Source organism: Salvelinus alpinus, chromosome 21 (genome assembly GCF_045679555.1).
Source record: "Salvelinus alpinus chromosome 21, SLU_Salpinus.1, whole genome shotgun sequence".
Lineage (NCBI taxonomy): Eukaryota > Metazoa > Chordata > Actinopteri > Salmoniformes > Salmonidae > Salvelinus > Salvelinus alpinus.
Window position 1 is genome coordinate 34035613 of NC_092106.1, and position 228522 is coordinate 34264134.

At 43.0% G+C, this 228522-nt stretch overlaps 2 protein-coding genes, 1 long non-coding RNA gene and 1 other non-coding gene across 11 annotated transcripts; 3 read left to right on the top strand and 1 right to left on the bottom strand.

The window, feature by feature from the left end:
* Positions 1–4283: 4283 nt before the first annotated feature.
* Positions 4284–175443, top strand: LOC139548272 (glutamate receptor 4-like). 8 transcript variants are annotated; one of them, XM_071357841.1, is made up of 18 exons: positions 4290–5038; positions 8188–8346; positions 51123–51362; positions 54993–55045; positions 55232–55363; positions 56640–56693; positions 57182–57340; positions 67555–67722; positions 67794–67898; positions 67993–68103; positions 78578–78784; positions 83752–83967; positions 84070–84230; positions 104390–104588; positions 158646–158893; positions 166641–166755; positions 169090–169360; positions 173131–173245. In XM_071357841.1, the coding sequence occupies exons 1-17, from the start codon at positions 4951–4953 to the stop codon at positions 169333–169335; spliced, it is 2661 nt and encodes an 886-aa protein (XP_071213942.1). In that variant the 5' UTR covers positions 4290–4950; the 3' UTR covers positions 169336–169360; positions 173131–173245. The 8 variants fall into 8 exon arrangements, 7 of the variants coding, with proteins under 7 accessions (XP_071213945.1, XP_071213942.1, XP_071213938.1 ...); XR_011669685.1 differs by lacking the exon at positions 173131–173245 and adding an exon at positions 167988–168102 and having other exon boundaries at positions 4291–5038; positions 169090–169220; XM_071357837.1 differs by having other exon boundaries at positions 4291–5038; positions 169090–169227; positions 173131–175443.
* Positions 98390–98466, top strand: trnat-ugu (transfer RNA threonine (anticodon UGU)). The gene has a single exon. It is a non-coding gene; the product is annotated as a tRNA-Thr (tRNA).
* A 2698-nt stretch (positions 175444–178141) lies between the features above and the next one.
* On the bottom strand, positions 178142–186389 carry LOC139548273 (myb/SANT-like DNA-binding domain-containing protein 4). The gene is made up of 4 exons (XM_071357845.1): positions 185183–186389; positions 184008–184581; positions 183406–183675; positions 178142–181830 (listed from the first exon to the last, which is right to left on the bottom strand). Exons 2-4 carry the CDS (start codon positions 184329–184331, stop codon positions 181096–181098), a joined length of 1329 nt encoding a protein of 442 aa, XP_071213946.1. The 5' UTR covers positions 184332–184581; positions 185183–186389; the 3' UTR covers positions 178142–181095.
* On the top strand, positions 185840–188642 carry LOC139548274 (uncharacterized). The gene is made up of 2 exons (XR_011669686.1): positions 185840–185928; positions 186736–188642. It is a non-coding gene; the product is annotated as an uncharacterized lncRNA (long non-coding RNA).
* The last annotated feature ends 39880 nt before the right edge of the window (positions 188643–228522 follow it).

Sequence of the window (228522 nt, forward strand, 5' to 3'; positions counted from 1 at the left end):
ACAACCTTTCCCTCACTGTGATCAAGACAAAGGAGATGTTCGTGGACAATAGAAAAAACAGGCCCCCATTAACATTGACGGGGCTGAAGTGGAGCGGGTTGAGAGTTTCAAGTTCCTTGGGGTCCACATCACCAATAAACTGTCATGGTCCAATCACACCATGACAGTTGTGATGCAGGCCTGACAAAACCTATTCCCCCTCAAGAGACTGAAAAGATTTGGCATGTGTCTCCAGATCCTCAAAAGGTTCTACAGCTGCATTGACTGGTTGCATCACCGCCTGGTATGGCAACTGTATGGTATCTGACCGTAAGGCACTACAGAGGGTAGTGCGTACGGCACAGTACATCACTGGGGCCAAGCTTCCTGACTTCCAGGACCTACAGTATATACTAGGCGGTGTCAGATGAAGGCCCAAAAAATTGTCAAAGACTCCAGCCACCCTAGTCATAGACTGCTCTCTGCTACCGCATGGCAAGTGGTACCCGAGCGCCAAGTCTAGGACCAAAAGGCTCCTTAACAGCTTCTACCCCCAAGCCATAAGACTGCTGAACAAATAAGAAAATGGCCACCTGTACTATTTACATTGACATCCCCCCTTTGTTTTTACGATCCTGCTGCTCGCTATTTATTATCTATGCATAGTCACTTTTCAAATTACCTCGACTAACCTGTACCCTCACACATTGACTAGGTATCGGTACGCCCTGTGTATAGCCTCGTTATTGTTATGTATTTTTCTTGTGTTCCTTTCTGATTTGATTAGATTTTTTTACTTTAGTTTATTTAGTAAATATATTAACTCTATTTCTTGAACTGCATTGTTGGTTAAGGGCATGTAAGTAAGCATTTCACGGTAAGTTCTACAGCTGTTGTATTTGGCGCGTGTCAATTTTTTTGATTTGATCAACTAGAATAATGTACAACTAGAATAAGGTACAACTATTGTACAATCCAGTTGTGCAAAATTCTTAGACTTTCCCAAAAAGACTCATAGCTGTAATCGCTGCTGATTCTAACATTTATTGACTCAGGAGGTTGAATACTCATGTAAATGTCACACCCTGATCTGTTTCACCTGTCTTGTGCTTGTCTCCATGCAGACTGAGCTCTAAAAGCTGTCTGTATTGTGGAACTTAAGGATATTACATATCCCCTGTCCAACAAAAAGTCCAGACTCCAAAGGAGGTATTTGGACATAAATTATGGACTTTATCGAACAAATCAAACATTTATTGTGGAACTGGGATTCCTGGGAGTGCATTCTGATGAAGATCATCAAAGGTAAGTGAATATTTATAATGCTATTTCTGGCTTCTGTTGACTCCACAACATGGTGGATATCTGTATGGCTTGGTTTTGTGTCTGAGCGCTGTACTCAGATTATTGCATGGTGTGCTTTTTCCGTAAAGTTTTTTTGAAATCTGACACAGCGGTTGCATTAAGGAGAAGTGGATCTAACATTCCATGCATGACAGTTGTATCTTTTAGCAATGTTTATTATGAGTATTTCTGTAAATTGATGTGGCTCTCTGCAAAATCACCGGATGTTTTGGAACTACTGAACATAACGTGCCAATGTAAACTGAGATTTTTGGATATAAATAGGAACTTTACCAAACAAAACATACATGTATTGTGTAACATGAAGTCCTATGAGTGTCATCTGATGAAGATCATCAAAGGTTAGTGATTAATTTTATCTCTATTTCTGCTTTTTGTGACTCCTCTCTTTGGCTGGAAAAATGGCTGTGTTTTTCTGTGACTAGGTACTGACCTAACATAATCGTTTGGTGTGCTTTCGTCATAAAGCCTTTTTGAAATCGGACACTGTGGCTGGATTTACAACAAGTGTATCTTTAAAATGGTGTTAAATACTTGTATGTTTAAAGAATTTTAATTGTGTGATTTCTGTTGTTTTGAATTTGGCGCCCTGCAGTTTCACTGGCTGTTGACGAGGTGGTACGCTAGCGTCCCACATACCCTAGTGAGGGTAACATCCTTGGCCCCTCTGCTTTTCGACTTCTGTTGCCCCACACCCTCCGTATCCATCCACGTTTCATGTGTCCAAGATAAAACCTGTCTCACTGTCTCATCCTGAGTCTCAATAGTACATTTGACATTTCTGTATTTCATTTTCAATAAATTTGCTAAAATGTCTAAACATGTTTTCACTTTGTCATTATGGGGTATTGTGTATAGACGGGTGAAAAAAACATCATCCATTGTGAATTCAGGCTGCAACACAACAAAATGTGGAATAAGTCAAGGTCTTATGGTGATGTAGAATGATGAAGCATAGGATGAGGTGTCTGAGCGTGATGTAGGATGAGGTCTGTGATCCTGATCCACAGCGGGCTGCTCAAGGAGACAAATGATGTCACAGGCCATTTAATTGTCAGTTAGCACCAAATCAAATCAAATCAAATGTATTTATATAGCCCTTTGTACATCAGCTGATATCTCAAAGTGCTGTACAGAAACCCAGCCTAAAACCCCAAACAGCAAGCAATGCAGGTGTAGAAACACGGTGGCTAGGAAAAACTCCCTAGAAAGGCTAAAACTTAGGAAGAAACCTAGAGAGGAACCAGGCTATGAGGGGTGGAGATTATAACAGAACATGGCCAAGATGTTCAAATGCTCATAAATGACCAGCATGGTCAAATAATAATAATCACAGTAGTTGTCGAGGGTGCAGCAAGTCAGCACCTCAGGAGTAAATGTCAGTTGGCTTTTCATAGCCGATCATTAAGAGTATCTCTACCGCTCCTGCGGTCTCTAGAGAGTTGAAAACAGCAGGTCTGGGACAGGTAGCACATCCGGTGAACAGTTCAGGGTTCCATAGCCGCAGGCAGAACAGCTGGGGTGAGTTATATCCTGCAGAGGTGTGTGTGTTTAATAATGTTGGTGCTTATATTTGTCCTGTTCCACACTTGTACGAGTGTGTATTAATAAGCATGTGTGAGACACCCTCAGAGAGTGGGGTCACAGCCAGGGCCTTCCATTATCAACGGCGACCCTGCTACAATTAGGGTTAAGTCCCTTGCTCTAGGGAACATTGACAGATTTTGATCTTGTCGGCTCAGGGATTCAAACCAGCTACCTATCGGTTACATTAAGCGCTAGGCTACCTGCCCCCCTAGGGGTGTGTGTGTGGATGTGTGTGTGGATGTGTGTGTGGGTGTGTGTGCGTGACTCAGCCGTCCAGGGTGACAGTGGAGGTGAGTCCTCTCTCTCATGCTGAGGGTTGCTGAGGTAGAACAATTGTTCATTGATTTCAACCAATCACTGAGTCTATACTGAGCAGAAAGCCTTTTCTATGCATTCATACCCACCATATATGGTAGGCTATAGCTATACAAAGTTACCGATTGCACACCAGGCATAGATTAATATTCTATGCATTGCAAATGTAAGCCTTAGCATATACATTAGCCTATCAGCGTCACAGGCTTAATGACAAGTGTTCTGGTGTAGCCAAATACGTTCTGATGTGCTTGATTGGAATAGAAAGCCACTGCTCTTTTTACCCACTGTGGCCAACACTCTTGGCTCACACATGTGTGTAGACCTCTGGTACAAACATTAACTGTATGAGCTGAATGCCGTGCTAAAGTTGTATACTTCAAAACGTTTAAAACAAAAAGAGTAAGTATCCAGTAGCCTAGATAGTCTACAGTCTTCCCTGGTTCTCAGTGTGGTTTCAGCACCATGGACAGCAGCAAGCTAATGCTGTGTGTGAAGTTGAACAATTATTAGACTATTCACTCTGGAACTCTTTAGCTACGCTCTGGGTTGAATGAAGGCCAGCGCCCACACCGATAGGAGGCTATGGTCATTGAGGGACCGGAGACAGATTGTTTCCGTTTTACTCCGTGACAAATAGCCGTTTCTCTCCGTGATCCCAACCCGTATGTCAGTCTGTCGGTTTACCGGCGGCGCTGACGATTATGAATGAGGAGCGAGAGAGAGTTGATGCCAGAAAAGAAAACACGCGTTTTATTCGATTAACTCTCTCTCTCAACTCCCGCTCATTCAGAGACTCCGGACTCCGCTCATTCAGAGACTCCGGACTCCCGCTCCTTCATCTACTTTCGCGGCTCTGCGAGACAGGGGGCTTGTTTAGCCGTGCACTCTAATGGGTGTGAGGAGATGGATGGGTCTGTGTCGGGAAAAAAAACTGCGCAGGGCGGGGGTTAGGGTTAGAGCCCATTGGTGCGTGTAAATAACACGCATTTACAGTGGGAGAGAGAGAGAGAAGGAGAGACAGCGTGCGCTTTGAGGTGGAATCAAATTCCGTACACAACTCACGTAGGGGCTAGCCTATGCGGTTAGGCGTACTTATTAAACTATAGAAACCCAAAAATAGTGTTTAAAAATAATTGCCTCTGTCACCGGTGAAGGGACACGAGCCTATAAAAGCACCTGAATCGCCTTCACAATTGCCACAGCCCCGCAGCAGCGCCGTTAATGAAAACTCCGCGACGGATGATCCCTTTTCCGCTCTCTAAACCAGACTAATCCTTATCAAAGGACCTGTTTGATTTACCGCAATGGCTAGTTAAAGAAGACAGGGTTGGAAAGATAGATTGGAGGGGTGGGCGGCGAGAGTGTGTGTGTGTGTGTGTGTGAGAGAGAGAGAGAGAGAGTGAGAGTGAGAGTGAGGGCGCGCATGTCCAATCCTTCCATGCAGGCTGTAGACGCTCCTCACCACTGGCGAGTTGTTCTCTCTGTCTTTTCCTTCTCGCGCTCTCTTCCACCCATCTTGCATGTGCTCGGTTTAGTGTTTACCGAACCGGACAGAGCTCTCTCCAGCAGCAGCGGACACTGTGGGGGAACAAGACCACTATGGATTGCTAAAACTCGGGCTTATTTTTCTCTTTTCCCACCTTGTCTCTCGCCTTGTTTCCTACTCCTACATGTCTCTCCACTGTTTTTAAGGGACGGAAAATGAGGATTATTTACCCGCACTTTCTCGGGGTGTTTTCCGCCCTTTGGGGGCTAGCGACTGGGGCTTTCCCCAGCAGTGTTCAAATAGGTGAGTAGGCTAAAGACCTTTAAAAATAGACACTTCTTATAGCCGGGGTTTAAAGGAGTCTTAAATTGTTTTCATCCCCAATCATGTTTATTTATTAAAGAGGATTTACATTGCCATTATTTCTGATAACCTAAGTAGCTTACAGAGGGAAAACGCTGTCTGTTTGGCTGATGTGACTCAGGTGATTATTCATAATTGTGGTAATTGTTTTCCTCCTGCCGGAGATGGAGGTTAAATGGTTCTCTCTCTCTCTCTCTCTCTCTCTCTCTCTCTCTCTCTCTCTCTCTCTCTCTCTCTCTCTCTCTCTCTCTCTCTCTCTCTCTCTCTCTCTCTCTCTCTCTCTCTCTCTCTCTCTCTTCTCTCTTTCGCGTTATTTGTCATTTTTAAACGGGCATCCTGCGCTCATGAATGTTTTAGGGCGCTTTGTTCCTTACGGTGCTGTTCTGAGTTAGATCGCTACTGCATCATCTTCCCGTGCCGTACATAGCAGGATAACCCTGGCTATCCGAGCCCGATCCGTTCAGCTGGGACTAGACCCGGATCAAAGTTTCTATTAAACATGATCCACTGCCCTGAGTTGTATACCCCATCCTATAACAGTCCTACACACATGCACACACACACACACACAGACACGCACACACACAGTGCTCTGTTCTGGAGGTGTGTGTTAATGTATGCTCTGCATCACTCCTTGTGATTCTGGTTTCTGACTCTTTCTCGTTCCTTTCACTGAGCTGCGGATAAAGTTACTACGCGAATATGGTCTGCTGGATACACACAAACACACACACACAAACACACACACACAAACACACCCCTCAAACCCTATCCGCCTGTTCACTTGAGCATGTATTTGCATATCGCTTCAATACACAGAAGTTAAGGCAGAGGAAAACCAATTCCCTAGAGAATATAAAAATATGTTACAATGCCTTAGAAATAGACTTCGTACTGTAGTTAATGTACCTCAATTGGGCCGACCAACCAGTGCTCCCGCACAGTGGCTAACCGGGCTATCTGCATTGTGTCCCGCCACCCACCACCCGCCAACCCCTCTTTTACGCTACTGCTACTCTCTGTTCATCATATATGCATAGTCACTTTAACCATATCTACATGAACATACTACCTCAATCAGCCTGACTAACCGGTGTCTGTATGTAGCCTCGCTACTTTTATAGCCTCGCTACTGTATATAGCCTGTCTTTTTACTGTTGTTTTATTTCTTTACTTACCTATTGTTCACATAATACCTTTTTTGCACTATTGGTTAGTAAGCATTTCACTGTAAGGTCTACACCTGTTGTATTCGGCGCACGATTTGATTTGATTTGAGTTACTGTAGTTACTGTAGTTACTTCAGTTAATGCTTCTATTGCACAACTTTGTGAATGACATGCCATTTGAGGTGATGTTTGGGATGTTTGTGAATCACATGACATTTGAGGTGATGTTTGTGAATGACATTTGGAGGTGGTTGCTCTGCTGCTTTGCGCTGCCTTCTCCATTCCCCCCTCCTCCCCTGTCATCATTTCCACTCTCTCACCCTCCCCGACATCTGTCACTTTACCCTTCCTCTCCCTCTCTCTCTCACACTCCCCAACACTTTCCCTCTCTTCATCTGTCACTTTACCCTTCCTCTCCCTGTCTCCATCTCTCATCTTAGCCTTCCTCTCCCTCTCTCCACACCTCTCTTCATCTGTTACTTAACCCTTCCTCTCCCTCTCTCTCACCCTCCTCGCCACTTTCCCTCTCTTCATCTGTCACTTTACCCTTCCTCTCCCTGTCTCCATCTCTCATCTTAGCCTTCCTCTCCCTCTCTCCACACCTCTCTTCATCTGTTACTTAACCCTTCCTCTCCCTCTCTCTCACCATCCTCGCCACTTTCCCTCTCTTCATCTGTCATTTTACCCTTCCTCTCCCTCTTTTTATATTATTATAAAAATGTTTTACCCCTTTTTCTCCCCAATTTCGTGATATCCAAATAGCAGCTACAGTCTTGTCCCATCGCTGCAACTCCCGTACGGACTCGGGAGAGAAGAAGGTCGAGAGCCATGCGTCCTCTGAAACACGACCCCGAAAAGCCACATTGCTTCTTGACACACTGCTCACTTAACCCGGAAGCCAGCCGCACCAATGTGTAGGAGGAAATACCGTACACCTGGCAACCGAAGTCAGTATGCATGCGCCCGGCCGCCACAGGGAGTCGCTAGAACGCGATGGGACAAGGACATCCCAGCCGGCAAAACCCTCCCTTAACCCGGACAACGCTGGAACAATTGTGTACTGTCTCATGAGTCTCCCGGGCAAGGCCGGCTGCAACACAGCCCGTGATTGAACCCGGATCTGTAGTGACACCTCTGCAAATGCGATGCAGTGCCTTAGACCACTGCGCCATTCAAGAGGCTTTTCATCTGTCATCTTACCCTTCCTCTATCACTTACCCTCCCAGCCACTCTTCCTCTCTCCATCTGTCATTTCACTTTACCCTTCCTCTCCCTCTAACGCTCACCATCCCCGCCACTCTTCCTCTCTCCATCTGTCACTCCACCCTTCCTCTACCTCTATCTCTCACCCTCATGCCACTCTTCCTCTCTTCATTTGTCACTTTACCCTTCCTCTCCCTCTGTCTCACCCTCCCGCCACTCTTCCTCTCTCCATCTGTCACTCTACCCTTCCTCTCCCTCTATCTCTCACCCCCACGCCACTCTTCCTCTCTGCATCTGTCACCTTATCCTTCCTCTCCTTACCCTCAGTCAAACTCTGGTCTTTTTGATGTCTCTCTGTCATCTCTCTCTGTCTCTCTCTCTCTCTGTCTTAATCTCTCACTTTCTCGCTCCCCCTCTCTCTCCTCTGTCCTACTCTCTCCCTATGTCTCTCTCTCTCCCCCTCTATCCTCTACAGATTTCAGAATCTCCCCCCGTCTCAGCCATTTCTCCCTATCCCCCTATTTTTCACAATCCCCCACGGGTGCACGTTTTGGTTTTTGCCCTAGCACTAGAAAGCTTGATGATGAGTTGGCTATTTGAATCAGCTGTGTAGTGCACCCAGCGGGTGCACCCAGCGGGGGCCCCAGGACCGAGTTTGGGAAACCCTGTGACAATGAAGCACAGTTCAAAACCAACTGTCTTTCTCCTCATCTATAGGTGGTCTATTTATCAGGAACACAGATCAGGAGTACACAGCATTTCGACTGGCTATCTTCCTGCACAACACCAGCCCCAATGCCACGGAGGCTCCATTCAACCTGGTACCCCATGTCGACAACATCGAGACATCTAACAGCTTCGCCGTCACAAATGCCTGTGAGTACAACCAGATAAGAGTTTGTGTATGTGTGTGTGTGTGTTTGCGTGTGCACTCAAACCTTGTACCACACTCATAGAGCGTCAGCTATCAATCAAGAGTTAGAGGTCTATATGAGGCTGTCATTCACTATAGGAGGATAGGCAAGGGGTTGCCAAGGGGTTGCTGTGTCTGCTTAGCTTGAGAACATGACTAATCTGTGTCTACAATGAGATGAGGGAGGTCTATGTGATGTCATGCAACGTCCAGATCCCTCAGGAAGTACATCCTCACTGGGAACATAATGGAGTCTCCATGGATCTCCTCTTGGTAAATGGAACTGAATGGAACTATTCAGTTCTATTGTTCCATGTGGATGTCCTTGTCTTTCTTGTGAGATAATCTCTATCTAAACCTTCTTTAAATCATCCCCAGAGTTGTGTGTCATATTGAGGCCCAATAAAACGTTTTCTACGGTTGAGCCAGGCTAATTTCCATCATGTTGAATTTGGCCCAAGGACTAAAGCTCTGTGGTTATTTTGGCAAATTGAAGCAAGAGTAACAGCGGGAAATGAAAGACAATAGCATTTACTGGCTTGGAATAGATTTTGAAAAAAGCAATGGGAGAAGGAAATGAAGTGTGGTTGTGTGTTTGTGTGTGTTTTGAATAAGGATGCAGCTGTTGACTTATCGAGACCAAATTTGTCAAAGTCATCCTCAACTACCCTCTCTTGCTAGCTGCTACTGCTACTGCTGAGGGCAGCTTTGTTATTTCTATATGAAGGACTGTTGGTGACTTCCCTCTGACTGTAGAAGGCTGTGACTGGGCCAGCCTGATCACTAGAAATAGACTTCAATTTTAGACGTTTGAAAAGGTCCTGAGAACGTGGATATATGCCTTCCTCTGCGCTCACAAAACAAAAACCTAAATATTGTTCAGCACTGGGCACAACCTGGTGATGCTCAGAGATGGAGCACGCTACTTAGACCACCGCGCCGCCACAGTTCACTATGGTCTGTCTGTCTGTCTCGCTCTCTCAGACTGTGTGAAAGTTGGATAGTTACAGACTAGTGTTGCACAGTAAACCGAAACGTCGGTACTTTTTCAATACTAGGTCATGAAAAACGTTTCGGTACTAGAATTTTTGTTATCTTCGGTAATTCTTTCAAATGTGTCTTGCGTCATCTACTGATTGAGACAGGATGAAGCCTGTCCATCAGTGCAGCCGATGTCCCCTTATAGCGCGAGTACACCGTGTCTGCAATGTTGCAACTGTTAATTACTGTACGCAGAACAATGTCCATTACAGGCTACAACACTTTACAATGCAAGAAGGTACCGGTAGCTTCCACCTTAGTTGGCTAACTTTCCTTGCTAGCTTACATCTGAAGCTAACACCAATTTACTACCCTAGTCCTTTTTTGTTCCAAACAAATTGCTCACCAAACCGTATCGCAAAATATGCTAATTTCAAAGCTGACTGTCACCAAAAACCATACAGACATTACCAAAAACCTTATTCATTCATTTCCCTCCCTCGCCTCAGTCAGGTTTATCATTTTTATTTTTATTGCACAAAACACCAGTATACATACAGGAAGTATACAAACAAACAAACAAACAAAAACAACATGTAAGGCTATAAAGTAACAAAATATGGAAAAAGTAAAGGGGTCTGACTACTTTCCGAATACACTATATATGCTAAAAGGGATAAAACAAATGACAGATTATAAAACAGACCTTAAAAGACACATGTATGGGCTGTTTTTATAGCTTTCTTATTTGAAGAATGTAGAATGATCTTAATCTACTGCTCAAACTGCTTATAGAAAACAAGGAAGAGTGGTTATGTATTAGTGAATTTACATGTATTTATATTACATTTACCATTAGTACAATTACATTTCAGAGGTTACATTGTTTTTCTTTATTCTTATTGCAGTTTACAGAAACTCAGCAGCACATTCTCCCATAATAAACTAAAATCATCAAGAATATGATCAATTATACATTAAAAAAAATCTTGCCATAATCTCTTTACATGTAGACAATGTCAAAATAAATGCTAAACTGTTTCTGGATGCTCAACACAAAAAAAGTACAATTAATATGAATGTATTTTTTGAGTTTCTTCAGGTAATGATTCACAGGTTAATACTTCTGGAAAACTCTGAAAGAGACCTTTGACCTTGTTAACAAGCAGATATTTGTGTGGTAATAACCAAACCTTTTTCCAACCAATATTATTGACACGTGTATCCCAGTAAGTTGTGACATAAGGAATAGATACAACATCCTTTAAAAACAAAGCAGGTACAGACCTATTGTTGTTCTGAAGGAGCAAGAAGAAACACATTTTTACTCCTGAAGAGTCAACTGGACTAAACAAGGGTATCTCAAGAAGGTGTGGTCTGGTTACACCTCTAAACAGCATGAGAGTTCCAGATGGAAAAACATCAAATACTATGGCCAACTCTCTTGGTGTAACGGGGATATTGTAAAGATGTCACGACCGTTGGAAAAAGAGGACCAAGGTGCAGCGTTGTGAGCGTACATTTTCTCTTTATTGATAAAAATGACGCCGAACAAAACAACAAACACTACAAAAACAAACCGTGAAGCTACAGGCTATGTGCCCTAAACAAAAGTCAACTTCCCACAAAGACAGGTAGAAAAAAGGGCTACCTAAGTATGGTTCTCAGAGACAACAAGAAATAGAACACATAGAAATAAAGAAACTAGAATGCCCACCCTCGTCACACCCTGGCCTAACCAAAATAGAGAATAATAACCTCTCTATGGCAAGGGCGTGACAAAAGAGATCAAAATTCCTTGAGTAACGACACTTATGCATTAAACAGTTTACTCACCAGTAGGATGTGATTATCAAACCCGTTCTTAAAAAAACAAATTGTTGTTCCTATGCAAAATATTCTATTTGTTCCAAATGAAATACCTATATATATTAATGACCATGCTACAAACACTTGTCTATGAAAAGCCAGTAATTTGGTAAGAATCTTATCAATGTTATAGTTACAAAGCAAAATCAAATCAAAACGACCAAAACAGAAGAAGATATAATGCAGGATAAAATTATTTTTTGCGCAATTTATCATAAAAAATATTATTCAAAGTAGGGAAATCCCCAAAATGTACTCCCCAAAAAAGGAAACTTTACTCTCCAAATATCTGTAATATCAAACCTTTCTATAAACTGCCTCAAACCTGTATTCAAAGAAGTTCTCTGTCCCAGAGGCCATCTATCAATACAATTATTCAGAGCAATATTAAAATCCCCGACAAGTAAAGCATTCGGGAACTTGGTTAGCCAATGGAAAACATGCGTTTCCAAAGATTCAAGTAAGTGATCATTTTCAAGTTTGGAATTGAACCCATAAATGTTGGTAGTAATAATGAGGATGTTGTTGTAGTTGATAACAGGACAAGGAAGTGACCAGAAGGGTCACAATCTGAGTGCAAAATACTTCCACTGAACTGATTCTATAGAGTGATGACTCCAACGGAACGATCAGAACCATGAAGGAGCCATGAGTCATTTCCACACTGTGATCTCAACGGAACGATCAGAACCATGAAGGAGCCATGAGTCATTTCCGCACTGTGATCTCCAGAAGTTGACATCAGTAGAAATAGAATGAGATTCTTAAAAAAACTAAAACATAAATCGGGTTAAAAGCTGTTGGCAAATATAATAAGGCTTGGTGCTCCACATTCTATCTAGCATTGAGTCAGTCACGTCTCTCCTGTCTCTCTCCCGGTGTGTGTGAATGACGTCATTAGGTCTTAAAGAGGTCTTATAAAAGATGAGATTGCTTCTTCTATGCAAATTTCCCAAATGGAAAGGAAACAGATTTGTCAGCTGTAGTCCCATGAAATCAGCCCAAAACTACAACTCAATGCATTCACACACTCCTATTGAATATGCATTCACCTGTACTGTGAATGGACTTAGGCTGCATCTTGATTTACCCAGTTTATCAACAGAGATTTATCATTCAAATACATGATTACCATTATGTTGTTTTGTAGTTAGATTGGTAAAAACTGGTAAAAAAATTGGTTAAAAAGAAGAAATGTGGCTGTCTGAAATATTGACATCAAACATGTCAAATGCAATGAAACTGAAGTCAAAAGATCAGTATAGTTTGATATCGTTTTTCTATCGTGATGGTTTCGAATAGCGTGATACTAAACCTGGTATCGGTATTGAAGTGAAAATTATGGTATAGTGACAACAATATTACAGACCGGCTGTCATACTGTGTGTTGTCCTGGGCTGGGCATTGGCTTGGCTGTGGTGTGTGTGTGTGTGTGTTGGAGGTTAAAACAGTTGTCCTGCTGCAGATGAAGTGTGTCAGTAGTAACCTGGGCTCTGGGCCTGTTCTTAGTCTTAATGTTCCACTCTGATGAACATGTGTGTGTGTGTGTATCAAGTGAGTGAGCGTGTGTGTAGCGCAGAAGCGGTGGATTAGTGTCTTATTGTCTGTGATTGTTAGAGCTGGAGAAAGGACTCTGCTGGAGATCCACTGTCTTCTTCCATTACCATTCTCTCTCTCTCTCTCTCTCTCTCTCTCTCTCTCTCTCTCTCTCTCTCTCTCTCTCTCTCTCTCTCTCTCTCTCTCTCTCTCTCTCTCTCTCTCTCTCTCTCTCTCTCTCTCTCTCTCTCTCTCTCTCTCTCTCTCTCTCTCTCTCTCTCTCTCTCTCTCTCTCTCTCTCTCTCTCTCTCTCTCTCTCTCTCTCTCTCTCTCTCTCTCTCTCTCTCTCTCTCTCTCTCTCTGGGGGAGATGTTAGGCGGAAGATGTCTAGAGTTTAAGTTAATAAGATTTACTGCCAGTCCACTTTAGATAGGGAGGAGACATTGGTCGATGGCAGAAAAGATGACAGGGTCTCTCTCCAGTCACAGTAACAGGGTCTCTCTCCAGTCACAGTAACAGGGTCTCTCTCCAGTCACAGTAACAGGGTCTCTCTCCAGTCACAGTAACAGGGTCTCTCTCCAGCCACAGTAACAGGGTCTCTCTCCAGTCACAGTAACAGGGTCTCTCTCCAGTCACAGTAACAGGGTCTCTCTCCAGTCGTTCCCTCTGTGCGCCTCATGTCTCATGTTGATGGATGGTATACGCACGCATACACACACAGACACATATATGCACGCTTACACACATACACACACAAGCCTACCAGACGAGCTAAATCACTTCTATGCTCGCTTCGAGGCAAGCAACACTGAGGCATGCATGAGAGCATCAGCTGTTCCGGACGACTATGTGATCACGCTCTCCGTAGCCGACGTGAGTAAGACCTTTAAACAGGTCAACATACACAAGGCTGCGGGGCCAGGCGGATTACCAGGACGTGTGCTCCGGGCATGTGCTGACCAACTGGCAGGTGTCTTCACTGACATTTTCAACATGTCCCTGATTGAGTCTGTAATACCAACATGTTTCAAGCAGACCACCATAGTCCCTGTAACCAAGAACACAAAGGCAACCTGTCTAAATGACTACCGACCCGTAGCACTCCCGTCCGTAGCCATGAAGTGCTTTGAAAGGCTGGTAATGGCTCACATCAACGCCATTATCGCAGGAAACCCTAGACACACTCCAATTTGCATACCGCCCAAACAGATCCACAGATGATGCAATCTCCATTGCACTTCCACACTGCCCTTTCCCACCTAGACAAAAGGAACACCTATGTGAGAATGCTGTTCATTGACTACAGCTCAGCGTTCAACACCGTAGTACAGTCAAAGCTCATCACCAAGCTAAGGAACCTGGGACTAAACACCTCCCTCTGCAACTGGATCCTGGACTTCCTGACAGGCCGCCCCCAGGTGGTAAGGGTAGGTAGCAACACATCTGCCACGCTGATCCTCAACACTGGAGCTCCCCAGGGGTGCATACTCAGTCCCCTCCTGTACTCCCTGTTTACCCACGACTGCATGGCCAGGCACGACTCCAACACCATCATTAAGTTTGCTGACGACACAGCAGCGGTAGGCCTGATCACCGACAACGACGAGACAGCCTATAGGGAGGAGGTCAAAAACCTGGCCGGGTGGTGCCAGAATAACAACCTATCCCTCAACGTAACCAAGACTAAGGAGATGATTGTGGACTACAGGAAAAGGAGCACCGAGCACGTCCCCATTCTCATCGACGGGGCTGTAGTGGAGCAGGTTGAGAGCTTCAAATTTCTTGGTCTCCACATCAACAACAACTAGATTGGTCCAAACACACCAAGACAGTCATGAAGAGGGAACGACAAAGCCTATTACCCCTCAGGAAACTAAAAAGATTTGGCATGGGTCCTGAGATCCTCAAAAGGTTCTACAGCTGCAACATCGAGAGCATCCTGACCGGTTGCATCACTGCCTGGTACGGCAATTGCTCGGCCTCCGACCGCAAGGCACTTCAGAGGGTAGTGCGTACGGCCCAGTACATCACTGGGGCAAAGCTGCCTGCCATCCGGGACCTCTACAACAGGCGGTGTCAGAGGAAGGCCCTAAACATTGTCAAAGACCCCAGCCACCCCAGTCATAGACTGTTCTCTCTACTAAAAGGCTAAAAGGCTTCTCAACAGTTTTTACCCTCTAGCCATGTGCCCCCCAACCCCTCGTTTACGCTGCTGCTACTCTCTGTTTACCTTATATGCATAGTCACTTTAACTATACATTCATGTACATACAACCTAAATTGTCCCGACCAACCAGTGCTCCCGCACATTGGCTAACCGGGCTATCTGCATTGTGTCCCACCACCCACTAACCCCTCTTTTTACGCTTCTGCTAATCTCTGTTCATCATATATGCATAGTCACTTTAACGATACCTACATGTACATAATACCTGAATAAGCCTGACTAACAGGTGTCTGTATATAGCCTCTTTACTTACCTACACACACACCTTTCTTTCTTCTTTTTTTCGCACTGTTGGTTAGAGCCTGTAAGTCAGCATTTCACTGTAAGGTCTACACCTGTTGTATTCGGCGCACGTGACAAATAAACTTTGATTTGATTTGACATGCACACATACACACACATACACACAGACACACACATACACACATGCACACATGCACACACACACATATACACACACAGGTTTGTTTTACTATCCTTGTGGGGACAAATCCTAAACCTAACCTTAACTCCTAACCCTAAGCCTAACCCCTAACTTCTGAGGACTTCTGGTCCCCACAAGGATAGTAAAATCAAACACACACACACACGTTCAGTGCTCATCAGGGGAGGAATGTTTGGCAAATGAGGTGCTGCTCTGTGAATGTATCCGTCTGCTCCGACAGTTTTCCCTCTTTTTCCTGAGGCGGGCAATAACAAGCGGAACAATTTCATCTCTCTTTCTCTCTCTCGCTCTTTCTCTCTCTCTCTCTTTATCTCTCTCTCTTTCTTTACCTCTCTCTCTTTATAATCTCTCGCTCTTCATCTCTCTCTCTCTCTTTCCGTCTTTCTCTCTCTCTCTCACTTTCCCTCTCTCTCCGCGTATTTTACCTTCTTTCTCCTCTAAACAGGTGTGGTAAATCAATTTCTAAATGAATCTCCTGCTCTTGTGAGATGTTCCGAATGAAAATGATAATCGTCTGGCCTTGAGTAGTCTGAAAAGACCATTAACTAGATCTCTCAGTGACCTGAAAAGACCATTAACTAGATCTCTCAGTGACCTGAAAAGACCATTAACTAGATCTCTCAGAGACCTGAAAAGACCATTAACTAGATCACTCAGAGACCTGAAAAGACCATTAACTAGATCTCTCAGTGAACTGAAAAGACCATTAACTAGATCACCCAGAGACCTGAAAAGACCATTAACTAGATCTCTCAGTGACCTGAAAAGACCATTAACTAGATCTCTCAGTGACCTGAAAAGACCATTAACTAGATCTCTCAGAGACCTGAAAAGACCATTAACTAGATCTCTCAGAGACCTGAAAAGACCATTGACTAGATCTCTCAGTGACCTGAAAAGACCATTAACTAGATCTCTCAGAGACCTGAAAAGACCATTAATGCAACCGCTGTGTTAGATTTTTTTAAATAACTTTACCATAACATACAGCTTGTGTTATTGTGAGACAGCACTCACCAACACGGCGGAGAATAGGAGTCAATATTTTACACAGAAATACGAAATAACATCATACATTTTTTCTTACTGTTGCTGAGCTTCCATCAATTGCAATTTAAATGTTTACATTTGATACTATCTGTGAAAATATGAAATGTAATTTTAGCCTCCTTAATAAGATAATTGTTTCATGGTAAAACGTAGACCCACTCAGTGGCCACGCCCAAGTGAACAGACATTGGTTGAGAACTATGAAACACACCCTTCTCTCTTCCAGTACAAAAGTCCGTTGACGGAAGTCAAACTTAGTTCCCGATAACGTGAGGACTGGTGTCCGTACGTTTAAAAGGGCTAATTTAAACTACAACCTAACAAAATTAACATTTAGTTCCAGAAATGTTAGGACTGCTGTCCTAACATTTAAAAGGGTGAATTTCAACGTGGAGGTGACGATCACCACGCTGGAATGTTGAATTTCGACTAGACCAGCCAGAATACAGCGCGAGCTGATTATGGCAACTTGGTATGAACTTTGAACAATTATTCACTAAAGAAGTGAATCATCCTAGTCGTGGAGTTATCAGATGCAGCTGTAAACGTACTTGGCCTAGGAAAGGACAGACAATCTCCGAAAAACTACAGGGTACTTTAACGTATCCGCTCTACAACACAACGACCAGAAATATTAGTCAAAGGACAATGGCAATCTCTGCTGGGTAAACCAGTCTTCCATCTTCGACCCATCTATCAAAGCACAGCTCAGAGTAAATATTTATATCTTGCATTTTTCTTTTCCGAATGGGCGGTTTTTAGAATGCATAAGATTCTGTATTTACGGTAACATAGCTTCTCAAGGTCCGATAGACCCAATCCCTTTGTCCCTCAGTCTTCCCGCTCTTTCATTCAAACCCCCTTCCTTTGTGTAACCAGCCGTCATATCGGGTTAGCCCACTAGGGAATTTTCATGACATGATTAGTAATCGTTGTGTGATCTATCTTGTGTATATATATGTAATTACGTGTGATTATTTAGGTATTTAGTAAATAAATAATTAAGCCAATTTGTGTATTGCTGATTCAACTTATTAGCTTGGATTCGTGCAGATAACCAAGTACTTACGACAATCAGAATGAGACTGATCAAGGTGACGATTAATAATTGACTGCTATTGACATAAAAGATCTTCAGATCTTTAACTTCTACCGAGTCAGAAACCCGGATCCGGGAGCACCCCCCACCAGTAAAAAAGCTGAATAGTATAGCTAGCATAGCGTCACAAGTAAATAGTAGCATCTAAATATCATTCAATCACAAGTCCAAGATACCAGATGAAAGATCCACTTCTTGTGAATCCAGCAATCATTTCTGATTTTTAAAATGTTTTACAGGGAAGACACAATATGTAAATCTATTAGCTAACCACGTTAGCAAAAGACACAATTTTTCTTTGTCCACCATTTTTTCTCTCCACCAGTAGCTATCACCAATTCGGCCAAATAAAGATATTGATAGCCACTAACCAAGAAAAAACCTCATCAGATGACAGTCTGATAACATATTTATTGTATAGGATAGTTTTTGTTAGAAAAATGTGCATATTTCAGGTAGAAATCATAGTTTACAATTGCGCCCACCATCACAACTCGACTAGAATAAATACAGAGAGCAACGTGTATTACCAATTTACTCATCATAAAACATTTCATAAAAATAGACAAAGCATAGCAATGGAAAGACACAGATCTTGTGAATTCAGACAATATTTCAGATTTTCTAAGCGTTTTACAGCAAAAACACAATAAATCGTTATATTAGCATACCACATGTGCAAACGTTACCCCAGCATGAATCCAAGGCAAGGGGAGCGATAACGTTATGATCACCAAAATATATTAATTTTTTCACTAACCTTCTCAGAATTCTTCCGATGACACTCCTGTAACATCATATTGCAACATACATATAGAGTTTGTTCGAAAATGTGCATATTTAGCCACAAAAAAACGTGGTTATATAATGAGAATAGTAGCAAAACTGGCCTGAAAATGTCGGGCGCTATATTTGAGAGTGATCTAGTCTAATCGATAGCTAATCATAAACTTGACTAAAAAATACAGGGTTGACAGGAATCGAAAGACAAATTAGTTCTTAATGCAATCGCTGACTTACATTTCTAAAATTATCCTTACTGTGCAATACCGGGTCCGCCAAGCGAAGCTACACATAACAAAATGGCGATATATGCGTTTAAAATTTTTCAACAGAACAGCGATTTATCATCATAAATAGTTCTTACTGTGAGCTGTTCTTCCATCAGTATCTTGGGCAATGTATCCTTTCTTGGGTCTAATCTTCTTTTGGTCGAAAGATGTCCTCTTGTCCGTCGAAATGCCCACTAACGTTCGACCGGGACCCCGAAACGTGCCCGGCGCTTCAAATAGCATCACAAAGCAATGCCTCAAAATCGCACTAAACGGATATAAATTGCTATAAAACGGTTTAAATTAACTACCTTATGATGTTTTTAACACCTATAACGAGTAAAAACATGACCGGCGATATATAAGTGGCTAAACCAACGCTTGGAAAGAGAGAGAGTCCGACGTCCATCTCGCGTCAGGCGCAGCAGGAAAAGAACGGTACATCCGGTCTTTCGCGTTTTATACTGGCCCTGATTGCGCAATCGACTCCATTCAAATTGTCACCTCTTACTGACATCTAGAGGAAGGCATGGGCAGTGTTTGTATCCTCATAGGATTTACAGGGACTTTAAAACTGACCTGGGACCAGAGGCCAACATTTCTGAAATCTCACTCCATATCAGGAAAAGTGCTGTAGAATGAGTTCTGTTTCACTCAGAGACATAATTCAAACGGCTATAGAAACTAGAGAGTGTTTTCTATCCAATAATAACTATAATATGCATATTGTACGAGCAAGAATTGAGTATGAGGCAGTTTAATTTGGAGACGATAAATGCTAACGTTGAAACAGCACCCCCTATATTGAGAAAATTAAGAGAGTGGATTCGGGAGATAACTGCTCTATATAAAATATTTCTTCCGTGATGCCCCAGGTTATTAACGGTTTAATTGTTGTATGGTTTAATTCAATCAAGTAATCAATAAAATGTTAGGTAATCAAATTGATAGGATAGCATGTCATGTAACTTAATCAGTCAGAGACAGGACACTAGTCTGATGTAGACTGGAGTTATTAGAGGTCAATACCACACACTAGTCTGATGTAGACTGGAGTTATTAGAGGTCAAACACACACTAGTCTGATGTAGACTGGGGTTATTAGAGGTCAAAACACACTAGTCTGATGTAGACTGGGGTTATTAGAGGTCAAAACACACACTAGTCTGATGTAGACTGGGGTTATTATAGATCAAAACACACACTAGTCTGATGTATACTGGGGTTATTAGAGGTCAAACACACACTAGTCTGATGTAGACTGGGGTTATTAGAGGTCAAAACACACTAGTCTGATGTAGACTGGGGTTATTAGAGGTCAAAACACACACTAGTCTGATGTAGACTGGGGTTATTAGAGGTCAAAACACACACTAGTCTGATGTAGACTGGGGTTATTAGAGGTCAAAACACACACTAGTCTGATGTAGACTGCGGTTACTAGAGGTCAAAACACACACTAGTCTGATGTAGACTGCGGTTATTAGAGATCAAAACACTCTAGTCTGATGTAGACTGGGGTTATTAGAGGTCAAAACACACACTAGTCTGATGTAGACTGGGTTATTAGAGGTCAAAACACACACTAGTCTGATGTAGACTGCGGTTATTAGAGGTCAAAACACACTAGTCTGATGTAGACTGGGGTTATTAGAGGTCAAAACACACTAGTCTGATGTAGACTGGGGTTATTAGAGGTCAAAACACACTAGTCTGATGTAGACTGGGGTTATTAGAGGTCAAAACACACTAGTCTGATGTAGACTGGGGTTATTAGAGGTCAAAACACACTAGTCTGATGTAGACTGCGGTTATTAGAGGTCAAAACACACTAGTCTGATGTAGACTGGGTTATTAGAGGTCAAAACACACTAGTCTGATGTAGACTGGGGTTATTAGAGGTCAAAACACACACTAGTCTGATGTAGACTGGGGTTATTAGAGGTCAAAACACACACTAGTCTGATGTAGACTGGGGTTATTAGAGGTCAAAACACACACTAGTCTGATGTAGACTGGGGTTATTATAGATCAAAACACACACTAGTCTGATGTATACTGGGGTTATTAGAGGTCAAAACACACACTAGTCTGATGTAGACTGGGGTTATTAGAGGTCAAAACACACACTAGTCTGATGTAGACTGGGGTTATTAGAGGTCAAAACACACACTAGTCTGATGTAGACTGGGGTTATTAGAGGTCAAAACACACACTAGTCTGGGAGTCTAATGGATGATGATGTGTTGGAGTTAGAGAGGGTCTAGGAGGCATCAGTAGAGAGGGAGTGGTTACTGCTTCTATGTAGCTGCTGTTTCACACACACACACAGACACACACACACACACACACACACACACACACACACAAACACACACACGATTCCCTGACACCCTGTACTTCATCTCCCAAAATCCCCTCTGTCATGTTCTTCCAGTTTTATGTTTTGGCAAACACACACTTACACACACACACACATTTGGCAGATTACTCTCACAAACATCCACTTCTAAAAACCAGAATATGACAGAGACAGACCGCCGCCACACTGGCTGATTCCAACTGACACATATAGCCCTTCACTGAACTCAACTGCTCCTTTCTGTGTTTCTCTCATTCAATCTTTTCATTACAGCGCCAATAGAAAGGGAGAGGATGACAGGGAGAAATGGAGAGGATAGAAAGAGATGAGAGGATAGAGACCCAGTCTTGTTTGTGTCCCTGCCCTGACCTCCTGACAGTCCACAATCCCCAGATAGGAGAGCACTGATATGACACACAGACTCCCTAACTATGCTTGTTGCCTCTTTATTATTCTGCATTTGGTTTGGTAAGAGTGTGTGTGTGTGTGTGTGTGTGTGTGTGTGTGTGTGTGTGTGTGTGTGTGTGTGTGTGTGTGTGTGTGTGTGTGTGTGTGTGTGTGTGTGTGTGTGTGTGTGTGTGTGTGTGTGTGTGTGTGTGTGTGTGTGTGCGTGTGTCAGTTCCTTCTGTTCTGTATTGCCTGAGAGCGATAACTATGCTGTAAACAGAAATTCTCAATCTCATTTTGTGTTTTTGTTCTTTTATCACTCTGTCGTTCAAATACAACAACATGAAAGAAAGAGAGACATTTGACTCGCTCTGTTTTACCGTTGTGACTAAAAACGGTTGCTTATTCATTGAAAGCCTTGAAACCTTCCTGTCATTCCTGCGCTCACCTTGAAGTGCTGCACAATTGCTGTATTTAGGTTTCTTCATCTCCTCTCTCTCTATATATCTCTCACTCAATTAAATTCAATTTCAATTCAATGTAAGGGCTTTAATGGCATGGAAACATATGTTAACATTGCCAAAGCAAGTGAAGTAGATAATACACAAAAGTGAAATATACAATAAACATTTACGGAAAACATTATACTCATAAAAGTTGCAAAATAATAATTATTTGTGGATTTGTGTAATCTGAAAAATATGTGTCTCTAATATGGTCATACATTGGGCAGGAGGTTAGGAAGTGCAGCTCAGTTTCCACATAATTTTGTGGGCAGTGTGCACATAGCCTGTATTCTCTTGAGAGCCAGGTCTGCCTAAGGCGGCCTTTCTCAATAGTCTGTACATAGTCGAAGTTTCCTTAATTTTGGGTCAGTCACAGTGGTCAGGTATTCTGCCACTGTGTACTCTTAGTGCCAAATATCATTCTAGTTTGCTCAGTTTTTTTGTTAATTCTTTCCAATGTATTTATCTTTTTGTTTTCTAATGATTTGGTTGGGTCTAATTGTGTTGCTGTCCTGGGGCTCTGTGGGGTCTGTTTGTGTTTGTGAACAGAGCCCCAGAACAAGCTTGCTTCGGGGACTCTTCTCCAGGTTCATCTCTCTGTAGGTGATAGCTTTGTTATAGAAGGTTTCGGTTTCGCTTCTTTTTAGGTGGTTGTAGATTTTAACTTTTTTTATAATTTGCGTGTATCGGCCTAATTCTGCTCTGCATGCATTATTTGGTGTTTTACGTTGCACACAGAGGACATTTTTGTAGAATTCTGCATGCAGAGTCTCAATTTGGTGGTTTTCGCATTTTGTGAATTCTTGGTTGGTGAGCGAACCCCAAACCTCACAACCATAAAGTGCATTGGGTTCTATAACTGATTCAAGTATTTTTAGCCAGATCCTAGTTGGTATGTCGAATTATATGTTCCTTTTGATGGCATAGAAGGCCCTTCTTGCCTTTTATCTCAGCTTGTTCACAGCTTTGTGGAAGTTATCTGTTTGCGCTGATGTTTAGGCCGAGGTATGTATCATTTTTTGTGTGCTTTAGGGAAACCGTGTCTAGATGGAATTTGTATTTCTAACGTCTGCTTCCAGCTCACACTCTCAAACACCTAGATCCCCTGAACGCAGATCACTCTCCAGATCCCAATCACCTGAATTCTAATCACCTGTTCACACACCTGTATGTCGTTATCACACACTATGTTGTTCAGTTCTTTGCAGCCCGTCACTGTGAGGTATTGTTTGTTTTGTGACACACTTCTATTCAGAGCTCTGTTTTCCCATAATGTAATCCTCCCGTGTCTGATAGTTTTGGCCTGCCTCACTAACAACTCATTTTGCCTATTCCCTGCCTGTACTTTAGCCTATCGGATTTCCTGTATCAACCTATTGCCTGATCTCCTAGACAACGTTACTAGCCTTTTCCCTGCCTGTACTGCTGCCTTTTGGACCCCCTGTGTATGACCTTCTGCCTGCCCCTGGACCCAGCTACCTGCCTCCTCCTGTGGTCCTTTACCAATAAACACCTGCTGCGCCCTGCGCTTAAAACCAGCTCTCTGTCTCCCATCGTGTTCATTACAGTATTTGTGGTCCTGGCAACTGGATCTTTTTTAGAACACCGTTATTTTTGTCTTACTGAGATTTACTGTCAGGGCCCAGATCTGAATCTGTGAATAAGATCTAGGTGCTGCTGTAGGCCGTCAGAAGCACCAGATCATCTGCAAACAGTAGACATTTGACTTCAGATTCTAGTAGGGTGAGGCCTACTAGAGGCCAGACTAGAGGCCAGACTTGAGACCAGACTTGAGGCCAGACTTGAGACCAGACTTGAGGCCAGACTAGAGGCCAGACTGTTCTGGTGCCCTCGCCAATTTGTTGAAGAGGGTGGGGCTTAAGCTGCAACCCTGTCTCACCCCACGGCCCTGTGGCCCTGTGGCCTTGTGGCCCTGTGGCCGTGGGGTGAGACAGGGTGTGTTTTTTGCCAATTTTAACCACACGCATGTTGTTTGTGTACATGGAAATGTACAAGTCTGCTGTTAATGATAATGCAGAGGATTTTCCCAAGGTTGCTGTTGACGCGTATCCCACAGTATTTATTGGGGTCAAATTTGTGTCCACTTTTGTGGATCGGGGTGATCAGTCCTTGGTTCCAAATATTTGGGAAGATGCTAGAGCTGAGGATGATGTTAAAGAGTTAAGTATAGCCAGTTAGAATTTGTGGAATATATATTTTATATCCACAGGCCTTTTTGGGTTGAAGGGCTTGTATTTTTTCATGTAGTTCATTCAATGTAATTGGAGAATCGAATGGGTTCTGGTAGTCTTTAATAGTTTACACTAAGATTTGTAATTGATGATGTATACGTTTTTATCTTTCTCTCTTTCTCTGACTCTTCATTTCTATAATTCTCTGAGTGTCTGTCTCCTTCCTGTGCACAATACTAACATATGTCCTTATCCTCTCTGCTCTCATGACATACAGATGTGTCTGTGTATAACAGCTCAGTGTGATCTCTCTCTCTGGGACCGCAGGGCACAGACCATCTGATGTATGTCTCACCTTTTTATTGCAGTGTGGCAGTTCTGCGCTGTGTGTGTGTGTGTGTGTGTGTGTGTGTGTGTGTGTGTGTGTGTGTGTGTGTGTGTGTGTGTGTGTGTGTGTGTGTGTGTGTGTGTGTGTGTGTGTGTGTGTGTGTGTGTGTGTGTGTGTGTGTGTGTGTGTGTGTCTGTGTGTGTGTGCGTGTGTGCGTGGTGAGCAATGTCTCATGCACAGACTACCTGCTACCTTCGTGATCTTAGTTATCACACACTTGAAAATACCTCAATGTTCATATTCAGCATGCAATAGCACACTCCAAAGTGCACTCTAGGAACACCACATACACACCAGACTGAAACACACACATAGGCGATTGTGTCATGAGCAGCCAGTGTGTGTGTGTGTGTGTGTGTGTGATTAATAGTGTTAGATACTGTGTGCCAATGAAAGGTAGGTAGAGGGGTGGTTAATATTGATGACTGCTGCCACTCAGAGCACCCTATGTCTCACTGAGAGATGAGAGGAGTGACCTTTACACACACACACACACACACACACACACACACACACACACACACACACACACACACACACACACACACACACACACACACACACACACACACACAGCCAGTCTTCCTCCCTCCACCTCGACCAGTAATGAGACGCTATTAATAGAGCTGATCTTTAGAACTAATTAGCCGTGGGCTAGTGTCTCGCCTGTGTGTCACTGTGTGTCACTGTGTGTCTATGTTTGTGTTTGTCTATGTAAGTGTGTGTGTGTGTGTGTGTGTGTGTGTGTGTGTGTGTGTGTGTGTGTGTGTGTGTGTGTGTGTGTGTGTGTGTGTGTGTGTGTGTGTGTGTGTGTGTGTGTGTGTGTGTGTGTGTGTGTGTGTGTGTGTGTGTGTGTGTGTGTGTGTGTGTGTGCATGTAAGACAGCACTTACTGCGTATGTTAGTGTATTGCACATGTATTGACCTTAATAACAATGGCTACAGTGCTTTTGAAGTGCTAAATTCTAATGGCTCTTTCCAATTCTAGTTGTGTGATAGATTGCTAGGTAACCAAAAGGTAATTCATTCATCAGTGCCACAAATAGGATGAGATAGAATTGAAATGGAAAATGTATTATGGAACCCTAGAGAACAATTTAATTCAAATGGAAAAATGTCTAATTATACAATTTCAGCTGATCGTTCTGGAGAGTCCAACCACACACACCCAAACACACGCACACACACACACACATACACAGACGCACAATGGGAGATAGCCTAACCTTTCGAATCAAAGGTACCTGTGTGTGTTTGTGTGTGTCTGTCTCTCTGTCTGTGTTTTAGCAGTCGTGTCACGGTTTGCCCACTCACTCTCCTGGTTGTTATTGCTGAGGTAGTGGAATGCGTCACACACACTATTGATCTGCTCCTTCAGACTGGCACAGTGATGGATGGACCTCTCCTGCTTCTATTTATATCAGCCTCACGGTGTGTGTGTGTGTGTGTGTGCTTGAGTTTGTGTGCGTTCATTCGTGCGTGCGTATGTTGTATATTGCTCATGATGAGGGAGGGAGGGAGGGAGGGAGGGAGGGAGGGAGGGAGGGAGGGCATAATGGACTGGGAGGAACAATACTGCTCTGTCTATGACGTTTCAGCTCCCTTTCTCAAATCACTTAATTTGTCACATGCGCCCGAATACAACAGTTGTAGACTTTACAGTGAAATGCTTTTAACCAACAATGCAGTTTTAAGAAAATACCCCCCCCCAAAAAAAAAAGTAAGAGATAAGAATAACAATTCATTAAAGAGCAGCAGTAAATAACAATACTGTGGCGTGGCTATATACTGTCGCTCTCTTCTCCTGGTTCTCTTTTTCTCTCTCCATTTCTCAATCGCTCGGCTGAGCATACTGCCCCTAATCCAGGGGTCATGGACGGTCAGAGTACAACGATTCAGTCGAGAAGTTGTGACTGTGGATGAGTTATACTGTTGTCATTCTGAAGGAGTTGTGATTGAGGTATACTGTTGTCATTCTAAATGAGTTGTGGTTGAGGTATGCTGTCGTCATTCTAAATGAGTTGTGGTTGAGGTATGCTGTTGTCATTCTGAATGAGTTGTGGTTGATGTATGCTGTCGTCATTCTAAATGAGTTGTGGTTGAGGTATGCTGTCGTCATTCTAAATGAGTTGTGGTTGAGGTATGCTGTCGTCATTTTGAATGATTTGTGGTTGAGGTATGCTGTTGTCATTCTAAATGAGTTGTGGTTGAGGTATGCTGTTATCATTCTAAATGAGTTGTGGTTGAGGTATGCTGTCGTAATTCTAAATGAGTTGTGGTTGATGTATGCTGTTGTCATTCTGAATGAGTTGTGGTTGAGGTATGCTGTCGTCATTCTAAATGAGTTGTGGTTGAGGTATGCTGTCGTCATTCTAAATGAGTTGTGGTTGAGGTATGCTGTTGTCATTCTGAATGAGTTGTGGTTGATGTATGCTGTCGTCATTCTAAATGAGTTGTGGTTGAGGTATGCTGTCGTCATGCTAAATGAGTTGTGGTTGATGTATGCTGTTGTCATTCTGAATGAGTTGTGGTTGAGGTATACTGTTGTCATTCTGAAGGATTTGTGATTTCATTAAGCTGTTGTCATTCTGAAGGAGTTGTGGTTGTTGAGTTAATCTGTATGTTTAATTTTACCAGGTAAATTGACTGAGAACTCATTCTCATTTACAGCACCAACCTGGGGAATAGTTACAGGGAAGAGGAGATGAATGAGCCAATTGGAAGCTGGGGATGATTTGGTGGCCATAGGGGGAATTTATCCATGACACTGGAGTTGACACCTGTACAATAAGTGCCATGGGATCTTTAGTGAACACAGAGATTCAGGACACCCATTTAACATTGCATCTGAACGACAACAACAATATGCATAGGGCAATGTCCCCAATCCCTGCCCTGGGGTATTGGTATTTATTTTATTTTACCAGAGGAAAAAGTGCCTCCTACTGGCCCTCCAACACCACTTCCAGCAGCATCTGGTCTCCCGTCCAGGGACTGACCGGGACCAACCCTGCTTAGCTTCAGAGGAAAGCCAGCAGTGGGATGCAGGGTGGTATGCTGCTGGCTCATATGCTTCTGGCTCATATGCTGCTGACTCATATGCTTCTGGCTCATATGCTGCTGGCTCATATGCTGCTGGCTCATATGCTTCTGGCTCATATGCTTCTGGCTCATATGCTGCTGGCTCATATGCTTCTGGCTCATATGCTGCTGGCTCATAAGCTTCTGGCTCATATGCTGCTGGCTCATATGCTGCTGACTCATATGCTTCTGGCTCATATGCTGCTGACTCATATGCTTCTGGCTCATATGCTGCTGACTCATATGCTGCTGACTCATATGCTTCTGGCTCATATGCTGCTGACTCATATGCTGCTGGCTCATATGCTGCTGACTCATATGCTGCTGACTCATATGCTTCTGGCTCATATGCTGCTGACTCATATGCTGCTGGCTCATATGCTGCTGACTCATATGCTGCTGGCTCATATGCTGCTGGCTCATATGCTGCTGGCTCATATGCTGCTGGCTCAACACTGAAGCCCTGTTGAACATAAGTTAGCCTCAAGCTACATCCATGGATAGTGTAAGGTGTTTCATTATTCGTCCCTTCAATGGAGACTTTCAATTAGTTACTTTCTGTACAGATATAGGCAGAAGTAACAGAGCAGCTCTCTGGAGGGATAGAACTGCTCGGACTATGTGTGTTGAAAACGGCAGTGAGATGTTTGTTGATTGAAGTTACTGGAGTTTTTGGAGATGTGCGCTTATTGGTAAACTGTTAGTAGAACTGTTCAATACGGCTGCAGATCAATGACTGATAGAGTGCTTTCATATTAGCACACACACACACACACACACACACACACACACACACACACACACACACACACACACACACACACACACACACTCTCTTTCTCTGTCGCTCATTCACTTCCTTAGCCTTCACAAAATTAATAATGCATGATGTGAGTGAGTGAGTGAGTGAGTGAGTGAGTGAGTGAGTGAGTGAGTGAGTTAGTGAGTGAGTGAGTGAGTGTGTGCGCACTGGAACACGCACACGTGTGGAATAAAGTACTTACAGTAGCATGCTATGCTGTGTGTATGAGTGTGTGTTTATTTTTTTATTTTTTTTTATTTCACCTTTATTTAACCAGGTAGGCTAGTTGAGAACAAGTTCTCATTTGCAACTGCGACCTGGCCAAGATAAAGCATAGCAGTGTGAACAGACAACACAGTGAGTGAGAGAGGGAGAGTCAGCTATAATGATTGTAAGGTGGTGAGTGAGAGAGAGGGGGGATAGATTAGGTACAGGAATATGTTTGGGGTCAAGTTTGGGAGAAGAGATGGAGAAAGAAGAAAGGATATGGGAGGGAGGGTGTAGAGAGTGAGGGAGTAAAGATGGAGGGGGTAGAGAAGGAGGGAGTATAGAGGGAGGGATTAGAGAGGGAGGGAGTGGAGAGGGAGTAGAGAGGGAGGGAGTAGAGAGGGAGGGAGTAGAGAAGGAGGGAGTAGAGAAGGAGGGAGTAGAGAAGGAGGGAGTAGAGAAGGAGGGAGTAGAGAGGGAGTAGAGAGGGAGGGGGTAGAGAAGGAGGGACTAGAGAAGGAGGGAATAGAGAGGAAAGGAGGGAGTAGAGAGGGAGGGGGTAGAGAAGGAGGGAGTAGAGAGGGAGGGAGTGAGTAGAGAGGGAAGGAGGGAGTAGAGAGGGAGGGGGTAGAGAAGGAGGGAGTAGAGAGGGAGGGAGTGAGTAGAGAGATAGGGACACATAAACAACACTCAACCATAACAGAAACTATTGTTTTAGAAGGGTAGAGAGAAGACAAGAGAAGCAGGCCTTCTATAATATTCATGTTTGTTTGAGTATATTTGTAATATTAGATTTTTTTTAACGTTTGTATTTGTGCTGGTGTATAGGTTTACTGTGTTTAATAAAACCCAGAGATTATTGGCCAGACATTGACAGAGCACCGAAGCCCCTCATCCAGACAGAGACAGAGTTGACTATAATAATGTGGTCTAGGTGATATTACGACTGCATTTACTACTGTAATATTATCCATTTACACTGGTAACATCATTTTAAGGCCAGCGAGAGAATAATTTCACACCTCGAGGAAATCACATTCAGCAGTTCAGCAAGACAGAGGAGGAAACATCTATAAACAGAGGAATTGATTATCTAACCCAATCAGAATGCTTAGTTTGGTTTGATATTTGAAGTGTTTTCCATTTCATGGCTATTGAAGTGACCCCAAGCTACATTCTGATAGACAGGGTGGCTAAATCAGACCAAAATCATTTTTGGAGGTTATACAAATCCTTCCACATTGTTGTCATGTATTCATTTAATCTGGTCTGTAGAATATCTCTGCAGTGCGCTGGGAGGTGAAGGTTGGTCCCTGAACACACCAGGCCAAACTGTCAGGGTTAGCTACCCCATATACAAACACAGCTGTCTATACCCAGTCCTGCTCTAAAACTAGGAGCTCTAGCACAGCTGTCTATTCCCTCCTCCCCCCCTTTCTCCCTCCTATTCCCTCCTCCCCCCTTTCTCCCTCCTATTCCCCCCCTCTCTCCCATGTCTCCCTCCTATTCCCCCCTATCTCCCTCCTATTCCCCCCTCTCTCCCTCCTATCCCCCCCCTCTCTCCCATGTCTCCCTCCTATTCCCCCCTATCTCCCTCCTATTCCCCCCTCTCTCCCTCCTATTCCCCCCTCTCTCTCCCATGTCTTTCTCCTCCGCCCTTTCTCCCTCCTATTCCCTCCTCCCTCCTATTCCCTCCTCCCCCCTATCTCCCTCCTCCCCCCTATCTCCCTCCTATTCCCTCCTATCTCCCCCTCTCTCTCCTATTCCCTCCCATGTCTCCCTCCTATTCCCCATCTCTCTCCCATGTCACCATCTTCCCCCCTCTTTCTCCCATGTCTCCCTCCTCTCCCCTCTCTCTCCTATTCCCTCCCATGTCTCCCTCCTATTCCCCCTCTCTCTCCCATGTCACCATCTTCCCCCCTCTTTCTCCCATGTCTCCCTCCTCTCCACTCTCTCTCCCATGTCTCCCTCCTCTCTCCCATGTCTCGCTCCTCTACCCCCCTCTCTCTCTCCCCCTTGCCTCCCTCCTCTTCCCCATTTCTCTCTCCTCCCTCTCTAAGGCAATTACTCCTCCAATCTCTCTCTCCCATTTCTCTCTCCTCTCCTCCCTCTCTCTGACCTGTATCACTCCTCCCCCTCTCTCTCACTTGTCTCCCTCCTCCCCTCTCTCTCTCCCATGTCTCCCTCCTCTCCCCCATCTCCATCCTCTCCCACATCTCCCCGTCTCTATCCCATGTCTCCCTCCTCTCCCCCTCTCTCTCCCATAGCTCTTTCCTCTCCCCCTCTCTCGCTCATGTCTCCCTCCTCTCCTACATCTCTCTCCCATGTCTCCCTCCACTCCGCCTCTCTCTCCCATGTCTCCCTCCTCCCCCCCCCCTCTCTCACCTGTCACCCTCCTCTCCCCCTCTCGCTCATGTCTTCGTCCTTTCCCCCTCTCTAGCTCATGTCTCCCTCCTCTCTCCCCTGTCTCTTTCATCTACCCCTTCTCTCTACCCTCTCTCCCTCCTCTCCCCCCATCTCTCACCTGTCTCCCTCCTCTCCCCCCTCTCTCTCCCATGTCTCCCTCCCCTCCCCCTCTCTCTCCCATGTCTCCCTCCTCTCCCCCTCTCTCTCCCATATCTCCCCCCTCTCTCTCCCATGTCTCCCTCCTCTCCCCCATATCTCCCCCTTCTCTCTACCCTCTCTCTCCCATGTCTCCCTCCCCTCCCCCCCTCTCTCCCATATCTCCCTCCTCTCCCCCTCTCTCTCACATGTCTCCCTTCTCTCCCCCTTTCTCTCACATGTCTCCCCCTTTCTCTCCCATGTCACCCTCTTCTCCCCCCTCTCTCCCATTTCTCCCTCCTCTCCCCATCTCTCTCCCTTTTCTCCCTCCTCTCCCCCCTCTCTCTCACCTGTCTCCCTCCTCCCCCCCTCATGTCTCCGACCTCTCCTCCCTTTCTCTCTCATGTCTCTTTCATCTTCCCTTTCTCTCTACCCTCTCCCCCCTCTCTCTCCCCATCTCCATCCTCTCCCCGTCTCTCTCCCATGTCACCCTCCTCTCCCCCTCTCTCTCCCATGTCTCCCTCCCCATTCTCCCTCCCCTATCTCCTCTCTCTCCCCTGTCTCTTTCATCTACCCCTTCTCTCTACCCTCTCTCCCTCCTCTCCCCCCTCTCTCTCACCTGTCTCCCTCCTCTCCCCCTCTCGCTCATGTCTTTGTTCTCGCCCGTCTCTCGCTCATGTCTCCCTCCTCTCCCCCCTCTCTCTCCCCTGTGACCTTCATCTACCCCTTCTCTCTACCCTCTCCCCCTATCTCTCCCCATCTCGATCCTCTCCCCTTTTTCTCCCATGTCTCCCTCCTCTCCCCCCTCTCTCTCCCATGTGTCCCTCCCCTCCCCCCTCTCTCACATGTCTCCCCCCTTTCTCTCCCATGTCACCCCCCTCTCCCCCTCTCTCTCCCGTGTCTCCCTCCTCTCCCCCTCTCTCTCACACGTCTCCCCCTTTCTCTCCCATGTCACCCTCCTCTCCCCCTCTCTCCCCCATGTCTCCCCCTCTCTCTCACATGTCTCCCCCCTTTCTCTCCCATGTCACCCTCCTCTCCCCCCTCTCTCTCCCATTTCTCCCTCCTCTCCCCATCTCTCTCCCTTTTCTCCCCCCTTTCCCCCCTCTCTCTCTCCATCTCCATCCTCTCCCCTCTCTCTCCCATGTCTCCCTCCTCTCCCAGTCTCTCTCCCATGTCTCCCCTCTTTCTCTCCCATGTCTCTTTCATCTTCCCTTTCTCTCTACCCTCTCCCCCCTTTCTCTCCCCATCTACATCCTCTCCCCTCTCTATCCCATGTCTCCCTCCTCTCCCTCTCTCTCCCCATTCTCCCTCCTATATCCCCTCTCTTTTCCCTGTCTGCCTCCTCTTCGCCCCTCTCTGTCCCATTCCTCCCCCCACCTCCCTCCCTCTCCCTGGACTCTGCCAGCTGACTGACTGCAGCGCTGTCATAAGAGCCAGCAGCAGCATAGAGACAAATAGTCCCCCTTCTCTTGTTTACTCTGTCTCTAAGGCCTCTCCTGCTTTCACTCTTCGCCTGTCTCTCGCTCTTTTTCTTCTTCCCTCCCTCCTCATTCTGTTCATGAACTCTGTTCCATTTCTTTCCCTGGTTCTAGTCTTTCTCCATCATTCTCTTTGCTACTTTCTCTCCCTCATATTAACCTCAGCCCTCACTCCCTCCCCAAGAAAGAGAGATGGACAGGGAGATACATATAGAGTGTCCATTCTGAGCTTGAGCCACGGGTCAGGGTTCAGATGATTTATCACCCACAGAGAGAGAGAGAGAATAGAGAGAATAGAGAGAGAGAGAGAGAGAGAGATTCCCTCCCTCTTGGTGTGATGAATGTCTAGCGTTGACTGTGTGTGTGATGAATGACTCTAGTGTGGGTTGTGTGGAGAGGCGGGCCAATAGGGGCTTGGCTGCAGTTAGCAGTGTTTAAAGATGACTGGAGGACAGAGGGTAGCTGTCATATATACAGTTGAAGTTGGAAGTTCACATACACTTAGGATGGAGTTATTAAAACTAATTTTTCAACTACTCCACAAATTTCTTGTTAACAAACTATAGTTTTGGCAAGTCGGATAGGACATCTACTTTGTGCATGACACAAGTAATTTTTCCAACAATTGTTTACAGACAGATTATATCACTTATAATTCATTGTATCACAATTCCACTGGGTCAGAAGATTACATACACTAATTTGACTGGGCCTTTAAACAGCTTTAAAGCTTTATGTCACGGCTTTAGAAGCTTCTGATAGGCTATTTAACATAATTTGAGTCAATTGGAGGTGTACCTGTGGATGTATTTCAAGACCTACCTTCAAACTCAGTGCTACTTTGCTTGACATCATGGGAAAATCATAGTTTGTTAACAAGAAATTTGTGGAGTGGTTGAAAAACGAGTTTTAATGACTCCATCATTAGTGTATGGAAACTTCCGACACCAACTGTATGTATATACAGTGGGGAGAACAAGTATTTGATACACTGCCGATTTTGCAGGTTTTCCTACTTACAAAGCATGTAGAGGTCTGTAATTTTGATCATAGGTACACTTCAACTGTGAGAGACGGAATCTAAAACAAAAATCCAGAAAATCACATTGTATAATTTTTAAGTAATTAATTTGCATTTTATTGCATGACATAAGTATTTGATACATCAGAAAAGCAGAACTTAATATTTGGTACAGAAACCTTTGTTTGCAATTACAGAGATCATACGTTTCCTGTAGTTCTTGACCAGGTTTGCACACACTGCAGCAGGGATTTTGGCCCACTCCTCCATACAGACCTTCTCCAGATCCTTCAGGTTTCGGGGCTGTCGCTGGGCAATACGGACTTTCAGCTCCCTCCAAAGATTTTCTATTGGGTTCAGATCTGGAGACTGGCTAGGCCACTCCAGGACCTTGAGATGCTTCTTACGGAGCCACTCCTTAGTTGCCCTGGCTGTGTGTTTCGGGTCGTTGTCATGCTGGAAGACCCAGCTACGACCCATCTTCAATGCTCTTACTGAGGGAAGGAGGTTGTTGGCCAAGATCTCGCGATACATGGCCCCATCCATCCTCCCCTCAATACGGTGCAGTCGTCCTGTCCCCTTTGCAGAAAAGCATCCCCAAAGAATGATGTTTCCACCTCCATGCTTCACGGTTGGGATGGTGTTCTTGGGGTTGTACTCATCCTTCTTCTTCTTCCAAACACGGCGAGTGGAGTTTAGACCAAAAAGCTCTATTTTTGTCTCATCAGACCACATGACCTTCTCCCATTCCTCCTCTGGATCATCCAGATGGTCATTGGCAAACTTCAGACGGGCCTGGACATGCGCTGGCTTGAGCAGGGGGACCTTGTGTACACTGCAGGATTTTAATCCATGACGGCGTAGTGTGTTACTAGTGGTTTTCTTTGAGACTGTGGTCCCAGCTCTCTTCAGGTCATTGACCAGGTCCTGCCGGGTAGTTCTGGGCTGATCCCTCACCTTCCTCATGATCATTGATGCCCCACGAGGTGAGATCTTGCATGGAGCCCCAGACCGAGGGTGATTGACCGTCATCTTCAACTTCTTCCATTTTCTAATAATTGCGCCAACAGTTGTTGCCTTCTCCCCAAGCTGCTTGCCTATTGTCCTGTAGCCCATCCCAGCCTTGTGCAGGTCTACAATTTTATCCCTGATGTCCTTACACAGCTCTCTGGTCTTGGCCATTGTGGAGAGGTTGGAGTCTGTTTGATTGAGTGTGTGGACAGGTGTCTTTTATACAGGTAACGAGTTCAAACAGGTGCAGTTAATACAGGTAATGAGTGGAGAACAGGAGGGCTTCTTAAAGAAAAACTAACAGGTCTGTGAGAGACGGAATTCTTACTGGTTGGTAGGTGATCAAATACTTATGTCATGCAATAAAATGCAAATTAATTAGTTAAAAATCATACAATGTGATTTTCTGGATTTTTGTTTTAGATTCCGTCTCTCACAGTTGAAGTGTACCTATGATAAAAATTACAGACCTCTACATGCTTTGTAAGTAGGAAAACCTGCAAAATCAGCAGTGTATCAAATACTTGTTCTCCCCACTGTATATACACATGTGCAGACCTGTCACATATACAGTATGGTGCTTCGTCTCATAAGACAGTACATACAGCAGTACCTGATTAACCACTCCTAGACACATAGAGACAGGGTGTTTCTCATTACGAATACTACCGTACTCCACACTCTCATGCTCTGAGTGCATTCTCTGAGGACATTCTCTTGAGTACGTTGTTGTGAGGAGGAGCGTGTGCAGGAATGCATAACATTTCATTTGAAGCACTGACCTCCCCCTACTGTATTACCTCACGCTGCTCCTCCCCCTACTGTATTACCTCACGCTGCTCCACCCCCTACTGTATTACCTCACGCTGCTCCACCCCCTACTGTATTACCTCACGCTGCTCCTCCCCCTACTGTATTACCTCACGCTGCTCCACCCCCTACTGTATTACCTCACGCTGCTCCTCCCCCTACTGTATTACCTCACGCTGCTCCTCCCCCTACTGTATTACCTCACGCTGCTCCTCCCCCTACTGTACTACCTCACGCTGCTCCTCCCCCTACTGTGTTACCTCACGCTGCTCCTCCCCCTACCTCTCCTCCCCCTACTGTATTACCTCACGCTGCTCCTCCCCCTACTGTATTACCTCACGCTGCTCCTCCCCATTCACTGAACCTTCTTCCAGCCAGGACAATGGCAACAATAGAGACAAAATAAAATGTACACAAAGAAAATGTTTTACTTCATAGTTATCAACCAATGTTATCCAAGGTAGATATCAATTATTCCTGGGTAGCTAGCTAACAGTTGGTTGTGGCTATCTGGCAAGCTAACAGTAGTAGCTAGCCAGTTACTGTAGCTCTATTGACTTACTATGGGCTTGCGATCTATGCACACTACAGTGGGTATTGTAGGCAGGTAACCATGCCAAATTTAACACAGCATGTATTTATTAATATATCAAGATAAAATATTGTAGTCAGGCAACATTTCATTCTGAAGTCGGAGTGTACTTTCTGTCACTTCAGCTCAGATAACGGCTGCCATTGATTTCAGGGAAATGTGCTTTTTATGTGGTTGCTTCAAATGTCTGTGCATACTTTCTGTTTGCATTGATGTATGCTTCACAATATGTACCAATGTCTGTGCATACTTTCTGTTTGCATTGATGTATGCTTCACAATATGTACAAATGGAGTACGCATTCGAGAAGTGCCCTCCGAGCTCCGTTTAGTTTGATTTGGAGTCGTGCTCCAATGTGCGTGCTTGATGCATGGTAGTATGCATTTTGAGAAACACCCATAGACACAGACATGATCATACACCTAGACACACGCAAAGACATGCTGTATATACATTCACTTCAGGAGCCATTATGAGTGATTATCACTGATAATTTCTTCTGACTGAAAAGCAAGGGGGCAACTTTGTTTTTGGAAGTGATAATTATTATTTTCATTTCATAAACTCTCCAAACAGCCTACCCGACCGCACGGAGGGCGTCCGCATGGCACACCGTTGCCTGTTTTTGTATCACATTCCAATGATAAAATGGGGGGGGGGCAGAAATGCGTGTGTGTCATCCTCTTCTCTGGTACAAGTGTCTGAAGAGCTTCTCTACAAAAGGACCTCAAACCACAGAGAGGGAGAGGAGGGACAGCAAGAGAGAGATTATCTTTGTCACTCTTTCTTCACTGCCTCTGTTCTCTCCTCCCTCTGTTCTCTCCTCCCTCTGTTCTCTCCTCCCTCTGTTCTCTCCTCCCTCTGTTCTCTCCTCCCTCTGTTCTCTCCTCCCTCTGTTCTCTCCTCCCTCTGTTCTCTCCTCCCTCTGTTCTCTCCTCCCTCTGTTCTCTCCTCCCTCTGTTCTCTCCTCCCTCTGTTCTCTCCTCCCTCTATTATTTCTCTACCTCTCTATCCCGTGGGACATGAACATTACCTGACAGTAACTGTTACCCGACAACAGTTTCCGTCACTAACAATAACTGCTGTCATTTTCCTGTGTGAGGTGAACTCTAGTGTGCCAGTCATCATCATCACACACACACACACACACACACACACACACACACACACACACACACACACACACACACACACACACACACACACACACACACACACACACACACACACACACACACACACACGTACTGACTGCTCTTGACCAGCACAAAAACATCCTGTGATGTACTGCATTAGCATCGAATAGCCCCCGCGATATGCAACTTTTCAGGGAAGTTAGAAACCAATATACACAGGCAGTTAGGAAAGCAAAGGCTAGCTTTTTCAAACAGAAATTTGCATCCTGTAGCACAAACTCAAAAAAGTTCTGGGACACTGTAAAGTCCATGGAGAATAAAAACACCTCCTCCCAGCTGCCCACTGCACTGAGGATAGGAAACACTGTCACCACCGATTAATCCATGATAATTGATCATTTCAACAAGCATTTTTCTACGGCTGGCCATGCTTTCCACCTGGATACCCCTACCCTGATCAACAGCCCTGCACCCCCCACAGCAACTTGCCCAAACCCCCATTTCTCCTTCACCTAAATCCAGATTGCTGATGTTCTGAAAGAGTTGCAAAATCTGGACCCCTACAAATCAGCCGGGCTAGACAATCTGGACCCTCTCTTTCTAAAATTATCCGCCATAATTGTTGCAACCCCTATTACCAGTCTGTTCAACCTCTCTTTCGTATCGTCTGAGATCCCAAAGATTGGAAAGCTGCCGCAATCATCCCCCTCTTCAAAGGGGAGACACTCTAGACCCAAACTGTTACAGACCTATATCTATCCTACCCTGCCTTTTTAAGGTCTTCAAAAGCCAAGTTAACAAACAGATCACCGACCATTTCGAATCCCACCGTACCTTCTCCACTATGCAATCTGGTTACGAGCTGGACATGGGTGCACCTCAGCCACGCTCAAGGTCCTAAACGATATCATAACCTCCATCGATAAATGACAATACTGTGAAGCTGTATTCATCGACATGGCCAAGGCTTTCGACTCTGTCAATCACCACATTCTTATAGGCAGACTCAACAGATTTGGTATCTCAAATGACTGCCTCGCCTGGTTCACCAAATACTTCTCAGATAGAGTTCAGTGTGTCAAATTGGAGGGCCTGTTGTCTGGACCTCTGGCAGTCTCTATGTGCCACAAGGTTCAATTCTCGGGTCGACTCTTTTCTCTGAATACATCAATGATGTCGCTCTTGCTGCTGGTGAATCTCTGATTCACCTCTATGCAGACGACACCATTCTGTATACTTCTAGCCCTTCTTTGGACACTGTGTTAACTAACCTCCAGACGAGCTTCAATGCCATACAACTCTCCTTCTGTGGCCTCCAACTGCTCTTAAATGCAAGTAAAACTAAATACATGCTCTTCAACCGATCACTGCCCGCACCTGCCTGCCCGTCCAGCATCACTACTCTGGACGGTTCTGACTTTGTGGACAATTACAAATACCTAGGTGTCTGGTTAGACTGTAAATTCTACTTCCAGACTCACATTAAGCATCTCCAATCCAAAATTAAATCTAGAATCGGCTTCCTATTTCGCAACAAAGCATCCTTCACTCATGCTGCCAAACATACCCTCGTAAAACTGACCATCCTACCGATCCTTGACTTCGGCGATGTCATTTATAAAATAGCCTCCAACACTCTACTCAGCAAATTGGATGCAGTCTATCACAGTGCCATCCGTTTTGTCACCAAAGCCCCATATACTACCCACCACTGCGATCTGTATACTCTTGTTGGCTGGCCCTCGCTTCATATTCGTCGCCAAACCCACTGGCTCCAGGTCATCTATAATTCTTTGCTTCGTAAAGCCCTGCCTTATCTCAGCTCACTGGTCACCATAGCAGCACCCACCTGTAACACGCGCTCCAGCAGGTATATTTCACTGGTCACCCCAAATCATATTCCTCATACAAGTGTCCTACATCATTTAAAAGCGTAACGTCTTGTTAATCCAGACGCTTTGTCAGATTTCAAAAAGGCTTCATGGTGAAAGCATACCATGCGATTATCTAAGGACAGCGCCCCGCGTACAAAGGCACTACAAATATTTTCCAAACAAGCAGAGGCGTCACGAAAGTCAGAAATAGCGATAAAATAAATAACTTACCTTTGAAGATCTTCCTCTGTTTGTAATCCCAAGGGTCCCAGCTACATCACAAATGGTCGATTTGTTCGATAAAGTCCTTCTTTATATCCCAAAAAAAGTCAGTTTAGTTGGCGCGCTTGATTCAGTAATCAACCTGTTTCCCTCGTTTAAAGTGCATACAAATGAATCCACAAAGTTCCCAATAAACTTTGTCCAAACAAGTCAAACAACATTTCTAATCAATCATCAGGTACCCTAATATGTAAATAAATTATAACATTTAAGGCGGAGAATAGTATGCTCATTCCCGGAGATAAATAACAAAGTGAGCGCCCTCACCGAAGCGCCACAATACTACTGTCAAAATGGGAGCCACCTGGAAAAACTACAAATTCTAGCTAATTTTTCAAATAACAAGCCTGAAACTCTTTCTAAAGACTGTTAACATCTACTGGAAGCCCTAGGAACTGCAATCTGGGAGGTATTCCTTTGATTTTCCCATAGACAGCCATTATAATGAGTGGTGAGCTCAACAAAAACAACTCCTCGGGTTTTCGCCTGACATATCAGTTCTGTTATACTCACAGACATTATTTTAACAGTTTTAGAAACTTTAGAGAGTTTTCTATCCAATACTACCAATTATATGCATATCCTAGCTTTTGAGCCTGAGTAAAAGGCAGTTTACTTTGGGCACCTCAGTCATCCAAACTTCCAAATTCTGCCCCCTAGCCTTAGAAGTTGCATCAGCTGTCAGAGCAGCTCACAGATCACTGCATCTGTACATAGCCCATCTGTAAATAGCCCATCTGTAAATAGCCCATCCAACTACCTCATCCCCATTTTGTTTATTATTATTTATTTATTTGCTCCTTTGTACCCCAGTATCTCTACTTGCACATTCATCTTCTGCACACACTCACTCCAGTGTTTAATTGCTAAATTGTAATTACTTCGCCACTACGGCCTATGTATTGCCTTACCTCCCTTATCCTACCTCATTTGCACAAAATGTATATATATATTTTTTCCTATTATGTTATTATTTACCTTTGTTTATTCCATGTGTAACTCTGTGTTGTTGTTTGTGTCGCACTGCTTTGTTTTATCTTGGCCAGGTCGCAGGTGTAAATGAGAACTTGTTCTCAACTGGCCTATCTGGTTAAATAAAGGTGAAATAAAAATAAATAAATAAATAAAATAAACACACACACACGGCCAGCAGCATACCACCCTGCATCCCACTGCTGGCTTGCTTCTTAAGCTGAGCAGGGTTGATCCTGGATGGGATACCAGATGCTGCTAGAAGTGGTGTTGGAGGGCCAGTAGGAGGCACCCATTCCTCTGCTCTAAAAAAATATCCCAATGCCCCAGGGCAGTGCTTGGGGAAATTGCCCTGTGTAAGGTGTCGTCTTTCGGATGGGTAGTTAAAAGGTTGTCCTGACTCTCTGTGGTCACTAAAGATCCCATGGCACTTATCATAAGAGTAGTGGTGTTAACCCTGGTGTCCTGGCTAAATTCCCAATCTGTCCCTCATACCATCATGGCCACCTAATCATCCCCAGCTTCTAATTGGCTCATTCATCCCACCTCCTCTCCCCTGTAACTATTCCCCAGGTTGTTGCTGTAAATGAGAATGAGTTCTCAGTCAACTTACCTGGTAAAATAAAGGGTTACATTGTTTTAAATAAAACACACACACACACACTTCAGTAGTAGACATCAGTCTGTTCTGCAGTACATTAAACCAAACCCCAGTCTGTTCTACAGTACATTAAACCAAACCCCAGTCTGTTCTACAGTACATTAAACCAAACCCCAGTCTGTTCTGCAGTACATTAAACCAAACCCCAGTCTGTTCTGCATTACATTAAACCAAACCCCAGTCTGTTCTGCAGTACATTAAACCAAACCCCAGTCTGTTCTGCAGTACATTAAACCAAACCCCAGTCTGTTCTGCAGTACATTAAACCAAACCCCAGTCTGTTCTGCAGTACATTAAACCAAACCCCAGTCTGTTCTGCAGTACATTAAACCAAACCCCAGTCTGTTCTGCAGTACATTAAACCAAACCCCAGTCTGTTCTACAGTACATTAAACCAAACCCCTTTCTGTTCTACAGTACATTAAACCAAACCCCAGTCTGTTCTGCAGTACATTAAACCAAACCCCAGTCTGTTCTGCATTACATTAAACCAAACCCCAGTCTGTTCTGTTGTACATTAAACCAAACCCCAGTCTGTTCTGCAGTACATTAAACCAAACCCCAGTCTGTTCTGCAGTACATTAAACCAAACCCCAGTCTGTTCTGCAGTACATTAAACCAAACCCCAGTCTGTTCTGCAGTACATTAAACCAAACCCCAGTCTGTTCTACAGTACATTAAACCAAACCCCAGTCTGTTCTGCAGTACATTAAACCAAACCCCAGTCTATTCTGCAGTACATTAAACCAAACCCCAGTCTGTTCTGCAGTACTAAACCAAACCCCAGTCTGTTCTGCAGTACATTAAACCAAACCCCAGTCTGTTCTGCAGTACATTAAACCAAACCCCAGTCTGTTCTGCAGTACATTAAACCAAACCCCAGTCTGTTCTACAGTACATTAAACCAAACCCCAGTCTGTTCTACAGTACATTAAACCAAACCCCAGTCTGTTCTGTAGTACATTAAACCAAACCCCAGTCTGTTCTGCAGTACATTAAACCAAACCCCAGTCTGTTCTACAGTACATTAAACCAAACCCCAGTCTGTTCTGCAGTACATTAAACCAAACCCCAGTCTGTTCTGCTGTACATTAAACCAAACCCCAGTCTGTTCTGTAGTACATTAAACCAAACCCCAGTCTGTTCTGCAGTACATTAAACCAAACCCCAGTCTGTTCTGCAGTACATTAAACCAAACCCCAGTCTGTTCTGCAGTACATTAAACCAAACCCCAGTCTGTTCTACAGTACATTAAACCAAACCCCAGTCTGTTCTGCAGTACATTAAACCAAACCCCAGTCTATTCTGCAGTACATTAAACCAAACCCCAGTCTGTTCTGCAGTACTAAACCAAACCCCAGTCTGTTCTGCAGTACATTAAACCAAACCCCAGTCTGTTCTGCAGTACATTAAACCAAACCCCAGTCTGTTCTGCAGTACATTAAACCAAACCCCAGTCTGTTCTACAGTACATTAAACCAAACCCCAGTCTGTTCTACAGTACATTAAACCAAACCCCAGTCTGTTCTGTAGTACATTAAACCAAACCCCAGTCTGTTCTGCAGTACATTAAACCAAACCCCAGTCTGTTCTACAGTACATTAAACCAAACCCCAGTCTGTTCTGCAGTACATTAAACCAAACCCCAGTCTGTTCTGCTGTACATTAAACCAAACCCCAGTCTGTTCTGTAGTACATTAAACCAAACCCCAGTCTGTTCTGCAGTACATTAAACCAAACCCCAGTCTGTTCTGCAGTACATTAAACCAAACCCCAGTCTGTTCTGCAATACATTAAACCAAACCCCAGTCTGTGCTGCAGTACATTTAACCAAACCCCAGTCTGTTCTGCAGTACATTAAACCAAACCCCAGTCTGTTCTGCAGTACATTAAACCAAACCCCAGTCTGTTCTGCAGTACATTTAACCAAACCCCAGTCTGTTCTACAGTACATTTAACCAAACCCCAGTCTGTTCTGCAGTACATTAAACCAAACCCCAGTCTGTTCTGCAGTACATTAAACCAAACCCCAGTCTGTTCTACAGTACATTTAACCAAACCCCAGTCTGTTCTGCAGTACATTATACCAAACCCCAGTCTGTTCTGCAGTACATTAAACCAAACCCCAGTCTGTTCTACAGTACATTTAACCAAACCCCAGTCTGTTCTACAGTACATTAAACCAAACCCCAGTCTGTGCTGCAGTACATTAAACCAAACCCCAGTCTGTGCTGCAGTACATTAAACCAAACCCCAGTCTGTTCTGCAGTACATTAAACCAAACCCCAGTCTGTTCTGCAGTACATTAAACCAAACCCCAGTCTGTTCTGCAGTACATTTAACCAAACCCCAGTCTGTTCTGCAGTACATTAAACAAAACCCCAGTCTGTTCTACAGTACATTAAACCAAACCCCAGTCTGTTCTGCAGTACATTAAACCAAACCCCAGTCTGTTCTGCAGTACATTAAACCAAACCCCAGTCTGTTCTGCAGTACATTAAACCAAACCCCAGTCTGTTCTGCAGTACATTAAACCAAACCCCAGTCTGTTCTGCAGTACATTAAACCAAACCCCAGTCTGTTCTGCAATACATTAAACCAAACCCCAGTCTGTGCTGCAGTACATTTAACCAAACCCCAGTCTGTTCTGCAGTATATTAAACCAAACCCCAGTCTGTTCTGCAGTACATTAAACCAAACCCCAGTCTGTTCTGCAGTACATTTAACCAAACCCCAGTCTGTTCTACAGTACATTTAACCAAACCCCAGTCTGTTCTGCAGTACATTAAACCAAACCCCAGTCTGTTCTGCAGTACATTAAACCAAACCCCAGTCTGTTCTACAGTACATTTAACCAAACCCCAGTCTGTTCTGCAGTACATTATACCAAACCCCAGTCTGTTCTGCAGTACATTAAACCAAACCCCAGTCTGTTCTACAGTACATTTAACCAAACCCCAGTCTGTTCTACAGTACATTAAACCAAACCCCAGTCTGTGCTGCAGTACATTAAACCAAACCCCAGTCTGTTCTGCAGTACATTAAACCAAACCCCAGTCTGTTCTGCAGTACATTAAACCAAACCCCAGTCTGTTCTACAGTACATTAAACCAAACCCCAGTCTGTTCTGCAGTACATTTAACCAAACCCCAGTCTGTTCTGCAGTACATTAAACCAAACCCCAGTCTGTTCTACAGTACATTAAACCAAACCCCAGTCTGTTCTGCAGTACATTAAACCAGACCCCAGTCTGTTCTGTAGTACATTAAACCAAACCCCAGTCTGTTCTGCAGTACATTAAACCAAACCCCAGTCTGTTCTGCAGTACATTAAACCAAATCCCAGTCTGTTCTGCAGTACATTAAACCAAACCCCAGTCTGTTCTGCAGTACATTAAACCAAACCCCAGTCTGTTCTGCAGTACATTTAACCAAACCCCAGTCTGTTCTGCAGTACATTAAACCAAACCCCAGTCTGTTCTGCAGTACATTAAACCAAACCCCAGTCTGTTCTGCAGTACATTAAACCAAACCCCAGTCTGTTCTGCAGTACATTAAACCAAACACCAGTCTGTTCTGCAGTACATTTAACCAACCCCCAGTCAGTTCTGCAGTACATTTAACCAACCCCCAGTCTGTTCTGCAGTACATTAAACCAAACCCCAGTCTGTTCTGCAGTACATTAAACCAAACCCCAGTCTGTTCTGCAGTACATTAAACCAAACCCCAGTCTGTTCTGCAGTACATTAAACCAAACCCCAGTCTGTTCTGCAGTACATTAAACCAAACCCCAGTCTGTTCTGCAGTACATTAAACCAAACCCCAGTCTGTTCTGCAGTACATTAAACCAACCCCCAGTCTGTTCTGCAGTACATTAAACCAAACCCCAGTTGCACTTCCAGGTGTTTCCATAGTGTCTCTGTGGGTTGTTGTTGTGTGGGGGTTATCTGATGATTAGAGAACCTACAGGAGCATGTCTGTAGACTGGTGGAGTCTACAGTTTCAGGGCAGATCTTAACAGGCTGTGGATATGGAGCACTGTTTATGTGGCTGTGAGATGGATATAGTTGTATTATGTACCAACCTGCTCTGGGATGCTCAACAACAAAATAAGTCATATAAACGCTAGTTTATATGCTGGTAAGGTAGGCTGGAATACACATGCTGGTTATATGAGCACAGTCTATAACACATATCACCCCAGTGGATTGGGTGTCTCAGGGGTATATGAGTTCATGTGTGTGTGGCAGGGAGAGAGAGGGAGGGAAAGGGGGAGATATAATGATGGCGAGATGAGGGGGAGGAAGGGCAGGTGCAGAGGGGAGCAGAGAGCTGTAATCAAAGAGAAGAAAGGATTGAGGGAGGAGTGTGGCGTTTTTTCCAAGAGCCTTTTCTTCTGCTGGCGGTGGCCTGCCTCTGAACGGATGCACTTTGACCTCGGCACCGTGCAGTGCAGCATGGGTAAGAATGCCTAGACGGCAGGAGTTGGCGGATCATAAAGGCAGCTCTGTGTGTGTGTGTGTGTGTGTGTGTGTGTGTGTGTGTGTGTGTGTGTGTGTGTGTGTGTGTGTGTGTGTGTGTGTGTGTGTGTGTGTGTGTGTGTGTGTGTGTGTGTGTGTGTGTGTGTGTGTGTGTGTGTGTGTGTGTGTGTGTGTGTGTGTGAGAGAGAGAGAGAGACAGAAAGAGATAGGGAGAGAGAACTTTACCAAACACACAGCTGCAGTGCAGCATGGGTAAGAATGCCTAGACGGCAGGAGTTGGCGGGTCATAAAGGCAGCTGTGTGTGTGTGTGTGAGAGAGACAGAAAGAGATAGGGAGAGAAAACTTTACCAAACACACAGCTGTGGGTGCATTTAAAAACCTTTTTACTCTCCTGCCTCTCCTCCCAGGAACAGGTGTGAGTGCTGGCGGGAGACGGAGAAAGAGTGAGGGGGAAGAGACACGCTTTCTTTTCTATCCCCCTCTAATCAGGTCCTCCCCTCCCTGTCAGAGCTCCTCTGGGTTTTGGACTCTTCCCTTCCTCTCTTCTCTCTCTCTTTATCTCTCTCTCCTCCTCAGTTTAAGCTATAGCAGGGAGGAATATAGGGAGGGAGGGAGGGAGAGAGAGAGGGAGGGAGGGAGGGAGGGAGAGGGAAGGGGAGAGGGAGAAAGAGACTGTCTATTCACTAACACAGAGCTTGTCATCACCTATCATTTATCCCTTCAACTCGTACACAAAGCTTTAATCCATACCATTATCACATTACTGATCATCATAATCACAATCAGCCTTTTATTTATAAACCATATCTTCCAAAGCCATGGCCCCAATTATCCTACAGTCTATCTGCTTATTAAATGACAAAATAGAAAATCTATGCTGTGACCTCTTCCTGTGCCCGGGTGCATCGATCCCTTAGCCATGACTAATGAGAGCTGATATCTTGTTGTCAAACATGACCGCCTGGGCTTGCTTACTGTGTCAGACACAACAGCCCCACTGCACGGGAAGGATGTAGAGATGGATGGATGGATGGATGGATGGATGGATGGATGGATGGATGGATGGACGACGGACGGGTGGATGGATGGATGACGGACGGGTGGATGGATGGACGACGGACGGGTGGATGGATGGACGACGGATGGGTGGATGGATGGATGGATGGATGACAGACGGGTGGATGGATGAATGAATAAATGGATAGATTCATATCATGTTTATGTACACAAGAAACATTTCCTTCTCATATTTCCCTTATCTTATTTCTCTTTCTAGGATATTTTCATTCTGTATGGCAGCCATGTTAGCAGCAGCAGTAGTATGGTATCAGTCAGTGTGGTTTGTTGTGGGTTATTATCATGCAGTACAGAGGAATAAAGAGCAGGACTGTCAGAGGGCATCTGTTGTTCCTGTTGTGTCACACAAACAGAACGGTCCCTCTGGACCCAGCTCCCCCTGCTCTTCTGTGGAGAGAAATATTGAAAGTGAGGAAGACAGGGGGAGAGAGAAAGGAAGAGAGAGAGAATGGGAGAAGTAGAGGGAGAGGAGAGAGAGGCAGAGGCAGAGGGAGGAGATGGAGAAAGAGAGAGACAGAGAAGTGGCCATGGAGGCGAGAAAGAGAAAAAAGAGAGGGAGGAAGAGAGAGAGAGACAGACAGAGAGAGGGTGACAGAGAGAGGGTGACAGAGAGAGAGAGAGAGAGAGAGAGAGAGAGAGAGAGAGAGAGAGAGAGAGAGAGAGAGAGAGAGAGAGAGAGAGAGAGAGAGAGAGAGAGAGAGAGAGAGAGAGACTATCCGTCTCTGTGGTTCTCCTGCGGTGGTTTTACTGTGGTGATGATGCTGTTCCTCCGCTCCCCTCATTAATATTTGAAGAAAGAAGCTTCATAGACATTTTATTATGATGCGTCTCTCTGGCATCTGTAGGGATGGGCTTTTAAACTACACATATCTGCTGCTGAGGCACTCTGTAGGGATTTTAAACTACACATATCTGCTGCTGAGGCACTCTGTAGGGATTTTAAACTACACATATCTGCTGCTGAGGCACTCTGTAGGGATTTTAAACTACACATGACTGCTGCTGAGGCACTCTGTAGGGCTTTTAAACTACACATATCTGCTGCTGAGGCACTCTGTAGGGCTTTTAAACTACACATATCTGCTGCTGAGGCACTCTGTAGGGATTTTAAACTACACATGACTGCTGCTGAGGCACTGTAGGGATGGGCTTTTAAACTACACATAACTGCTATAAGTTGTTGATCTTTATTGTATCAACAAAGTTGGTGGTATCATATTGGTCAGGTTTCCTAAAAGACATGGTGTAAAAATAGCAGCAGGAGGCTAGACAGAGAGGTAAACAAGATTAAGAAGACAGGGACATGGTGTAAAAGTAGCAGCAGGAGGCTAGACAGAGAGGTAAACCAGAGAAAGAAGACAGGGACATGGTGTAAAAATAGCAGCAGGAGGCTAGACAGAGAGGTAAACCAGAGAAAGAAGACAGGGACATGGTGTAAAAATAGCAGCAGGAGGCTAGACAGAGAGGTAAACCAGAGAAAGAAGACAGGGACATGGTGAAGGAGAAAGCAATGTAGTTACACATTTCAAACGTCTTGTAGTGTGCATTGGGAGCCAAGGGGAACTCTGTTAAGGTGTCTGTATACTAGGTTTGGTTTGCTCCAAGCAGAACTCGGCTAGGCCAAGTGACAGTCTGTGCACACTAACTCAAAAGACATTCTCTTGAAAAAAGAAAAACCCGACCATCTTGAGACGCAATAGCCAGTATACACTTCCTCAAAATAGTCCGAATAAATCTAAGATAACTCAAGAAATCTGTCATTCATTTTGACGTTTTTGCAGAGGAGATCATAGTCGTGCAATTTTACATATACCTAAGATGTTTGGTGCAGTACTTCTCAAGTGAAAAAAATGTGCAGGAACGAATGGGCATAAACCCTTGCCGAAGACCTAAAGGAACAAAAACGTCACAAAATGTCATCATAATATTTGAACAAACTGTTCTGAACTGTTTCGGTTGGGAAGCATGCGGGCACCTTTACTCTGTTAGTGGAAGTGATTGAAATGAAACCACTTTGAACACAGTGTCTCCCATGTGGACTGTGGTGTCTTTTATGATGTAATGACTGTCTAATCCCTCTTCATCTCAGCGCAGGTTCAGGGCCCTGCCCAGTGTCTAATCCCTCTTCATCTCAGCCCAGGTTCAGGGCCCTGCCCAGTGTCTAATCCCTCTTCATCTCAGCCCAGGTTCAGGGCCCTGCCTAGTGTCTAATCTCTCTTCATCTCAGCCCAGGTTTAGGGCCCTGCCCAGTGTCTAATCTCTCTTCATCTCAGCCCAGGTTCAGGGCCCTGCCCAGTGTCTAATCCCTCTTCATCTCAGCCCAGGTTCAGGGCCCTGCCTAGTGTCTAATCTCTCTTCATCTCAGCCCAGGTTCAGGGCCCTGCCCAGTGTCTAATCCCTCTTCATCTCAGCCCAGGTTCAGGGCCCTGCCTAGTGTCTAATCTCTCTTCATCTCAGCCCAGGTTCAGGGCCCTGCCCAGTGTCTAATCCCTCTTCATCTCAGCCCAGGTTCAGGGCCCTGCCTAGTGTCTAATCTCTCTTCATCTCAGCCCAGGTTCAGGGCCCTGCCCAGTGTCTAATCCCTCTTCATCTCAGCCCAGGTTCAGGGCCCTGCCTAGTGTCTAATCTCTCTTCATCTCAGCCCAGGTTCAGGGCCCTGCCCAGTGTCTAATCCCTCTTCATCTCAGCCCAGGTTCAGGGCCCTGCACCAGTCTCTAATCCCTCTTCATCTCAGCCCAGGTTCAGGGCCCTGCACCAGTCTCTAATCCCTCTTCATCTCAGCCCAGGTTCAGGGCCCTGCACCAGTCTCTAATCCCTCTTCATCTCAGCCCAGGTTCAGGGCCCTGCCCGTGCCCGCCTTACTGCCTCAAACAGGCTCAAAGCAGCCTCTCTCACTCAGTTTCCCAGACTGGGGTTTATCACAGAAGATAATGGAATCACTTTTGCTCCCCATAGAGAAGGGGAGAAAGGGGGGGTGGGGGTGTAATCAGAGAGAGATAAATGGATGGAGTAATAAGCAAGTTAGAGAGAGTAAGGAAAAGAAAGAGAGAAATAAAATACAACAATTGAGAGAAGGATGGAGGAAGAAATAAAAAGCAGGAATGTGAGAGACCAATAAAAAGGGATGGAGGCAGAGGTTTAGAGCAGAGCCTGTTGGGTTTCCTTTCTGTGTTTACCGCAACACTAAAGTGGTTAGGAGCAGGTATATGACGCAGGCTGAGGTTCTACTTCAACAAACACATCTGAAAGAAGAATGAATGGAGAAAGTGGGGGGGAAAGGGGGAGAGAGAGTGGAGTGTATATTTGATTTTGAGTCGTGTGTAAATCTCCATGATACAGAGATTGTGAATAGAATATGTTGTTCCTGGAATAGGAGACACATCTTCTGAACCTACAATAACTACAAAAACACACTTCCCAGGGCCTTAGAAGCACACAGTGTAAGGCAGGACTAGGGTGCGTGTGTGTGTGTGTGTGTGTGTGTGTGTGTGTGTGTGTGTGTGTGTGTGTAGCAGGACATGAAAGCTACACTACGGATGCCTAATCGAAACAAATCGCACCACCCTCCTTTAACGAAGCAGTGGATGAGTTACATACTGTGGAGGAGAGGGAAAGTTTGCAGAGATCTCTCTCTCTCTCTCTCTCTCTCTCTCTCTCTCTCTCTCTCTCTCTCTCTCTCTCTCTCTCTCTCTCTCTCTCTCTCTCTCTCTCTCTCTCTCTCTCTCTCTCTCTCTCTCTCTCTCTCTCTCTCTCTCTCTCTCTCTCTCTCTCTCTCTCTCTCTCTCTCTCTCTCTCTCTCTCTCTCTCTCTCTCTCTGAAGAGCTGCAGGGTTTTAAGGAGATTAATTGCGTACATAACATCAGCATGGAATTGTAACAGTGAGACATGAGTCAGAATTATTTATTTGATTTGTTGTTGTTGTGTTGTCTGTGTGAGAGATGACCTCCCAGAGGAGTCCGCGGAAACTGATTGTTTATGTGTAGTAATTATGTTAGTAGTGTTTGGCTCTCTACTGTCGAATTGGTATTGTTGAGAGGGCCAAAATAATTACTGGGAAACATTTTTGTGATATGAAAATCAAGTTGCAAATATAATTTTATGTGTTTTGTCAGCTCTTTTGACAAGCACACACACACACACACACACACACACACACACACACACACACACACACACACACACACACACACACACACACACACACACACACACACACACACACACACACACTCTCTCTCTCTATCATGCACCCAGCAGCTGCAATTTGTTGTTGCAATTATGGACGACACAAACTGAAGCATCCACTCGTTAAAATGTTTGACGTATTTCACGAGATTCCGCTATGTGAATATACATTAATGAGCATCTCTTTCTCTGCCTCTCTGCCTGCATTCTGTTCTCAGTATTCCTGGCGTGTTCTTCTGGCTCTATGTCAAATGTCTATTGCATGTGTATATAGTACAATTAGGCTTCAAGCATTCTCAGTACAATTAGGCTTTAAGCATTCTCAGTACAATTAGCCTTCAAGCATTCTCACTACAATTAGCCTTCAAGCATTCTCAGTACAATTAGGCTTTAAGCATCCCCTTCTCTCCTTCCTCCCTCTCTCTCTCCCTGCAGTCTGTTCGCAGTACTCGCGGGGTGTGTTTGCTATCTTCGGCCTGTACGACAAGCGTTCGGTGCACACCCTGACGTCGTTCTGCAGCGCTCTGCACATCTCCCTGGTCACGCCCAGTTTCCCCACGGAGGGGGAGGGCCAGTTCACCCTGCAGCTCCGCCCCTCTATCAGAGGAGCTCTGCTGTCCCTGCTGGACCACTACGACTGGAGCCGCTTCGTATTCCTGTACGACACAGACAGAGGTACCAGCTGTCAATCAAAAAATACCCAATCAATTAATCAATCAATCAATCAGTCAGTCAGTCAGTAGGTCAACCAGTCAGTTAATCTGTCAGTCAGTCAATCAATCAATCTAATCTAATCAATCCAAGGGAAGCAGAAGAGAGGAAAGAGGTAGAGAGGAAAGAGGTAGAAAGGAAAGAGGAAGAGAGGAAAGAGGAAGAGAGGAAAATGGAATGGAGTGAGCAGGAACTCTACACAGCTCAACCCAGTCATTCATACAGCTCAACCCAGTCATTCATACAGCTCAACCCAGTCAGTCATACAGCTCAACCCAGTCATTCATACAGCTCAACCCAGTCATTCATACAGCTCAACCCATACATTCATACAGCTCAACCCAGTCATTCATACAGCTCAACCCAGTCAGTCATACAGCTCAACCCAGTCATTCATACAGCTCAACCCAGTCATTCATACAGCTCAACCCAGTCAGTCATACAGCTCAACCCAGTCATTCATACAGCTCAACCCAGTCATTCATACAGCTCAACCCAGTCATTCATACAGCTCAACCCAGTCATTCATACAGCTCAACCCAGTCATTCATACAGCTCAACCCAGTCATTCATACAGCTCAACCCAGTCAGTCATACAGCTCAACCCAGTCATTCATACAGCTCAACCCAGTCATTCATACAGCTCAACCCAGTCATTCATACAGCTCAACCCAGTCATTCATACAGCTCAACCCAGTCAGTCATACAGCTCAACCCAGTCATTCATACAGCTCAACCCAGTCATTCATACAGCTCAACCCAGTCATTCATACAGCTCAACCCAGTCAGTCATACAGCTCAACCCAGTCATTCATACAGCTCAACCCAGTCATTCATACAGCTCAACCCAGTCATTCATACAGCTCAACCCAGTCATTCATACAGCTCAACCCAGTCATTCATACAGCTCAACCCAGTCATTCATACAGCTCAACCCAGTCATTCACACAGCTCAACCCAGTCATTCACACAGCTCAACCCAGTCATTCATACAGCTCAACCCAGTCATTCACACAGCTCAACCCAGTCATTCATACAGCTCAACCCAGTCAGTCATTCAGCTCAACCCAGTCATTCACACAGCTCAACCCAGTCATTCACACAGCTCAACCCAGTCATTCATACAGCTCAACCCAGTCATTCACACAGCTCAACCCAGTCATTCATACAGCTCAACCCAGTCATTCACACAACTCAACCCAGTCAGTTATACAGCTCAACTCAGTCATTCATACAGCTCAACCCAGTCATTCATACAGCTCAACCCAGTCATTCACACAGCTCAACCCAGTCATTCACACAGCTCAACCCAGTCATTCATACAGCTCAACCCAGTCATCCATACAGCTCAACCCAGTCATTCATACAGCTCAACCCAGTCATTCATACAGCTCAACCCAGTCATTCATACAGCTCAACCCAGTCATTCATACAGCTCAACCCAGTCATTCATACAGCTCAACCCAGTCATTCATACAGCACAACCCAGTCATTCATACAGCTCAACCCAGTCATTCATACAGCTCAACCCAGTCATTCGTACAGTTCAACCCAGTCATTCATACAGCTCAACCCAGTCATTCATACAGCTCAACCCAGTCATTCATATAGCTCAACCCAGTCATTCATACAGTTCAACCCAGTCATTCATACAGCTCAACCCAGTCATTCATACAGCTCAACCCAGTCATTCACACAGCTCAACCCAGTCATTCATACAGCTCAACCCAGTCATTAACACAGCTCTACCCAGTCATTAACACAGCTCAACCCAGTCATTCATACAGCTCAACCCAGTAATTCACACAGCTCAAACCAGTCACTCACACAGCTCAAACCAGTCACTCACCCAGCTCAAACCAGTCACTCACACTCTTCAACCCAGTCATTCACACAGCTCAAACCAGTCACTCACACTGTTCAACCCAGTCATTCACACAGTTAAACCCAGTCATTCACACAACTCAACCCAGTCATTAATTTAGCTTGTTACTGAACTAACTGTGACAGTGATTATCTGTGGAGAGGCTGACAGAGATTAAAGTGAGCTTGTTCCCCTTGATGCTGTGTGTGCTGACAGATTGGACACAGCTGATGCCCTCCGCTCCGGACTATCGTCATGGGAATACTCAGCACGGAACCCTAAACCAGACATTCCCACATCCACCAGGGTCTCGATGCCCTCTGAGTGGCTAGCAGTGCCAGTCCCACCACACAATGCATTTTCTCAGTGTGTGTGTGTGTGTGCCTCACTTCTGCCAGTCTCTCTGTGGCCCGGCTTGGCTGGGTCGACACCAAGGGGATTGTAGGTGCGGTTTCCGCTTCACTCACCCGTGACTCGCCGAGGCAGAGCCGTTCATTAGCATTTCCCATCAGCCCCGTGCTGTCGGTAATGTCGTGTAAAATGGGCAGTAAGAGGGATCTGTTTCATGCTCCGTGCTCTGCAGATAACATTGCACACACACGCACACACACATTTACACACACACCCACACACACACACACACACACACACTCAGATTTAGGTTCCGCAGCTACTGAGCGTTCATCTGTTGTAAAGCATTTGAAACTGGGAGAAAGGCAGGTGGAAACACACTGAGGATTTTGTAGGGCTACATGTGCTTGAGACTGGGAAGCTGTGTACCCATTGGTTGACAAAGATCCGTTCCCAAGCCTTCTTTTATGTGTTCATGTGTCACCTGACATTTTGGGTCTATAAAGCATTTTTTTTTTTCATTGTTACATTTCTCCTGTTGTCTGTTGTATAGTCAGGGATAGGCTCCAGCCAGGAGACAGACACACAGTCTGGACACATTGTTACACAGTATGGACACAAACAGACAGACACAGAGCCACACTGTTACACAGTATGGACAGACAGACAGACAGACAGACAGACAGACAGACAGACAGACAGACAGACAGACAGACAGACAGACAGACAGACAGACAGACAGACAGACAGACAGACAGACAGACAGACAGACAGACAGACAGACAGACAGACAGACAGACAGACAGACAGACAGACAGACAGACAGACAGACAGACAGACAGACAGTTAGCCTCCAGCTGAGGAGTGTTTACACAGGGACAGCTGTTGTTGAAGGCTGCTGGGAGTGTTTGGGGGAACTGTGGGCATACTGATGGAAGCATCAGGGTGAGAGAGACAAACAGTGACAGAAAGACAGAGGGGAGACAGAGGGTGAGAGAGAAAGGAACAGACAGCAGAGGTGTCAGAGACAGGGGATCAGGACAGTACCTGGGGGCACAGTGACGGGTACTTTAGTATATGTGCTGCCGAAGCAAGCACAGTGACTGGTACTTTAGTGAAGGGTTGCACTAAACAGACAAGAAGAAAGAGGGATGGAGTGAGGACGCCAGCGAAGGAAGGGGCATCTGGCATTTAGAGTGTTTTGCAGTGTTTCTGTTTAGTTTAATTGTTCCAAGACACTGTGTTTGTTTACTTAAATATTTGATCTATTTGTTTTATCTTCAGCTTCAATTTTCTGAAATTAAGTTTTTGTGGCCTTGCTGGCATCTCTCCAAATTGATGATGTCTGGTTGTCTTTGTGTCTCTGATCTGTTGTCTAGGTTACGCCATCCTACAGGCAATCATGGAGCGAGCAGGTCAAAATGGTTGGCAGGTAATCACCACATGGGCACACACATGCAACACAGACACACACACAGACACACACACACACACACACACACACACACACACACACACACACACACACACACACACACACACACACACACACACACACACACACACACACACACACACACACACACACACACAGGTTAATTGCTCTGTCTCTGTACAGGTGAGTGCCATCTGTGTGGAGAGTTTCAACGAGGCAGCTTACCGTCGTCTGCTAGAAGACCTGGACCGCCGGCAGGAGAGGAAGTATGTCATCGACCTGGAGCCTGAGAGACTGCAGAGCATTCTAGAACAGGTGAGTCTGAGAGACTGCAGAGCATTCTAGAACAGGTGAGACTGAGAGACTGCATAGCATTCTAGAACAGGTGAGTCTGATGAGAGACTGCAGAACATTCTAGAAAAGGTGAGTCTGATGAGAGACTGCAGTGCATTCTAGAACAGGTGACTACAGAACTCAACATCACACACCCTTACACACACACAATCTCTCTCTCAGCCTTGTGGGAGTTCATGCGCATTAGTATCCCTCTCCTCCTCTTTTCACTGAACGCATCTACTGACGGCCAGACTGTGACTCTAACAGTTGAGACAGGTGTGTCTGTCTGCCTCTTCTCTGCTGCTGTCATCTTTGACCCCAGCTCCAGGGTAATGTCCCATTGGTCAGCCATCTGTCACTACTTCTCTGTGCATGCATAATTTCCTCTTCTGGCCAGGTCTCCCTTCCTGTCTACTGGTCTGACAAATATGGGCAGACACACACCAGCAACTACAAGCACGGACACACGCACAAACACACACACAAACACACACCTGTGCGGTGGTCTGCCCAGGAACAGCAGGCTCAGTAGTATTGGCATGGATAGCATCATCAGTCCGACAGAGATTGCTCTCTCTCTCTTTCAATTTTAAAGAGATTTATTGGCATGAGAAACATATGTTCACATTGCCAAAGCAAGTGAAATAGATAATGAACAAAAGTGAAATAAACATTTTTTTTTATTGTTTATCACAAAAGTTGTATTTACAATGGTATTTGTTCTTCACTGGTTGCCCTTTTCTTGTGGCAACAGGTCACAAATCTTGCTGCTGTGATGACACTATTGGTATTTCATCCAATAGACATGGGAGTTTATCAAAATTGGATATGTTTTCAAATTCTTTGTGGGTCTGTGTAATCTGAGGGAAATATGTGTCTCTAATATGGTCATACATTTGGCAGGAGGTTCGGAAGTGCAGCTCAGTTTTCACCTCATGTTGTGTTGTGGGCAGTGTGCACATAGCCTGTCTTCTCTTGAGAGCCAGGTCTGCCTACGGCGGTCTTTCTTAATAGCAAGGCTATGCTCACTGAGTCTGTACATAGTCAAAGCTTTCCTTAATTTTGGGTCAGTCACAGTGGTCAGGTAATCTGCCTAGAGCCAAATAGCATTCTAGTTTGGTCAGATATTTTGTTAATTCTTTCCAATGTGTCAAGTAAGTCTCTCTCTCTCTCTCTCTCTCTGTCTCTCTGTCTCTGTCTCTTTCTCCCCTCTTCTCCTCCTCTATTTTCCTCTTCTCTTCCTGTCTTTCTCCAGGCCGTTAGTGTGGGGAAACATGTCAAAGGCTACCATTACATCTTGGCCAACCTGGTAAGTATGTGTGTGGGTTCTTAGTGCATCCCAATAGTCTAAAGTGGTTTCATTTCCTTGTCTGCTCCCCTCCTGCTCTCCTGCTCTCCTTCATCTCTGCTAACATGAACCAACTGAACAAGTGAAAACAAATACCCCTGTCCCCATCCACATGATGTGCTTTTTTTAGATTAGTGCAGATGAAAGAGAGGAGACGAGGAGAAGAGAGGAAGGGGGAAGGTTGTGGTATGTACAGAGGGGTTCAGGCAGGTGGCTGTGGTTTACCTTGTCTCTGAGGAAAATGTGAGTCAACTCTGAGCCAGACAGTTCGCCTTTGTGAGGCGAACGGTTTGAAGGCACTTCAGACAGTGCATTCCCTTTCTCTCTCTCTCCTTCTCTAGCTTGGGAAAATAAGGTGCATCCCTGTCTCAGAGCTTCCGTGTTCAGGTAAAGCCAGGTTAATCTTCAAATGCAGTTGTACCTAACATCTCTCTCTCTCTCTCTTCAAGGGTTTTAAAGACATATCTCTAGAGAGATTTATGCATGGTGGGGCTAACATCACAGGGTTCCAGTTGGTTGACTTCAGTAAGCCCATGGTCCTCAAACTGATGCAGCGCTGGAACAAACTGGACCAGAGAGAGTACCCAGGCTCTGATATCCCACCCAAGGTACACACACACTCACACTGCTGCAGAGGGTTCTAGAATCATGTTGGAGAGAGAACTATTTTCTCCTGTCACAGCTCTTTAGCCAATCACACTTTGACTCCGAGAAGCAGCAGGAAACACTCAGCTGTTAGAGATAGTGTCCCACACCTCTCTCTCTCTCTTTCTCCAATTCAAAGGGCTTTATTGGCATGGGAAACATATGCTACATTGACAAGCAAGTGAAATAGACATTAAACAAAAGTGAAATAAACAATAATAAATTAAGTGTAAGTGTTACACTATGCACAGCTATTTTCACGTCTCTCCAGAGATGTTCGATCGGGTTCAAGTCCGGGCTCTGGCTGGGCCACTCAAGGACATTCAGAGACTTGTCCCAAAGCCACTCCTGCATTGTCTTGAGTGTGTGCTTTGGGTCGTTGTCCTGTTGGAAGGTGAACCTTCACCCCAGTTGAGGTCCTGAGCGCTCTGAAGCAGGTTTTCATCAAGGATCTCTCTGTGCTTTGCTCCGTTCATCTTTTCCTCGCTCCTGACTAGTCTCCAAGTCCCTGCCGCTAAAATGATGCCAGGTTTCCTCCAGACGTGACACTTGGCATTCAGGACAAAGAGTTCAATATTTGTTTCATCAGACCAAAGAATCTTGTTTCTCATGGTCTCAAGTCAAATCAAATTGTATTTGTCACATATGTCAAATACAACAGGTGTAGGCCTTACAGTGAAATGCTTACTTACAAGCCCTTAAACAACAATTCAGTTTTAAGAAAATCCCCCCAAAAAGTAAGAGATGAGAATAACAAATAATTAAAAAGCAGCAGAGTGCCTCTAAACGGGCTGTCATGTGCCTTTTACTGAGGAGTAGCTTCCGTCTGACCACTCTACAATAAAGGCCTAAACGGCGAAGTGCTGCAGAGATGGTTGTCCTTCTGGAAAATTCACCCATCTCCACAGAGGAACTCTAGAGCTCTGTCAGAGTTACCATCGGGTTCTTGGTCACCTCCCTGACCAAGGCCCTTCTCCCCCGATTGTTCAGTTTGGCCGAGTGGCCAGCTCTGGAAGAGTCTTGGTGGTTCCAAACTTCTTCCATTTAAGAATGATGGAGGCCACTGTGTTCTTGGGGACCTTCAATGCTGCAGAAATGTTTGTGCCTTGACACAATCCTGTCTCTAAGGACAATTCCTTCCACCTCATGGCTTGGTTTCTGCTCTGACATGCACTGTCATCTGTGGGACCTTATATAGACAGGTGTGTGCTTTTCCAAATCATGTCCAATCAATTGAATTTACCACAGGTGGACTCCAATCAAGTTGTAGAAACATCTCAAGGATGATCAATGGAAACAGGATGCATCTGATATCAATTTCGAGTCTCATAGTAAAAGGTCTGAAAACGTATATAAAATAAGATATTTCTGTTAATTATTTGTAGTACATTTGCAAACATTTCTAAATACCTGTTTTCCGCTTTGTCGTTGTGGGGTATTGTGTGTAGATTGATGAGGGAAAAAAGGTATTTAATAAATTTTTGAATAAGTCTGTAACGTAACAAAATGTGGAAAAGGGGAACGGGTCTGAATACTTTCTGAATGCACTGTATATGTTGAAGAGGGTGGGCTCAAACTGCATCCCTGTCTCACCCCACGGCCTGTGGAAATAAATGTGTGTATTTCTTAGCCAATTTTAACTGCACACTTGTTGTTTGTGTATCTGGATTTTATATTGTTGTTTGTTTTTCTCCCAACACCGCTTTCATCAATTTGAAAAGCAGACCGTCATGCCAAATTGAGTCAAACGCTTTTTGGAAATCATCAAACCATGAGAAGACTTTGCCTTTTTTTGTTTGTTTGTTTGTCAATTAGGGTGTGCCGGGTGAATATGTGCTTTGTCATATGGTAATTTGGTAAAAAGCCAATTTGACATTTGCTCAGTACATTGTTTTTACTGAGGAATTATATGAGTCTGCTGTTAATGATAATGTAGACGATTTCCCCAAGGTTGCTGTTGATGCATGCTGTATCCCACAGGAGTTATTGGGGTGAAGTTTTGGGGAAGATGCCAGAGCTGAGGATGATGTTAAAGAGTCTAAGTATAGCCAATTGGAATGTGTGATCTGGATACCATCAACACCACAGGCTTTTTTGGGTTGGAGGGTTTGTATTTTGTCCTGTAGTTCATTCAATGTAATTGGAGAATCCAGTGGGTTCTGGTAGTCTTTAATAGTTGTCTAATATTTGTATTTGATCATGTATATGTTTTAGCTGTTTGTTCTTCATCTCCGTTTTGAATAGCTGATTTCTGACGTGCTTTCCATAGTGTATTTCTGTATTGTTTTAGTCAGTCTGTCACGTATACTCCCTCTCTGGCCTCTAGGTCACCAGACTGCTAATTATTACACCAGTCACCATCATCACGCACACCAGCGCTTATTGACACTCACCTGGACTCCATCACCTCCTTGATTACCTGCCCTATTTATGTCACTCCCTTTGGTTCCTTCCCCAGGCGTCATTGTTTCTTTTTCATGTCTGTGTGCTGTTTGTGTTTCTTGTTTTGTATTATGTTCTTTTTATTTATTAAATATTCACTCCCTTAACTTGCTTCCCGACTCTCAGCGCACATTGTTACAGATTCACCATAGTGAAGGCGGAGGCTCAGGTTTTCTGAGTCTCTATGTTTTTGGTTGGGTAGGTTTCTCAATTTCTTTCTTAGGTTTTTGTGTTCTTCATCAAACCATTTGTCATTGTTGTTAATTTTCTTACATTGTCTGCTTGACATTTTCTGTTTTGATAGGGAAGCTATATCGTAAAATATGCTATTTAGATTTTCACTTTCAAGTTTACATTAAGTTTACACCTTCAATCTCTCTCTCTCTCTCCATATCTCCATGGTTGTCCATCTCAGCATTAAGTATTCATCCAGCACGCTTTGCCCTAGGATGACTAGCCCTGCCCTAGGATGACTAGCCCTGCCCTAGGATGACTAGCCCTGCCCTAGGATGACTAGCCCTGCCCAAAGATGACTAGCCCTGCCCTAGGATGACTAGCCCTGCCATAGGATGACTAGCCCTGCCATAGGATGACTAGCCCTGCCATAGGATGACTAGCCCTGCCATAGGATGACTAGCCCTGCCATAGGATGACTAGCTCCGCCCTAGGATGACTAGCCCTGCCATAGGATGACTAGCCCTGCCATAGGATGACTAGCCCTGCCATAGGATGACTAGGTCAGTGCCGTTTAAAATTAGGGAGGAGCCATGGCCATATTTCTGTTACAGCATATTGGATGACTATTATTCATATTCCCTTCACCCAGTTCAATGTAACAGCGATAGGTTAAGGCTACTACATGATACTCAAATTTCCCCTATACCCATCAAGAGGTTGCTGCAACCTAGCTTATGAATGAAAGTTTACAACGTACAGTAAGTAGGTGCACACAGGTCGAGAGACACATTTGAGATGACAGACAGTGACACATGGACAGACAGTGATATACCGCCTTGCACACGCTTGCCTGCATCTAGCTAATATAGGGTGTAATCATTAGTCCAATGTAATACCATTAGTAAAACCAAAAGCTTACCTTGACATGGAAGAGTTCCAGTGTTGTGTTGGAAAGTCATAGCCAGCTAGCGAACATAGCATCGCTCTGAGCAGGGTGTTTCAGGAGGCTAAACTAGCTAGCTGCATTTGCTAGCTAAGTAAGTGAAACTGAAAGTGAGAAAAAATAACAATATCGCTCTCTCTCTCTCTCTCTATTTCTCTCTCGCTTCGTCATTTTGGAAGAAATTAATTTGTTCAAAACTGTTCAACTGTTGTCTTTCTCTCTCTTTGAGTCAACTACTCACCACATTTTAAACACTGCAGTGCTAGCTAGCGGTAGCTTCTGCTTTCAGTACTAGATTAATTCTCTGGTCCTTTGATTGGGTGGACAACATGTCAGTTCATGCTACAAGAGCTCTGATAGGCTGGAGCAGGGGCGTAGACAGATTTTTTGGGGGGGATAGGCCTAGAAAAATGTAGATATTCATTTAATATATTTTGCGACGTGTACCATATAGTATTTCGTAATACAATAATGTTATACTAGTGCATAGTACTTGGAGCAACCTCGTTACATATACTAATAATTACCTATCCCAGCATATTAAAATAAGACAGTAACTTTAGACCAGTTGCCAAATTGCCAACAACAAAAAACTCATGTTCAGACGCACTTTAATCTCAATGGCCAAACAATCCTATATTTGATGTTATAATTTATACCACGGCAGGTGGTAGTACTATGAAATGGTACCTTACCTTTATTAGACGTATCATAAGGCGTGACCTACATCACAAGGCGCAGACGGCAAGGCTTTGAGTTGAATATGGTGATGATTTCATCATAATCCAATGGATCTGTCAGTTCACGCTCTAAACAGCAAACTGAAGTGGTTCAGCCAGGCGCTTGTCATTGATGTGCGAAGACGTTTTTTTATCCTAGTTGTTGTTGAGAAAAGTCTCTCCACACTGCATGATGTCATTGGAAGTGTGACAATGATCCTTAACAGAAAGTTTATATTAGGGAAAATATCACCATTGCAGCTGTCAAGTACACTCATTATGGAGGATACGTCACTCTTTCCCATGTTACTTTTGCAACTCAACTGCTGAATAAAAACAGTGAATTCAGCATCCTCAATTGACATTGCATAATGATCGCATGTGGTCTTCAGCTGCTCTTTAAGGCCGCGGGTTTGGGATTCTTTGGAAAAGGAGGCTGCCGCTTGCATGATCCCGTATGTGTCTTCTTGAAATTGTGAGTTCAACTCAGTAATCTGTCTGTCTAGAATATTGTTCCAAAGTTGCCTCAGGTCACTGTCTGTAACGGTTTCTCTCCTCTTCGTCTGAAGAGGAGGAGTAGGGATTGGACCAAAACGCAGCGTTGTATGCAGACATAATGAATATTTATTAAAGCAAAGACGAACACGAAACAACACTTGGAAAATTACAAAACAACAAAACGACGTAGACAGACCTGAACATGTGAACTTACATAAACACGAAGAACGCACGAACAGGAACAGACTAACCAAACGAATGAAAACGAAACAGTCCCGTGTGGTGCGACAGACACAGACACAGGAACAATCACCCACCAACAAACATTGAGAACAGCCTACCTTAATATGGTTCTCAATCAGAGGAAACGTCAAACACCTGCCCCTAATTGAGAACCATATCAGGCAACACATTTAACCCAACATAGAAACACATAACATAGAATGCCCACCCCAACTCACGCCCTGACCAACTAAACACATACAAAAACAAGGAAAACAGGTCAGGAACGTGACACTGTCACTCATGATGCTGGATGTTTTCCAGTGAAGTTTTTTACAGGCAGTTTTCGCTGCCGTGATGCCCTCACATCCCAATTACTAATATCATGATTAATCATCATCTCTTCAGCTAGCTTGAGAACTTTATCAGTCTCTCCCTGAGTTATCTTTTCTACCTACGTAGAAAAGCTGCTTTTGACGATTTCAATTAAACCAATACCGTCCATCACAGATAATGTAGTGCTTTGTAATCCCTTCGTAGCAAAATCACTAGTGTCAAACAATTTACTAAATGTGACTAACAGGAATAAAAACGTATTGTTCTGGATTTGTTGTAAGAGGGCATCGGCTTCTAATTTGGTTTGTCCACAAGCCTCTGAAAACTCTGCAAGAACCTCTAAAATGACATCTAGCAGTAACAGCACTTTACTCACAGACCCTGATTTCGAACTCCACCGTACATCCGTGGATCTTTCTAGCTCGATACATGGTCTATTGGGATGCAACTCTTTCTGTACTTCATGAATCGAGCATGTCTGTGGGGATCCACTCATAAATGTGTGCAGCTGGTTTACTGTGTCAAAGAAAGTACTGACATGTCCCGAAATGTTTGCTTTAGTAGGACATGTATCCCTCCTCTGTTCCCTGACATGACTGAAGCGCCATCTAAACAAAAACCCACACGAAGAGTGGGATCCAACTCCAGGGGTTGCAACACAAATTCCTTGTGCAGACTAATCAGCGGTTTCCATAAACCCAACAGCTCTTTCTTTAATCATTTCAGCATGAATGTATCGGATGCACACAGCAAGAAGTTCTAGTTTAGGTTGATCTTTATAATCATCTGCCAGTGTGGCAAAATACTTGGAAGCGCAGAATGAACTTCATCTTTTATCCTCCACAGTAACAATGATGCTGCAATTCGTTCTGAATTTCGGGGCTCATAAGCGTGGCATTGTGAGGTAGCTCATTAAGCCTGTTTTCTATTTCTGAGTCATACTTTGACATGAAATTGAAGATTTCGAAAAAGTTACCTTTGCTGACTGCCTCTTGGGTTTCTCTATGCCCTCTGAGTGAAATATCCTGCTTTGCACACATTAGAACAATATCTATGACTACTTCAACATGTGCACGGTTTCTTTCTATAAAATCCATGTTTGCATCACCATGTATTTGGTTCAACACAGTCCCACGACGTCTAGGCCCATGGGTCGCCTTGTAGGATTCACATTTTGCAAGGACATTAGAATGTAATTTGCTATTCTCGTGTTTGTAGCAAGCATTTGTTGCGAGTTTCCAGTTTTTAAATCCATCTCGTATAAATCTGAATTTGACATTTACCCCAGGAAAGTGCCTACAAAATGTACAATAATTGCATATTTTGCTTTACTATACTCAATCCACACGAACTGGTCATACCACCTTGAGAAGAAGCAGCGTGATTTGCCATTTATTATACTTGAAGGGAACTTTGCTAGCTTTGGTTGACAGGCTGGTTCATCAACGGCAGACACATCTGTCGGTGGACCTACTGAAGGTTCACCCCCGCCCGCAGCATCAAGAACGAGAGGAGACGGTGGGGTTGGCAAGCGTGCCTGGCTCAATGTGGCATTGGCTGTTGTGATGGCGATTGCGATTGTTTCTATCCTGGCCCCACCTGTTAATGTCTCATTCTGGAAGCTATCGGTAGATTGATCCAAATTATTTTCTGGAACCCACTCCTTTGCCTCAGACGTCTTTTTTTGAAAAACCTAGCGATCAACATTTGGTTTGCCATTGCTAGAACTACTAAATTACCTTGGCTGGTGAGTCAGTTACAGTAAACTAGTGTGGTAGAGTTTGCTAGCCTATGCACTACAAAGTTTAGCCACGTGACATTGCCAGGTTGTTGAGGTAAACCACTGTATGATTTTTTTTTAAATGTAACAAATAGTCGGAAGCCAACTTGATTGTCGCGGACAATTTCTTTGTTAAATTTTAATAAAAGCACCCATAGAAAATACTTCTCACATGCGGTTCTTTTAAAAAATGTATAAAATATAACACAATTCATATATCATTTCTGGGGCATTTTTGGGGTAGGCCTGAGATCAAACTAGGTAGGCCAAGGCTCATTACTGGGCTGGAGGACGTCTTCCAGAAGTTGTCATAATTACTGTGTAAGTCTATGAAAGGGGGTGAGGCCCATGAGCCTCCAAGGTTTTGTATTGAAGTCAATATATGCAAAGGAGGATGGTGCTACCCTACAGACTGCTGTTGAGGCTACTGTAGACCTTCTTTGCAAAATAGTGTGTTTTAATCAGTTATTTGGTGACATGTGATTATATTTATTATAGTTTTATCTAAACATTATAACATTTTAAATGTCTTGCAATTAAACATTTTATGAAATTCACTGGTTCCTCTGGGGAGCCTCCACGGGTGTAAGAGTAGTGAGATTTTGAGTTTGTCATTCTCAGCATTCTGTTTCTGGAATATGCTATGAAACCAAATGTCATATGCTGACATCAACCCATTGTTGGAGACACCTTTCAAGGCCAAAAAAACAAACATGTCACTGTTCGGTCAGCGGGATACAGATGCGTACTGCATTAGTGAATGGCAAGGCCCTTTCTGTACAATTAAATGGGCAGCTTTATGTATCATCATCAATCACAATCAATTAGAATGTTAGAACTAAGGACAGGTTGTGTTTTATTAATACCTGTCAAAGAGCATTAAAACCTGTTTGGGATAGGGGGCAGCATTTTACTCAGGCCCAGACGCGAATATATGCATATAATTAGTAGATTTGGATAGAAAACACTCTGAAGTTTCTAAAACTGTTTGAATGATGTTTCTGAGTATAACAGAACTCATATGGCAGGCAAAAACCTGAGAAAAATCCAACCAGGAAGTGGGAAATCTGAGGTTGTAGTTTTTCAACTCATTGCCTTTCTAATATACAGTGTCTATTGGGTCATATTGCACTTCCTAAGGCTTCCACTAGATGTCAACAGTCTTTAGAATCTTGTTTGAGGCTTCTACTGTGAAGGAAGGGGGAATGAGAGCTGTTTCAATAGGTGTCTGGCAGAAGGCCATGAGCTGGTCATGCGCATGGCCGTAAGAGCAACATGCGTTCCATTGCATTTCTAAAGACAAAGGAATTATCCGGTTGCAACATTATTGAAGATGTATGTTAAAAAACATCCTAAAGATTGATTCTACACATCGTTTGACATGTTTCTACGAACTGTTATATAACTTTTTGGACTTTTCGTCTGAACTTTCTCCTGGACTTGCCCGCGCCTCGTGAATTTGGATTGTGAACTGAACACGCAAACAAAAAGGAGGTATTTGGACATAAATGATGGACTTTATCGAACATATCAAACATTTTTTGTGGAACTGGGATTCCTGGGATCTTCTGATGAAGATCATCAAAGTTAAGTGAATATTTATAATGCTATTTCTGACTTCTGTTGACTCCACAACATGGCGGGTACCTGTATGGCTTGTTTTTGTGTCTGAGCGACGTTCTCAGATTATAACAAGGTGTGCTTTTTCCGTAAAGCTTTTTTGAAATCTGACACAGCGGTTGCATTAAGGAGAAGTATATATTTAATTCTGTGCATAACACTTGTATCTTTTATCAAAGTTTATGATGAGTATTTCTGTAAATTGATGTGGCTCTCTGAAAATTCGCCAGATGTTTTCGAGGCACAACATTACTGACCATAACGCGCCAATGTAAACTGAGATTTTGGGATATAAATATGAACTTTATCGAAACAAAACATAAATGTATTGTGTAACATGAAGTCCTATGAGTGCCATCTGATGAAAATCATCAAAGGTTAGTGATTAATTATATCTCTATTTCTGCTTTTTGTGACTCCTTTCTTTGGCTGGAAAATGGCTGTATATGTTTTTGTGACTAGGCTCTGACCTAACATAATCATATTGTGTGCTTTCGCTGTAAAGCCTTTTTCAAATCGGACACGATGGGTAGATTAAGCTTTAATTTGGTGTATTGCACTTGTGAATGTATGAAGTTACATATTTAAAAAATATATTTTTGAATTTCGCGCTCTGCCTTTACAGCGGAATGTTGTCGAGGGGTTCCGCTAGCCATAAGAAGTTTTAAAACTTCCAGGGTCACAGAAGAACAAGCATGTGGTTCTCAAAGAAAGCCTTGAGAAAATATCAAGGGAAGATCATCAAAACGGCATGGTATATAACCACCCCAACACACAGAGTGCGAAAGAAAAGGAAGACATGTCAGAGTGACACTGACCTGATGTGAAGTGCGTCCCCTGAGTTTATCATCCCCTCATCCTTCCTCTCCTCCTCTTCTCTTCTCCTCCTCAGTTTGGTCTCTATCATGATGTGAATGTTTCCTGCTGTGGCTGTGACGGCCTCTGTAGCAATGTGTGTGTGTGTGTGTGTGTGTGTGTGTGTGTGTGTGTGTGTGTGTGTGTGTGTGTGTGTGTGTGTGTGTGTGTGTGTGTGTGTGTGTGTGTGTGTGTGTGTGTGTGTGTGTGTGTGTGTGTGTGTGTGTGTGTGTTGTGAGGTCTCCCTGCTGTGTGTGTGAATACCTTCATAGTGCTATGTGTCTTACCTGTTACAGAGCTGTCAGTCAGATAAGCCTCCTCTGAAGACCTCCTCATCTCTCAAATCATAATCTTACTGCCGCAGATGGGTCTCATGGGGATCCATTCATTCACATAGATGGGACTTATTTTGTACATTACTAATCCAGTGTTTTGTCAAGAGAGGAACCCACAGCATGAAACTGGCATTTCCTGATTCCCAAAACAGGCATCATCATGTCTGTTATAGGCTCTACGCTGTTGATGTAAAATCATCTAATATGCTCTTTCTCCCTCCTCCTCCTCTTCCCTCTCCTCTCCCCCCAGTACACCTCGTCTCTGACGTATGATGGGGTGTTGGTGATGGCCGAGGCCTTCAGGAACCTGCGTCGTCAGAAGATAGACATCTCCCGTAGAGGAAATGCTGGAGACTGTCTGGCCAACCCAGCAGCTCCCTGGAACCAGGGCATAGACATGGAACGCACACTCAAACAGGTATTCTTTGGTCCTTTGTGTTCCTTATTGTTCTCTATCCTGACCTGTGTTCTCTGTTGTTATGTCTCCAGGTGCGTATCCAGGGTCTGACAGGTAACATCCAGTTTGACCACTATGGCCGCAGAGTCAACTACACCATGGACGTGTTTGAACTGAAGAGCAATGGACCACAACGGGTAGGAAAAGACAAACAGGCATGTCGGAGAAATTATTTGGGTTTTATGAAAATGCAGTTTTGTCTGGTTTTCACCTCTCCCTTTCCTCTCTCAGATTGGCTACTGGAACGACATTGACAAACTGGTTCTGGTCCAGAATGAGGTGCTGTTGTCCAATGACAGCACAAACATTGAGAACAGGACAGTCGTTGTGACAACTATCATGGTAATGTACTCCTCTGCCTCTTCTCCTTTCCTCAATCACACAGAAGATGCATCCCAACAGTCTAAAACGGCTTACTAATTTAAAAAATGTAGGCAAGTCCTCAACTCCTGTCCTCAACTCCTGTCCTCAACTCCTGTCCATCTGTACTGATATTAAACAACTTGAAAGGTGGAAAGTCAATGTTCTGTAGGAATCGACTACGCTGTTTTCTCAAATCAGTACAGATGACGGAGAGGAGGATCTGTTGTGCTGTTGAGATGCACCCACATTGATTTAGAGAGCAGAGGGCCCACAGGGCCTCTCGTGGTCAGAGCCGGTAGTGACACCACTATGACAGTGTCCCTAAGGGTATTGTAGCAGTACCAGGTCATAGTGAGGGAGGAGAGAGTAGGGGACTGTAAGAGAGGAATCAGACTTGTCACTGGCAGGTTGTCTTTATATTGATTTGGTTTTCGTTGACGTCATCTGTCAAGTGTGAAAGAGAGAGGAGTTTTAGTCCTTTTACCTTTTACCGTGTGTCCCCCCCTTCTCTCTATGGACGTCACTCTCTTCCTCTTTCTCTCTCCCCCTCCCTCCCCTTCTACCTCTTTCTCTCTCTTCCTCCCTCTCCCTCATTCTTTCCCTCCCTCCCTCCCTCCCTCCCTCCCTCCCTCCCTCCCTCATTCTTTCCCTCCCTCCCTCCCTCCCTCCCTCCCTCCCTCCCCCCTCTTTCTCTCTCTCCCTACCTCTCCCTCCCTCCCCCTCGATCTTTCCCTCCCTCTTCCTTTTTCTCTCTCCCTCCCTCCCTCCCCCTCCCCTCTCCCTCTTTCTCTCTCTTCCTTCCTCCCTCTCTCTCCCACCCTCTCCCTCTCTCTCCTTCCCTCCCCCTCTCTCCCTCCTTCTCTCTCTGGATGATCTATGCCTCTGTCAGATGGCCATGGCTAATGTTACCTCAGCCACCTCCTCCTCTTTACAGCCACTGATGAGGAAGCCTCTGCTGCGACACTGAAGACTTACAGTACAGACAGACACACAGACAGACGGGAGATGGACTCACAGAAGGACTCACACTGACAGACAGAGCCACTGAGACTCTAGCTCTCTATCGCTCTGTAATTATATTGCAGCGCCATTGAGAGAAGAGGAATCACACAGATGAAGATACCTATCTATCTATCTATCTATCCATCTGTCTGTAATTCTGCTTTGTCATGACTTTACTTTTTCTTCTCTGTGAACTGGGGGAACTGTAGGCTAAAAAAAAAGTTTGAATATTTTTGTGATTATCTTTTTGGATGTTCAGGGAATTAGAATAGAATTGTGTCCCATAATGATGAGAAAAAGACACACACAGATCAGACGGGCCAGTCGTACAGAAACACGCACAGGTCAGACAGGGGCCAGTCGTACAGAAACACACACAGATCAGACAGGGGCCAGTCGTACAGAAACACACACAGGTCAGACAGGGGCCAGTTGTACAGAAACACGCACAGGTCAGACAGGGGCCAGTCGTACAGAAACACACACAGATCAGACAGGGGCCAGTCGTACAGAAACACACACAGATCAGACAGGGGCCAGTCGTACAGAAACACACACAGATCAGACAGGGGCCAGTCGTACAGAAACACACACAGATCAGACAGGGGCCAGTCGTACAGAAACACACACAGATCAGACAGGGGCCAGTCGTACAGAAACACACACAGATCAGACAGGGGCCAGTTGTACAGAAACACGCACAGGTCAGACAGGGGCCAGTCGTACAGAAACACACACAGGTCAGACAGGGGCCAGTCGTACAGAAACACACCCACACAGAGTGCATATATACTGTCACACACACACATTCACACACTGCGTACTGTCTCACAGATGCATACACAAACACACCCCCAACACACTGACATAATCACAGTCTCAACCAAACACACCCTGACAGTCACAAAACACAATCTCAAAGTGTACACATGCATAGACACACCCTCAATTGTAAAGAACAACACAATCACACACACACTCATGCACACACTTGTGTGCAAATGCTGCTGTGAGTGAGTGTGTGTGTGTGAGTGTGTTTGTGTGTGTGCGTGCTAGATGCATCGTGTTGTCAGTGATGGCTGTATTTCATATTCCATCACCATGACGACATGCCTGTTACCACCCCACTGCTGAGAGTCATCACATCATCACGCCCCCTGCAGATAGCAGCTCTAGTCATTCTGTTTCTATGGTGTTCTCTGAAGACTGCATCAGGGACCGTGCATTGACATAGAGAGAGGCTGCTGTTACTTCATGGTCACCCATCATCTACATTGTTCTATTCTACAGTGGCTTGCGAAAGTATTCACTCCCTTGGCATTTTTCCTATTTTGTTGCCTGACAACCTGGGGGAAAAAAATAAAAAATGTACGGGTTTGTATCATTTGATTTACACAACATTACTACCACTTTGAAGATACAAAATATTTTTGATTGTGATTGTGAAAATTTGAGCCTGCATAACTATTCACCCCCCCAAAGTCAATACTTTGTAGAGCCACCTTTTGCAGCAATTACAGCTGCAAGTCTCTTGGAGTATGTTTCTATAAGCTTAGCACATCTAGCCACTGGAATTTTTGCCCATTCTTCAAGGCAAAACAGCTCCAGCTCCTTCAAGTTGGACGGGTTCCGCTGGTGTACAACAATCTTTAAGTCATACCACAGATTCTCAATTGGATTGAGGTCTGGGCTTTGAAAAGGCGATTCCAAGACATTTATATGTTTCCCCTTAAACCACTTGAGTGTTGCTTTAGCAAAATGCTTAGGGTCATTGTCCTGCTGGAAGGTGAACCTCCGTCCCAGTCTCAAATCTCTGGAAGACTGAAACAGGTTTCCCTCAAGAATTTCCCCGTATTTAGTGCCATCCATCACTCCTTCAATTCTGACCAGTTTCCCAGTCCCTGCCGATAAAAAACATCCCCACAGCATGATGCTGCCACCACCATGCTTCACAGTGGGGATGGTGTTATCGGGGTGATGAGAGGTGTTGGGTTTGCGCCTTCATGGTCTTCATGGTGCCGCTTGCTTGATGGTGCCCCTTGCTTAGCGGTGTTGCAGACTCTGGGGCCTTTCAGAACAGGTGTATATATACGGAGATCATATGACAGATCATGTGACACTTAGATTGCACACAGGTGAACTTTATTTAACTAATTATGTGACTTCTGGAGGTAATTGGTTGCACCAGATCTTTTTTAGGGGCTTCATATTTAAGGGGGTGAATACATATGCACGCACCACTTTTCCATTTCTTATTTTTGTAGAATCTTTTGAAACAAGTAATTTTTTCAATTTCACCAAGTATTTTGTGTATGTCCATTACATGAAATTCAAATAAAATTCCATTTAAATTACAGGTTGTAATGCAACAAAATAGGAAAAATGCCAAGGGGGATGAATACTTTGCAAGGAACTGTAGATGCATCTGCAGCTAGTCTGTTGTCCCTGATGTTGAAGTTTCAGGAACTCTGGTAAACATATTATGTTGTACTGGATATTGTATTGGCTGGCTGCATAATTAAGATCAGGGTTGCGGTCAGTTCCATTTTTTATTCTGGTCATTTCATAAAGTAAATCAAATTCCAATTCTACATTTTTCGAATTGAAAATGATTGAATTTTCTGAATTGACTTGAATGTAAATGGAATTGGCCCGAACCCTGATTAGGAGCTCTCTCTCTTTCTGATGTCTCTGCTGACGTTCCACTGTTTATGTCTTATCTACCTGAACCCTTCACCACTAAAGCTTCTCTTCTCTTTTCTCTCTCTTTTCTCTCTCTCTCTGTCGTTCCTTTCTATCTTCTCCCCATTAAACCACCCTCTCTTTTGCCATCTCTACACTCTCTCAGCCCTGTCGTTCCTCTCTCTCTTCTCCCCATTAAACCACCCTCTCTCTTGCCATCTCTACACTCTCTCAGCCCTGTCGTTCCTCTCTCTCTTCTCCCCATTAAACCACCCTCTCTTTTGCCATCTCTACACTCTCTCAGCCCTGTCGTTCCTCTCTCTCTTCTCCCCATTAAACCACCCTCTCTTTTGCCATCTCTACACTCTCTCAGCCCTGTCGTTCCTCTCTCTCTTCTCCCCATAAAACCACCCTCTCTTTTGCCATCTCTACACTCTCTCAGCCCTGTCGTTCCTCTCTCTCTTCTCCCCATTAAACCACCCTCTCTTTTGCCATCTCTACACTCTCTCAGCCCTGTCGTTCCTCTCTCTCTTCTCCCCATTAAACCACCCTCTCTCTTGCCATCTCTACACTCTCTTAGCCCTGTCATTCCTCCCTCCTTTCCTCTCTCCCTCTTGCCACATCCTCATGTAAGACATCTGACGTGGTGTTCAGCATCAGAGAATAACTTCACTTTTTCAAACACACGCCCAATATCCCTCCATGCACCTGCACCGAGACTAAACACACCGCAATAACACACACACAAACACACTGTGACAAAATAGTCTGCGACAAACTGATAACAAAACTATAGGGGTTTAAACATGAAATAATCCACTGTCGGCAAAACCCCTAGCGATTTGTGTGTTTTTGTGTGTGTATACTATCACTGCTAAACACTCTACAAAGTCACCTATTCTGATGTCAAACTGTTGTCCTTTTAATATGCTAATATTTTCAGAAAAGTGAGGCAGGGTTAAGAAGAGACTTATCCAAAGTCATAAGTAGACCAAAATCAAGCTGAGCCCATGTTCTATCTACACCATCTGTTCTCTAGATCCTCATATACAGTACAGTACATCAGAATTCAATTTTAAGATCGGCAATTTTGTACCATCTAATAAAATGGAATAACATGTTCACAACAGATGGCATGGAATATGAACTCATCTCGGGTTTAGATTGTTGATGAGATATGATTTTGGTGTTGTCTATGCCGTTAAGACCTACAGTTGAAGTCGGAAGTTTACGTACACCTCAGCCAAATATATTTAAACTCAGTTTTTCACAATTCCTGACATTTAATCAAAGGAAAAATTCCCTGTCTTAGGTCAGTTAGGATCACCACTTTATTTTAAGAATGTGAAATGTCAAAATAATAGAGAGAATGATTTATTTCAGTTTTTTATTTTTCATCACATTCCCAGTGGGTCAGAAGTTTACACACACTCAATTAGTATTTGGTAGCATTGCCTTTAAACTGTTTCACTTGGGTCAAACATTTCAGGTAGCTTTCCACAAGCTTCCCACAATAAATTGGGTGAATTTTGGCCCATTCCTCCTGACAGAGCTGGTGTAACTGAGTCAGGTTTGTTGGCCTCTTTGCTCGCACACACTTTTTCAGTTCTGCTCACAAATTCTCTATAGGATTGAGGTCAGGGCTTTGTGATAGCCACTCCAATACCTTGACTTTGTTGTCCTTAAGCCATGTTTGTCACAACTTTGGAAGTATGCTTGGAGTCATTGTCCATTTGGAAGACCCATTTGCGACCAAGCTTTAACTTCTTGACTGATGTCTTGAGATGGTGCTTCAATATATCCACAAAATGTTCCTTCTCATGATGCCATCTATTTTGTGAAGTGCACCAGTCCCTCCTGCAGCAAGCACCTCCAGAACATGAAGCTGCCACCCTCGTGCTTCACGGTTGGGATGGTGTTCTTCGGCTTGCAAGCCTCCCCCTTTTTCCTCCAAACATAACGATGGTCATTATGGCCAAACAGTTCTATTTTTGTTTCATCAGACCAGAGGACATTTCTCCAAAAAGTATGATCTTTGTCCCCATGTGCAGTTGCAAACCGTAGTCTGTTTTTTTATGGCAGTTTTGGCTCAGTGGCTTCTTCCTTGCTGAGCGGCCTTTCAGGTTATGTCGATATAGGACTCATTTTACTGTGGATATAGATACTTTTGAACCTGTTTCCTCCAGCATCTTCACAAGGTCCTTTGCTGTTGTTCTGGGATTGATTTGCACTTTTCGCACCAAAGTACGTTCATCTCTAGGAGACAGAATGCGTCTCCTTCCTGAGCGGTATGACGGCTGTGTGTTCCCATGGTGTTTATACTTGTGTACCATTGTTTGTACAGATGAACGTGGTACCTTCAAGCATTTGGAAATTGCTCCCAAGGATGAACCAGACTTGTGGAGGTCAAATTTTTTTTTTCTAAGGTCTTGGCTGATTTCTTTTGATTTTCCCATGATTTAAAGCAAAGAGGCACTGGGAAGGTAGGCCTTGAAATACATCCACGGGTACACCTACAATTGACTCAAATGATGTCAAATAGCCTATCAGAAGCTTTTAAAGCCATGACATAATTTTCAGGAATTTTCCAAGGTGTTTAAAGGCACAGTCAACTTAGATTCTGCTTTAAGATAATGGAAATTCCATTGATGTTTAGATACTTGATTAATGCAAGTATATTCCTATAAGGCTTGAGATCCATGTGAGTAAATCTGATATTCACACAACTCTCCAATTTACATTGAGTTACAGTATACACACCTCAAGTTAGGACATAGTCCAATATGCCTTAAGAGTTGGTACTTTTGTGATATCATTCTAGACCAATGGTATGTGACAGATACTACTACTGTAATATTACTCTAGATATGGCATGTACATTAACTGATACAATGTCAACGTCTAACTGATACAACGTCAACGTGTGACTGACACAACGTCAACGTGTAACTGATACAATGTCAACGTCTAACTGATACAATGTCAGCGTCTAACTGATACAATGTCAGCGTCTAACTGATACAATGTCAACGTGTAACTGACACAACGTCAACGTGTAACTGACACAACGTCAACGTGTGACTGACACAACGTCAACGTGTAACTGATACAACGTCAATGTGTAACTGATACAACGTCAACGTCTAACTGATACAACGTCAACGTGTGACTGACACAACGTCAACGTGTGACTGACACAACGTCAACGTGTGACTGACACAACGTCAACGTGTGACTGACACAACGTCAACGTGTGACTGATACAACGTCAACGTGTGACTGACACAACGTCAACGTGTGACTGACACAACGTCAACGTGTGACTGACACAACGTCAACGTCTAACTGATACAACGTCAACGTGTAACTGACACAACGTCAACGTGTGACTGACACAACGTCAACGTCTAACTGATACAATGTCAACGTGTAACTGATACAACGTCAACGTCTAACTGATACAATGTCAACGTGTGACTGACACAACGTCAACGTGTGACTGACATAACGTCAACGTGTGACTGACACAACGTCAACGTGTAACTGATACAACGTCAACGTGTGACTGACACAACGTCAACGTGTGACTGACACAACGTCAACGTCTAACTGATACAACGTCAACGTGTAACTGATACAATGTCAACGTGTAACTGATACAATGTCAACGTGTGACTGACACAACGTCAACGTGTGACTGACACAACGTCAACGTGTGACTGACACAACGTCAACGTGTAACTGATACAATGTCAACGTGTAACTGATACAATGTCAACGTGTGACTGACACAACGTCAACGTGTGACTGACACAACGTCAACGTGTGACTGACACAACGTCAACGTGTAACTGATACAATGTCAACGTGTAACTGATACAATGTCAACGTGTGACTGACACAACGTCAACGTGTGACTGACATAACGTCAACGTGTGACTGACACAACGTCAATGTGTAACTGATACAACGTCAACGTGTGACTGACACAACGTCAACGTGTGACTGACACAACGTCAACGTCTAACTGATACAACGTCAACGTGTAACTGATACAACGTCAACGTGTAACTGATACAACGTCAACGTGTAACTGATACAATGTCAACGAACCTCTAAAAATATTATGCATTTGTATTTCCCCCTTCTTTTTAATTTAGGAAAAGATGTTATGTTTCATTTGATATGACCTATTTACCTGTACGCTTTATTCTGACAAGTTCCTTGGTGAGCCAGGGATGGAGTCTCTTGAAATGTATCCATTTCATTTGTAAATTAACATCATAAAGGAACACATGTACATGGATTTGATTTTAAATGTATTTCATATAGTGTTTATACAGCTATTTCAATTCATTTGATATATGTATAAACCATTTGAAAGCCTATGTGTGAATACTATATTAGCTTCCTTTCACATTCCATACCTTCATTCATTTGAATCTGGAAGTCTAATCTGCTACATCAAAGGATTGTCCTGTAGACTAGAGGAAGGGTCCTCAGGTGTTTTACCACCTGGGTGTCTCTCTGGAACCACAAGCTCCTGATGAGTGTGTGTGTGTGTGTGTGTGTGTGTGTGTGTGTGTGTGTGTGTGTGTGTGTGTGTGTGTGTGTGTGTGTGTGTGTGTGTGTGTGTGTGTGTGTGTGTGTGTGTGTGTGTGTGTGTGTGTGTGTGTGTGTGTGTGTGTGTGTGTGTGTGTGTGCGCGCCTGTGTTTGTGTGTGTGCTTGCTTGTGTGTTTGTGTGAGTGTGCGCCTGTGTTTGTTTGTGTGTGTGCTTGCTTGCTTGTGTGTTTGTGTTTTCTTACTGCTAATTTCTCCTGTTTGAGGTATAAAGGTTCTCTCCAGACAGAGAATACACCTTCCCTGTGTGTCTACCTCCAGACCTGCTCCCTCTCTGCTCTATAACTGGTTACCTCTCTCTTCTACTTTTCTGTTGTTCATTTGTTTTTTTTAAGATACATCATCTGTGTGGAGTCAGCTTTTTCTCCCATAGGAGATGCTTAGTCTTAGAGGGAAGCCAGGGAACATAAACTTGGCACCAATCACAGACCTTGAGGATATACAGTACCTTGCGAAAGTATTCACCCCCCTTGGCATTTTCCCATTTTGTTGCATTACAACCTGTAATTTAAATAGATTTTTATTTGGATTTCATGTAATGGACATACACAAAATATTCAAAATTAGTGAAGTGAAATGAAAAAAAAAATAACGGAAAAACGGTGCGTGTATATGTATTCACCTCCTTTGCTATGAAGCCCCTAAATAAGATCTGGTGCAACCAATTATCTTCAGAAGTCACATAATTAGTTATAAAGTTCACCTGTGTGCAATCTAAGTGTCACATGATCTGTCACATGATCTCCGTATATATACACCTGTTCTGAAAGGCCCCAGAGTCTGCAACACCACTAAGCAAGGGGCACCACCAAGCAAGCGGCAACATGAAGACCAAGGAGCTCTCCAAACAGGTCAGGGACAAAGTTGTAGAGAAGTACAGATCAGGGTTGGGTTATAAAAAAATATCAGATACTTTGAACAACCCAACGGAGCACAATTAAATCTATTATTAAAAAATGGAAAGAATATGGCACCACAACAAACCTGCCAAGAGAAGGCAGCCCACCAAATCTCACAGACCAGGCAAGGAGGGTATTGATCAGAGAGGCAACAAAGAGACCAAAGATAACCCTGAAAGAGCTGCAAAGCTCCACAGCAGAGATTGGAGTATTTGTCCATAGGACTACTTTAAGCTGTACACTCCACATAGCTGGGCTTTACGGAAGAGTGGCCAGAAAAAATGACATTGCTTAAAGAAAAAAATAAGCAAACACGTCTTGTGTTTGCCAAAAGGCATGTGGGAGACTCCCCAAACATATGGAAGAAGGTACTCTGGTAGGATGATACTAAAATTGAGCTTTTTGGCCATCAAAGAAAACACTATGTCTGGCACAAACCCAACACCTCTCATCACCCCGAGAGTGGGACGGAGGTTCACCTTCCTGCAGGGCAATGACCCTAAGCATACTGCTAAAGCAACACTCAAGTGGTTTAAGGGGAAACATATAAATGTCTTGGAATGGCATAGTCAAAGCCCAGACCTCAATCCAATGGAGAATCTGTGGTATGACTTTAAGATTGCTGTACCCCAGCAGAACCCATCCAACTTGAAAGAGCTGGAGCAGTTTTGCCATGATGAATGGGCAAAAATCCTAGTGGCTAGATGTGCCAAGCTTATAGAGACATACTCCAAGAGACTTGCTGCTGTAATTGCTACAAAAGGTGCCTCTAGAAAGTATTGACTTTGAGGGGGTGAATAGTTATGCACGCTCAAGTTTTCTGTTTTTTTGTCTTATTTCTTGTTTGTATCACAATAAAAAATATTTTGCATCATCAAAGTGGTAGGCATGTTGTGTTAATCAAATGAGGCAAACCCCCTAAAAATCCATTTTAATTACAGGTTGTCAGGCAACAAAATAGAAAAATGCCAAAGGGGTGAATAATTTTGCAAGCCACTGTAACACACGGCTCGTCACACAGTGGCCTTTTAAAATGTTCTTAGGTTGCCATAAAATGTATCTTTTGTCTCCATCACTGCAATCCTGTCATCCAGTGGAGGCTTTGGCACTGGCTGCATGCCATTCCAAAAAGCTCATTCCACTCCAGAAGTCCCTGATTTGTTGGTCAGTGGTCAATGTGAGTTGATTGGTCAGTTTGACCTCCCCGTGCCCCCCTCTCTGTCTCTGATTGGTGTGTTTGTGGGTGTAGGAGGGTCCTTATGTGATGCTGAAGAAGAACTGGGAGATGTTTGAGGGGAATGACCAGTTCGAGGGCTACTGCGTGGACTTGGCCTCAGAGATCGCCAAACACATCGGCATCAAGTACAAGATCGCCATCGTCCCTGACGGCAAGTACGGAGCCAGAGACCCCGAGACCAAGATCTGGAATGGCATGGTGGGAGAACTGGTCTATGGGGTAAGGATGGAGAGAGGACGGGAAGGAGTGATGTTTGGAAATTGTTACTTTTATTTCCTTGCATCTTATCTTGGAGTTTGATGTAGTTATACTGAGGATAGTTAGATCCTATTAACTTTTACTGCCTCAGAAACCCGGATCCGGGAGCACCCCCCACCCCCCCCACACTGATTAGCATAGCTAGCATAGCTTCACAAGTAAATAGTAGCATCTAAATATCATTAAATCACAAGTCCAAGACACCAGATGAAAGATACAGATCTTGTGAATAAACCCATCATTTCTGTTTTTTAAAATGTTTTACAGGGAAGACACAATATGTAAATATATTAGCTAACCACGTTAGCAAAATACACCACTTTTCTTTGTCCACCATTTTTTCTCAACACCACTAGCTATCACCAATTCGGCCAAATAAAGATATTGATAGCCACTAACCAAGACAAAACCTCATCAGATGACAGTCTGATAACATATTTATGGTATAGGATAGGTTTTGTTAGAAAAATGTGCATATTTCAGGTAGAAATCACAGTTTACAATTGCACCCACCATCACAACTCGACTAGAATTACTACAGAGAGCAACGTGTATGACCAATTTACTCATCATAAAACATTTCATAAAAATAGACAAAGCATAGCAATGGAAAGACACAGTTCTTGTGAATTCAGACAATATTTCAGATTTTCTAAGCGTTTTACAGCGAAAACACAATAAATCGTTATATTAGCATACCACATGTGCAAACGTTACCCGAGCATTGATACAAGCCAAAGAGAGGGATAACGTAATCATCGCCAAAATGTATTAATTTTTTCACTAACCTTCTCAGAATTCTTCCGATGACACTCCTGTAACATCATTTTACAACATACATATACAGTTTGTTCGAAAATGTGCATATTTAGCCACAAAAAACCGTGGTTATAACATGACAATACTAGCAAAACTAGCCTGAAAATGTCGGGGGCCATTTTGGACAGTGATCTGGCGTAATGAATAACTAATCGTAAACTTGACTAAAAAATATAGGGTGGACAGCAATCGAAAGACAAATTAGTTCTTAATGCAATCGCTGAATAACATTTCTAAAATTATCCTTACTGTGCAATACAGGGTTCGCCAAGCGAAGCTATACCAAACAAAATGGCGGAATATGCGTATTAAATTTTTCGACAGAACAACGATTTATCATCATAAATAGTTCTTACTGTGAGCTGTTCTTCCATCAGTATCTTGGGCAATGTATCCTTTCTTGGGTCTAATCTTCTTTTGGTCGAAAGCTGTCCTCTTGTCCGTCGAAATGACCACTAACGTTCGACCGGGACCCCGAAACGTGCCCGGTGCTTCAATATGCATCACAAAGCAATGCCTCAAAATCGCACTAAACGGATATAAATTGCTATAAAACGGTTTAAATTAACTACCTTATGATGTTTTTAACACCTATAACGAGTAAAAACATGACCGGCGATATATAAGTGGCTAAACCAACGCTTGGAAAGAGAGCAAATCCGACGTCCATCGCGCGCAAGACGCAGCAGGAAAAGACAGCTCCTTCCGGTCTTTTCTGTTTTATACTGGCCCTGATTGCGCAATCGACTCCATTCAAATTGTCACCTCTTACTGACATCTAGAGGAAGGCATGGGCAGTGTTTGTATCCTCATAGGAATTACAGGGACTTTAAAACTGACCTGGGACCAGAGGCCAACATTTCTGAAATCTGACTCCATATCAGGAAAAGTGCTGTAGAATGAGTTCTGTTTCACTCAGAGACATAATTCAAACGTCTATAGAAACTAGAGAGTGTTTTCTATCCAATAATAACAATAATATGCATATTGTACGAGCAAGAATTGAGTACTAGGCAGTTTAATTTGGCAATGTCAAAAAAAAATAAGTGCTAACAGCTCCCCCTATTGACAAAGTTTATCTATATTGTTAGATACTGTCAAGGTACTTTTTAATTAGACAGACAAGACATTTCAGCCCATTTTTTTAATTTTATTATAATTTTTTTATTCATCAGGGGCTGCAGCACCCTCAGCACCCCTATTATCCAGGAGATGTGCGTAAAGCAGTGTTTCTTAATCCTAGTCCTGGGGACCCAAAGGGATACATTTAGTTTTTACCCAATCACTACAGATCTGATTCCACTAATCAACTCATCATCAAACCTTTCATTAGTGGAATCAGGTGTGTAATGCTAGGACAAAATCTAAAATGTGCACCCTGGGTCCCCAGGACCAGGATAAAGAAACACTGTCCTAAATAACACAAACTGGGATCATGACCTCTCAGACGAGTTATTCATTAACATAGTTATCTAAACCAAGGGTGGTAAACGATCTATCCAATATCCCGGTGCATTGAAAATATGGTACTGGAACTGACCCTGTGTATATACAGTATAAGGAACAAAAATATAAATGTAACATGTAAAGTTTTGGTCCCATGTTTCATGAGCTGAAATAAAAGATCCCAGAAATGTTTCACACACACAAAAAGCTTATTTCTCTCAAATGTTGTGCACAAATTTGTTTACATCCCTGTTAGTGAGCATTTCTACTTTGCGAAGATAATCAATCCACTTGACAGATGTGGCATATCAAGAGCTGATTACACAGCATGATCATTACACACCTTGTGCTGATGACAATAAAAGCCACTGTAAAATGTGCAGAAATTAATGTTAATGTATCTATCATAAGCTTCCTCCAACGTTGTTTTAGAGAATTTGGCAGTATGTCCAAACCGTGGTCACAACCGCAGACCACGTGTAACCACGCCAGCCCAGGTCATCCAAATCCGGCTTCTTCACCTGCAGGATTGTCTGAGACCAGCCACCAGCTCATGAAACTGTGGATTTGCACAACTGAAGAATGTCTTCACAAAATGTCAGAAAGCATCTCAGGGAAGCTCATCTGCGTATTCGTCTTCCCCAGGGCGTTGACCTGACTGCAGTTCGGCCTCATAACCGACTTCAGTGGGAAATGATCACCTTCAATGGCCAGTGGCACGCTGGAGAAGTGTGCTTTCATGGATGAATCCCGGTTTCAACTGTACCGGGCAGATGGAAGACGTATGGCATCATGTGGCCGAGCGGTTTACTGATGTCAACGTTGTGAACAGAGTGCCCCATGGTTGCGGTGGGGTTATGGTATGGACAGACATAAGCTACGGACAACGAACACAATTGCATTTTATCAATGGTAATTTGAATGCACACAGATACCGTGAAGAGATCCTGAGGCATATTGTCGTGCCATTCATCCTCCGCCATCACCTTATGGTTCAGTATGATAACGCACGGCCCAATGTCGCAAGGATCTGAACACAATTCCTGGAAGCTGGAAATATCAAAGTTCTTCCATGGCCTGCATAATCACCAGACATGTCACCCATTGAACATGTTTGGCATGCTCCGGAAAGAATGTGTACGACAGCCTGTTCCAGTTCCCGATAATATCCAGCAACTTCACACAGCCATTGAAGAGCAGCGGGACATTTATTCCACAGGTCACAATCAACCGCCTGATCCACTCTATGCAAAGGAGAGATGTCGTGCTGCATGAGGCAAATGGTTGTCACACCAGACACTGACTGGTTTTCTGATCCACTTCTTTATTTCGAAGGTTCTTTTTAAGGATCCACTTCTTTCTTTTTTTATCTGTGACCAACAGATGCATATCTTTCTTCCCAGTCATGTGAAATCCATAGATTAGGGCCTGCATTTATTCAGTTGACTGATTTCCTTGAATGAACTGTAACTCTTTACCGTGTTCTTCTTATTTCCTATTTTTATATCTTGTGTTTTTTTGTTCTACCGTGTTAATTTTTGAATCACATTGTTATTGATTACTGCATTGTGGGGTTTAGAGCGGCAGGAAAGGCATTTCACTGTAGTTGTGCATGTGACATTAAAACTTGCAACTTGAAAGTATTGTGCCTACTGTACCCTTGCTGGCATTCACTTTGGAAACAACTAACCCCTCGCCCCCGTCCCGGCTTTGTCTCTGACCCCTATCTAAATAATAGCTCTAGTCTGCTGCTTGATTTTCTCTCTCGTCCACTGTGCTTCATTTCTCCCAGGATTCAGTCATATTTCCTCCAGCTGCCTGCCAGCAGACACATGTGTGAGTAGTGACTGTGATCAGTCGATGACTGATCTGCATGTGTGCATGTGTAAGTCAGTGCTGTGTGTGTGACTGTGTCGTGTGTGTGTGTGTGTGTGTGTGTGTGTGTGTGTGTGTGTGTGTGTGTGTGTGTGTGTGTGTGTGTGTGTGTGTGTGTGTGTTCTACTCCAGCGACTGTACATGAATGTGTGTTCTCGCTCCGTAAGCATTCTGTAAAATGAGTCATTACCAATCCCAGAATTCATTCGCTTTGAATAATTCTAAACATTCCCAGTCGTGTCCAATCATTGATCTGTTCTAGCTGAGGGGAGATAATGTATTTATCTGTCCCTCATCCTCTCTCCCTCTCTTACTTTCTCCCTCTCTAACTTTCTCTCTCTCTCTATTTCTCTCCGTCTCTCTCGCTCTGTCTGTCTCACACACTCTGTTTCTCTCTGTCTGTCTCACACACTCTGTTTCTCTCTGTCTGTCTCACACACTCTGTTTCTCTCTGTCTGTCTCACACACTCTGTTTCTCTCTCTTCAGCTCTCTATTGTTCCCTTTGTCTATCTCTTAATTCTCTCATACTCTTTCTTCTCTTGTAGGGAAAATGCATGTAGTAGGTACTGTATTGTTGATTATATGAATCCAAGATGAATTGTTGCAGCACTAAAATAAGGATGTTTTCTCCCTGGTGTATGTGGTGGATTGGAAGAAAAACCTTGATGGTTGATTTGTATTCTGGTTTCCTGTGTCTGGCCTTTATGAATGATTTCCCCTCCCCCCCGCTCTCTCTCCCCCATCCTCCACCATCCCTTCCCTTCCCCCCCCTCACCCCGTCCTGTAGAAAGCAGAGATAGCGGTCGCCCCTCTGACTATAACCCTGGTCCGTGAGGAGGTGATAGACTTCTCTAAGCCCTTCATGTCCTTGGGGATCTCCATCATGATCAAGAAGCCCCAGAAGTCTAAACCTGGAGTGTTCTCCTTCCTGGACCCTCTGGCCTACGAGATCTGGATGTGTATCGTCTTCGCTTACATAGGAGTCAGTGTGGTGCTGTTTCTGGTGAGTGTGTGTGTGACCACAATCAGCTGAATCAGCTGTGTAGAGCTGGACTGGAATAAAAGCCTGGACACCTTGTAACTAGCCCCTTTCCTCTGTCCCCAGGTGAGTCGTTTCAGTCCATATGAGTGGCATGCAGAGGAGCCAGAGGAAGGCTCTACTGAGCCAGGCCCCACTGACCAGCCACCCAATGAGTTCGGCATCTTCAATTCACTCTGGTTCTCACTGGGGGCCTTCATGCAGCAGGGCTGCGACATCTCACCACGGTGAGTGTGTGTATGTGTGCGTGTTTGTGTATGGGTGCATGTGTGTGTGTGCATGTGCGTGTCTGTGTGTGTCTGCCAACCCATCTGTCTCTAATGTCAGAGTGCTTTTGTCCTGTCTCAGAAGCTGTTGGGTCATACTGAGTGTTGTGATTCAAACCAGTTGACTCAGTGTCAGACAGCCTCTCTCTATTGTACTATTGTGACATACACTGGCGTCTAGTGTGAGAGGGGAGCTAAAGATGTGTCAAAGAAACACACACACACACAACCGCACACTAAGTACGACCTCTTGGTCAGCCTTCATATAGCTACATTTTGTGTGGGAGACTGGCGGTTTGCTGCATATTAAACTTTAATGCTTCAACGGGGGAAAAAGTCAGGCTTTATTTTTAGAATATTTATAAGAATATAGCATTTTATTATTGATAACCTCAGAATGCAGTTTATTGAAATATTAATGTCCACCATCCACATACCTTTAGGGATGTGGATTTAAGGAAAGACAGTTTCGAGAGAGAGAGAGAGAGAGAGAGAGAGAGAGAGAGAGAGAGAGAGAGAGAGAGAGAGAGAGAGAGAGAGAGAGAGAGAGAGAGAGAGAGAGAGAGAGAGAGAGAGAGAGAGAGAGAGAGAGAGAGAGAGAGAGACAGAGAGACAGACCCTTTTGACTAAACCTGTACTTTGGCCCAAATATATACAGTTGGGAGGAGAAAACCTCTCCCAACGCTGAGAACCAATTAGTGATCAGGTCAATCAGGTCAATCATCCCGACTAACCTGGGACACTGTACAAACAAATGTGCCAGAGTTTCAGACTCAGCACAGAATGGACACCGCTCCCCAACAGTAGGATCCAGGTGTACCAGATACATATTGGTGGCTATAGCTCCATGTATTATCCTCCATTGGAGGTCAGCTGTCCTCTTATCAATAGGCAGTTTGTATAATGATCGCCAACAGCCTTTTGGGGAAGCACCTGGACCAAGCACACCCACCCACCTCGTCGATTTTACACCTTCCAGGGAAGAGGCATGGGACACCTTTACACATATTCTGTACATGGCCTACTTTCCCACCTCCTTGAACTCCCCCAGCTCCGGGGTATCAAAGGAAAGCAGCATCCCCACGTCCTCCTCGAATGTCCCCGCCGCAGCACTAACAATCAGTGCAGGGAACACATAATCCAGACCCTCCGTCCACCGATCAGAATTGGAAGTGTCAGTCACATACTGCAGATGAAGTACTGGCAAGGAGTCACAGACCTCAGCGACGACCTTCCTCAGTAGGCGAGATGATCGGATCCCTGCTCTTTCTCCCAGCTCCTCTAACGATCTATTTCTGTTCCGCATCAGATGACCCAGCTTAGTACACCCCACACCTAACAGGCATGAACGTAGGCTGGCTGAACCCAGAGCACGGGACTGGATGGCAGTGTTGTGAAAAAGAGGCTCTTCAAAAAGCCACATCCTTGGTGGCGTGCAGGCCTTACGGGACTTGACAAGAACCCTCCAAGCCTGCATAACAGACTCATAAAATGTAGTCAGGACAGGCAAATCACCCCCCTCCAGCTTTAAGAGGACAATGTGCTTGTCTAAGCCCAAACAGCCCGCTCTCCTCATCAATGTATAGGCTGTGTCGACCCAGCTAGAACCGTCACTGTACAACAGTCTCTGGGCTGCTTGAAGCCGGAAAGCCATGATCCTAGAGGAAATGTCCACCAGGCCTTGCCCACCCTCGTGTAGTGGCAGGTACAGGGCTGCAGCTTTAATCCAGTGTTGTCCGGACCAGAAGAAATTAACAAGGGTCCTCTGAAGCTCTTGTATCAGACCTTTTGGTGGCTGCAAAATCATTAGTCTGTGCCACAGGGTAGAGGCAGCAAGATTATTAGCTACCAGTACCCTACCCCTATAAGACAGCTGGGGCAGCACCCATTTCCACCTTGACAGTCTGGCACACACTTTCTCCACTACACCCTCCCAGTTCTTTTTCTGAAAGACATCGAAGCCTAGAAATACCCCCAAAGTCTTCATCCCGTCTCTGCCCCACTGAAGCACCCCTGGTAACCGTGGAGCGGACCCCATCTGAAGCTGATCTGCCCACAGCGCTTCACTCTTTCCCCAATTGACTCTAACTGAGGAGGCCCCTTCATACACCTTTAAAGCGTTTGAGAGAACCTTAACATCCTCACCACCTGTAATAAAAACTGTCACGTCATCTGCATACGCAGACAGTACTATCGTGGGACCCTTCATTACACCAGGCACAGAGAAACCAGTAAGCTTCGCTCTTAAAAAACAAAGCATTGGTTCAATCGCCAGACTAAATAACTGCCCTGAAATTGGGCATCCCTGCCTGATGCCCCTTTGGACAGGGATGGGGCAACCCAAACCACCCCCCACCTTCACCATACACGAGGCCCCAGCATACAGTAAATTCATCCAAGACAAAAAAACATCCCCAAAGGCTTTCATTGTTTTGAACAAGTACTGGTGGTCCACACGGTCAAAGGCCTTCTCCTGATCCAAAGAAAGTAAACCCACATTTACATCAGACAATTTATAAATGTCTAAAACATCTCTTATTAAAAACAAGTTGTCAACAATAGAGCAGTCAGGTACACAGTAAGACTGGTCCTTGTGGACCAACAATCCCAGATACTCTTTCAACCTGTTTTGAGAGACATTTAGAAACAATTTTATATTCTGCGCACAGCAAAGCAACAGGTCTCCAATTTTTTATGAGAGCCAAATCTCCCTTTTTTGGCAACAGTGAAAGCACCACCCGTTGACAGGATACAGGAAGAGAACCCTCATGAAAAGATTCACACACCACTTCATAAAAATCCTCCCCAATAGACCCCCAAAAGTGGTCTATTGACCACTCAGATGGTAAACCATCAACTCAGATGGTAAACCATCAATGCCAGGGGCTCGGCCTGTTGAGAGCTGCATAACTGCTGTGGACAGCTCTTGCAGTGTAATGTCAGAGTCCAATGCGACTCTCTGCTCAGGTCCCAATTGAGGAAGACCGTGTAACAACTGTTCAGTACACAGAAAGTCACAATCCTCTGCCTTATAGAGGGCAGAGTAGAAATCCATGGCATGTTGACGCATTTCACTGTCATCCGTGGTCACCTTCCCATCAGGGAGACGAAGACAGACCATCTGTTTACGTTGCAATGTCGACTGTCCTAGGTTTTTTTTTTAAGCGCTAGGAGCATCCATATCCTTGAGGGAAGCGAAACGAGACCTAATCAAGGCACCCTTCACTTTCATGCAGAAACGACCTCAGTTCATGTCTCTTGTCCTTTAAGTTCATGACTAGTCCAGGGTCGTTCTGAGTGAGCAGCTTCAATTCAATAGATTTGATGTCCTGTTCAAGGGCCTTGATAGTCTCTTTAACTTCAATACGAGACAGGGCAGTATACTGTTGACAAAATAATCGTATTTGGGCCTTCCCAACCTCCCACCATTGTCTCAAGGACTCAAAATGTCCTTTCCTAACCCTCCATTTTTCCCAAAACAACAAAAACCTTTAACAAAACATGACATAATGTAACAATTTAACATTAAAATACCAATAAGATGATGACCTTCGTGGACAGGACAAGTGAATATCAACAGTAACAATATGATGATCAGAGAAACCCACAGGAGTAATGTCACACCTTCCAACCCTACTACAGTATTGCTCAGATACATACAACCTGTCTAACCTTCCAACCCTACTGCAGTAGTGATCAGATACATACAACCTGTCTAACCTTCCAACCCTACTGCAGTAGTGATCAGATACATACAACATGTCTAACCTTGCTGCACGGACACCACCTTCATTAACTTTCAACCATGTGTACTGCCTAACTTTTGCATTCCTTACTCTCCACACATCAGAAAGCTCAAACTCAGTTAATAGGCCAGACAGGCAAGTGGCTGACCGCAGGTGAGGTTCTTCAACGGTGCAATCAACAGTAAAATCCACTGTACAGTTCCAGTCCCCCCCTAAAACCATACACCCCTCTTGGTCACACTGTCTTAAGGTTTCCTTTATTTTATCAAAACCAACAATTCACCCTGTACCCTCACTAGGAGCATAAACATACAAATAAAATAAAAATAAAAACATAACATCCACCTTGACCAATAAAACCCGACCCTTGACAATCTCTGTTGTAGATACCACAGTCACCCCTAAGCCTGAGGAAAACAAGATTGCCACCCCAGCACTGAAATTAGCACCATGACTGAGTATATGCTGCCCCTCCCACCACATACCCCAGTCAACCTCATTAGCCACATCACTATGTGTCTCCTGTAGAAAAACTACATTAAGCCTTTTCTATTTTATTACTTCTAATGCCCAAGCCCTCTTATTCCTGTCCCTTCCCCCATTAATATTGAGAGAACCTACCCTTAGTACCTCCATATAGAAAAGAGAAAGGAAAAGCAGAAGAAACCACCGAGAAACCAGACAAAGAGAAAAAAACACCCTATGAGACATGATCATCATCATTGTTTTAATTTTCTCTTAACCTGACCACGTTTCCCACTACCTTTTGCTGCTGTGGCAGCAGTAACAAATTTCCTCAAGCGAAAACACTTCTTCTCACTCAACTGGTCTAACCCCACCGTCTTCTGTAACATCACAGCTGACCTCACAAACTTATTAACATCAAAAAAATCTTGACTCTTGACTCAATGACTCTTCAGATACATCCTTACCTTCTATAAAAATATTTTTCTGCTGCATAACATTTCCCTCTGGTACAAGTTGCAACTCCGTGCCCTCAACACGGATAACTTGTTCCTCAGCAACAGGAGCTTGTGGCTGCTCAACCACTGTCGGTCCACCTCTCCCTATATCAGTTGGCCCAGGTGTTACGAGGACCACCTGCGCCCCTCCCTCCGTCTTCTCCCTTTTCGGGCAAGCATGTCGCTTATGGCCAACATCACCACACTCAAAACACCGTTGATTACCCGTACTAGCATAAGCCATATACAGTCTGTTGTCATACTTGACTTTAAACGATAATCCCAAAGTCTGCTCCGGTGAGTCCAAAAATTTTACTTGCAAACTTCCCAAACAGCAATAACTTGCGCTAAAACACTCCCAGCATGCAGAGAGAGAGAGAGAGAGAGAGAGAGAGAGAGAGAGAGAGAGAGAGAGAGAGAGAGAGAGAGAGAGAGAGAGAGAGAGAGAGAGAGAGAGAGAGAGAGAGAGAGAGAGAGAGAGAGAGAGAGAGAGAGAGAGAGAGAGAGAGAGAGAGAGAGAGAGAGAGAGAGAGAGAGAGCACAGTATCTACTACTTAACCAGAGTATTTTAGTACGTGGAAGGTACTTTTTCGACAGACTAATGGGCCAATTCACTTAATCACATTCTCTTTCTCTCTCTGACACAGGTCAACACCGTTTTACTCTCTCACACTCAGGAATCCAGTACCTGGGCATATTCGGGTTTTCTGAGGCTAATGGGCATATTAAGTGTTCTGTACATTAGGACACACACACACACTGCATTACCTCTATACTGTAACATTTGAATAATCTCCAAGCTCTCAAGGAGTGGCACTTGCTTTTTTTGAGAAAGTAACTTTGTGTGTGTGTGCGTACGTGCACATGCGTGCTTGTACGTGTGTTTGTGGTACAAGTCGATGTTCCATTACCTGAGGGAAGAGAACATTGAATGAGGACCGGGTGATTTGTCTTCTGAATTTTACCTGTCTCCCAGCCCTCTATCTGACTCTCCTCCCACTCCTCCCCTCTCTCTCTGTTTCTCTCCACCTCTCTCTCTCCACCTCTCTCCCTCCCTCTCCTCCCATTCACTCTATTTTTCTCCACCTCTCTCTCTCCCTCCCTCTCACTTGAAATCACCTGTCGACTCCCACTAATCTCCATGAGTTTGAGTGACAGTCCAATTCCAGCCTCAGCCCTGGTAATGGCAGACACACACACACATACACACACATAATCATACAGACACCTGCTTGTCACCATGTGTGAATGGGAGTAATAACCGTCCCACAATTATATGCTAATCTCATACTTATTCTATAGCCAACGTTATTCTATAGCCAATGTTATTCCATAGCCAATGTTATTCTATAGCCAATGTTATTCTATAGCCAACGTTATTCTATAGCCAATGTTATTCTATAGCCAATGTTATTCTATAGCCAATGTTATTCTATAGCCAACGTTATTCTATAGCCAATGTTATTCTATAGCCAATGTTATTCTATAGCCAACGTTATTCTATAGCCAACGTTATTCTATAGCCAACGTTATTCTATAGCCAACGTTATTCTAACGTTAGCAATTTATAGCCAACGTTAGCAATTTAAATCACCTCATAATGTCACTACCAGTCCACCTCTATATGAAGCCTATTCTCTAAAATACAGATAGGCGGTGCCATTTCTGGATCAATACAGTCTGTAGCTAGGCGGTGCCATGTCTGGATCAATACAGTCTGTAGCTAGGCAGTGCCATTTCTGGATCAATACAGTCTGTAGCTAGGCAGTGCCATTTCTGGATCAATACAGTCTGTAGCTAGGCAGTGCCATTTCTGGATCAATACAGTCTGTAGCTAGGCGGTGCCATTTCTGGATCAATACAGTCTGTAGCTAGGCGGTGCCATTTCTGGATCAACACAGTCTGTAGCTAGGTGGTGCCATTTCTGGATCAATACAGTCTGTAGCTAGGCGGTGCCATTTCTGGATCAATACAGTCTGTAGCTAGGCGGTGCCATTTCTGGATCAATACAGTCTGTAGCTAGGCGGTGCCATTTCTGGATCAACACAGTCTGTAGCTAGGTGGTGCCATTTCTGGATCAATACAGTCTGTAGCTAGGCGGTGCCATTTCTGGATCAATACAGTCTGTAGCTAGGCAGTGCCATTTCTGGATCAATACAGTCTGTAGCTAGGCGGTGCCATTTCTGGATCAATACAGCCTGTAGCTAGGTGATTCAACATCTGGATCAATACAGTCTGTAGCTAGGTGATTCAACATCTGGACCAATACAGTCTGTAGCTAGGCGGTGCCATTTCTGGATTGAGTATGAGTGCTTGTGATTGTGTGTGTGTTGTGATTTGGGGTTTCTAAGTATATTGGTGTACTGTGTTGTGAGTGTATTGAATGTCTATAGGATCATTTGTATTCAGTGTCAGTCTCTGTTTCCCTGCTGCAGTGATCACTGCAGTCTGAGAAGGAGCATCTCTCTCTCACCCACAGTCCTATACTTAGACCTTTACAGTTTCTCTCTCTCTCTCCCTTCCTCCCTCCCTCTCTCTCTCTTTTCCTCCCTGTCTCTCTCTCACCCCCTCTCTTTATTTCTTTCTCTCTCCTGCCCTCTCTCTCTCTATCTTGCAGTTCATTCCTCACAGGGTTCATTGTTGTTTCCTCTAGCAGACACATTGCATCACAATTACTACATGGCTAATCTACTTAATACATTTCTAAAGTTGACATCTTGTTTTTCTTCTTTATAATATGTGGTGTGTGCGTGCGTGTGTGTGTACGTGTGCATACTGCTTTCTTAATCCCTCACCCACACACACACACCTTTACACACATTCTTCCTCTCACTCGCTCTCTCTCTCACACAGACACAAACACACAAACTATGGTTTCCGTTAGCCAGTAATAGCCAGCTTTCGGCCACAAAAAAAAAAATAAATAAAATTGTCTGGGATAAAATAAAAATCCCATTGCGAAATAATGCATTTTAGCCTATTCATTGATATACTGTAAATACCAGCAGATGTAGCACGAGAGCTGCTGACACAACTTTTTGTTGCTGTTGGAGTGAAACATGCTTTAACTAACACAATCATTGTGCAAAGATTCTAAAGGCAATCGCACAACCGTAGCCATAAAAAAAAACGTGGTCATGATTAAAAATGGCTACTATTTTTATTTCTCAACTGGTAATTGAAGAGGACTTCCCATTCAAGTGCATAGGTAACTAGGCACGCTTCAGAGCATCACACACCACTTTGCAATGAGCTGGAGGCAGTATGCGTTTTGAAAATATACACTGCATTCATAAAGTATTCAGTCCCCTTGACTTTTTCCACATGTTGTTACGTTACAGCCTTATTCTAAAATTGATTAAAAAATAATAATAATTCCCTCATCAATTTACATGTACTACCCGTAATGACAAAGCAAAAACACATTTGTTCAAATGTATTAAAAATATAAAACAAAAATATTACATTTACAAGTATTCAGACCCTTTACTCAGTAGGGTCTGCAATTACAGCCTCGAGTCTTCTTGGGTATGGCACTACAAGCTTGGCACACCTGTATTTGGGGAGTTTCTCCCATTCTTCTCTGCAGATCCTCTCAAGCTCTGTCAGGTTGGATGGGGAGTGTCGCTGCACAGCTATTTTCAGGTCTCTCCAGAGATGTTCGATCGTGTTCAAGTTCCACTCCTGCATTGTCTTGACAGTGTGCTTAGGGTCGTTGTCCTTTTGGAAGACCAGAGCATCTTGTTTCTCATGGTCTGAGAGTCCATTAAGTGCCTTCTGGAAAACACGAAGTGGCTGTCATACGCCTTTTACTGAGGAGTGGCTTCCGTCTGGCCACTCTACAATAAAGGCCTGATTGGTGGAGTGCAGCAGAGATGGTTGTCCTTCTGATAGGTTTTCCCATCTCCACAGATGAACTCTGGAGCTCTGTCAGTGACCATGGGGTTCTTGGTCACCTGCCTGACCAAGGTCCTTCTCCCCTGATTGTTCAGTTTGGCAGAGTGGCCAGCTCTGGAAGAGTCTTGGTCGTTCCAAACTTCTTCCATTTAAGAATGATGGAGGCCATTATGTTCTTGGGGACCTTAAATGCTGCATAAATGTGTTGGTATACCCTTCCCCAGATCTGTGCCTCGACACAATCCTGTCTTGAAGCTCTAAGGACAATTCCTTCGACCTCATGGCTTGGCTTTTATGCTGACATACACTGTCATCTGTGGGACCATATACAGACAGGTGTGTGCCTTTCCAAATCATGTCCAATCAATTCAATTTACCATAGGTGGACTACAATCAAGTTGTAGAAACATATCAATGATGATGAATGGAAACAGGATGCACCTGAGCTCAATTTCGAGTCTCATACCAAAGGATCTGAATACTTGTGTAAATAGGGTATTTCTGTTTTTTATATTTAATACATTTGAAAAAATGTCTAAAAACCTGTTTTCACTTTGTCATTATGGGGTATTGTGTGTAGATTGTTGAGGAAAAACATTTATTTAATCCATTTTGGAATAAGGCTGTAACGTAACAAAATGTGACCGACTACCTTGATTCGGTCTTATGTAGCAAAGTTTGATATTGTTTTTTTTACATTGGATAAAAGCGGAGACACAGAGCTACAAAATGGTATATCATATACTGTATTTGAGGAATAATGGGAAAGTAATTCTGCTTTGAAAGTTATTAAACTTGTAACCTCACTTTTGATAAAATGGTCTTTGAATGTTTTGGTACCTACTGGAAAGCTCTTCTTTGTCTGCACCCATTCAGCATCGTTCACACTCTCTTAAGCTTTAGCACCACACATCTCTTTAAGTGTTGATTTGATCGTTCTTTCCTAACAACAACAGTCAAGCACCCAAGCTAACGTTGGCTAGCTTGCAAGCTACTTCTAGACAAAAATGAGAGAACAGCTCACTGACCATTTTACTCACCCTAGCAGAGCTGGTTAGGCTTTTTTGCCAACGTTTACTGACACTGGCCACATTCAACGGGTGTTGAGCGTTTGTAAATTCGACAAGAGTGCTCTGAAATCGGAGCAGCTACGTCTATGAACAGTTGTCCCGGTGACATTCTATTGAAATGGTTACTTGCGTAATGGAGTCTTTTGTTAAGACATGTAGCTAGCTAGCTAGGTAAACAATGAACCATAATCCCAACTCATGACGTTACTACCCTGCATGAATCTGCAGGTAGCTAACCAACCAGGTTCAATGTTAGCTAGCCAACATTAGGCTATAACAAGCAAAGCAAATGGCTCTGAGATATGAGTAATAAGATCATACACGTAACATTAGCTAGCGAGCCAGCCAACTAATGTTAGCTAGCTAGCTAACAGTACACTTTAACTTGAAATGAAAACAACTTTCTGTCAAAATTAGAAACGTGTACTATCTGAAAATGTAAATAGCTAGACTATCTTGTCCGTATACATCATGGATGGATGCTTCTCCCTGCCATGGTTGCCCTTAGTTTCAAGATGTAATCCAGAGACAGGTGTTTTCTCCATCTCCTTAACTATCAAGTGTAGCAAAATGCTTAATCTTAATCTAATCTAACAATTCCACCACAACTACCTAATACACACAACTCTAAGTAAAGAATGGAATAAGAATATATACATATAAATATATGGATGAGCAATGACAGAGCGGCATAGGCAATATGCAATAGATGGTATAAAATACAGTGTATACATATGAGATGAGTAATGCAAGATATGTAAACATTATTAAAGTGCCATTATTAAAGTGACTAGTGATCCATGTATTAAAGTAGTCAATGACTTCAAGTCTGTATATGTAGGCAGCAACCTCTCTGTGTTAGTGATGGCTGTTTAACAGTCTAATGGCCTTGAGATAGAAGCTGTTTTGCAGCCTCTCGGTCCCAATTTGATGCACCTGTACTGACCTCACCTTTTGGATGGTAGCGGGGTGAACAGGCAGTGGATCGGGTGGTTGTTGTCCTTGATTATCTTTTTGGCCTTCCTGTGACATCGGTTGCTGTAGGTGTCCTGGAGGTCAGTTAGTTTGTCCCCGGTGATGCGCTGTGTAGATCGCACCACCCTCTGGAGAGCCTTGCGGTTGTGGGCGGTGCAGTTGCCGTACCATGTGGTGATACAGCCCGACAGGATATTCTCAATTGTGCATCTGTAAAAGTTTGTGAGGGTTTTAGGTGACAAGCCTAATTTCTTCAGCCTCCTGAGGTTGAAGAGGCGCTGTGGTGCCTTCTTCACCACACTGTCTGTGTGGGTGGACCATTTCAGTTTATCCGTGATGTGTACACCAAGGAACTTAAAAAAATCCAAAAATGGATGTAGTAACTACAGATTTCCTCCTGTAAAGTGTAAGAGTTTGAGAATGTGTCCATTGGGCCTATGGATGTATTTTTTTTAACAGCATGAATTAGATTGAGTAATAAAAGCTCTACTTTACTTCCATAGGCTGGGATCCGCACTATGCAGCTGTTGCAAGAGCGCATTTTTCACTGGCTATCCACTGGTTTCAAAAACAATGATTGATAGGCTCCAGAGTGGTGCAGTGGTCTAAGGCACTGCATCTCAGTGCAAGAGGTGTCACTACAGTCTCTGGTTCAAAACCAGGCTGTATTACACCCGGACGTGATTGGGAGTTCCATAGGACAGTGCACAATTGGCCCAGCGCCATCCGGGTTTGGTCGTCATTGTAAATAAGAATTTGTTCTTAACTGACTTTCCTAGTTAAATAAAAATAATAGGCAGCTTTAACTTCTTGAATTCAACCATTATTGGGTTCAAATTTAAATTTACATTTGTGAACAGCCATCCACAACAAATCCGTAAGGCGCAGATAGCTAAATGAGAGAGCAGCAGTGTGATTCACATGTATGCGCTATGTAGATAACAGTAATAAGTGATATCCGTATCGCCATAGACTACACCACTGCTGTCATCCTTACCTCCAAGCGTTCATTCAAGTTGGATAATCTTTGAATGCCGACAGCAGTCGCACCATTGGAAGACATAGCTTGGACTGTAGCCTACAAAAGCCCTTTCCTGCTCTTTTCCCGGAATCCATCAAACACATTTGTTGTGTCATCATAGTGGTCTCTGACTTGTGGTCAGACTCGCTCAGTTGGAACAAACTTGAGCCTTTTTTCAATGCTGATTTGAATGTCATTGAGAAAACAGAAGTGTCTAAGATGTTTTTCACAAAAACATCCTTTCTGATTTTAAAATTAATCCTCGAAGTAATCATCCAGTTTTTCAAAAGTATCTGTAATCTGATTACAATATTTTTGCTTGTAATGGATTAGTTACTATCTTTTGTAATCCTTACATGTAACTGATTACATGTGTTACGTACACCTCTTGGAGGAGGGAACGCAACACCCGGTTACATCTCAACTCCCCGTGGAGTGAAAATGTATGTGATCGTAGGTGCGGGGAAGGAGAGCGTCTGCTAAATGACTTAAATGTAAATGTAAATGACAGAGGCAGAGAAAAATAGAGTTTACAGGGAATTTATTTTTCCTAAACACGGTAAAGTGGGGAAAAGTGGCTGGATGGAACCAAAGCGAAGAAAGTAAAAATTAAAGAGTCCCCCCTCTACCTTACCTGCCTTCCAACTTCTTATCTAACCTTTTGGTTAGCGCACCACCTGGCGCGCTAACCAAAATACAGGGGGTGGGGGGGTGGTCCACATGCACACTAGGTAGCTAGCGACCCAGCCAGCTAACGTTAGCTCCCAGTGAGGGTGACCTTGAGATGGTGACGCGACACCCTGTCATGTCTCTGATAGAGCAGAATCACCAGCTCCTCCCCCCAAAAGCTGTTTAAATCATTCTCAAATGGTCGGGTCATGCTCGGGTGGGCTGGAAAACAGTCACTCACTCTCACTCTCTCGCCCTCTCCCTCGTTGTCTCTCTCGCCTGCTCTCACTGTTACTCTATCGCCCGCTCTCTCTCTCTCTCTCTCTTTCTCTCGTCCCCCTTTCTCTCTCACTAGCCACTTTCTCTCTCTCTTACTCCCTCTCTTTCTCTCGCACTCTCTCGTTCCCCTCTCTCTCTCACTCTCTCTCTCTCTCTTCCTCTGAGCTTTGGAACGAGGGAGAGAGGGAGAGAGACAGAAAGAGAGAGTGGGAGACCGAGAGAGAGAAGGAGAGAGGTTAAGAATGAAAATGAGAATCTTTAAGAGTGAGAGAGAAACATATCTTCAGGTTATTTCTTGCAGTTAATTCTTGATCACCTTTCCTCTTTATTTCTCTGAGGGAAAGACCTTTACCTGTCAATAAACTACTGAAACTACAGCTGTGTCGTGTGTGTGTGGGTGTCTGGGTTAGGGTGTGTGTGTGGGTGGCCAAGTGGATTTGGGTGTATATTAAATAATAATAGAGTAATGAAAGGTAATGTCATGAATAACTCTCCCCTCTGTCTACTGAATAACTCTCCCCTCTGTCTACGGAATAACTCTCCCCTCTGTCTACGGAATAACTCTCCCCTCTGTCTACTGAATAACTCTCCCCTCTGTCTACTGAATAACTCTCCCCTCTGTCTACTGAATAACTCTCCCCTCTGTCTACTGAATAACTCTCCCCTCTGTCTACTGAATAACTCTCCCCTCTGTCTACTGAATAACTCTCCCCTCTGTCTACTGAATAACTCTCCCCTCTGTCTACTGAATAACTCTCCCCTCTGTCTACTGAATAACTCTCCCCTCTGTCTACTGAATAACTCTCCCCTCTGTCTACTGAATAACTCTCCCCTCTGTCTACTGAGGCCGACAGACCTGCTCACTTATTCATTAGCTCTCAAGGTCAGGAATAAAACCACAATACCACAGTACATCGCACTGCACCTTCTCTCTTTCCATCATTCTCTGCATCACATCTCCATGTCTCTCTATCTCCATCTCTCTCTATCTCCGTCTCTCTATCTCCATGTCTCTCTATCTGTCACGCCCTGATCTGTTTCACCTGTCCTTGTGCTTGTCTCCACCCCCTTCCAAGTGTCTCCCATCTTCCCCACTTATCCCATCTTCCCCACGTATTTATACCTGTGTTTTCTGTCAGTCTGTGCCAGTTCGTCTTGTTTGTTCAAGTCAACCAGAATTTTGTCTCAGCTCCTGCTTTTCCCCAGTCTCTCTTTATCTCGTCCTCCTGGTTTTGACCCTTGCCTGTCCTGACTCTGAGCCTGCCTAATGTCCTGCGCCTTTGCCCCTACTCTGGATTCCCGACCTCTGCCTGACCTGACCCTGAGCCTGCCTGCCGTCCTGTACCTTGGCCCCACTACTCTGGATTATCGACACCTGCCTGCCTTGACCTGTCGTTTGCCTGCCCCTGTTGTTGCAAAAAACATTGTTACTTCAACACAGTCTGCACTTGGGTCTTACCTGAAACCTGATACTATCTCCATGTCTCTTTATGGACCATGTGGTCCCGTGTGGCTCAGTTGGTAGAGCATGGCGCTTGTAACGCCAGGGTTGTGGGTTCATTCCCCACGGGGGGACCAGGATGAATATGTATGAACTTTCCAATTTGTAAGTCGCTCTGGATAAGAGCGTCTGCTAAATGACTTAAATGTAAATGTAAATGTTTATCTCCATGTATCTTTATCTCCATCTCTTTCTATCTTCATGTCATACTACTCACCAATGTTTACTAGTGAATAAAGTTGACGAACTCAGAGTGAGGATCTCCTTCCAGAGGGACATCAGATTCTGAAACCTACTCTGTTTTTCTGAGACTTAATGGATTATATGCAACCAGCAGGATTTCCAGTTCATCGAGTGGATAAGAAGCGGGCTCTCTCTGGCAAGAACAAAGGCTGTGGCGTCTGCTTTTTAACCAATAACAAGTGGTGCGACGGGGAAAACGTACAGGAACTTGCGAGCTTCTGCTCTCCCGACTTGTCGACTCATCAAATGTCAGCCATTTGACCTTCCGAGAGAGTTCTCAGTGATTAATGCCACGGCTGTGTACATCCCGCCCCAGGCCGATACCAAGAATGCTCTCGACCTTCATTGGACATTGAACAAATTGGAGACGCGTACCCAGAGGCAGTGTTAACAAAAGTAATTTGAGTTCCGTGCTCCCCAATTATTATCAACACATTAACTGTCTAACTCGCCAAAAATCTTCACGTCTTTTCGACAAGGGTCCTTTTGGCAAGTCACCATCACTACTCTGTACAGCTCTGACTTAGAATATGTGGACAACTACAAATACCTGGGTGTCTGGTTAGACTGTAAACTCTCCTTCCAGACTCACATTAAGCATCTCCAATCCAAAATTAAATCTAGAATCGGCTTCCTATTTCGCAACAAAGCATCCTTTGCTCATTCTGCCAAACATACCCTCGTAAAACTGACCATTCTACCGATCCTCGACTTTGGCGATGTCATTTACAAAATAGTCTCCAACACTCTACTCAACAAATTCGATGCAGTCTATCACAGTGCCATCCATTTTGTCACCAAAGCCCCATTTCCTACCCATCACCGCGACCTGTATGATCTCGTTGGCTGGCCCTCGCTTCATACTCGTCGCCAAACCCACTGGCTCCAGGTCATCTATAAGTCTTTGCTAGGTAAAGCCCCACCTTATCTCAGCTCACTGGTCACCGTAGCAGCACCAACCCGTAGCACGCGCTCCAGGAGGTATATCTTACTGGTCACCCCCAAAGCCAATTCTTCCTTTGGCCGCCTTTCCTTCCAGTTCTCTGCTGCCAATGACTGGAACAAACTGCAAAAATCACTGAAGCTGGAGAATCATATCTCCCTCACTAGCTTTAAGCACCAGCTGTCAGAGCAGCTCACAGATCACTGCACCTGTACATAGCCCATCTGTAAATAGCCCATCTAACTACCTCATCCCTATACTGTATTTATTTATTTATCTTGCTCCTTTGCACCCAAGTATCTCTACTTGCACATTCATCTTATCATAGCCTATCGTAAGCTATCATAGCCTGTAATAACGTGTGATAGCCTGTTGTAAACTATCATAGCCTGTAATATCGTGTCATAGACTATTGTAAGCTATCATAGCCTATAATAACGTGGCATAGCCTGTCATAAGCTATCAAAGCTAAGACAGAGCCACAAAAACGTTAAGGGCTATAAGACAGCAGGGGAGTGTTATGGGAACATTAGTCATGGACAACAATCCAGTGCACTCTATTGATTGCTTCGTGAAATTGTGTGTGTGTGTGTGTGTGTGTGTGTGTGTGTGTGTGTGTGTGTGTGTGTGTGTGTGTGTGTGTGTGTGTGTGTGTGTGTGTGTGTGTGTGTTCAAATGATAGTATTACCCTTGAAAATGGAGCTTTCAAGTCATTCTAGGTAATTGTGGTGTTGATTTGTATCTGATGATAACCACAACAGTGAGTTATGTATCTGGTTGGTTTTAACGATCTCTGCTGAATGATACACTATTAAGAAAGGAGTAACAAGAGCATCAAGCACAAAGGCAGGATAGATTATTAGAATATATTATGTCTAATCAGAACACAGTCCACACACACACACACACACACACACACACACACACACACACACACACACACACACACACACACACACACACACACACACACACACACACACACACACACACACACACACACACACACACACACACACACACACACACAGAGTACTTAGCTATAAGGACAACCCCCTCACATCCAAAAGATCAAAATACTTTTCTCCCTGGGCAGAGGAGACAGTAATTCTAGACCACCTACCGTGTGTGTGTGTGCGTGTGTGCGTGTGTGTGCGTGTGTGCATGATTGTGAGGTTGAACAGAAGTGGAATGCAGAAACACTATAGCGTGACAATTTATACCAATTCACTCTGCATCTCCACCCAAATCAACTTGTCTACAGGGACTGTTTCTCTCTCTCTCTCTCAGTGCATGCTGGGAGTTGTCTGGAGTTAGATCGTCTGTGTTTTCTTTTTTGTTTCCTTTACTTGGTGGTTTTCCTTTTTTGAGGCATGATTAAGGTTATCATTACTTAAATGTTTTGTGGTAAAACTAGGTATATTGCATTTCTTGTTGGAATTGCCCTGGCTTTGGTGGGGATGGCGACCCACATGGGGACGCCGTCCCTGTCACTTCGGCACGGCTTTAGGTGTGTTACTGAAGCTACTGTCACTGTGGAGGAGTTTCTGGTTGCCATAGGAGAGAAGGTAGGCCATGAAAATGTTGCTTATGCATCGCGGATAAATAAAGCGTAAAAGAGTCCTTTTAAGCTCTCGCCTTGGAGGGCAATTCCATCACGTTGCCACAATGTCTGTGCTCACGTGGGCGTGGTTACTGACTTGGCAGAGGTTTGTATGAAATGCCATTATCTCATTTAGAAGGCTAAAATCACATTGCTATCTTCACAAGTGTTCCTATATTTATCTTATCATTTTTACAACATTTAGATGTAATTCTGACATATACATTGTGAAAGCTCTTAAAGTTACAATATGTACCAATATCAACAAACAGGTTAGTTAAAGTGTCTTGTTGGTAGTTACCAGTATAAACAAACAGGTTAGTTAAAGTGTCTTGTTGGTAGTTACCAATATAAACCGGTTAGTTAAAGTGTTTTGTTGGTAGTTACCAGTATAAACAGGTTAGTTAAAGGGTCTTGTTGGTAGTTACCAGTATAAACAGGTTAGTTAAAGGGTCTTGTTGGTAGTTACCAGTATAAACAGGTTAGTTAAAGGGTCTTGTTGGTAGTTACCAATATAAACAGGTTAGTTAAAGTGTTTTGTTGGTAGTTACCAATATAAACAAACAGGTTAGTAAAGTGTCTTGTCTGTAGTTACCAATATACACAGGTTAGTTAAAGTGTCTTGTTGGTAGTTACCAATATACACAGGTTAGTTAAAGTGTCTTGTTGGTAGTTACCAGTATAAACAGGTTAGTTAAAGTGTTTTGTTGGTAGTTACCAGTATAAACATGTTAGTTAAAGTGTTTTGTTGATAGTTACCAGTATAAACAGGTTAGTTAAAGGGTCTTGTTGGTAGTTACCAGTATAAACAGGTTAGTTAAAGGGTCTTGTTGGTAGTTGCCGATATAAACAGGTTAGTTAAAGTGTTTTGTTGGTAGTTACCAATATAAACAAACAAGTGAGTTAAAGTGTCTTGTTGGTAGTTACCAGTATAAACAGGTTAGTTAAAGTGTCTTGTCTGTAGTTACCAATATAAACAAACAGGTTAGTTAAAGTGTCTTGTCTGTAGTTACCAATATAAACAAACAGGTTAGTTAAAGTGTCTTGTCTGTAGTTACCAATATAAACAAACAGGTTAGTTAAAGTGTCTTGTTGGTAGCTACCAGTATAAACAGGTTAGTTAAAGTGTCTTGTTGGTAGTTACCAATATAAACAGGTTAGTTAAAGTGTCTTGTTGGTAGTTACCAGTATAAACAGGTTAGTTAAAGTGTTTTGTTGGTAGTTACCAATATAAACAAACGAGTGAGTTAAAGTGTCTTGTTGGTAGCTACCAGTATAAACAGGTTAGTTAAAGTGTTTTGTTGGTAGTTACCAATATAAACAAACAGGTTAGTTAAAGTGTCTTGTTGGTAGCTACCAGTATAAACAGGTTAGTTAAAGTGTTTTGTTGGTAGTTACCAATATAAACAAACAAGTGAGTTAAAGTGTCTTGTTGGTAGCTACCAGTATAAACAGGTTAGTTAAAGTGTCTTGTTGGTAGTTACCAATATAAACAAACAGGTTAGTTAAAGTGTCTTGTTGGTAGTTACCAGTATAAACAGGTTAGTTAAAGTGTCTTGTCTGTAGTTACCAGTATAAACAGGTTAGTTAAAGTGTTTTGTTGGTAGTTACCAATATAAACAAACAGGTTAGTTAAAGTGTCTTGTTGGTAGCTACCAGTATAAACAGGTTAGTTAAAGTGTTTTGTTGGTAGTTACCAATATAAACAAACAAGTGAGTTAAAGTGTCTTGTTGGTAGCTACCAGTATAAACAGGTTAGTTAAAGTGTCTTGTTGGTAGTTACCAATATAAACAAACAGGTTAGTTAAAGTGTCTTGTTGGTAGTTACCAGTATAAACAGGTTAGTTAAAGTGTCTTGTCTGTAGCTACCAGTATAAACAGGTTAGTTAAAGTGTTTTGTTGGTAGTTACCAATATAAACAAACAAGTGAGTTAAAGTGTCTTGTTGGTAGTTACCAGTATAAACAGGTTAGTTAAAGTGTCTTGTCTGTAGTTACCAATATAAACAAACAGGTTAGTTAAAGTGTCTTGTTGGTAGTTACCAGTATAAACAGGTTAGTTAAAGTGTATTGTTGGTAGTTACCAATATAAACAGGTTAGTTAAAGTGTCTTGTGTATATTTACCAGTATAAACAGGTTAGTTAAAATGTCTTGTTGGTAGTTACCAATATAAACAAACAGAGAAATGCAGATAATACAGTGTGTGCGATCAAAGGTACAAGGCCTTTGTAGACAACTGCACAGCCAGGCCAATAATGGCCATAACACACACTCTCACATGTCGTGTTGCTCTAATGCAGTACACTTTCAATTGGAATGTAATAAATATAGCCACAGGTTTCCAGAAGGGTATTACATTGAAGCTGAGAGGGATTTGTTGGATTTGAAATTAACACTTAATGTTGTTTCCTGCTCTCTGTTTGAAGAGAAAGGCCCGCCCCTCTCCCTCCCTCTGGGGAGCCTGGGTAATCTCCTTCACATTTAAAGAAGAATCAAAGCTTCCCTCTTCTTTTACTCTCTCTCTCTCCCATTCTCTCTCTCTTGCTTTCTCTCTCTCTTGCTTTCTCTCTCTTGCTTTCTCTCTCTTGCTTTCTCTCTCTCTCTCTCTCTCTCTCTGTCTCTCTCTCTCTCAAATAAAACAAACAAAATAAACCAGCAACACTGCCTCTTTCATACACTTTGATATTCTCTCTTAGAGAGAGAGGGAGATAAACAGAGAGAGAGAGAAAACAGAGAGATCGTGAGGGGGAGATGAAAGAGTGCACTCATGTTATGTTACCTTTTGTTCTGTTGGTGGTTGAATTGATGTTGAATTGATGTTGAATGTTAATTGCTTAGACTGTGTTGTTGCTCTCACTGTGGTGCCAATGAAGCAAAGCATGTGTTGAACTCTCTGGAGTTCAATTTAGAGAGCCTCAATATACCGTGTCTCTGTTTACTGCACTCTTAGAGAAAACAGTGCTATCTAGACCCTAAAAGGGGTCTTTGGCTGTCCCCGTAGGAGAAACCTTTGAAGAACTATTTTTGGTTCCAGGTCTAACCCTTTTCGGATCCATGTAAAACATTTTTTTCTAAGAGTGTGTACTTTATTATCTGTGAGTAGCCACATTTATTTTTTTTACCTTGTATTTGATTTTCCCTCTCTTTTCTCTCATCTCCTCTTTCTTTCCCTCCTTCTCCTCTCACCCCCCCCCCCCCCCCCCCCGTCTCAGGTCTCTGTCGGGGCGTATAGTGGGTGGCGTGTGGTGGTTCTTCACTCTCATCATCATCTCGTCCTACACGGCCAACCTGGCTGCTTTCCTCACAGTGGAAAGGATGGTGTCGCCCATAGAGAGTGCTGAGGATCTGGCCAAGCAGACGGAGATCGCCTATGGAACACTGGACTCAGGCTCCACCAAGGAGTTTTTCAGGGTGAGTACACACACACACAAGCTTGTACACACACAAACACACACGTGTGTGTGTGTGTATGTGAATAGTTAGGGCCAGGCAGTAGCAGACAGAGTGTGCATCTGTGAGCAGCGTTCGCATCATCAACATAACGAGCAGGCGAAAATCTGTGGAGGGTGAAGAATCTATTTACTCTGTGAGGGATTCACCACCATTAATTGTGTGTGTGTGTGTGTGTATGCGTGTTGGTGTGCGTGTGTGTGTGTGTGCGTGCGTGTGCGCGCGAGTATGGATTTTCCCCCACTGATTTCTTAAAGCCACTACATTGAAAATGTTGGCCAGAGAGAGAGAGTAGGGGGAGGCTCGCTGGTTCAGACAGAAGTCACTGACATTATCATGGGATATATGTCTGTCATACCCAAGCAAATCCCAGCGAGGCACACACACACCGACCTCTCTACTCCAGGCTGTGGCTCATTGGCTAAAGATAAGGCTTATGGTGTCCCTAAAGGAGAGAGGGAATAACACTTCATAACAGAGAGAGAGAAAAAGACAGGATAAAAACTAGGGAGGATCGACGGTTGTGGAGAATGACAATTTGTTCCCCAGCTTGTTATTTTCATTCTTCACTACACCCAGCACACACACACACACACACACACACACACACACACACACACACACACACACACACACACACACACACACACACACACACACACACACACACACACACACACACACACACACACACACACACACACACACACACACCAACACACACCAACACACACACACACACACACACACTGCAGAACACTAAGATCAAGCATGGAGTTGAGTGTACAACAGGGTCTGTTTAGAGACAGACAGAATCCCTCCCTGTCTTCACAGAGACAGCAGCCCCACTCCAAAACCCTACAGCTCTAGCTTGAAACAAAACACTGACACACTCACGTCCTACACTATTACACTGTCCACTAGCAGTTGGTTCTACACTATTATACTGTCCACTAGTAGTTGGTTCTACACTATTACACTGTCCACTAGCAGTTGGTTCTACAATATTATACTGTCCACTAGCAGTTGGTCCTACACTATTATACTGTCCACTAGCAGTTGGTCCTACACTATTATACTGTCCACTAGCAGTTGGTTCTACACTATTATACTGTCCACTAGCAGTTGGTTCTACACTATTATACTGTCCACTAGTAGTTGGTTCTACACTATTATACTGTCCACTAGCAGTTGGTTCTACACTATTATACTGTCCACTAGCAGTTGGTTCTACACTATTATACTGTCCACTAGCAGTTGCTTCTACACTATTATACCGTCCACTAGCAGTTGGTTCTACACTATTATACCGTCCACTAGCAGTTGGTTCTACACTATTATACTGTCCACTAGCAGTTGGTTCTACACTATTATACTGTCCACTAGCAGTTGGTTCTACACTATTATACTGTCCACTAGCAGTTGGTTCTACACTATTATACTGTCCACTAGTAGTTGGTTCTACACTATTATACTGTCCACTAGTAGTTGGTTCTACACTATTATACTCTCCACTAGCAGTTGGTTCTACACTATTATACTGTCCACTAGCAGGTGGTTCTACACTATTATACTGTCCAATAGTAGTTGGTTCTACACTATTATACTGTCCACTAGTAGTTGGTTCTACACTATTATACTGTCCACTAGCAGTTGGTTCTACACTATTATACTGTCCACTAGCAGTTGGTTCTACACTATTATACTGTCCACTAGTAGTTGGTTCTACACTATTATACTGTCCACTAGCAGTTGGTTCTACACTATTATACTGTCCACTAGTAGTTGGTTCTACACTATTATACTGTCCACTAGTAGTTGGTTCTACACTATTATACTGTCCACTAGCAGTTGGTTCTACACTATTATACTGTCCACTAGCAGTTGGTTCTACACTATTATACTGTCCACTAGCAGTTGGTTCTACACTATTATACTGTCCACTAGCAGTTGGTTCTACACTATTATACTGTCCACTAGCAGTTGGTTCTACACTAGTATACTGTCCACTAGCAGTTGGTTCTACACTATTATACTGTCCACTAGTAGTTGGTTCTACATTATTATAATGTCCACTAGTAGTTGGTTCTACACTATTATACTGTCCACTAGCAGTTGGTTCTACACTATTACACTGTCCACTAGCAGTTGGTTCTACAATATTATACCGTCCACTAGCAGTTGGTTCTACACTATTATACCGTCCACTAGCAGTTGTTTCTACACTATTATACTGTCCACTAGCAGTTGGTTCTACACTATTATACTGTCCACTAGCAGTTGGTTCTACACTATTATACTGTCCACTAGCAGTTGGTTCTACACTATTATACTGTCCACTAGTAGTTGGTTCTACACTATTATACTGTCCATTAGCAGTTGGTTCTACACTATTATACTGTCCACTAGCAGTTGGTTCTACAATATTATACCGTCCACTAGCAGTTGGTTCTACACTATTATACTGTCCACTAGCAGTTGGTTCTACACTATTATACTGTCCACTAGCAGTTGGTTCTACACTATTATACTGTCCACTAGTAGTTGGTTCTACACTATTATACTGTCCACTAGTAGTTGGTTCTACACTATTATACTGTCCACTAGCAGTTGGTTCTACACTATTATAATGTCCACTAGCAGTTGGTTCTACACTATTATACTGTCCACTAGCAGTTGGTTCTACACTATTATACTGTCCACTAGCAGTTGGTTCTACACTATTATACTGTCCACTAGCAGTTGGTTCTACACTAGTATACTGTCCACTAGCAGTTGGTTCTACACTATTATACTGTCCACTAGTAGTTGGTTCTACATTATTATAATGTCCACTAGTAGTTGGTTCTACACTATTATACTGTCCACTAGCAGTTGGTTCTACACTATTACACTGTCCACTAGCAGTTGGTTCTACAATATTATACCGTCCACTAGCAGTTGGTTCTACACTATTATACCGTCCACTAGCAGTTGGTTCTACACTATTACACTGTCCACTAGCAGTTGGTTCTACAATATTATACCGTCCACTAGCAGTTGGTTCTACACTATTATACCGTCCACTAGCAGTTGGTTCTACACTATTATACTGTCCACTAGCAGTTGGTTCTACACTATTATACTGTCCACTAGCAGTTGGTTCTACACTATTATACTGTCCACTAGCAGTTGGTTCTACACTATTATACTGTCCACTAGTAGTTGGTTCTACACTATTATACTGTCCATTAGCAGTTGGTTCTACACTATTATACTGTCCACTAGCAGTTGGTTCTACAATATTATACCGTCCACTAGCAGTTGGTTCTACACTATTATACTGTCCACTAGCAGTTGGTTCTACACTATTATACTGTCCACTAGCAGTTGGTTCTACACTATTTAACTGTCCACTAGCAGTTGGTTCTACAATATTATACCGTCCACTAGCAGTTGGTTCTACACTATTATACTGTCCACTAGCAGTTGGTTCTACACTATTATACCGTCCACTAGTAGTTGGTTCTACACTATTATACTGTCCACTAGTAGTTGGTTCTATACTATTATACTGTCCACTAGCAGTTGGTTCTACACTATTACACTGTCCACTAGCAGTTGGTTCTACAATATTATACCGTCCACTAGCAGTTGGTTCTACACTATTATACTGTCCACTAGCAGTTGGTTCTACACTATTATACTGTCCACTAGCAGTTGGTTCTACACTATTATACTGTCCACTAGCAGTTGGTTCTACAATATTATACTGTCCACTAGCAGTTGGTTCTACAATATTATACCGTCCACTAGCAGTTGGTTCTACAATATTATACCGTCCACTAGCAGTTGGTTCTACAATATTATACCGTCCACTAGCAGTTGGTTCTACAATATTATACTGTCCACTAGCAGTTGGTTCTACACTATTATACTGTCCACTAGCAGTTGGTTCTACAATATTATACCGTCCACTAGCAGTTGGTTCTACACTATTATACCGTCCACTAGCAGTTGGTTCTACACTATTATACTGTCCACTAGCAGTTGGTTCTACACTATTATACTGTCCACTAGCAGTTGGTTCTACACTATTATACTGTCCACTAGCAGTTGGTTCTACACTATTATACTGTCCACTAGCAGTTGGTTCTACACTATTACACTGTCCACTAGCAGTTGGTTCTACAATATTATACCGTCCACTAGCAGTTGGTTCTACACTATTATACCGTCCACTAGCAGTTGGTTCTACACTATTATACTGTCCACTAGCAGTTGGTTCTACACTATTATACCGTCCACTAGCAGTTGGTTCTACACTATTATACCGTCCACTAGCAGTTGGTTCTACACTATTATACTGTCCACTAGCAGTTGGTTCTACACTATTATACTGTCCACTAGCAGTTGGTTCTACACTATTATACTGTCCACTAGCAGTTGGTTCTACACTATTATACTGTCCACTAGCAGTTGGTTCTACACTATTATACTGTCCACTAGCAGTTGGTTCTACACTATTATACTGTCCACTAGTAGTTGGTTCTACACTATTATACTGTCCACTAGCAGTTGGTTCTACACTATTATACTGTCCACTAGCAGTTGGTTCTACACTATTATACTGTCCACTAGCAGTTGCTTCTACACTATTATACCGTCCACTAGCAGTTGGTTCTACACTATTATACCGTCCACTAGCAGTTGGTTCTACACTATTATACTGTCCACTAGCAGTTGGTTCTACACTATTATACTGTCCACTAGCAGTTGGTTCTACACTATTATACTGTCCACTAGCAGTTGGTTCTACACTATTATACTGTCCACTAGTAGTTGGTTCTACACTATTATACTGTCCACTAGCAGTTGGTTCTACACTAGTATACTGTCCACTAGCAGTTGGTTCTACACTATTATACTGTCCACTAGTAGTTGGTTCTACATTATTATAATGTCCACTAGTAGTTGGTTCTACACTATTATACTGTCCACTAGCAGTTGGTTCTACACTATTACACTGTCCACTAGCAGTTGGTTCTACAATATTATACCGTCCACTAGCAGTTGGTTCTACACTATTATACCGTCCACTAGCAGTTGGTTCTACACTATTATACTGTCCACTAGCAGTTGGTTCTACACTATTATACTGTCCACTAGCAGTTGGTTCTACACTATTATACTGTCCACTAGCAGTTGGTTCTACACTATTATACTGTCCACTAGTAGTTGGTTCTACACTATTATACTGTCCATTAGCAGTTGGTTCTACACTATTATACTGTCCACTAGCAGTTGGTTCTACAATATTATACCGTCCACTAGCAGTTGGTTCTACACTATTATACTGTCCACTAGCAGTTGGTTCTACACTATTATACTGTCCACTAGCAGTTGGTTCTACACTATTTAACTGTCCACTAGCAGTTGGTTCTACAATATTATACCGTCCACTAGCAGTTGGTTCTACACTATTATACTGTCCACTAGCAGTTGGTTCTACACTATTATACCGTCCACTAGTAGTTGGTTCTACACTATTATACTGTCCACTAGTAGTTGGTTCTATACTATTATACTGTCCACTAGCAGTTGGTTCTACACTATTACACTGTCCACTAGCAGTTGGTTCTACAATATTATACCGTCCACTAGCAGTTGGTTCTACACTATTATACTGTCCACTAGCAGTTGGTTCTACACTATTATACTGTCCACTAGCAGTTGGTTCTACACTATTATACTGTCCACTAGCAGTTGGTTCTACAATATTATACTGTCCACTAGCAGTTGGTTCTACAATATTATACCGTCCACTAGCAGTTGGTTCTACAATATTATACCGTCCACTAGCAGTTGGTTCTACAATATTATACCGTCCACTAGCAGTTGGTTCTACAATATTATACTGTCCACTAGCAGTTGGTTCTACACTATTATACTGTCCACTAGCAGTTGGTTCTACAATATTATACCGTCCACTAGCAGTTGGTTCTACACTATTATACCGTCCACTAGCAGTTGGTTCTACACTATTATACTGTCCACTAGCAGTTGGTTCTACACTATTATACTGTCCACTAGCAGTTGGTTCTACACTATTATACTGTCCACTAGCAGTTGGTTCTACACTATTATACTGTCCACTAGCAGTTGGTTCTACACTATTACACTGTCCACTAGCAGTTGGTTCTACAATATTATACCGTCCACTAGCAGTTGGTTCTACACTATTATACCGTCCACTAGCAGTTGGTTCTACACTATTATACTGTCCACTAGCAGTTGGTTCTACACTATTATACCGTCCACTAGCAGTTGGTTCTACACTATTATACCGTCCACTAGCAGTTGGTTCTACACTATTATACTGTCCACTAGCAGTTGGTTCTACACTATTATACTGTCCACTAGCAGTTGGTTCTACACTATTATACTGTCCACTAGCAGTTGGTTCTACACTATTATACTGTCCACTAGCAGTTGGTTCTACACTATTATACTGTCCACTAGCAGTTGGTTCTACACTATTATACTGTCCACTAGTAGTTGGTTCTACACTATTATACTGTCCACTAGCAGTTGGTTCTACACTATTATACTGTCCACTAGCAGTTGGTTCTACACTATTATACTGTCCACTAGCAGTTGCTTCTACACTATTATACCGTCCACTAGCAGTTGGTTCTACACTATTATACCGTCCACTAGCAGTTGGTTCTACACTATTATACTGTCCACTAGCAGTTGGTTCTACACTATTATACTGTCCACTAGCAGTTGGTTCTACACTATTATACTGTCCACTAGCAGTTGGTTCTACACTATTATACTGTCCACTAGTAGTTGGTTCTACACTATTATACTGTCCACTAGTAGTTGGTTCTACACTATTATACTCTCCACTAGCAGTTGGTTCTACACTATTATACTGTCCACTAGCAGGTGGTTCTACACTATTATACTGTCCAATAGTAGTTGGTTCTACACTATTATACTGTCCACTAGTAGTTGGTTCTACACTATTATACTGTCCACTAGCAGTTGGTTCTACACTATTATACTGTCCACTAGCAGTTGGTTCTACACTATTATACTGTCCACTAGTAGTTGGTTCTACACTATTATACTGTCCACTAGCAGTTGGTTCTACACTATTATACTGTCCACTAGTAGTTGGTTCTACACTATTATACTGTCCACTAGTAGTTGGTTCTACACTATTATACTGTCCACTAGCAGTTGGTTCTACACTATTATACTGTCCACTAGCAGTTGGTTCTACACTATTATACTGTCCACTAGCAGTTGGTTCTACACTATTATACTGTCCACTAGCAGTTGGTTCTACACTATTATACTGTCCACTAGCAGTTGGTTCTACACTATTATACTGTCCACTAGCAGTTGGTTCTACACTATTATACTGTCCACTAGCAGTTGGTTCTACACTATTATACTGTCCACTAGTAGTTGGTTCTACATTATTATAATGTCCACTAGTAGTTGGTTCTACACTATTATACTGTCCACTAGCAGTTGGTTCTACACTATTACACTGTCCACTAGCAGTTGGTTCTACAATATTATACCGTCCACTAGCAGTTGGTTCTACACTATTATACCGTCCACTAGCAGTTGGTTCTACACTATTATACTGTCCACTAGCAGTTGGTTCTACACTATTATACTGTCCACTAGCAGTTGGTTCTACACTATTATACTGTCCACTAGCAGTTGGTTCTACACTATTATACTGTCCACTAGTAGTTGGTTCTACACTATTATACTGTCCATTAGCAGTTGGTTCTACACTATTATACTGTCCACTAGCAGTTGGTTCTACACTATTATACCGTCCACTAGCAGTTGGTTATACACTATTATACTGTCCACTAGCAGTTGGTTCTACACTATTATACTGTCCACTAGCAGTTGGTTCTACACTATTTAACTGTCCACTAGCAGTTGGTTCTACAATATTATACCGTCCACTAGCAGTTGGTTCTACACTATTATACTGTCCACTAGCAGTTGGTTCTACACTATTATACCGTCCACTAGTAGTTGGTTCTACACTATTATACTGTCCACTAGTAGTTGGTTCTATACTATTATACTGTCCACTAGCAGTTGGTTCTACACTATTACACTGTCCACTAGCAGTTGGTTCTACACTATTATACTGTCCACTAGTAGTTGGTTCTACACTATTATACTGTCCACTAGCAGTTGGTTCTACACTATTATACTGTCCACTAGCAGTTGGTTCTACACTATTATACCGTCCACTAGCAGTTGGTTCTACACTATTATACTGTCCACTAGCAGTTGGTTCTACACTATTATACTGTCCACTAGCAGTTGGTTCTACACTATTATACTGTCCACTAGCAGTTGCTTCTACACTATTATACTGTCCCCTAGCAGTTGTTTCTACACTATTATACTGTCCACTAGCAGTTGGTTCTACACTATTATACTGCCCACTAGCAGTTACTTCTACACTATTATACCGTCCACTAGTAGTTGGTTCTACACTATTATACCGTCCACTAGCAGTTGGTTCTACACTATTATATAGTCCACTAGCAGTTGGTTCTACACTATTATACTGTCCACTAGTAGTTGGTTCTACACTATTACACCGTCCACTTAGCAGTTGGTTCTACACTATTATACTGTCCACTAGTAGTTGGTTCTACACTATTATACCGTCCACTAGCAGTTGGTTCTACACTATTATACCGTCCACTAGCAGTTGGTTCTACACTATTATACTGTCCACTAGTAGCTGGTTCTACACTATTACACCGTCCACTAGCAGTTGGTTCTACACTATTATACCGTCCACTAGCAGTTGGTTCTACACTATTATACCGTCCACTAGCAGTTGGTTCTACACTATTATACTGTCCACTAGCAGTTGGTTCTACACTATTATACTGTCCACTAGCAGTTGGTTCTACACTATTATACTGTCCACTAGCAGTTGGTTCTACACTATTATACTGTCCACTAGTAGTTGGTTCTACACTATTATACTGTCCACTAGTAGTTGGTTCTACACTATTATACTCTCCACTAGCAGTTGGTTCTACACTATTATACTGTCCACTAGCAGGTGGTTCTACACTATTATACTGTCCAATAGTAGTTGGTTCTACACTATTATACTGTCCACTAGTAGTTGGTTCTACACTATTATACTGTCCACTAGCAGTTGGTTCTACACTATTATACTGTCCACTAGCAGTTGGTTCTACACTATTATACTGTCCACTAGTAGTTGGTTCTACACTATTATACTGTCCACTAGCAGTTGGTTCTACACTATTATACTGTCCACTAGTAGTTGGTTCTACACTATTATACTGTCCACTAGTAGTTGGTTCTACACTATTATACTGTCCACTAGCAGTTGGTTCTACACTATTATACTGTCCACTAGCAGTTGGTTCTACACTATTATACTGTCCACTAGCAGTTGGTTCTACACTATTATACTGTCCACTAGCAGTTGGTTCTACACTTTTATACTGTCCACTAGCAGTTGGTTCTACACTATTATACTGTCCACTAGCAGTTGGTTCTACACTATTATACTGTCCACTAGCAGTTGGTTCTACACTATTATACTGTCCACTAGTAGTTGGTTCTACATTATTATAATGTCCACTAGTAGTTGGTTCTACACTATTATACTGTCCACTAGCAGTTGGTTCTACACTATTACACTGTCCACTAGCAGTTGGTTCTACAATATTATACCGTCCAATAGCAGTTGGTTCTACACTATTATACCGTCCACTAGCAGTTGGTTCTACACTATTATACTGTCCACTAGCAGTTGGTTCTACACTATTATACTGTCCACTAGCAGTTAGTTCTACACTATTATACTGTCCACTAGCAGTTGGTTCTACACTATTATACTGTCCACTAGTAGTTGGTTCTACACTATTATACTGTCCATTAGCAGTTGGTTCTACACTATTATACTGTCCACTAGCAGTTGGTTCTACAATATTATACCGTCCACTAGCAGTTGGTTCTACACTATTATACTGTCCACTAGCAGTTGGTTCTACACTATTATACTGTCCACTAGCAGTTGGTTCTACACTATTTAACTGTCCACTAGCAGTTGGTTCTACAATATTATACCGTCCACTAGCAGTTGGTTCTACACTATTATACTGTCCACTAGCAGTTGGTTCTACACTATTATACCGTCCACTAGTAGTTGGTTCTACACTATTATACCGTCCACTAGCAGTTGGTTCTACACTATTATACTGTCCACTAGCAGTTGGTTCTACACTATTATACTGTCCACTAGCAGTTGGTTCTACACTATTACACTGTCCACTAGCAGTTGGTTCTACAATATTATACCGTCCACTAGCAGTTGGTTCTACACTATTATACCGTCCACTAGCAGTTGGTTCTACACTATTATACTGTCCACTAGCAGTTGGTTCTACACTATTATACCGTCCACTAGCAGTTGGTTCTACACTATTATACCGTCCACTAGCAGTTGGTTCTACACTATTATACTGTCCACTAGCAGTTGGTTCTACACTATTATACTGTCCACTAGAAGTTGCTTCTACACTATTATACTGTCCCCTAGCAGTTGTTTCTACACTATTATACTGTCCACTAGCAGTTGGTTCTACACTATTATACTGCCCACTAGCAGTTACTTCTACACTATTATACCGTCCACTAGTAGTTGGTTCTACACTATTATACCGTCCACTAGCAGTTGGTTCTACACTATTATACCGTCCACTAGCAGTTGGTTCTACACTATTATACCGTCCACTAGCAGTTGGTTCTACACTATTATACTGTCCACTAGCAGTTGGTTCTACACTATTATACTGTCCACTAGTAGTTGGTTCTACACTATTATACTGTCCACTAGCAGTTGGTTCTACACTATTATACCGTCCACTAGCAGTTGGTTCTACACTATTATACCGTCCACTAGCAGTTGGTTCTACACTATTATACTGTCCACTAGCAGTTGGTTCTACACTATTATACTGTCCACTAGCAGTTGGTTCTACACTATTATACTGTCCACTAGCAGTTGCTTCTACACTATTATACTGTCCCCTAGCAGTTGTTTCTACACTATTATACTGTCCACTAGCAGTTGGTTCTACACTATTATACTGCCCACTAGCAGTTACTTCTACACTATTATACCGTCCACTAGTAGTTGGTTCTACACTATTATACCGTCCACTAGCAGTTGGTTCTACACTATTATACTGTCCACTAGCAGTTGGTTCTACACTATTATACTGTCCACTAGTAGTTGGTTCTACACTATTACACCGTCCACTAGCAGTTGGTTCTACACTATTATACTGTCCACTAGTAGTTGGTTCTACACTATTATACCGTCCACTAGCAGTTGGTTCTACACTATTATACCGTCCACTAGCAGTTGGTTCTACACTATTATACTGTCCACTAGTAGCTGGTTCTACACTATTACACCGTCCACTAGCAGTTGGTTCTACACTATTATACCGTCCACTAGCAGTTGGTTCTACACTATTATACCGTCCACTAGCAGTTGGTTCTACACTATTATACTGTCCACTAGCAATTGGTTCTACACTATTATACTGTCCACTAGCAGTTAGTTCTAAACTATTATACTGTCCACTAGCAGTTGGTTCTACACTATTATACTGTCCACTAGCAGGTGGTTCTACACTATTATACTGTCCACTAGCAGTTGCTTCTACACTATTATACTGTCCCCTAGCAGTTGTTTCTACACTATTATACTGTCCACTAGCAGTTGGTTCTACACTATTATACTGCCCACTAGCAGTTACTTCTACACTATTATACCCTCCACTAGTAGTTGGTTCTACACTATTATACCGTCCACTAGCAGTTGGTTCTACACTATTATACCGTCCACTAGCAGTTGGTTCTACACTATTATACCGTCCACTAGCAGTTGGTTCTACACTATTATACTGTCCACTAGCAGTTGGTTCTACACTATTATACTGTCCACTAGTAGTTGGTTCTACACTATTATACTGTCCACTAGCAGTTGGTTCTACACTATTATACTGTCCACTAGCAGTTGGTTCTACACTATTATACCGTCCACTAGCAGTTGGTTCTACACTATTATACTGTCCACTAGCAGTTGGTTCTACACTATTATACTGTCCACTAGCAGTTGGTTCTACACTATTATACTGTCCACTAGCAGTTGCTTCTACACTATTATACTGTCCCCTAGCAGTTGTTTCTACACTATTATACTGTCCACTAGCAGTTGGTTCTACACTATTATACTGCCCACTAGCAGTTACTTCTACACTATTATACCGTCCACTAGTAGTTGGTTCTACACTATTATACCGTCCACTAGCAGTTGGTTCTACACTATTATACTGTCCACTAGCAGTTGGTTCTACACTATTATACTGTCCACTAGTAGTTGGTTCTACACTATTACACCGTCCACTAGCAGTTGGTTCTACACTATTATACTGTCCACTAGTAGTTGGTTCTACACTATTATACCGTCCACTAGCAGTTGGTTCTACACTATTATACCGTCCACTAGCAGTTGGTTCTACACTATTATACTGTCCACTAGTAGCTGGTTCTACACTATTACACCGTCCACTAGCAGTTGGTTCTACACTATTATACCGTCCACTAGCAGTTGGTTCTACACTATTATACCGTCCACTAGCAGTTGGTTCTACACTATTATACTGTCCACTAGCAATTGGTTCTACACTATTATACTGTCCACTAGCAGTTAGTTCTACACTATTATACTGTCCACTAGCAGTTGGTTCTACACTATTATACTGTCCACTAGCAGGTGGTTCTACACTATTATACTGTCCACTAGTAGTTGGTTCTACACTATTATACTGTCCACTAGCAGTTGGTTCTACACTATTATACTGTCCACTAGTAGTTGGTTCTACACTATTATACTGTCCACTAGCAGTTGGTTCTACACTATTATACTGTCCACTAGTAGTTGGTTCTACACTATTATACCGTCCACTAGCAGTTGGTTCTACACTATTATACTGTCCACTAGCAGATGGTTCTAGACTATTATACTGTCCACTAGTAGTTGGTTCTACACTATTATACTGTCCACTAGCAGTTGGTTCTAGACTATTATACTGTCCACTAGTAGTTGGTTCTACACTATTATACTGTCCACTAGTAGTTGGTTCTACACTATTATATTGTCCACTAGCAGTTGGTTCTACACTATTATACTGTCCACTAGCAGTTGGTTCTACACTATTATACTGTCCACTAGTAGTTGGTTCTACACTATTATACCGTCCACTAGCAGTTGGTTCTACACTATTATACTGTCCACTAGCAGTTGGTTCTACACTATTATACTGTCCACTAGCAGTTGGTTCTACACTATTACACTGTCCATTAGCAGTTGGTTCTACACTATTATACTGTCCACTAGTAGTTGGTTCTACACTATTATACCGTCCACTAGCAGTTGGTTCTACACTATTATACTGTCCACTAGCAGTTGGTTCTACAATATTATACTGTCCACTAGCAGTTGGTTCTACACTATTATACTGTCCAATAGTAGTTGGTTCTACACTATTATACTGTCCACTAGCAGTTAGTTCTAAACTATTATACTGTCCACTAGCAGTTGGTTCTACACTATTATACTGTCCACTAGCAGGTGGTTCTACACTATTATACTGTCCACTAGCAGTTGCTTCTACACTATTATACTGTCCCCTAGCAGTTGTTTCTACACTATTATACTGTCCACTAGCAGTTGGTTCTACACTATTATACTGCCCACTAGCAGTTACTTCTACACTATTATACCGTCCACTAGTAGTTGGTTCTACACTATTATACCGTCCACTAGCAGTTGGTTCTACACTATTATACCGTCCACTAGCAGTTGGTTCTACACTATTATACCGTCCACTAGCAGTTGGTTCTACACTATTATACTGTCCACTAGCAGTTGGTTCTACACTATTATACTGTCCACTAGTAGTTGGTTCTACACTATTATACTGTCCACTAGCAGTTGGTTCTACACTATTATACTGTCCACTAGCAGTTGGTTCTACACTATTATACCGTCCACTAGCAGTTGGTTCTACACTATTATACTGTCCACTAGCAGTTGGTTCTACACTATTATACTGTCCACTAGCAGTTGGTTCTACACTATTATACTGTCCACTAGCAGTTGCTTCTACACTATTATACTGTCCCCTAGCAGTTGTTTCTACACTATTATACTGTCCACTAGCAGTTGGTTCTACACTATTATACTGCCCACTAGCAGTTACTTCTACACTATTATACCGTCCACTAGTAGTTGGTTCTACACTATTATACCGTCCACTAGCAGTTGGTTCTACACTATTATACTGTCCACTAGCAGTTGGTTCTACACTATTATACTGTCCACTAGTAGTTGGTTCTACACTATTACACCGTCCACTAGCAGTTGGTTCTACACTATTATACTGTCCACTAGTAGTTGGTTCTACACTATTATACCGTCCACTAGCAGTTGGTTCTACACTATTATACCGTCCACTAGCAGTTGGTTCTACACTATTATACTGTCCACTAGTAGCTGGTTCTACACTATTACACCGTCCACTAGCAGTTGGTTCTACACTATTATACCGTCCACTAGCAGTTGGTTCTACACTATTATACCGTCCACTAGCAGTTGGTTCTACACTATTATACTGTCCACTAGCAATTGGTTCTACACTATTATACTGTCCACTAGCAGTTAGTTCTACACTATTATACTGTCCACTAGCAGTTGGTTCTACACTATTATACTGTCCACTAGCAGGTGGTTCTACACTATTATACTGTCCACTAGTAGTTGGTTCTACACTATTATACTGTCCACTAGCAGTTGGTTCTACACTATTATACTGTCCACTAGTAGTTGGTTCTACACTATTATACTGTCCACTAGCAGTTGGTTCTACACTATTATACTGTCCACTAGTAGTTGGTTCTACACTATTATACCGTCCACTAGCAGTTGGTTCTACACTATTATACTGTCCACTAGCAGATGGTTCTAGACTATTATACTGTCCACTAGTAGTTGGTTCTACACTATTATACTGTCCACTAGCAGTTGGTTCTAGACTATTATACTGTCCACTAGTAGTTGGTTCTACACTATTATACTGTCCACTAGTAGTTGGTTCTACACTATTATATTGTCCACTAGCAGTTGGTTCTACACTATTATACTGTCCACTAGCAGTTGGTTCTACACTATTATACTGTCCACTAGTAGTTGGTTCTACACTATTATACCGTCCACTAGCAGTTGGTTCTACACTATTATACTGTCCACTAGCAGTTGGTTCTACACTATTATACTGTCCACTAGCAGTTGGTTCTACACTATTACACTGTCCATTAGCAGTTGGTTCTACACTATTATACTGTCCACTAGTAGTTGGTTCTACACTATTATACCGTCCACTAGCAGTTGGTTCTACACTATTATACTGTCCACTAGCAGTTGGTTCTACACTATTATACTGTCCACTAGCAGTTGGTTCTACACTATTATACTGTCCAATAGTAGTTGGTTCTACACTATTATACTGTCCACTAGCAGTTGGTTCTACACTATTATACTGTCCAGTAGCAGTTGGTTCTACACTATTATACTGTCCACTAGTAGTTGGTTCTACACTATTATACTGTCCATTAGCAGTTGGTTCTACACTATTATACTGTCCACTAGCAGTTGGTTCTACAATATTATACCGTCCACTAGCAGTTGGTTCTACACTATTATACTGTCCACTAGCAGTTGGTTCTACACTATTATACTGTCCACTAGCAGTTGGTTCTACACTATTTAACTGTCCACTAGCAGTTGGTTCTACAATATTATACCGTCCACTAGCAGTTGGTTCTACACTATTATACTGTCCACTAGCAGTTGGTTCTACACTATTATACCGTCCACTAGTAGTTGGTTCTACACTATTATACTGTCCACTAGTAGTTGGTTCTATACTATTATACTGTCCACTAGCAGTTGGTTCTACACTATTACACTGTCCACTAGCAGTTGGTTCTACAATATTATACCGTCCACTAGCAGTTGGTTCTATACTATTATTCCTTCCACTAGCAGTTGGTTCTACACTATTATACTGTCCACTAGCAGTTGGTTCTACACTATTTAACTGTCCACTAGCAGTTGGTTCTACAATATTATACCGTCCACTAGCAGTTGGTTCTACACTATTATACTGTCCACTAGCAGTTGGTTCTACACTATTATACCGTCCACTAGTAGTTGGTTCTACACTATTATACTGTCCACTAGTAGTTGGTTCTATACTATTATACTGTCCACTAGCAGTTGGTTCTACACTATTACACTGTCCACTAGCAGTTGGTTCTACAATATTATACCGTCCACTAGCAGTTGGTTCTACACTATTATACTGTCCACTAGCAGTTGGTTCTACACTATTATACTGTCCACTAGCAGTTGGTTCTACACTATTATACTGTCCACTAGCAGTTGGTTCTACAATATTATACTGTCCACTAGCAGTTGGTTCTACAATATTATACCGTCCACTAGCAGTTGGTTCTACAATATTATACCGTCCATTAGCAGTTGGTTCTACAATATTATACCGTCCACTAGCAGTTGGTTCTACAATATTATACTGTCCACTAGCAGTTGGTTCTACACTATTATACTGTCCACTAGCAGTTGGTTCTACAATATTATACCGTCCACTAGCAGTTGGTTCTACACTATTATACTGTCCACTAGCAGTTGCTTCTACACTATTATACCGTCCACTAGCAGTTGGTTCTACACTATTATACTGTCCACTAGTAGTTGGTTCTACACTATTATACTGTCCACTAGCAGTTGGTTCTACACTATTATACTGTCCACTAGCAGTTGGTTCTACACTATTATACCGTCCACTAGCAGTTGGTTCTACACTATTATACTGTCCACTAGCAGTTGGTTCTACACTATTATACTGTCCACTAGCAGTTGGTTCTACACTATTATACTGTCCACTAGCAGTTGCTTCTACACTATTATACTGTCCCCTAGCAGTTGTTTCTACACTATTATACTGTCCACTAGCAGTTGGTTCTACACTATTATACCGTCCACTAGTAGTTGGTTCTACACTATTATACCGTCCACTAGCAGTTGGTTCTACACTATTATACTGTCCACTAGCAGTTGGTTCTACACTATTATACTGTCCACTAGTAGTTGGTTCTACACTATTACACCGTCCACTAGCAGTTGGTTCTACACTATTATACTGTCCACTAGTAGTTGGTTCTACACTATTATACCGTCCACTAGCAGTTGGTTCTACACTATTATACCGTCCACTAGCAGTTGGTTCTACACTATTATACTGTCCACTAGTAGCTGGTTCTACACTATTACACCGTCCACTAGCAGTTGGTTCTACACTATTATACCGTCCACTAGCAGTTGGTTCTACACTATTATACCGTCCACTAGCAGTTGGTTCTACACTATTATACTGTCCACTAGCAATTGGTTCTACACTATTATACTGTCCACTAGCAGTTAGTTCTACACTATTATACTGTCCACTAGTAGTTGGTTATACACTATTATACTGTCCACTAGCAGTTGGTTCTACACTATTATACTGTCCACTAGCAGTTGGTTCTACACTATTATACTGTCCACTAGCAGGTGGTTCTACACTATTATACTGTCCACTAGTAGTTGGTTCTACACTATTATACTGTCCACTAGCAGTTGGTTCTACACTATTATACTGTCCACTAGCAGTTGGTTCTACACTATTATACTGTCCACTAGTAGTTGGTTCTACACTATTATACCGTCCACTAGCAGATGGTTCTAGACTATTATACTGTCCACTAGTAGTTGGTTCTAGACTATTATACTGTCCACTAGTAGTTGGTTCTACACTATTATACTGTCCACTAGCAGTTGGTTCTAGACTATTATACTGTCCACTAGTAGTTGGTTCTACACTATTATACTGTCCACTAGTAGTTGGTTCTACACTATTATATTGTCCACTAGCAGTTGGTTCTACACTATTATACTGTCCACTAGCAGTTGGTTCTACACTATTATACTGTCCACTAGTAGTTGGTTCTACACTATTATACCGTCCACTAGCAGTTGATTCTACACTATTATACTGTCCACTAGCAGTTGGTTCTACACTATTATACTGTCCACTAGCAGTTGGTTCTACACTATTACACTGTCCATTAGCAGTTGGTTCTACACTATTATACTGTCCACTAGTAGTTGGTTATACAGTATTATACCGTCCACTAGCAGTTGGTTATACACTATTATACTGTCCACTAGCAGTTGGTTCTACAATATTATACTGTCCACTAGCAGTTGGTTCTACACTATTATACTGTCCAATAGTAGTTGGTTCTACACTATTATACTGTCCACTAGCAGTTGGTTCTACACTATTATACTGTCCAGTAGCAGTTGGTTCTACACTATTATACTGTCCACTAGTAGTTGGTTCTACACTATTATACTGTCCATTAGCAGTTGGTTCTACACTATTATACTGTCCACTAGCAGTTGGTTCTACACTATTATACTGTCCACTAGCAGTTGGTTCTACACTATTATACTGTCCACTAGCAGTTGGTTCTACACTATTTAACTGTCCACTAGCAGTTGGTTCTACACTATTTAACTGTCCACTAGCAGTTGGTTCTACAATATTATACCGTCCACTAGATGTTGGTTCTACACTATTATACTGTCCACTAGCAGTTGGTTCTACACTATTATACCGTCCACTAGTAGTTGGTTCTACACTATTATACTGTCCACTAGTAGTTGGTTCTATACTAGTATACTGTCCACTAGCAGTTGGTTCTACACTATTACATTGTCCACTAGCAGTTGGTTCTACAATATTATACCGTCCACTAGCAGTTGGTTCTACACTATTATACTGTCCACTAGCAGTTGGTTCTACACTATTATACTGTCCACTAGCAGTTGGTTCTACACTATTATACTGTCCACTAGCAGTTGGTTCTACAATATTATACCGTCCACTAGCAGTTGGTTCTACAATATTATACCGTCCATTAGCAGTTGGTTCTACAATATTATACCGTCCACTAGCAGTTGGTTCTACAATATTATACTGTCCACTAGCAGTTGGTTCTACACTATTATACTGTCCACTAGCAGTTGGTTCTACAATATTATACCGTCCACTAGCAGTTGGTTCTACACTATTATACCGTCCACTAGCAGTTGGTTCTACACTATTATACTGTCCACTAGCAGTTGGTTCTACACTATTATACTGTCCACTAGCAGTTGGTTCTACACTATTATACTGTCCACTAGCAGTTGGTTCTACACTATTATACTGTCCACTAGCAGTTGGTTCTACACTATTACACTGTCCACTAGCAGTTGGTTCTACAATATTATACCGTCCACTAGCAGTTGGTTCTACACTATTATACCGTCCACTAGCAGTTGGTTCTACACTATTATACTGTCCACTAGCAGTTGGTTCTACACTATTATACCGTCCACTAGCAGTTGGTTCTACACTATTATACCGTCCACTAGCAGTTGGTTCTACACTATTATACTGTCCACTAGCAGTTGGTTCTACACTATTATACTGTCCACTAGCAGTTGGTTCTACACTATTATACTGTCCACTAGCAGTTGGTTCTACACTATTATACTGTCCCCTAGCAGTTGTTTCTACACTATTATACTGTCCCCTAGCAGTTGTTTCTACACTATTATACTGTCCACTAGCAGTTGGTTCTACACTATTATACTGCCCACTAGCAGTTACTTCTACACTATTATACCGTCCACTAGTAGTTGGTTCTACACTATTATACCGTCCACTAGCAGTTGGTTCTACACTATTATATAGTCCACTAGCAGTTGGTTCTACTCTATTATACTGTCCACTAGTAGTTGGTTCTACACTATTACACCGTCCACTAGCAGTTGGTTCTACACTATTATACTGTCCACTAGTAGTTGGTTCTACACTATTATACCGTCCACTAGCAGTTGGTTCTACACTATTATACCGTCCACTAGCAGTTGGTTCTACACTATTATACTGTCCACTAGTAGCTGGTTCTACACTATTACACCGTCCACTAGCAGTTGGTTCTACACTATTATACCGTCCACTAGCAGTTGGTTCTACACTATTATACTGTCCACTAGCAGTTGGTTCTACACTATTATACTGTCCACTAGCAGTTGGTTCTACACTATTATACTGTCCACTAGTAGTTGGTTCTACACTATTATACTGTCCACTAGTAGTTGGTTCTACACTATTATACTCTCCACTAGCAGTTGGTTCTACACTATTATACTGTCCACTAGCAGGTGGTTCTACACTATTATACTGTCCAATAGTAGTTGGTTCTACACTATTATACTGTCCACTAGTAGTTGGTTCTACACTATTATACTGTCCACTAGAAGTTGGTTCTACACTATTATACTGTCCACTAGCAGTTGGTTCTACACTATTATACTGTCCACTAGTAGTTGGTTCTACACTATTATACTGTCCACTAGCAGTTGGTTCTACACTATTATACTGTCCACTAGTAGTTGGTTCTACACTATTATACTGTCCACTAGCAGTTGGTTCTACACTATTATACTGTCCACTAGCAGTTGGTTCTACACTATTATACTGTCCACTAGCAGTTGGTTCTACACTATTATACTGTCCACTAGCAGTTGGTTCTACACTATTATACTGTCCACTAGCAGTTGGTTCTACACTATTATACTGTCCACTAGCAGTTGGTTCTACACTATTATACTGTCCACTAGCAGTTGGTTCTACACTATTATACTGTCCACTAGTAGTTGGTTCTACATTATTATAATGTCCACTAGTAGTTGGTTCTACACTATTATACTGTCCACTAGCAGTTGGTTCTACACTATTACACTGTCCACTAGCAGGTTGTTCTACAATATTATACCGTCCAATAGCAGTTGGTTCTACACTATTATACCGTCCACTAGCAGTTGGTTCTACACTATTATACTGTCCACTAGCAGTTGGTTCTACACTATTATACTGTCCACTAGCAGTTGGTTCTACACTATTATACTGTCCACTAGCAGTTGGTTCTACACTATTATACTGTCCACTAGTAGTTGGTTCTACACTATTATACTGTCCATTAGCAGTTGGTTCTACACTATTATACTGTCCACTAGCAGTTGGTTCTACAATATTATACCGTCCACTAGCAGTTGGTTCTACACTATTATACTGTCCACTAGCAGTTGGTTCTACACTATTATACTGTCCACTAGCAGTTGGTTCTACACTATTTAACTGTCCACTAGCAGTTGGTTCTACAATATTATACCGTCCACTAGCAGTTGGTTCTACACTATTATACTGTCCACTAGCAGTTGGTTCTACACTATTATACCGTCCACTAGTAGTTGGTTCTACACTATTATACCGTCCACTAGCAGTTGGTTCTACACTATTATACTGTCCACTAGCAGTTGGTTCTACACTATTATACTGTCCACTAGCAGTTGGTTCTACACTATTACACTGTCCACTAGCAGTTGGTTCTACAATATTATACCGTCCACTAGCAGTTGGTTCTACACTATTATACCGTCCACTAGCAGTTGGTTCTACACTATTATACTGTCCACTAGCAGTTGGTTCTACACTATTATACCGTCCACTAGCAGTTGGTTCTACACTATTATACCGTCCACTAGCAGTTGGTTCTACACTATTATACTGTCCACTAGCAGTTGGTTCTACACTATTATACTGTCCACTAGTAGTTGGTTCTACACTATTATACTGTCCACTAGTAGTTGGTTCTACACTATTATACCGTCCACTAGCAGTTGGTTCTACACTATTATACCGTCCACTAGCAGTTGGTTCTACACTATTATACTGTCCACTAGTAGCTGGTTCTACACTATTACACCGTCCACTAGCAGTTGGTTCTACACTATTATACCGTCCACTAGCAGTTGGTTCTACACTATTATACCGTCCACTAGCAGTTGGTTCTACACTATTATACTGTCCACTAGCAATTGGTTCTACACTATTATACTGTCCACTAGCAGTTAGTTCTACACTATTATACTGTCCACTAGTAGTTGGTTATACACTATTATACTGTCCACTAGCAGTTGGTTCTACACTATTATACTGTCCACTAGCAGTTGGTTCTACACTATTATACTGTCCACTAGCAGGTGGTTCTACACTATTATACTGTCCACTAGTAGTTGGTTCTACACTATTATACTGTCCACTAGCAGTTGGTTCTACACTATTATACTGTCCACTAGTAGTTGGTTCTACACTATTATACTGTCCACTAGCAGTTGGTTCTACACTATTATACTGTCCACTAGTAGTTGGTTCTACACTATTATACCGTCCACTAGCAGTTGGTTCTACACTATTATACTGTCCACTAGCAGATGGTTCTAGACTATTATACTGTCCACTAGTAGTTGGTTCTACACTATTATACTGTCCACTAGCAGGTGGTTCTAGACTATTATACTGTCCACTAGTAGTTGGTTCTACACTATTATACTGTCCACTAGTAGTTGGTTCTAGACTATTATATTGTCCACTAGCAGTTGGTTCTACACTATTATACTGTCCACTAGCAGTTGGTTCTACACTATTATACTGTCCACTAGTAGTTGGTTCTACACTATTATACCGTCCACTAGCAGTTGGTTCTACACTATTATACTGTCCACTAGCAGTTGGTTCTACACTATTATACTGTCCACTAGCAGTTGGTTCTACACTATTACACTGTCCATTAGCAGTTGGTTCTACACTATTATACTGTCCACTAGCAGTTGGTTCTACACTATTATACTGTCCACTAGCAGTTGGTTCTACACTATTATACTGTCCACTAGCAGTTGGTTCTACACTATTATACTGTCCACTAGCAGTTGGTTCTACACTATTATACTGTCCACTAGCAGTTGGTTCTACACTATTATACTGTCCACTAGCAGTTGGTTCTACACTATTATACTGTCCACTAGCAGTTGGTTCTACACTATTATACTGTCCACTAGCAGTTGGTTCTACAATATTATACTGTCCACTAGCAGTTGGTTCTACACTATTATACTGTCCAATAGTAGTTGGTTCTACACTATTATACTGTCCACTAGCAGTTGGTTCTACACTATTATACTGTCCAGTAGCAGTTGGTTCTACACTATTATACTGTCCACTAACAGTTGGTTCTACACTATTATACTGTCCACTAGCAGTTGGTTCTACACTATTATACTGTCCACTAGCAGTTGGTTCTACACTATTATACTGTCCACTAGCAGTTGGTTCTACACTATTATACTGTCCACTAGCAGTTGGTTCTACACTATTATACTGTCCACTAGCAGTTGGTTCTACACTATTATACTGTCCACTAGCAGTTGGTTCTAAACTATTATACTGTCCACTAGCAGTTGGTTCTACACTATTATACTGTCCACTAGTAGTTGGTTCTACACTATTATACTGTCCACTAGCAGTTGGTTCTACACTATTATACTGTCCAGTAGCAGTTGGTTCTACACTATTATACTGTCCACTAGCAGTTGGTTCTACACTATTATACTGTCCACTAGCAGTTGGTTCTACACTATTATACTGTCCACTAGCAGTTGGTTCTACACTATTATACTGTCCACTAGCAGTTGGTTCTACACTATTATACTGTCCACTAACAGTTGGTTCTACACTATTATACTGTCCACTAGCAGTTGGTTCTAGACTATTATACTGTCCACTAGTAGTTGGTTCTACACTATTATACTGTCCACTAGCAGTTGGTTCTACACTATTATACTGTCCATTAGTAGTTGGTTCTACACTATTATACTGTCCACTAGCAGTTGGTTCTACACTATTATACTGTCCAGTAGCAGTTGGTTCTACACTATTATACTGTCCTCTAGCAGTTGGTTCTACACTATTATACTGTCCACTAGCAGTTGGTTCTACACTATTATACTGTCCACTAGCAGTTGGTTCTACACTATTATACTGTCCACTAGCAGTTGGTTCTACACTATTATACTGTCCACTAGCAGTTGGTTCTACACTATAATACTGTCCACTAGCAGTTGGTTCTACACTATTATACTGTCCACTAGCAGTTGGTTCTACACTATTATACTGTCCACCAGCAGTTGGTTCTAGACTATTATACTGTCCACTAGCAGTTGGTTCTAGACTATTATACTGTCCCCTAGCAGTTGGTTCTACACTATTATACTGTCCACTAGTAGTTGGTTCTACACTATTACAATGTCCACTAGCAGTTGGTTCTACACTATTATACTGTCCACTAGCAGTTGCTTCTAGACTATTATACTGTCCACTAGCAGTTAGTTCTACACTATTAAACTGTCCACTAGCAGTTGGTTCTACACTATTATACTGTCCACTAGTAGTTGGTTCTAAACTATTATACTGTCCACTAGTAGTTGGTTCTACACTATTATACTGTCCACTAGCAGTTGGTTCTACACTATTATACTGTCCACTAGCAGTTGGTTCTACACTATTATACTGTCCACTAGTAGTTGGTTCTACACTATTATACCGTCCACTAGCAGTTGGTTCTACACTATTATACAGTCCACTAGCAGTTGGTTCTACAATATTATACTGTCCACTAGCAGTTGGTTCTACACTATTATACTGTCCAATAGTAGTTGGTTCTACACTATTATACTGTCCACTAGCAGTTGGTTCTACACTATTATACTGTCCAGTAGCAGTTGGTTCTACACTATTATACTGTCCACTAACAGTTGGTTCTACACTATTATACTGTCCACTAGCAGTTGGTTCTACACTATTATACTGTCCACTAGCAGTTGGTTCTACACTATTATACTGTCCACTAGCAGTTGGTTCTACACTATTATACTGTCCACTAGCAGTTGGTTCTACACTATTATACTGTCCACTAGCAGTTGGTTCTACACTATTATACTGTCCACTAGCAGTTGGTTCTACACTATTATACTGTCCACTAGCAGTTGGTTCTACACTATTATACTGTCCACTAGCAGTTGGTTCTAAACTATTATACTGTCCACTAGCAGTTGGTTCTACACTATTATACTGTCCACTAGTAGTTGGTTCTACACTATTATACTGTCCACTAGCAGTTGGTTCTACACTATTATACTGTCCAGTAGCAGTTGGTTCTACACTATTATACTGTCCACTAGCAGTTGGTTCTACACTATTATACTGTCCACTAGCAGTTGGTTCTACACTATTATACTGTCCACTAGCAGTTGGTTCTACACTATTATACTGTCCACTAGCAGTTGGTTCTACACTATTATACTGTCCACTAACAGTTGGTTCTACACTATTATACTGTCCACTAGCAGTTGGTTCTACACTATTATACTGTCCACTAGCAGTTGGTTCTACACTTATACTGTCAACTAGCAGTTGGTTCTAGACTATTATACTGTCCACAAGCAGTTGGTTCTAGACTATTATACTGTCCACTAGCAGTTGGTTCTACACTATTATACTGTCCACTAGTAGTTGGTTCTACACTATTATACCGTCCACTAGCAGTTGGTTCTACACTATTATACTGTCCACTAGCAGTTGGTTCTACACTATTATACTGTCCGCTAGTAGTTGGTTCTACACTATTATACTGTCCACTAGCAGTTGGTTCTAGACTATTATACTGTCCACTAGTAGTTGGTTCTACACTATTATACTGTCCACTAGCAGTTGGTTCTACACTATTATACTGTCCACTAGTAGTTGGTTCTACACTATTATACTGTCCACTAGCAGTTGGTTCTACACTATTATACTGTCCAGTAGCAGTTGGTTCTACACTATTATACTGTCCTCTAGCAGTTGGTTCTACACTATTATACTGTCCACTAGCAGTTGGTTCTACACTATTATACTGTCCACTAGCAGTTGGTTCTACACTATTGTACTGTCCACTAGCAGTTGGTTCTACACTATTATACTGTCCACTAGCAGTTGGTTCTACACTATAATACTGTCCACTAGCAGTTGGTTCTACACTATTATACTGTCCACTAGCAGTTGGTTCTACACTATTATACTGTCCACCAGCAGTTGGTTCTAGACTATTATACTGTCCACTAGCAGTTGGTTCTAGACTATTATACTGTCCCCTAGCAGTTGGTTCTACACTATTATACTGTCCACTAGTAGTTGGTTCTACACTATTACAATGTCCACTAGCAGTTGGTTCTACACTATTATACTGTCCACTAGCAGTTGCTTCTAGACTATTATACTGTCCACTAGCAGTTAGTTCTACACTATTAAACTGTCCACTAGCAGTTGGTTCTACACTATTATACTGTCCACTAGTAGTTGGTTCTAAACTATTATACTGTCCACTAGTAGTTGGTTCTACACTATTATACTGTCCACTAGCAGTTGGTTCTACACTATTATACTGTCCACTAGCAGTTGGTTCTACACTATTATACTGTCCACTAGTAGTTGGTTCTACACTATTATACTGTCCACTAGCAGTTGGTTCTAGACTATTATACTGTCCACTAGTAGTTGGTTCTACACTATTATACTGTCCACTAGCAGTTGGTTCTACACTATTATACTGTCCACTAGTAGTTGGTTCTACACTATTATACTGTCCACTAGCAGTTGGTTCTACACTATTATACTGTCCACTAGCAGTTGGTTCTACACTATTATACTGTCCTCTAGCAGTTGGTTCTACACTATTATACTGTCCACTAGCAGTTGGTTCTACACTATTATACTGTCCACTAGCAGTTGGTTCTACACTATTATACTGTCCACTAGCAGTTGGTTCTACACTATTATACTGTCCACTAGCAGTTGGTTCTACACTATTATACTGTCCACTAGCAGTTGGTTCTACACTATAATACTGTCCACTAGCAGTTGGTTCTAGACTATTATACTGTCCACTAGCAGTTGGTTCTACACTATTATACTGTCCACTAGTAGTTGGTTCTACACTATTACAATGTCCACTAGCAGTTGGTTCTAGACTATTATACTGTCCACTAGCAGTTAGTTCTAAACTATTAAACTGTCCACTAGCAGTTGGTTCTACACTATTATACTGTCCACTAGTAGTTGGTTCTAAACTATTATACTGTCCACTAGCAGTTGGTTCTACACTATTATACTGTCCACTAGTAGTTGGTTCTACACTATTATACTGTCCACTAGCAGTTGGTTCTACACTATTATACTGTCCACTAGTAGTTGGTTCTACACTATTATACCGTCCACTAGCAGTTGGTTCTACACTATTATACTGTCCACTAGCAGTTGGTTCTACACTATTATACTGTCCACTAGTAGTTGGTTCTACACTATTATACCGTCCACTAGCAGTTGGTTCTACACTATTATACTGTCCACTAGCAGTTGGTTCTAAACTATTATACTGTCCACTAGCAGTTGGTTCTACACTATTATACTGTCCACTAGTAGTTGGTTCTACACTATTATACTGTCCACTAGCAGTTGGTTCTACACTATTATACTGTCCACTAGTAGTTGGTTCTACACTATTATACTCTCCACTAGCAGTTGGTTCTACACTATTATACTGTGCAGTAGCAGTTGGTTCTACACTATTATACTGTCCACTAGCAGTTGGTTCTACACTATTATACTGTCCACTAGCAGTTGGTTCTACACTATTATACTGTCCACTAGCAGTTGGTTCTACACTATTATACTGTCCACTAGCAGTTGGTTCTACACTATTATACTGTCCACTAACAGTTGGTTCTACACTATTATACTGTCCACTAGCAGTTGGTTCTACACTATTATACTGTCCACTAGCAGTTGGTTCTACACTATTATACTGTCCACTAGCAGTTGGTTCTAGACTATTATACTGTCCACTAGCAGTTGGTTCTAGACTATTATACTGTCCACTAGCAGTTGGTTCTACACTATTATACTGTCCACTAGTAGTTGGTTCTACACTATTATACCGTCCACTAGCAGTTGGTTCTACACTATTATACTGTCCACTAGCAGTTGGTTCTACACTATTATACTGTCCACTAGTAGTTGGTTCTACACTATTATACTGTCCACTAGCAGTTGGTTCTAGACTATTATACTGTCCACTAGTAGTTGGTTCTACACTATTATACTGTCCACTAGCAGTTGGTTCTACACTATTATACTGTCCACTAGCAGTTGGTTCTACACTATTATACTGTCCAGTAGCAGTTGGTTCTACACTATTATACTGTCCTCTAGCAGTTGGTTCTACACTATTATACTGTCCACTAGCAGTTGGTTCTACACTATTATACTGTCCACTAGCAGTTGGTTCTACACTATTATACTGTCCACTAGCAGTTGGTTCTACACTATTATACTGTCCACTAGCAGTTGGTTCTACACTATAATACTGTCCACTAGCAGTTGGTTCTACACTATTATACTGTCCACTAGCAGTTGGTTCTACACTATTATACTGTCCACCAGCAGTTGGTTCTAGACTATTATACTGTCCACTAGCAGTTGGTTCTAGACTATTATACTGTCCACTAGCAGTTGGTTCTACACTATTATACTGTCCACTAGTAGTTGGTTCTACACTATTACAATGTCCACTAGCAGTTGGTTCTACACTATTATACTGTCCACAAGCAGTTGCTTCTAGACTATTATACTGTCCACTAGCAGTTAGTTCTACACTATTAAACTGTCCACTAGCAGTTGGTTCTACACTATTATACTGTCCACTAGTAGTTGGTTCTAAACTATTATACTGTCCACTAGCAGTTGGTTCTACACTATTATACTGTCCACTAGTAGTTGGTTCTACACTATTATACTGTCCACTAGCAGTTGGTTCTACACTATTATACTGTCCACTAGTAGTTGGTTCTACACTATTATACCGTCCACTAGCAGTTGGTTCTACACTATTATACTGTCCACTAGCAGTTGGTTCTACACTATTATACTGTCCACTAGTAGTTGGTTCTACACTATTATACTGTCCACTAGCAGTTGGTTCTAGACTATTATACTGTCCACTAGTAGTTGGTTCTACACTATTATACTGTCCACTAGTAGTTGGTTCTACACTATTATATTGTCCACTAGCAGTTGGTTCTACACTATTATACTGTCCACTAGCAGTTGGTTCTACACTATTATACTGTCCTCTAGCAGTTGGTTCTACACTATTATACTGTCCACTAGCAGTTGGTTCTAGACTATTATACTGTCCACTAGCAGTTGGTTCTACACTATTATACTGTCCACTAGTAGTTGGTTCTACACTATTACAATGTCCACTAGCAGTTGGTTCTACACTATTATACTGTCCACTAGCAGTTGCTTCTAGACTATTATACTGTCCACTAGCAGTTAGTTCTAAACTATTAAACTGTCCACTAGCAGTTGGTTCTACACTATTATACTGTCCACTAGTAGTTGGTTCTAAACTATTATACTGTCCACTAGCAGTTGGTTCTACACTATTATACTGTCCACTAGTAGTTGGTTCTACACTATTATACTGTCCACTAGCAGTTGGTTCTACACTATTATACTGTCCACTAGTAGTTGGTTCTACACTATTATACCGTCCACTAGCAGTTGGTTCTACACTATTATACTGTCCACTAGCAGTTGGTTCTACACTATTATACTGTCCACTAGTAGTTGGTTCTACACTATTATACCGTCCACTAGCAGTTGGTTCTACACTATTATACTGTCCACTAGCAGTTGGTTCTAAACTATTATACTGTCCACTAGCAGTTGGTTCTACACTATTATACTGTCCACTAGTAGTTGGTTCTACACTATTATACTGTCCACTAGCAGTTGGTTCTACACTATTATACTGTCCACTAGTAGTTGGTTCTACACTATTATACTCTCCACTAGCAGTTGGTTCTACACTATTATACTGTGCAGTAGCAGTTGGTTCTACACTATTATACTGTCCACTAGCAGTTGGTTCTACACTATTATACTGTCCACTAGCAGTTGGTTCTACACTATTATACTGTCCACTAGCAGTTGGTTCTACACTATTATACTGTCCACTAGCAGTTGGTTCTACACTATTATACTGTCCACTAACAGTTGGTTCTACACTATTATACTGTCCACTAGCAGTTGGTTCTACACTATTATACTGTCCACTAGCAGTTGGTTCTACACTATTATACTGTCCACTAGCAGTTGGTTCTAGACGATTATACTGTCCACTAGCAGTTGGTTCTAGACTATTATACTGTCCACTAGCAGTTGGTTCTACACTATTATACTGTCCACTAGTAGTTGGTTCTACACTATTATACTGTCCACTAGCAGTTGGTTCTACACTATTATACTGTCCAGTAGCAGTTGGTTCTACACTATTATACTGTCCTCTAGCAGTTGGTTCTACACTATTATACTGTCCACTAGCAGTTGGTTCTACACTATTATACTGTCCACTAGCAGTTGGTTCTACACTATTATACTGTCCACTAGCAGTTGGTTCTACACTATTATACTGTCCACTAGCAGTTGGTTCTACACTATTATACTGTCCACTAGCAGTTGGTTCTACACTATTATACTGTCCACCAGCAGTTGGTTCTAGACTATTATACTGTCCACTAGCAGTTGGTTCTAGACTATTATACTGTCCACTAGCAGTTGGTTCTACACTATTATACTGTCCACTAGTAGTTGGTTCTACACTATTACAATGTCCACTAGCAGTTGGTTCTACACTATTATACTGTCCACAAGCAGTTGCTTCTAGACTATTATACTGTCCACTAGCAGTTAGTTCTACACTATTAAACTGTCCACTAGCAGTTGGTTCTAAACTATTATACTGTCCACTAGTAGTTGGTTCCAAACTATTATACTGTCCACTAGCAGTTGGTTCTACACTATTATACTGTCCACTAGTAGTTGGTTCTACACTATTATACTGTCCACTAGCAGTTGGTTCTACACTATTATACTGTCCACTAGTAGTTGGTTCTACACTATTATACCGTCCACTAGCAGTTGGTTCTACACTATTATACTGTCCACTAGCAGTTGGTTCTACACTATTATACTGTCCACTAGTAGTTGGTTCTACACTATTATACTGTCCACTAGCAGTTGGTTCTAGACTATTATACTGTCCACTAGTAGTTGGTTCTACACTATTATACTGTCCACTAGTAGTTGGTTCTACACTATTATATTGTCCACTAGCAGTTGGTTCTACACTATTATACTGTCCACTAGCAGTTGGTTCTACACTATTATACTGTCCACTAGTAGTTGGTTCTACACTATTATACCGTCCACTAGCAGTTGGTTCTACACTATTATACTGTCCACTAGCAGTTGGTTCTACACTATTACACTGTCCATTAGCAGTTGGTTCTACACTATTGCACTGTCCACTAGTAGTTGGTTCTACACTATTATACCGTCCACTAGCAGTTGGTTCTACACTATTATACTGTCCACTAGCAGTTGGTTCTACACTATTATACTGTCCACTAGCAGTTGGTTCTACACTATTATACTGTCCACTAGTAGTTGGTTCTACACTATTATACTGTCCACTAGCAGTTTGTTCTACACTATTATACTGTCCAGTAGCAGTTGGTTCTACACTATTATACTGTCCACTAGCAGTTGATTCTACACTATTATACTGTCCACTAGCAGTTGGTTCTACACTATTATACTGTCCACTAGCAGTTGGTTCTACACTATTATACTGTCCACTAGCAGTTGGTTCTAAACTATTATACTGTCCACTAGCAGTTGGTTCTACACTATTATACTGTCCACTAGCAGTTGGTTCTACACTATTATACTGTCCACTAGCAGTTGGTTCTACACTATTATACTGTCCACTAGCAGTTGGTTCTAGACTATTATACTGTCCACTAGCAGTTGGTTCTACACTATTATACTGTCCACTAGTAGTTGGTTCTACACTATTACAATGTCCACTAGCAGTTGGTTCTACACTATTATACTGTCCACTAGCATTTGGTTCTAGACTATTATACTGTCCACTAGTAGTTGGTTCTACACTATTACAATGTCCACTAGCAGTTGGTTCTACACTATTATACTGTCCACTAGCAGTTGGTTCTACACTATTATACTGTCCACTAGCAGTTGGTTCTACACTATTACACTGTCCATTAGCAGTTGGTTCTACACTATTGCACTGTCCACTAGTAGTTGGTTCTACACTATTATACCGTCCACTAGCAGTTGGTTCTACACTATTATACTGTCCACTAGCAGTTGGTTCTACACTATTATACTGTCCACTAGCAGTTGGTTCTACACTATTATACTGTCCACTAGCAGTTGGTTCTACACTATTATACTGTCCACTAGTAGTTGGTTCTACACTATTATACTGTCCACTAGCAGTTTGTTCTAGACTATTATACTGTCCAGTAGCAGTTGGTTCTACACTATTATACTGTCCACTAGCAGTTGATTCTACACTATTATACTGTCCACTAGCAGTTGGTTCTACACTATTATACTGTCCACTAGCAGTTGGTTCTAGACTATTATACTGTCCACTAGCAGTTAGTTCTACACTATTATACTGTCCACTAGCAGTTGGTTCTAGACTATTATACTGTCCACTAGCAGTTAGTTCTACACTATTATACTGTCCACTAGTAGTTGGTTCTACACTATTACAATGTCCACTAGCAGTTGGTTCTACACTATTATACTGTCCACTAGCAGTTGGTTCTAGACTATTATACTGTCCACTAGCAGTTAGTTCTACACTATTATACTGTCCACTAGCAGTTGGTTCTACACTATTATACTGTCCACTAGCAGTTGGTTCTACACTATTATACTGTCCACTAGCAGTTGGTCCTACACTATTATACTGTCCAATAGCAGTTAGTCCTACACTATTATACTGTCCACTAGCAGTTGGTTCTACACTATTACAATGTCCACTAGCAGTTGGTTCTACACTATTATACTGTCCACTAGCAGTTGGTTCTAGACTATTATACTGTCCACTAGCAGTTGGTTCTACACTATTATACTGTCCACTAGCAGTTGGTTCTACACTATTATACCGTCCACTAGCAGTTGGTTCTACACTATTAAACCGTCCACTAGCAGTTGGTTCTACACTATTATACTGTCCACTAGTAGTTGGTTCTACACTATTATACTGTCCACTAGCAGTTGGTTCTACACTATTATACTATCCACTAGTAGTTGGTTCTATACTATTATACTGTCCACTAGTAGTTGGTTCTACACTATTATACTGTCCACTAGCAGTTGGTTCTACACTATTATACTGTCCACTAGTAGTTGGTTCTACACTATTACAATGTCCACTAGCAGTTGGTTCTACACTATTATACTGTCCACTAGCAGTTGGTTCTACACTATTATACTGTCCACTAGCAGTTAGTTCTACACTATTATACTGTCCACTAGCAGTTGGTTCTAGACTATTATACTGTCCACTAGTAGTTGGTTCTACACTATTATACTGTCCACTAGCAGTTGGTTCTACACTATTACACTGTCCATTAGCAGTTGGTTCTACACTATTGCACTGTCCACTAGTAGTTGGTTCTACACTATTATACTGTCCACTAGCAGTTGGTTCTACACTATTATACTGTCCACTAGCAGTTGGTTCTACACTATTATACTGTCCACTAGCAGTTGGTTCTACACTATTATACTGTCCACTAGCAGTTGGTTCTACACTATTATACTGTCCACTAGCAGTTGGTTCTACACTATTATACTGTCCACTAGTAGTTGGTTCTACACTATTATACTGTCCACTAGCAGTTGGTTCTACACTATTATACTGTCCACTAACAGTTGGTTCTACACTATTATACTGTCCACTAGCAGTTGGTTCTACACTATCATACTGTCCACTAGCAGTTGGTTCTACACTTATACTGTCCACTAGCAGTTGGTTCTAGACTATTATACTGTCCACAAGCAGTTGGTTCTAGACTATTATACTGTCCACTAGCAGTTGGTTCTACACTATTATACTGTCCACTAGTAGCTGGTTCTACACTATTATACCGTCCACTAGCAGTTGGTTCTACACTATTATACTGTCCACTAGCAGTTGGTTCTACACTATTATACTGTCCACTAGTAGTTGGTTCTACACTATTATACTGTCCACTAGCAGTTGGTTCTAGACTATTATACTGTCCACTAGTAGTTGGTTCTACACTATTATACTGTCCACTAGCAGTTGGTTCTACACTATTATACTGTCCACTAGTAGTTGGTTCTACACTATTATACTGTCCACTAGCAGTTGGTTCTACACTATTATACTGTCCAGTAGCAGTTGGTTCTACACTATTATACTGTCCTCTAGCAGTTGGTTCTACACTATTATACTGTCCACTAGCAGTTGGTTCTACACTATTATACTGTCCACTAGCAGTTGGTTCTACACTATTATACTGTCCACTAGCAGTTGGTTCTACACTATTATACTGTCCACTAGCAGTTGGTTCTACACGATAATACTGTCCACTAGCAGTTGGTTCTACACTATTATACTGTCCACTAGCAGTTGGTTCTACACTATTATACTGTCCACCAGCAGTTGGTTCTAGACTATTATACTGTCCACTAGCAGTTGGTTCTAGACTATTATACTGTCCCCTAGCAGTTGGTTCTACACTATTATACTGTCCACTAGTAGTTGGTTCTACACTATTACAATGTCCACTAGCAGTTGGTTCTACACTATTATACTGTCCACTAGCAGTTGCTTCTAGACTATTATACTGTCCACTAGCAGTTAGTTCTACACTATTAAACTGTCCACTAGCAGTTGGTTCTACACTATTATACTGTCCACTAGTAGTTGGTTCTAAACTATTATACTGTCCACTAGTAGTTGGTTCTACACTATTATACTGTCCACTAGCAGTTGGTTCTACACTATTATACTGTCCACTAGCAGTTGGTTCTACACTATTATACTGTCCACTAGTAGTTGGTTCTACACTATTATACCGTCCACTAGCAGTTGGTTCTAGACTATTATACTGTCCACTAACAGTTGGTTCTACACTATTATACTGTCCACTAGCAGTTGGTTCTACACTATTATACTGTCCACTAGCAGTTGGTTCTACACTATTATACTGTCCACTAGCAGTTGGTTCTACACTATTATACTGTCCACTAGCAGTTGGTTCTACACTATTATACTGTCCACTAGCAGTTGGTTCTACACTATTATACTGTCCACTAGCAGTTGGTTCTAAACTATTATACTGTCCACTAGTAGTTGGTTCTACACTATTATACCGTCCACTAGCAGTTGGTTCTACACTATTATACTGTCCACTAGCAGTTGGTTCTAAACTATTATACTGTCCACTAGCAGTTGGTTCTACACTATTATACTGTCCACTAGTAGTTGGTTCTACACTATTATACTGTCCACTAGCAGTTGGTTCTACACTATTATACTGTCCAGTAGCAGTTGGTTCTACACTATTATACTGTCCACTAGCAGTTGGTTCTACACTATTATACTGTCCACTAGCAGTTGGTTCTACACTATTATACTGTCCACTAGCAGTTGGTTCTACACTATTATACTGTCCACTAGCAGTTGGTTCTACACTATTATACTGTCCACTAACAGTTGGTTCTACACTATTATACTGTCCACTAGCAGTTGGTTCTACACTATTATACTGTCCACTAGCAGTTGGTTCTACACTTATACTGTCCACTAGCAGTTGGTTCTAGACTATTATACTGTCCACAAGCAGTTGGTTCTAGACTATTATACTGTCCACTAGCAGTTGGTTCTACACTATTATACTGTCCACTAGTAGTTGGTTCTACACTATTATACCGTCCACTAGCAGTTGGTTCTACACTATTATACTGTCCACTAGCAGTTGGTTCTACACTATTATACTGTCCACTAGTAGTTGGTTCTACACTATTATACTGTCCACTAGCAGTTGGTTCTAGACTATTATACTGTCCACTAGTAGTTGGTTCTACACTATTATACTGTCCACTAGCAGTTGGTTCTACACTATTATACTGTCCACTAGTAGTTGGTTCTACACTATTATACTGTCCACTAGCAGTTGGTTCTACACTATTATACTGTCCAGTAGCAGTTGGTTCTACACTATTATACTGTCCTCTAGCAGTTGGTTCTACACTATTATACTGTCCACTAGCAGTTGGTTCTACACTATTATACTGTCCACTAGCAGTTGGTTCTACACTATTATACTGTCCACTAGCAGTTGGTTCTACACTATAATACTGTCCACTAGCAGTTGGTTCTACACTATTATACTGTCCACTAGCAGTTGGTTCTACACTATTATACTGTCCACCAGCAGTTGGTTCTAGACTATTATACTGTCCACTAGCAGTTGGTTCTAGACTATTATACTGTCCCCTAGCAGTTGGTTCTACACTATTATACTGTCCACTAGTAGTTGGTTCTACACTATTACAATGTCCACTAGCAGTTGGTTCTACACTATTATACTGTCCACTAGCAGTTGCTTCTAGACTATTATACCGTCCACTAGCAGTTAGTTCTACACTATTAAACTGTCCACTAGCAGTTGGTTCTACACTATTATACTGTCCACTAGTAGTTGGTTCTAAACTATTATACTGTCCACTAGTAGTTGGTTCTACACTATTATACTGTCCACTAGCAGTTGGTTCTACACTATTATACTGTCCACTAGCAGTTGGTTCTACACTATTATACTGTCCACTAGTAGTTGGTTCTACACTATTATACTGTCCACTAGCAGTTGGTTCTAGACTATTATACTGTCCACTAGTAGTTGGTTCTACACTATTATACTGTCCACTAGCAGTTGGTTCTACACTATTATACTGTCCACTAGTAGTTGGTTCTACACTATTATACTGTCCACTAGCAGTTGGTTCTACACTATTATACTGTCCAGTAGCAGTTGGTTCTACACTATTATACTGTCCTCTAGCAGTTGGTTCTACACTATTATACTGTCCACTAGCAGTTGGTTCTACACTATTATACTGTCCACTAGCAGTTGGTTCTACACTATTATACTGTCCACTAGCAGTTGGTTCTACACTATTATACTGTCCACTAGCAGTTGGTTCTACACTATAATACTGTCCACTAGCAGTTGGTTCTACACTATTATACTGTCCACTAGCAGTTGGTTCTACACTATTATACTGTCCACCAGCAGTTGGTTCTAGACTATTATACTGTCCACTAGCAGTTGGTTCTAGACTATTATACTGTCCACTAGCAGTTGGTTCTACACTATTATACTGTCCACTAGTAGTTGGTTCTACACTATTACAATGTCCACTAGCAGTTGGTTCTACACTATTATACTGTCCACTAGCAGTTGCTTCTAGACTATTATACTGTCCACTAGCAGTTAGTTCTAAACTATTAAACTGTCCACTAGCAGTTGGTTCTACACTATTATACTGTCCACTAGTAGTTGGTTCTAAACTATTATACTGTCCACTAGCAGTTGGTTCTACACTATTATACTGTCCACTAGTAGTTGGTTCTACACTATTATACTGTCCACTAGCAGTTGGTTCTACACTATTATACTGTCCACTAGTAGTTGGTTCTACACTATTATACCGTCCACTAGCAGTTGGTTCTACACTATTATACTGTCCACTAGCAGTTGGTTCTACACTATTATACTGTCCACTAGTAGTTGGTTCTACACTATTATACCGTCCACTAGCAGTTGGTTCTACACTATTATACTGTCCACTAGCAGTTGGTTCTAAACTATTATACTGTCCACTAGCAGTTGGTTCTACACTATTATACTGTCCACTAGTAGTTGGTTCTACACTATTATACTGTCCACTAGCAGTTGGTTCTACACTATTATACTGTCCACTAGTAGTTGGTTCTACACTATTATACTCTCCACTAGTAGTTGGTTCTACACTATTATACTGTGCAGTAGCAGTTGGTTCTACACTATTATACTGTCCACTAGCAGTTGGTTCTACACTATTATACTGTCCACTAGCAGTTGGTTCTACACTATTATACTGTCCACTAGCAGTTGGTTCTACACTATTATACTGTCCACTAGCAGTTGGTTCTACACTATTATACTGTCCACTAACAGTTGGTTCTACACTATTATACTGTCCACTAGCAGTTGGTTCTACACTATTATACTGTCCACTAGCAGTTGGTTCTACACTATTACACTGTCCACTAGCAGTTGGTTCTAGACTATTATACTGTCCACTAGCAGTTGGTTCTAGACTATTATACTGTCCACTAGCAGTTGGTTCTACACTGTTATACTGTCCACTAGTAGTTGGTTCTACACTATTATACCGTCCACTAGTAGTTGGTTCTACACTATTATACTGTCCACTAGCAGTTGGTTCTACACTATTATACTGTCCACTAGTAGTTGGTTCTACACTATTATACTGTCCACTAGCAGTTGGTTCTAGACTATTATACTGTCCACTAGTAGTTGGTTCTACACTATTATACTGTCCACTAGCAGTTGGTTCTACACTATTATACTGTCCACTAGTAGTTGGTTCTACACTATTATACTGTCCACTAGCAGTTGGTTCTACACTATTATACTGTCCAGTAGCAGTTGGTTCTACACTATTATACTGTCCTCTAGCAGTTGGTTCTACACTATTATACTGTCCACTAGCAGTTGGTTCTACACTATTATACTGTCCACTAGCAGTTGGTTCTACACTATTATACTGTCCACTAGCAGTTGGTTCTACACTATTATACTGTCCACTAGCAGTTGGTTCTACACTATAATACTGTCCACTAGCAGTTGGTTCTACACTATTATACTGTCCACTAGCAGTTGGTTCTACACTATTATACTGTCCACCAGCAGTTGGTTCTAGACTATTATACTGTCCACTAGCAGTTGGTTCTAGACTATTATACTGTCCACTAGCAGTTGGTTCTACACTATTATACTGTCCACTAGTAGTTGGTTCTACACTATTACAATGTCCACTAGCAGTTGGTTCTACACTATTATACTGTCCACTAGCAGTTGCTTCTAGACTATTATACTGTCCACTAGCAGTTAGTTCTACACTATTAAACTGTCCACTAGCAGTTGGTTCTACACTATAATACTGTCCACTAGCAGTTGGTTCTACACTATTATACTGTCCACTAGCAGTTGGTTCTACACTATTATACTGTCCACCAGCAGTTGGTTCTAGACTATTATACTGTCCACTAGCAGTTGGTTCTAGACTATTATACTGTCCACTAGCAGTTGGTTCTACACTATTATACTGTCCACTAGTAGTTGGTTCTACACTATTACAATGTCCACTAGCAGTTGGTTCTACACTATTATACTGTCCACTAGCAGTTGCTTCTAGACTATTATACTGTCCACTAGCAGTTAGTTCTACACTATTAAACTGTCCACTAGCAGTTGGTTCTACACTATTATACTGTCCACTAGTAGTTGGTTCTAAACTATTATACTGTCCACTAGCAGTTGGTTCTACACTATTATACTGTCCACTAGTAGTTGGTTCTACACTATTATACTGTCCACTAGCAGTTGGTTCTACACTATTATACTGTCCACTAGTAGTTGGTTCTACACTATTATACCGTCCACTAGCAGTTGGTTCTACACTATTATACTGTCCACTAGCAGTTGGTTCTACACTATTATACTGTCCACTAGTAGTTGGTTCTACACTATTATACTGTCCACTAGCAGTTGGTTCTAGACTATTATACTGTCCACTAGTAGTTGGTTCTACACTATTATACTGTCCACTAGTAGTTGGTTCTACACTATTATATTGTCCACTAGCAGTTGGTTCTACACTATTATACTGTCCACTAGCAGTTGGTTCTACACTATTATACTGTCCACTAGTAGTTGGTTCTACACTATTATACCGTCCACTAGCAGTTGGTTCTACACTATTATACTGTCCACTAGCAGTTGGTTCTACACTATTACACTGTCCATTAGCAGTTGGTTCTACACTATTGCACTGTCCACTAGTAGTTGGTTCTACACTATTATACCGTCCACTAGCAGTTGGTTCTACACTATTATACTGTCCACTAGCAGTTGGTTCTACACTATTATACTGTCCACTAGCAGTTGGTTCTACACTATTATACTGTCCACTAGCAGTTGGTTCTACACTATTATACTGTCCACTAGCAGTTGGTTCTAGACTATTATACTGTCCACTAGCAGTTGGTTCTACACTATTATACTGTCCACTAGTAGTTGGTTCTACACTATTACAATGTCCACTAGCAGTTGGTTCTACACTATTATACTGTCCACTAGCATTTGGTTCTAGACTATTATACTGTCCACTAGCAGTTAGTTCTACACTATTATACTGTCCACTAGCAGTTGGTTCTAGACTATTATACTGTCCACTAGCAGTTAGTTCTACACTATTATACTGTCCACTAGTAGTTGGTTCTACACTATTACAATGTCCACTAGCAGTTGGTTCTACACTATTATACTGTCCACTAGCAGTTGGTTCTACACTATTATACTGTCCACTAGCAGTTGGTTCTACACTATTACACTGTCCATTAGCAGTTGGTTCTACACTATTGCACTGTCCACTAGTAGTTGGTTCTACACTATTATACCGTCCACTAGCAGTTGGTTCTACACTATTATACTGTCCACTAGCAGTTGGTTCTACACTATTATACTGTCCACTAGCAGTTGGTTCTACACTATTATACTGTCCACTAGCAGTTGGTTCTACACTATTATACTGTCCACTAGTAGTTGGTTCTACACTATTATACTGTCCACTAGCAGTTTGTTCTAGACTATTATACTGTCCAGTAGCAGTTGGTTCTACACTATTATACTGTCCACTAGCAGTTGATTCTACACTATTATACTGTCCACTAGCAGTTGGTTCTACACTATTATACTGTCCACTAGCAGTTGGTTCTAGACTATTATACTGTCCACTAGCAGTTACTTCTACACTATTATACTGTCCACTAGCAGTTGGTTCTAGACTATTATACTGTCCACTAGCAGTTAGTTCTACACTATTATACTGTCCACTAGTAGTTGGTTCTACACTATTACAATGTCCACTAGCAGTTGGTTCTACACTATTACAATGTCCACTAGCAGTTGGTTCTACACTATTATACTGTCCACTAGCAGTTGGTTCTAGACTATTATACTGTCCACTAGCAGTTAGTTCTACACTATTATACTGTCCACTAGCAGTTGGTTCTACACTATTATACTGTCCACTAGCAGTTGGTTCTACACTATTATACTGTCCACTAGCAGTTGGTCCTACACTATTATACTGTCCAATAGCAGTTAGTCCTACACTATTATACTGTCCACTAGCAGTTGGTTCTACACTATTACAATGTCCACTAGCAGTTGGTTCTACACTATTATACTGTCCACTAGCAGTTGGTTCTAGACTATTATACTGTCCACTAGCAGTTGGTTCTACACTATTATACTGTCCACTAGCAGTTGGTTCTACACTATTATACCGTCCACTAGCAGTTGGTTCTACACTATTAAACCGTCCACTAGCAGTTGGTTCTACACTATTATACTGTCCACTAGTAGTTGGTTCTACACTATTATACTGTCCACTAGCAGTTGGTTCTACACTATTATACTGTCCACTAGTAGTTGGTTCTATACTATTATACTGTCCACTAGTAGTTGGTTCTACACTATTATACTGTCCACTAGCAGTTGGTTCTACACTATTATACTGTCCACTAGTAGTTGGTTCTACACTATTACAATGTCCACTAGCAGTTGGTTCTACACTATTATACTGTCCACTAGCAGTTGGTTCTAGACTATTATACTGTCCACTAGCAGTTAGTTCTACACTATTATACTGTCCACTAGCAGTTGGTTCTAGACTATTATACTGTCCACTAGTAGTTGGTTCTACACTATTACAATGTCCACTAGCAGTTGGTTCTACACTATTATACTGTCCACTAGCAGTTGGTTCTAGACTATTATACTGTCCACTAGCAGTTAGCTCTACACTATTATACTGTCCACTAGCAGTTGGTTCTACACTATTATACTGTCCACTAGCAGTTGGTTCTACACTATTATACTGTCCACTAGCAGTTGGTCCTACACTATTATACTGTCCACTAGCAGTTAGTTCTACACTATTATACTGTCCACTAGCAGTTGGTTCTACACTATTTCAATGTCCACTAGCAGTTGGTTCTACACTATTATACTGTCCACTAGCAGTTGATTCTACACTATTATACTGTCCACTAGCAGTTGGTTCTACACTATTATACTGTCCACTAGCAGTTGGTTCTAGACTATTATACTGTCCACTAGCAGTTAGTTCTAGACTATTATACTGTCCACTAGCAGTTGGTTCTAGACTATTATACTGTCCACTAGCAGTTAGTTCTACACTATTATACTGTCCACTAGTAGTTGGTTCTACACTATTACAATGTCCACTAGCAGTTGGTTCTACACTATTATACTGTCCACTAGCAGTTGGTTCTAGACTATTATACTGTCCTCTAGCAGTTAGTTCTACACTATTATACTGTCCACTAGCAGTTGGTTCTACACTATTATACTGTCCACTAGCAGTTGGTTCTACACTATTATACTGTCAACTAGCAGTTGGTCCTACACTATTATACTGTCCAATAGCAGTTAGTCCTACACTATTATACTGTCCACTAGCAGTTGGTTCTACACTATTACAATGTCCACTAGCAGTTGGTTCTACACTATTATACTGTCCACTAGCAGTTGGTTCTAGACTATTATACTGTCCACTAGCAGTTGGTTCTACACTATTATACTGTCCACTAGCAGTTGGTTCTACACTATTATAACGTCCACTAGCAGTTGGTTCTACACTATTATACTGTCCACTAGCAGTTGGTTCTAGACTATTATACTGTCCACTAGCAGTTAGTTCTAGACTATTATACTGTCCACTAGCAGTTGGTTCTAGACTATTATACTGTCCACTAGCAGTTAGTTCTACACTATTATACTGTCCACTAGTAGTTGGTTCTACACTATTACAATGTCCACTAGCAGTTGGTTCTACACTATTACACTGTCCACTAGCAGTTGGTTCTAGACTATTATACTGTCCTCTAGCAGTTAGTTCTACACTATTATACTGTCCACTAGCAGTTGGTTCTACACTATTATACTGTCCACTAGCAGTTGGTTCTACACTATTATACTGTCCACTAGCAGTTGGTCCTACACTATTATACTGTCCAATAGCAGTTAGTCCTACACTATTATACTGTCCACTAGCAGTTGGTTCTACACTATTACAATGTCCACTAGCAGTTGGTTCTACACTATTATACTGTCCACTAGCAGTTGGTTCTAGACTATTATACTGTCCACTAGCAGTTGGTTCTACACTATTATACTGTCCACTAGCAGTTGGTTCTACACTATTATACCGTCCACTAGCAGTTGGTTCTACACTATTATACCGTCCACTAGCAGTTGGTTCTACACTATTATACTGTCCACTAGTAGTTGGTTCTACACTATTATACTGTCCACTAGCAGTTGGTTCTACACTATTATACCGTCCACTAGCAATTGGTTCTACACTATTATACTGTCCACTAGTAGTTGGTTCTACACTATTACAATGTCCACTAGCAGTTGGTTCTACATTATTATACTGTCCACTAGCAGTTGGTTCTAGACTATTATACTGTCCACTAGCAGTTAGTTCTACACTATTATACTGTCCACTAGCAGTTGGTTCTAGACTATTATACTGTCCACTAGTAGTTGGTTCTACACTATTACAATGTCCACTAGCAGTTGGTTCTACACTATTATACTGTCCACTAGCAGTTGGTTCTAGACTATTATACTGTCCACTAGCAGTTGGTTCTACACTATTATACTGTCCACTAGTAGTTGGTTCTACACTATTATACTGTCCACTAGCAGTTGGTTCTACACTATTATACTGTCCACTAGTAGTTGGTTCTATACTATTATACTGTCCACTAGCAGTTGGTTCTACACTATTATACTGTCCACTAGCAGTTGGTTCTACACTATTATACTGTCCACTAGCAGTTGGTTCTTCACTATTATACTGTCCACTAGCAGTTGGTTCTACACTATTATACTGTCCACTAGCAGTTGGTTCTACACTATTATACTGTCCACTAGTAGTTGGTTCTACACTATTATACTGTCCACTAGCAGTTGGTTCTACACTATTATACTGTCCACTAGTAGTTGGTTCTATACTATTATACTGTCCACTAGTAGTTGGTTCTACACTATTATACCGTCCACTAGCAGTTGGTTCTAAACTATTATACTGTCCACTAGCAGTTGGTTCTACACTATTATACTGTCCACTAGCAGTTGGTTCTACACTATTATACTGTCCACTAGTAGTTGGTTCTACACTATTATACTGTCCACTAGTAGTTGGTTCTACAATATTATACTGTCCACTAGCAGTTGGTTCTACACTATTATACGGTCCACTAGTAGTTGGTTCTACACTATTACACTGCCCACTAGCAGTTGGTTCTACACTATTATACTGTCCAATAGCAGTTGGTTCTACACTATTACACTGTCCACTAGCAGTTGGTTCTACACTATTATACTGTCCACTAGTAGTTGGTTCTACACTATTATACTGTCCACTAGTAGTTGGTTCTACACTATTACACTGTCCACTAGTAGTTGGTTCTACACTATTATACCGTCCACTAGCAGTTGGTTCTACACTATTATACCGTCCACTAGCAGTTGGTTCTACACTATTATACTGTCCACTAGCAGTTGGTTCTACACTATTATACTGTCCACTAGCAGTTGGTTCTACACTATTATACTGTCCACTAGTAGTTGGTTCTACACTATTATACTGTCCACTAGCAGTTGGTTCTACACTATTATACTGTCCACTAGTAGTTGGTTCTATACTATTATACTGTCCACTAGTAGTTGGTTCTACACTATTATACCGTCCACTAGCAGTTGGTTCTACACTATTATACTGTCCACTAGCAGTTGGTTCTACACTATTATACTGTCCACTAGCAGTTGGTTCTACACTATTATACTGTCCACTAGTAGTTGGTTCTACACTATTATACTGTCCACTAGTAGTTGGTTTTACAATATTATACTGTCCACTAGCAGTTGGTTCTACACTATTATACTGTCCACTAGTAGTTGGTTCTACACTATTAAACTGTCCACTAGCAGTTGGTTCTACACTATTATACTGTCCACTAGCAGTTGGTTCTACACTATTACACTGTCCACTAGCAGTTGGTTCTACACTATTATACTGTCCACTAGTAGTTGGTTCTACACTATTACACTGTCCACTAGTAGTTGGTTCTACACTATTATACTGTCCACTAGTGGTTGGTTCTACACTATTATACCGTCCACTAGCAGTTGGTTCTACACTATTATACTGTCCACTAGTAGTTGGTTCTACACTATTATACTGTACACTAGTAGTTGGTTCTACACTATTATACTGTCCAGTAGCAGTTGGTTCTACACTATTATACTGTCCACTAGTAGTTGGTTCTACACTATTATACCGTCCACTAGTAGTTGGTTCTACACTATTATACTGTTCACTAGCAGTTGGTTCTACACTATTATACTGTCCACTTGTAGTTGGTTCTACACTATTATACCGTCCACTAGCAGTTGGTTCTACACTATTATACTGTCCACTAGTAGTTGGTTCTACACTATTATACTGTCCACTAGCAGTTGGTTCTACACTATTATACTGTCCACTAGCAGTTGGTTCTAGACTATTATACTGTCCACTAGCAGTTGGTTCTACACTATTATACTGTCCACAAGCAGTTGGTTCTAGACTATTATACTGTCCACTAGCAGTTGGTTCTAGACTATTATACTGTCCACTAGCAGTTGGTTCTACACTATTATACTGTCCACTAGCAGTTGGTTCTAAACTATAACACTGTCCACTAGTAGTTGGTTCTAGACTATTATACTGTCCACTAGCAGTTGGTTCTACACTATTATACTGTCCACTAGCAGTTGGTTCTACACTATAACACTGTCCACTAGTAGTTGGTTCTAAACTATTATACTGTCCACTAGCAGTTGGTTCTACACTATTATACTGTCCACTAGTAGTTGGTTCTACACTATTATACCGTCCACTAGCAGTTGGTTCTACACTATTATACTGTCCACTAGCAGTTGGTTCTACACTATTATACTGTCCAGTAGCAGTTGGTTCTAGACTATTATACTGTCCACTAGCAGTTGGTTCTACACTATTATACTGTCCACTAGTAGTTGGTTCTACACTATTATACTGTCCACTAGCAGTTGGTTCTACACTATTATACTGTCCACTAGTAGTTGGTTCTATACTATTATACTGTCCACTAGTAGTTGGTTCTACACTATTATACCGTCCACTAGCAGTTGGTTCTAAACTATTATACTGTCCACTAGCAGTTGGTTCTACACTATTATACTGTCCACTAGCAGTTGGTTCTACACTATTATACTGTCCACTAGCAGTTGGTTCTACACTATTATACTGTCCACTAGCAGTTGGTTCTACACTATTATACTGTCCACTAGCAGTTGGTTCTACACTATTATACTGTCCACTAGCAGTTGGTTCTACACTATTATACTGTCCACTAGTAGTTGGTTCTACACTATTATACTGTCCACTAGCAGTTGGTTCTACACTATTATACTGTCCACTAGTAGTTGGTTCTATACTATTATACTGTCCACTAGTAGTTGGTTCTACACTATTATACCGTCCACTAGCAGTTGGTTCTAAACTATTATACTGTCCACTAGCAGTTGGTTCTACACTATTATACTGTCCACTAGCAGTTGGTTCTACAATATTATACTGTCCACTAGCAGTTGGTTCTACACTATTATACGGTCCACTAGTAGTTGGTTCTACACTATTACACTGCCCACTAGCAGTTGGTTCTACACTATTATACTGTCCAATAGCAGTTGGTTCTACACTATTACACTGTCCACTAGCAGTTGGTTCTACACTATTATACTGTCCACTAGTAGTTGGTTCTACACTATTATACTGTCCACTAGTAGTTGGTTCTACACTATTACACTGTCCACTAGTAGTTGGTTCTACACTATTATACCGTCCACTAGCAGTTGGTTCTACACTATTATACCGTCCACTAGCAGTTGGTTCTACACTATTATACTGTCCACTAGCAGTTGGTTCTACACTATTATACTGTCCACTAGCAGTTGGTTCTACACTATTATACTGTCCACTAGTAGTTGGTTCTACACTATTATACTGTCCACTAGCAGTTGGTTCTACACTATTATACTGTCCACTAGTAGTTGGTTCTATACTATTATACTGTCCACTAGTAGTTGGTTCTACACTATTATACCGTCCACTAGCAGTTGGTTCTACACTATTATACTGTCCACTAGCAGTTGGTTCTACACTATTATACTGTCCACTAGCAGTTGGTTCTACACTATTATACTGTCCACTAGTAGTTGGTTCTACACTATTATACTGTCCACTAGTAGTTGGTTTTACAATATTATACTGTCCACTAGCAGTTGGTTCTACACTATTATACTGTCCACTAGTAGTTGGTTCTACACTATTAAACTGTCCACTAGCAGTTGGTTCTACACTATTATACTGTCCACTAGCAGTTGGTTCTACACTATTACACTGTCCACTAGCAGTTGGTTCTACACTATTATACTGTCCACTAGTAGTTGGTTCTACACTATTACACTGTCCACTAGTAGTTGGTTCTACACTATTATACTGTCCACTAGTGGTTGGTTCTACACTATTATACCGTCCACTAGCAGTTGGTTCTACACTATTATACTGTCCACTAGTAGTTGGTTCTACACTATTATACTGTACACTAGTAGTTGGTTCTACACTATTATACTGTCCAGTAGCAGTTGGTTCTACACTATTATACTGTCCACTAGTAGTTGGTTCTACACTATTATACCGTCCACTAGTAGTTGGTTCTACACTATTATACTGTTCACTAGCAGTTGGTTCTACACTATTATACTGTCCACTTGTAGTTGGTTCTACACTATTATACCGTCCACTAGCAGTTGGTTCTACACTATTATACTGTCCACTAGTAGTTGGTTCTACACTATTATACTGTCCACTAGCAGTTGGTTCTACACTATTATACTGTCCACTAGCAGTTGGTTCTAGACTATTATACTGTCCACTAGCAGTTGGTTCTACACTATTATACTGTCCACAAGCAGTTGGTTCTAGACTATTATACTGTCCACTAGCAGTTGGTTCTAGACTATTATACTGTCCACTAGCAGTTGGTTCTACACTATTATACTGTCCACTAGCAGTTGGTTCTAAACTATAACACTGTCCACTAGTAGTTGGTTCTAAACTATTATACTGTCCACTAGCAGTTGGTTCTACACTATTATACTGTCCACTAGTAGTTGGTTCTACACTATTATACTGTCCACTAGCAGTTGGTTCTACACTATTATACAGTCCACTAGCAGTTGGTTCTACACTATTATACTGTCCACTAGCAGTTGGTTCTACACTATTATACTGTCCACTAGCAGTTGGTTCGACACTATTATACTGTCCACTAGTAGTTGGTTCTACACTATTATACTGTCCACTAGTAGTTGGTTCTACACTATTATACTGTCGACTAGTAGTTGGTTCTACACTATTATACTGTCAACTAGTAGTTGGTTCTACACTATTATACTGTCCACTAGCAGTTGGTTCTACACTATTATACTGTCCACTAGCAGTTGGTTCTACACTATTATACTGTCCACTAGCAGTTGGTTCTACACTATTATACTGTCCACTAGCAGTTGGTTCTACACTATTATACTGTCCACTAGTAGTTGGTTCTACACTATTATACTGTCCACTAGCAGTTGGTTCTACACTATTATACTGTCCACTAGCAGTTGGTTCTATACTATTATACTGTCCACTAGTAGTTGGTTCTACACTATTATACCGTCCACTAGTAGTTGGTTCTACACTATTATACCGTTCACTAGCAGTTGGTTCTACACTATTATACCGTCCACTAGCAGTTGGTTCTACACTATTATACTGTCCACTAGCAGTTGGTTCTAGACTATTATACTGTCCACTAGCAGTTGGTTCTACACTATTATACTGTCCACAAGCAGTTGGTTCTAGACTATTATACTGTCCACTAGCAGTTGGTTCTAGACTATTATACTGTCCACTAGCAGTTGGTTCTACACTATTATACTGTCCACTAGCAGTTGGTTCTACACTATAACACTGTCCACTAGTAGTTGGTTCTAAACTATTATACTGTCCACTAGCAGTTGGTTCTACACTATTATACTGTCCACTAGTAGTTGGTTCTACACTATTATACCGTCCACTAGCAGTTGGTTCTACACTATTATACTGTCCACTAGCAGTTGGTTCTACACTATTATACTGTCCACTAGCAGTTGGTTCTACACTATTATACTGTCCACTAGCAGTTGGTTCGACACTATTATACTGTCCACTAGTAGTTGGTTCTACACTATTATACTGTCCACTAGTAGTTGGTTCTACACTATTATACTGTCCAGTAGCAGTTGGTTCTACACTATTATACTGTCCACTAGCAGTTGGTTCGACACTATTACACTGTCCACTACCAGTTGGTTCTACACTATTATACCGTCCACTAGCAGTTGGTTCTACACTATTATACTGTCCACTAGCAGTTGGTTCGACACTATTACACTGTCCACTAGCAGTTGGTTCTACACTATTATACCGTCCACTAGCAGTTGGTTCTACACTATTATACTGTCCACTAGCAGTTGGTTCTACACTATTATACTGTCCACTAGTAGTTGGTTCTACACTATTATACTGTCCACTAGCAGTTGGTTCTACACTATTATACCGTCCACTAACAGTTGGTTCTACACTATTATACTGTCCACTAGTAGTTGGTTCTACACTATTATACTGTCCACTAGCAGTTGGTTCTACACTATTATACTGTCCACTAGTAGTTGGTTCTACACTATTATACTGTCCACTAGCAGTTGGTTCTACACTATTATACTGTCCACTAGCAGTTGGTTCTACACTATTATACTGTCCACTAGCAGTTGGTTCTACACTATTATACTGTCCACGAGCAGTTGGTTCTAGACTATTATACTGTCCACTAGCAGTTGGTTCTACACTATTATACTGTCCACTAGCAGTTGGTTCTACACTATTATACCGTCCACTAGCAGTTGGTTCTACACTATTATACCGTCCACTAGCAGTTGGTTCTACACTATTATACCGTCCACTAGTAGTTGGTTCTACACTATTATACTGTCCACTAGCAGTTGGTTCTACACTATTATACTGTCCACTAGCAGTTGGTTCTACACTATTATACTGTCCACTAGTAGTTGGTTCTACACTATTATACTGTCCACTAGTAGTTGGTTCTACAATATTATACTGTCCACTAGCAGTTGGTTCTACACTATTATACTGTCCACTAGTAGTTGGTTCTAGACTATTACACTGTCCACTAGCAGTTGGTTCTACACTATTATACTGTCCACTAGCAGTTGGTTCTACACTATTACACTGTCCACTAGCAGTTGGTTCTACACTATTATACTGTCCACTAGTAGTTGGTTCTACACTATTACACTGTCCACTAGTAGTTGGTTCTACACTATTATACCGTCCACTAGCAGTTGGTTCTACACTATTATACTGTCCACTAGTAGTTGGTTCTACACTATTATACTGTCCACTAGCAGTTGGTTTTACACTATTATACTGTCCACTAGCAGTTGGTTCTAGACTATTATACTGTCCACTAGCAGTTGGTTCTACACTATTATACTGTCCACAAGCAGTTGGTTCTAGACTATTATACTGTCCACTAGCAGTTGGTTCTAGACTATTATACTGTCCACTAGCAGTTGGTTCTACACTATTATACTGTCCACTAGCAGTTGGTTCTACACTATAACACTGTCCACTAGTAGTTGGTTCTAAACTATTATACTGTCCACTAGCAGTTGTTTCTACACTATTATACTGTCCACTAGTAGTTGGTTCTACACTATTATACTGTCCACTAGCAGTTGGTTCTACACTATTATACCGTCCACTAGCAGTTGGTTCTACACTATTATACTGTCCACTAGCAGTTGGTTCTACACTATTATACTGTCCACTAGCAGTTGGTTCGACACTATTATACTGTCCACTAGTAGTTGGTTCTACACTATTATACTGTCCACTAGTAGTTGGTTCTACACTATTATACTGTCCAGTAGCAGTTGGTTCTACACTATTATACTGTCCAATGGTGGAACAAACTCCCTCACGACGCCAGGACAGCGGAGTCAATCACCACCTTCCGGAGACACCTGAAACCCCACCTCTTTAAGGAATACCTAGGATAGGATAAAGTAATCCTTCTCACCCCCCCCCCCCCCCCCCCCTTAAAAGATTTAGATGCACTATTGTAAAGTGGCTGTTCCACTGGATGTCATAAGGTGAATGCACCAATTTGTAAGTCGCTCTGGATAAGAGCGTCTGCTAAATGACTTAAATGTAAATGTAAATGTCCACTAGCAGTTGGTTCGACACTATTACACTGTCCACTACCAGTTGGTTCTACACTATTATACCGTCCACTAGCAGTTGGTTCTACACTATTATACTGTCCACTAGCAGTTGGTTCGACACTATTACACTGTCCACTAGCAGTTGGTTCTACACTATTATACCGTCCACTAGCAGTTGGTTCTAAACTATTATACTGTCCACTAGCAGTTGGTTCTACACTATTATACTGTCCACTAGTAGTTGGTTCTACACTATTATACTGTCCACTAGCAGTTGGTTCTACACTATTATACCGTCCACTAGCAGTTGGTTCTACACTATTATACTGTCCACTAGTAGTTGGTTCTACACTATTATACTGTCCACTAGCAGTTGGTTCTACACTATTATACTGTCCACTAGTAGTTGGTTCTACACTATTATACTGTCCACTAGCAGTTGGTTCTACATTATTATACTGTCCACTAGCAGTTGGTTCTACACTATTATACTGTCCACTAGCAGTTGGTTCTAGACTATTATACTGTCCACTAGCAGTTGTTTCTACACTATTATACCTTCCACTAGCAGTTGGTTCTACACTATTATACTGTCCACTAGTAGTTGGTTCTACACTATTATACTGTCCACTAGCAGTTGGTTCTACACTATTATACTGTCCACTAGCAGTTGGTTCTACACTATTATACTGTCCACTAGCAGTTGGTTCTACACTATTATACTGTCCACTAGTAGTTGGTTCTACACTATTATACTGTCCACTAGCAGTTTGTTCTGAATGCCCTGTGAACAGCAGCTGCAGATGATCATCAATATTTCAGGACCAGTGATCATTGCAGCTGATGGATGGATGGATGGACAGATAGAGGGGTGATGGATGGATGGATGGATGGACAGATAGAGGGGTGAATGGATGGATGGATGGATGGACAGATAGAGGGGTGAATGGATGGATGGATGGATGGATGGATGGATGGATGGATGGATGGATGGATGGATGGACAGATAGATAGAGGGGTGAATGGATGGATGGATGGATGGATGGATGGATGGATGGATGGATGGATGGATGGATGGATGGATGGATGGATGGATGGATGGATGGATGGACAGATAGATAGAGGGGTGAATGGATGGATGGATGGATGGATGGATGGATGGATGGATGGATGGATGGATGGATGGATGGATGGATGGATAGAGGGGTGAATGGATGGATGGATGGACAGATAGAGGGGTGAATGGATGGATGGACAGATAGAGGGGTGAATGGATGGATGGATGGATGGATGGATGGATGGATGGATGGATGGATGGATGGATGGATGGATGGATGGATGGATGGACAGATAGATAGAGGGGTGAATGGATGGATGGAGGGGTGATTGGACAGATAGATAGAGGGGTGAATGGATGGATGGAGGGGTGATTGGACAGATAGATAGAGGGATGAATGGATGGATGGAGGGGTGATTGGACAGATAGATAGAGGGGTGAATGGATGGATGGAGGGGTGAATGAATGGATGGATGGATGGATGGATGGATGGATGGATGGATGGATGGATGGATGGATGGATGGATGGATGGATGGATGGATGGATGGATGGATGGATGGATGGACAGATAGATAGAGGGGTGAATGGATGGATGGATGGATGAATGGACAGATAGATAGAGGGGTGAATGGATGGATGGATGGATGGACAGATAGAGGGGTGAATGGATGGATGGATGGATGGACAGATAGATAGAGGGGTGAATGGATGGATGGATGGACAGATAGAGGGGTGAATGGATGGATGGATGGGTGGACAGATAGATAGAGGGGTGAATGGATGGATGGACAGATAGATAGAGGGATGAATGGATGGAGGGGTGATTGGACAGATAGATAGAGGGGTGAATGGATGGATGGACAGATAGAGGGGTGAATGGATGGATGGAGGGGTGATTGGATGGATCACTAACCCTAAAGCTCACCTCTAACACCTTCTCTCTGCCCTTCCTTCTCTCAGAGGTCAAAGATCGCTGTATACGAGAAGATGTGGTCCTATATGAAGTCTGCTGAGCCCTCTGTCTTCGCTAAGACCACAGCGGAGGGCGTGGCTCGCGTCCGCAAGTCCAAAGGGAAGTACGCTTTCCTCCTGGAGTCCACCATGAATGAGTACACGGAACAACGCAAGCCCTGCGACACCATGAAGGTTGGAGGCAACCTGGACTCCAAGGGATATGGCATTGCCACACCTAAAGGCTCACAGCTAAGGTGGGTGGAGTAGTATAACGATGGTAGTCCCCAACTCAACTGTTGTTATAGTATTCCACCTACCCTGGTGTGCCTTTTATATGGACTTAGTCACTCACTTAGTCTGGTCTATGTCCTGTCTCTCTCTCTCTGTCTCTCTCTCCCTCCATTTATCTCCCTGTCTGTCTCTCTCTTTGTTACTTTATTTCTCTCGATCTCTCTCTCTTTCTCCCTCTCTGTCTCTTTCTCCCTCTCTGTCTCTTTCTCCCTCTCTGTCTCTTTCTCCCTCTCTGTCTCTTTCTCCCTCTCTGTCTCTTTCTCCCTCTCCGTCTCCTTCTCCCTCTCCGTCTCCTTCTCTCTCTCCCTCTGTCCCTCTCTGCCTCTCTCCCTCTCCGTCTCCCTCTCCATCTCCTTCTCCCTCTCTGTCTCCTTCTCTCTCTGCCTCTCTCCCTCTCTGTCTCCTTCTCCCTCTCCGTCTCCTTCTCCGTCTCCTTCTCTCTCTGTCTATGTTGTATTAAGGTATTTAGTGCCTGTTAGCTCCATTGCTCTGTTGTATTGCTGTCTGTCCGTCTCTCCACCCGTCCCTCTCTCTCCATTTCTCTTCTTTCACTCAGTCTTTCTCTTCACAGGGCCACCGATCAGGTAATGTGTCCACTCGTTTGGCGTCTTGACTGTCTCATTCCTTCATTCTCAGAGTGTTATGTAGATACTAGCTGTTTTTGAACTGATACCGATTGAAGTTAGTAACGGTGATGCCGTGGAGAGGGGCGGAGCACCTTGGCGTTGCCATGACTCCCAGAGCCACCCGGGGGAATTTATAGACACACAGGAAACAGGATGTTGAAGGGCCTGGCCAACGGGGGGAACAAAAAGCAGAAAACTATCAAATTATTTCATAACACTCCAAAATGCAGATCAAATCTATCAAATCGATCAAAAGAAACAAATTCCCACAATCCAATTAATTGATGATGCCCTGAAACACTCAAATCCATACATTTGTAGTGTGTGTGTGTGTGTCTATAGCAGCAGGACTACTGACACTCTTTCTATAATGTTCCTATAACTTCCCCCTGTGCACCTTGCAAAGAAGTCCTCCCACACCCCTGCACCTTTACCAAGGTTCCTTTTCCACTCAGATAAATGAAGGTTTTCTGTTTCCGAGGGAAAAGTGACAGCCAGTGGATGATGGTCCCCACCTGGCCCCCTTACTATTCTGGGACTATCGACTGCTGTCTATGGCTTCTCCTGATCATGGGGAAACCTACAGGAGAGAGCATGTCAGGCAAGAGCCCCTGCTCACGGCAAGCCATTCAAAGCACTGATTTGACATGATGATTTTGATAAAGATTATTATTAATAGTAAGATATGTAGTTAATTCATATGATAATATGTATGTGAGATGTCTATGTAGCATCATTCCTTTTCCCATACCCTTCTTATGATGGTGATATTTTCCATGGCTCGTAGCGCACCCAGGAGAACTCTCTCTCTCTCTCTCTCTAGCTGTCTATCTGTCTGATTCTCTGTCTGTCGGACTGTCTGTGCATACACAACCAGATAGGTCAGAACACTGTTGCATTCTCCACAGATCTTTTTCATTGGAGAGACAAGCTGTCAACTAACCCAGAGGACCAATACAATGTCTTACTCCAAAACAAACGCTCACAAACATAGTCTAGTGGTTAGAGCGTTGGCCCAGAAACTGAAAGGTTGAACAATCTGTTGATGTGCCCTTGAGCAAGGCACTTAACCCTAGTTTACTCCAGGGGAGCTGTACTACTATGGCTGACCATGTACATCAACACATTTCACTGCAGCTATCTGGTGTATGTGACAATAAAACATATTTTGTATATATATAGTCATGCACGCAAACACACGCTCCTTGGTACACATACTCCCTGGCACACAGACACAAATGGAAGAGTGAAGCAATGAGGCGAAGCAAACTGATGACAGCATCTGAGAGAGAAGAGGAGAGGAGAGAGAGAAGACAAAAGAGAGGAGATAGGAGAGAGAATAGAGGGAAGAGAGGAGAGTGAGGAGAGGGAAGAGAGAAGAGAGAGAGAAGACAAAAGAGAGGAGACAGGAGAGAGAGAAGAGAGAAGACAAAAGAGAGGAGACAGGAGAGAGAGAGGAGAGAGAAGAGAGCAGAGAGAGCAGAGAGAAAGTGAGGAGAGCGAAGAGAGAAGAGAGGAGAGAGAAGAGAGGAGGGAGAGAATAGAGGAGAGAGAAGAGGGAGATGAGAGAGAGGAGAGAGAAGAGCAGGAAGAGAGGGAAGAGCGGGAAGAGAGGAGAATAGAGAGAGAGGAGAGAGGAGAGGGAAGACAGACAAAAGATAGGAGAGAGGAGAGAGAGAGAAGAGAGTAGAGAGGAGAGACAGCAGAGGTGAAAGGGAAGAGAGGAGAGAGAGAAGAGAGAAAAGCGAGAGAGAGAGAGGAGAGACAAGAGAAAAGAGAAGAGAGGAAAGGAGAGAGATAGGAATGGAGAGAGAGAAGAAAGACAAAAGAGAGAGGAGAGAGAAGAAAGACAAAAGAGAGGAGAGAGAAGAGAGAGAAGAGCAGGAAGAGAGGAGAGAGAAGAGAGAAGAGAGGAGAATAGAAAGAGAAGAGAGGAGAAAGGGAGAAGAGAGATAGAAGAGATAGAGGAGAGGAGACAAAAGAGAGGAGAGAAGGAGAGAGGGAAGAGAGGAGAGAAAGAAGACAAAAGAGAGGAGATAGAAGAGAGACAGGAGAGAGAAGAGAGAGAATTGAGGGAATTGAGGGAAGAGAGCAGAGAGCAGAGATAGAGCAGAGAGAAAGCGAGGAGAGAGAAAGCGAGGAGAGAGAAGAGATGAGGGAGAAGAGAGGAGGGAGACAGAAGAGGGAAGAGAGCAGAGAGAGCAGAGAGAGAGCGAGGAGAGAGAAGAGCAGGAAGAGAGAGAGGAGAAAGAAAAGAGGAGAATATAAAGAGAAGAGAGAGAAGAAAGGGAAGATAGGAGAATAGAAAAGAGAGAGAGGAGAGAGAAGAGAGGGAAGAGAGAGAATAGAGGAGAGATGAGGAAAGAGGAAAGAGAAGAGAGAAGAGATGGGAGAGAAGAGAGGAGAAAGAGAGAAGAGAGAGAGAGGAGAGAAAAAGATGGAGAGGAGAGAGGAGAGAGAGAGGAGAGAGAAGAGAGAAGAAAGAGGAGAGGAAATGAGAGAGTGAGGATAGAGAGAGAAGATAGGGAAGAGAGGTGAGAGAAGAGGAGAGACAGCAGAGAAGAGAGAGATGAGACAGAGGAGAGAGGAGAGAGAAGACAAAAGAGAGGAGTTGAGAGGAGAGAGAGAATAGAGGAGAGGAGAGAGACAAGAGGAGAAAGAGAGGAGAGAGGAGAGAGAAGAGGAGAGAGAGAAGACAAACGAGAGGAGAGACAAGAGAGGAGAGAGGAGAAAGAGAGGAGAGAGAAGAGGAGAGAGAGTTGAGAGAGAAGAGGGAAGGAGAAGAGAGAATAGAGAGGAGAAAGAGAGAAGAGGAGAGATAGAAGAGGGAGGAGAGAGAGAAGAGGAGAGAGAGTTGAGAGAGCAAAGAGTATTGTATTGAGAAGGGCAGGAAGAGAAATGGAGACAGAGAACAACAGCACAGGATTACAGATTACTGCAGCTGACACACACACACCCACATACACACACACACAACCCCACATACACATACACACCCAAATACACACTCACACACACCCACATACACACTCACACACACCCACACACACACACCCACACACACCCACACACCCACATACACACCCACCCACATACACACCCACACGCACACACACACACATGAACACACACATACACACACACACACGCACGAACACACACAAATACACACACACATACACACGCACGTACGCACACACATACATACGCACGTACGCACGCACACACACACATACAGTGCCAGTGTGAGTATGTGTTATTTTAGCCCTCTGTATCCGTGGACCGTTTTTGGAGGTCTTTTCCCCTCAGGGGTGCGAGGTAGAGAGCTGCAGGAGATTAGGACAGGAGCGGCAGGGTGTTAGCTCCGCGTCTTCAGGGACCAGAACACCAGCAGCAGGGTGTTAGCTCCGTGTCATCAGGGACCAGAACACCAGCAGCAGGGTGTTAGCTCCGTGTCATCAGGGACCAGAACACCAGCAGCAGGGTGTTAGCTCCGTGTCATCAGGGACCAGAACACCAGCAGCAGGGTGTTAGCTCTGTGTCTTCAGGGACCAGAACACCAGCAGCAGGGTGTTAGCTCTGTGTCATCAGGGACCAGAACACCAGCTCCGCGTCATCAGGGACTAGAACACCAGCAGCAGGGTGTTAGCTCCGTGTCATCAGGGACCAGAACACCAGCAGCAGGGTGTTAGCTCCGTGTCATCAGGGACCAGAACACCAGCTCCGTGTCATCAGGGACTAGAACACCAGCAGCAGGGTGTTAGCTCCGTGTCATCAGGGACCAGAACACCAGCAGCAGGGTGTTAGCTCCGTGTCATCAGGGACCAGAACACCAGCAGCAGGGTGTTAGCTCCGTGTCATCAGGGACCAGAACACCAGCAGCAGGGTGTTAGCTCTGTGTCATCAGGGACCAGAACACCAGCTCCGCGTCTTCAGGGACCAGAACACCAGCAGCAGGGTGTTAGCTCCGTGTCATCAGGGACCAGAACACCAGCAGCAGGGTGTTAGCTCTGTGTCTTCAGGGACCAGAACACCAGCAGCAGGGTGTTAGCTCCGTGTCATCAGGGACCAGAACACCAGCAGCAGGGTGTTAGCTCCGTGTCATCAGGGACCAGAACACCAGCAGCAGGGTGTTAGCTCCGTGTCATCAGGGACCAGAACATCAGCAGCAGGGTGTTAGCTCCGTGTCATCAGGGACCAGAACACCAGCAGCAGGGTGTTAGCTCCGTGTCATCAGGGACCAGAACACCAGCAGCAGGGTGTTAGCTCCGTGTCATCAGGGACCAGAACACCAGCAGCAGGGTGTTAGCTCCGTGTCATCAGGGACCAGAACACCAGCAGTAGGGTGTTAGCTCCGTGTCATCAGGGACCAGAACACCAGCAGCAGGGTGTTAGCTCCGTGTCATCAGGGACCAGAACACCAGCAGCAGGGTGTTAGCTCCGTGTCATCAGGGACCAGAACACCAGCAGCAGGGTGTTAGCTCTGTGTCATCAGGGACCAGAACACCAGCAGCAGGGTGTTAGCTCCGTGTCATCAGGGACTAGAACACCAGCAGCAGGGTGTTAGCTCCGTGTCATCAGGGACTAGAACACCAGCAGCAGGGTGTTAGCTCCGTGTCATCAGGGACCAGAACACCAGCAGCAGGGTGTTAGCTCCGTGTCATCAGGGACCAGAACACCAGCAGCAGGGTGTTAGCTCCGTGTCATCAGGGACCAGAACACCAGCAGCAGGGTGTTAGCTCCGTGTCATCAGGGACCAGAACACCAGCAGCAGGGTGTTAGCTCTGTGTCTTCAGGGACCAGAACACCAGCAGCAGGGTGTTAGCTCTGTGTCATCAGGGACCAGAACACCAGCTCCGCGTCATCAGGGACTAGAACACCACCAGCAGGGTGTTAGCTCCGTGTCATCAGGGACCAGAACACCAGCAGCAGGGTGTTAGCTCCGTGTCATCAGGGACCAGAACACCAGCAGCAGGGTGTTAGCTCCGTGTCATCAGGGACTAGAACACCAGCAGCAGGGTGTTAGCTCCGTGTCATCAGGGACCAGAACACCAGCAGCAGGGTGTTAGCTCCGTGTCATCAGGGACCAGAACACCAGCAGCAGGGTGTTAGCTCCGTGTCATCAGGGACCAGAACACCAGCAGCAGTGTGTTAGCTCCGTGTCATCAGGGACCAGAACACCAGCAGCAGGGTGTTAGCTCCGTGTCATCAGGGACCAGAACACCAGCAGCAGGGTGTTAGCTCCGCGTCATCAGGGACCAGAACACCAGCAGCAGGGTGTTAGCTCCGCGTCATCAGGGACCAGAACACCAGCAGCAGGGTGTTAGCTCCGTGTCATCAGGGACCAGAACACCAGCAGCAGGGTGTTAGCTCCGTGTCATCAGGGACCAGAACACCAGCAGCAGGGTGTTAGCTCCGTGTCATCAGGGACCAGAACACCAGCAGCAGGGTGTTAGCTCCGTGTCATCAGGGACCAGAACACCAGCAGCAGGGTGTTAGCTCCGTGTCATCAGGGACCAGAACACCAGCAGCAGGGTGTTAGCTCCGCGTCATCAGGGACCAGAACACCAGCAGCAGTGTGTTAGCTCCGTGTCATCAGGGACCAGAACACCAGCAGCAGGGTGTTAGCTCCGTGTCATCAGGGACCAGAACACCAGCAGCAGGGTGTTAGCTCCGTGTCATCAGGGACCAGAACACCAGCAGCAGGGTGTTAGCTCCGTGTCATCAGGGACTAGAACACCAGCAGCAGAGTGTTAGCTCCGTGTCATCAGGGACCAGAACACCAGCAGCAGGGTGTTAGCTCCTTGTCATCAGGGACCAGAACACCAGCAGCAGGGTGTTAGCTCCGTGTCATCAGGGACCAGAACACCAGCAGCAGGGTGTTAGCTCCGTGTCATCAGGTACCAGAACACCAGCAGCAGGGTGTTAGCTCCGTGTCATCAGGGACCAGAACACCAGCAGCAGGGTGTTAGCTCCGTGTCATCAGGGACCAGAACACCAGCAGCAGGGTGTTAGCTCCGTGTCATCAGGGACCAGAACACCAGCAGCAGGGTGTTAGCTCCGTGTCATCAGGGACCAGAACACCAGCAGCAGGGTGTTAGCTCCGTGTCATCAGGGACCAGAACACCAGCAGCAGGGTGTTAGCTCCGTGTCATCAGGGACCAGAACACCAGCAGCAGGGTGTTAGCTCCGTGTCATCAGGGACCAGAACACCAGCAGCAGGGTGTTAACTCCGTGTCATCAGGGACCAGAACACCAGCGGCAGGGTGTTAGCTCTGTGTCTTCAGGGACCAGAACACCAGCGGCAGGGTGTTAGCTCTGTGTCTTCAGGGACCAGAACACCAGCAGCAGGGTGTTAGCTCCGTGTCATCAGGGACCAGAACACCAGCAGCAGGGTGTTAGCTCCGTGTCATCAGGGACCAGAACACCAGCAGCAGGGTGTTAGCTCTGTGTCTTCAGGGACCAGAACACCAGCAGCAGGGTGTTAGCTCCGTGTCATCAGGGACCAGAACACCAGCAGCAGGGTGTTAGCTCCGTGTCATCAGGGACCAGAACACCAGCAGCAGGGTGTTAGCTCCGTGTCATCAGGGACCAGAACACCAGCAGCAGGGTGTTAGCTCCGTGTCATCAGGGACTAGAACACCAGCTCCGTGTCATCAGGGGACTGAGATAGGCTTTAACACAAAATTTAACCAGGGCTCCACTACTCCCCTTTACCCGCCCTGCTGCACATCATTCAGACAATAGCCGTTATCTATGCCTGGTAAAGGTGGACTGAATGAAAGTGGTTTGGGCTATTTGGCACTCTCTATAGTCTCTATATGTTGTTTTAGCTTCAGCAAACTGGCAAAACCAATGTAACCAATGGGCTTTCGATATTCAAATATGTCTTTATAATAAGGTGGGATGTAAAAGCTGGAAGAGAGATGAAAGAGAAAGAGAGGGTTGTCTGGAGGGTTGTGTGTGTCCTCTAATCTGATGCCTTCCAACCAATCACTGGCGTTCCATTTTCCTCATCCCATTGGCTCATCATTGGCTGATACTCCATCCCTCCTCTGACCAACTATGTTTTATCCCTCTGAAGAAACGCGGTCAACCTGGCCGTGTTAAAACTCAACGAGCAGGGCCTGTTGGACAAATTGAAAAATAAATGGTGGTACGACAAGGGAGAGTGTGGCAGCGGGGGAGGGGACTCCAAGGTTAGCCTCTCTGTCTCCGACCGCGGTACAACCGTGTTCGGGAAGTAATGCGTGCATCTGCCCCGGCCACACAGATCAGTGATGAACATCACCACATCGCCCTCTCCTACTTCGACTCCCCTCGGTCTGAAACGAGGGAGGAAAGAAGGAGAGGAGGGGAGGAATGGAGAGGAGGGGAGGAAAGGAGAGAGAGATAGGAGAGCAATTACTGTAAAAGCAGGAATATTGGCCCTGTAGTGTCTGCTCTGGAGAGAGGAGTGTGGACTAGAACCCTGTAGTGTCTGCTCTGGAGAGAGGAGTGTGGACTAGAACCCTGTAGTGTCTGCTCTGGAGAGAGGAGTGTGGACTAGAACCCTGTAGTGTCTGCTCTGGAGAGAGGAGTGTGGACTAGAACCCTGTAGTGTCTGCTCTGGAGAGAGGAGTGTGGACTAGAACCCTGTAGTGTCTGCTCTGGAGAGAGGAGTGTGGACTAGAACCCTGTAGTGTCTGCTCTGGAGAGAGGAGTGTGGACTAGAACCCTGTAGTGTCTGCTCTGGAGAGAGGAGTGTGGACTAGAACCCTGTAGTGTCTGCTCTGGAGAGAGGACTGTGGACTAGAACCCTGTAGTGTCTGCTCTGGAGAGAGGAGTGTGGACTAGAACCCTGTAGTGTCTGCTCTGGAGAGAGGAGTGTGGACTAGAACCCTGTAGTGTCTGCTCTGGAGAGAGGAGTATGGACTAGAACCCTGTAGTGTCTGCTCTGGAGAGAGGAGTGTGGACTAGAAGACTGTCAGAAAATAGAGGGAGAGATAAAGAGGAGGATGGATGTGATGAAATCGAGAGATAATGTACTTTATTGTTTGGTGCCTTTTAGATTCCTTTTCAGATCTCTTACTCAGGGCTTGTTAATGACGTGCCGTAAATGGTTCTATGCAGTCCCCTCTCCCAGTGTGAGCAGGCCCTGACAATAGTTCTGTGTTCACAGTAATTGCCTCGGCGTGTGTAGCGTCGGCTGGGGCAGTATGGACGTGTTACCTGAAGTGATGCAGGGGGGTCCCACTCATATGTCTGTAGCTCGCTTAGCCCTCGCCCCCCTCAGCCCCCCAATGAGCATACACACATGTACTCAGTGGGACCCAGACTGGGTCACTTTTACCAAGCAGTACCATTTATGTGACAGTTCTGACTGTATGTGACCTAATAACATAAAATAACATGACCTATGATGTTATTTATGTTATTTTTACACGCCAAGAACCCCGGTAAACCTTGCGGTTTTGAAACTGAGTGAAGCAGGCGTCTTAGACAAACTGAAAAACAAATGGTGGTACGATAAGGGCGAGTGTGGACCCAAGGACTCGGGAAGTAAGGTCAGTGTCACGGGCAGAGTGGGGGACCAAACACCCTCACTGTGTGACAGTCAGGCACGCCTCCAGATTAGCCTGGAGACTAGGATTAGCCTTAGAATTAGCATCAATTAATTCTAAATAATCAAATGATAATAGTTGATTGATTTACTGTTGAATACCTTTCTAGTTCTATCACTGCTAGTCTTCTGCCTATGCCACATCTGCCTTTATAATATGATTTTAAAGCAAAAAATAATTATACTACATCAATTCTGGAAAATGTGTTATGGCGTTCATAATAATGGGCTTAATCTCAGAATAGCATTCAGTTCACTATTCTCTGGGTTACTCTGGGTAGAAGACAAGTCAAAGTGTGGAGAGGTTCTTTGAAACATCATGAGTTTGATAAAACTACAGATAATCTTGGAATATTTAAGATGTCCTTAAACACTACAGATGTCTTTAGAAGAACACTTGAGGCATTCTTAGAACATCAGAGAACTCTTAAGAATGCCAGTGAAGTTCTTAAAATCCTAGGGACCTTCACCAAGACTGTCTGAATAGAATAGTTTATCATCACTCATCCAAAAGCCTGACCAATACGATGACTGAACATAGTTTAATTGGTACGGTGTACTAGTCATCCTCGACTTAATACTTAATACTTGTAAGAATACATTAAAATGTTTATTTACTTTAATTGTAGTCATGCATTAGTAGTAGCTATGTAGTAGATTAAGTACTACTGTCATAGTAGTAGTAATAGATGTATTATATGCACTTGTAGATAATAAGCTTTTATGATGGCAGTAGTAGAAATGCTTACCCTAGCAGACTAGTCATAGTAGTGGTAGTGGCTGTTGTTGTTAGCAAGTAGTAGATGTTATTGTGCTAAAAAATAAATAACTAAGACTTAGTCATATGATGTTGATAAGCTGCCTGTTGTGTCTCACTAGCGCCACTGTCTCTCTCTCTCTCTAAACCTGTGCTCTCCGTCCCCCCTCCCAGGACAAGTCCTCCCAGGCCCTGAGCCTGAGCAACGTGGCTGGGGTCTTCTACATCCTGGTGGGGGGTCTGGGCCTAGCCATGCTGGTGGCCCTGGTTGAGTTCTGCTACAAGTCGCGCGCCGAGGCCAAGCGCATGAAGGTGGACCTTAGCCCCCCTCACTGCCCCAGCCCCTCTCCCAGCACCCAGAATTTAGCCACTTATAGAGAGGGGTACAACGTATACGGCTCCGAGGGGGTCAAGATATAGGGGTAGGACTTAGGGCCTCCTATAGGTGGGCTGGTGTGAAGTTTCTTGTGCGTGTAGCCTCTAGCAACAGCCGACCAGTGTTGTGGCCGTGGTGAAGCATTGTGGAACTTTATTTCCTTTTTGTTCTGTTGTGACAGCTTCTTATGTTTCAGTTTCAGTTTATTTTTCTGATCGTTGTTGTAAAGCGCTTCCCCCCAGAGCCGTCTGGGGGCAGGTGGCAGATTGGTTCCATCGTCTTTGGCTGCAGATGATGACGATGATGCTCTACACCTGCATTCTGTCCATACTCTGTACACTACACATACAGCACATAAGACATAGAACATTGGTGCACATCTCCTGTCCTCAAGGCCTGCAGTGTCTGCTGGTTTTAACACTGTTCTAACAAGTGACTGATTAAGACCTTGGTTAGCAGGTCATTGATTGATTGACCAGTTAGATACCAGATCAGGGAGAACAGAAAACCAGCAGGACTGCTTCACTGGAGGACTGGCGTTTTACGGACAAGTTAAGCCCCCTATCAGAGTTCTAGAACTCGAGAGGCCCAAAACATCCCCAATGAGGTAGAGTTAGAGAAGAATACGTTCAAATCAACAAACCACTTTATAGAGGATGTCTGCTTATTGATGTTAACCCTAAAAGTGACAACAGATTTTTGGCTTAAAAGTGCCAACAGGGATAAAAAAAATTACCCCGAATTGGTAATGATTGCAAAGAGAGTAAAAAAATATATATATTAACCTTTTGTAACACAAGTAAATGGTTTAAATTCCCCAAAATAAGCATATATTGGTTAAAGCACACATTTATAGTAATATTTGATGTTTCAAAATGATACGGTTTTGTATGTAAAAAAAAAATAGATATTTAGATCAATTTTATCCATAGCCACTTGTTTTGAAAGAAATTATGTTATTCATTCAAAGTGTCATGTTTCTGTGATACTCAGTGGCTAAGAAATTTCCCGAATGAGCTAATCTGACATACCGGTACGACCTAAGATGGCCACCAACATGGGCGATATAGGTGATAAGGGTGCCGGTGCCATCCGACTTTTAGTTCCAATTGTATCTGACAGATGAGACTCTCGACCTGGAATAGAGACATTGACTGTAAGCTAAATATGCATTTACATTTTTTGGTAATTTTCTTTGTTGTAGTAGCGCCCACGCCCACCAGGGGCCAAATCTGGGTTGTCTCCATATCTATATATCTTCAGGGTACATACTGTACACTACCATTCAAAAGTTTGGGGTCACTTTGAAATGTCCTTGTTTTTGAAAGAAAAGCAAAAAAAAGTCCATTAAAATAACATAAAATTATCAGAAATACATTGTTAATGTTGTAAATGACTATTGTAGCTGGAAACAGATTTTTTTTTAATGGAAACTGGCTCTAACCAGAATCGAAAGAGGATTGGGAGGCCCCGGTGCACAACTGAGCAAGAGGACAAGTACATTAGAGTGTCTAGTTTGAGAAACAGACGCCTCACAAGTCCTTAACTGGCAGTTTCTGGCATTTCTAAGTGACCCCAAACTTTTGAAAGATAGTGTGCCAAATTTGGTGCTTTTATCACAAAGTGTACTATTGGGTCTACATTTTCAGTTTAGCCACACAACTAGTATGTATACAAAAGAGAGATTATTTTTCATTTCTCCATATTAACACAGAAATCATGGTAAATCTAGCTTTTTTTTGTTGGTTACCAGTTGCTTGACAAAGTCCCAACATTTCTGAAGGATAAAAAGAAGGGATTAGAAAATATGACATGTTTTACCCCTGTTGGTTCAACATAGATAAACATAGCATTTCCAAAGGAAACATTAGGCACATTGTATATCAATAAGTAGTGTGTTCCTATAAAGTGTTGCCCATGACAAAACAGGAGTCAGTCTCTCTCTATAATTCTAAATCTGTGAAACAACCCTCACTTCCCCTTTTCCTCCAAAACTTTACTGTACAAAACCTCACCTTACTGTACAAAACCTCACCTTACTGTACAACACCTCACCTTACTGTACAAAACCTCACCTTACTGTACAAAACCTCACCTTACTGTACAAAACCTCACTTTACTGTACAAAACCTAACTTTACTGTACAAAACCTCACCTTACTGTACAAAACCTCACCTTACTGTACAAAACCTCACCTTACTGTACAAAACCTCACCTTACTGTACAACACCTCACCTTACTGTACAAAACCTCACTTTACTGTACAAAACCTCACCTTACTGTACAAAACATCACTTTACTGTACAAAACCTAACTTTACTGTACAAATCCTCACTTTACTGTACAAAACCTCACCTTACTGTACAAAACATCACTTTACTGTACAAAACCTAACTTTACTGTACAAATCCTCACTTTACTATACAAAACCTGACCATCCATGTTTTTCAAACCAAGACCCAAGAAATGCATGGTCACCTTGAAATGCAGATGTCTAACCCAAACGTATCTGAAACGTATCCTGAGCATCTGTGTGTTTGTTGTTGCCTGCCTTTTTTATACAATGTTAGTTTAGATAAAGGTAACTGCCTAAAATAAAGGAAACACCAACATAAAGTGTCTTAATAGGGCGTTGGGTCACAGCGAGCGGCCAAAACAGCTTCAATGCGCCTTGGCGTAGAATCTGCATGTGTCTGGAATTTGACACCATTCTTCCATGAGAAATTCCATCATTTGCTGTTTTGTTGATGGTGTTGGAAATCTCTGTCTCAGGTGCCACTCAAGAATCTCCCATAAGTGTTCAATTTGGTTGAAATCTGGTCTCTCTCTCTCTCTCTCACACACCCACACCCACACACACACCCTCCCCCCTCAATGCTTCTTTGAGACCTCGCTTTCAAAGTCATTGAGATCTCTTCTTCTAGCCATGGTAGCCAAAATAATAGGCAACTGGGCATTTGTATACATCACCCAAAGCATGATGGGATGTTAACTGCTTAATTAATTAACTCAGGAACCACACCATTGTGGAAGCACCTGCTTTAAATATATACTGAACAACAATATAAATGCAACATGTAAAGTGTTGGTCCCATGTTTAATGAGCTGAAATAAAAGGACCCAGAAAGCAGAAAAAGCTAATTTCTCTCAAATGTTGTGAACAAATTTGTTTCTATCCTTGTTAGTGAGCATTTCTACTTTGCCAAGATAATACATCCACCTGGCAGGTGTAGCATATCAAGAAGCTGATTAAACAGCATGATCATTACATAGGTGCACCTTGTGCTGGGGGCAATAAAAGGCCACTCTAAAATGTGCAGTTTTGTCACACAACACAATGCCACAGATTTCTCAAGTTTTGTGGGCGAGTGCAAATGGCATGCTGACTGCAGGAATGTTCAACAGAGCTGTTGCCAGCGAATTGAATGTTGATTTCTTAACAATAAGCCGTTTTAGAGAATTTGGCAGTACGTCCAACTGGCCTTACAACCGCAGACCATGTGTAACCACGTCAGTCCAAGACCTCCATTTCCTTCTATGAACTGTAACTCAGTAAAATCTTTGAAATTGAAGCATGTTGCATTCATAATTTTGTTCGGTATACTTTGTATCCCACTTTTACCCAACTTTTTCCTTTATTTTGGCAGTTACCTGTATGTTTCAATGCTAATGCTTGTGGAATGTGTGTGCGTGAGATGTGTGTGTGTGTGTATTTGTGTGTTCCTATGTTTGCACGGTGATTGATGTATTTGATTCATTAGGGTCCTATTATATAAACTCAAGTGTTTCTTTTCCTTCTCTCCTCCCATTGCCCCTCCCTCTCTCATCACCCCATCCAGCTGCCCTTCACAGAAGCCATGCGGAACAAGGCTCGGCTGTCAATCACGGGCAGTGTGGGTGAGAATGGGCGTGTCTTAACCCCAGACTGCCCTAAGGCCGTCCATGCTGGCCACTCCCTCAGACACCCAGGGCTTTCCCTACCCTCGGGCCTACCCTGAAAACCAAAAACACACACTGTGCCTTAACCACACACATAACCATACACACACACACACACACACGGCTACATCATTACCACCCCGACGCCACACACACACACACACACACACACACACACACAGACCAGAGACCGCCAGCAAGCTAACAACAACTACAGGGAGAGAGGGGGGAGAAACATGACGATCATCATCACACAAAATCCTTATATGAGTGTAAACATTGGGAGATCCATGAAACAAGGACAACAAGGTGCCAAACTGACAGTGTCAGCACACTAACGACACAGGAACCGAAATAAACAAAAAGATGGTGATGTTGATGACGAAGACTTTGGGCAGCGTCATGAACAGGCAGACATGTGACTTTATCTGCTCCGACGTGATAGAATGGGTCCTCTAACAAGCCACACCCCTGACGCCATACCAGGAAACTATGCTTTAGGACAAACACCACCATCATCATAATCTTCATCATCTTCACTTGCCTGCGAGGAATAAGCGGCAGGAGAATCTCTTATAAGACCAGAAAACTGTAAACCTGAAAACATTGGACTGTACAAACCTGCTCTTTCGCCGTGAACTGGTCAGACGAACATGCTTTCTTACAACACTTTGGTTAGCGTCTCGCAAAAACAACGCAGAGATCACTGAAGTTACCGTAATAGACGACAGCTCGATGGATATCTCCAAACTCACACGGCTAACACAGCCGTAGGATTCACAGGGGTTTGTAGAAATAACCTACAAAACGAGTAATAGTTATTGAAATGATCCATAAATAACAACGAGATGTATCACTTCTCTGGGCGGGGAACAGAGGTAAACACTGTACATTCTGTGAAAAGTGAGGAAAACGTATCAAAGTTCATCTCAAATGAGACATTATCCCCAACATAAGGCATTATTTTTGACCAGGGCCACATTTAGCCAGCTAGGCCTCTGGTCTAAAGAGGTGTGTCAAGTGAGACGTAGCCATGTTGTTTTTCAGTGGAGGGGGAGGTACTGTATCAGAAGCTTGCTTTTTAAACTGTTGTAAATAACCGCGTAGCAAAACTGAAATCACCTCTCTTTTTTAACCATCTTAGGTAATAATTCATTGCAATAATGAATATAACAAAATGCCACTTGTAATTATGAATACACTTTTTTCTAAATACATATTATATACAGTACAAATGAATATATATCTATACATCTACAGAGAGCTATAGAACATTAGATTATCACCATTGAGTGAGGCCATGACATATGTTCTGTTAAAGGGTGTTTTGATAATGATAAAGATTCATTTCCACAGTCTTTGTGTGTCCTAATCCACACTGAATGTCAATCTGACACTCACAAACACATCCACAAACACACACACACACATCACTTACACAGGGTCAACTCTTGCAGAGATCTTCAGCAACACACAAGATGCTCCTTTTTTTTCTTCTAGTTGTTTGTTCCCCATTTTGTTTTATTTTGTTGTTTTGTCCATCATTTTGAGAACATAGCCTCTGTACGTACAATAGTCCCAGATCTTCTTTGTGTTTAATCCTCTAGCCGTGTTCTTTTGTCTGACCGTCTTCTGTTTTAAAGGCTATTACAGCAGTCTGGAGAGGCTAAGAGGGAAGGGAGAAAGAATAACAACAAAATGAAGTACCAGACATTTAGACTGAAAGAGTTCTAACTGAATGGTGGAGTTTGGTGTCATTGACAGCAGTTGCAGGGGTAGTATTGCCTTGGCCCTGGACTTTTGAGCACTCTGTATCTCCTCCTCATCTCTCCTCTCACTGAGAGGGTCACTGCACAGAGTCCTCTTGACCTAACCCCTGACATTAAACCTTTGACCTTCTCTAGCTTTGACCTTTAGACTCTTATAGGCACTGACACAACCAGTCAGCCTTTAAACTATCACTCTGAGCCCTAGTCTTATTCTCTCTCCCACTCCTAACCCTCTAGAATTTACAAGACATTTAGATTATTTCATTTTTATATTTTTCAATCTCCCACCAGATGAACTAAAACCCAGACAGGCAATCCTATCTGTGTATTGTTGAAGCAGACATGTTGACTGCTGGCTGGCTACTAACCACTTCAGCGTTTTCTGGGTTTAACACAATCTTTCTTTGTATTTGGTTACGTTTTCTAGTAAAATATCAACCCCTGCTTTCTCTCTCTGAGTATTTATTTCACTGACAGCATTTTGGGTGGTGTGTACTGTGCGTGACTTCAAAATGATAGTTTATCTCTGAAGAGTTCTTGGAGAAAGCCCTCCCAGAAATAGGGTGTAGATACACATTTTCCAAATAAATGATGACAATAACAATATTGGCAATAACTAAAGATAACATTGACATTTCCATTACATTTATATTGACATTTGCATTATAGATCCGTGAGCGTTTTAGATTGTAACCTGAAGCCACATGAATGGACAACCTAGCGTTTTCTCTGGTTCAACAGAGCACGGGTTAAAGATTCCCTGCTGTAGAGGGGCCATGTTGGAGAGGTCCCTCCCTGCTGTAGTGGGGCCATGTTGGAGAGCTCCCTCACTGCTGTAGTGGGGCCATGTTGGAGAGCTCCCTCCCTGCTGTAGTGGGGCCATGTTGGAGAGCTCCCTCACTGCTGTAGAGGGGCCATGTTGGAGAGCTCCCTCCCTGCTGTAGAGGGGCCATGTTGGAGAGCTCCCTCACTGCTGTAGTGGGGCCATGTTGGAGAGCTCCCTCACTGCTGTAGTGGGGCCATGTTGGAGAGCTCCCTCCCTGCTGTAGAGGGGCCATGTTGGAGAGCTCCCTCCCTGCTGTAGTGGGGCCATGTTGGAGAGCTCCCTCCCTGCTGTAGAGGGGCCATGTTGGAGAGCTCCCTCACTGCTGTAGTGGGGCCATGTTGGAGAGCTCCCTCACTGCTGTAGTGGGGCCATGTTGGAGAGCTCCCTCACTGCTGTAGTGGGGCCATGTTGGAGAGCTCCCTCCCTGCTGTAAAGCTCCCTCCCTGCTGTAGTGGGGCCATGTTGGAGAGCGACCTCCCTGCTGTAGAGGGGCCATGTTGGAGAGCTCCCTCCCTGCTGTAGAGGGGCCATGTTGGAGAGCTCCCTCCCTGCTGTAGAGGGGCCATGTTGGAGAGCTCCCTCCCTGCTGTAGTGGGGCCATGTTGGAGAGCTCCCTTCCTGCTGTAGTGGGGCCATGTTGGAGAGCTCCCTCCCTGCTGTAGAGGGGCCATGTTGGAGAGCTCCCTCCCAGAACATCTCACACACTAATGCAGGGTCATCACTGACAAGCATTTCCCATTTATTCTTCAGCAGAGCAAAATGGGCTTTTTGAACAGCTCTCCAAACCTCTTAACCCCCCCCCCCCCACCACACACACACCCTCCTCTCACTGCTCCACACACACTTACATGCCCTTCCCTCACTGCCTCTGCAGAACAATTGCAGACTTTCCTCTCTCCCTGTCTCCCACTCCCAATGTATCCCTCGCTCTATACCTCTATACCTACTCCTCTCCTTTGTATCTTTCTCTCTCTCAATCACTCTGTTTCTCTATCTCCTACCCTCGTTTCCTTTCCTCTCCCTTTTGTATCTTTCTCTCTCTCTAACCCTCTCTGCTTTGCCTTCTCTATCTCCTCCCCTCATTTCCTTTCCTCTCCCTTTTGTATCTCTCTCTCACTATCCCTCTCTGCTTCTCCATCTCCTCCCCTCATTTATTTTCCTCTCATCTGTCTTCCTCTCTCTCTGCACCAGAGGTGGTGCTTTTTTAATTCTGTCCCCTAGGCTTCTCACAGCATTCTGCTACATCAATACTGTCTCTCCTAAAAATACTGTCACACCTTTTTATCTTCTCACCCCTCCCTCTTTTCTCTCACCCACCCTCTCCTTACCCTCCCATTGTGTCACCCATCTCTCCACCCCATCCCTCCGCCGTATCTTGATCCAAAAGCTGTTAAAAGGCCATCTTTGATAAAGATGACTAAATGTGTTTAGTCGGTTCAACGGTGTGCTTGTTTAAGATGCTGCCACTCATGTAAACCTAAACAAAGACATGTGACAAGAGTGCAAATGATTCAATACGATTTGTCGTGTTGAATTTTCATGAAGTCGGTTTGCTTCTGGAGCCATTTGCTGCATTTGTCAGATATGATTACCAATATATATGTTACTGGACAGATATGATTACCAATATATATGTTACTGGACAGATATGATTACCAATATATATGTTACTGGACAGATATGATTACCAATATATATGTTACTGGACAGATATGATTACCAATATATATGTTACTGGACAGATATGATTACCAATATATATGTTACCAATATATATGTTACTGGACAGATATGATTACCAATATATATGTTACTGGACAGATATGATTACCAATATATATGTTACTGGACAGATATGATTACCAATATATATGTTACTGGACAGATATGATTACCAATATATATGTTACTGGACAGATATGATTACCAATATATATGTTACTGGACAGATATGAGGGATATTTTCAGCAGCCAAACTGCTGCAATTATTTAGTATTCAGTCGCTCACACATTTCATCGTTTATTTATTGAAGACACTGAAACGTGAAAAAGGACCATTTTATAAAACAGAATTTGACGTAGACGGCTAAACCAGTCAGCAGCTGAAGCACATCCTTTCACATAGGCTTTCCTTGCAGAAACAGACAACAGAAAATCTCAAAGCGGGAAAAAAACCCTAGTCTTTGTGATTTGAACTGCCTGCTGTGTTTGTGTGTGTGAGAGAGAGAGATGGAGTATCAGCTGATTTAAGTGTGAATTTGGGTTCACACCAGATGTATTCATAAAAACAGGCAGAATTAAAAATAAATAACACTATTAATTTATATCCTTTATTGTGAGTCTTAATGGCGATGCAGAAAGCATATAGGCAACATTATCCTTTTATCATCGCTCTTAAAGTAGACTTGAATATCTCTGCAGGTTCACTCTTTCCTTGGATGACTGGGCTAATATAGAAGACCACACACACAACATTCCAGCATAGTACTAAACCATAAACACACAATCAAAATAGCACCATTACAAAAATACAAAAGGTTTGGTCTAAAGAATCTCTGTACATGACCCTGGTTTGAGTCACATACTGTAGAGCATTCTGTACTCTACGTTTACAGCTACTCTACATTATGTCCACTTCCTGTGCAGTACATGGACGGTAGTACTGTCCACTTCCTGTGCAGTACATGGACGGTAGTACTGAGCTACACAAAACTTCACCAGGGACAAAAACTACAGTTTCTCCCAGTACACAACCACTCACTTTATACAAACATTGTAGACACCAGTGGAGGCTGCTGAGGGGAGGACTGTTCACAATAACATCTGGAACAGAGTGAATGGAATGGCATCAGACACATGGAAACCACGTGATTGATGTATTTGATACCATGCCGCTCCAGCCATTACCATAAGCCTGTCCTCCCCAATTAAGGTGCCACCAACCTCCTGTGGTAGACACAGATTATATTTGTTCAATTAACATCTCCTTAACGCAACAAAGTCCACATACATAACAGAATGATTGGCAGGGAGATGTTTTAAATGTGATTGGTAGCAGCTCCTGAGTTTGAGTGGCAGTTTGAATCTTGATCCCGCCTCTACAGGAAATAAAACTGGATAACATCCTTTTGCCAACAACCTGGAGTAGGATGAAGACGCCCTGCTGATCTAAGGTCAGTTTGATAGTTTTAATGTCTGATTGGTTGAGCTGTTCATCTCGTTTCAACCAATTGTGGATCAAGCTGAACAGTAACAAGCTATTGGAGCTGTCTGAGACAGACAGGAGGTGGACCATGGAGGTGACTGCTCATAGAGGCTCATACCTGGCCTGTCTACACTGAGATAAAGACCACCTCTTCTTCCAGGCACTTCTCTCATAGATATCCCTTAATGCTCATCACATATGCTGCTGCTACTGTTTATTATCTGTCACTTTATTCTTACTTATATGTACATACAGTGGGAAGAAAAAGTAAGTGAACCCTTTAGAATGACCTGGATTTCTGCATAAATGGGTCATAACATTTATCTGATCTTCATCTAAGTCACAACAATAGACCAACACAGTCTGCTTAAACTAATTACACACAATTATAAATTGTTCATGTCTTCATTGAACACACCGTGTAAACATTCACAGTGCAGGGTGGGGAAAGTATGTGAACCCTTGGATTTAATAACTGGCTGACCCTCGTTTGGCTGCAATAACCTCAACCAAACGTTTTCTGTTGTTACGGATCAGACCTGCACAACGGTCAGCAGGAATTTTTGACCATTCCTCTTTACAAAACTGTTTCAGATCAGCAATATTCTTGGGATGTCTGGTGTGAACTGATCTCTTGAGGTCAGGCCACAGCATCTCAAATCGGGTTGAGGTCAGGACTGACTGGGCCACTCCAGAAAGCATATTTTCTTCTGTTTAAGCCATTCTGTTGTTGATTTACTTCTGTGTTTTGGGTCATTGTCCTGTTGCATCACCTAACTTCTATTGAGCCTCAATTGGTGGACAGATTCGCCTTACATTCTCCTGGAAAATGTCTTGATAAACTTGGGAATTCATTTTTCCGTCGATGATAGCAAGCTGTCCAGGCCCTGAGGCAGCCCCAGACCATGATGCTCCCTCCACCATACTTTACAGTTGGGATGGGGTTTTGATGTTTGTGTGCTGTGCCTTTTTTTCTCCACACATAGTGTTGTGTGTTCCTTCCAAACAACTCAACTGTAGTTTCATCTGTCCACAGAATATCTTGCCAGTAGCGCTGTGGAACATCCAGGTTCTCTTTTGCGAACTTCAGATGTACAGCAATGTTTTTTTTGGACAGCAGTGACTTCTTCCATGGTATCCTCCCATGAACACCATTCTTGTTTAGTGTTTTACGAATTGTAGACTCGTCAGAGATGTTAGCTAAAGACTTACAGAAATCTCTGGAAGATGCTGACACTCTAGGATTCTCCTTAACCTCATTGAGCATTCTGAGCTGGGCTCTTGCAGTCATCTTTGCAGGACGGACACTCCTAGGGAGAGTAGCAACAGTGCTGAAATTTCTCCATTTAGACAATTTGTCTTCCCGTGGACTGACTTTTAGAGATACTTCTGTAACCCTTTCCAGCTTCATGCAAGGCAACAATTCTTAATCTTAGGTCTTCTGAGATCTCTTTAGTTCGAGGCATGGTTCACATCAGGCAATGCTTCTTGTGAATAGCAAACTAATGTTGTGAGTGTTTATGGGGCAGGGCAGCTCTAACCAACATCTCCAATCTCGTCTCATTGATTCAACTCCAGGTTAGTTGACTCCTGACTCCAATTAGCTTTTGGAGAAGTCATTAGTCTAGAGTTCACGTACTTTTTCCAACCTACACTGAATGTTTAAATTATGTATTTAATAAAGACAAGAAAAATACAATAATTTGTATGTTATTAGTTTAAGCAGACTGTTTGTCTATTGTTGTGACTTACTGTAGATGAAGATCAGATCAAATTTTATGTCTAATTTATGAAGAAATCCAGGTAATTCCAAAGGGTTCACATACTTTTTCTTGCCACTGTATGTACCTCAATTACCTTGTACCCCTGCACATCAAATTGGTACTGGTACCCCATGTATATAACAAAGCTTTCATTTCTAATTATGTATCATCATCATTTTTCAATTATTTCTCTATTTTCTCTCTACATTATTGGGAACGACCCGTAAGCATTTCACTGTTAGTCCTGTTGTTTACCAAGCATGTGACAAAATGTTATTTGATGAAATCCTATCCTCCCTCTCTCAATGACCCTGGTCCTTGTAAAGCTGCATTCTCTCCACCTCTAGTCTCTCCCTCTCTATCTGCAGTCGTCCAGACTCAAACTTAAAGAACTGCAGCCTCTCTTTCTCTAACTGCAATCTGTCCTTCTCCAGGCTCCGTCTCTCGCCCTCCAGATCTATCATAGAAAGCAAGGGTTTATTCTCCTTTCTCTCATTCTGTCCATCCACAGCAGAGGAAGATGAGGTGGTAGGGGTGGAGGAGGAGGGAGGGCATTGCTGGGGGGGAGCAGTAGCCCGTTCTGATTGGTTCATGAGCAACAGCCTAAGTCTCTCTTTCTCCAGCTGCAATCTCTCTTTCTCCAGCTGCAATCTCTCCCTCTCCACCTCCGACTGACTCAGTCTCTCCTTATCCAGTAGGAGTCTCTCTCTCTCCACCGCAAGCCGCTCCGTTTCCACAGCCAGACGCTGCTTCTCCAATTCCACACGCTGCTTCTCCAAACCAACCAGAAATCCCGTACTCTCGTGATTGGCCAGTCCTAACCCAGCAAAGCCCATTCCGCCCAATGAGAGGTCCCGATTTATCGAGGTCGCCGTCCCCTTTGAGGCACTGAGCATTCCAAACTCAATGTGTGAGAAGACTTCCGGGATACGTACATCGCGCTCTCCCATGTCGGGTAGGAGAGCGGGGAAACAATCTTCTTCATCATCATCATCCTCCTCCTCCTCACCATCTCCCTCTCCGCTATCACCCTCCAGCTGACAGAGAGAGAGGAACACAGAGACAGAGGGACTCCGATCATTGATATACTGATTAACGCAATACATAAATGCTGGCACACACACTAGTGATGCGCGGGTCAGCTGTTTGTTCACAATTGCTAATAACCCAATCCGCAACAGCCCGAGTATATGTACCTCCCTACGTATATAAATACCTCCCTACTCTTTTACATTTGCACACACTGTACATTATTTCTATTGTGTTATTGACTGTACATTTGTTTATGTGTAACTCTGTGTTGTTGTTTTTGTCGCACTGCTTTGCTTTATCTTGGCCAGGTCACAGTTGTGAATGAGAACTTGTTCTCAACTGGCCTACCTGGTTAAATAAAGGTGAAATAAAAAAAATCTATATAAAAATGTGATAAAGTGAAAATCTGAGGCCCACACCGACCGCAATATAGAAAATGCGCTGTAGTCAGATGGTGGATTTTTTTGGGGACAGGCCTTTTTTTGGACAGGCCTTTTTTTGACAGGCCTAGAAGAATAATAAAGCCTTGCTCACCAGAATGATGTCATAAATCGATAGAATGGATGTGTCAAATCTAGTTGATGTATGTAAAGTTTGTTCTCCACCATTTCATCTCTGCTTCTCTCGAGCAGCAAAGACTTTTAGGGATGGGGAGAAAATGCTATAACATAAAATAAACAGAAAGCATTTTCTGTGCAACATTTTCAAATGACATCAGTTTGACCGTTTTTTAAGGAAATTAAAAGCTGTTAAAAATGACCCAACATGTTGTTGATAAGATCTCAGTTCGGCTTGGATGCATATTTCATGTGATTGAAATACTATCAGCTTTTATGATGCTGATAAAGATAGCACCGCCACCTATACAGACAGTCCCTAACCGTGCATTCATTCTCTCAAGATCCTGAAATAAATTATAGGTAATCCACTCCTGTTCCGAAGTCAAAATGTACATTTGGTGTATCATTTTACTGCGAGAAATGCTTAATTCTGCACCAGTTAATATTATTAGGCGTTATGAGAGGTTATAGACCTACAGTCAGTGTCCAGATTTAAGTAATGGCTACTATTCCATTGAACCCACCCGAACAGTACAGTTCACATGACATTTTGAAGTCCATGTCTTGCAATTGTCGATTTTGTATAGCGACCACAATCACACATAACATAGGCAACTGCCATCATCCTCTTTTACCACTGAACCAAATCAATAAAAAAAAATATTTTAAACATGGAATACTGCCCTGCCTTCGATTTATTTTCAACTCTCCATGTCGCAGCTTTTCCTCTTATTGAATTAAACTTAGACATTGTCTTTTTTGCCTCAGCGGACAGATGTTAACTATCTCTGCCCAAGTTCCCAAAAGCATTTGTCAATTGGTGTATTTGGCACGCTACAGTTAGACCATAAAGCTTAGGCTACGCACTAACGCCAGATAAAAATAATGATAGAAAAACCACAATATAGCCTATGAATATGAATTTCACAAGAATTCTACATTTACAAAAAATTTTTTTACATTGTTTACCCTTTATTCAACCCACAAATCACTAATGCACACACACACAGAGATCCTCACCCTGTATCCATTGGCCTCCTCCTCCATCTTAATCCCTGTAGACATTGCGTGTCCGCTGGGCTCTCCAAGATCCGCCAGGTCCTGCCAGTCGCACTGGGACTCCTTGGGAAAGCTAGAGAGGTCGAGCGACTGGTCCCTTGAGCCCAGTGAGGCGTTGTGTTCAGGGGAGGACGGATCATACTCTGCCTTCAGCCCCGTGGAGAGAGACAGCTCAGCACGGAGCTGCTTCCTCTTCATTAGCGACCGCCAGTCCAGGTAACGCCGCTTCACCTGGAACCACACACAACCATTACAAACAGTGGTGATGTCACAACTCTCAAGATTCATCCGGAAGTATAGGTAAATCTGTACTGGGAAGGAGGAGCCCAATGGAACTGCTTCCAGTGAATGGGGCTGAATAAAACTATTGAAATGCGGCCCTTGTATGTCGGATACTTCATGCTATCTTTTCAGTGTTGTGTCCGAGACCAATTCAAAACAGAGTAGAAATGTATCTGACACGAGACACTCAATATGCGGTCCAGAGACCGGACTTGAAGACTACAACACCGTCTCTTTTACAACATCATTTGTCAGTATGGAAGTCCTCTCCTAGCACACACCTCTGAAGATGTGCGTAGCTCGCCCTCTCCCAGTGCGTTGACGCCTCCTGCTACCTCCTCCCAGGCTCGTCTCTTCAGCTCGTTGATGGCGGTGTTCTGCTGGCGGGAGAACAGCACGTCTCGTCTTTTGTGGATCTCCCGGATCAGCGCCTGCGTCTCACGAACGCTGTAGTTACTCTTCCTCTTCCTCTTCAAGTGTTTCATCTGCAGGAAATCCAGCCTGGCGGTCAGGAGGGGCGCACACACAGGTGGACAGAGAGATAGATCACGGAGGGATGGAGAGACAGAAGTCTTACAGAGGGACTCTGGAAGTGACAGGGACATAATTGGGCAAAGGCATGGAGAAGGGTAAAAGAGGGATGGATGGATGAATAGATACAGAGAGAGGGAGAGAGCAGTCAGGCTAGCTTGGACTTCAAGAAGTGAGTGTTATAGATCGATGGATGAAGGTTAAGAAGAATCCCGCTGTCCTGCCTCAGGTGACACACTCCCTTAGTTCACGCAAAGGCCAAGGTTCACACAGCACAGGTACAGCAGGTGTCCTCAGGCAACCAGAACAGAGCTCAGCTTCCTCCTGAAAGACAAACACAGGAGAAGAGAGCAACCAGAGAGTGATTAGGTGATCAAAATGGTGGTAAACTTATCTTCAATACAACTCAAAATGGGTCTGTTCTGTATCTTTATCTGTCACAGGACAAACACATGCTTTGACAGACCCAAGAGACTGCATGTGTAAGAAGACTGCTGTATATTTCTGAGTATCGTAGGAACAAAGATGTGCTTGCAGGCAACCATCATTTCAAACCATGCCACAATCATGTTGTTTTTCATTTATTTGGGGCGACGATTGAATGATGGGGGAACAGCTAGTTATCATAGCTGTCTTCTCTCTCTATTTTCTGAGGTGAGACGGGGATCAGGATAGGTTCCAGTTTGGACTATGTAAAACTCAGTGTAGTGCTTTGCATTATGCTTTTTGTGAAAAGCCTCAGTTAGCTTGGTAACGTAGCCTAATCGGCGTTGTTTGTTGATCCGTTAGCTACAGTAGCTAGCTAACATGCACACCATCACGTTTACACCGTAAAAACTCAAACCTCCACAGATCATTTTCATTAGGCCGAAATGGCAACGCTCGACTACTTAATGCTATGTATGATTTTTGTTAAATAACTCACCTTATCAATCGTAGAGAATAAATCCGATGCTCATCAACGCCAAAATCTGAATCGGAACGACACATTTCTGAGACGCACTGTAAACATCCTTCCCATTGGTCCGTCCATTGCTACCACCAATTTTGACGTGTAACGTTCCACCCCCATCAGTTGTTCCGGATGTGGGTCCACAAGTCATGTGTTGTTATAGCTAGCTGTCATGTTCTTGAAGTGTAGCAAACACTACTGTTCAGGTGACATTCTGCCTTATCAAGCTCTCATGCGTTGCTAGTTAACTATGTTTTTGTGGTTTGCGCAATTTACAGTGTTTAAAATGCTGACACACTTGCCTCACAGCTAGCAGTTAGCTAAAATGGCTAGATACTTCACAGAAGCTGTCAGTGCTAGCCAAATGCAATACGAGAGGTGACGTTAGCTAAAAGTGGAACTTCTGTCTACCGGTTCTTCACTAAAACTGGCCTTAAAGGGAGGCGTGCGCTGGGCTTTCCGGTGTGACTCGAGGACCCTGTCCGAGTGGCTGCTGACAGCCCGGTGTGCAGCGCAGGGAGAAAGAGAATCGGACTGTTAATGTTTGCCAAATCAGCCATGGTCCGTTGAATGTGTTATTCCTATAGAAAATAATAACTTGCCATGTTCTTGAATATCTTCTTCTTCTATGGTATTGTAATGAAACAGCAGGGATCAGGTCTCGAACCCTCGACCTTCTAGCCCGAGGTCCGGCGCGCCATCAACTGTGCCGCATACAGGTGACTTCTGACGTGGACAGTTTAGCCACCTCCAGTGCACGCTTCTTCTGTTCTTCATTCACACAATTTACCAATATAAACTCGCTTCTTGTCACCTTGATTGAATGCACCTTTCCCACTGCTTTCTTCACAGTCCTCGATGTGACTAATGGTTTTCCCAGATGAATGTCCTCGTCTAAAAAACGCAGTTCAATAACAAATGCATTATTGGGCCGGTCCTCGTCTTCTACTACAACGTTTGCTTGTTTTGTTCCATTCTATTTTCCATTCATTATCACACACTAGCACAGTCTGCATTTCCTCCCACGAGCACACCGCCACCGGCTTCTCCCAAATCCCCCTTTAAAATCACCAAATACCCTTCAAATAAACCTAGACCTCTTCATCTGAAAGGGTTGAGCGCTCTACATAGCCTCATTCCCTGGAGGAAAAGACTAAGGATTGCGACAGAGCGAGAGATAAAGCACACACTTATCAACCACATTGCCCCATCAAAAATATTTATTTTAAGTGTCCTGCAGTTCCGTTCTTCACCACATGATGCCACTGTTGTCTTTCCTATTCCCTGAGAGTGGTTTGGCAGTGCTCTATCACAGGGATTTCCTGCCGCTTTCCGTTCCATCTGTGTGTTTAAAAATAGTTGGAGAGAAAGTGATGATCCCAAACAAAGTAGGTGTGTCTGTGTGTTGCTTTACTCTCCATTTCAACCTCTCCTCCCTCAACTGTTTCCTTACTATCAGAGCTCAAACCCTCAGGTTTGTGTGTGTATTTTATTATAAACCTGTCTCTCCCTCCCTCTGTCTCCAGGTAGCAGTTCTGTCCCAGAGTATTTCTGTATCATGACGAGGCAGTTTACGGAGTATGAGTGGAGTGTTGTCCACAAAGCAGGATCGGAATGGGAGCAACTGACCATGTTCTATAGACACTGGGTAACCATGGCGATACATACATCACTCTCACATCCATGGTGATATATAATACACATGCTAGACTTGCACACTGACTCATACACATTACATGGAAGAGCAGGAACCCCCCACCCCCCCCACACACACGCACAGTCACACACTCAAACGCACATTAATTGATTGTGGACTACAGGAAAAGGAGAACCGAGCACGCCCCCATTCTCATCGATGGGGCTGTAGTGGAACAGGTTGAGAGCTTCAAGTTCCTTGGTATCAACAACAAACTAGAATGGTCCAAACACACCAAGACAGTCGTGAAGAGGGCACGACAAAGCCTATTCTCCCTCAGGAAACTAAAAAGATTTGGCATGGGTCCTGAGATCCTCAAAAGGTTCTACAGCTGCAACATCGAGACCATCCTGACTGGTTGCATCACTGGCTGGTACGGCAATTGCTCGGCCTCCAACCGCAAGGCACTACAGAGGGTAGTGCGTACAGCCCAGTACATCACTGGGGCTAAGCAGACTGCCATCCAGGACCTCTACACCAGGCGGTGTCAGAGGAAGGCCCTAAAAATTGTCAAAGACTCCAGCCACCCCAGTCATAGACTGTTCTCTCTACTACCGCATGGCAAGCGGTACCGGAGTGTCAAGTCTAGGACAAAAAAGCTTCTCAACAGTTTTTACCCCCAAGCCATAAGACTCCTGAACAGGTAATCAAATGGTTACCCAAACTATTTGCATTGTGTGCCCCCCCCCAACTCCTCTTTTTACGCTGCTGCTACTCTCTGTTTATAATATATGCATAGTCACTTTAACTATACATTCATGTACATACTACCTCAATTGGGCCGACCAACCAGTGCTCCCGCACATTGGCTAACCGGGCTATCTGCATTGTGTCCCGCCACCCACCACCCCCTCTTTTACACTACTGCTACTCTCTGTTCATCATATATGCATAGTCACTTTAACCATATCTACATGTACATACTACCTCAATCAGCGTAAAAGAGGGGGTCTGTATGTAGCCTCTACTTTTATAGCCTCGCTACTGTATATAGCCTCGCTACTGTATATAGCCTGTCTTTTTACTGTTGTTTTATTTCTTTACTTACCTATTGTTCACCTAATACCTTTTTTGCACTATTGGTTAGAGCCTGTAAGGAAGCATTTCACTGTAAGGTCTACACCTGTTGATTTCGGCGCACGTGACAAATAAACTTTGATTTGATTTGATAATTGGGCTGCTCAGTCAAAATGTCAGATTGACAGAGCAGCACAAGGACATCAAGTACTGATATCATCGCTGTTGACTAATCTTAGTGCTTTCCTGTTGCCATAGTGACATAACTTGTAATTCTGTTACTGTGGCTTGCCTTCATGTAACAAGGTTTGTTTGACTTCAGAGACGCATCCACACAAACTCAAAGTCCTTCACACACACAGAACCCTGTGTCAATGTCTGGACTACAGAGACCCATCCAAACACACTCAATGTCCTTCACACACACAGAACCCTGTGTCAATGTCTGGACTACAGAGACCCATCCAAACACACTCAAAGTCCCTCACACACACAGACCCCTGTGTCAATGTCTGGACTACATAGATCCATCCACACCCTCACACATAGAACCCTGTATCAATGTCTAGACTACAGAGACCCATCCACACACACCATGATCATCACACACACAACCCTGTGTCATTGCCTGGGACAGGGAAAGTGTTCAACCTGATAAGTGATGATTTTGAATGCCTTATGGGTAGACCAATGGTTGTTCACCATTAAAATGATTACTCTGTGCATGCAGTGCCTTCAGAAACAATGCATTTTGTTGTTACAGTCTGAATTCAAAATTGATTAAAAAACTAAAATCTCACCCATCTAAACACAATACCCCATAATGACAAAGTGAAAACATGTTTTTAGAAATGTTGGCAAATTTATTGAAAATGAAATACAGACATAACTAATTTACATACAGTTGAAGTCAGAAGTTTACATACACTTAGGTTGGAGTCATTAAAACTTGTTTTTCAACCACTCCACAAATGTATTGTTAAAAAACTATAGTTTTGGCAAGTCGGTTAGGACATCTACATTGTGCATGCCACAAGTAATTTGTCCAACAATTGTTTACAGACAGATTATTTCACTTATAATTCACTGTATCACAATTCCAGTGGATCAGAAGATGACATACACTAAGTTGACTGTGCCTTTAAACAGCTTGGAAAATTACAGAAATTGATGTCATGGCTTTAGAAGCTTCTGATGGGCTAATTGATATCATTTGAGTCAATTGCAGGTGTACCTGTGGATGTATTTCAAGGCCTACCTTCAAACTCAGTGCCTCTTTGCTTGACATCATGGGAAAATCAAAAGAAATCAGCCAAGACCTCAGAAAAAAAATTGTAGACCTCCACAAGTCTGGTTCATCCTTGGGAGCAATTTCCAAATGCCTGAAGGTACCACGTTCATCTGTACAAACAATGGTACGTAAGTATAAACACAATGGGACCACGCAGCCATCATACCGCTCAGGAAGGAGATGTGTTCTGTCTTCTAGAGATTAACGTACTTTGGCGCGAAATGTGCAAATCAATCCCAGAACAACAGCAAAGGACCTTGTGAAGATGCTGGAGGAAACAGGTACAAAGTATCTATATCCACAGTAAAACGAGTCCTATATCGACATAACCTGAAAGGCCGCTCAGCAAGGAAGAAGCCACTGCTCCAAAACCACCATAAAAAAGCCAGACTACGTTTTGCAACTGCACATGGGGACAAAGATTGTACTTTTTGTAGAAATGTCCTCTGGTCTGATGAAACAAAAATAGAACTGTTTGGACATACAGTGGGGCAAAAAAGTATTTAGTCAGCCACATATTGTGCAAGTTCTCCCACTTAAAAAGATGAGAGAGGCCTGTAATTTTCATCATAGGTACACTTCAACTATGACAAACAAAATGAGAAAATAAAATCCAGAAAATCCCATTGTAGGATTTTTAATGAATTTATTTGCAAATTATGGTGGAAAATAAGTATTTGACTTTGATTGGAACAAGGTTAGCAGGTCCGGAGGTGAATCCAAGAGATTAGTAGTGTGCTGAAACCACAACAGGGTAGCAGGGTGTGGAACAGGAGACAGAGTCAGAGTGGCAAAACTGCAGTGGAGAGGATAAACAGCGCCAGGCAGGGAAACAGGCACAGCAGGGTAACAGGATCTTCAATAATCGTAAATAGCTAGAAGCATAAACTGGCTGAGCAGAAATTACGATCTGGCAGAATGGACGTGGCAGGACTGAGTATTTGTAGAGGTCTTGATTATGGAATGGGTTGCAGCTGATGGGGATCTGCTCTGACTCCAGCACACCTGTCTCCAACCACACAATCACACACAGAGAGGGAGAGAGAGAGTGTACTGGGGGAGTGGCTGCAGGTCAAGGAGACACCGGATGAACACAAGAGGGCGTAGCAGGAGGAGATGTGACACGTACTGTATTTTATACCATCTATTGCATCTTGCCTATGCCGCTTGGTCATTGCTCATCCATATAGTTATATGTATATTTTCATATTCCATTCCTTTACTTAGATTTGTGTGTATTAGGTAGTTGTTGTGGAATTGTTAGATTACATGTTAGATATTGCTGCAGTGTCAGAACTAGAAGCACAAGCATTTTGCTACACTCACAATAACACCTGTTAACCATGTGTATGTGACCAATAACACCTGTTAACCAAGTGTATGTGACCAATAACACCTGTTAACCATGTGTATGTGACCAATAACACCAGTTAACCATGTGTATGTGTCCAATAACACCTGTTAACCATGTGTATGTGACCAATAACACCTGTTAACCATGTGTATGTGACCAATAACACCTGTTAACCATGTGTATGTGTCCAATAACACCTGTTAACCATGTGTATGTGTCCAATAACACCTGTTAACCATGTGTATGTGACCAATAACACCTGTTAACCATGTGTATGTGACCAATAACACCTGTTAACCATGTGTATGTGACCAATAACACCTGTTAACCATGTGTATGTGACCAATAACACCTGTTAACCATGTGTATGTGACCAATAACACCTGTTAACCATGTGTATGTGACCAATAACACCTGTTAACCAAGTGTATGTGACCAATAACACCTGTTAACCATGTGTATGTGACCAATAACACCTGTTAACCATGTGTATGTGACCAATAACACCTGTTAACCATGTGTATGTGACCAATAACACCTGTTAACCATGTGTATGTGTCCAATAACACCTGTTAACCATGTGTATGTGACCAATAACACCTGTTAACCATGTGTATGTGACCAATAACACCTGTTAACCATGTGTATGTGACCAATAACACCTGTTAACCATGTGTATGTGACCAATAACACCTGTTAACCATGTGTATATGACCAATAACACCTGTTAACCATGTGTATGTGTCCAATAACACCTGTTAACCATGTGTATGTGACCAATAACACCTGTTAACCATGTGTATGTGACCAATAACACCTGTTAACCATGTGTATGTGACCAATAACACCTGTTAACCATGTGTATGTGACCAATAACACCTGTTAACCATGTGTATGTGACCAATAACACCAGTTAACCATGTGTATGTGACCAATAACACCTGTTAACCATGTGTATGTGACCAATAACACCTGTTAACCATGTGTGTGTGACCAATAACACCTGTTAACCATGTGTATGTGTCCAATAACACCTGTTAACCATGTGTATGTGACCAATAACACCTGTTAACCATGTGTATGTGACCAATAACACCTGTTAACCATGTGTATGTGACCAATAACACCTGTTAACCATGTGTATGTGACCAATAACACCAGTTAACCATGTGTATGTGACCAATAACACCAGTTAACCATGTGTATGTGACCAATACATTTTGATTTGAATACTTATGTAAATGTCATATTTCAGTTTGTTTTTTTACATTTTCAAAAATGTCTAAACCTGTTTTTGCTTTGTCATTATGGTGTATTGTGTGTAGATTGATGAGGGAAAAAACAATTTAATCAATTTTAGAATAATGCTGTAACGTGGAAAAAGTCAAAGGGTCTGAATACTTTCCCAATGCACTGTAAAGTTCATTTATTGCCACATTTTTTGCAGTTTTACTTTAGTGCCTTATTGCAAACAGGATGCATGTTTTGGAATATATTTATTCTGTACAGGCTTTCTTCTTTTCACTCTGTCATTTAGGTTAGTATTGTGGAGTAACTACAATGTTGTTGTTCCATACTCACTTTTCTCCTATCACAACCATTCAACTTTGTAACTGTTTTAAAGTCACCATTGGCCTCATGGTGAAATCCCTGAGCGGTGTCCTTCCTTTCCGGCAACTGAGTTAGGAAAGTTGTCTGTATCTTTGTAGTGACTAGGTGTATTGATACACCATCCAACGTGTAGTTAATAACTTCACCATGCTCAAAGGGATATTCAATGTCTGCTCTTTTTTTTTACCCATCTACCAATAGGTGCCCTTCTTTGGAGTCATTGGATAACCTCCCTGGTCTTTGAATCTGTGTTTGAAATTCACTGCTTGACTGAGGGACCTTACAGATAATTGTATGTGTGGGGTACAGAGATTCAAAGTCATTCAAAAATCATGTTAAACACTATTTTTGCACCCAGAGTGAGTCGATGTGACTTGTTAAGCACATTTTACTCCTGAACTTATTTACGCTTGACCATAACAAAGGGGTTGAATACCTATTGACTCAAGACATTTCAGCTTTTCATTTTTAATTAATTAAAAAACATAATTCCACTTTTACATTATGGGGTATTGTGTGTAGGCCAGTAACACATAGTCAGTTTACTCAATTTAAATTCAGGCTGTAGCGCAAACATTTTTGGAAAAAGTCAAGGGGTGTGAATACTTTCTGAAGGCACTGTATAATTAAGCAATAAGGCCCTAGGGAGTGTGGTATTTGGCCAATATACAATGACTAAGGGCTGTTCTTATGAACGACGGAACGCGGAGTGCCTGGATACAGCCCTTAACTGTGGTATATTGGCCGTATACCACAAACCCCAGAGGTGCCTTATTGGTATTATAGACTGGTTACCAACATTATTGGAGCAGTAAAAAGGAATGGTTTGTCGTCTGATATACCACGGCTGTCAGCCAATCAGCAATCATGGCTCGAATCACCCAGTTTATAATCTCTTTTATATACAATAAGATAACTTTCACTGTATTGTTTTTACATTACTCTTCGTCTGATATTTATTCATGGCTGTGATCTGATTGGTTGTCTTTCCTGTCCGTCAAGGCGTTGAATGAGCGCTTCATCAAAGCGTATGGCACAGGGCTTTAATCTACAGAGGGCAGAGTTTCACCTCTCACCTGAGCCAATCGCAGAGGACAAGGTATGTCGCCGGACCACAATGTACCGGGAGGAAGAGGAGGTGTGGACCTTCGAGGTGAGCAGGGTCCAGTGGTTATGGAGGGAAGGAGATGAGAGCAGGAAGAGTAAAGAAAGTTCAAGAGTATCCAACCATTTCCTGCTCTTTTCTATGAATCCAACCATCTCCGGCTCTTTTCTGTGATTCCATCCATCTCCTGCTCTTTTCTGTGAATCTAACCATCTCCTGCTCTTTTCTGTGAATCCAACCATCTCCTGCTCTTTTCTGTGAATCCAACCGTCTCCTGCTATTTTCTGTGAATCCAACCATCTCCTGCTCTTTTCTGTGAATCCAACCGTCTCCTGCTCTTTTCTGTGAATCCAACCATTTCCTGCTATTTTCTGTGAATCCAACCATTTCCTGCTCTTTTCTGTGTATCGAACACACTATCTATCAGAGATTAATGTCAAATAGACACAAATTACTAATTCGAAATTCATGACAGGCACACATTTTGTGTCCACCACACAATTTTCTTCATAAGGCATTTGTGTCTAGTACACAATTTTCTTGTTGTGGCTAATGTTAGCTAGGTTAGGGGGTTAAGGTTAGGTATGAGGGGTAGGGTTAGATAACATACTAGCTAAGTAGTTAAATTAAGATTAGGGTTAGCTAACACGCTAGTTAAAAATATATAAGTAGTTGCTAAAATGCTAAAGTTGTCCATCATGTGATTCTAACACGCAATGTTTGGGTTGCTCGACCGATCATTTCTGCTTAAGTAACCTACTGCCTTCATCTGTGATTGATATGCACTGTATACAACATGTGGTGGTGGACATGAACATTTGTAAAATAAAATGTGTGTGTCTGTCACGAATTTCGCATAAGTCTATTTCACGATAATTTGTGATTGTGGGATTGTAGGCACACTAACCTGTAATGTTCAGATTTTTTTTTCTTAGTCAACCTTGTGTTCTGTTTCTTTGTGTTCTTGAACATAGCCCTGTTTCTTTGTGTTCTTGAACATAGCCCTGTTTCTTTGTGTTCTTGAACGTAGCCCTGTTTTTTTGTGTTCTGGAACGTAGCCCTGTTTCTTTGTGTTCTGGAACGTAGCCCTGTTTCTTTGTGTTCTGGAACGTAGCCCTGTTTCTTTGTGTTCTGGAACGTAGCCCTATTTCTTTGTGTTCTGGAACGTAGCCATGTTTCTTTGTGTTCTGGAACGTAGCCCTGTTTCTTTGTGTTCTGGAACGTAGCCCTGTTTCTTTGTGTTCTGGAACGTAGCCCTGTTTCTTTGTGTTCTGGAACGTAGCCCTGTTTCTTTGTGTTCTTGAACGTAGCCCTGTTTTTTTGTGTTCTGGAACGTAGCCCTGTTTCTTTGTGTTCTGGAACGTAGCCCTGTTTCTTTGTGTTCTGGAACGTAGCCCTGTTTCTTTGTGTTCTGGAACGTAGCCCTATTTCTTTGTGTTCTGGAACGTAGCCATGTTTCTTTGTGTTCTGGAACGTAGCCCTGTTTCTTTGTGTTCTGGAACGTAGCCCTGTTTCTTTGTGTTCTGGAACGTAGCCCTGTTTCTTTGTGTTCTGGAACGTAGCCCTGTTTCTTTGTGTTCTGGAACGTAGCCCTATTTCTTTGTGTTCTGGAACGTAGCCATGTTTCTTTGTGTTCTGGAACGTAGCCATGTTTCTTTGTGTTCTGGAACGTAGCCCTGTTTCTTTGTGTTCTGGAACGTAGCCCTGTTTCTTTGTGTTCTGGAACGTAGCCCTGTCTCATTTTTGTTCATTGTTTTCATCTGTGTTTATTTCTCACCTGGTCTCATCAGCTCCCTATTTAGTTCAGTTCTTTCTGTTTGTATGGTTGTGAGGTATTGTTTGTTTTTGACTGCCTACCTCTGTTTGACCATTGCCTGCGACCACGATTCCTGCCTTCTGAGAAGGCTTAATAAACATCTGCCGCGCCCTGCGCGTGAATCTACACATTTTTCTCCCTTAGTATTCATTATATAAGCAGCATGTGGTTTATAGTAATCTTCTGTTTGGCAGCAACTCAAACACCGTTCCAATCCCACTAACGGCAGCTTAGTGGGGTCTCTTTAGCTACTATCCCACTTCAATTTAATCAGTTAGCTTCAATGTTTCCCACTAAAGCTAATGCTATGTTGCTTCAATTTAATCAGTTAGCTTTAGCATTATCCACTAAAGCTAATGCTGTTCTGCACCAATTTCATCAGTTAGCTTTAGCATTACCCACTAAAGCTAATGCTATCCCTATCGCATTTCAGAGCCACGAACAACAGATTAGCAAGGTCTTGTTATCTGTCTCTTTGTGATTGGGATCTTAGCATGCACACAAACATGTACTCTGGCACTCTGTCTCGGAGTCTTTGAAATCTCCAATAATGTAACCTTGAAAGCATTTGTAAAGTGTTTTTCTAGGAAATACTGGAGAGCTTTACCAAGGATGCTCTCAGTGCCTCTCACACCAAGGCTTTAGAGTGGAACAAAGTGACCTCCTTTCCTTGTCTCCTTTCCTCATCTCCTTTCTTTCATCCACACTAGTTTGAAGATATACTGTTGAAGTCGAAAGTTTACATACACCTTAGCCAAATACATTTAAACTCAGTTTTTCACAATTCCTGACATTTAATCCAAGTAAAAATTCCCTGTTTTACGTCAGTTAGGATCACCACTTTATTTTAAGAATGTGAAATGTCAGAATAATAGTAGAGATAATGATTTATTTCAGCTTTTATTTCTTTCATCACATTTCCAGTGGGTCAGAAGTTTACATACACTCAAATGTGCATGTGCAGTTGCAAACCATAGTCTGGCTTTTTTTAATGGTGGTTTTGGAGCAGTGGCTTCTTCCTTGCTGAGCGGCCTTTCAGGTTATGTCGATATAGGACTCGTTTTACTGTGGATATAGATACTTTTGTATCTGTTTCCTCCAGCATCTTCACAAGGTCCTTTGCTGTTGTTCTGATATTGATTTGCACATTTCACACCAAAGTACGTTCATCTCTCGGAGACAGAACGCTTCTCCTTCCTGAGCGGTATGACGGCTGCGTGATCCCATGGTGTTTATACTTGCCTACCATTGTTTGTACAGATGAATGTGGTACCTTCAGGTGTTTGGAAATTGCTCCCAAGGATGAACCAGACTTGTGGAAGTCTACAAAAAAAATTCTGAGGTCTTGGCTGATTTCTTTTGATTTTCCCATGATGTCAAGCAAAGAGGCACTGAGTTTGAAGGTAGGCCTTGAAATACATCCACGGGTACACCTCCAATTAACTCAAATGATGTCAATTAGCCTATCAGATGCTTCTAAAGCCATGACATCATTTTCGGGAATTTTCCAAGCTGTTTAAAGGCACAGTTAATGTATGTCATCTTCTGACCCACTGGAATTGTGATACAGTGAATTATAAGTGAAATAATCTGTCTGTAAACAATTGTTGGAAAAATGACTTGTGTCATGCACATAGTAGATGTCCTAACCGGCTTGCTAAAACTATAGTTTGTGAACAAGAAATTTGTGGAGTGGTCGAAAAACAAGTTTTAATGACTCCAACCTAAGTGTATGTAAACTTCCAACTTCAACTGTATTCCAGGGGAAAGCAGTTCTGTGTAAAACTATTGGGTGGGTTGGCTCTCACCTCCAAAGCTGAAAAGAAGGAAAGGTCCATCACAGAATCTGGACTGGTTTGTCTGCCTAATGGTGTTTTGGTCTGACACTTCTGTCACAGAGAATAGCAACACACCTATTGATGGCCAGCTCAGGGACAGTACAGCAGCACTATGAATCTGCTGCTGAGATCTTTTCTAAATAGAAGAGCGAGCTAGGGAGGACTGGGAGAAGACTAACAGCCCAATTTAAGGAGCATCAGAGAGACAAGGGGTTTCGGTACTGGAACCAAGGGATTAAAATCATCACATTTTGACCTTTCACTGTTTGCTGGGTCAAGCGCACACACACATCTTTTGCCTGAGTGAGCAAGAGAGGAGATCATGTCCTTGTCTCCCAACACCTCTTTCTCTGCCATATTGATAAGAGTAATGAGAAACAACTAGGATGCTAGACTTCACATCTGATAAGGTCTGCAGAATTTTAATGTTTGTTTCAGATAGGGTGAATAACTCCACAAAAACACCTGACACACACACACACACACCCTCACAGCACCACCCTCACAGCACCACCCTCACAGCACCACCTCACAGCACCACCTTCACAGCACCACCCTCACAGCACCACCTCACAGCACCACCCTCACAGCACCACCACACAAAGACACACGCACAGAATTAACATACAGATGAGGCAAGCAGCAGTGCTTACCTGGTGCACTCTGACCCCTGAGCTCTACGTATTGATTGGCTGGTTTAATGAGGTGGCACCCCAGGTCTTTTTAGTTATTGGTGACCCTGTGTAATGTCACGACCCCACTGTGTGATAATTAGGTCTTGACATTGGCAGTGAGAGAATTAGTAAGAGGAATTGTGTACACAGAAACACACACACACTGTCACAGTTAGTTCACTCTTATCTGTTGAAGATGGAATCCACATTTCGGGAAATGGCGCCCCTGTCCGCCACAGGGCCGTTGTTTTTGTTTTGCTGACGAAGTAGAGCTGGGGAGAGTCATCATCAACATATGCTCCTGTTCTATAGCGCGTGCCATGATGTCTGGGAGAGAAAAAAACAGGGCTTGTTTGCAGTAACTTCTTTGTTGTAATATTGCAAATGGACGTGGCAGGGTGTCATCCCTCCATAACTGTCTTTGAAATGAAGAACAGCATGAGGAAATTTTTATTATAATTAAGGGACATTTTTGTAGGGATTGATACCTTTTTTGTAAGGGAAAATAAAGTCTGTCATTTCAAAGTGGAGATTACGGACTTCAGCCTTTTTAAACCTCAAATACACTACATGTTTTAAATGTCCTGCATTGCAGGAAAGTTCTCATGCAACAGGGTGATCAAATTAAGATCCTACATCTGTAACCTCCCTCACTTTAAAAAGTAAAGGAGTGAGGCTATTTGCTCCTTTCGATCACCTGTCCCCTCAATCCCCTTATCTATCCCCTCTCTCTCCCCCGGGGCGAGGCATCCATTACTCCTGGAAGACCAAGCAGTGAGATGGAGAATGCTTGTCTGGGATGGACACAATTCCCCTGAATAGCCCTATGATTAGGGCCAACTGTGTGGAATGAAAGACAGGGAGGGATGATAAATAGCCACAATAGCATTCTGAGGTGTTACAACGGAGGGAGGTCTGTGGCTGGCTGCATGCGTGATCCTTTCAGTAAGGATTGTTAACTTCTTATGGCTGGAGGGCAGTATTAACCTGTCTAGGATGAGAGTGGCGCTAGCGGCACTCCCCCCCCACCCCCACTGAAAAACCAGTGCCGCGAAATTCAAAAACAATATTTTTTTTAAATATTTAACTTTCACACATTAAAGTCCAATACAGCTAATGAAAGACACAGATCTTGTGAATCCAGTCAACATGTCCGATTTTTAAAATGTTTTACAGGGAAGACACAATATGTAAAGATGTACATCTATTACCTAAAAACACATTAGCATAATCCACCATCTTTTATTTGTCCACCAACACCAGTAGCTATCACCAATTCGGCTAAACTAAGATATTTATAGCCCCTAACCAAGAAAAAAACTAATCAGATGACAGTCTGATAACATATTTATGGTATGGGATAGGTTTTGTTAGAAAAAAGTGCATATTTCAGGTAGATGGCATAGGTTACAATTGCACCCACCGTCACAAATGGAATAGAAAAACTACTTAGAGCAACGTGTTTACCTACTTACTAATCATCAAACATTTCGTAAAAATACACAGCATACACGAATCGAAAGACACAGATCCTGTGAATACAGACAATATTTCAGATTTTCTAAGTGTCTTACAGCGAAAACACAATAAATCGTTATATTAGCATAGCACATAGCACATAGCAGCCCAGCATTGATTCTAGCCAAAGTGAGCGATAAAAGTAAACATCGCCAAAATATATTAATTTTTTCACTAACCTTCTCAGAATTCTTCAGATGACACTCCTGTAACATCATATTACACAATCCATATAGAGTTTGATCGAAAATGTTTATATTTAGCCACCAAAATCATGGTTAGACAATGTGAAATGTAGCTCAGCTGGTCAGAAAAAGTCTGTGCGCCACTTAGACAGTGATCTACTCTTATACATAAATACTCATAAACGTGACTAAAAAATATAGGGTGGACAGGGATTGATAGACAATTTAATTCTTAATACAATCGCGGAATTACATTTTTTAAATTATCCTTACTTTTCAATACAGCTTGCGCCAAGCGAAGCTACGTCAAAAAACATGGCGTCCGAAGCCAACTAACACTTTTCGACAGAAACACGATTTATCATAATAAAAATGTCCTACTTTGAGCTGTTCTTCCATCGGTATCTTGGGCAAAGGATCCTTTCTTGGGTCCAATCGTCTTTTGGTGGAAAGCTGTCCTCTTGCCATGTGGAAATGCCAACTGCGTTCGGGATGAACTGGAAGCGTGCCCAGCAATTCACAGCGTTTAAGAAATAAATGTCCCAAAATCGCACTAAACGGATATAAATTGCTATAAAACGCTTTAAATTAACTACCTTATGATGTTTTTAACTCCCATAACGAGTAGAAACATGACCCGAGTAATATTACTCCCTCCACTAATGCTTGGAACAGGTGCGGGTCGGTGCCCTCTATGCGCATGACGCAGCTCCAAAAGAGTGACTAGGCTCAGGGTTTTTTAATTTATAGTGCCTGTGAACGTGCAATCGACCCGATTCAAATCGTCATCACGTAAAGACATCCAGGGGAAGACGTAAGCAGTGTCCGTATAGTCATAGCAATAACAGTGGCCTTTTAACTGACTCCAGAACAGTGGCCAAAATTTCTGGAATCTGACTCCATGTCAGGGAAATTGCTGTAGAATGGGCTCTGTTCCACTTAGAGACAAAATTTCAACTCCTATAGAAACTATAGACTGTTTTCTATCCAATAATAATAATAATATGCATATTGTACGATCAAGAACTTTGTGGGAAGCCGTTTCAAAAAATTACACGATTAGCATAAATAGCCACAACAGCGCCCTCATCCCCAACAGGTTGGATGAATAAGGTTCCCAAAGTAAACTGCCTGCTACTCAGGCCCAGAAGCTAAGATATGCATATTATTAGTAGATTTGGATAGAAAACACTCTGACGTTTCTAAAACTATTTGAATGATGTCTGTGAGTATAACAGAACTCATATGGCAGGCAAAAACCTGAGGAAAAATCCAACCAGGAAGTGGGAAATCTGAGGTTTGTAGTTTTTCAACTCTTTGCCTATCCAAGATACAGTGTAAATTTGGTCCTATTGCACTTCCTAAGGCTTCCACTAGATGTCAACAGTCTTTAGAACCTTGTTTGAGGCTTCTCCTGTGAAGTGGGAGAGAATGAGAGCTGTTTCAACCAGAGGTCTGGCAGAATGCCATAAGCTCAGTCTTAGTGATTCATTTTATCTATATTTCTGCTTTTTGTGACTCCTCTCTTTGGCTGGAAAAATGGCCGTGTTTTTCTGTGACTAGGTGCTGACCTAACATAATCGTTTGGTGTGCTTTCGTCGTAAAGCCTTTTTGAAATCGGACACTGTGGTGGGATTAACAACAAGTTTATCTTTAAAATGGTGTAAAATACTTGTTTGTTTGAGGAATTTTAATTATGAGATTTCTGTTGTTTGAATTTGGCGCCCTGCGCTTTCACTGGCTGTTGTCATAGCAATCCCGTTAGCAGGATTTCAGCAGTAAGAAGTTAAAGGACAGCTATATGTCACCCTAACAACACCTAGAACTCCATTCTGTGTGTATGTGTGTATTTCATGTAAACGTGTGTGTGTTTCTTTAACTGTCCTCTTCAGGTGCACCATGTTGGTGTAGCACTGGGGCCCAGCCATACAGTCAGAACTGTGGTGAGTCATAGGAGTGTGTGTGTGTGTGTGTGTGTGTGTGTGTGTGTGTGTGTGTGTGTGTGTGTGTGTGTGTGTGTGTGTGTGTGTGTGTGTGTGTGTGTGTGTGTGTGTGTGTGTGTGTGTGTGTGTGTGTGTGTGCGTGTGTGCGTGTGTGTGTGTGTGTGTGTGTGTGTGTGTGCCAATGTGCGTGTGCGCGTGTGTGTGTGAATGTAAGTGAGACTGATTGGGTTATGTGTTATTGTGTGTTATTGTGTTTTAATATGTGTTATTGTGTGTTATTGTTTTTTAATATGTGTTATTGTGTGTTATTGTGTTTTAACATGTGTTATTGTGTGTTATTGTAATTTAATATGTGTTATTGTGTTTTAATATGTGTTATTGTGTGCTATTGTGTTTTAATATGTTTTAATATGTGTTAATATGTGTTATTGTGTGTTATTGTGTTTTAATATGTGTTATTGTGTGTTATTGTGTTTTAATATGTGTTATTGTGTGTTATTGTTTTTTAATATGTGTTATTGTGTGTTATTGTGTTTTAATATGTGTTATTGTGTTTTAATATGTGTTATTTTGTGTTATTGTGTGTTATTGTGTTTTAATATGTGTTAATTTGTGTTGTTGTGTTTTAATATGTGTTAATTTGTGTTTTAATATGTGTTATTGTGTTTTAATATGTGTTATTGTGTGCTATTGTGTTTTAATATGTGTTAATATGTGTTATTGTGTGTTATTGTGTTTTAATAAGTGTTATTGTGTGTTGTTGTGTTTTAATATGTGTTAATGTGTGTTATTGTGTTTTAATATGTGTTATTGTGTGTTATTGTGTTTTAATATGTGCTATTGTGTTTTCATATGTGTTAATGTGTGTTATTGTGTTTTAATATGTGTTATTGTGTTTTAATATGTGTTATTGTGTTTTAATATGTGTTATTGTGTGTTGTTGTGTTTTAATATGTGTTATTGTGTTTTAATATGTGTTATTGTGTGTTATTGTGTTTTAATATGTGTTAATGTGTGTTATTGTGTTTTAATATGTGTTTTTGTGTGTTATTGTGTGTGTCTGTCGGTTCGCTTGTTTTCAATAGAATGAAGTAGATTTCTAACCTCCCCTTCTCTCTCCTTCAGTGACCTCATCAGCATGGCCACACCCCTCTTTTAAGAAGACTCTTAACCTGGTTCTTAACCTCTCTAGGGTATGTGGGACGGTAGCGTCTCACCTCGTCAACAGCCAGTGAAACTGCAGGGCGCCAAATTCAAAACAACAGAAATCCCATAATTAAAATTCCTTAAACATACATGTATTTTACACCATTTTAAAGATAAACTTGTTGTGTATGTCTGTGTTTGTCTGTTATTGTGTGTTTGTCTGTGGTTGTCTGTTGTTGTGTATGTCTGTGTCTGTCTGTTATTGTGTGTCTGTGTCTGTCTGTTATTGTGTGTGTGATTTCTGTGAGCCACAGTGTCCGATTTCAAATAGGCTTTACGACGAAAGCAAACCAAACGATTATGTTAGGTGAGTGCCTATTCACAGAAAAACACAGCCATTTTTCTAGCCAAAGAGAGGAGTCACAAAAAGCAGAAATATAGATAAAATTAATCACTAACCTTTGATGATCTTCATCAGATGACACTCATAGGACTTCATGTTACACAATACATGTATGTTTTGTTCGGTAAAGTTCATATTTATATCCAAAAATCTCAGTTTTCATTGGCGTGTTATGTTCAGTAGTTACAAAACATCCGGTGATTTTGCAGAGATCCACATCAATTTACAGAAATAGTCATCATAAATGTTGATGAAAATACAAGTGTTATACATGGAATTATAGATCCACTTCTCCTTAATGCAACCGCTGTGTCAGATTAAAAAAAACCTTTACGGAAAAAGCAAACCATGCAATAATCTGAGTACAGCGCTCAGACGACAAATCAACCCAAAGAGATATCCGCCATGTTGGAGTCAACATAAGTCAGAAATAGCATGATAAATATTCACTTACCTTTGATGATCTTCATCAGAATGCACTCCCAGGAATCCCAGTTCCACAATAAATGTTTGTTTTGTTCGATAATGTCCATCATTTATGTCCAAATTCCTCCTTGTTGTTCGCGCGTTCACTACACAATCTAAACTCACGATGCGCGTGCAAGTCCAGCGGAAAGTACGGACGAAAAGTCCAAAACGTTCCGTTACAGTCCGTAGAAACATGTCAAACGATGTATAGAATCAATCTTTAGGATGTTTTTAACATAAATCTTCAATAATGTTCCAACCAGAGAATTCCTTTGTCTTCAGAAATGCGATGGACCACAGATAACTCTCACATGAACGCGCATGGTCCAGCGCATGGTCAGCTCGTGGCACTCTGGGAGAGACCTTACTCAATCTCCTCTCATTCGCCCCCACCTCACAGTAGAAGCATCAGACAAGGTTCTAAAGACTGTTGACATCTAGGGGAAGCCTTAGGAAGTGCAACATGACCCCATTTCCACTGTATCTTGGATAAGCAAAGAGTTGAAAACCTACAAACCTCAGATTTTTTCTCAGGTTTTTGCCTGCCATATGAGTTCTGTTATATTCACAGACATCATTCAAACAGTTTTAGAAACTTCAGAGTGTTTTCTATCCAAATCTACTAATAATATGGATATCATAGGATCTGGGCCTGAGTAGCAGGCAGTTTACTCTGGGCACACTTTTCATCTGGACGTGAAAATACTGCCCTCTACCCCAAAGAAGTTAACATGACATTACCGTTTGGTTCTTAATATGACATTACTGTGTGGTTCTTCCATTCCTCATGATACTACCTCACACCCCTGAGTCAATACATGTTAGAATCACCTTTTGAAGCGGTTCCAGATGTGAGTCTTTGTGGGTAATTCTCTAAGAGCCTTGCCCACATGGATTGTACAATTGTTGCACATTACAGACACTACAGAGGGAGAGAGATACTACTCTGCTCATCAATGATGTGTCATCTGATGGGAAAGATGCAAATGGTGCAGCTCCTTTAGCCAATCAAGTACATTCAGACTGCTCACATAGGGCTAATGACAGAGAAGATAAATGGATTTCATTGTCATTCATCTCTCCCTCACTTTCCCTACACTCATCAGTCTCTCCCACTTTCTTTTCTCACTTCCTCTATCTCTCCCCTGCTCTACTTCTCCCCTATCTCTCCTCCGCTCTACCTCTCCCCTACCTCTCCCCTGCTCTACCTCTCCCCTATCTCTCCCCTGCTCTACCTCTACCCTATCTCTCCTCTGCTCTACCTCTCCCCTATCTCTCCCCCACTCTACCTGGCCCCTATCTCTATCTCTCCCCCGCTCTACCTCTCCCCTATCTCTCCCCTGCTCTACCTCTCCCCTATCTCTCCCTCACTCTACCTGGCCCCTATCTCTCCCCTGCACTACCTCTCCCCTATCTCTTCCCCGCTCTACCTGGCCCCTATCTCTCCCTCACTCTACCTCTCCCCTATCTCTCCCCTGCTCTACCTCTCCCCTATCTCTCCCCTGCACTACCTCTCCCCCTCTCCCCCGCTCTACCTCTCCCCTATCTCTCCCCCGCTCTACCTCTCCCCTATCTCTCCCCCGCTCTACCTCTCCACTATCTCTCCCCCGCTCTACCTGGCCCCTATCTCTCCCTCACTCTACCTCTCCCCTATCTCTCCCCCGCTCTACCTCGCCCCTATCTCTCCCCCGTTCTACCTGGCCCCTATCTCTCCCTCACTCTACCTCTCCCCTATCTCTCCCCCGCTCTACCTGGCCCCTATCTCTCCCCCGCTCTACCTGGCCCCTATCTCTCCCCCGCTCTACCTGGCCCATCTCTCCCCCGCTCTACCTCTCCCCTATCTCTCCCCCGCTCTACCTCTCCCCTATCTCTCCCCCGCTCTACCTGGCCCCTATCTCTCCCCGTTCTACCTCGCCCTTGTCTCTCCCCCGCTCTACCTCGCCCCTGTCTCTCCCCCGCTCTACCTGGCCCCTATCTCTGGGCTCCAGAATAACTCTATTTTGACAGAAAGCAAAGGGGTGAGAGGGAAAATGACTGGTAGGGAAGTGGAGAAAGGTGTGATAATAATATACTCCTCCGACCGCGCTGGAGAGATTGATTAGTATACAGACGTCGTTGTATGAGGAGGACGATCATTTTTCATCCTAAAGAACAACCCTCTATCTCTCCATCATTTTGTCTCTACCTTCCAGTCCCAGGTGGTCCTGGGAACATGCCAAAATAGATTCCTATGGAATAAGAGTGTGTCATCATAGATTAACCTTCATCCTTTTCTTCTGACGTTCATTGTGTTTCTGGTCATAATCCTGTCATTTCCCTCCTTACCTCTTTCTCTCTCCCTCTCTCTCTCTCCCTCTCTTACCTCTCCTCTCTCTCCCTCTTTTCCTCTTGCTGCCATCTGTGTGTTTTATCACTGTCTTTCCTTCCTCATCTCACCCTCTTCTGTCTCAACAGTATCTGTGTGTGTGTACAAGTGCACTGGGTGTGAGCATGCTCTCTCTGTCTCTCTCATCTCGCCCCTCTTTTTCGCTATGCCTCACCCTCTCTCTCTCCCCCCTTACTCTCTCTCTCCCTCTGTCTCCATCTGGCCGTGTGTCTATTTTGGTCAGAGACATTTAGTGGGCCATTAGGAGCTTGTGTTTGGAAGCCAGCAGGGCTTTTAACAGAGCAGCCAGACTGCTACTAATTCTCTCTCTCTCTCTCTCTCTCTCTCTCTCTCTCTCTCTCTCTCTCTCTCTCTCTCTCTCTCTCTCTCTCTCTCTCTCTCTCTCTCTCTCTCTCTCTCTCTCTCTCTCTCTCTCTCTCTCTCTCTCTCTCTCTCTCTCTCTCTCTCTCTCTCTCTCTCTCTCTCTCTCTCTCCAGGTGACTTGGGCAGGGTTGTGTGAGGAATAACTAATAAAATGATCCAACCAGCTCATCAAACTGGGGGTTTATTCTCTACTTCCAACACTTCACAACCCCCCGGAATATTTTCATTGAAAAAGGGCGTATCATGACTAGCCTGTAGCACACTACATCTCAGCTGAATTGTACGCACAGACAGACACACAAACACAGACAACCACACACACACCCTTCAGAATGCAGGGATGTAAAAGAAGGACCTTCAGGCAAAGAGATGACTCTGGCCCTCTACACACTTGAGTCCCCTCTACCTCCTGTAACTGCAACCCTCACAGACACGTACACACACAAACACACACGTACACACACCTCTCAACCCTCTACTTAAAAAGTGCAGTGGTTAACTCAGGCCTCCTCTCTCTGTGCTAGCCCAGTGGTTAACTCAGGTTCCTCTCTCTGTGCTAGCCCAGTGGTTAACTCAGGTTCCTCTCTCTGTGCTAGCCCAGTGGTTAACTCAGGTCTCCTCTCTCTGGGCAAGCCCAGTGGTTAACTCAGGTCTCCTCTCTCTGTGCTAGCCCAGTGGTTAACTCAGGTCTCCTCTCTCTGTGCTAGCCCAGTGGTTAACTCAGGTCTCCTCTCTCTGTGCTAGCCCAGTGGTTAACTCAGGTTCCTCTCTCTGTGTTAGCCCAGTGGTTAACTCAGGTTCCTCTCTCTGTGTTAGCCCAGTGGTTAACTCAGGTCTCCTCTCTCTGTGCTAGCCCAGTGGTTAACTCAGGTCTCCTCTCTCTGTGCTAGCCCAGTGGTTAACTCAGGTTCCTCTCCCTGTGTTAGCCCAGTGGGTAACTCAGGTCTCCTCTCCCTGTGCTAGCCCAGTGGTTAACTCAGGTCTCCTCTCCCTGTGCTAGCACAGTGGTTAACTCAGGTCTCCTCTCCCTGTGCTAGCCCAGTGGTTAACTCAGGTCTCCTCTCCCTGTGCTAGCCCAGTGGTTAACTCAGGTCTCCTCTCCCTGTGCTAGCCCAGTGGTTAACTCAGGTCTCCTCTCTCTGTGCTAGCCCAGTGGTTAACTCAGGTCTCCTCTCTCTGTGTTAGCCCAGTGGTTAACTCAGGTCTCCTCTCTCTGTGCTAGCCCAGTGGTTAACTCAGTTTCCTCTCCCTGTGTTAGCCCAGTGGTTAACTCAGGTCTCCTCTCTCTGTGCTAGCCCAGTGGTTAACTCAGGTTCCTCTCTCTGTGCTAGCCCAGTGGTTAACTCAGGCCTCCTCTCTCTGTGCTAGCCCAGTGGTTAACTCAGGTCTCCTCTCTCTGTGCTAGCCCAGTGGTTAACTCAGGTCTCCTCTCTCTGTGCAAGCCCAGTGGTTAACTCAGGTTCCTCTCTCTGTGTTAGCCCAGTGGTTAACTCAGGTCTCCTCTCTCTGTGCTAGCCCAGTGGTTAACTCAGGTTCCTCTCTCTGTGCTAGCCCAGTGGTTAACTCAGGTCTCCTCTCTCTGTGCTAGCCCAGTGGTTAACTCAGGTCTCCTCTCTCTGTGTTAGCCCAGTGGTTAACTCAGGTCTCCTCTCTCTGTGCTAGCCCAGTGGTTAACTCAGGTTCCTCTCCCTGTGTTAGCCCAGTGGTTAACTCAGGTCTCCTCTCTCTGTGCTAGCCCAGTGGTTAACTCAGGTCTCCTCTCCACTGGGCCCAGTGGTTAACTCAGGTTCCTCTCTCTGTGCTAGCCCAGTGGTTAACTCAGGTCTCCTCTCCACTGGGCCCAGTGGTTAACTCAGGTCTCCTCTCTCTGTGCTAGCCCAGTGGTTAACTCAGGTCTCCTCTCCACTGGGCCCAGTGGTTAACTCAGGTTCCTCTCTCTGTGCTAGCCCAGTGGTTAACTCAGGTCTCCTCTCCACTGGGCCCAGTGGTAATAGTGAGCTTCTTTCAGAGAATAGTCCATTGAGTGGTGGTGTGCCTCACACACACACTCACACACACTCACACACACTCACACACACACACAGAGGCAACGGGCGAACGACCACAGTTGTTCTTATTCTATTGCTGTTGGAGAGAGAAGATGGAACACACACACAGCTAACCACAGCTGTTGTCATCTGTCCCATCTGGCAGAGAACTGACCGTCATACAGGACCACTGGTACAGTGTTCACCTCTCAGAGAAATGTGGCTAGAGGTTTATTCTTAAAACATTAGATGGCTTAGGAGTTGAGATGAGAGGCAAACACATGAGCTACGCTTCTCCAAATAAATAGTTGATCTTTTTTGTTGTTGTTGTTATTATAGTGTCATGCATCTTCGAGGATGCCCAGGCACATGGGCTTATAAGACACTGTATTTGCTGTAGCAATTTTTTCAATCGTATAGTGTACATACTGTGTATACATACGTACATATGTTATTACAAAAATGAAAAACAAATGAAAAGCTCAACAAAAACCTTCAATTTTAGTTATACAGCTTATCTTTTGTAACTTCCAAGCTTTAGAAATACACATTTCAACCATTAAAGTTCTAGTTTCTGCTGTTGCATTTCATCAAACAAGGTTACTGTTAGATAATGATATAGAGTGCAGAAAAATATAAAGTACTGTTCATTCTGGACATCCCCTAAATCACAGACCCAACATAGATGCTGTTGTCATCTATGGCATAAAACCTTCCGACTTCAATTGTTTTTCATGCTGGAAATGTCTATGTTGTTATGACTACACTGAACGTACAAAACATTAAGAGCATCTCCCTAATATTGAGTTGCACCCCCCTTTGCCCTCAGAACAGCCTCAATTCGTCAGTGCATGGACTCTACAAGGTGTCGAAAACGTCCCCAGTGAGCCCATGTTTAATCCAATGCTTCCCACAGTTGTGTCAAGTTAGCTGGATGTCGTTTGTGTGGTGGACCATTCTTGATACAAACGGGAAACTGTGGAGCGTGAAAAGCCCAGCAGCGTTGCAGTTCTTGACACACTGGTACCTATTAAATATGTTACATTGCCTATTCACCCTCTGAATGGCACACACATAGTCGCTCCAATGTATGTCTCAAATGTCTCAAGCCTTAAAAATCATTATTTTACCTGTCTCCTCCCCTTCATTTACACTGATTTAATAAGTGACCTCAGTAAGGGATCATAGCCTTCACCTGGATTCACCTGGTCAGTCTATGTCATGGAAAGAGCAGGTGTTCCTAATGTTTTGTACACTCAGTGTCACGCCCTGACCATAGATTGCTTTGTATGTTTCTATTTTTTGTTTGGTCAGGGTGTGATGTGGGTGGGCATTCTATGTTTGTATGTCTATGTTGTCTATTTCTTTGTGTTTGGTCGTGTGTGGTTCTCAATCAGAGGCAGCTGTCTATCGTTGTCTCTGATTGAGAACCATATTTAGGTAGCCTGTTTTCCCACTTTGAGTTGTGGGTGATTATTTTCTGTTTAGTGTTTTTCGTCACCTTACAGGACTGGTCGTTTTTGTTGTTTTGTTCAGTTGTTTATTAAAATAATGAACACTTACCACGCTGCACCTTGGTCCTCCTCTCCTTCTCCCGACGATGTTCATTACACTCAGTGTATGTTAGTGGCAATACGTAACCTTTTGGTCGATATAAATATATCTAGAAGGTTGCTGTCACACCCCACCAGAACCAAAAATATAAGCTTGTTTTACTCCATTGTTTGGAAGAATGTAATTGTAAATATTTGCCTCAAAACATGGTTAAAACTATCCTTTTGATATCATTGATGGTCAGTTCTTGAATCAATCTATGAATTTGATAGTGGTTACATTTCTCAAACCCCATCTTTCAGCTGTTTACCAAAACAGTGACGGGGTGTGCTTTTTTTTAAACTACAGATTGCCCCTTTAACAGGGGTAACATGGTTATACACCAGACAGACAGGCTTAGCTGGGTCTGGTTTCTGACAGGACTTTAAATGACACAATACAAAACACTTTTGATCGCATACACAGATTTGCAGATGTTATCGCAGGTGCAGCGAAACGCTTATGTGTGTATTTCCAACAGTGCAGTACTATCTAGTAACAATACAATAACCACACGATAAATAATAGAAATTAAGAAATATCAGAACGAGCAAGAAATAGCATAGCATTCCTTTCATCCCTCCTTACTTCTAGTGTTAACTAATCTTGATTGGATAGAAGCGATAGCAGAGGTGACCTCTGTGTCTGTCTCAACATCTTCTTCTGTTTGCTTCCTCTATTAAACAGCTGGCTCTGTCCCGGGGTTATTGTGTGTGTGTGTGTCCTCACTTCTGCATGTGAGGGTTATTGGGTGTGTTGTTGTTTCAGTTGTCAGATTGGTTTTCCTCTCTAGCCGACAGGAGCACTGTGCAGACTGGTTTACCTCTCTAGCCGACAGGAGCACTGTGCAGCCTGGTTTACCTCTCTAGCCGACAGGAGCACTGTACAGACTGGTTTTCCTCTCTAGCCGACAGGAGCACTGTGCAGACTGGTTTTCCTCTCTAGCCGACAGGAGCACTGTGCAGACTGGTTTACCTCTCCAGCCGACAGGAGCACTGTGCAGCCTGGTTTTCCTCTCTAGCCGACAGGAGCACTGTGCAGACTGGTTTACCTCTCTAGCCGACAGGAGCACTGTGCAGCCTGGTTTTCCTCTCTAGCCGACAGGAGCACTGTGCAGCCTGGTTTTCCTCTCTAGCCGACACGAGCACTGTGCAGACTGGTTTACCTCTCTAGCCGACAGGAGCACTGTGCAGCCTGGTTTACCTCTCTAACCGACAGGACAACTGTGCAGACTGGTTTTCCTCTCTAGCCGACACGAGCACTGTGCAGACTGGTTTTCCTCTCTAGCCGACAGGAGCACTGTGCAGCCTGGTTTTCCTCTCTAGCCGGCAGGAGCACTGTGCAGCCTGGTTTTCCTCTCCAGCCGACAGGAGCACTGTGCAGACTGGTTTTCCTCTCTAGCCGACACGAGCACTGTGCAGCCTGACGTGTGATTAATTAAAGGTCACACTACATTTCACACAATCAAAAACATCACACACATGCACACAAATATATCAAATCAGCAGCGCGCACACGTATGCAGTGAAAAAAATCACACAGACATGCACAGACAAAACATAAACACACTCAATCAAAAATGTCTTTAAGCAACCAGACTCCTGTATCTTCTGATGCGTAAATCTCCCATTGTGATGGAAGTGTCAGTGTCTAGTTGCCCCTCCCAGCCTGCCTGTGTGCGTTCATACGTTCATGCGTTCAAGCATGCTAGTTAAAGGTTAAATAAATAAATGTGCATCAAGGTCTCACAATTTTACCAATTCAGATTCTGACGTTTAACCACGTTTCTCCAAATGTCATATTTCGAAATTGCTCCAAACGGCAAATTTCAAAGTTAAGGGTGTAGGTTTGGGGTTAAAACCAGACAATTAAAATAAGTGTCAACCATTGGGATTGAACATGCAAGCCCATCCAACAACACATGAGAAAAACCCAAGCCTACTTGATGGTAACATCGCTCACTGTTGCCCCTAGTGGACAGTTTTGAATGCATTTCCTGATGTCCTCAGGACATGGACAGACTTGCAATTTCGAAGTAAATCTTCAGCAATCTGGCTGTGTGTGTGTGTGTGTGTGTGTGTGTGTGTGTGTGTGTGTGTGTGTGTGTGTGTGTGTGTGTGTGTGTGTGTGTGTGTGTGTGTGTGTGTGTGTGTGTGTGTGTGTGTGTGTGTGTGTGTGTGTGTGTGTGTGTGTGTGTGTGTGTGTGTGTGTGTGTGTGTGTCTGTGTGCATGTCCATAACTGAGGCATCAGGGTCATCATGTTCTCAACACAATAGTTATTTTGGTGACATCTGTTTAGCAATTTGTTGATTTTATATAATATGAACGACTGGCAGGAGACCCTGGGATTAGGCCTACTGTGTTTGTGTGTACGTGTGTGTGTGTGTGTGCCTTAGTGTGTTGCCGTGTCTCAAGACCATATTATCCCACTGAGCTAAACCCTAGTCCTTAGTTGTAGGAGCAGGACACGGGGCAGATGATGGTTGGTCGGGTTCACAACACATACTGTTCTCTTTCCACAGAGATAGCATCTGTTCTGCTCTTCTGTGTAGCAGTGCTGTGTGTGAAGTTAACACAGTGTGCTAACACACCTCTACCGTTTACGGGGATGGAGTAGGGTGTCATTTATGCTTCTGCGGAAATGAAACACACACACACACACACACACACACACACACATAAACACACACACATAAACACACACACATAAACACACACACACATCAGTGTTGGTTTGCATTAGTGCAGTTGGCTGGATGGATGTGCTCCACTTTCTGCAAAGGGAATGGAATAGGGCTGCATTAACCAAGGGGTTTGTGTGTGTGTGTGTGTGTGTGTGTGTGTGTGTGTGTGTGTGTGTGTGTGTGTGTGTGTGTGTGTGTGTGTGTGTGTGTGTGTGTGTGTGTGTGTGTGTGTGTGTGTGTGTGTGTGTGTGTGTGTGTGTGTGTGTGTGTGTGTGTGTGTGCGCGCGCTCAGCCATCCGTACTAATGCAATCTAGTGCTGCTGGCAGAACACTGGCCTCGGTCATAAGGGCATGAGGGGGAGAGGCGTAGGGGGAGAGAGAGAGTGAGAGAAGCGTAGGGGGAGAGAGAGTGAGAGAGAGGCGTGGTGGGGAGAGAGAGAGTGAGAGAGAGCCTTGGGGGGAGAGAGCGAGAGAGAGGCATGGGGGAGAGCGCGAGAGAGAGGCGTGGGGGGAGAGAGAGGCGTGGGGGGAGAGAGAGGCGTGGGGGGAGAGAGAGAGCGAGAGAGAGGCGTGGGGGGGAGAGAGAGAGTGAGAGAGGCGTAGGGGGAGAGAGAGAGTGAGAAAGAGCCTTGGGGGGAGAGAGAGAGAGAGAGAGAGGAATGGGGGAGAGCGCGAGAGAGAGGCGTAGGGGGAGAGAGAGAATGAGAGAGAGGCGTGGTGGCGAGAGAGAGAGCGAGAGAGAGCCTTGGGGGGAGAGAGCGAGAGAGAGGCATGGGGGAGAGCGCGAGAGAGAGGCGTGGGGGGAGTGAGAGAGAGGCGTGGGGGGAGAGAGAGAGCGAGAGAGTGGCGTGGGGGGGAGAGAGAGCGAGAGAGAGGCGTGGGGGGAGAGAGAGAGCGAGAGAGAGGCATGGGGGAGAGAGAGAGCGAGAGAGAGGCGTGGGGGGGAGAGAAGAGAGAAATACAGGGAGGGCGAAGACAGAAAAAGGGCCAGAGACAAAAAAAGAAAGGGGGAGGTGGAGACAGAGGCAGATGAAGAGAGAGAAAGAAAAGAAGAGAGAATGGGTTTTAGGGAGAGAGAGAGAGGGAGGTAGTAGTGTAATGTACCACGTTCTGTTGTGTCTCAGTAGCTGTGCGTGGATAAAATCACCGGGGAAGCCAAGGCAACAACAAAAAAAGCCATATTGTGATATTTGCTCTATAACCTGTTAGTTCATATGCCTTGACATTGTGCTATATAGGCCTAAGGCAGAGACTATAAGAAGACACAGCAACACCTTTTCATCACAAAACCGCAGAGCGACCTCTGTCCGGTAAAGTCCACAAAGCATATTGAATGTAACAGACAGTTACATGGCCTACAGCAGGTCAAGCAAGTTAATGTTTCTGACATTTTTGGAATTCTAAACCACTATTGATTTAGGACCACTATTCCAGCACCATTTCAACTTCAATATTTCATCATCAAATCACCTTTGCTTAGTCTAATACAGTGGCAACTAATTTACACCCCCCAAAAATGTGTGTAAGTAGAAAAAACATGTAGCGAAACATGGAGACAAACACCAATGCCATCCTCCTCTCTTTCATGTTGACGAATTGGTCTATCACTCTGTCAAACAATACACGCTTTTAGTTCTTTTTTTTAACCTAGGCTACTTGACTAACATGCTTGCTCACTAGCCTAACTTCCTTTCATGGGCAAAGATGAGCCAACTAGTATAATATCTAGTCCAAAAAATGTATGCTTTTGAATAATCTGTCCATTGAACATTATTCCAAGAGTCTTGATGATCATCCAGGTGCTTCCATGTGCTTTTTGGCAAACCGGAGTCAACTTTTTGGATGAGATGGGTCCCTTTATGCCAAAAACCACTGCATTCTACAGTAAGAACCTCATACCAATGGCCAAGCATCAAATCAAACTATATTTGTCACATGCGCCGAATACAACAAGTGTAGACCTTACCGTGAAATGCTGAATTCAACAAGTGTAGACCTTAATACAAGTGTAGACCTTACCGTGAAATGCTGAATTCAACAAGTGTAGACCTTAATACAAGTGTAGACCTTACCGTGAAATGTTTACTTACAAGCCCTTAACCAACAGTGCATTTCAAGAAGAGTTAAGAAAATATTGACAAAATAAACTGCAACAAAAAATAATAAAAAGTAACACAATAACATAACAATAACGAGGCTATTTACAGGGGCTACCGGTACCGAGTCAGTGTGCGGGGGTACAGGTTAGAGGTCATTTGTACATGTAGGGGTGAAGTTACTATCCATAGATAATAAACAGCGAGAAGCAGCAGTGTACAAAACAAATGGAGGAGGGGTCAATGTAATAGTCCGGTGGCCATTTGATTAATTGTTCAGCAGTATTATGGCTTGGGGGTAGAAGCTGTTAAGGAGCATTTTGGTCCTAAACTTGGTGCTCCGGTACTGCTTGCCATGCGGTAGAAGAGAAAAAAGTCTATGACTTGGGTGACTGGAGTCTCTGACAATTTTATGGGCTTTCTCTGACACCGCCTATTATGTAGGTCCTGGATTGCAGGAAGCTTGGCCTCTGTGATGTACTGGGCCATACGAACTACCCTCTGTAGTGCTTTACGTTCAGATGCCGAGTAATTGCCATACCAGGTGGTGATAAAACCAGTCAGGATGCTCTCGATGGTGCAGCTATAGAACTTTTTGAGGATCTGGTGACCAATGCCAAATCTTTTCAGTCTCCTGAGGGGAAAAAGCTTTTGTCGTGCCCTCTTCACGACTGTCTTGGTGTGTTTGGACCATGATAGATCATTGGTGATATGAACACCAAGGAACTTGAAACTCTCGACCCTCTCCCCTACAGCCCCGTTGATGTTAATGGGGGCCTATTCGGCCCACCTTTTTCTGTAGTCCACGATCAGCTCCTTTGTCTTGCTCACATTGAGGGAGAGGTTGTTGTCCTGGCACCAGACTGACAGTTCTCTGACCTCCTCCCTGTAGACTGTCTCATCGTTGTCGGTGATCAGGCCTCCCACTGTTGTGTCATCAAACTTAATAATGGTGTTGGAGTTGTGTTTGGCCACACAGTCGTGGGTGAACAGGGAGTACAGAAGGGTACTAAGTACACACCCCTGAGCGGCCCCAGTGTTGAGGATCAGCATGGCAGACGTGTTGTTGCCTATCCTTACCACCTGGGAGCAGCCCGTCAGGAAGTCCAGGATCCAGATGCATGCAGAAGAGGGTGTTTAGTCCCAGGTTCCTTAGCTTAGTGATGATCTTCTTGGACACTATGGTGTTGAATGTTGAGCTGTAGTCAATGAACAGCATTCTCACATAGGTGTTCCTTTTGTCCAGGTGGGAAAGGGCAGTGTGGAGTGCGATTGAGATTGCGTCATCTGTGGATCTGTTGGGGTGGTATGTGAATTGGTGTGGGTCTAGTGTATCCGGGATGATGGCGTTGATGTGAGCCATGACCAGCCTTTCAAAGCACTTCATGGCTACCGACGTGAGTGCTACGGGGCGGTAATCATGGTGGTGGTAGTGAGATGGTTTGGAGTTGCTTTACTGCCTCAGGACCCGGAGACGTGCCTTAATAGAAGGAACCATGAATTTAGCTCTCTATCAGAGAATTCTACAGGAGAATGTCAGGCCATCTGTCTATGAGCTGAAACGCAGCTGGGTCATGCAGCAAGACAATGATCCAAAACACAGAATCAAGTCTACATGAAAATGGCTAAAAAGACACAAATTTGAAGTTTTGGAATGTCTTAGTCAAAGTCCAGACCTAATCCCAATTGAAATATTGTGTCAGGACTTGAAACGAGCAGTTCATGCTTGAAAACCCACAAATGTCGCTGAGTTAAATCAGTTCTGCATGCAAGAGTGGGCCAAAATTCCTCCACAGCATTTGGAAGCGTTTAGTTGCAGTCACTGCAGCTAAAGGTGATACACCAACTATTGAGTATGAGGGGGAAATTACTTTTCACACAGGGAAATTACTTTTCACACAGGGAAATTACTTTTCACACAGGGAAATTGTATGTTGCATAACTTTGTTAATTAACTAACTAAAATAAGTAGAGTTTTTTGTGTTACGTTTTTAATATTAGATTTTGTTAGAAGATCTGATAACATTCAGTATCCAAAATATGCAACATTTTAGAAAGGGGGTAAATACTTTTTCACGGAACTGAATTTCCATCCTCTTATGCTATGGGCACAATGTATGAATTTATGGTTGGATTAATCATTGGCCAGTATGGAGAATTAAATAAAACCACAAATCCAAATACTTATCTACATCCATGGCTAATTTAGGATACGGACAATTTTAGCTATAGCTAGATAGCCAACGGAGAACAACAACACAACGAGATGCAACAATAAAAAAAAAATCTGCCAATGACGTTTGATATTTTGATCTGATGTGATTGGTGTGAAGCCACATCAAAACTGGCTTCCCTTGACACTTTTTTTGGTGCGTCGGACCATTCACAGTTGGTCTCACAAAGTTGAGCTCAATGCTGATTGGCTATAATTTTATACTTTTTTATCAAGGGAGGAAAATATGCTTGTTGACTTCCTTTACATTCAATGCTATGGGTGGCAACAATGTAATACTCTTTTTGACAAGACAGCATCAGATAGATGGGCTATACATAGAGAGAGGGGCACTGTTTTGTTCCCTCGGATGCTTTCTCCAGTGAAATACATTCAGCCTCTTGCGAATTGAAGGAAAATTATGAAAAACAGAGAGACGAAAGACAAATAATTATTTATTTATTTTTTGGTCAATTTTTTGGGGAAACCAGGCATCGATGATTGCACTCCACTGTTGTCTCTGTCTGTCTGTTTGAGAACAGTCTGAAGGGAATTTCAGAGTCCTGTCTATCTAGGCCTACATACAGTAAGTTACAGTCATATTATATAGGTTAAATTGGGAATTCAGAGGTGGAAAGTTCTGGTTAGGTTTAGGGTTAAGCCAGCTCTAAAAGTAACTTTAGGTTTAGGCTTGTGGTTGTGGTTGAGGCTAGGGTTAGTGTTGTGGTTGTGGTTGAGGCTAGGGTTAGTGTTGTGGTTGTGGTTGAGGCTAGGGTTAGTGTTGTGGATGTGGTTGAGGCTAGGGTTAGTGTTGTGGTTGTGGTTGAGGCTAGGGTTAGTGTTGTGGTTGTGGTTGAGGCTAGGGTTAGTGTTGTGGTTGTGGTTGAGGCTAGGGTTAGTGTTGTGGTTGTGGTTGAGGCTAGGGTTAGTGTTGTGGTTGTGGCTGAGGCTAGGGTTAGGGTTGAACCAGGATGTGGACATTGAGTTAGGGTTAGGGTTGTGGTTGAGGCTAGGGTTGGAGGTGTTGTTGAGGCTAGGGTTAGAGTTATCATTGAGACTAGGGTTAGAGTTGTGGTTGTGGTTAGGGTTAGGGTTGAACCAGGATGTGGACATTGAGCTAGGGTTAGGGTTAGAGTTGTCGTTGAGGCTAGGGTTAGAGTTATCGTTGAGACTAGGGTTAGAGTTATCGTTGAGGCTAGGGTTAGGGTAGTGGTTGAAGCTAGGGTTAGAGTTATCGTTGAGGCTAGGGTTAGGGTAGTGGTTGAAGCTAGGGTTAGAGTTATCGTTGAGGCTAGGGTTAGGGTAGTGGTTGAAGCTAGGGTTAGGGTAGTGGTCGAAGCTAGGGTTAGGGTTAGTGGTTGAGGCTAGGATTAGGGTAGTGGTTGAGGCTAGGGTTAGGGTAGTGGTTGAAGCTAGGGTAGTGGTTAAAGCTAGGGTTAGGGTAGTGGTTGAGGCTAGGGTTAGGGTAGTGGTTGAAGCTAGGGTTAGGGTAGTGGTTGAGGCTAGGGTTAGGGTAGTGGTTGAAGCTAGGGTTAGAGTAGTGGTTGACGCTAGGGTTAGGGTAGTGGTTGAGGCTAGGGTTAGGGTAGTGGTTGAGGCTAGGGTTAGGGTAGTGGTTGAAGCTAGGGTTAGGGTAGTGGTTGAAGCTAGGGTTAGGGTAGTGGTTGAAGCTAGGGTTAGGGTAGTGGTTGAAGCTAGGGTTAGAGTAGTGGTTGACGCTATAGTTAGGGTAGTGGTTGAAGCTAGGGTTAGGGTAGTGGTTGAAGCTAGGGTTAGGGTAGTGGTTGAAGCTAGGGTTAGGGTAGTGGTTGAAGCTAGGGTTAGGGTAGTGGTTGAAGCTAGGGCTAGGGTAGTGGTTGAAGCTAGGGTTAGAGTTGTTGTTGAGGCTAGGGTTAGGGTAGTGGTTGAAGCTAGGGTTAGGGTAGTGGTTGAAGCTAGGGTTAGGGTAGTGGTTGAGGCTAGGGTTAGGGTAGTGGTTGAAGCTAGGGTTAGGGTAGTAGTTGAAGCTAGGGTTAGAGTTGTGGTTTGGGTTAGTGTTAGTGTTGAGGCCAGGGTTAAGGTAGTGGTTGAGGCTAGGGTTAGGTTAATGGTTGAGGCTAAGGTTGTGGTTGAATGTTAGAGTTGAACCAGGATGTGGACATGAAGCTGTTGGGTGAATGACTCAGTGATATCACAGCCACCAATCAGAGAGTAATATGAGCTGTCCATGGTAATGCATGACAACCAATAACAGGGATATTAAATAAATTCCTGTCCTTGGTTTGTGAGAACAACCTCTGGAAGGCTGTACGTTATCAAATTAGGAAGGAGAGTTTAGGCCCTGTCAACACTATGTGTGTGTGCGCACGTGTGTGTGTGTGCCAGTGTTTTATCCATGGGGAAATGGAGAGGTGAGATGAAAGGATACTCAAACATGGGTCTTTTCTGTCACCAGTTGCCAGTAGCAACACATCCATGTCAAATGTAACATACAGTATTTAGTGAATTATTCATTATGATGGTGATTGATAATTCATTATTAAACTTCAATAGCATTGAGGAAATACATTATACTTACAAGTACATACAGTACACACAAACGTGCACACTATCACATTTACCTGAGTAGTAGTGGTTAGTTTCACCAGCTTGAGTGGGTAGCGAAGAAATCTGTTCCTTCAGGGGTCAACACACACACACACACACACACACACACACACACACACACACACACACACACACACACACACACACACACACACACACACACACACACACACACACACACACACACACACACACACACACACACACACACACACACGCTGGGCCAAAACAGTTAACGTCGGACTAGCGTCAGACCCGCCACTTTGAATCAGGCCTCTCCCTTTCAGTCTGCGACTTTGTAGCTCTCCCCGAGGTGTGGGGAAACACACACACACACACACACACACACACACACACACACACACACACACACACACACACACACACACACACACACACACACACACACACACACACACACACACACACACACACACACACATACATATACACACATTACATTACACACACATACATATACTGTCACATCTGCTCCTGCTACCCCCTCTGGTGTTCATCCGGTGTCTTCTTGACCTGCAGTTACTCCACCTGTACACTCTCTCTCTCTCCCTCTCTGTGTGATTGTGCGGTTGGAGACAGTTGTGCTGGAGTCAGAGCAGATCCCTACCAGCTGCAACTCGTTCCATAATCAAGACCTCTACAAATACTCAGTCCTGCCACTTTCACTCTGCCAGATCGTAATCTCTGCTCATTACCGCTCTGTCTCTGGCTCCTGTCTCTTGTTCCACATCTCACCACCCAACTACCTTGCTCTGGATTTTACTCACCACCACTACCTTGGATTCCCCTCAGGTCCTGTTTACCCTGTTTTACTCAGCTAACTCCAACAACAGTCTCCACATCTGGCTTTTCTGCAATTCATCTGAGCTTCCCCGGATCTGCACTCCATATCTCCCTGTGTAAAAATAAATACTTTTGGTTCATTCATCCCTGTTTCCTCATCTGAGTCTGCTCTTGGGTTCCCCTGTGTCGCTCCGATTAAAAACTTCTTAGGGATAGGGGGCAGTATTTTCACGTCCGGATGAAAAGCGTGCCCAAAGTAAACTGCCTGTTACTCAGGCCCAGAAGCCCATATAATTGGTAGATTTGGATAGGAAACACAAAAGTTTCTAAAACTGTTAAAATAATGTCTGTGAGTATAACAGAACTGATTTGGCAGGCGAAACCCCGAGGACAAACCATCGAGGGGAGAAAAGAAATTGAGGTCATAGTATTTCCCATTAGGTTTCTATTGAAAGTCCTATTTAATAGGAACCTGGTTGCAGTTCCTATGTCTTCCACTAGATGTCAACAGTCTTTAGAAATTGGTTGATGTTTTTCTTTTGAGAAATGAAGAAGTACCGCTGTTCTTTGTAAGTGTCACTCCAGATGGATTCTACTGTTTGGTGCACGTGAACTAGAACGCACTTCACGTTGTTTTTATCCGGTATTGGAAACAGTTTATCCCGTCTTAAATTTGATCGATTATTTACGTTTTAGGATACCTTAGGTTGGATTAGGAACGTTGTTTGAAATGTTTGGACCAAGTATACAGGTAACTTATTAGATACTTTGTAGTCATGTCGGGCGAGTTGGAACCGGTGTATTTCTGAATCAAATGCGCAAAATAAATGGACATTTTGAGGATATAAAGAAGGATATTATCGAACAAAAGGACCATTTGTGATGTTTCTGGGACATTTTGGAGTACCAAAAGATCTTCAAAGGTAAGGCATTTATTATATCGTTATTTCTGACTTTTGTGTCGCCACCTGCCTGGTTGAAATGATTTTCATGTGTTTGTATGCGGGGCGCTGTCCTCAGATAATCGCATGGTCTGCTTTCGCCGTAAAGCCTTTTTGAAATCTGACACTGCGGCTGGATTAACAAGAAGTTAAGCTTTATTTTGATGTATTACACTTATATTTTTGTGAATCTTGAATATTGATATTTCTGTAGTTTGAATTTGGCGCTCTGCAATTTCACTGGATGTTGTGAAATGTTGGCGCGGGAAGGGATCACTAACAGGTTCTTAACATATACACACACACAAATACATATACACATACATACACACACATACATACAAATACACACACATTAAATCACACACACACACACACACACACACACACACACACACACACACACACACACACACACACACACACACACACACACACACACACACACACACACACACACACACACACACACACACACACACACAATCATACATATACACACACACATACATATACACACACACACATATACACACACACATACACACACACATACATGCACATACAGTCATGGACAAAAGTTTTGAGAATGACACAAATATTAATTTCCACAAAGTTTGCTGCTTCAGTGTCTTTAGATATTTCTGTCAGATGTTATTATGGAATACTGAAGTATAATTACAAGCATTTGATAAGTGTCAAAGGCTTTTATTGACAATTACATGAAGTTGATGCAAAGAGTCAATATTTGCAGTGTTGACCCTTCTTTTTTAAGACCTCTGCAATCCACCCTGGCATGCTGTCAATTAACTTCTGGGCCACATCCTGACTGATGGCAGCCCATTCTTGCATAATCAATGCTTGAAGTTTGTCAGAATTTGTGGGTTTTTGTTTGTCCACCCGCCTCTTGAGGATTGACCACAAGTTCTCAATGGAATTAAGGTCTGGGGAGTTTCCTGGCCATGGACCCAACATTGTTCCCCAAGCCACTTAGTTATCACTTTTGCCTTATGGCAAGGTGCACCATCATGCTGGAAAAGGCATTGTTCGTCACCAAACTGTTCCTGGATGGTTGGGAGAAGTTGCTCTCAGAGGATGTGTTGGTACCATTCTTTATTCATGGCTGTGTTCTTAGGCAAAATTGTGAGTGAGCCCACTCCGTTGGCTGAGAAGCAACCCCACACATGAATGGTCTCAGGATGCTTTGCTGTTGGCATGACACAGGACTGATGGTAGCTCTCACCTTGTCTTCTTCGGACAAGCTTTTTTCCAGATGCCCCAAACAATCGGAAAGGGGATTCATCAGAGAAAATGACTTTACCCCAGTCCTCAGCAGTGCAATCCCTGTACCTTTTGCAGAATATCAGTCTGTCCCTGATGTTTTTCCTGGAGAGAAGTGGCTTCTTTGCTGCCCTTCTTGACAACGGTCCATCCTCCAAAAGTCTTCGCCTCACTGTGCGTGCAGATGCACTCACACCTGCCTGCTGCCATTCCTGAGAAAGCTCTGTACTGGTGGTGCCCCGATCCCGCAGCTGAATCAACTTTAGGAGACGGTCCTGGAGCTTGCTGAACTTTCTTGGGCGCCCTGAAGCCTTCTTCACAACAATTGAACCGCTCTCCTTGAAGTTCTTGATGATCCGATAAATGGTTGATGTAGGCGCAATCTTACTGGCAGCAATATCCTTGCCTGTGAAGCCCTTTTTGTACAAAGCAATGATGACGGTACGTGTTTCCTTGCAGGTAACCATGGTTGACAGAGGAAGAACAATCATTTCAAGCACCACCCTCCTTTTGAAGCTTCCAGTCTGTTATTCAAACTCAATCAGCATGACAGAGTGATTTCCAGCCTTGTCCTCGTCAACACTCACACCTGTGTTAACGAGAGAATCACTGACATCAAATCAAATCAAATCAAGTTTATTTTATATAGCCCTTCGTACATCAGCTAATATCTCGAAGTGCTGTACAGACACCCAGCCTAAAACCCCAAACAGCAAGCAATGCAGGTGTAGAAGCACGGTGGCTAGGAAAAACTCCCTAGAAAGGCCAAAACCTAGGAAGAAACCTAGAGAGGAACCAGGCTATGAGGGGTGGCCAGTCCTCTTCTGGCTGTGCTGGGTGGAGATTATAACAGAACTATGCCAAGATGTTCAAAATGTTCATAAGTGACAAGCATGGTCAAATAATAATCATTAATAATTTTCAGTTGTCTTTTCATAGCCGATCATCAAGAGTTGAAAATAGCAGGTCCGGGACAGGTGGCGGTTCCATAACCGCAGGCAGAACAGCTGAAACTGGAATAGCAGCAAGGCCAGGTGGACTGGGGACAGCAAGGAGCCATCACGCCCGGCAGCCCCGACGCATGGTCCCAGGGCTCAGGTCCTCCGAGAGAGAGAAAGAGAGAGAGAAGGAGAGAATTAGAGAGAGCCAAGATTTTCAAAATGTTCATAAATGACAAGCATGGTCAAATAATAATCAGGAATAAATGTCCGTTGGCTTTTCATAGCCGATCATTAAGAATTGAAAACAGCAGGTCTGGGACAGGTAGGGGTTCCATAACCGCAGGCAGAACAGTTGAAACTGGAATAGCAGCAGGGCCAGGCGGACTGGGGACAGCAAGGAGTCATCATGCCCGGTAGTCCTGACGTATGGTCCTAGGGCTCCGGTCCTCCGAGAGAGAGAAAGAAAGAGAGAAGGAGAGAATTAGAGAGAGCCAAGATTTTCAAAATGTTCATAAATGACAAGCATGGTCAAATAATAATCAGGAATAAAAGTCAGTTGGCTTTTCATAGCCGATCATTAAGAGTTGAACAGGTAGGGGTTCCATAACAGAAGGCAGAACAGTTGAAACTGGAACAGCAGCAAGGCCAGGTGGACTGGGGACAGCAAGGAGTCATCATGCCCGGTTTGCCGTGACGTATGGTCCTAGGGCTCAGGTTCTCCGAGAGAGAGAAAGAAAGAGAGAACGAGAGAATTAGAGAGAGCATACTTAAATTCACACAGGACACTGGATAAGATAGGAGAAGTACTCCAGGTATAACCAACTGACCCTAGCCCCCCGACACATAAACTACTGCAGCATAAATACTGGAGGCTGAGACAGGAGGGGTCAGGAGACACTGTGGCCCCATCCGATGATACCCCCGGACAGGGCCAAACAGGAAGGATATAACCCCACCCACTCTGCCAAAGCACAGCCCCCACACCACTAGAGGGATATCTTCAACCACCAACTTACAATCCTGAGACAAGGCCGAGTATAGCCCACAAAGATCTCCACCACAGCACAAACCAAGGGGGGGCGCCAACCCAGACAGGAAGATCACGTCAGTAACTCAACCCACTCAAGTGACGCACCCCTCCTAGGGACGGCATGAAAGAGCACCAGTAAGCCAGTGACTCAGCCCCTGTAATAGGGTTAGGGGCAGAGAATCCCAGTGGAGAGAGGGGAACCGGCCAGGCAGAGACAGCAAGGGCGGTTCGTTGCTCCAGAGCCTTTCCGTTCACCTTCACACTCCTGGGCCAGACTACACTCAATCATATGACCTACTGAAGAGATAAGTCTTCAGTAAAGACTTAAAGGTTGAGACCGAGTCTGCGTCTCTCACATGGGTAGGCAGACTATTCCATAAAAATGGAGATCTATAGGAGAAAGCCCTGCCTCCCGCTGTTTGCTTAGAAATTCTAGGGACAATTAGGAGGCCTGCGTCTTGTGACCGTAGCGTACGTGTAGGTATGTACGGCAGGACCAACTCGGAAAGATAGGTAGGAGCAAGCCCATGTAACGCTTTATAGGTTAACAGTAAAACCTTGAAATCAGCCCTTGCCTTAACAGGAAGCCAGTGTAGGGAAGCTAGCACTGGAGTAATATGATCAAATTTCTTGGTTCTAGTCAGGATTCTAGCAGCCGTATTTAGCACTAACTGAAGTTTATTTAGTGCTTTATCCGGGTAGCCGGAAAGTAGAGCATTGCAGTAGTCTAACCTAGAAGTAACAAATGCATGGATGAATTTTTCTGCATCATTTTTGGACAGAAAATTTCTGATTTTTGCAATGTTACGTAGATGGAAAAAAGCTGTCCTTGAAACAGTCTTGATATGTTCGTCAAAAGAGAGATCAGGGTCAAGAGTAACGCCGAGGTCCTTCACAGTTTTATTTGAGACGACTTTACAACCATCAAGATTAATTGTCAGATTTAACAGAAGATCTCTTTGTTTCTTGGGACCTAGAACAAGCATCTCTGTTTTGTCCGAGTTTAAAAGTAGAAAGTTGTGCAGCCATCCACTTCCTTATGTCTGAAACACAGGCTTCTAGCGAGGGCAATTTTGGGGCTTCACCATGTTTCATTGAAATGTACAGCTGTGTGTCATCCGCATAGCAGTGAAAGTTAACATTATGTTTTCGAATAACATCCCCAAGAGGTAAAATATATAGTGAAAACAATAGTGGTCCTAAAACGGAACCTTGAGGAACACCGAAATGTACAGTTGATTTGTCAGAGGACAAACCATTCACAGAGACAAACTGATATCTTTCCGACAGGTAAGATCTAAACCAGGCCAGAACTTGTCCGTGTAGACCAATTTGGGTTTCCAGTCTCTCCAAAAGAATGTGGTGATCGATGGTGTCAAAGGCAGCACTAAGGTCTAGTAGCACGAGGACAGATGCAGAGCCTCGGTCTGACGCCATTAAAAGGTCATTTACCACCTTCACAAGTGCAGTCTCAGTGCTATGATGGGGTCTAAAACCAGACTGAAGCATTTCGTATACATTGTTTGTCTTCAGGAAGGCAGTGAGTTGCTGCGCAACAGCTTTTTCTAAAATTTTTGAGAGGAATGGAAGATTCGATATAGGCCGATAGTTTTTTATATTTTCCGGTTCAAGGTTTGGCTTTTTCAAGAGAGGCTTTATTACTGCCACTTTTAGTGAGTTTGGTACACGCCAGCAGCATACCACCCTGCATACCACTGTTGGCTTGCTTCTGAAGCTAAGCAGGGTCGGTCCTGGTCAGTCCCTGGATGGGAGACCAGATGCTGCTGGAAGTGGTGTTGGAGGGCCAGTAGGAGGCACTCTTTCCTCTGGTCTAAAAAATATCCCAATGCCCCAGGGCAGTGATTGGGGACACTGCCCTGTGTAGGGTGCCGTCTTTCGGATGGGACGTTAAACGGGTGTCCTGACTCTCTGAGGTCATTAAAGATCCCATGGCACTTATCGTAAGAGTAGGGGTGTTAACCCTGGTGTCCTGGCTAAATTCCCAATCTGGCCCTCAACCATCATGGTCACCTAATAATCCCCAGTTTATAATTGGCTCATTCATCCCCCTCCTCTCCCCTGTAACTATTCCCCAGGTCGTTGCTGCAAATGAGAACGTGTTCTCAGTCAACTTACCTGGTAAAATAACGGTAAAATAAAAAAATAAATAAAAAAACATCCGGTGGATAGAGAGCTGTTTATTATGTTCAAAATATGAGGGCCAAGCACAGGAAGCAGCTCTTTCAGTAGTTTAGTAGGAATAGGATCCAGTATGCAGCTAGAAGGTTTAGAGGCCATGATTATTTTCATCATTGTGTCAAGAGATATAGTACTAAAACACTTGAGTGTCTCCCTTGATCCTAGGTCCTGGCAGAGTTGTGCAGACTCAGGACAATTGAGCTTTGGAGGAATACGCAGATTTAAAGAGGAGTCCATAATTTGCTTTCTAATGATCATGATCTTTTCCTCAAAGAAGTTCATGAATTTATTACTGCTGAAGTGAAAGCCATCCTCTCTTGGGGAATGCTGCTTTTTAGTTAGTTTCGCAACAGTATCAAAAAGAAATTTTGGATTGTTCTTATTTTCCTCAATTAAGTTGGAAAAGTAGGATGATCGAGCAGCAGTGAGGGCTCTTCGGTACTGCACGGTACTGTCTTTCCAGGCTAGTCGGAAGACTTCCAGTTTGGTGTGGCGCCATTTCCGTTCCAATTTTCTGGAAGCTTGCTTCAAAGCTCGGGTATTTTCTGTATACCAGGGAGCTAGTTTCTTATGACAAATGTTTTTCGTTTTTAGGGGTGCAACTGCATCTAGGGTATTGCGCAAGGTTAAATTGAGTTCCTCAGTTAGGTGGTTAACTGATTTTTGTCCTCTGACGTCCTTGGGTAGGCAGAAGGAGTCTGGAAGGGCATCAAGGAATTTTTGTGTTGTCTGAGAATTTATAGCACGACTTTTGATGCTCCTTGGTTGGGGTCTGAGCAGATTATTTGTTGCGATTGCAAACGTAATAAAATGGTGGTCCGACAGTCCAGGATTATGAGGAAAAACATTAAGATCTACAACATTTATTCCATGGGACAAAACTAAGTCCAGAGTATGACTGTGGCAGTGAGTAGGTCCAGAGACATGTTGGACAAAACCCACTGAGTCGATGATGGCTCCGAAAGACTTTTGGAGTGGGTCTGTGGACTTCTCCATATGAATATTAAAATTGTCATGTTTTGTCATTGATTATCATGTCTTGTCCCTGTGCTTCCCTTCTATTCGTTTCCCTCTGCTGGTCTTATTAGGTTCTTTCCCTCTTTCTATCCCTCTCTCTCCCCCTCCCTCTCTCCCTCTCTCGCTCTCTCTCTCTATCGTTCCGTTCCTGCTCCCAGCTGTTCCTCATTCTCCTAACTACCTCATTTACTCTTTCACACCTGTCCCCTATTTTGCCCTCTGATTAGAGGCCCTATTTCTCCCTCTGTTTTCCGCTTCTGTCCTTGTCGGATCCTTGTTTGATGTTTGCTGTTCTGTGTCCTTGTTCCGCCCTGTCGTGTTTTTGCCTTCTTCAGATGCTGCGTGTGAGCAGGTGTCTATGTCAGCTACGGCCTGTGCCTTCCCGAAGCGACCTGCAGTCTGTGGTCGCGTCTCCAGTCGTTCCTCTCTACTGACGAGAGGATTTCAGTTTTCCTGTTTTGGATTTACCTAAGATAATATCCAGGAGTATCGTTTTTTGTTTAAGACTGGAATAAAGACTCAGTTTCTATTAAGTCGCTTTTGGGTCCTCATTCACCAGCATAACAGAAGGATCCGACCTAGAATGGACCCAGCGACTACGGATTCTCGCAACACTGCCGTCGAGTTCCAGGGAGCAATGCTCGGCAGACACGAGCAGGAATTGTCTGCTGCTCGTTATGCCGTTGAGACCCTGGCCGCTCAGGTCTCCGACCTCTCAGGACAGTTTCAGAGTCTTCGTCTCGTGCCACCAGCTACTTCCTGGTCTTCCGAGTCTCCGGAACCTAGGGTTAATAACCCACCATGTTACTCTGGGCAGCCCACTGAGTGTCGCTCCTTTCTCACCCAGTGTGATATTGTGTTCTCTCTCCAGCCCAACACATACTCAAGAGAGAGAGCTCGGATCGCTTACGTCATATCACTCCTTACTGGTCGGGCTCGGGAGTGGGGCACAGCTATCTGGGAGGCAAGGGCTGAGTGTTCTAACGATTATCAGAACTTTAAAGAGGAGATGATACGGGTTTTTGATCGTTCAGTTTTTGGGAAGGAGGCTTCCAGGGCCCTGGCTTCCCTATGTCAAGGTGATCGAT

Excerpts from the sequence above, each read along its gene's own strand:
- LOC139548273 (XM_071357845.1), bottom strand. The coding sequence starts at position 184,331 with ATGTCCCTGTCACTTCCAGAGTCCCTCTGTAAGACTTCTGTCTCTCCA. Across the intron at positions 183,676-184,007 it reads AGCTACGCACATCTTCAGAG|GTGAAGCGGCGTTACCTGGA; the intron begins GTGTGTGCTAGG and ends GTGTGGTTCCAG. Across the intron at positions 181,831-183,405 it reads AGGAGGCCAATGGATACAGG|CTGGAGGGTGATAGCGGAGA; the intron begins GTGAGGATCTCT and ends TCTCTCTGTCAG.
- LOC139548272 (XM_071357837.1), top strand. The coding sequence starts at position 4,951 with ATGAGGATTATTTACCCGCACTTTCTCGGGGTGTTTTCCGCCCTTTGG. Across the intron at positions 68,104-78,577 it reads TCGTTGTGACAACTATCATG|GAGGGTCCTTATGTGATGCT; the intron begins GTAATGTACTCC and ends TTGTGGGTGTAG. Across the intron at positions 83,968-84,069 it reads TCAGTGTGGTGCTGTTTCTG|GTGAGTCGTTTCAGTCCATA; the intron begins GTGAGTGTGTGT and ends CTCTGTCCCCAG.